Below are 288,358 nucleotides of genomic sequence, written 5' to 3'. Positions count from 1 at the left end.
CTCACTGGCAAACACACACAGTGTGTCTCACATTACCCCTTTCCATATCCTTATTTCACATTCCCCATCAAGAGAATAATTTCTTTTATTTTTCTTCTTCTTCTTTTTTTTTTTTTAATTCTAGCAAATTACTGCAAAAAGCAACAGACAACTCCAGAGGCTGAACACAGGCTCATGCATCATTTTCATATCTTTTTTTAATTAATTAATGTCTGCTCTGAATGAAAGAATTTATAACCACACTCAGGTTTCCCAAGAAATCATCCTAGCAGCATGTTTACTGAATCAGCAGGAAAAACGAATAAACAAAATGAAATCAGAAAAGAAAAGCAGTATCTAAATGAAAGCCAGAGGAGCTGAAAAGAACCATGAGATTATAATCTTAAATTAAAACCGCAGCGAGGGCAATATAAAAGATATTCTAATCACTACATCCAATTAAATGGAGTAAATCACTAAAGCATGTTAAGTGCCTTAACTATTATAATAATTAAGAATCAAACAGAAATCAAGCATCTCTGAAAGACTGATGATGCACATTAGTGCACGGGGAATGCTGGCTCCCATTTGAATGCAGAGGAAGAGCAGAAAACATTTCCTGGTGCCCAGGCCAGCCAGGGTGAGAGGGTGGGGGTCCAGGAGAGAAAGCAGATTGAACACTCTTCTACCTCTATGGAGGTAGAAAAAAAATAGATAGATAGATAGATAGATAGATAGATAGATAGATAGATAGATAGATAGATAGACAGATAGACAGACAGATAGACAGATGATAGATAGATCGATGATAGATAGATAGATAGATAGATAGATAGATAGATAGATAGATAGATAGACAGACAGATAGATAGATGTAGATAAAGGTAGATAAAACACTTTTCCACCTCCTCCCAGTGGGAGAAGGGGTGTCCCACAGTGTCCCTGAGGTGAACAGGTCCTGCACAGGAGCAGGGTCCAGCCCTCCTCCCTCAGGAGACAAGCCAACAGGAATCTGATGAGAACTCCCACAAAACCATTATTCTGAGGCTCCAGGCTCTGTAAGTTTTGGTGTCTCACTCCAAAGCATGAACCAGAAGCAGAGAATCTTGGTTTGGTTTGGGTTGGGAGGAACTTTAATGGCCACTGAGTCCAACCCCTGTGCCATGGGCAGGGAGCCAGGTCAGGTTGTGCTGCCCAACCTCATCTTCCACATTTCCAGGGATGGGACACCCACCACCATCCTGGGAAACTGTTCCTGTGCCTCACAACCCTCACTGTAAAACAATTCTTCATTAAACCCAGTTTAAATCTACCTTCTTTTAATTTAAAACCATTAACCTCGCCCTGTTGTCTCTGCTCCCCGTGGCTCAGGGATGGCACCACCAAACCCTTCCACAAAAGTGTGGATTATTTTCCAAATCCACCCAGCAGATCCTCAACCCAGGGATAAAATCCAGCAGAGGCAAGAACCTGAGGATCATGTACAGCTCCTCATTAAATTACAGACAGTGATGCTCCTATCTTAAATCCGTCTGAGGCCGTGCATGGGTGAGAGATATTTTAATTAGCAAAATTAGCAACCAAGAAGTACAATTTAGTCACAAGATTTATCTGCAAGTGGTAATTCCCCAACTTTTCTGCAGTAGCTGGGGCTAAGCCTATTGAATACAAAATGGAAACAGTGAACACACACAAACCTCATTGATGACTTCCCTACTTCCAGAGAGGTTTCATAATTTTTTTTTTCCAATTTGGATCATTCCTGCTTAAACAAGAGCCATTTTAACTAAATCACACACAGCTGGGATTTCCCAGCCTTCAGAAAGACATGCTTAATATTCCAGGATAGCTGAAATCAGGTGAACTCTAAAATTAGAGTCAAAAGTGAGCTGTCTAGACAAAATGTACCCATATTTGGGGAGAATAGCTAAAGAGAGAACCCAGGGAGGAAAACTGGTCCTGCTGGAGTTCTCTGCTGCACAAAGAGGCCCTGGAGGGCAGCAGGAGGTGTTCAGGAGATGCAGTGAGCACACCTAGGAGGGATCATTTGCACTGTGTTTTATCATCTTTTCCTAATAATGTGGAGAGTTAATTCAGCCCCTTTGCCCTGCACTTCAGGAAGGAGGAATAGTATTTGAATAGTATTTGAAGAATCAAGACATGCTGAATGTTATAAGTAGGTTTTTTAAACCCACAGTTCTCCCTCTACTTTCATTTTGCGCACTTGAAAGATGGTAGATGAAAAACTCACCGAGAAAATACAAAACTGAACAATTGAAACATTGATTTCTTTTTTTTCCCCCCATTCTTCTTCATATTTGTTTTCTTTGTAAGAAAAACACATTGAAGAGCTCAGTGTGGGATTTCATGTCTACCTCAGGGAAGCAATCCCTCCCACACCCTTTGTATGGGAGGGAAGGGAACCCAGCAGCAGCGAAAGGCTGCTCATTGCAGCAAGGAAATAACAACTGCACATTGAGCACAACAATCCATGCTAAAACTATACAATATCTGCAGTGTGTCTTGGTCTGTTTGAGAAAGAAAAGGGAAACCTGTTGGGGAGGGTTCCAGGCTGGTCTGACAGCAGGGAAGGGTTTGGACAGAAATATGAGCAACCTGCAGCCTGCAAGGACCGGGGCACCACTTAGCCAGGACCAAAAGTTTAATCAACAAGGACCAAAAGTTTAATCAACAAGGACCAAAATTTTGATCAACAAGGACCAAAAGTTTAATTAACAAGGACCAAAAGTTTAATCAACAAGGACCAAAATTTTGATCAAAAAGGACCAAAAGTTTAATTAGCAAGGACCAAAATTTTGATCAAAAAGGACCAAAAGTTTAATTAACAAGGACCAAAGGTTGAATCAACAAGGTGTGACACTCCCAACACTGCAATTCCATTTGCAATCTCACTTTCAAGAAGCTTGTTTTCCCCCAGTCCACTCATAATCACTTCTTGGTCTTCAACCACAGAACTATTAAAATTCCACAGCGTTGGACCAAATGCAGGGAATTTCATTGGCAAAACTGATCCTTGAATCCTTCCTGTGCTACACTCCCAAAGCATAACCTGCTCTAATCCTGGTGCTGAGGCATCCTGGCAGCCTTCATCTCTCCCAGAAACCAGAGGATTCCCCCCAGACTGTCCCTCACCATCCCCCAGAAGCCATTGATGCTGAGCCCTATCCCACCATCAGTTTCTGGGTCCCTGCACAAATTCCAGGTGGAAAATGCTGTCCAAGGGCACACCTTGCACTGAAGGCAGGAGAATCCAGCCCTGGGCTGCCCCTCAGGTGTGTGGTGGGAAGGGGTTTAAAACCAGGCAGCAGCAGGCTCCTTTCCAGGGCAGGTGGAACATTGACACCTTATCAAACGTGTGTTCTGAGCTGGAGCTTCCAGCCCAGCCTGGAGCCCCACTGAGAGGATTTACAGGATGATGCTGCATTAAAAAAAACTGCAAGTTAAAGACAAAAAGCAGCAACAAAAAAGTGCCAACATTAAGCCAAAGAGGCTTAGGAGAGGAATCCCTTCAAAACAGATGCCCACAATCCAATTCAGACTCTCTCAGTTCTAACACAAAAAAATTACAAACTACAATGGAGAAGAAAATCCCAGAGCCCTGGAGAGAGTCTTGGCCTCCGGTGCTTGTGCCACACCATGAGTGAGGCTTTTAGGGTTATTATTCTGTACTCCTTGGCTTTCAGGGTTATTGTTCTGTACCTGGGTGTTCTCCCCAGGTACCTGCTGGTCTCCCAGTTGGCCAGAGTGATGCTCCAGTCCCTGCTGTGCTTCCAGACCCCCTGACCACTGTGGCAGGTGAGTTCAGCCTCCCCTCCCAACCCTCCTCCTGCATTATCTGGATCAAGCCCTCAAATTCTCATCCCCAAGGATTTCTCCAGCCTCCCAGGCCTTTCAAACACTTCCTCTCTCAAGAGCCTCCACTTATCTGTGAGAATATTTTACCTTTCACCACATAAAGCTTAGATTTCTCTACGTTTGAACTTCAGTCTGCTTTATTTTATCTTTTAATATATCTCGGTGTCTTTTACAGTTCCTGGTTATATTATTATGCATTTGAGCAGGTCTCCCCTAAGGAATGACCTTATCTGTGGGTATTAAAGCCTGACAGCTTTCAGCTGTTCTTTTACTGCTGGATTTGTTCTTTGGGCTGGGGAAGGGCAGGTTCAGTGCAGAACCAGCAAATATCTGCTGAGATTTAACCCCTTGCACAGGCTCTGACTACAAAGCCTTGGAAAATTTCTCTGTCTTTTCTTTCCCTAAATTAGCCCAAGAAAGAAAAACCTGCATCTCCAGCAATATTTTGGAAGCCTGGAATTTCAGAAATGAGGGTTGCTTGCCCAAAAGCAGAGCAGGAGGATTTGGCCATGTGTGGTTACTGCCCCACGTCAGACACACCAACCAACATTTCAAATACAGATGCCAACAGCAATAAGGCAGTACCCAGTCCCTAAATATGCTTCCATTTAAATTACAAAATGTTATTTTACATTTAGTATTTCAACTCATCAAAAATATATCCCTATTAATGGGATTCTGGGCACCCTCATTGCATATTCTGCTTTTTAAGCCCTGTAAATTGTGATCCTGAATGCTGCCTGGTGGCAGGGAGTTCTTTAGGGTTCCTGTGTACAGCACTGCTCTTCCCATTAAATTTCCAATAAAGCATTTCCATTTTTATATCTGAAACCCCAGAAACAGCACTGGAGGAACCCAGCATTTAACTCTTAAATTTAATACAAACTATTTCGCTCGGCATGAAAGCTTTTTAAAATTACTCCAATGCAGATTGTGCTTCACTCTTGTACTTGGTGAGCTTAATATGTCCATGGCAACTGATGAATATTCCTGCTGCTCCTGCTATAAATAACAAACCTATTTGGCAAATCTGAGATGTAAATACTAAATCCAGCACAAAGGCAATTTTCTGTCCCTTTTTTTGCTCCCTTCTGAGTTAGGAGCAGGTAATTTCCAAGCAGATTACAATATTGCAGAAACCACCCACTTTGATTGACACTGCTTTCAACACCAATCAGACTTTTGGGGCTGGGGTGATGCTGTGTAGGGCCAGGCTTGGCTGCAGCAGCATTCCCTGAACATTTGGGATCAGGGTGATGTGTGTAGGGTCTGCAGCAGCATTCCCTGAACATTTGGGATCAGGGTGATGTGTGTAGGGTCTGCAGCAGCATTCCCTGAACATTTGGGATCAGGGTGATGTGTGTAGGGTCTGCAGCAGCATTCCCAGAACATTTGGGATCAGGGTGATGTGTGTAGGGTCTGCAGCAGCATTCCCTGAACATTTGGGATCAGGGTGATGTGTGTAGGGTCTGCAGCAGCATTCCCTGAACCAGGAGTGCCCCACAGTCCCAGCACCAAGGTGGCACAATCAGAGCACAGCTTCTGGAGAGCCACCAGAATTTGTGGCCTTGTTTTCAGAAGCTCCAAGGCAGAGTCTCACCTGCAGGAGCATATGGGCAGCTGGGTCACAATTTTTCATGTGCAAATTAGGCTTGAGGGCATGCAAAAGGAGCCAGTGCCCTTCCCAACAGATGGTGGCATGGAGTGAGTGAGAGCCTGTGTGGAGATGCAGCTTTGGGGCAGTGCCAGGGGCTGCACACACAGCCAGGAGAGCTGAGCTCAGCTCATCCTGTTCCATCTGCACACATTGCTGCTCCTGTTGGCCACAGTCCCACTGTGGTGAGGAGCCCTGCTGGCATGGAGCACTCAGGAGCAGGGCATGGTGGCAACGAGCCACAGCTCCTCCTGGCCAGCCTGGTGCCAGCCCCAGGGGCAGGGACAGCCAGCAGAGCTGTCACCTCCCCTGCCTGGCTGTGCCAAGGCTGGCTGGGTGCTAATTGTGATGCCTCAGGATTGCAGCTTTTCTACTTTCCATCTATTTGCAACCCTGCAGTTCTTCAGTGTGTAACTCCAAACTCCACACTCAGTGGGAGCTGCTGCTGCTTCCCCATCTGGGGCAGACACAACAATTCCTCTCCAGGCCTGGCAATCAAGGACACCTCACTGCCTCAGGGCCCAGAGATGGGAACAAAAGGGAGTTGGGGGAGCAAACTTGGGCTCAATGACTTCATTACCTGAAGCTGGAATTGGCAGATTCACCCCCAAAATGCAAATGGACCAAACTTATAAAAGTGTGCAAACCCTGACCCATCATCCATTTCTGGGTGCAGCCTCTGGGGGCTTTGTGGGCCCTAAATGTACCTGAAGGCCCTTCAATAAATAGAACAGTTTCAATAAATAGAGCAGCTTTTTATTCCCTTAATTCTGGCTGGCCTCTATTTTTAGGTAGACCCAAAAGCCATCACTGCTCTTGTCAGATATGCTAATTTGCAAAATCTATAAAAATTTTATACATGTTACCCAGCCTGTGCATCTTTGGCATTTTCCACCTGACCAATTGTGCACCTAAGGATCTTTAGATAAAGGTAACCCCTTTTTATCACCCTAATTCTGTCTGGTTTGTGATTCTAGGACCAGAGAAAAAGGCATCAGCCCCACCAATCCACTCTCCCCAGCCCTTGAAATGGGATCACTGTGTTGTGTGCCACCCAAATTTCACCTTCCTGCCACTCCACCAAGACACCAGCACTTCCCTGGCACCCTGCAGCCCCTCAGCTCTGCCCCAGAGTCCATGCCAAGACACCAGATACAGCTGGTGCTACAATGGGAAGGATCAAATTGCTTGAGAATTCTTCTTTAAAGCCATTTTGAAACATCCTTTGGCACAGCACCAGAAAAATCAGAATTGAACTTTCTTAGATTCTGGAGGAAACCAGCAGCACCAGCACAGCCCTCTCCTCCACCCAGGAATTTGGGTTTAGTCAGATTACCCAGATCAGGCTGAGGGGTGCAGCTGTGGGTGAACATGAGAGTGGGAGGAATAAATGGGGGTGTTGGAGAATTGCTGCTCAGAGCAGTGCTGACCCCCCCTGGCAGCCAGGGCTCCAATCCTTGGTCACAAACTCATCAATCCCAGCACTTCCAGCAAAGCCCTCCATAGACTGTGCCATCAATATCAGCCTGGCAGCTGGCAGCAGCTCCTGCAGCAGCGTCACCACTCCAGAGCCTGCCACAGAAACAGGGGCTGCATTCTGCAGCACTCAGCTCGGGGCTCAGGAAAAGCATTGATTCCAGCTGGGGAAACTCCTCAGGCACAGGAATAAAGGGCTCAGAACCAGTGCCAAAACCACGCTCGTAGCACAATTTAAGGACATCATTCTCAAGCAAGTGAACTAATTCTTAACATCATAATAACAAGTAATGAAACTGTAAAAAAAATTTTAAAAAAAATCAGCTGTGGATTTCTGGCTGTAGGTAAAGTAAGGTTTACAGCCAGAATTGCTGGGAACTTCACTGGACACATCCATAACCTGGATTCAGTGGATTAATAATAAAAAAAAGGTTATTTTTTACACAAAGTAATTAGATGGACAGGGAAAATACCAACTTCTCTTATCTCTTATAGCAATGCCCCAGTGGAAAGGATGGGATAGGTCAGGAATTCAGACTCTGTTCTGCCTGACTGAGGGCTGCAAGGTCTGGGATATGCTTGGCCCTGGGAAATCAAACCCTACTGCAGATATTGGGGTGGAGAAGAGGTGAAATGTTTCATCCTATAAAAGGGAGCAGCAGCTAAAGCCCATCAGGAGGAATACATGCACGAAAAACATGTGATTTGCACTGTTTGGTTGGTAGTCTCCTCCCTACACAGCCTAAACAAGGATAAAAAAAAATAATAATTCGTCCACATTTAACACCAACTTAATTTCTGACAGGATCTTTTACTAGAATAATTTATTTTCATTTAGGATCTGCATGTGGGAACCTTTTGACTACCAAAAGTTGAAAAAAGCTGTTCTTAGCTTCTTCTGCAAGGTAAATCCTTGCAGTAATGGAGCATTCTGAGAAAATAAAACTCTGGGCTGAAATTTCCCTCAGGAAAAGCTCCTGCAGGGAGTGTTGAAGGAGAGGTAACACTGAACAATAAATGGAATATTTCCATATTCCAGCCTCTCTGCCACTGAGAGTGGAAGACTGGAGGTGTTCTGCAGCACAGCCAAGGAGAACATGAGATCTGCTCATTCCTTTAATGACAATTACAGGTAATTAATCAAAGAGAACTCTTCCCCTGCACCCAGCAGGCTCAAGGTGAGGATGAGCTTCCTAAATTCTGCTGCACTCAACAAAGCTGCAACACTTAAATCCTCTCTGAATCTTGCCCTGGGCCGTCTGAAATGCACAAACAGATGCAGAATGAGCCTTTCCACTGTGGAAACACCTCTCAAGAGCATCCCCACCTTCCAAACAGCTCTGCATTTTGTTTACTGAGTTTTATTGTCCCTGCTTCCCAAGTGCCTGCTTTGGAAATCTCTGCTGCTTCCCCTGCTGTTGCTAATTTCACCTGTTTGGGCTATTTTAAGTTTCCTTCCGCCAGCAAGAGTCTTTGAGTTCTCTATTAGTGGTGAAATGTTCACATCATTACCCCACAGGCATTCCCAAATCAGGCATTTCCATTCTGCCACGTCCCCCCTTCCTCCTGGCCCTACCTGCACCCATTCCCCTCTGCTGGGGCTGAGGGTTCTGAATCTCTGCTGAGTTATTGCTCTGAGAATGTAACAAAAACCTTCCAGAGAAAAGGGATTTTACTGCAACAGTCACAAATTTATCTCTGTTCTTATCTACAGCCTTACCTGCAAGAAAATACCAGTCCAGTATTTCAGTATACTGCTGCCAGTTCTCATTGCCTGGATTGAACAGTCCCATTTCTCCCTAAATTGCCAGATTTCAAATATTTTATCATTCATGTTGTTTAAGAAAAGGTCATCCATACACTCCTAGGAGGAATCATTGCTTGATCAACTGAACCAAGACAAGACAGAGAAATTCCCACTGTCCAGAACACCTGCAGCAGAGACCTCATCCCCCAAAGGCCAAACTCAAATCATCTCCATCAGCTTATAATTGATTTTCTCCCCTAAATTACCAAGCCAGGAAAGCATCTGAAAAGGAAGAGCTGCTGCTGCCACCTCTGATTACTGCAGTTCTCTTTTGTTTACTGCTATTTCCATAGATGTGATTAAGCATTTGAACTCAATTTAAGGGCATCATCCACTGGAAAATTCACAGCCACTGACCAGGCTGCTCCACTTGGAGCACTGGGAAAGAGATTTAGATCAGATTTTAGGAAGGAATTCTTTACCATGAGGGAGCTGAGGCCCTGGCACAGGTGCCCAGAGCAGCTGTGGGTGCCCCTGGATCCCTGGCAGTGCCCAAGGCCAGGCTGGACACTGGGGCTGGAGCAGCCTGGGACAGTGGGAGGTGTCCCTGCCCATGGAAATGGGATGAACTTTAAGGTCCTTCCCAACCCAACCCGTTCTGTGATGATTTCATGACTGTCAGCCACTCTTAGCCACAACAATTCTGCTTTCAGCTGGGGAAGGGATTGACAGCACAACCCCTCTCCCAGCACAAAACTCTCCATTGCTTTGCGTTTCCAGATGCACAACAATGTTTTCTGCTCTCTGCACTGTCAGTTCTGAGACTGTTTTACACCCCATAAATTCCATGATGTGCCCAAGCAAAGATCGACAAACCCTCGTTATTTAGGACGATATACACTGAATTTCATGCACTTAAGCTGCTAGCACTTTTCACAGTGCTTTTCCTAGAAAACATCTCAGTGTCACTGGGGCAGCTCCTGCCTGCAGCTTGCCCCCAGCACGGGGCTGGAGCTGGGCTGGAAGCTGAGCACAGGAAAGCACAAACCCTGCCAAGGCAGCTGCTCACGCTGAGCAGGGCCAGCACAGGCAGGGCTGGATCCCTGCAGCCTGCCCTGGGGACTAAAGCAAAGTCAGCAAGGTCTGAAGCAAATGGCCAAGCCAGATTCTTTTTGGTGTGAGTGGATGGATGTGCTGACAGCCCGCGGTGCAGGCCGCGCTCCGGCCGCCGTGCCTGACACAGGTACAAAACTCAGCTACCAGAGGTGTTCACATCCTCACAACTGGGAGGTGCCCCCTCTCTCCATTTCCCTGGGTGCCTTGTGGTCATTTCTAGCTGCTGTCCTGACCATCAGTGGGCTCTGCAGGGGGAGCACAGCAGTTTCTCCTCCTCCACGACGCAGATGCTGCAAAGCCTGTGCCCTGTGCCAGGACATGGCAGATTGGGGCTGCAGGTAAGCCACGCACACTCCAGCCCTGTGCACTCAAAAAACCCTAAAAGCCTCCCACACCCAGCACTTACACAGGCAGCAGATCCTCTGTGTGGATGTGTTCCATGTCCCAGGCCTGCCCTACAAAGCAGAGCAGCCGAGAGGAAGAGCTCAGGATGTGCAAGCACAAGTCCAGCTCCTGGTCCAGGCAGGAGTGGCACAGAGCTGGGGATTGAGGCTGCCAGGCCAGGAGCAAACACTGCTATTCGTGTGAGACAGGGAAAAACAACGAGTCCAGACCCTGATGAATGAATGCACAACAAAACAAAGCCCCAAATCCATGTCCTCGTGCCCTGCTCTTCCTTCTCCTGCACAGCCATTTCATGCACTTCCCCTCTGACAAACCTCTCCTTCCAGCACACTTTTACACCTTCCAGGCCTGACTAGCAGTCAAATTTATTTCCATAAATCCACTGAAGTGCAGATTTCTGTGCAGTTAAACATTTCCTTTGCTAGCAGACATCTCCCATGTGTTTGAGCATTCAAAGCCACTTGCAGGCAGGCTTTGCTATCTCTCCTCAGCACGTGCAGCCAAATCCCAGCATGGGGGTTGTGGTGGGGAAGAGTCTAGCACAGAATGAGGCTGAACAGAGAAATACTGTCACCAAAGAGGGAGGAAGAAAAAAGGGAAGAAAGAAGAGAAAAGCTGACAAGAAGAAAAACTGGCACTGGAAAAATGCCAGCCCAGGACAGTCAGTCTTCAGGCTGGCAGCAGAAATGTCACTAAGGGCAAAAGGAAGAGGGTCTCTGATGACAGACGTGTGCACAGGTTTGCACAGGGTTGATGAAAAAATAAACAACAATAAAAAGGTCCCATTTCCCTCTACTTAGTGTTGGTAACAATTTATGGCAATTCACAGGCACAACTGTGCAGAAGTTTATAGCCTGCAGTCAGACAGAGCCCTTCACCTACCCACAGGTCAGAAAAGATGTAAAACTACCAGAAAAGATGTAAAACTACCCAAACACCTGGGTTTTTCCTACCTGAGCTTTTCCCCCTCTCAGGGGTGAATCCTTCTCCTGGCACCAAACTCAAACCTTGTCCAGGAGCAGGTCCCACCTTGGCAGGGTCAGGGCCCTGTGGGGCTCCTCCACCATGAACATCCCACAGCTGCATCCCCCTCTGCCCATGGCAGCCCTCCAGGGATGGATCCATTGGCACTGGAGAGTCCTAAGAGAATTCAAACGAATTTCATTCAAATAAATTCAAATTTAGGGTCTTTTCACAGTGATTAGAATCAGAGAATCACAGATTCACCAGGTTGGAAGGAACCTTCAAGATCATCGAGTCCAGCCCAGCCCCAACACCTCAACCAAACCCTGGCACCCAGTGCCACATCCAGGATTGTTAAACACACCCAGGGATGGGGACTCCACCACCTCCCCAGGCAGAACATTCCAGAACTTTTTCATAGATATTTCAATACTGACAGAAGCACCCAGAATTAAAATGCTACCAGGTGACTATCTGCATCTTTAAACCTTTAAATTCTTCTATAGAACTAGCATTTAAAGGTTTAATTTTCAAGTCCCGTTTGTTTGAAATTATTTAATGAGTCCACATTGCTTTCAACAAGTGAAGATCTTATTTCAGACAGGTATTTTTGCAAAAAGGTTAAGTAACCTTATCTACAGCTCCCTGAAATGTGCCTGTGCTCAGCTGGGGCTGGGCTCTGTCTGCAGCAGCACTGACACAACCAGAGCACACAGCCTCAAGGGAAATACAGGTTGGATGGCAGGAAAAAGTTTTTACAGAAAGGGTGATGAAGTTCTGGAATGTTCTGCCCAGGGAGGTGGTGGGGTCCCCATGCCTGGGTGTGTTTAACAAAGCCTGGATGTGGCACTGGGTGCCAGGGTTTGGTTGAGGGGCTGGGGCTGGGTTGGACTCCGTGATCTGGAAGGTCTCCCCCAAGCCAGTGATTCTGTGATTGTGTAATACCAGGCTCAGCAGAAGGCAGAGGGATGGGTGATGCTCCTTCCAGCCAGTCCAGCCTGCAGGGGGAGGAGGGGGTCGGTATCACACATTAAATAATCCAAGTAATAACAGGCTAAAAATAACTGAGTGAGCACATTGCCTATAGAACTCCAAAGTGCCTGCCAAGGCTCACAGGACACGCACTCCTCCCCCTTCCCAGGCATCAAATAGATACTGCAGAGGCTTGGAAAAACCCCAAATGAATAGGTGACACATAAATTTCCATGTAGGAGGAGAAAAAAAACAATATAAATCCCTTATAGATTTCCCTGGTCTTCTCAGAAGCCACTGCTGCTGTGAGGGAAGGGAGGCCTTACCTGGCATTGCAATGGGTTTGTTCCTTAAAATATGCCAATATTCTGCCTTTGGTTCATTTATTGCACCTGGTATAAAACCTAGCCCCTGACCTGGGCTGGGTGGCTGCTTTATTCTCACCCTGTTTTCTGCACAGACATTTATAAATGAGGGACAGAGGCTTTTCTTCAGACAATTCCTTCTCTTGCTTTGTTTTCCTCCTCATCTAAGATAAAAGATAAAGTGTATTTTTGCAGGTTTTGTCAACAGAGAGCCACAGTTAGAGCTGGCTGGGTGACAAAACCTGGCCTCTCCAAAACACACTCATGTTTTAATGACTGTGATTCTCCTCTGGGGAAGGACCTGGGGGTGCTGGTCAACAATCAGCTCACCAGACTTTCCTCTCACCCACAACCTTCATTAAAAAAATTTATTGTAATCCTTACAGTTTGAATCCTGACCTTCCTTTTATACTCCTCTTTTCCCTACAAGTGTTTCAGACCAGCTGGGGCTGCCATGGTGATCCCAAAACACAAAGAAATTGTCAACTCAATGAAGTGCTAGAAGAGCTGACAGCACATGTCCCAAGGGGGAAGAGTCTCATCCCAAGTTATCCAAGTGGTGCAGGGGCAAAGCCAAAGTTTTTATGTCAATTCTCAGCTTGGAAGTAACTCCAAGTACAATTCAGGCAACACAGAATTCCAGAGAAAACGTTACAAAAAAAAAAAAAAGAAAAAAAAAAAAAACAAACCAGAAGAAAGATTTGGTTTTGGGAAAGAGAAGGATCTTAAACCAAGAGACAGTTTGTTAGTTATGTCCATTCTGGGAACATCTCAAACCTGCCCAGAGGCAAAACAAACCAACCCAGTTCTTTGCTGGCATTTGGGACACTTAAATGCTACTTGCCCTGGGTACTTAAATTAATATAAAACAAATCACCCTGGAGCAACAAACAGAACATTTCCTAGTAAACAAGACAGCTCTAATTATTTAACAGTGGAACCCAGAATAATTAAGCCACGGTATTCAGAGCAGCTAAAAGCTAATTATATAATCAAGTACCCAAAATATTTCAGCTCTCTTTTTGAAAAACAGAAAAACCAGGTTGTTTCATTTCAAGACCAGAGAGCAGCCAGCATCTCCAAGGACAAGCCTTCTAGGTGATGCATCTTTGCCTTTCCCAGAGGCTGGCTGGGACTTGGGCTCCTTCCCTGGAGGCCCTGGCTGCCCACTGGAGCAGCTGCTCTCCCTCCAGGCACGTTGCTGGCAGCTGGGGGGGCTCTGCTCCCAATTCCCTGCCCTGACTTTTTCCCTGGGATGCTGCCAGCTCTGCCTCACCATGGAGCAATCATCCCCCTGCCCAAAGAGCTGCTCCTGTGGGGCCCAGGGGCAGACACAGAGGGAGCAGAGCTTTCCCTGCACGGGTTTTGGGAGTGGAGGGGTTGGGATGGAGGAATTGGCAGTGATGCCTTTTGGGGCTACATTAAAACAGAGGCCAGGCAGAATTAAGGCAATAAAAAGCTGTTCTGTTTATTGAAGGGTCTTCAGGTACATTTAGGGCAGATAGACCCCTCCAGGGGCTGCACCCAAAAATGGTGCCAGGGAAGTGCTGGTGTCTTGGTGGAGTGGCAGGAAGGTGAAATTTGGGTGGGACACAACACAGTGATCCCATTTCAAGGGCTGGGGAGAGTGGACTGGTGGGGCTGATGCCTTTTTCTCTGGTCCTAGAATCACAAGCCAGACAGAATAAGGCTGATAAAAAGGGGTTACCTTTATCTAAAGATCCTTAGGTGCACAATTGGTCAGGTGGAAAATGCCAAAGATGCACAGGCTGGGTAACATGTATAAAATTTTTATAGATTTTGCAAATTAGAATATCTGACAAGAGCAGTGATGGCTTTTGGGTCTACCTAAAAACAGAGGCCAGCCAGAATTAAGGGAATAAAAAGCTGCTCTATTTATTGAAACTGTTCTATTTATTGAAGGGCCTTCAGGTACATTTAGGGCCCACAAAGCCCCCAGGGGCTGCACCCAAAAATGGATGATGGGTCAGGGTTTGCACACTTTTATAAGTTTGGTCCATTTGCACTTTGGGGGTGAATCTGGCAATTCCAGCTTCAGGTAATGAAGTCATTGAGCCCAAGTTTGCTCCCCCAAGTCCCTTTTGTTCCCATCTCTGGGCCCTGAGGCAGTGAGGTGTCCTTGATTGCCAGGCCTGCAGAGGAATTGTTGTGTCTGCCCCAAATGGGGAAGCAGCAGCAGCTCCCACTGAGTGTGGAGTTTGGAGTTACACACTGAAGAACTGCAGGGTTGCAAATAGATGGAAAGTAGAAAGCTGAAATGCTGAGGCACAGCAGCACAGCCTGGAGGCACACACCTGGGAGCTGGCAAGCCCTCAGCATGGCACAGGGCCTGGAGCCAGCCTGGTGCCATCAGGCAGTTCTGGCAGCTCCAGGGGAAGAGCTGGACACTGCCAGGACACAGGAGATGCCAGGAAAGGTCGAGGCTGGCACCTGCAGCCTGGGGTAATGGAACCCTTTCTCCTGGGGCAGGGCCCTGGGGCAGCCAAAGGTGCCAGAAGCAAGGTCTGGATTTTGGGATTGAGCTGCCCCAGGGCCTCATTGCTCTGCCACCTGAGCAGTGCTGGGTGTCCTGTGCTCTTGAGCAAGGTGAAACACTCAGGAGCTGGGAGCTGCCTGTTCTGGAGTCCAAATCCCTGAGGATGTGGGACTCTGTTCCCTAACACAACACCCCCACCACCAACTTCAATTCCTGCAGCTCTGCCCAGCCAGTGACACTGGATTTGTGCTAATGTCACTCCTGGGACAGCCCAGAGCGCTGGGGCATGGCACAGCTCTGGGAAATGCAGGCCCTGGGGGAGAGCAGCTGCTAATGAGCACATCTGGATCTCCACCTCCTGCTGCTCATCAGCAGCACCACAGCAGCTCTGCAGATGTTTTTAGGTAGCTGGGCCTGGTGCCAAATCCACGTCCTGACCTTTGAAAACAGCTTTTTTTCCTGTGACTGTGCACAGAGCATCGGGCTCTGCTGAAACCATCCAGCTCAGAAGTGATCATTCAGTCCCTGTTTCCCTTCAGACTTCATCATTACAAGGTCATCAAGCACAGCGTGGTTTAAAACACACGTAAAACAGCCACCAGAGTTCTTAGGAACATCAAGCAGCTTCTCTGTCTTTCTGCAATGCTTCAATCTGGCTGCTGATTAACTCTCACTTTATATTTAAAATTCCACTTGCCATAAGAGTGTCTGAGGGGGTGTTTGAAAGCTGAATGACATGACTGTAATTATAGGCAAATGGATGCTGCATGGCTAAAACATGATGGCTGCAGGAAGACCAAAGGGTGAAATTAAATACTTGAGAGAAGAATTAAAAAAAAAAAAAAAAGTTAATGAAACCCCCAAATTATGAAGGATTTTAGCTAAAAGCTTTTCAATGTCTTTGCCTCCTGGCTTTAGACTGCCTCATTCAGGTTTTCACTTATTAGGAGACTTAGAAATGTGCTTAAAAATGACCCTGAGTTCCTCACCAGATCACAGGAGACAGAGAACACAGTGAGAATGTGCAAGGTCTCACATGGCTCAGATTTGCATTATGGGCATTGGCAGCACAACCCTATGGACATTTTGACAGGCTCCCTGCTCCAAAGAGGTGTCACCAAGGGTCATCCCCACCTCTCCTTGTTCACGTCCATTGCTATCTACACTTTGACCAAATCCACTGATTTTCTGCCAAAACCCCTCCTTTCTTTCCTCTCCTCTTTTTTAAGCGCTTGCTTTAAATCACTGCATCCTCTTTCTGCCAAACCTCGTGGCTTTTCATCTCCCCTTGCAGGAACCTGTGCCAACAAGAGTAGCCAAGGTACTTTTTGTTCTCTCCTCGGATTTGAGACCTTTTTGAGGTGGTTTTGAACTGTTTCCATGACACACAGCACGGAGCAGCCAGACGAAAGGGCAGACCCTACATGTCCAGTGCTTTTCCCTCACCAAACCCATCCTTGCCCTACATCCCAGTCCCATACAGGACTGGGACCACACCTGCACCATGGAACACCTGCAGGGACCTGGCTCTGCACCTCCTGCTTTGCTCAGGGCTCTCCAACCCTTTCCTTGGGCGTTTCTTTAGAGCTCACTCCATTTCCACAGCTTCAGAAACCACAAAATTCCCATCCCAGCACTGCAAGGCTCTGTGCAGACCATTCAAAGACCCCATTCCCAGCAGCTCAGGGCTGGATGTCACATTGTGCTGAGCTTCCTCCACCAGCCCTGCTCCTGCTCTGCCTCCCCCTCTGGAGCTGACGTGCTCATTATTTGAGCTGTTAATTTTATGGCTGCGTGAAGTGGTGCCAGCAGAGCACGTGGGGCTGTGGTTGATTGAATGATTGATTTTACACAGTTGTCTTCTCCCTGCACTGCTGAGGGTTTTTATTTGGGATTAACAAACCTCACTATTCCACTTCACAGCTCCTCAGCTCCTGTTCAACTTCTCTACCTTACGTGCACTTTATGGGGCAAGGATCCAGTTCAGTCATCTCCAAATAAACATTCTAAAGAAAAATAGCAAAAAACAGCAGCCTATAAGGGATCAGAGGCATACACACAATTTTAGGGCCTAACAAAAAAAGAGCCCATAAACCACACAAACCTTGAGGCGTGACACCCCAAATTCTTTGTCCCATTTTTAATAAGAAGGTAACATAGTTTGGTAAATATTACAAAGCTGTAATTGCAGACACAAAATACCAAGATATACTTATATAGATATAGATGATATATAGATAAGGATTAGATTTAGATAAAGATATATATAGATATAGATGATATAGATATGTATAGATATGTGTGTTTGTATATATATGATTCAAAGTATCTTGCTAAAACTAGAAGACAAGGTTCAAGAGCAACCAAAAAATGTCACAGGTTTTTGTTAACCTATTGCTGATATAAAAAAAAGATCGAGGAAAGTAAAACACACAACTAATTAGTAGTGTCGTTTTTCAGGAACAAAAACCTACAAACTGTCCTCATTCCATAAGAATTAGACATTTTGGATTCTTTCTACCTAAAATGAGACAAAAAAATTAAATATTTACATAACTGAGCTGCAACATTCCATTTAGATTATTGCTGGGATGATTATTTTTTCAACACTCTTAATAAAAATAAAATAATTCAATACCAATTGCATTTTCAAAGACAAAGCTGCTTTGATCCCAAAAAGTAATGACAGAAAGACAAGGTCTGCCATGTCCTGAACCTGCAGCAAACAAGATGTGAGATCTTGGCAAAATGAAAGTACAGCAGAGAAGCAGCACTTTAAAAATCCTTAAAATTGGAGAGGCACAAGATGATAACCCCATAAAGAAGTGAAAGATTGGAGGGCTGCACCATCACCTGCTTGGCGTGTGCAGAAAGCAATCCCAAGTTTTATAGACATTAGAGAACTTTGTACTGCTCACCCAAAAATAAAGCAGTGCTTGGAAAAATCTGCCCCCGAGTCCTCGAAGAATTTAAGGGCAGAACAAGCTGCTATCTTGAACAAAGATAAATAAGACACTTTATATTGCTTTTCAATTATTTTAGGCTGAGGATCACAATGTGGGAAAGAGAAATGTCAAGCAGAGATAAAAGCAGGGCAGACGTTGATAGAGGAATGTGGATTTCCCTCCCCAGGAGTTGCTGCCTTAACCCCAGCCCACTGCTGGGATCTGCCTCAGCAGATGTAAGGGAGGTGTAAAGGAGTCTCAGTTTGGTCCTGACAGGGAGAAGGGACAGTGGCAAAGAGCACAGAGCTGTCCCAAGGCTGAGGGGGACAGGGAGAGGCAGCACTGCCAGTCCTGAGCACTGATGGGGCTGGGATTGAAGGCAGGGAGGCCCTGATTGAAATCTGACTCTATTGATTCAGGTGGCTGAACAATTGCTTTATTAAAACTATATTATATTACATTATACTATACTAAATTACATACTAAAGAAAAACCTGTGACTGTGTGCTACAGCCAGGACACAGTGATTGGTTAATTAATTTAAACAATTATCACTAGAATTCAATTACCAAATCCCTTCAGGTAAGCAATCTTCCTAAGACCTTCTACATGTGTAAAAACAACATGTTTTTACATGGAGCAGACAAGGGATAAGAATTGTTTTCTCTTTTTCTCTCTGTGCTTCTCCAGGAAAAAAAACTTGGGAGAGAGAATTCTCTCTCTCTCTGTTCAGAGAATGTGAATGCCACAGGCTGGGAAGGGGACAAGCCTTGGGATGTCCAGCCCAGTGCTCCAGGAGCTGGGAGCCACCAGGAACATCCCTGCTGTGCCAGAAACATCCAAACCCAGACCCATGAGGTGCAGACAGCACTGAGCCTGCCCTCAAACCAACCCTGAGCTCAGCATCCTCTCCAGGCTGGACCTGCCCCAAAACCAACCCTGAGCTCAGCATCCTCCCCAGGCTGGATCCAGGATGGTCCTGCCCCAAAACCAACCCTGAGCTCAGCATCCTCTCCAGGTTGGACCTGCCCCAAAACCAACCCTGAGCTCAGCATCCTCCCCAGGCTGGATGCAGGATGGTCCTGCCCCCCTGATGGTCCCTGGGGACATCAGGGCTGGGTTTGGGCCAGCTGGGACCCAAAGTGTGACCTGAGGAGCTGCTGCTGGGCCAGCAGCCAGCCCAGAGCAGGGGAGGGGATGAAAGGGGGGATGCAGAGTGCAGAGCTCACTGCTCCCTTCAGGACACGCAGGACTGAGCCAGCTCCTCACAGCACAGAGCCAAGACCTTTTCTTGAGAGACAAAAGGAGGGAGGGAGATCAGTGGTGTGTTACAGCAGAGCTGCCTTCAGCTAATAGCTCAGCAATTTGGGTTCTGTTCTCTCTGCTGCTGGGCTCAAAATATCTCCTGTTTCCCAAAAGACAGCCCTGGCTGCCAGCCTGCAGGCTGTGCTGAAGCTGTTCCACTTTGGAGAGGACAGCTAAAGATTTGTTCTGCCACCTAGAGTGAATTTATTTTACTTTTTTTTTTAATCATCGTCATCTGGCCCCTCTTCAGAGCATTCATTCAGGAAAGGGGACACATGGAGTCCCAACCAGTGCTCCAGTGATTATTTAAGTACATCAAATGCTCATTAGGTAAGGTAAAATCAACAAATATTCACCAGGGCATGGGCTAGAGAGGAAGAAGGAAATCAAACTATTAATTCAAAGGGCAAGGGGAGCATTTCTGAGCAAGGTCTGAAGCTTCTGTGAGAGAGAAGCAGCAGCACTGATGGGGAGGAACAAAAAGGAAGCAGGAGATGTGAAAATTTCTGTGGCTAAAAGAGGAAAGAGAAGAATTTTGGACAGAAATAAAAGGGAGCATGAGGAATCTGAGTGTGATGGAGTGGAAAATGTGAGTAAGCAGAGTCAAGGTGGCAAAGTCAGGCAGAATCAGAAGCACCTTGGCAGCTGCAGTGAGTGGGACAGGGAGGTGACACCAGGAGTGCTCCTGAGAAAGGGCATTAACCCCAACACAGGGGAAGGGCAGGCTGCAGAGACATGGGCAGAAAGAGCAGGGCAGAATGCGGGTGAAACAGCAACACTTCCATGGACAAACAATGGAAATGGAAAGAGGCTGAGATACAAAGGGCAGTTAAAGGAGGGCAATATCCATGACACTGCTGGGATGGTGGGATGTATGGGATGTACGGGATGTATGGGATGTATGGGATGGTGGGGTGTATGGGATGTATGGGATGTATGGGATGGTGGGATTTTTGCGACGTATGGGATGTATAGGATGATGGGATGCTGGGATGTATGGGATGGTGGGATTTTGGGATATACAGGATGTTGGGATGGGGGGATTTTTGGGATATATAGGATGTTGGGATGGTGGGATTTTGGGATATACAGGATGTTGGGATGGGGGATTTTTGGGATATACGGGATGTTGGGATGGGGGGATGTATGAGATCTATGGGATGTATGGGATGTTGGGATGCTGCTGCCTCCTTCCTCCTCCAACATCCAAGCCCAGATGCACACTGTGCATCTTCTGACCCACAGAGAGAGCTCAGTGCTGCTCATTTTTGGCAGTGCTGAGACAGCAGGAGAGAGGTTATACACGAGCTTGGGCTGATCCAGTTCACCCAGGTTCTCACATCTGCTGGACTGATGGTTTGAAGGCAAGCTTGCTTTCCTGCAAACCTTTTAAACCTTTTTTTGTGTTCACACAGAATCCACTTTATCTTCTGATTATACTCCTTAGCCAATAAAGACTCTGCACAAGTACAGTCCTACTAGTAAGGCATAATATTAACAGCATGCACAACCTTGCCCAGTGCTGAACTGCTCCATCACAGTAATTACTGACACAAAAGTGCTTGATCTAGCTGAATAAAGTCCATGTACATTCACCAGGAACAGAAATCACAGCTGCTAAAAGTCAGATGCATAAAAGCAGCATTAGGGGAAAAAAATGCAGATTTGTGGAGAGGAAAAAAAAAAATCTATTGTTGCTGATTTACCCATGTACTAATCTATTTTTGCCTCTAAACTGAAAGAGGGTTTTGTTTGGTGACTGACACGTATTTGAGTCACATCAGAAGGGAGAGAATAATCCCCACCTGCTGTCATATTGTTCTCCAGCTGATTGTCCTCTTGATCTGTAGTGCTCATATCACAGCAGGGAGCGCATGGAAAAGGGGGTTGGACAGGCAGGAGAGATGTGCTGGAGAGAACAGTCAAAAATGCACAGAATGGCCTAATCAGCAAAGAGAAAATCAGGCTGTTGGCAGCAGGGGGGGAGAGAAAAACGAAGCAAAAAAACAAAAGAATAAAATTTTATTGGATGAGACACAATAACCAGAACCCTACACTCATGGACACTGATCCTGTGCCCCCCTGACAACCCACACATCTGATTTTCTGTGAGCAGAACCATTCTCCAACAAAGCCCATGACAGCTCATGGTATAAACAGCCCAAAAAATCCATTTGTGATAGATACAAAATGTATTTAAGGCAGATTTTATCGTGCTGCTTGGGAAGTCCTGCCCTGCTCCCAGTTCCCAGCACTGGGAGTTCAGAGCTGCCCCAGCACTCCGGGGTGGCAGATTTAAATGCCTTTGTCTCCAAAGCAAGAGCTGCCTTTGGGCCACGTTTTCACAGATTAGTTGTTTGCACGAGTGAATTGCTTTTTGAAATGCCCTGATGCCTCTGGGATCCCCTGACACGGAGTGTGAGCCCAGGCACTGCTGCAGCCCAGAGCCCCCAGCCCTGCTGCTGCCACACCCAGAGCATCAAAAACGCTGAGTTAAAAACCCAAAATATAAAATTTATGTTCTCCCTGCCCGATTTGAGCCGTTTTGACAGAAGTTCAGGCTCCACCACAACGTTTCATTCATCCTGAGGTCTTTAATGAGGAAGACTCATTAGCATGTAGTCAAACTCAGGTTTCCCCACCTCAGAGCACATCCCAACCTTTGCTGTTCTGTTACCTGTGCACAGCTTCTCATTAAATATGACACAGATTTGTTACCTTGCTGAGCTGTCTGTAAATTGAACTTGTCATAGTGAAGTGCATGTTTTCCAGTTCTTTATCTCTTTGCTTCCTGTTGCTATAGTGACCATCAGAAATCAGAGCCTAAAAGGCAAAGAGAGAGAAGATTTTTTCTCTGTTTAAATAGCACCTTCCATCTCCAACACCGGCAGGTTCTCTCATTTCAGCTTTGCTTGTTAAGATAACCACACAAAAGAGCTGAGCTCCTCCAGCTTTCAGGGTCTCAGCCAAATCTGCTGAAGCCGAAGGCAGCGTTTTCAATGGCTTCAAGGAGCTCTAGATCGTGCCTGTATTGCCTCAAAGACGAATTCAGTACAGATTTGCAGCATTTCGCAGCTCATTTTAGCTTAAACCCCTCAGCGCAGGAATATGCTGATGTCCTTCTACAGCAATGATGCCATGAGGAGAATGGGACATCCATCCATCCATCCATCCATCCATCCATCCATCCATCCATCCATCCATCCATCCATCCATCCCTCCCTCCCTCCCTCCCTCCCTCCCTCCCTCCATGTGGAAGAGGTTTTACAGCAACTTCTGTGAGCCAGAGAGAAGTTTGATAAGAGCTTCCATGTTTACCCCTGGAAGAATTTTCTACCAAGGTCATTGGCATAGAAACCAAGAAAGGAAGAAGGAGAAATAAGAGAAACCTGCAACTGCCTGTTCCAATGAGCACTTTGTTTGTTTCTTGTGACCAATGAGTAAACTTAAGAGTTTGGTAAGAATGTATAAAAAGCATGCAGGCTATAATAAAAACAGGTTTGAAGCCTTCTGAAAATGGAGTGTTGCTTTGTATTGTGACCATCTCAACTACAATACATCCATCCATCCATCCATCCATCCCATCCATCCATCCATCCATCCATCCATCCATCCATCCATCCATCCATCCATCCATCCATCCATCCCTCCCACCCCTCCATTCATCCATGATTCCATCCATGATTCCATCTATGATTCCATATATGATTCCTTCCATCCATCCATCCATCCATCCATCCATCCATCCATCCATCCATCCATCCATCCATCCATCCATCCATCCATCCATCCCATCCATCCATCCATCCATCCCATCCATCTCATGAACAAAGCCAACGCTGACTCTCCCTTGTTATTACAGACCCTTTTCATGTCCTGAATTTATGTCCCACTTTTTTGTTTAAAGGACAGAATAGGTGCTTTTAGGTAGTGGTTATTAATGCTGAGAGACAAAAGCCAAGGTAGAATCACTGGGATTGGGTTCTGAAAGTGGAACGTGAAGGGTAAATAACACCCTCTGTACTGGGTGCTCTCTGCAGCCATCCACACTGACTGGAGGCCTGAAATCAGAGGTATCCCACTTATTCCTGGGCTCAGATATCAACCCCAAGCTCCTGATAACATGCCATTATCCACCCCTTCCACAGCAGCAGCTCTTCCTTCTCCCCTTCCTTCTCTGCCAATGCTCCAGCCCAGAACACAAACAGCAGTCAGAAACATTCCTGAGTCATGTAGGAAATGCTCCATCCAAACCAACATCTGGCAGTCTTAAATGTTGTGTTTCAATGCTTTGGGATACAAAATCATAGACACAAATTCCCTTGCTGATGAGGCCTCCACTTCCCCACATCCCACCTGCAATAAATGCAAGCCATCAACATCACACCCTGCAATTTACCCACACTTGCAGTTTATGGAAATATTAAAAATGAAATGCCAAACAGATGTTCAACAGACCTGCTTTGATAAGAAAACAAATTAGAAGTTATGAAACTAATGTCTTCTTTAGGGAAGAAATGCAAAGAGCTTGAAATTCAATAAGTGAAAAATGTGGAAATTAAAAATTGTAGCTTTTAAAAAATTGGTCAGAATGACAGAATTCTGCAGGGAAACACTCAATTTCTTGTCTGACAGCAGGTGGCAGCAGGATTCCCACCACAAATTCCAGATTTGGAATGACATCCCCCAGTTCATATTTGAACACTCAGCTGTGCCTTAAGGTTGTTTGGTGAGTGAGCTGACAGAAATAAACCTGGGCTGAGCACATCTGCATTTCCACAGCTGCCAGTGGAAGTTCACAACGCAGGAGCTGAAAATATTTGGCATTTAACAATTATTAACAACATCACTTTTTGCCCATTAGAAGCCCAGGATTTTCATCAAACTTTCAAAAGTCTCTGCTGCTGTTACATCACAGCACTCAGTGTAGGTGGGACGGAGAAACCTGGGAATTTAGAGGTGAAATATTTCCATAAAACATCACAAAAACATTGGTAGGAATTCCGAGAAAATATAAGAAAACTGCATTCTGTAAACCTCAGCCCAAAACGACTTCAGGAGATGCTTTGGCAAAGGCATGCACAGAGAGCTGAGATGTCTCTGATAAAGCATCACGTGCTGGTCAGACTGGCTCCCACTAAAGCCTTATTGAATTTAGAGCTCCTGAGAAAAAGCAGGAGAAAATTATTATTGATGATACAAGGCTTTGAAACGCTTAAAGGAAACCTTACTCTTATTTATTCCACAGTGTTACTCATGGAGCAAGACAGACATAACTGAGGGAGCTGCTTAGTGATTTGTTAACCAAAATGTAATTAAAGAATAGACAAAAATGCTTTAAAATATTGTGAAGGTGGGTTTATTTGATTATTTTATTTTCGTTTTTGTACTTAGCTTGTTTCTTAGGCTTATCCTTCAAAGCTGCTTGAGGTAGGGAGGAATTGCAGCACTAATGGGAGCAAATGGGGCCAGCTGGATGGAGCAATGGGAATTAAAGGACAATAAAGACAGAAAAAGAGGGATGGCAGCCACAGCCAGGACAGCCAACTGTGGCACAAGTGACCAAAGGTTGCAAGAGACACCAAACAATGACCCAAAGCCCAGTGTGGCCAAAATAATCCCAAGGTTTGAATGAAACCCATGAAGAAAAGAAAGCCTGAGGAGCAGAAGGGCAGAGAGAACTGGCCCTCACCAGCTTTGACATAATATATTTGAAATTACTTAAACCTGTGAAGGATTTTATTTTTTTCTTAAATATTATTTGCAGGCTTAAATAAAAGAATTCTGCCAAGGTAAGAGGCAATTCCCCCCTCTGTCCCCCTGCTTTTAAAGGATGAGATCCAAGTCATGAATATTACAGTGACTTAGAGATTCATTTACACAGTTTTACTGCTTTGGACAAAACACAGCCACTTCCCAAGCCTGATGAAATATTGTTATCCTCATAATTCACTTTGTGCAGCTTCAGCAAGGCATTTGGATTTGTGGCTGCTCCCATTTGAGGGTGAAATTGAATTGGAAATTCACGTGTGAGCCATGGGCGTGAGGCAAGTCTGGGGATCAGGAAAGCATCAGATAAATTCCCCTCCCAGCCCAAAATCAAATCCCAGTGGGGAGGCCCTGGAGAGGATCCCCATTGCTGTGACAATTGAGGACAATGAAAGAGCTGAAGCCAGAGGTGAACACAAGCTCGTTTCAAGTGATGATAATGAAATTTAGATCTATTTTATTTATAGCGTGAGCACTGATTGCTGTGAGCAGTAATGGGAGGCAGCAGACCAATTTATGCTTTAGCCTTTGATAACATGGACTTATTAAGGACATTATTGATTAAAGAGAAATTAGCAACTGGCTGATTAACTCATCCCTCATCTTCCCATTCCTGCTGTAGCAAAGGCCATGGAAGCACTGTCAGATTGCTGGTTCTCACTTCTGACCCTGGCTTTCAATAAATTTCGATTTTTGGACATTTTCAGAAGCTCTGTTTGAGCAAGTGTCCAGGTGCACTCGTTTTTTCTGGAAAGTGCTATCCCACCTACTCCTTACACAAATACACACTGGAAACTTGCTGGGAATAATTAGAAAAACCCAAAAGAATCCCATTAACTGTTCTGAATAAAATTGTGAGTGAAACAGACACCAAGAGTGAAACAGGCACCCCAAATTCAAAGTTTCTCATCTATTCCACAGGAGTTATTTCACCCCCATTCCAGCACTACCTGTAGCAATGCTGATTAAGGAAGTACCTAAGGAAACAATTCAGAATATAACTAAGACACAAATCTGGAAAATATCAGATTAAATGAGGGGGATGATGATGTGAGGCTCAGGTTTCTAGAAGAGTTTCTACACACTGGCTGTGACAACAGCTTCATTTGATCTCAGGCTTCACCTTGCCATAAAGAAAATCCCACAGAGGGACAGGGCTGGTGATGGCCCTGGATCCCTGGCAGTGCCCAAGGCCAGGCTGGATGGGGCTTGGAGCAGCCTGGGACAGTGGGAGCTGTCCCTGCCATGGCAGGGGTGGCACTGGGTGGGCTTTAAGGTCTCTCCCAACCCAAACTGTCTGGGATTCTGTGAAATGACTGTGCCCATCCATCCCCTCCAAAATATTTAAAAAAAAAAGAGAGGAAGGATGAGGCATGATGAATATGGAATCACCATATTCAGGGTTATTCTAACTTTCACTCAGCAAAGTACTTCTGGAAGCCTAAAAATAGCTGAAAATCACATTCCCTCCCTCTGTGATCCCCAGGCAATTCTTCTGAGAGCCACACCTCTGGGTCAGGAATGGCATTTCTCACCAATTGACCCAGGAACTGCAGGGCAGCTGGGCTGAAAATAAAAATGCTTCAAATCAGTCACTCTTGTAGGAGATGCACAAATCCAAGGATAAGGCTAGCAGCAGCCAGATGGATGAAAAATTAGACTTTTAAAAAAAGCAGAACAGGACAACCAGAAACTCCCTGGCAGAATATTTTTGTTGTTGTTGTTGTTGGGTAATTCTGACTAATCAAAACAGAAGTACCAGAAATATGTCAGGATTCACATCTTGTTTAAAAACTGCAAAGAGCCATTTACGGGTGCTGGAACACAACATTTCAACACATCTGAAACAGAGTGCTGCAATTTTCCAATCTGAAAATATATTCTTGAGATTTTTACAACACTCTGGGATAATATCAGCTAAAAAGGCAACACTGGGAAAAACATTACAAGTTCATGCATCTTCAGTGGTCTGAAATGAAGGCAGAGCTTGAAGATAATTTGTTTTCCAGGGGGAAAATGGGGTTATTGTAGGGGAAAACCATGCAAAGTTATAGCTTTTCACATATTCTTGAATAGCCAATTTCCACCCAGCACTCCTCAGGTACAGGGAGGGATGCAAACATTCATAGAAAGGAGATGCCCTGAGCAAGAACAAAATACGTTGTTAAAATTCTTTTTTCTTATTTGCATTAATGCCTTGAGCGAACAAAGCATCCTTTCATAGAAATATGGAATTTTTGATGTTGGAATGGACTTTAAAGATCATCCAGTTCCAGCCCCCCATGCTGCCCAGACAGCCTGGCCTTGGGTGGAAGCAGCTCCCTCTTGTAGGTACACTCAGATTTTCTGGCATTTGGCTGCATGGCTGGAAAAGGACAAATATGCTGAAATTAAAGACTGGATCATAAAAGGGAACAGAGTCACAGAACAACCTAAACAGCACCAACCCAATATCAAAACTTGTTATAGGCATCAAGCTCCTCTGCCTGAAAAAGGGCTGAAATCCTTGCATTAAAGGAGCTTACATAATTTGGAGTTACATCCACAGCTCTACCTATTTTTATCTCAAAGGTGCAGGCTTGTTCACAGTGAGGAACTTTCTGCAAAATTCTCAATTTGCTGCTCTAACTTGACAACAATTCTGATTCCTCTCCCCCTCCCAGCACACACAGAGTTAGATAATGTCTGTCACATGCCCCGTTTCCAGCTTCTCTTCCTTTATTTTCTTTACAAGCACCATGAATTCCAAACACTGAAGTGTTTTCCCCTTCAGATTCACTCTGCGCCTGAGCCATGCCTGCTCAGTGGGAAAATCTCAGCTTTTCAGCCCCACAACCCTTGGCAATATAAGTCCTCCAAGATCATTTCGAGGTAAGTTAATTACAGACTTGAAATTTAAATGCCTGCTTCACGTTCTCCTCCTTTGAGTCAATAATTCCTGTGGCCTGCACATCATCCTGCCATGCAGCCAGGATGAAAAAACACCACACAGCCCCTGATTGCTGGGAACCTTTTGTCATTCCCTGGCAGTGGCTCCATACTTGAATATTCCTGTTAATTTGCACGTTCTGACCTGCAGCAATGGACATATTTGATCACTCCAGAGGCAGCTCTTGTGTAAAGAGCATTTTTTGCTCTGTTTTAACATATGCTAATAATGATATCTGTGCTGGTGCTTCCCCAAGAGTTTTTAAGAAAAAAAAAGTCAGGTTCATCATCAGTTTTTCCCCACCTGGGACATGCAGACATAGGCACAGGACATTTCCAACTGTATTTACACTCAAACCAAGCCTCTACTATCAGGGATGTGCTTTTTAATTTTAATTCCCTCCACAAATCACGCTGAATTTTGCAATAGGAGAAAAAAGATGCAAACACAGTGCATTACTCATATTTAAAGGACTTGGAAATTTAAATCTGTACTGTATTGTGAGGGAAAATCTTGCTGCTTTTCCCCATGATTGCTCCAATTACTACTTTCTATGTGAGAGCAAAAATATCTTTAAAATACTGCAAAAACTCTGCATAATATATCCAAAAGGAGTTGCAATTGAAATCAGTATTCACCACAAATTTTAAGATAAAAAAAACTATTCCCTCAAAGGATTTGAGTGTAAAAATTCCCAATTCCATGGCTGCATGTGTTGACTCCTTATTCTCAGGGTTCCTGCCCCTGCATGCAGTTGGTATTTATTTTGTGAAACAATATTCATGGAAAATAAGAAGTTCTTTCCTTTTTAAGCCTTCTATGCAGCACTTCCAGTTTCTCTCCAACCTTTAACACACTTGTGAATAACATATTTAGAAAAAAAAAAAAAAAAACCACAAAAAAAACAACAACTAATTTTTAGTGAGGGTGTACAGAAAGGAATTAAACAGGAATATTTCCTTTTTCTGTAATTCATGACATGGGCACTCAACCAAGTGATGGAGGAAAAGTTCAACAACTTTCCCAGAAAAACGTGGAGGTTGACATGGACTCAGTTACCATGGAAGGCAAAATAAGCAAAGTTTTTTGAAGGCTGCCAAGCAAATAGGTGGCAATTTACATATTAATTTACATATTCATTTACATATATCTTTTTTTTTTTTTTTAAAGACAACAAAGCCTAGGGAACGTGGGCAGAACTCCATGGATGATAACACATCAGAAACTAACAGAAGGAAGATAAAACACCTGGCCCAGTGCTAAGTTGTGTTTAAGGGCTTTTCTTCCTCCTGCCACAGTGTCACATTAGACATCTGAAAAGCCACATTTTGTCACCAAACTGCAGATTTCCCCAATGCTGCCACCTGTGAGTGTCTGTGCAGGTGTGCAGGGCCCAGGGAAATGGAGCTGAGCATTGTCCTCCCACTGAGAGCAGCCTCAAAGCCAGCAGGGTTCACAAGCAAACTCCTGCCCAATTTAACCCAGGAATTGTCCTTCAGGATCCTTTTCTTGCTGCCATCTCCCTCCAATCATTCACACCCTTGATCCATTCTCCAAGGTCCCTTCCAACCCTGTCCATTTCGATTTTTTTATACCAAAACAACATTTTCAATTTAAAACTTTAAATAACACCCCTGTATTCCATGCATGAAGCACTTTTCTTTCTCTCCAGCAGTTTACCTGCAGAGTTCCACAGAAATGTCTTTCCCAGTAAATAAACACAAGTTTGTCTCTGAAACCAACCTATACTTGTAGAGAAAAGATGAATTTTGGCACATTAACTGACGGGTGCAAAGTTTTTGTCACTAAAATGATTTGTTTTTATCCTGTTCCTCCATCCTAATTATCAACCGCCAAGGGACTGAGGGGAATTGCAGAGCTGTGATCAGCAGCATTGACCTTTTTGCCTTTTCACTACTTCTGTTAAGTCAGTTAACCCAGGCAGCAAAATTAGCACGGAGACTGACACTGGAGTAAACACCAGGAAAGCAGTGAAAATGGTGGGAAATTGCCCTTCTCCCTCCCTCCTTGCAGCATTAAGAGCAGAGCCTCAGCTGAAACCTTAGTCTGCTAAATTAGCCAGAGGTTTGGAAAAGAATGTTCTGATTGTTAATCATGAAATGTGCTGTAATCTTCTGTGAGGCAGCTCTAACCTCCTCAATCAGCTGCATTTTCTTACTTAATTACAAGATTTTAAGTACTTCTAAGGAGGGGCTGTCAGATTTATCCTGGAGTTCTCTTAGACATTCCCACTGTAGTCATGGTGATGATATATAGAAATGGACAAAATGCCAGAGACCAGGGAAAATGTCAGAGCTGCAGAACACCCACAACTTGCTCCTTGCCTAGAATTTACTTGCTATTTTTTGAGTTAGCTGCAAAGATTCTCTTACAGTGCATCAACATCCCAAAATAACAAGATTAATAGTAGATGGATAATCTTATTGTTAAACACACCCACTGGGGTAATTCCCACCTCACAAATGTTTGGGGAACTGCCTGAGTGTGGATCCCACTGGGATGTCATTCCCTCTGCTCTGCAGGAACAATCCCTTCCACGCTGGCTCTCCTGGCCTAGGAGCCAGCTCCCATTATTCTGAGTCCTGCAAGCTGCCTTCAGGCTGCTAATTACTCCCTCCTCAGATGCAGGAAATTTTTATTACCTGGATATTTATAACCAGCCGATGGAACATTAGTGGCAGTGGGGAAAAACAAATTATGAATATTTGTTAATTTAGCAGGCTCTCACCAAACCTTCATTTTCTCTAAATATTCTGCCTACCAGCATCTATATTACAAGACCTTTATTATTGGTGAGCAGTGCACTGTGCTGCCAATCACCCACTCCAGTTGCTAACAGAAGGCTGAAGTGCCATGGTCCATATTTGTTCTGTCAGGAGGTTGCTGAGCTCAGCTCCTTGTGGAACAGCCTGATTGCCATTTGGGCAAATTTCCTCCCAGAAAAGCCTCCTTAATTTAGACCAAATCAAACATGGTGTTTGGGTTTTTTTTTAGACGAGTCTACATAACAATCAAGCTCCTGATTTTCGGTTCCTAGCCCAGGTAAGAGTTAAATTCATTTGATAAGTCGACAAGACAAGAGGGTTCTCACTTCATGCCAGCTGTAGATCTTATCTTCTACTCTGGGAATTACCTGAGCTGAAGAAATGGGTGAATATCTCCCATCTTGGGTTTATTTGCCTTTTATTACTCCTTCCCACCAAGTTCGACTCCCATTTCTGCAGTTGACACCTGTAAAAGGGTGGCTGCTGCTGCGATAGCACCTGAGAGCTCCCAGCAGTGGGCTCAGTGTGAACTGTGTGCCCTCCATTACAGGGATTTGGTTATGAGCACATCATTCCTCAGCACCCTCGAATGCAGCAGAAATTCTTATCTTTACAGAGGAAGGAGGTCAGCATTTACTGCAGCATGCCAGGCAGCACTCAGTCCTACAGGCAGAGTTCACCTGCCCATGATTTTTATGCTCTGCAATCCATTTCAGATTGAAACATTGCCATCTTTACAGGGGTCATGCAGACAGTTTCTCTTTGGCTGTTCCAAATAGATTTTTGTTGTGTTTTCCTCCCTCATTTTGCAGCAAGCAAAGGTGCAGAACGCCTGGAAGAGCCGTGAAAGGGGAGGCAATCAGTTCTCACTTCCAAGGGCTAACAACTCTTTTCTGTCCTCAGAAAATAAATTAGAGGGTGTGAATCAAGAACAGAGCCAGGAATTAGAGGAGGCCACGTCAGCTGGGGAAAGAGACCCAGCAGCAGTCGGGGAGGTAAAGCAGTTGTAGGTAATGAGGTAATGACGTCCTGTCCATCCACAGTTTAATGTTTTGGAATATTGAATATTTGTTCTATTAAAACCATTTATATTATATTACATTATATTATATTAATTACATTATATTACATTATATTATATTATATTATATTATATTATATTATATTATATTAATTGTAAACCTAATATAATATAATAAAATTGAAAATTATTTAATTATTAAAGAACATTAAAGAAAACTTGTGACTGTCTGCTGACACTCAAGATACAGTTTTTGGTGATTGGTTAAGGAAACAAAATAATTTTTAGTAGAATTTAATTATTAAATTATTTTAGATGAATTAATTTTCTCACACATTCTACATGCTCACAAACACAGGAGTAGCAAATGAGATAAGAATTGTTTTGATTATTCTTTCTCTGCTTCTCTCACAGCTTTTCTATTTTTCAGATTCTGTTGCTTTAGTGTGCAGTTCTGAGCTTCATATCAGGGGATGGTGAGCTCTCTGCACAGAGCAGGGAGACAAAACAATCTGCCACAGTGGTCATAAATTATCTGTTATTCTATAAAATATCATTACATTAAAAAGCAAGACTAATAAACTGAATTCTTTAAAATTTCATTTCAAGGAAATTAAGTATGCAGTGGGTTTAGTGTATAAACAGTAACCCAGCACTCACAATACCACAGGAAAGATTCTTCTGGAGGAAAATGTTTGAAACTTCCTCAAATTTAAATATCAGAACTTCATAATAACAGAGAAAACTGCAACTGCTGCTGTAAAGTTTATATGTATTATATATATTTAATAGATTATAGTATAATATAAAAATATTGAAAGCTTTTTGTTTTATCATCTAGAAATCTAAAATAAAACCAGCACTGATAGCCTGTAAGACACCAGCCTGCACAGTCCAGGGTGGAAATATTTCTATTAAGCTCATCAGGAACAGAAAAGAAATTATAGTGGTTTTGGAGAATTCTCCAACTAAATTACAGCTTTGCAGGGCTCCCTACTCAATAGGGCACAATAAGTTAACAATGTGGGATCAATATTCTGTTCAGTTATCTCATTTAAGAGATTTTAATGTCAGACCCCCTCTAAGTGATCTGTTACCTTCTGGTGCCTCTGGAAAATAATCTCTACCAGAGAGGCACCAAAGCAACCTCAACCAGAGAGATTTTAATAACTAATACACAGGATTTGGGTAAAATAATCTGTACAATTACTCAGTGCCCATAAAGTTAACAGAAACCTCAGTTCCTGCAGCCACACTGATCTATATGGCAGCTCCAGGTTAAGGGTTTAGGATTTCTCCTGATTTCCCCTCTTGTTTCCCCATCAGAACCCTTCAGCTCTCAACACTTTTCAGTTCTGCTGAAGTTTTGTTCAGCAGGAATAGGAAAGGAGTTTTTGAATAAAGTGATGTGAGGTGATTGCTAAAACCAACACCCCTGAGTGGTGACATGGCCTGAGCAGGGGACACACACACAGATTTCCTCATTTTGGGTACATGCCTATTGTTTCCAAGGCTCTACATATGGCCAGGTTAATTCAGGAACTGGGAATGGGAAGCTCTCTGCTCACCCACAAAAAATGGGAGCAATTTTCCAGTACCATCATTCATTCCCATGAGGCTCCTTGGGAGCCCATGAAAATCCCACTAAAAACACAATCTCAGCAGCTTTGCTCCAAGACTGTCAATTTATGAGCAGGAAAGTGCCAGTCACACTTAAAGCAAGAGGTTTTAGGTCCACTCCCATTTGAATGCCAGATTTTGGGGGCAAGATGATCATTTTGGTGTCTTTACCTGTGTCAGCCTGGTGGTCAGCTCTGGCTGATCCCACAGAGGGAAAGCGCAGCCAAAACCTGCTGCCAAATGTTAAATCCCATTTCACAATCTGCTTCTTATCACAAAATACTTTCATTCACTTTTGAGGGTTCTTTTATCCATTTTAAGGATGCTTGTGTGAGCATGAACAGCTGTAGAGATGGAAACTCCAGGCCTGTCAAGTCTTTTCTCTAAAAGAAGAGGGTATTGCAGGGCAGGTTAATCAAGAGAATTTTCACAGAATCATGGAATGATTTGGAAAGAAACTTAAATCCCATCCAATGCCACCCCTGCCATGGCAGGGACACCTTCCACTGTCCCATTCTCCAAGCCCCAATGTCCAACCTGGCTTTGGACACTTCCAGAGATTCAGGCCCAGCCCAGCTTCTGGCTGGGCCTCCCCACCCTCACAGGGAAGAATTTTTTCCTAATATCCAAACTAAACCTGCCCTTTTTCAGTTTAAAGCCACAAATGAAACTTGCAAATGATATTATCTTCTGGATATATCAAGAACGTGTGCATACAGAAATGTCAATACATAAAGAGGAAAGAAACACAGAAATCTTCCCTCTTTGTGCATGAAGTTGAAATTACAGCCCATCAAGTCTAACTTCCCCTGGCTCCTGAGTTTCCTGCCTTGCTCACACAGAAGCTGTGCCATGAGACTTGTGATGTGTGAACGTGGCTTTACACAGTGCTCCAGATGGAAGGAAGAAACAAATCACTTTAGCATTTTTATATTTTTAAACCTCCTGCCTGCTGATGTTCCCTTCCCTCTCTGCTCGTTTTGTGTTAGAGCCTCACTGTTGTTCAGCTCCTGCTTTTATTTGCTAATATTACAGTAATCCCATTGCAAAGCAGGAGAAATCAGCATGCAGTTGGGGTGGCTAATCACAGCCTGAACAGCAGCTTGTAAACTGGAATACCTGGGAAAAGGCTCTTTGGGGCTGGTCTGGAGATGGCTGACGTCAATGGAAACAGCTCCAGTGTCAGGCAAGCCATGGAGAACAACCACAATCCTGGTGATTCGGTGCTTGTTATGGGAATGCACACATCAGACTTGCTGATGGGTGTTTTGGTCACTTGCCAGCACAAAGAGTTAATTTCTGCTGTAAAATGTTTGTTCTTCCCTTGTCTAAGCCAGCAGATCCCACTGTGCCTGGCTGAGGAGCCAGTTTTGGAACTGGTGTCCCCCTGCAATTCCCAATGCCCAGCTGGGTTTCCAGCAGCAGGGACGTGGGGATGGGCTCAGCTTCAGGGTCAGGATCAGAGCTGAGCACCTGCTGCACCTGCATGAGACAGAAAAGGCACCAACAGCACCGCAGAGACAGGGCCCAGCTGGAACTGGCTCAGCACAAAGCCAGGCTTTACCACACAAACCTCTGAGGAGGAGCAGCCTGGCTGGGAAAGCTCCAGGAGCTGAATTTACCTGCCCAGGTGTGCCCATGGAGCTGATGGGAGGCCCTAAAACAGGGCTCATTTTAGCACAGAGAAACTCTCATTTAGCACTGAGAAATTCTCATTTAGCACTGAGAAATTACCTGAGACACCCACACAGAGCCCCACTGAGGCTCAGCTCACCCTTCTCTCTATTCAGCCATCCCAGCCCTGGGACAGGGACAGTCACAGCCCAGCTTTCAGTCATTGCTCCTTTGAGCCATTTTTATGGCATTTTCCTTGGAACAGCACAACTTGAGCACCCAGGAGAGGTGTGAAAACACAAATATAACGTTGCAAAACAGAAAACAAAACGTAGCAGGAAGCCCCATGGGCTGCCCGTATCTTTTTCCTAAGCCTTTTCTTCTCCTGTGTGCTAAAAAATTAAGAGCCAGGGGATGTTTTTAAACTGCAGGCAGTACAAGCACAGGTGAAGAAAAATCCAAGAAATCCTAATTGCCCTGCAATTAGTTCTTCATAAATCGGTGCAGTGATCTCTCTCTCATCAGCTATTGATTGATAGCAGCCAAAGCAGAGGTGATTTGCTTTGTAAATACTTCAGAACTGACAGAGCTACAGAAAAAATGAGCATTGCAGTGAAGCAAAGCAGGTCACTCCTGCCTTTAAGAATGATCAGGAATTTTGAGCCATTTAAATGCTGTCACGAGAAGAGATGATGAACTGGAGACCTGCACAGAAGCCAAGTCCTTCAGGGATTTTCTGGAGAGTTTTTATCCTGCTGGAGCTCATGACCAAAGAACCAAAAGCACCGTGGAGGCCACTGGATTTAGAGACATCTCTGAGCAAAATTGCAGCTTCCAGGGGGATGCACTACAAGCTTTGAAGTGCTTCAGTCCATTTGGAATTTCATTACCAGGCACAGAAATAGTAAAGATATCATTCTGAAAGTGTTTCAAAACAAGATCTATACTTGCTGGATGCTCCCAAATGTTTCTATTCATAAAAGCTTCTGATATTTTGTGCTCAAGGAAACTAGAAAGGTCTTTCAGAACCTGTGCAGGGAAGTAGCACTGAAGCAAAAATTCTCTTTTTAGCCCAAAGACAACTTTCAGAAGAAAGTTCACAGTAAGCAAGAGTATAAAGAGGGACCTACATTTAAAGAATGATTATGCAGCTCCCCTCCTTCTTTAAAGGAAAGGAGTTAATCTCACTTTTTCCTCCCTCGGGACTTTTGAATTATTTTTAAAATTAACTACTTCCAGATCATTCTTCAGCCTCCTCTGAGTGAATGGTTACGTGATGAGGGTAACACCTAATTTTGTTATTTTGTTTGCCTCAGATTCATTTCATTTTGCATTTCTTACAGCCTCAGACACCTTTGGAAGACAGGGAGGAAGCTGCCTATGGGCAGGACAGGTTGGGGAGTGCCAGGGAAGAGGCAAACCCAACTCCAAGAACTGATCAAAGCTATTTGCTCAAACAGAAGCCTTCTCCTCATGTGCAAACACCTCCCAAAGGCAAAGTTCCCTGTCTGGTGGTACCCACACCAATCCAGGGGGCTGCACTGGGAATTCTCTAAGGAGTCAGTGGGGAGAGATAAGGAATTAATTTCCATTCCAAGCGTCAGTCACAGTCATATCTCAATCAACCCAGCAGCAGCATCCCCTAGCCAAGCTCAGGACCTGCACACACACATCAGGAATGTGTTTGGATGCTCCTGGAGCGTTCTGCAGTACTGGGCTGGATGATGGATGCCTGAATTTCACCCAGACTCCGCATTTACACGACCCCTGTGCAAAGTCAGCCCCTTCACTCACCCCACTGAGCACACAGAGCACTGCCATGGAGAGAGAGATCACCTCTCCCTGGCACAGATGCATCTCACAGGGAGAGGGATTTCTGCCAGCTCCGCCGACCAAAACAACATCAATAATTTCCTCTATCTGCTCCAGCCAACAGGGACCATTTCACACCAGCTCCAGCCACCCACGCAGCCACTTTACCACTTCCCCTCTCATTCATGCAAAAAGCAGCCCTTAACAGCCTTTCACTGCATCGGGGCTCGCTGCTCTTGGCTGGGTTATTTTCTTTGTGTTTCTAAGCAATTCCTTGTTGCCAATCAGTTTGTTTGTTCTGCGGCTCAACTCCACTTTCTCATGCCTGCTTCGGTCCCTGTTTGATCTCTCAGTGTGATTTTGGGCATCTCACTCCCATTTCTTGCCATCCATTTGCATTTTGGCTGCCTTCTCTGTCACCTTCCTGACACACTGAGCTCCTCTCCCTGCTTCTGTCTGTTGTACACAATTTCTACAAAGAGCAGAACAGAGGGCCAGTGTTTGTGTTCGCCTAAAAAAAGCAATTCCTTCTGCAGCCACAGCCTTCACATCCCGACAGCAAGTAATCTACAGCTTTCTAAAGCCCTGAGACAGATTGCAAAACCTTAGTTTAACAAAAAAAAATAACCCTTCCAGCAGGGATGAGGAGGGAAGAGCAGGAGGGATGCTTTAAAAATGCCCAAAATGCAGCAGTAATCTTAATGGTAGCACGGGGGATGATTTAACTCCAATTTTCTCACCCATGTCAGCGAATGTATTTTGAATACGGGACAGAGGCACAAAAGGCAGCTCTGCTGTGGACTTATTAATCTATTTTGTGAGGAAGAAGCATCTAGAAAATAGTGCTGGAGGAAGAGATTAGAGAGCAAATCCCGGGCTCCTTGGGGAAGCACTGCAGTGATCCATTGTCTGCTGCAGCTCTATCTGGAGAAGGATCTTGCCGAGAACGCTGGGCTCTGCATTGCTCACCTCTGCACATCCTGCTCATTTCAGGCACTTTTCCAAGCAGGGGCCATCACTATTGTCCCAGAGAACCATTTATAAATAAAGCTGGTGTTTGTCAAAGCCCCAGCTCCCCAGCTCCCATTTCTGGTTTGCTCCCATTGAACAACCCCAGACTTCCTGCTGGATAAAACTTCTCTGGCTGTTGGAAAGGCACTTCCATAAATGTCAGTGGAATGGGATGGGAGAGAAAATTCCATTCACTGGAAGATGCTCAGGTGGGTTTCTGGCTGTGCAATGGCCCTTCCCTCCTGCCAACCATGATTTCAGTGAATTTGCTCTCTCTGAGAAGTAGTCTATTTATACTGTTATTTATTATAAAATATTTTTGAACAGTGACTTTTTGAACAGTGTTTTTTTTTTCCCCAAAACATCCTACATTGTTTCCCATGACTTCATTTTCTTTTCTCCATTAAAATTTAATTTTATTATCAGAAAATTACTTTTTTCTCCCCCCTCTAATAACTCTTCTATGACAGACAGCCAATTTTACTGACATCAGATCCTTGCAGCATGTACTGGAGACCAAGAGGGAAAAAAAATGACTACAAGGCAAACCATACATTATGGAATCAATATGACATGCTGTACCCAACCATTTTTTTTTTTCTCCTGAAGACAAGAAAACCCTCCCATCAATTTTATCCTGCAAAAGAAGAAATCTGCCATGAGACTGACTGAATAATCACAACCATAATTACCCTGAGCAAACATAATGAGGGGGACTGTGATAAATTAAGGGAAATCCTCAAAATTCTAATGCATCTTTCAGCCCATTCAGAGTCCAAGCTGCTCTGTCACACCTGTACCCTGCCCTTCCTCCCCTCAGCTCCATGGGCTGAGATTTGAACATGTAAAATTGAGTAAAATAGGTGAGGGATGAGAATTGCTTTGAGTTTGGGGAAGAGGGACCCAAATGCTCCCCCAGCTTCTTTGGGATGATCACCACCAGCAGCCCCTGGGTCTGAGGGAAATGAGGTTCAGGCAGATGTTTCCCCTTTGGAAATGACAAATCACTGCCTTGGCTCCCTCTCTACTTCATGTGAGCAAGGACAAATAAATGATTGGCACCTGTCAGATAACGGCTGAGATGATTCATCCTGAACACAGCAGTCATTTTCCAATAATGAGAAATACCCAGCTCCATTTTGTGGGAAGTAAATCTTGTTAGAAGAAAAATGATCCCTTAAGAAGGAGCGCCATGGACCTCTGGCATTGCTGCAGCTCCCTGAGGGGCTGTTTCTGGGCCAGCAGGGCTGGCAGCCAGACCCAGGCTTGCTGGGACGTGCTGCCATCCTACAGAATCACACCAAATAAAGGATTTGAGCCTGCTTTGGGGCTGTGGCACAAAGCACAAACTCTTCTTTCTCGGTCAGAGGATCACAGAATGGTTTGGTTTGGAGGACACAGTCTCAAGCTACGTCGGGGAAGGTGTAGGTTGGATATCGGGAAGAAATTTTTCACAGAAAGAATAATAAAGCACTGGAATGCTCTTCCCAGGGAGGTGGTAGAATCACCATCTCTGGATGTGTTTGAAAAAAGACTGGCCATGGCACTGGGTGCTGTAGTTGAGGTGTTAGGGCACAGGTTGGACTCGATGATCTCAGAGGTCTCTTCCAACCTCATCATTCTGTGATCCTGTGGGTGAGTCCAGCATTAACCCAGCACTGCCAAGTTCACCACTAAACCAGGTCGAATTCATTCACACATCCCAAACTACTGTCCCCACTGCCCTGGGGACACCCACTGCTCTGTCACACCCCACAAAGAAAAGGGTTCTTGGCAGGGTCTCAGGGGCTGCATCCTCCTCATCCCCCCAGCTGCTGGGACAGAGCACCCAGGACCTGTTTCCAGTGCAGTCCCACAGCCCCAGAGCAATCCCAAAACCCCAGTGCAATCCCACAGCCCCAGAGCAACCCCACAGCCCTGTTCAGAGTTAAAATCCTTCTGGCTTTGTTTCAAGGATCCCAGAGCTTTTGCAAACAGCTGTGCACCATGAGCCAACCATGGCACGTGGGGACTGCCCAAGGATCTTCACAAGGGCTTTCCTGGTCCCTTTAGGACTAGGGCAAAACCTGAGCAGCCAAAAAGGAGCCCTCGGACCCTGCTTGGGTTGCAGGTGGTGGTTCCCAGTGCTGCTCCTCACCCACTGCAGAGTCTGAGTGAGGAGCTGCAGAATCCCATCCAGTAAATCAATAGGCAGCCACTGAGAGGGAGCAGAGTGCTAAATCACTGCCATGCTAATTTGGATCCAATTAGGAGTGTCAGGGAGCCAGCACTGGCCAGCTCAGCCCTGTCTAGGTGGGAGCACTTCCAACACATGCAGAGAAGCTGATGTTCAAGAAGAAAAGCAGGAGATTAAAGATCAAACCCAGGAAACCTGTGGAATTTGGCCGCTCCTGCACACCAAAGCTCCCCAGATAAATCCCAGTGCTGAGTCTGAGTTTGCTGAGACCTGCCCCTTCTGCTGTCCTTGGGGAAATGCTGAGTTCCAGCCCAGGCTGAGGATCCTGTTCACTTCTCAGCACAGCTAATTTGCTTTTTAATATAAGTTATCCTGCAGTAGCTCATGCCCAGGACTTCTCAAAGGTAAAAAACATCCCACAGCACCGTCCCTTCCTGCCTGGCTTTGCTGCTGTGAGTGCAGCTCAGTGCCTACCTAAGGACACATTGGGTCAGCCTTGAGGGGAGTCCCCTGAGGAGCAGGGAAAGGTAGGGATCAAATGAACACCTTCCCAGCTGCCTGGATAAAACAGGCTGGATAAAATGTTCTGCAGTCCAGTGCTGTCCCTCTGGGCCCAGGTTTCCATGGAGGATGGAGATGCACATCAGGGAACAGGGTGGGAGAACAGAAACATCATCCTCACCCCTGCTTTTCCCCATCTCTCAAGTTTCTGCTTTTTTTTTTTTGTTTTTTTTTTCTTTTTATTTTAAGCTAGAGCATCTATTTTATCCAGGAGAACTGGACAAACACTTAGAAACCAAATAAAATCCTGTTTGAAACAACCTCTGAGCTATCGGGTGTTAGTTCTTCCTAATCCAGAAGAAAATAATTGAATTCAAACAGATCTCTAAAGGCCTTTGGAGGCTTGGCTGACAAAAAGTGCTGCCACAACTTGCTTTAGGAGAAAGCCAGGTTTGTTAGTTTGGTGAACACCATTAAAATGAGCAGCAGTTCCTCTCTAATAGCTCCAAAGGGACTTCAATGGGATTGTTTAACTGTGAGCTCTGCATTTCCTTAAAATCCCCTCTCTATTCACATCGTGAAAGTGTTTTTAGAAACTCTGAATAAACAACACCAAGGGCTTTTTTTATGGCATGCAACTGGAATAGAGGAAATAAAAACAGCAAATATCTAAACTACAACAGGAAAGCATCTCCAGATTTCCATAACATATGATACAGATAATAGAGGTATTCATAAACCTTTTTTTTTTCATCTAAGGCTGAAGATCTGGTGGGAGCGCCTTGTTTATGGGGTTGATGAATCAGATGGAGCTCTTCCCTGCTTTTGTGTCTCTGCTAATTGCCTTTAATGCAAACCACTTACTTTATTGGTGCAAAGAACTGCCTTGAAGCTTGTTTTCTAGGCAAAAAGCCCAGTGTTTTAATTAATACCTTGAAATGATCACTGAATAGTGATACCAGTCCAGGGCTGTTGCACAAAGGTTTTTTGCTCAACTTTTCCCAAAAATCAGGAAGATTAATGATGTTATCATTGGCACAGAAAGCTCCACCCCTGGAAACCCCTTGGGATGGAGAACACACACAACATTTAAGAGCTGCAGTGGAGACTGTGCAGAGGGAGAGGGGGATAGCACCAGGGTGTCTCCAGGAAGAACAGCATCATTCGTGCTGTGAATCTTTCCCACAGACTTGAAGACCCTCACATTTATTTCCCCCATTTTCTACCAGCTCCACTTTGCAAGAAACTGCCTTTTATTCCTTTCCTGGAGAACAGGTATAATTTTAGGTCTCAAACTCCTGATTTATGGTAGTCAATACACTTGTTTCTTGAAGTGTGGAAGGAAGCTAATAAAACTAAAATCTACATTAAACACCAATTTGTTTCTATGGTTTAATGCTGTAGGAAATCACAAACTGCCAAACTCTTCAGGTGTATCAGAATCAGCTTTGTAGAGCTCAAATTATTATCTGATTACAAAATTTATGCAAAACCCAGGGCATAAGTGTTGTAAATAGGCTATGGGGAGCTCAGGTGATAATCACTTGTCCATGGAGCTGCTGCCATCACATTTATTATGTAATTCCTGTTCTGTTTGGCACAGATTGATAAAAAGCAGCCATAGAATCCCAGAAGGGTTTGTGTTGGAAAGGGCATTAAGGAGCTACAGCTCCCAGCCCTGCCATGGGCAGGGACACCTTCGCCTGTCCCAGGGTGCTCCAAGCCCTGTCCTGGGTAGGATCACTCTGGAAACCTCCAAAGGCAGCAGGAGGGGGTGCCCAGGCCAGGATCCCAGCAGGGAGGGCAGAGGGGCTGCCCTGGGCACAGCCCCCAGCTCTGACACAGCCTGAGCTGGCTCACAGCCACAGCCTGTCCTGAAAGGTGACTTCCCAAGGTTTCCACCAAGGATTCCATCCAACCTGCTTGGATTCTACCAGTGCCAAGTACAGCTCTGCCCTCCCCACGCCACCAGTTCCAGCCCCAGCTCGGGGAACTTGGGCATTTCACACGATGGAGAGACCTGAAGGGTTTGGAGCTACCACAAAACCTTGTTCAATCATTACCAAACTAAACTAAAACACTCAGGAGCAGCTGCTGAGTCCTTGGGTGCTGTGGCCAGAGGCAGCTGCAGCTTTTGCAGCCTCCCCTCGTGCCTGGGTGTCGCTCTAGGACACAAAAGAACACAGGCTCACACCGTTCTCAAGGTGAGAGAGAAAAAAAGGGGCAGTTTCTTTTCTGACTCCAACATTTATAGTTTTCCAAAAGTGACAGTGGATTGGAGGATGACAGTGGCACCTCTCCAGTGCCACTGGTTGAACTAACAGTCCATCAACTCTCTCCTCCTCCATAAAGGAATGCAAAACAATGGGTTAATTACAGAAAGTGTGTGAGAAAGTGCACTACAAGAATGTCAACATCAGAAGGCTTAGAAAATCTTAAAAACCCAGGGTGACACCTGGGTGCTGCCCTCCCTGTCCAGGCACAGCCCTGCTGGGCAAAACCCATCCTGCTTGGAGGGACAGCGAGCAGCACGGGTGCCTGTGCCAGGCAAACAGCTCCCTCCCTGTTTTCCATCCCCAGCATGATAACATGTGAGGCTTTGTTCAGCAGTTCCATGCCCAGCAGTGCTGTTTGCCATGCTGTTGTTCAGTCCTACACTTGGTTTTATTGTTGCACAAAAGTATTGTTCCTTTTCAACACAACGAGCACCAAGGAGAAGAGGAGATCCCTGGAACAGGCTGTTGTTAAGTTATAGGGAGCTGCAGGCTGGAGAGAACACCTACCTCACAATTTAATGAATATTCTGAAGATTTTCTTTGGGCCAGTGCCCCCTCTGAGGCCCTGCTGAATGCTGAAATGAGGATGAGGGTGTACAATAAAACAATAAACACAGAACCATCTCCCTTCACCTCTCGTTCCTGGCAGTGTTCTCTCCCTCAGAGCCACAACCACATGGTGCACAGGGAAGCATCTCTGCATTAAACCCCTGGATATCAGTCAAGAGTTGGATAAAAACATCCTCTGATAGCACCTGCAGTTCTCCTGATAGCTGGAGCAGCTTTGCCTGCCAAAAGCACACATGGAAGCTGCTCCACCAGAAGCAGAACAACATCAGATAAAGCACTTCCCTGATGCCATTTAGATTAACAAGTGCAAAGAATAAATGTAAAATACTGCCAGCCCCTGTTCTTTGTTTGCTTGGAAAATTCAGAAGGGCTGGGGTGAGCACAGCTGAAATCAAAGCAGCCCTGAAGGACTCCTCTGCAATTAGCAGCTCTGCCTGCGAACACAGGGCAGACACGGAGGATTTGTGCCACAGGGATTGTTTGCTGTGGTGCTCAGGACACTTCTCCAGGTGAGACAAGCAGCACCAAGTGCCTCCTGTGCCAGGACAAGCAGGAGCACTGCAGGGACCCTGAGGGGCCACTGTGCCAGAGGCAGCTGGACACAGAGCAGGTATGAGAGCATCAGCAATAAAACACAGGCTGAATTCTCCTGGATGCAAAATGCCTCGAGCTCCATGGCTCTCTCCACAACACATTATTGAGAAACTATCAAGAATTAGCAGTAGCTGAGAGTTCTTATCCAAATTTTCATCCAGTGCAAACCCCAGGAGTGGTTTCATCCTGCTCCTCAAGCAGGAGAGATCTGCCTGCTTTGTTTGCAGAGTGCTCTCACTCTGCAGCACACAGGTAGCATATCCAGACACCTGAATTATTCTCTTGGTAGTTGTAGTGCAGTCTTTATATGGAAAAATAACTGTGAATGCTTCCCTTTCATGCTGGAAAAAGACAGCAACAGATGGCAGTGCAAGGAGGGCAATCACAGATCAGTCCTTTGGCCTTCCTGCAGCTCCTCCCTCCTTGGGGACAATCTCACAAGAACACAGAATAAATGAATGAATGAATGAATGAATATCAGGGTGCTACCAGAACCCTCCTGTTCCCCTCTTTTCCCAGCCTCTTGTCAGACAGCAAAGAGCTCCTGCACCTGGAACCACAGACACCCCAGCATCTTTTCATCCCCAACAGACCTTGGAGCATTGATGCTGTCGTGTAACTTTTCAGAAATGCATTTCCCTCGCAGAGGAAGAGCTGCAAACCAAAATGCTGAGGTAAGGGCTTCATTAGCTCAAAATCTCCTCAGAACACAGAACCTTCCCCACCCCACTGAGACCAGAGAAGCTGCATTTGGGTCAGGCACCCTGGGTCGGGTGCTGTGACTGGCAGGTTCAATTACCCAGCACACAAGGCAGTGGCTTGCCTCCAGCTAGATCACAATACAGATCCTTGGAGCTATTTTCTATTCCCACTAAAGGCTAGCAACACATCTGTACTGTGGGGCTCAATTTCTAGTTATTCTTGAGGTTTTAAATCGCTCCTCATAAGAGTATTAGTTCCCCATTGGGATATCTCATCAAAAAACATGAATACTTGAAGACAAATGCTGTGAATAAACAACATCACCATTTTCTTAGGCATCAAAATGACCATAATAACATGGAAAGCTGTAAACAGCTACCAATTTTGTTCATTTCAGTCTTTTCTTTTTAGAAATAATCCCAAAAAAAGACACTTTGGACCCTCTCTGTTCAGCTTAACTCCAATAACAATGAAAATATGCAGAGCCCTTTTCTCCCACTGCCATTCCACACTCCAGCAAGCATAATAATACCAAAGGTGCTGCCTGAGAAATTGATGTCAACATTTTAGCCTTGCACTCTTAACTTATCTGATTTAAACTTTGAAAAACTTGGCTCAGATCCCAAGAATCTGCTGAGCCATTCCAAGTCACACAGAAAACAACACATGCAGGCTGGGTAGCACCTCGAGAGCAGATGCTCCCAGCAAAAGGAAATGTCACAATGTTGGCCGGTGTCCCCAAACAGTTGTGTCCTCCCAGTGATGTCCTGCCAAGAGGCACAGCATCCCCCAAGGCTCCTTTTGTCTCTGTGACACAGCAGCTGCACTCAGCAGGGTGGGTTTGGGGTTTGGGGTTCATTTTCCTGGTGGCTGATGAAGTTCCATCAGAGGGGGAAGCACTCCCAGCCCTTTCCCATCGGTTTCCTTGCAGCTTTACTGCTGACAAAACATTTGGACATTCAATTACTGCTGGTGTAGCAGGGAGAGTGTGATTCCAAGTGAAGGGAGTTTGCTCTGGGCAAGGTGGGGAATACCAATATTGGCACAAACCACTGCCTTGATGTGATTACAGCTGGGGCTGGCATCACTGGAGTCAAAGCTTTTGCTTTTTCATTTCTGCTATTGGTGCCTAAGTGGATTGATTATGTATGAGATAGCAGAGCATGGAGGAGTGTGCTAATGCTGCTGTTAAAGCACACTTTCATCTTGCAGCTTTAAGTGAATGGAGGCAAAAAGTGACAGAATTGGCTGCTGTGAGCCTAAAGATCTTTTTTTTTCCTTTTGGTCAGAGTCATGAGAGTTTGTAACTCACCACAAACATTCCCAACAGCCAAGCCAAACTCAGGGTCCAGGGCACAGCACCAGGAGCTCACAGAAGCTGCACCACAGACAGGCAAAGGCTCCCTCTCTGTCTCTGCTTTCTCTTCACAGATGGGACAGTATAAATAAGGCACAGTAAAACTGAAAGGCAAGTCCCATTGCTGAGACTACAAACACTCATAAACTCATTTGATTCCAGCTGAGACACCAATTCTCCATATGCTTTCCCACTTACCTCGCCAGAGCTAATAGGACTAATCCTAATACAGAAAGCCAAATAAACACAGGGGACATTAATGTGTTTTATGTGCATTAACCTTTCCACAAGACCTGGGCAATATATTCTCAATGAATCCTTGAACACTTTTGCAAATCATTATCCAATCCCTTCAATTAAAAGGAGGTCTTGGCTTCATGAAAAAAACCACTTCCCATATTCTGAAATAATAGCAGTGCTTCTACTCATAATTTTTAATTAGAAGGGGCACCTCCCACCCACAGCAAACAGCTCAGTACCACAGGAAAACAGAAGGGCAGTGGTTTGGACAAGGTCTGCTGGGAATCCTCCCACCACTTTGTTCTCCTCCAACAATTCACCCATCATAAAAGCAGGCACGGGGCCGTTCATCACCGGCATGGACTCGCTTCCATTTCTTTAAAGTTCAGAGCAGTGGGAACTAACAGAGAATGGAGAGTTTTTTTTTTTTCCAGGGAGGTGCTAGGAGTGCTCTGTGGGGTCTGGTAATTTATTTCTGATGGCAGGGGGAGGAGGGCTTCACCTGGAACAAGCAAACTCCTGGAGCTGCTCCCAGGGCTGTGGGAGCACAGAGCTGAGGCTGCTGCAGGGCTGAGCCTCCCCCAGCTCTGGGCTACACTCCAGCAGCAGCCTGGGGCTGTTCCCCAGGGTAAATACCACAGCCCTGGGTACCCCAGGGTAAATATCACAGCCCCGGGTACCCCAGGGTAAATACCACAGCCCTGGGTACCCCAGGGTAAATATCACAGCCCTGGGTACCCCCAGGGTAAATACCACAGCCCTGGGTACCCCCAGGGTAAATATCACAGCCCTGGGTACCCCAGGGTAAATATCACAGCCCTGGGGCTGTTCCCCAGGGTAAATATCACAGCCCTGGGTACCCCAGGGTAAATATCACAGCCCCGGGTACCCCAGGGTAAATATCACAGCCCTGGGTACCACCAGGGTAAATATCACAGCCCTGGGTACCCCCAGGGTAAATACCACAGCCCTGGGTACCCCCAGGGTAAATATCACAGCCCTGGGTACCCCCAGGGTAAATATCACAGCCCTGGGTACCCCAGGGTAAATATCACAGCCCCGGGTACCCCAGGGTAAATATCACAACAGTACTTTGCTGATATTCAGAACCAGGCACAGCATTTGTAATCACAAAAAAACAGAGATTTGATAAAGCATAATGCAATAGAAACGCTTTATTTCTTGACTAGAGAAATTTTAAGTGCAACCATGAGAAATGAGCTTTCCTTTCAAACTGATACCCCCAAAATTAATGATATTTTTTTTTTTAATCTCCCTCTTTTTCAAGGATAGAGTCTGGTTGAAGTTGTAAAGAAACAAAAGCCAGTCTCTAAGCACAACATATCTGTGTGCATTCAGAGCTTTCATTAAAATACTTCACAGCTGTGAATCTGCAGAGCTCATGCTGACTGAAATCACTTCATGGGGCCTCTTGTGCACTGTAATCTGTACACTCTCTTGTCTCCTGATAAAAAACTTGAAACTTTCTGAAGCAAGAAGGCCTTTTTTGGTGTCTCTTTGAAGTGCCTTAGAACACAAGGTCTGTGACTGGAACTCCAAACACCACAGTAAGATAAATAAAACCACAACTCTTAAAATGAAACCTCTTGTCTTCCAGCATCTCCCAGATGCTTTAAATGAGCTGAGTCAGCTGAATTTCAACGAGTTCAAGTTGTGCTGGGAGCGAGGTTTAACACAAAACCAGATATATCCACTCTGCTTATATCTCAGTACCACTTGCAGTGCTCAAGTCTTGGCTTCCTGAGAGCATCTTCCAACAAATGCAATGTGCACATGGAATCCCATCCTTGGATTCAACCCACAGAGAAGCACAGGAAATGCAAAACTCTCACCCTGATGGAAATGCAGGAATGATATCAGAGCCATCATAGTTATAAAGCTGTAAGAAACCTGCCCAAAGCCATTTGACAAAGCATATAAACTAAGCAAACAATAGGAATATGAAATAGGAATTAAATTTTAGGAAGCAATGCAATTTGTTTGGAGAAGCATTCTCCAGTGATGAGATGAATCACTGGAGAATATTTTACCCACAAATAAATAGAGAGGCGATAAATTTGCAAATTCTGGTCTCTGCAGACTTATCCCTGACAGTGGAGTTTTCAGCAGGGAATGTAATCAGCTGCTGTAAACAGAGATACTGGAACTCATCCATTGAAATTCGGGAAGCTACTATGTAGTCTCAGGTATGAGGAAAAAAAAAAATGAACCAAAAACGAAAAACCAAAAGCTTAGGGAATAATTTTATTGGCTTCATTTGGGTTTAGATTCATGAACATGCATATTCAACTTCAATAAGTACTTTGCATCCTGTTATTTGGGTTGTATCTCTTTCTAAGGCTTTTCCCAGCCATGACTAGAGGCTTTTTCCTTTGAGTGCAGAATAAATGAAGTGCAGAGTCTGAGAGCCAAGCAAGGCCTACAAGATGCTGAGGCAACCACAAGACCTGAAGGCTCTGTTGCTTCTCTCAGATTTTTTTCCTGTTAAATTTCTCTGCCTGGTTCCACTTCCCCAGCCCAGACACCATTAAAGACACAAGGTTTAAGTTTCAAATAACCAAGAAATTGTCCCCTCATGCTATTCCACGTTCCTGCAGGGATGCTGACACCAGTGCTGTGCCCAAGCCCAGCTCTCCAGGCTGAGCTCTTGCTCCTGGGGCCACCAAAGGACCATTTTAAACATGGACCACCATGCTCCTGTCACTCAGGAGCTGAACCTTTCAAATCAATCAATCAATCAATCAATCAATCAATCAATTAATATGTTAACTAATAAAACTGGCAGGGATTTGGCACTGTTGGCTTGCAGAGGGGCAGGGAAATCAGCATCAGCCCCTGGTGCAGCCCTCCAGCACACCACAGGCACAAACTGTGCTTAATTCCTGCTCCTTCAGAAGGTTTCAGCCTTCCAGGCACAAAAAGCTCAGAGAAAAACAACAAAACAACAAAAGAAATGTTATTAAATTTGTAGAAATGAATAAAATTAGATCATGAAAACATGGAGCAGTAATACTGCATGGAGATCAAGAAAATATACAGAATAAATGAAAAAATAATTCTCTTGTATCCAAACACTACTACAGCATCAAGGTTGTGTCTGTGGAGAATACAATCTAATTCACCTGCTTTCATTCTTGTGATCTTTCACATTTCAAAAGAAAACAACAGATGAAAAATTCAATACTGCATTTACTCCATAAAAGTGAAGAAAAGGTCATTTATTGGCCTTTTTCATTATTAATATCTGTCTAGGCTCCTTTTTTAAATACAAAGAATCTTTGTAACAGCCATTTATGTTCAAGGCCTCGAAGTTGTTTTACAAGTGGTCTCAAATACATCTGCTAAGTTGAAATAAATCTCATCCTTTCAAATTAATCATGCTTGTTTCAGCTTTTTGCAAGGAAAAAAATAAAAAGAGACAAAAGAACACTATCATAACACAAGGCTGCCTTTCCAGAACTCAAGTTGAACTGAGGCAAATGAGATGGCAAATCAATACTGAATCCAACAGAAAGAGAAATTCAGGCACTGAGCTCCTATCCTGGAGCTTTTGAAAAACTTTATTACCAAACATTTCAAGGTGTATTGATTGAATTAAGGCTTTTAACATGAATAAAATGTCACTGAATTTAACAGAAAGGGCCCTTGCTACCATGAAAGAGTTTGGATCAAATGGTGGGTTAGAATAAAAAAAAATTAAAAGTAAAAAAATAATTTAAAAAATTACCAAACCACAATGATTTTCAAGCCTAAAACTTTGCTCCCCCTTTTCCTCCATTCCCAGTCACCAAGTTTAAACCTTCACCCCACCTCTACAGCCCAGGGAGCACAATCCTGTGTTCATCCCTCAAGGTTTCCTTCCTGCTGGGAGGATTGAAGTCAACACCGGAGCTGAGGGAAAGCACTCACCACAGGGAGCTTCCTTCTGTGTCAGCACATCCTGCAGCCTCAGCAGTCAGAAAATCCCATGAAACTGCTCAGGAATCCCTGCCTGTGATGGGAAATCCCTCTGCCTCCAGGGGGGACGCCCAGGACCATAAAATGGTCACATAAATAATCCACTTAAAATAAAATGTGTCACACAGCTCGGCTGGTTGTGATGAACTCCCGTTACAGAGGGGATGACCTGGTGTGGGAAATGGGGAGGAAATCACCCTGCTCACAAACAGTCCTGCTATTTGGGTAAATTTAGGGGGAAAACCAGAGAAATTTAAGAAGGAGACAGAGAGAAACACACAAATTTCCCAGGCATCATCCTGGGAAGGGCTGTGAGAGGATCAGAGAAAAGAATGAGAAACAATTCTTACCTTGCTACCCCTGATACTGTGAACATGTGGAATATGTTATGGAGATTTGTTTACCAAAGGGTGGTTTTTAATTAACCAATGGTGATGGTGTTTTAATTAAAGGACCAGTCAAGTATAACTGTATCATAGCTGTCTATAAAGAACAATAAGTTTCTTAACAAGAAGATATTGATCAGCCTTCTGTGAATCACAGAGTCCATGCTAATTATTACCCAATAGGAGACCAAGATGGAGAGGTCAGCAGCAGTGGAAATAAAAGTCTCCTATCCCACATGAATAATTCAGGAGTAAGATTTCATTTCTAAACCCCCTATTTACATGGATGCATTGAAAGACAACCCCCAGGCTCAGATCTGGCTTTTGCTTAACAGAGACTGCCCAGAAGTTTTTAGGAATATGATTCATCACAACATCTCCACTGCTGAAATAATGCCTTGTGTAATTCTGCCAAGCCCAGCCATAAATCTACAAATCCCAGAGCTCGTGTATGCATATCTTCCAAAATAAAACAATGTGAAAAGAAACTGTGGGTTTCTAGGAGCTGGCTCCATGAAATACTCCTTATTTTTGGATCAGAGAGCAGCCATGCAGCAGCCAGATGAATATTTTTCATGTGGGGTTTTCAGCATGGGATTCACATTTATATCCAACTGAATTTTTTTCTTCAGGATTCCTGATGACAAAACCAAGGTCAGCCTTCCATTAACACCCATTAAAGAGTGGGATCTGAAGGATGTCCCATTTTGCTCTAATTTGAGCTGAATGAAAATTTGTGGGTGTTTTCTTTTACTAATCTCAAGTGCAGAGAGTAGTTGATTCTCACTCAGCTCTTTTTTACACTAATATTTTAGTATTGTTTTGGGTAACGGAGGGGCCAACATGAAAGGAAAAATTGATAAACTGTGTGTAAGTGAATTTAAAGGAAACAGTGCCTGTTTTTCTCTGGCTCTGGAACAAAAATTAAAAGAAAAAAAAAAAAAACAAACAACAAACAACCAAGGAAATTTTTGTTTAGTCTGTCATGGAGTTGAAGAAAGTAAAAGCTGATTAGTTACAACGCTGTGGCTCTCCTACACCAAAATAAATTTCTACATCCAGAATACCTGCATTATGATAACACTCAATTCATACCTTCATGGAAACCTTCCTGAGGCTGTAAGTGAAGGCCCACACCACTTCAATAAAAAATCACCACTTCATAAAGAACTACTTTCAGTGAAATTTTTGCCTTTGAGTTTCACAAGCACAAGATTACATTCTAAAAACCTCCAATAAAGCCTCTCCAAGACCATTTCCACACTTGTCCCAGTCTGTAAGAAATCCCTTTAGCTGGGCAGTCAGATACTTCTGTGGAAAGTACTGATATTATTTTCCTCTCAAAATAACTTATTCAAAGTAAGTGTACTGATCCACAATATAGAACACAGAGCATTTTGGATAAGGTGTCAAAATCTTGCCCTTTCAGGAATTAAATTCTGGTTTGGGTCTGCCTATCTTGTCAGGTAATTTGCTCAGCCAGATAAAATCTGCTGTAGATATGGGGTTTTTTTTTTTGCTCATTGCCTTTCTAGGAAATCAATCCTTGTAATAGTACATAAAACCTAATCATTACCCAGATGAGGCCCTACTTATCAGGTCATTTGATGACATGCTGCCTAAACGAATCTCATTTATAAAGTCTTGTCTGCTCCTCTCCAGGCCAACATTCACAACCAGCACTCCTCAGTGTACAGCATCCATAATTAGCACAACTCCCTGCACCAAAACAATTCCTGCACCAACTGAGCAGCAGGGAAATGCACCCTGTGCAATTGGAGCACGTCAAATTGGTGCTGTTTTGCTGCCATTATTGACTCCATGGCAATGAACTCAGGCATTTTTATGATACAAGGACATTAATGGCAAGAAGTCATCACCTTTCATCATCAGTGCTGCAGGGCAGGACCTTCTTCAAGGACAATAACATCAAATACCAATCAGGGAGGAGCTCACAGCCAGTGATTTCCCCTTTCACAAATTGCCCACGCTCAGGTTGCCACAGTCTCAGAGGGACTCATCATTCAAAATATTTCATTATTACAGCAACAGTGAGTTTTGATCCACTGATCGTTTTTAATTACAAATGCTTATAGTCAAGGTCTTATTTGTGTTTGTAAGAGCTCAATAAAGATAGCACACATGCAGATCTTTGAATAAAATGGGACAGAATCTTCCAACCTTCCTACAACCTGCATCAGGTGAGACCATAATTCCTTACACGCCCCCACTTACACAAACTCTATGTGCTCACAAATGCCTTTTTACCAAGGAAAAGGGACTCACAGAATTCTGTTCTGGTTTGTTTAGCAGATGGTGCCACTCCTTTCCTTGTCCAGTTGTGCAGAACTAATCTACAATGCATCCTCGTCTTTAACAAAACCAAGTTTTCTTTGTCCCAGGGACAAAAATCTCACTTTTAGAAAACCAAACCTGCTATTAACAAACTCTTCACATCAACAGATATTGCCATGCATGTCTTGTCTTAGATTTGTCATCGAGATGAAGCACCTCTGATAAATATTCCTGAGGGGACTCTTTCTACCCTTATTTTAATGCCTTTTTAGCATTGCCTTTAGAGATGCAGAGAAGATGATATTTACTCAGCCATTTCACCTTTCCCCTCCACTCTTGTGAGTGGCTCTGATAAATACTGGTAATTTCAAGATTTAATTTTGAGCCACTCCTTCCCTAACAAAAATGTTAATGTCATCATCTACCCCAGGGAGAACATTTTTGCAACAATATTATCTCTTTCTTTTCTGAGACAGAAAGGCTGCTCAGGCATTGATAGCAAATCCTGTTTGGTGTTTTATTATGTACAATGGAAAAATATTAAATAGATCAATAGGAAAATGAAGTTGTTGCAAGTTGATCTCCATGGAGTGAGGAAAAAATGCTGGGGAAAGAAGAATTATGAGGAAAAAAGAAAATTAAATTTACACATTGGAGATAATAAGGCATGTCGCTTACCCTCAGTGCTTCCTCTAATCTGGCTTTATTTAATTGCATTCTCTGTAAAGACATATTGTTTCATTTCTTCCCCCAATGGATCTTTTTTTGTTGGGGGTGGATATAGTGTAATTACTAGCTCCCAGCATTATCTCCACTTTTATTAAAAAATGTCATGATTCTGAAAAGGAAAATTTCATGCACTATATAATGTCAATCATCTGTCTTTATGAGATGGAACAGCTTCACTTTGTTCAGGATGGGCTTGGAGGGGGAAAACAGCCTTTCATGTGTGGTCATTTTTTAAGAGCTGTATTCCAATCTGCTTAGCAGAAGAGCACAGCCCCGGTGCTGATCACCCACTTGAAAGGAGATTTGTGTGTGTCAATAACAGCTTTTAAGTCTGGACATCCAGACAAAGTCCCGCTGGTGGAGAAACAGGAGAGCAAATTTTAACATTTCCCTGAAACTTCAAAGCTCTGTTTTCATCTCGGAATCTTTGTGATTCAAATCAAAGCCGCTGTAGCTGTGCTGCATCTGAATTTCACTTTTGAAAATGTGACACTTCCTTCCACCATCATTTCACTTGCCAAAGGAATTCCAAGCAGGAAGCCTGTTCACAGCTCTGCAACCTCTAAACCCCCAAAACTGCCAAGACTTCAAATTCTGGGGGCTGGGCTCTTCTCCAGTTAAAACCTGCCAGGATGAGAGACAGTGGCCCTAGGCTGTGCCAGGGAGGTTTAGGTTGGGGATTTGGGAAAATTCCCCCACTGAAAGAGTGGCCAAGCATTGGCACAGCTGCCCAGGGCAGCTGTGGAGTCACAATTCCTGGAAGTGACCAAAAATGTGAGGATGTGGCACTTGGGGACATGGCTCAGTGGTGAGCACTGCGGTCATGGTGGGACTCAACGTTGTCTTGGAGCTCTTTTCCAGCCTTAACTCTGGGGTTCTATAATTCTGTATTTGTAGGGCATTTTCCATGACATGACACTTCTATTTAGCAGTGCTGACACCCACACCCTGCACCCCTGGAGGCTCCATGATGCAGTAAATATTTCTGGGAATGTGTTTGGCTTTAGAAATCCTGATCCTGTGATTGATACTCAGCAAACTCCCACTGAAGCTGTGGCATTTTGGAACAAAAATGTGTCAATCACTGGGAATTCCACGTTTTTGATCAACTTAAAATGGGCCCTGAAATGTCACTGAAAAGACAAAAAATGCCCCAAGCCAAAAGAGGAAAGCAAAAAGATCACAGATCTTAACAACTGATATCACAGCAGAAATATTTTGGTCTCAACTCTCCTGCCCTTTAAACTGGATAAAATCACCACAGTGTAATGAAGGGAATGGAATAGCCAAAACTTCATTAGAATACCAGGGATTTTCTCAAATATTAAAAAACCAGAAGATAAATACCTATTCATATTGCTTTAATTATTTATCTCATAAATCTGTGTTTGCCACATACTTACAAATGCACATTTTACATAATTTATATTATTTCCTGTAAATTTATTATACTTTTAGAATTAATTTACCTGTACTATTTAAAGACATTTCTGAACGTATTTGCTGAGAACTGTGTGCAGAGCCCACAACACCCACTGCAAACTGAAGCCAACTGGTTTTGACTAAAATTCTGCTGCAGTTACATTGCTGTAACAAAACTTTCATAATTTTTTCTATATACAAGTTCTTCCAGGCCTGCACTATCATAGAACCAGTGAATTTCAATTTTTAACCATTTTCTTATCAACAAAGTTGTATAAAGGTTATTAAATTCTTCCTTATAAACACAGATTTTGCTTACCTAAATGTTTCTGCTGGTTTACAGCAATGTTCAAAGAGGTTTAGAATTATTATTGTCATTTCATTGATGGATGTGCAAATGGAAGGGACGGGGAGTCACTCAGCCCTGTAAGAGCATCTGTTTAAGTAAAAGAATTGGATTTTGTTTCAGTCAAGACAAGCATTGCCCTGCTGCCAGAGGTCAGGAGGAGGAAAAGGAGGAGGAGGAGAACCCAAGCTAACCATAGGATGAGAGCAGCATTTTGGGTTTTTTTTAAGAAAACTCTCACTGCAGACAGAAAACACAGACCATGCACCTCACCTCAGTAATAAACCAGCCCTAGATCAGCACTAAAGGATTCTCTGGCCTTGCAGTGGACTCTGGCACCTGCAGCCATCAAATATCAGTTTATTCCCCTGCAGCCATCAAATATCACTTTTTTCCCCCTCCCTCTGTCTGGGCAGGGACAGGGCATTTTGCTTGCCAGTGAGAATTAAACTGGTGCAGGGTTAATCTCCGTTATCAGAGCCTCCTTCCAGGGGAGGAGCTGAAAGGCCTGAATTCCCTGTGCAGGACAGGCCACAGCACACTGAGATTTCCCTGTGAGTGCTGCCCTTGTCAGCACAAGGTAACACAGCACCCACAGGTGTTTATGGCTGAAAAATCCTCTTTGGATTGGGCTCTTCAGCTACATCCCAGAAATCACAAACTGGTGTCTTCAAAAGCATCAGTGCCAAGGGAATTAATTTGGTTTTCCAAAAACATCTGAGGTACACAAGGTGTTAGCCTGATTACATCTTTTCCTTTTTGCTGTTTATGGGTATTGTCCACTGGACTTTTGACCTCTTAACTTCTGTGCAATGTCTGCAGCTCTGTAAACATCACTGTGCAACAGTTTATACAGTTCTGTCTCTGGTAAAATAACTTCAAACTAGGTTTTAATCACTTGTGGTTAGAACATGATTTTTTAACGAGATTTTTTTTTTTTTTATTACACAAAAAAGGAGTTCTGGTGCTTGAAGCACTCATTCTCTTGCAGATTTATGGCATATTTAATTAGTCATTTGGAGTGCAGATCACTGCATTCACTGAGGATCAATATATAGCAACTGACAGCAAGCTGGTAAGGAAATATGGTTGAGTTTATCAGGATAGACAGAGCTTAAATCAGAGCTGAGAGGGTGCAGATGGGAGACAGGGGAACATGATCTGCCCCCAGGCATCTGCTGCTGGCTCCAGGGGAGCTCCCAGCCCAGCCCAGCCAGGCAGGCACACGCGGTCCCAAGGGCAGTTTGGCTTTGCTGTCCCTCCCTGTCCCCCCAGAAATGGGAAGCAGCTCTTCCAAAATCCCACCTGAGCCAAGAGGGTCACAAGTCTGCATTTCCCTGCCCCTACAGCCACCTGCATGTTTGGATTTTGGGTGCTGCACTTCTGGCGACACCTGAGCTAAGACCACACAGAACTCACGGCCACCATCATAAAAACAAAGCAGCTACTCTATAAAATATCTCATATTTTTGAGTATTAGCCTGGATATCCAAATTTGGATTATCCAAATATAAAATATAACTAAAAAAAAAAACCACACTCAGCAGAAAATTCTCCTTCCAACTGCCTAGAACTCCTCATGCTGCACAAGAAACAAAAGCAAAGTTGAGCACCAAATAAACTTCTGTTTATTAATGCATCTGTGGGAAGGGTTTTATTAAGGGGCCAGAAGTTAAATTGCATTCTAATGGGTAATAATAAAGGCAATACACTGCAGTTTTAGGTAATACAGTCCTAGATTCAAACACATAGCTAAGGTAACCTTCCAATTCTCTTCTTTCATTTGAGAGGCTACTGAGAACACTAGAGAATAAAAGACACTGTTGTGAGTTGTCATACTGTGTCTATAATTACTTACTTTGTTCCTGAAGCCATCACCATGATAAATTTGCAGTTTTCCCCCATCTGCCAGGAGTAGTAATGTGCAATACATTTAACAACTGAATTTGCATATAGAAAGTATCATTGACCTTTGGATTTAAAAGGACAAAGATTTACAAGGACACCCTTTTGAAGCAAAGTGCTTAGTTTAGGAAAAATGAACCGGCGAGAGGAATAAAACGCCCGATCTGCTGCACGGGGGAGAGGCTGCAGGTTTTTACAAGGAGCACGTTTGAAATCCCTACGAAACAGCTCCCTCCTGAGCAGCCACACAATAAAGAAACAACTGTCAAGCAGAAGGAAAACCCTGGGGCAGGGCTGGGAGGGTTTCAGCATGGGGGAAATCGGTGCCTTTGCTGGGAGCCCCCCTCTGGAGCAGGGAAATGCAGGGTGACAGCCCCTGCTCTGCCTTCCAGGGCTCATTTGCTGGGCTGGCAGGAGCCTGGCTCTGCTCCCACCCGGGGAAACAGGGATTTCCAGCAGAGCTTCCCTCCCCTGGCACCTTGTCCTGCCCCTGCCTGTGCAGGGTTTGCAGCAGATGCAGCGCAGAGAGTGGGCAAAGCAAGCTCCTGCCAGCAGGCTCGCTGAAAGTTGGTGTTTATAGGGAAAAGAGAGAAAATAAACTCATTTTTTTCCCCAATCCTGAGTGGCACCAGTGCCTGGGAAAGCTCTTCCCCTACTCCAGCTATTGCTGGCTGGATGCACAGGGAGCTCTCCCAGCTCCAGGTCAGCCCAGGCACAGCCTGCACGTCCCATTCCAACACTTCCAGCGAGTTTTCAGAAGGATTTCAAGTGCCTGTTTTCCTTACTGTCAATAGCTCTTCCAAATAACCCATGTGAAGGAATTGCTACAGCTCAGTTTACCATATCATCAATGAATTATTCATAAATGCCACTTTGTGCCATAAAAATTTAAGGTATTAGTTCACAACATGATCGTAAATATGATTAACACAGACCACACATCCCTTGACTGCCACACTACAATATTTTCACAATAAACTGTGATGATCCAAGATAAAATGATGGTAGCAAGTTAAAAGTCTGAATTGAAGAACTGTTGAATTCTGAATTTCTTAGAGCATGTTATTTTGGTCATTCTTAAAAGAGTTTGCTCAGACTTGTTACTGCATCCCCTCTCCCTTCTCCCTGGAGCACTGTGTGACTTCAAAGTACCCAGATTTATTTGTTCACCCTGTTTACACCAGCAAAGGAAAGAATCAAAGCACTCTTTTCTGACAATATATTCCCCTGTGACTCAAACTGCATGTGTGGGGTTTAGCATGTACTTTAACAGTGAGTCAGCAGCCCGGGGAGAGGCATTAGCTGCATTCTAAATCAGGCAGGGATGGAAGATAACAAGAAAAGCAAGGAGTGACTCCCATCAACTCTGAAACAGTCTCTGTAACACTGCAGATAAAGGGTATTGCCATGGTTTCGTTTCCAGTTGTGACAAACTGGCCAAGAAAGAGCCTTTCCTTCTAAAGGGCAAAGAATTAGAAAGAAAAAGAAAAGCCGGGGGCGGGCGGAGGGAAGTTATTTTTTTAAAAAAGAAAAGGGAACCTGAGAAGAGCAGGGTGAGTAACAAGGACAACTTCCTGTCTTCTCTCCAGCAATAAATAAGATGCTGTGATAAAAAAAGGTTCCTGTAAAGAGAACATGCAGTTCAGAATGATCTGGATTGTGTTTGGGAAAACTCAATGTCACTGTATTACCTGGGATTATTTTAACCATTCCACTTGCAAGCATCCATAGGTATGGGAGAGGACATTTCTCCTGCTACTCATTTCCTATTACATTTTTCACTTTGTTTTCCCATTCTCTTCACAAACTGACCTCAAAAGGCACAAGAGTTTTTGCCAGTATCCCTCCTAAAGTCTCATGAATTGTTTCAGCAAAGATTTCTGAGTTTCTATATTCTTGATCCACTGGAGCACCTACATGTTTCCTCCATTGTCCATCAGGACATTCCTTGCATTTCCTCTGTTAGGTTTGTGGGCAGACTGTGTTGATTCCCTCATTTTCTTAGAGAAAATTCACAGTTAATTTTAAATAGACCTGAAGACTTTGCCAATTCTAGCAACTTCTTTGAATAACTGCACCTGCTGTACATAAATATATATAGATATAAAAAACTCTTGAAATCTACTTTTCACAAGCATTTCTCCAGCACTTCCTGCATTAGCCAACATCTGCTGTGAAGTGTTTTCTGGAAGGGATACAAGCTACAACAAGAAGCCACAGGAGTCTGTGACAAGACAAACAATCAGAGGCACTGGCTCAGCTCAGCACAGCCCAAGAGGATGGGGAGGCTGCAGGGCTGAGGAGCTGCAGCTCCATCCCTCTCCCCAGCAGGGCAGGGCCCTGCAGGACCTGCCTGGGGCTCCCACTGGACATATGCTGGGGTTGGACTGCAGGCAGCCACAGAGTCTCTGTCTCTCCACAGGAACTGGGGTCCATTTTCCCTGAATGTGCCTGCGAGTGGCTCGTTCACAAAAACAAAACCAAACACCTGTGCACTGGCTGTGGAGGGGCTCTGTGCCAGCAGGGATCCATCTGCAGAGCACATCGTTAGCCAGTCCTTTGCTCTGGTGAGACACCAGGCAGATCCATCAGAGCAAACCCACAGCACCACTAAAGGAACATTTGGTGGCCCAGCCTACTGCTCCCCACTTCTTTCTTTGCCTTTTCATGCTGCCATAATGGTGATGAATAGTGATGAAATATTCATTTCTCTCTTCATCAGGTAGTTCTCCAGGCCCTGGACCAGCACTCTGACCTCATCCCCTCTTCTTTATTGTCCCACCTGCCACTTTATTGGCAGATCCTTCCATCCCCTCATCTGACTTCTCCTCCTGCACTACAGAGCAGGGAGATTTTTCAGAACTATTTAAGTCTGGCTGGCTGGCAGGAGTGGCTTCTGTGAGGAGGTGCCAGAAGCATCCTCTCCTTCCATCCCTCCTCTGACTTCAGGAGCACAATGTCATCCAAGCCATCACATCTTACAGCTCATTGTGTGATCTCATTGGGCTGGCATTTGCTCAGGATTTTTGACTGAGACTGTTGGAAAGCTCTCAGACAGTGCAGGGGCACAGCCCAGCCTGGGCAAGGAGCAGCAGGAGTGAAGTGGCCCTGGGGGCTCCCTGGGGCCACCAGCTGCTCTCTGGAATGGCTGTCACTGGGCACCTTCCCTGCTCCAGAGCTACAGAGCTCCTCAATGGACAGCACCACATTTCACTGAGGGTTTGGTCAGACCCCTGAGGGTTTGCTCAGTCCCCAGACCCTGCCAAAAACAAACCCTTCCAAGCCAGGGGCACCCACACCTGATCCAAAGGCACCCTGAACCACCAGCAGGGACTGCACTGCCTGGAGCTGCTGCAGCAGCAGATTCTGGCACGAGGCAAAAGAGCTCCAGGTTATTGATCACTGCTCTGCAGGTGCCCAAACACCTCCTGGACACACCTTCCTTGCATCCCTCCACATGGCAAGGGCTCCCCATGCTATGGACAGTGAGTGTGCTGGGAGATGGGGGTGCTCAGGAACCAGAACCCACAGCACCCCAGAGCAGAGCCAGACATAATTTGGGTTTTACCTGCATTCATTCCCAGTGAACAGACCCAAATTCAGCTCTGCTTACTGCACATTTGTCTTTCCTTAAACCTGTTGTGATCTTGCTGGCCCTAGATTAGTGTGGGGTTCTATCACTGGTTTCAAATTTTTCTTGACTGTCTTTCATGTGGTGAAGGTCCTCTCACCATCCTCGTCAAGACAGAGTAAAAAATGAAGCCTGAGCAATTTCTCTTGGACTTTTCAAAATCTCAAATGCTTGTTCCATCTCTGAATTCTAAATCAAGCCAGGCAGCAGAGCTGAGTAAGTTTGCTGCATGCTGAAGCCTCTGGCAGGAACTCACTCCACCTCCCAAAGAGAGTTCAGGAGCATCCTCACACACCTCAATGTGTAATGCCTGCACCCCAAAAATACCACTCAAACTAAGGCAGACATATGGAGCTCATCCTGCACGTAGAAAAGAAAGACAAATATTAGTCCAGGTTTGCTAAAACCAAAATACAAGTAGAGATTCTCCTGGGGGTGTTGGGGTTTGGGTTTTTTTTTTTTGTTAAATTTGAAGATTACAGTTGAGTTTTTCCTCTGTCCCTCACTCCAAACCCTCCAACAGAAAGATCTGCAGTATCAGAGCTATCAGGATGGAATTACTTTTGCAATTATCCTGGGATAAAATGCAGTTCCTTTGACCAGTGTCTGAATAAATGGTTGGTAGCTTTCTTATCTGCTTCCTCCTGTTCACAATAATTCAGTTGTTACAGCAATTTGTAGTGTAAATATCAACAACTCCTGCGTGGGGAAGGATGCTGTTGTGGAGGTGGGACACTTTCATCTCTGTGAATAGTGATGGATCCTGAGGCTGAAGAAGGTCACAGTTAAATGTGAAAGGCAGAATTAAAGTCCCTACAGTCTTACATTTGCTCAATGCACCATGCAGTGGAATCAGCAGAACTCTTTTCCACTGAGGCAGGGACTGGGCCCAAGCCCTGCCCTGGTCACAGAGACCTGAAACATTTTCCAGCACAGAAGCACAAGGCAGGGCTTGCAGATGTGTCATGGAACAGAGCCACTGACAAAAATGCAAATTCATCATAGCAACTTTCTTGGGTCAAGCTAAACTAAGAGGAGGTCACTGCTGAAAAGGGCAGCCCTGGCACTCCCCACCCCAGTAATCCCCATCCCCTTTCCTTTGCCAGAGCACACCTACCACAGAACTCCCAATCACACATATAAAAACCCATTGTATTGGTGGTTGATTACTGTATTTAAAACATTTTCCCCTTTCTGAATGGGAACACAGAAAGTAAACACCGTTTTTTGTGCTGCCACCGTGGTGATGGCATCATGGGTCTGCTTCAGCTGACTATTACATTTCCCCCTTATTTTCAGAAATCTTTCACTGCAGCATTCCAGACATGGATTAGCTCCTTGGAAAAGAGGCAGGAAGGATAAAGGAATCTGCTGCCAGATCTATCCCTCCTCCCTGTGTCTCCCAAGCCCTGTGTGCAGTGAGCACCAGCTCCAGAGTAGCCATGAGGATTTCCTTCTGCACAACCTCCTTGGATGGTGCTCTGGAAAAGGCTCTCATTGACTCACTCAACTTAACTGGGAGCACAGCAAACAGAGCAGAGCCTGGGGTTTTGAGATAGCAAACCACATTTTGTTCAAAACTGGGATTACTCCACGATAAATCCATTTGCAAGCAGATAAATATCAGCAAAGAGACTAGAAATGGGAAGTGTCTGTAAAATAAAGCAGGTTACTGAGGGGGGAAAAATAGAGAAAGGGAGATTTGGGTTTATTTTGAACAAATAAGCCAGGGTTTAAAGGTTATTGCACTAAAGTAAAGGAAAAGACAAAGCAGACTGTAATCCAATTCAATGTAATAAGCAGTAAATTAAAGAGTTGGTATTCCTACAGCACATATTGATTATTGTATTCTTGTGTACCATGTTTGGTGCTGGCAAATCTATAAGCATCTTATTACTCTTCACAGGATGGAGAGCAGAGCACTCAGATTAATTTCAGGCCTCATATTTAAACTCTTCCAGCCTGAGAGCTCTGGGTCCAAAAGAGTAAAACTCCCACTAAGCTGATTTACTCAGAGCAGCAGAGAAACAACACAAATCTAAACCAAGAGCTTCAGCAGGGCTCTGCCAGGCCACCCAAAGCAAACTGCAGGGAGCTCGGGATGAAAGGCCCACGGGGCAACCCCAGCAGGCACAAAATGCAGGTGGTGTTTCTGTGTTAAGATTTGGGAAATCAATATAAACCACCAAGAACCATTGTCACTAAAAGAATCATGACTTTCCCCTGATGATCACATCTGTCAGATGTTCAGGGTTTACTCTGGAGGTGTTTTTCACTTCCACAGCCATTCTCTCCACTTCCCCACTTTTTCCCTGTGCCACAACTCATCCAGAGAAGCAATCCAACACCTCTTCTTAAAACAGAACACTGCTTTCCTGCAGACCTGACATTTATTACCTTCATTTTGCCCTGTAGAGGTGGGAAGAAATACATAATCAAATATGTATGTGCATTTCTGCTGGGTATTTGCAGGCAGCAGCCAACTCCTGCATTATCTTTCCCTTCAAAGGGATACCTATGATGCATGGCAAAGAAATAGCAGAGGAAGAGATGGATAGAGTCATTCAACTTCCATCCAAAACAAAATCAAGCAGGAAAAAGAAAGCTGTGCATGAACCAAGTTCTGCAAATGGTACAGAAAAAAAGCACCAATTTTTTTCCATTCTATTCCTAAAAGCTTTTCAACAATGAATATTAATTTCTTCTGAAACAGGGATGGGATAATTGCATGCAGTCTTTAATATTAATTGCCATGTAAACTGTTCTAAAAAGTTTTGTTATCTCCACTCCCACACAGGTAGGCCTAGTCACAGGCACCTTGGTGGCCAAGGGAACACTCCCCAGTAGGAATGCATGAAATCAGGGAAATGTGTGAGATCAGGGGGCTCTCCATTGAAAAAGCCTGGCTCATTGCATGGGGCCAGAGCACAATGAACTAACACTGCTACCTGCAATTGTGGGAGCTTTTAAAAACCCTGGGATAGCACTCGAGTCAATGCATCAGCCACTTGAGTTTCTTTAGCAACCCCATCTGGATAATTCTTTCTTAAAGTTTAGAAGACAGAAAATGTGCTAGAGAATAAAGAAAACCCAACCCATTTTCAAGTTCCATTTTATAACCAATAAGAACCCAGAAACACTTGTTCTGAAACAACAGATTAAGGCACATATATCAAAACATTACATTCCATAAGATATTTGGCCAGTCTCAAACATAAAGTAGTTCTTAGAATTTTACTTTAAAGGAATCAGGAAAGGAAACTGCATTTTAATAATACCTTGGTTAAAATTCTGAAACTGAACCACACAAAGGAGATCCACTGTGGTTGAAATCTTCATTAAATTGTCACGGGAAGATATGACTCATGAGGATATTGGGGAGAAAAGTAACATTTTACAGTCCCTCTCCAACCAATTTCACAATGGAACATTAACTGTGATAGGACAAGTATCTCTGTAATAATTGAATAAAACAGTCATTAAGAACCTAATTTCTTGTGTAGCCTGTAAGATTTTGAATTTTTAACTAAATGAGGAATCAATGTTGAGCTAAATTGTGAGAAAAATTATTTGATGTTGCTGCACTAAACTCATTAAAAGATAAACTCACAAATTAATTTCAGTTCTTATGCTAACAGGTTCAGAGATGCCTCCTCAACCACGAGGTAAGTAAAAATTTCAATTGAGCCAGTATTTGTGGAGTAAACCAGCTGTTCAACACACAAAATTTCTTCTTTTTTGGTGCATTCAAGGACCCTCTCCAGCCCAGTTGCTAAATCCAACAGAGCAGTAAATAGAATCCTAGAATCCCAGGGTGGCTTGGGTTGGAAGGGACCTTCAAGATCATCTCATTCCAACCCCCTGCCATGGGCAGGGACGTGGAATTGGGCAGAATTTGGGAGCCTGCAGCAAGGCGTGCTGTGTTTGGGGGAGCTGGAGAAGCTGCTGCAGCCCCTGGATATCACCCAGGGACTGATGATCAGCAGCAGCTTCTAATAACCAGGAAAGGCTCCATGACTGACAGGTTTTAGGTGGGAAAACACTCATATTCTAGGATTGCAAACTCGAGTCACTTATGAATAATTCAGAGACTCTTGCTGTGACAGACATTATGTGCAGTCACTGGCAGTGCCCTAGGAAAACCAGAAATTGTGGCACTGACAAGCTGAGCACAAGACCAGTCTCAAACATAAAGTAGTTCTTAGAATTTTACTTTAAAGGAATCGGGACATGTGTTTATATTTTGCCTTTTTTTTTTTAATTAATTCTCCCAAAACTCCTTTTGCTGAAGCCCCTGGGCTCCTCAGTGGCTGGTTTGTTGGAGTCACCAGCTCTCCCCCACCAGGACTGGATGTGGCTCTCTGATGTCCCCTTGGCCTGACTGACAATTTGGGGACCTCGTGGCCACACCCAGCCCTCTGCCCCTGTAGCCACAGGGGTGATCAGAGCAGCCAAACCCAATGCTGACACCTCATCCCCAGTGCCCAGCCGTGCTGTTAAAGGGATGCTGTCACTTCCAGCAGGGTTTCTGCTGCTCCTGCAGCCAAAAATGCTCAGGGCTGATTCTTTCACTGCACTGCTGCCCCAGCTATGGAACACAACATGATAAACTCCCCTTCAAGGATGTTTTTATCCATCTTTCGTAGCATGGTTTGGCCCTGAAACTCTCTGTGAGCCTCCTCTCCAGCTGAAAGCAGGGCAGGCTGGAAATGCACACACCCAGTGCCTTCACAAACCAGTTCATGCTCAGCCATGGAAAAATGAGGTGGGAATTGTGCTCCTGCTTCTACACCATCATTTAATTTCAGAACTGTGCTTCCAGGGCAGGGGCAACGAGGTTTGACACCTTCCCCCACCTCAGTCACATTCCAGAGTCAGGTACAGAAATCACCTCGATAACGAGTCACTTAAATATTTCTGATGTGTGCAGAGAGTTAATTGCATCTAAAGTGATTTTATCAGCAAGAGACTGCCCAAGATGCTGCAGGAAGCATCTGGTAGTGCAAGAAATACAGTTTGTGGTTTCCAAGGCCAGCAAGCAGCATTTCATTTGTGCTTCCCCCAGCAGCACGTGTGACTGTGGCCACTCACAGCTAGAAGATGATGCAGATTATTACCCAAGGAGTTCTGGGGTACAAATGAATAATGGAGCTATTCCAATCTAAAGTCCCAGATGGAGAATTGCTTACAAGCATCTGAGAGTATAAAAGTTTTACTCTCCCATCATAGTCCCCAAGGGAAGCCCCATAAATGTTTCTAACTGGAGGTTCTGCTACCAACAGCTCGTTTTCCCTCCTGCCTCCAGAAAGGCCATGAATCACAGAGCTTTTAACCAGCAGTTTATATCACATCCTCCTCTAATGCTTCTGGGGGAAAATACCAAATTGCAACAGCAAAACATCAACCACTGCCAGTGATTAGAGCTACAATTAATTTGCTGTATGGATAAAGAAATCCTCATTGGGCCATGAAGGGAGGGACTCCCAGGGGAGGGATGTGAAGAGCATCAGGGGCTTGGGAAGGTGCTGGAAAGATAAAAGAGAGAGCACAGAAGAGGAGAAATGCTCTTTTTCTGAGCTGCTTGTAACTTTAGTGCTGAACTGGGTAAAAATATCAACTTGCAGCCACAAACTCACAAAAGGCTCATCTCAGCAGAACTCAAAGCATTTCCCATGCATGGTCTGCACCAACAAGGAAAAAAGTGCTCGAGATTCTCCTCCCGCCTCTGCCATGCACCAGTGATTCCTGAAACAGCAGGCAAAGCAGATGTTGTGCTAACTTCCATGCAATGGCATGTGACAGCCACCTTGATTGTCCTTTTCCAGCCATTTAATTCAGTTACTGGGGGAAACAGTGACACTGACACATCTGCAAATGCCATGTGTTCCCATAAATCAAGTGTTGATATCTCTTTTTCTTTTTTTTTCTGGGAAAACCATAAACCCAATTTGGAAGATGCTTAATGGAACATCAGAGTACCAGAAGTACCAGCAGATGTGATGTGGCTCCAACACCTCCAGAGGAAAAAAATGCCCAAAACCACTGAGCATTGGAATATGACTGGATTTGCATCATTGTAGGGGAAGTGGGAAATTTATCCTATCCAGTTCTGACTTGGGAAAACTCATGAGGGTCACCCAAGAGGAAATTTGTCAGCTGCAATAAGCTGTCAGTGGATCTGTTCAGCTACAAATCTCCTCAGAGTATCTTCCCTTCCTAAAGCCCAAAATCTGATGCCACTAACAAAAAAAAATTAACTTGATTCAGCAATTGTTTTGTGTTGATACAGGATACCTGCAAGGCAAGAATTAATAGAACATGATTTACTTCCAATCAGAGAAAATCTGCATGAATCAGAAGGCTGTACCCATTCCAAGGACATGAAATAATCCAAGCCACACAAAGGCTTCAAGGTGTTACCTCCACAAAAAGGCAATCACAGACCAAAACAAAACATTGCTAAGAACAAAAGAAAGAAGTCAGCTTGACAGAGTCAATGGTCTTGCTTTCGAGGCCCCTGCAGAATGAGCAAAATTCTCATTCCAAGACACTCTGCTCTTCTCAAAAGCCCTTCAGGCTTCCCCTCTCTATAATTTCATCAGGGTGAAAGATGCATAAGGAAAAAAAAAAAAAAAACACCAGTGCTTTTAAGCAGCCAGAAATAAATGTATTGTGCAATATTGCTGCTGAAGTTCAAGAGTTAGGGAATCCACTTTGTCACAGTCACTTTCAATGAACACTCCATTTTATGATAAGTTCCATAAAAACTGCTTAATTCAACATTTATGAAAGTACTGAAGATAGATGAAAGGTGTAGAAATAGGAATCTTGCCAATCAATCATCCTGTTGAGAACGAGCAACCAAGTGATCAGAATGAAGATAGGCTTTTCATGTACATATGGTCTGTGAGATAGAATGATTGAATATTCTTGCATTTTTAATCAAAATGTTCCTGCCATTGTACTATCACACTCAAATTATTTTCTTCCCCCACTGAATGTTAGCACTCTCTTCCCCTTGGGATTGAGTTGCTTGCAATGTTCCCAAAGAGAAAAGGAAACATTCTGGGTGAAAAGGTGCTCAGTAAAAGATTGAGTGAGGAAAAACTTTAATTTTAACAGATTTTTTACCAAAAAAACCCTAATCAGAAGTGGACACAGAGGTACAGCTTTAAATGGTATTACAAAGAATAAAATGGTTTCATGCTAGATAAACAGAATTTGCATCTCAAACTACACATGCTAGAAATGACCACCTTTTAATAAGCAACTTGTATGGCTTTTTTTTCAAGGAGTCTTTGCTGAAAATAACACTCCTGGGCATAACCATGCTGCAAGGCCATCAGTGAAATCCTGAACATTTGGGTGAATCTGTGTGAAAATACCCAGCCAGGACAAACTGTGCCTGCTTCCCTCCAACTGTGAGGTTCTCCAGGGAATTACAGCCCAAGCTGGGATGGAGCTGGAAACTAAACTGAGCTGGCTCCAACTTACGAGCAATGGAGAGAAAAGCCTAATTTATTAGCTCCAAATAAAAATTAAAAAAAAATTAAAAATCACTTTTTCTGTCCTTTCTCTACAAAACTACCCATGTGAGATCAGCCCAGCTTGGTGCAAAAAGCAGCTAATAGGATTTCTCCTAATCCTTTTACGTTTTTGGAGACTCCCAGAAATAGGCTCAGAATTGTAAAAGAAAAGAAAGGAACCCCAAGCTCCTCTGATTTCCATATTCACCTAGTTCCCCTTCAATGGAATTGTAAAAGTTACAGTTCAAGTCTTAAGTGATAACATATGGTGCAATAAACACTATTATCAGCTTGATGAGTTATTGTAAGTAACCACCCAAATTACCAAAGTATTTCCTTGGGGTGGAACAAGCTGGAACTGAATACAGATTCCCTGTAATTTCACAAGTGGGAACATTTATCACAGAGAAGCTGTGAATTATTTTTGCCTGTTAATACCCTGTAAGTGCCAATGTTCTCTTTCAAGGCTTGTAATATCTGGTGCAAAGATAATGATTCCTGGAAAATGGATTGTTCCCCTTTGACTAATAAGAGAAGTTTGTAGTTTGTAAATAGTATGAGACAAAGGCACAGGCACAGTGCTGCCACTTAAATCATCTGCAGCAGGTTCTTAAATACTTCATCCCCCTCTGCTTCTTCCGTTCTGCAGAGCAGGACAATTAAAACAGTGATGCTGAAATAATCAACCCAAATTGTTACTGGGGATATCTAAAGTCTCTTATAAAGAACTCTACAGAAGGGCAGCTGCATCTGTTCAAACCAGCTCCCATTGCCTGTTTCCTCATTTGGTGCAACAGAGCAGAGCTACATCATTATTTCAAAATTTTCAAATCTCAAACTGGGCCCCTGCTCACAATAGAACACACTAAAAAATACCTGTAAAAATAACATATTTTCGTTTTCACCGACTCCAGCCTCGAGTTGCATTGCACAGAAGAAGGAGGAGTTGGAAAGGAAGATGCACTTTCATGGGAATAAAAGAAGAAAATATTCTTTTCACTTCTGGCACTTGAAGAACTTTCCAAACCAACAGAGAACAGGCTACCTGTTCATGAAATCTGCAGGAGTTGTTCTGGACTTCAGAAAGGGCTTGCCAAGACAGATGAGGCAATCCATCAGCTCAGAGGCAGTGGCTGCTCTCTGGAATTGATATCACAAGCAGGGACGTGAATGCCAGGAGCAGCAGAGGGTTTGGGACGTGGCCTTAGGTGCTCCTAACAAGTGCTGTGACCTGGGCTGTTGTTTCTTTTTGGGATTGCAGCTCCTGGGACATTTACAGCATCACCCCCAGCTGCAGGTTCTCTGTTGTTTAACAGGCTGAGTCTGGGTTCTGCCTGGTTGGGGTGGGGAAGAGCAGGGAAATCTTGAACATCAATAACTTAAAATCTTCCCAATTGTTGAAAAGCTGTAGGAACTTTTGCTGCCTGAAAGCTCCATGTCCTGCTCCTGCTGGGCAGAGCTGAGCCCTGGGCTCAGAGCAGAGCACCCCAACCCTCACAGACCCCCTGGCCAAACATTGTCCATGTCCTGAGGAAACAGAGCTGCACCCCAAAGAGCCAGCATGGGCTGCCTGCCCTGCCTGGATCCCTGGAAACAGGGACAGGGTCACCTCCAGCTCCTGAAAACAGGGACAGCACCGAGCTGGGACACAGGGACAGGGACAGGGTCACCTCCAGCTCCTGAAAACAGGGACAGCACCGAGCTGGGACACAGGGACACCTCCAGCTCCTGAAAACAGGGACAGCACAGAGCTGGGACACAGGGACAGGGTCACCTCCAGCTCCTGAAAACAGGGACAGCACAGAGCTGGGACACAGGGACAGGGTCACCTCCAGCTCCTGAAAACAGGGACAGCACAGAGCTGGGGCACAGGGACAGGGTCACCTCCAGCTCCTGAAAACAGGGACAGCACAGAGCTGGGACACAGGGACACCTCCAGCTCCTGAAAACAGGGACAGCACAGAGCTGGGACACAGGGACAGGGACAGGGTCACCTCCAGGTCCTGAAAACAGGGACAGCAGAGAGCTGGGACACAGGGACAGGGACAGGGTCACCTCCAGGTCCTGAAAACAGGGACAGCACCGAGCTGGGACACAGGGACAGGGTCACCCCCAGCTCCTGAAAACAGGGACAGCACAGAGCTGGGACACAGGGACACCTCCAGCTCCTGAAAACAGGGACAACACAGAGCTGGGACACAGGGACAGGGACAGGGTCACCCCCAGCTCTGCTGGGACACCTCACACCCAGGGTGTGGCACAGCACAGCTGAAGTCACAAAGCCAGCAGCACTTTTGGGTTCCTATTGCTTTAAGCAGAAGGCTGCCCCATCCTCCTCATCTCCAAAAATACCACAGAAAGACAGACTGCTCCTGCAGCTCGCCACATCTGAAAATCAGTTCTGTTTCATGGCAGGGGGAGAAAGAACCAATGAAATAAATCCAGTCTGATTATTTTGAAAAGGACAAAGACAACAGAGGTGACAGAGGTGTAATTGTTAGCCAACCTTACAGCACTTTCCAGTAGAGCTATTTAACATTTGATTCCACTGATAAGAAAAATAATAAACAAAGTTATTATGAAAGCTCTCTATCTGTCAGCCAAAAGTCCAGTGAATCATTTATGAATGTGTACCTAGAGCTTCTTTCCCTTCTATTCTCTTTTCCCATCACAACCTGAAGCTAGTTACTTTTTTTTAAAGTGTTGTTTTCATTTCTTAAATCAACCTGAAAGGAATAAAATATTGCAATGAGCAAAAAATACAAAATAAATGTTTGCAGTTCTGTAATTCCTCGAAATGTCAAATAAAAACATAAAAACGTATGCTCTGTAAGTTTGCAGCTGAACTTGGCATGACAGTCCATCTATTATTTAAAAGATGTTGAAGCTCAATTCATGAATTATTAAATTCTTGTTACATTTAGTTTTCAAGGGAAAAAATTATTTCATTCAATAAAGGAAATTCAATTCGCTCTATAATACTTTCTAAAAAACACAGAATTTAAAGTTACTCTGAAAAATGGAAGAAATAACTAGTCCAAGCTTTCTAACATTACTGCCTCATTAAAGGGATGTTCTGAATATTCCAAACCCATCAGCAACCCTTCAGCATCCCCACACCCACTGCACAAACATCCCTGTGTGCAACCACCTGCAATGCAGGAGAGGGGCTGGAGGGAGCTCCTGACTGACTGATCTGAGCTGGGATCCTCCAGGTGGTCCCTCTCCTTCCCACATTTCCCATCACCCTCCTCAAACCAGGCTCAGCAACCAAGGCTCTCTGCGAGATGCCCAAAATTTGGGTTACAAGTCACATCCAGGAGTCCTCAGAAGGTGTCTCCGAGGTGAAGAGCCACCAGCAGAGAGACCCTGGGCTGTTCACCTGATGAAAATGGAGTTTTTGGAGTTTAAAAGGGCATATCCCTGTTCTGAAGGGCAGCCCTGGTGATGATTACCTGGATAATTTCAGAAATCCTTTCCTGGTCCCAGTGCACGCAGCAGAGGACTGGTCACAGTGCCAGGAGTCAGAGCTGGAGCAGGAATTCCCTGCATCCCTGCAGGACAGCGAATCCCACCCAGAGGAACCTGACTGTCCCTTAGCTCAGCCAACAGACCTCTGCCTTGGGCCTCTGGAACTCCATTAGTACAGCCTTGCCAATCCAAGACTGGTCTGCTCTAGAATGGGACTCCATAGCTACAGGGATTCTAGAGAAACAGCTAACTGAGCTGATTTAATAAGAGACACAAAACAAACTCAATGGCACTGCTTAGACTGCCTAATAAAGTTGTTTCACTGTATTCTGGGGGCTGGCTATTCAATTGGCCTCTAAAAATCCATGCTGATATTCCTCAAAGGCTCTGAACAACAAACTGTCACAGGTGCAGTGGCTGCTCTGTGTGACAGGTATTTCAAAGACAGCTACTCAAGCATATAATCCCTCAGATAAAAAAAAGTAATAAAATGATATTATGATGAAACTGCCATAATCATCTACCAAATTCACAATGTCCTTACTGATTAGCTTATGCAGATAAATTTTTTAACACCCACTGGGGTATTTTTCCCTGTAAGAAGATGAACTCTCAGTTTGTTTGCCTCATTTTTCAAAGAAATGGTTTAAACCACCAACATTTCAGGAACAAGCCAGAAGAAACATTGCTATTCAACAACAACAAATCCTCCTCTAAAAAACAAAAGTGTTAAGTGCAAGCCTTGTAAAATATTCATTTGTTCAGCCATGAGTTAATAAATTTTCAAAGTAGATTTTGACACGATGTCATCATAAATGCAAACTAGCACTGAACTGCTGGAATTATTTTCTTAAAGTGTTTTATCTGTGTTGGCCTCCTGACATTTCTTCAGTGCTCGAGCCCTAAACACGACTCATTTCCACAGCCAGGCACGAGGATGTCAGGGAAACTCCCCTCTATGTCTGGATGCTCTGTCAGAACAGGTTCAGAGAGAAACTTCAAAGAGATTTCTCTGCATTATCCACCAATTTCAGCACCTCAAAAACACTAAACGAAAAAAGATTCCCTCAGTTCCAGTGCTGCATCCTGAGTGGAGCGGGGAAGTCACTCTGTTCAGAGTTAACTGCTGGGTGAAAGAACCTGGATCATTCCCGAGGAGCCAAGGATCCTTGAAATAGGAGCAGAACAGAGGAGAATTGGCTGATTGTCTTCTCATCCAGCACAAGAGCTTGTGACCTGTGCCTGGATGTCTTGTTAACATCACTCAGCTCAATAACAGCCCAGCTCCTGCAGGAAAAATCCAGCCTCTAGTGGGACCTGGGGATGAGCACGTCCACTTTCCCAGAACACACCATTAACTGTCTAGAAAGAGACTTCATGTTGGACTGTTATTCTGTTTATTATGATACATGATGCCACTCTCAAAGAACAGTGATTTGGCTTTCTTTGTAAATAGAGTTATTGATTGGAGCTCCTTTAACAGCACCTCTGCCACCCTTGCTGCTCTCAGGCTCCATAAAACAAGGAGCCATTCCTGCCTTTAGGTCTTCACCACAATTTTTGGTACAGCCCATCCTTCCAGCTCAGAAACAAGTTGAAAAAGAAATAAAACCACCTATTGAATACCAAGCAGAGTTTTTTTTTCTCTTTGGACATCTTGCATTCCAGCTCTGTGCCCATGACCAAGCACAGGCTGTGCCTGGAGCAGAGGGATGGGCTGTCCCTGTCCCAGGGTCAGGACAGAGCAGTGCCCAAGTGCCCCTGTGCCTATTGTCCCCTCTGCTGCCACCCCCAGAGCGGGCAAACCCCATTGTGGGGACAGTGCAGGCTCTGAATCAATATCACAACAATAATAATGGGCACAGTATCACCACTAAAATTGCTTGCAGAGCTTTCCAGGGTATCTTGGGATGTATTTCTGCCCTTTCACTGCAGCATTTTGTCAGTTCCTGATTGAGAGTTACATAAATCAAGGTTCACTGCATCTTCGCTCTTCTCTGACTCAAACTACACAGAAGTATTTTTGGGAGCTGTGAAGAACACTGAGACATGAAAATAACTTCCAGGGAAACAGGACTGGCACAAGGCAGGAAGTGTATTTTAAATAATTGAACCAAAGTAGCTGGTGCTGTTTGAAAGGCAAGATTTGTAAACCAACTGCATGTGTCCCACCCTGGGACCGTTCCAGCTGTCTGGAACTGAACTCCCAAAACAAACAGAAAAGGGTTATTTTTAACTAATACTACATTGCAAAGTTACCTCACAACTTCCCCACAAAACACTCCCACCTCAGAGTGCATTAAAGAAATCCAACTTTTCCTCTGCCTGAGGTGAGTGGAGGGAGCAGCAGCAATCACATTCTCTGCCACTGCTGGAGATGCAAAGTCAACCACTTCCAAGCTGGAAATGTCAGGCTTGAGACTGGCTCTGCAACCTCAATTTGCCCCCTCGTGCCTGTGCATAATGATGTGGGCTTTAATTACCTGGACAGCATCTCAGTTTGAAGATCCTGCCTCAGTCAGCACGGGGCTGCAGGAGTGGGGTCTGTGGGATTACATAGCAGGCAACATTAAAGCAGGAAAATGGATCATCTGCTTGTAGCAAAGACACTCCACAACCTGAGAAGGGAATTAAAGGGAGAATTCCAGCCTTTTTCACCTCCACAATCATGAGACTCACACACAGACATTTCTCTGGTACCCCTGACAAAAACCACACATCTGCATTTCCCAAACTCCCCACAGCCACGTTTAATGCCAAGGTCAAGCTCTAACAAAGCCCCAGGTCTGATGCTTATCCAGCTCCACCATTTGGAAATTATTGCAGTTTAATGTGGGTGATGTTCTGGCTGACACTGCTGAAGATTTTACTCTCAGTAAAATCAGGTTTCCTGAGACCAGGGGAATTTTTCCAATGATTCAAACTGTTTCCAAGAGTTTTACTCCTCACTGTACCTTGCACAACTGACTCCAAGGCAGGCCTAAAGAGCCCCAGTCAGGAGGTCTGATTGATCTGTAACCCATCCCAAAACTAACTGGCCTTTAATCCCAGCTCTAACCATCATCCACCTCTAGGAAAGGGAAAACATTTTTGCTTCAGATCTGAAATAAATTGGGAAATGATAAGTAAAATAGGCAATTTCATATAAGACATAATAGGCTGATTTTCCAATTAGGGTTGCAGTTTTTAAGGATCTCCATGGCCCTCTCATGTACCAGTTCTGGGCTCCTGCAAAGGAGGCTGTGCTCTGAAATCCACTAGAATTTAAAACCATTTCATGTTTAAACAACTGCTTTTCCCCCACCATTTATAAAACAAAAATAGGTGCTGCTGTTCAATTTTTAATTCAAACTCTAAAAGGAGCAGTGTGAGAAATGCTTTAAATTATCAAGCTTTCAGCACCAGTGCAGTATTTATGAATAATCAGAGAGAGTCCCTTAGCAGGGCACAGCTGGCACATGAACCCGAGCTGGAGAAACTTTCTGGAAATTCTTCTGATTAAGGGAGAATCAGCATTTCTCTACCTTCTCCTGGCCAGAGACCAAACCCTCCCGTGCTGCTGCTTTCATCCCAGGCTTTGGAAGGCAGGCAGCACTCAGCATCCATCCAGCAGGGAGTGAAATCCATCCCTGATGGAGCTGGGAGCTCTGCCCTCACCTTCCCTCAGCTCCAAAATGTGCTGCAGCTTCAGAGGCATTTTTTCCCCCCCTGTAGATCTTAGAAGAGCCACAAATCCCTGGTTACTTTTGATTTACAATAGAGGCAAGGTCATCCTTATAATGAAAAAAAACAAGGTCTATATTTTCAGACACCAAGATACAATTTATCATAGAGATCAATGACACTTTTATTCTCTATAGAGATGAAGTATCCATTTTGCAGTAAAATTATCAGAGGGGGTTTCTCCTTTTTCTCTCCTTTAAAAGCCTCTTGCAGGTGCTGCAGCAGTTGAAAACCAACTTGTAACAGAACATTTTAGCATTAGCATCCAGTTCTCCTGGCTGCCTTTCTAAAATAGATTTCACTTTTCTTATATTAGCAGCTGGAAGGAAAGGGAACGGTGCAATCTGTGAAACCAGACGTGTTTGGGTGGTGAAAGGTAATTCTAACGGCACCCCCTGAGTCAAGAGGGATTTCTAAGCCCTTTCAATTAAAATAATTGCCCCTTCCCAGCTCTCAATGTCCTCATGTCTGGGCAGTCACAGCAGCCCATGCCAGGCTGAAGCAGCCACAGTGGATGATCCATGCACTTACCCAGAATCACCTTTATTTTCCCTAACAGGACTTGGAGTTTTTGTTTTATCTGAAGTCCTATTTCTAACATATATTTTAGCTCATCTCCATCAGGCTTCTGAGCATCCAGACACCATTTCGAGCATTTTCACGTGCTAAGACTGGGTAATTGTCACCAGAGTTAGAGTTTATTTGGGAACTGAAGGAACAGAAACATTCTGTGGGTGGGGAATGGAGAACTGTCTGTCCCAGATGTGGTTTTTGCACTGACCTGTCACAGACAGATTTTATGAAAAATCCTTCTCTCCTGAGAAGCTGAGAGGCCTCAGAAATGAAATGTAAACATTGATTTTCTGCTGCTGTGGAATGCAACAGGTGCATCTGGGATTGGTCTCATGAGGTTGTTTTTAATTAATGGCCAATCACAGCCCAGCTGTCTCAGACTCTCTGGTCAGTCACAAGATTTTATCATCATTCCATTCCTTTCTATTCCTTTCAAGCCTTCTGATGAAATCCTCTCTTCTATTCTTTTAGTAGAGTTTTAATATATCATTTGCTTTTAATATAATCTATATCATAAAATACCAAATCAGCCTTCTGGAGCATGGAGTCCAGATTCTCATCTCTTCCCTTGCCCTGGGACCCCTGTGGACACCAGCACACTGACCCTCACAGGCATCACTGGACTGAGCCCTCCAGGCTGCTCCATCCTCTGCCCAGACACTGCAGTGCCACCCCCCTGGCACAGCCAGGCTGAAAACATCATTTCTTTCTGTCCTTGTCATCTCCTCCAGCAGCCTGGGCTCTGAAAGCTGTGACAAACAGCTGGCTGTGGTGGCACGGGTTGGACCTGCACCAGCAGCAACTGCCCAGCCCAAATCCTCTGCAAGGCAATAATGAGCATTCCCACCTGCCCGAGCTACACCTGTGTCTCCTCTGCCCACTGCACCCCATGGCAAGATAAGCTTGTTAATAGGATTTATTTTTTAAATTCACTCCCTTTAAAGCACATGAAATTCCTGATTTTATTGATGGCTGCCAAGGATTACAACTCCATTCAGATGAATTTCCCTTAAGCTCTATGCCTGTCCTAAGCTAATCACAATTTTCAGGAAGGGAAGGCATTTTAGAGATTTCCTGGTGTTCAGCTCCATTGGAAATTATTTGCCACAGGTGTTCAATATTCTCACCTTACCTGTAGTTCCCAAATTAACATTTTCTGTTTACTGATTTTAGAGCTGCTGGAGATAAAGGAATTTTCTGCACCCTGGGGTATCTAGTCCTGCACTGCTGCTGCATTCATCTCCAATCAAATAATTATGGACTGGAGATATTGACATAGGCAGGGCATCACTTGTTCATGGGAATTTCCTTAACTTGATGATTTCCAGTTAATAACAGTTGAAAGATTAAAGGGAACCTTTTTATTCTCTGCTTAGCCCTGTCAAGAAACCATAATTACTTCCAAAACAAAACCAAACAAAGACCACTGGAAGTTTTAGTAACTTTTAAGGCCTTGCCCAACCACATTTTTCCAGCCACCATCTCCAGGCAGCAGGAGAAGAGCCATGTGTTTGTGCTGATGAGCCACATTGATCCTCAAGGTCCTGTTCACCTCTTCCAAGCACACCAACTAAAATATTTGAGAGAAAAAAAAAATTTTCTCATGTTTTTTGTCACTATCATTACATGTCATTCATTTTTTGTCCTGACTTGTAGGTCAGTGCCAGCACAGACCCTCTGGTTGTATTTCTGTGGGGCATTTTGAGGAGAAAAGATGCCACAGGATAATAACAGGGATGCTTCAAACATCTTGAACCTTCCTGAATAAATCACTGAGCTGTTCCTTACTGGGATTTTCAATGATATGACAATACAAAAACATTGCTTTTCATCTGATGCACATTAAAAATAAACTCTTCTAATAAAACCTGTTTGGGGCCCTGATTCAGCCCTGCTTTGTGTTCATTTTGCTGCTGCAAGAAGAGAGCTCAAAATGAGCTCAGACCATCCAAACCACCTGCTTGTTCTATTTTGCAATCACTCCACAATCAGCCTACAAGGTATTCAACGACTGCAAAAGTGGATGCCAATGGAGAAGCAGGGCAACAGAGACACAGCAAAATCATCTCCTTGATCCAGCTGTGTCCTGAGCACCCTCATTTTCCATCCACCACCACTCGAGCAGGAATGAAAGGCTCAGCTTTCAGAGATGAAAAATGTCACTGGGGTTTTTTCTGGCCTCATAGATCATCAGAGACATTTTAGGAGAGTTGCTGCTCTTGGCTGAAGCATTGCCCAGATTGGAAGCACCAATCTCCCCAGAACACTCCAATCCCAGGGAGAGAAACACTGGAGCAGCTCCTCTGCCACCAGCAAAGTGCTTCAGATTTTTCATTTTGTGACTTCAGCCAAAGCAAAACCCAAAGCAGAAGCCACTTAATGACCCAAGGCCAGACTGAGACTGAGCTTGTACATACATCCTGTGGAATTATTCCAGATTCTGCAAGACAAAAATGGAGAAGGCAATGGGGCTTCTGGAGGTTGGGATTAGCTAAGGGAATCAAATCTAACCATTTTAAGGAAAAGAATGAGGAAAAACAGAACAAAAAAATCTTAAAGCTATATATTCAAAATAGCAACTGATTTTTTTTTTTTTGGGGGGGTGGGGAGGTGAATATAATTTTTTCCTGTACTGGGAGACACTGGGCTCACCCTCCACACCAGGGATTTGCATTTGCCAGTTCATCCTTCCCTCCTCTCAGCCCTGCACCAGACACCCAGAAAGCAGCAGAGAGCAGATTTTCCTCATCAGCTGGGTTCTGCACTCTGTAGGTGAAGGCTCTGCAGTGATTTAAAGGCAAATGGAAAAGCCAGGTCTTTTCACTCAGTATAAACTTTATCTTCTGCCTCTGAGGCTGCTAAAAAATTGCTTTAAAACAAATTCATACAGGGGAGCCATTATTACACAGACCAGCAGAAAAGGGTGGGGTTGTTTATATGGGCTTGATTTTTTTTAAACTCTAAATAAACCATGATTCTTTTTCTTGTTTAACTTCCCCAAACCTCTTATTGTTTATATATTTCATCAGGAGCCACCCACAAGAGGGGCAGCCTGTGAGATTCAAGATCTCCTTGCCCAGTACATGCCAGAACAAAGCATCCCTGTGTTTCAGTGTTCAAAGCAACACTAAATCTATCAGAGGTAGCAGCAGATGGGAGACCATCACAGAAGGAATACTTTTTAATTACCAAAACATATGTGCTGATGCAGTGCAGCACAGTTGTGGGGGTTTTGTGCCACTTAGAAGGAGTTTCTGTACAAAGGTGACAAATTTTTGATCACGCTTCACAGTAAAACCCTTGTTAGATTTTGTGTTTAAAGCTAATCTCAAACTGTGGACCCTGAAGAATTCTGGGTGAACAGAAGGCTGTGTCTTGTCCACAAACCTTCAGTGCTTGACTTTAGGTACAGCCAAGAGCAAAGCTGGGAAATGGGGGTAAAAAAACTTATTTGGAGGAAAAAAAGGAACCCAAACAAGGAAATAAACCTGAGGAAACCTGAGTTCTTTGCTGGTTCAGCATACTCAGCACAAGCAGGCAGACGGCATTTCACAACTCCTTTATCTCAGTGCCTACAGATAAGATATTCCTAAAACTCACAACAGCTCTAAGAAAGCTGATATTGCCATGGAGTTCTGGATACCAGCAGCAGCAGCGAGCAGCCCTTGTGGCTACCCTGTGAACCCCACAGGGAGGGAATCCCAGCTCTCTGAGGATCACACACAGCTCCCAAATGTCCCCCAGCCCAGAGCAGGCTGTGCCCATCCCTCCCTCCCCAGAGGCAGCAATGGGGGCAGAGTTACTCACACAGCCCTGCTGCTGCTCCTCTGCTCCAGGAGAGCTGGGGAACGGCCCAAAATCCACCTCAGGCTCCGCTCTGGGGCAGCCTGCACCCCAAATGGAGCTGCCAGCCCTGCCCTGCTCACATCTCAGGCAGCCAGAGAGGTCCTGGTGCCTCCTCCTGCCTGTGTTTTATGGACTCCTTAAAACCCTCAGCACAAGTTTGGGATTACACTCTGTTGATTCCACCAGTGATTCACAGTCTACAGATTAAAAAAGGCTTCTCCCATTTCCAGGCTCCAACAGGGACAGCAAAGCTCGACAGAGAAGAGATGAGAGGGGGCAATAAATAGGCAGCAAATGGATCAAATCTTGGCTTACAAAGTTGCCCCAGAGATGGGAAAATACCTGGAAATTAACTATATTTCTAAGGTAGCACATCATATATGGTAGAAGATCCCACTAGCACAGCTAAATAATCAGCAGGGCAAGGTAGAAACACCCAGGAGAGCTGAAACTGTGCTGGGAATATCCTGAATTAATAAAAGCAGGTGGCAGACCTCCTGTGTTTGATTTTTTTGTTGTTACTTTTGCCAGTCCTACAGGGAGCAGGGAAAGAAGGAGAGATAAGGCTGCCTAGAAACGCCCAGGCAGGGGATGCAGTGCCATGGGAACAGGGAAAGGCTGGCCTTGAGCAGGAGCAGGAGAGCCCAGGCTCTGGCAGCAGCCCCAGCCCAGCTCCAGCTCCACACGGTGGATTTTTCTAGAAAGCAGGAGCAGGAGCTCCCCCTCTCCACACTTTGCCAGCAATCCCTCCCCAGCACACAGACAGCCTGGTAAGAGCCCAGCCTGGGCTCCCCTGTGCCCTTGCCCTGGGAAATCTGCACCAGCCTGAGCTTCCCCTGCTCACCCAGCTGCAGCACAGCTCCCCTCAGAACATCTCATTTTAACATTTTAATTGGTTCTTGGCTCCTTTTCCTGTTGGAAATGGTTGCCACCATTTCCTCACGTTGTGATACACAGACAGGAGTTTCGTGCTTTTCTCATCTTTTATTTCTTTAAATCCTTGTGTTAAGCAAGTAGCTCAGTAAAAGAATCAAAGTTGTCATTCTCTGCAGTGAAATTTTTCATTTGTCTTTGTATTCCTCATCAGTCATTAATGATGCACAAATTCTTTTCCTTTCTTTATCCTTTGCCCCTCTCCATTCTTTATACTTGGTGCATGAAGTTTTGTGTTACAAGTTCTTCAAAGACATCATTACCCTTTGCATTGATATGCACTGAAATAATCTTTGTAATCTATGATCAAAGGCTTGCTCTATCTGGCTGCATTCATTTCCTTTCTTTCCCTTTCCTAGTCGGCCATTTTTATTTCTATTTAGCTTTGTAACCAAAAAAAGCCATCAAGTCAGAAAACCAAGGCCACATTGAGTCACACTGGTGATGTCTTTTATTTGGATTTCCTTCCCCACTGCCTTGAATGCCTGGGCAGAGCTTCCCACACACAACCCCTGAACTCAAATCCCTCCTCAAAACTCCTACCAGGGAGGGTGATGTTCAGATGCTGAAATTTCCTCAGCACACCCAGTTCTGCACTGGTATTTCTCCTCCAGATTTCTAACCAGGGGATTTTTTCCATGGGTATTTTCCTTTGGGTGGCAATCTGAGGAAAGGCAGGTCCTAAATTAACACCTGGATTAAAATGGGGATGATCATTATTCCAGAGCTGCACAAGGACTGTAGAAAATAATTCTCTGTTGGGTTTTTTAGCCAGTAAAATACTGAATTCTCTTTGCAGCACTTTAACCCATACACATTCTTGTCCAGTTTTTAATACTTATATTCCTCTCTCATCCAGTTCTGAGCTGTTTCCCTCTCTTCTTTATTTCCTGAGCCTTCTATTTCCCAACTCTGAGCCTCCCACTTCCCCCACGATTGCCTCAACGTTCATGAACCAACTCTGGATGCTGAACTTTGTCAAAGCTGCTTCCCAAACCCAGGTTCCCACTCAGGAATGTGCATCTGTGCTCAGAACCACTTTTCAGCTTTCCCAGGTTATATTGTCCAGCCGTTTGATTTCAGGGAGGAGGTTCCTGCAGTACTGAGATGCCTTATATATATATATCAATATATCTGGCTCAAACATGGGGTTTGGGGTCCTTTGGTTGGTTCTAGAAGCTTTTTCTTGGTTGGGTGTTTGAATTGGGAACTGAAGTACAAATCTACAGGTAAACAGCACCATAAGGAATGTACCAACCTAAATAATTTGTTCATAGGTAAAGTGAAAGTATTGAATAAACAGCATTAACTTGCATTTTACAACTATTTTTTGAGGTCCATACAAAGAGGGCACATATTTAATGAATGTCAGGATGCATTATTAAATATCTCAGGGACACCAGAAAAAATATGCCTGAAGAATGAACAGGAACATCAATGAAAACCTGTATCCACACCCTTTCAGCTCAAAACCACAAACCACAGAACGTGTCAGTCATGCTCACAACACAGGTCTTTTGAAGATTCTTCTATCAGTCACTGGCAGGTTGAACAGCTGTTAATTTCAGCAGCATTTATTCTACTTTGTTTACAGTTTTGTTGGGTTTAATGTGCTTTCACACCTTCAGCTACAGAGCAGCAGTGAACAGTAGCTAAACTAATATATCTATTTATCTATATACTCTCCCTATGATACTTACTCTGCTCTCAGGCACCTGAACCTGCCCTTGGATGCCAGTAAAATGCTATTTCATCCCCAAAACCAAGTGAAAAGCAGCCATAGCACTTATTTACACTTAAATGCAGCACTTATTTGCACATACATGGCATTATCTACACTTATATAGCACTTATATACACACTGACAGTGGAAGTCACTGAACAGAAAAAGAAGTAAAATGCTCTGATAAATTTAAACTCCTGCAGGTAGCAAGTGTGCAGATTGTATTGGTGCTCCCAGTTCTGCAGACACCTTGAAAATAGCAAGATTTTAACTCTGGCAAGATGACTTTGAAGTGCTGGCCCTGCTGCAGAGGGTCAGGAGCGTGTTGGAGACACCACAGAGATGCTGCACGCTGGACAGGAGGAACACTGATCAATTTTGGGTTGCTGCTGTGAGTCAGCACCTTCTGCCAAAATAAGTGCCAGGATCAATATCCCTGGGTATTACCCTTGTGCTCATTCAGCTCTTTAGAAACAAAAAGAATTACAAATACATGGGGCAGAATCTTCTCTGCCTGATACAATGCTGTGTATAATCACAATTTAATCCGCCTGGGGGAGGGAAAACATGAGCAGCCTCTAGAAAGTGTAATATAAGCTTTAAAACTCTAACATGAAGTAATTTTATATCCTCAAGTGCATTAAAAAAAAAAAGGTAAATAACTTGGAACCATATACTGTAGGATTAGAGCACCAAAAAGACTGATTATAAAGTGGACTAATTATAAAGGGGAGAACAACAATTTAAAATATCAGTCTTTGGAGTTAGCAGCCCAGCAGCCATATCATGCCCTTGGCCAAGCAAGTTAACTGCATGAGAGCACTCCACAGGCTTTTATGGCAGAATTAATTCCCAAAAAAAAAAGGAGAAACTCGAGCAGTTGTCACTGATGTTGAGCCAAAAAAGCTTTCTGGCTTTAGAGCTCCTCTCTGCAAGGTCAGAGGTGGCCACAGGACCTTTATTATTGCTCAGAGTTCATTTGACTTGAATCACCCATGAATGCAATCCACCAGGCTAATTAAAGACATAAAGCTTCTCTTGGATTGGATTAAGGGTTGTCATTTTTTTTTTCCTTTCCCGTAGGAGGATAATTTTTTACAGCCTGAAGTGAAGTTACATATTTCCACAAGACAATACAAAATGAAAAAGGGAAACAAAGAAATACATGCTTTACCAAAAGCCAATAAAAAGGAGACAGATTAGCTTTCAATCACGCTGAAACAGGTCAGGGAAGTAAATCTAAGTTTGCAGAGCTATAAAGAAAAGATCTGTCTTTGTCTCTGTGGTTTAAATAAAAGTTTGACAAGAAAGTTAATAATATGAAAGAGAAGGGAGGATTTATAAAAATCTCTTTTGCAGAGGTAAATAATTGAAACAAGGCACAGAGCTCAGAAATTATTGTAGCTCCATTTCAGCACAAAAAAAGCCCTTCTGAATTCAGCACAGTGTGCAGAATGGCAGGGGAAGCCAATGCTCCTCAAAGCCAGCTCACTTAAGGAAAAAGCAATTTTGGAAGTTTCACTGTTACAAAAATTAGCCAGAATGTTACCAAATGCAGCACCTTCTAAAAGAGGAATAAACACCAGGCTGAGGCCAAAGTCTCCCTACAAATTATCCTCTCCTTGCCTGCTCTGGAGCATCCAAACTGACCAACACTTTCATAATCCATTTAAACCCCACTCCCCCCCTCACAACAGCCCAGGACAGAAGGGCTCTGACAAGGAAAATCCAAGAAATGCTCAGAGCTCAAACCTCTCCTAAAAGCCCCTGGCACACATCCTGAAGAATGAATTTTCTAAGGAAATCGCCACAGCTTCAAAAATAAAGCTGTAACTCAGATGGTTCCTTTTCTCCTGCAATTGTGGACCAGAAAGGTTTCTCCCTGACTCTGTTACAGAAGCAATTTCCATAAAAACCTTTCAAAAGAGGTGTTCTCTCACCTTAAGCCCAAACTGCTCAACACTTCTTTGCAAGACGTGAAAAAAAGAAAAAAACCTCTATCAGGAGCTCACTTAGCTCACACACTCAGGAGTTAAATGAGCTGTTCATAGAAGGAATTATCCTCCCTGGACAGCCTGGTGGAGCCTTTGAAGTTGGGAAAGCAACTCATTTCTGAGCACCAGCTGGACTTTTTTTAGCCGGCAAATTTGCTGCTAATTCAGTAGTTCAAGGCACCAGTGAGAGTTTCCCATTTCTTGATTTCCCCTTGGCACATCACAACTTTTTCCACCTTCGTGCTGAGGGTCTGGAGTTCATTGCTGCACCCACACGGGGACGTGGAGAGGTTTCCTGGGGAGAGCCAGAGGTTCTCTGGAGACTCCCGGGCTGGTTTAAAGGATCAAATTGCCTCCTTTGATCCCAAATCTTTACCTGCATGTTATCCCTGCCATCTCTACCTCTGCACAGCCCTAACTTGCAGCAGGAGGGAGAATTGAGCCACCCCTCAGCTGGGAGGGTCTGTTAAATCTCTCCAGCTTCTGCTCTTCCAGCTTTATTCCCCCACCTTGATCAGCTGAATGTTATTTCCTCAAAGCTGCTTAGGGCAGTATCCAAGCCCCCAGAATGCTGAATTGTTGCTCAGAAATGAGTGCAGATTATTTGGTCTGTCTCCTGCCCAGCTTTGGAATGCTAACCAAAGATGTGAAGCACTTGTCGCCTTCATGTTGCCTCTTAGCCAAGATTGTAATTTCAAATATCTGATTATATTCCTCCCCTGATGAGTTCAAAGGAAACAAAAGGCAGCAGCTAAGATGCAGGATTTAATTGCAGGAGGAAAAAAGGCTCTGAAGAAGTTTCATGTGACAGAATCAGCAACAAGTGTCATCTGCTATTAAATAAGTTGTCACCTCATGGAATGTGTGCAAATGAGAAGGAGTAACTCCCACCACAAGAGAGAACTGGAACGTGATAGAAGGAATAGAAACACACACAAAAGTGAGGGAAACCCTGGGTGTTCAGAGCTGAGCAAACAGGTCAAGAAGACAGGGAAACATCAGATTGGAAAGGTCAAGACAAAAGCTGTGTGGATCCAAGTCACCAGGCAAAAATACTGAGTTTGCCATTGCTAAATCCTGCTTCAGAACTCAAATTTCATCTCAAAATGCACATTTCTTTTCAAACTAATTATTAATATTATGCTTAATTTCACCAGGGCTACTGTTACTAGGGAAGAATGCTCCAGCTAGAGGAAATAATATTTAAATAATAGCACTTGTTTACTTTAAAGTTGATAGCACACATGTTCAAAACACTGTTACTGAATCAAAAGTGGGTGATGGAGGCAGTTTTAGACACTTGAGAAAGTTATTCTAGATCAGGAGAGATACAGCCTGACTGCAGGGAGCACCAGGAGTGCAATGAGACTAATCAGAGATCTGCAAATGTGACATGATGGAAGATTAAAAACCTGATGGCCTGTTTGCCCTGAAGAACAGACAACTCATGGGGGAACCTCAAAGTCTTCACACACACAGAGCAGAATATCATCTTTTTCATACCTAGGACAGATAAGACAAGTCACTCAGTTTTTCTGACTAATTACAAGAAGAAAGATCCAGGGTAAATGTCAAGAAAACCTTTCTAACAGCAGGGATGAAGAGACAGAATAGATTAGCTGAGCATCTCTCTACCATTGGAGATCTTTCAGAACACATTGAATAAATATCTGTCAGGATTAATACACAGCTCATCCTGCCTTGGGGCTGATGGATGAGTTACATGACCTCTCCAACATCCTTCCAGGTTATTCCACTGAATTTCTCTTGTAACAGTTGCTCTCAAAATCAGGAGCTGGATTTGATAACTGAAAGTAATTTCCAGGATTCCTCAGGAGCACACGAGTGGTACAAGATAAATCTCATTTTCAGGGAGCACAGGGCTGTTTGTTTCCCTGCTGTTGCAATCACCATCTTTAAGCAGCTGGGAGCACACACAGAAGTTGGGGTAATCTCCATCATCCAGTTCAGAAGTCACTTCCAAAGGGTGGCAAATTAACTGCACTGCAATCATTTTAAGGAACATTTCAGCAAAGATACATCTGTTAAAAGCACCCTTGAAAGGCAGAGACCTTTAAATCTTTAAAGCTGTCCCTTTGAAAGACTTAATTTTTGCAGAAGTGATAAAGGTTTAACTAACATCGCTTGATATCCAGCCTGGGAGATATTGGGGAAACAAATAAAGAGTTTAAACACCATTTTTGAGAATTAAAATGCAAGATCTCCTCCAAGTCATTCACTGGCAAGGCTCCCAAATCATTCTTGCTTAATATAGAATATCTCAAGTTGGAAGGGACCCATTAGGATCAATTAACTTACTTGCTAAGTAAGTTAATTCTCACCTTTAATGCAGCCAGATGGTTCCCAGGAACCAGATGACTGAAAAATGGAATCTTTGGCCTTTCTGAGATCAATTGCAGAGCTATAAGACAAAATAAGACATCTTTTAAATAAAGATGATCTCCACTTGTAGAAGTCATTTGTCAAAGAAAAATATTTAACAAAATGCTGGTGATGACTTGAAAGGATCTATGCTCGAATGATCCTGGTACAGAACTGACCACCTGAGATGGTTTAAAGGCATCAAATTGACTCCTTTGATCCCAAATTTTTACCTGCATGTTATCCCTGCCATCCCAGGGACATCTCATGTTCAGGACAACATCTCCAGCCTGAACTCCCTCAGTAAATCTTTCGGACACTGGAAAGAAATGGGGTTTAAAGTTTCTTAAATCAATGGCCTCTGTGCCTGTTAGTACATTCCATTTTGTACCCCATAGAGATGATTGAGTTTGGGCTGTTGATTGGGGCTCAGATTGACTCCAGCCCTGTTAATGGTTAGTTTGGGTGGTTGACTGGGGCTCAGATTGACTCCAGCCCTGTAAATGGTGAGTTTGGGCTGTTGATTTGGGCTCAGATTGACTCCCAGCCCTGTAAATGGTGAGTTTGGGCTGTTGATTGGGGCTCAGATTGACTCCAGCCCTGTAAATGGTGAGTTTGGGTCATTGAATGGGGCTCAGATTGACTCCAGCCCTGTAAATGGTGAGTTTGGGCTGTTGATTTGGGCTCAGATTGACTCCCAGACCTGTAAGTTGTGAGTTTGGGCTGTTGATTGGGGCTCAGATTGACTCCAGCCCTGTAAATGGTGAGTTTGGGTCATTGAATGGGGCTCAGATTGACTCCAGCCCTGTAAATGGTGAGTTTGGGCTGTTGATTTAGGCTCAGATTGACTCCAGCCCTGTAAATGGTGAGTTTGGGTCATTGAATGGGGCTCAGATTGACTCCCAGCACTGTAAATGGTGAGTCTGGGTCATTGAATGGGGCTCAGATTGACTCCAGCCCTGTAAATGGTGAGTTTGGGCTGTTGACTGGGGCTCAGATTGACTCCAGCCCTGTAAATGGTGAGTTTGGGTCATTGAATGGGGCTCAGATTGACTCCCAGCACTGTAAATGGTGAGTCTGGGTCATTGAATGGGGCTCAGATTGACTCTCTGCCCTGTAAATGGTGAGTTTGGGCTGTTGATTTGGGCTCAGATTGACTCCAGCACTGTAAATGGTGAGTTTGGGCTGTTGATTGGGGCTCAGATTGACTCCCAGCCCTGTAAGTGGAAGCAGAGCTGGGGCTCCAGAGGCACACAGGGCACGGCAGGAGATTCTTGCATCCTGTAAGACATGAGGTTACCTCAGCACTGCCTCTGCCCTTGAGCTGAAATCCATCAGAGCTGAGCTGGCTGTCAGAGCTCCTGACTGCTGAGCAGGAGAGGAAAAGCTGCCAGCATCACTCCCTGCTCAGGCCAGGACAAGGTCCTGCCCTGGACCCACGGACAGAGCTCCCTTCTCTCAGCAGCTCTCTGCACCTATTTACAGCCCCATCCCTTTTCATCACTCAGGCCATTCATCTGCAGCCCATGCAAATTAAATTAGAGCCTCAGCTTGCATCAAAGCAATCCTGGTTTGTGCTGCAGGATGTGCAGTTTGATCCTGTGGCAGCTCCAGCCTTGAATCCCTGATGCCACTGGGCCATCAGTGGTACCTGGTGTGGCCCACCCTGTGCAGGCAGCTCCTGAAGCATCACAAAATTCAATTATTGCCCTTTTTTGGTCTTGGTTGCTACTCCTTGAATCATGTGAAAGATAGAGAGAGTGGGAGATCCCCTGTGCCCTGGGAATTTTGGAGTAAACCTCTGGAAAAGGAGGTTGGGGGATGCACACAGAGCAAGAAGTGCAGGAGGGCATAGCAGAGATGGAGAGCTTCTGCTTGTTTGCCCATCACCTCTGCCAAAGAATCTTCTAGAAACCAAGGAAATCTCTGAGCATGGAGACACATTTCCAGAGGGAAACAAACCTAGAGATTTTTACACAAGGAGACTTGGTCTGTTGGGGAAGTTCCCACTGGGACTCCACACCCTCCTCATTTCCTCTCCCCATGCCAACAGTCGGTGTTGGTGAGGAGTAACTGCCATTAAAGAATAAAAAATTAACTTGTATCTTCACAATTATTTGAAATCTTTGCAAAAACAACTTTTACTTCTCCTCCAGTAAAGTTATTACGAAACCCAGCGTCAGTGGCTGCTACAAGGATGAGCAGAAGTGACAGTGGCAAAAATTCAAGCAAAAAGCTCAACTCTTATATTGTTTATGAGAAAATTGTTTATGAGAAACTGCACAAAGAGAAGCATTGGTCAGCCTTGTACAATGACAGCAGTAGGTAAAAATCCTCTCCCAAATGCCAGCTTTACACCATATTTTACCCTGCATTCCTCACCAGAAGGGGATGATCCCTAAGCTGCTTTCCAGGGCAGCTTGTGGACTAACAGCTGGCTGGGAATAAGGTGATGCTCTAAAACTCCACCTTGGGCTGCAGATTTCATCTTAGCTACAAATCCCTCTTGGAAAAGTAACAATTGTACCTCCACTACTTCACTTAGCTCACTAAACTGTATTTTTCATCCTTTCTCTCTGAGAAGAAATAAAAAAAGTCCTGAAATTCAACACATTAAACCATCCAAGTACTTAAAAGCACAATGCAAACTCACACATCCCAAGTTTTGTTCTAGTCAGGGTTTTCAGTGTAGCACAGCACTGTTTTATGCAGCTCATGGCCCAAACCAGTGCTTTTGAAGTTACTCTAGCTTATCAGTTAAATATGCATTGATTTCTTTTATTATTTATTCTTTAAAAGGATGTATTATTAATTAGGCAACAGAACAGAGCAGCTTCCCTGGAATTATTCCAGTCTGTGACTGGAAAACATATGCAAGGTGCCATCCAGAATAAAAGCCCCCTGGTAGCTCAAGGGAGGATCTCACACAGCAAGCTCAACATCCAGCCTTTCAAAAATAATGGATTGGGGCACAACTTCTGCTCTTTCCAATTCATGGGAATGATTCTGGGCAGGGGACTCTCTACAAGTTAAAAGTAGCACAGGGACTGCTTGTGGGAGTGCCCAAACAAACTCAATCTCCATCTGCTCACGTCCAAAACTCAGATTTCCCTTGATGGGCTCATGGCCTGCAGTGGAGGTGCCAAGTCCCACCTGACATCAGCACACAGCAGGGGAATGATGCTGCTGGAAACACCAAGGCTGCGGTCCAAGCCCCTTCAAAGACCAAATGTGTTCACAAAGTCTCAGGATGAGACTGGTCAAATCATCCCTTAGGCTTCTCTTTAGAGAGCTGAGCTCTTAAAACCCATCTGTTGTTATTTCAAGGAATTAAGGATTTTTATCCCCCACATCAGAGTCCTGTGGTGCAGAGCAGGGAGTGCACAACCTCAGATTTGTGTTTCCAGCTGACTGACCCCCAGAACACCCAGATGTGTTCCACAGCCTCACCTGGATGTCACATCTCCCTGACAGGTGTTGGAAGTAATTCAGCAAAGTTGCATTAAGGCAACTTTAAAGCAAGAGGCCTCCAGGCTAAATAAAAAATAAAAAAGTCCATGGGGAATCCTAGAGAGGCTGACAGGGCTCTTCTGTTGGGCTGGTCACTTCACCTTGCTTCCCTTTTTCCCTTCCAGAGGGACTCAGGCATGAGGCTGAGTGTTGAACTGTCAGTTCAGATTTTCAGCCTTTGGAGATGAATTCCCCTCCTGGCTCGAGCCAGGAGCACTCAGCTCCTGCAATTGTGTGTGTGCAGCTCATCACAGGCAGCTACACTGAACCTGATTGTTAAAAAGCTGAGTAAATATAACTACACCCTCGTTATCTTGTTTAAAGGTAGGAAGATTAATTTGAATTCTAACTGGAAATACTGATTCAATGAATAAGCCTGAAATGTAGCAGTTTTCAATTACACTAAGAAATTGGTCTTTTGAATTTTCAAATTATGCAAGGCAAAGCAAGTTCACTTTCATCTATATGTGGGGATATATTTGCTGTCTTCGCAGTGCTGCATGTCAGTGGGTAAGAGCTAAAAGGGAGTGAAAAATCCTAACGTTGGCTGTTGGTGCCCTCCAGGGGTCTGGCTGGGTATAAATTTCAGCCAAAACATAATTTTTGAGCATTCCACACATATACTAAATATTGCATGCTATTACTCTGCTTTAAAAGGGGGTGAGGGCCGTTTTTCATGGTACACTCAGCAGACAGGTGCTCTCCACAGTCCCACAGACATTAAATAAACAGGAGCAAGAGAAGGATGCATTTATATTTGACTACTTCCAGCTTCCCTGCCTGGATTCCTAAGGAAAAAAAGGTTTATATCCAATAACAAACCTGTAGGACAAATAGAGGTGGGGAAAACTCAATCTTGTAACTTCAAGCCACGATGTGAGTTCTATTTAAGTGCATTTTTGTTGCAGGCTTGCTACAGCTTCACAAAGAGCTGACAGGCAGTGGTTTTACAGCCTCTGGAACAGGACAGAAAGCATTCCTCTGCCTCACAGACTGCAGGTGGGTTCTTACACTATTAATTCTCATTTTCCCTTGCCATGCCATAACAGCTGCCACAGCCAGACAACAGAGAGGCAAAGGAAAGCAAACTAACCAACAAAAATAAACTACCAGTGTCCAAAAGCAGTCACACAAACCCAGAAGATGATCTGTGTATAACACACCTCCAGCACAGAGCTGCCTGGTGCTGGTTTTACTGGAATGAATGGAGCTCTTCCTGCCAGTGCACAGGGCTCAACAGCTGCAGAGAGGTGGCTGAGAGGAGGTGTCCTTACCCAGGGCACAGCTGAGTTGGAATTTCTGCCCATAAACACCCCCACACCTTTGGAAAGCACCCTGGCAAAACAAGGCTGGTGTTATTGTCCAGCCTCACCTGCAAGAGCAGCTACAACTTTTTTACTTCTTCTGCCAAATTAAAACTCAAAGTTTTTGGCGAACTAGAAGTGCCCTCTAAATCCACATCTCCCTTCTTCACCTCACAGCATCAGTCATCAAGAAAAGTCACAGCTGTGGAAAGCTCCTCTCTCACTGAGGTAGGAGTGGCACTACTCTGTTTTAGGGGTTGAGTTTTCAGCACCTGCCCACAGTTTTCAGCCCACTGTGCATCAATACTGAAATTAATATTTAAATTTCCTGCCAGGCCTAAGTAGGCAGGGCTGCACTGGAGGTCCAGCAAAGCTCAGCTCTTGGCTTTGTCCTCCACAAAGGGGCAGCAAAGGGCTCCAGCAAAGTCCAGAGCAGGTGCTGCTGACCCAATGCACCCGTGGGGTATCTGGTGAGAATTCCCTCTGAATTCTGATGTGGGAATGCTGAAGCTGCTGAGGGATGTTCTACCAAGCACAAGGGGCACAAGTCTGGCTGAAAGAGTTACCACCTCCCTCTTCCTGGTCACATCAAGAAATGAGACTTTAAAGATGAGGAAAATCCAAAAGTACACAAGACTTTGACATAATTAATATCAGATAATTGTTCTGAGTATTCTTCCATCTGCCAGTTACAGGTAGAAATTGGGTCTGGGGAGCTACTGCAGATCATCTCTCTGCAATTACAATTTGTGATGAGCTACCCAGCTCCAGCAGCTCTGCCCAAGCTCCAGCACGATCCTAAATGGAAAACCAGGATCAGCAGTGACACAACATCAATCCCAGTGCTTCAGGTGCCCACAAACCAGAACAGCACTCCTGGCTTGCTGCTGGGTGTGACCACACAGCTCAAGGCTGAAAAATCGCTGAAAAATCAGAATGGCAGGCAATTAGCAACACATGCTGGCTCCCATCACTTGGTTTTGTTCTCCTTGAATCTCTCCCCAGCCGGGCTCTCTGTCACTGTTTGCAGGGGTTATCTGGGGACAGTTCAGACCCAAACAGGAGCTTGGCTGCCAGCAGTGCCACGGTGCAGCCTGGAGCTCCCACTGAGCCAGGTCCCAAAATCTGACACTGAAAAGCCAGAAAACTGAAGGAGGAGCCTAAAACCTGAAGAGCAGCCAGGAACCTGAGGAAGCAGCAGCTCATCCTCAGCAGGAGCACTGCTCCATCCTGGCAGCTCCCTGTCAGACACCAGGCTCTCATTAGAGAGGAGCACCCGTTAATAAAGCAGCAATTAACCAAAGCATTGGGGTTCTGGCCCATGGGGACCCTTGGGCTGCACAAACTTTTCCCTGAGAATGCAACAGAAAGGAAAACCAGCCCTGAGCAATCCTGCCTCATCCAAGCCCTTTTCACACATATTTAGTCAATGTAGGGGTTCTGGAACAAGAGTTTCTATCATATTTCAGGTTTTCTGAATGTGATAGAAATATTCTATTCTGGATATAATATTGCTATCATATTCATAAGACATAGACATAAAATTATTCTGAATAGACTATTTCTATCATATTCATAAGATATGAAATTATTCTGAATAGACTATTTCTATCATATTCATAAGATATGAAATTGTTCTGAATAGAATCATTCTATCGTATTCAGAAAACATGGAATATTATAGGAACTGTTGTTTCTATCTATTGAGAATAGAATATTTCTATCTATTCAGAAAACATGGAATATTATAGAAACTGTTGTTTCTATCTATTCTGAATAGAACATTTCTATCCTATTCAGAAAACATGGAATATGATAGAAACTGTTGCTTCTTTGCAGGAGTAGGAAGGAAAAGGGGGTGTGTTTATTTTGATCACCTGCAGAGCTGTGCAGGGGCAGCTTAGCCAGCCCTGGCCACTGCTGAGAATTGCAGCCTCTCCCCAGCACCTGCAGGTGGCATGGCCTTCCTGCACATCTCTAACCCATGCTCCATAATCACATTCCAGGAGGGAGAAAAAAGAAAAAATGAATCCAAAAAAACCCACACTTTCTAGATGAAGGGAGGTTTCAAAGATCATAGACTGATTTATGATTTATTTTGTTCAAAGCCATCAATTTAAACAATTGCTTTATTTTCCTGAGGCTGTGCTGGATTAGATTTAGAAAACATTGACAAGGAAAGATTAATGCTGGAGAACATAAAATGAGTTACAGGAGACTGACAATGAAATACACAACCAGCACTGTGCTCAGAACAGCAGAATATGAAGACTCATGAAAAGTACAACTCATATTGATCACAAAGGCAGCAAACATCTAAAAACAGCAAAGCAGGGCCCATCCTGGGAATTAAAGTCCAGCCAGCAATTTTAGCTTGATAGCCTTTCACTGGCAAGTTTTTGCAGTGAATAATCTTTTAACTCCTAACAGGGTATTTCACCCCCTCTGCCAGGCTGCCACAATATGCAGGTACAGTCACTTTTGTCACCCCTCCAGGTGGAACAAACTGAAAATTAGTATTTCAGGGGACTTAAAATGAGTTTGTTCAGCTTGAAACACCCTTTAAAATAATTGAAAAAAAAATCATAATTTCTATTATAGCCCTGTGCAGGCACCTGTCACTTGAAAAAGTCCAGCCCAGCATGCAGGGTCTGTTGTCCCATGCCCATGTGCTGGCATTACTGATTTTTCCACAGCTGCTTTTACCTTTTTACACACACACTCAGCTGACCCCCATTCTCTGCCTCTAGCCTGTGTGTACACACATAAAAACAGGACAAACAGCAAGGACAACTTTTCTCTAAGCCTTGAAAGGCTATAGCTCAGCCATGAAGGATTTCCTTCTCCAGCAGCTTTTTCAAGGCAACCCCTGGAGCATCCATGTCCAGTGGCAAAATCTTCTTGTCCAAATTTACCCAGGCTTGCTCAAAGGAATTAACAGAGAATCTGTTTTCTACTGCACTTCTGTGGAGGCAGAGATGCTCCATAAGTTTCCCCACAAATATTTCACACTCCACAGTGCTCACAGCAATCCCTTTCCCAGCCCTGCTGTCACTATCCAGCACAAGAATCTCACTGTCTTCACATTCAAGCTATCAGGACATTGATTCCAGTAGGAAAAAAATGCATCAATAATAGTTAGACTTGGTTCAGCTGCCAAACTGCCACGAAACGGGAAAGAAATTTTGGGGCCCAACCACTAAAATTGATGGTTTTGCAGCAAGCCTGCAGTACCTCAGCCAGAGAATCAAGTGATTCATGGCATGACAGCATTTCAGTAATCACAACTCTTTTGAAAATAAAACTCTAGTTAATCAGGGTGGTCTTGTTTCCCTTAAATACATTAAAAAGTCATTACCTCAAGTGCCATTACATCAATACAGCACTTTTTAAAGGGACAGCATCACACAAGGCTGAAGGCTTTTCAGATGCTGCTGTTCCAGCCTTCTGTCATCTCCACAATGGCCCAATTCTTTCAGTCAACAGCTAGAAACATTAAACTTCTATTTTCTCTGCTCAGAGCTCCTTGCTGCCCTTTACTGGCACAGCCTCTTGTTGAGCTTGGGAAGGAAATCAGACCTCTCATACATATCAGCACTTTTTCTCCCCTGGGTCTAAGTTTAAAGCAGACAATATGTTTCAGAAATATTAATTTACATGAGATATTTTAAGTGCAGCATAGGAGTTTTCCCAGAGTTTGCCTTCTCATGCTTCAAGCTTCATTAATCAACTCAGCCCTGCCAAAATACATTGTAGGAAGATGTCTGCAGCCTCTGGTCTGAGGCATAATCATAGCTCAGGGTGGAATAGTTACAAGCCAATGTCTCCACTTTAACCAGGACACAAGAACCCAAACCTCCTGGCAGCTGCACAGTGCTGCTGTTAACTCCTCCACACTGGCAGGATTCTCAGGCTCAAAAGGGAGCAAAGCAAGAGAAGAGCAGCACAGAAAGTGGGGAGAGTCAGAGTCAGCAGCTTGAAATGCAAGGAAAAAGGCAGACCTAGGGAAGAGTGGGAGAACTCTGGAACAAAAACCAAACCATTGCTTGCACAGGAGCTACCAGAGAGGCAGCCTGGCTCATGAAGGAAGGGGAAAGCTCCTCTCCACCTTTAAAAGCTTTCTCTAACTTCTTACCACGTTTCAGGTGCTGCTTTTGAGGGAGCTCAGCCAAAGAGCAAACTGTGCTGAGCACATCCCTCCCCCTGCCCTGGCAGGAAAGGGCTCCCACCCTGAGGAGCTGCATGACAAATATGCTGCCATGGGGAGGGAATAAAAGAATAACAACAACAAAACCCTGGAAAGCCCTGAAGATCAGCAATATTCCAGCCAGAATGAGAGCTGTCACTGCTCTGTTCTCACAGAGAGCTGGAAGCACCAGCCAGGAACCCTCTCCAAACCTCTCCCAGCTTCTCCAGAGCCCTGAGTCCCACAGTGTGTCCTGGGTTGACTTATGTTGCTTTTATCCCCAATCATCTTGTTCTGTTTATGCAGAATAATAAGTTTTGCACCTTTAAGACTGCAGAGAGTGAAGGGGGTAGGATGAAGTGTGCAGTTTGTTTTCAGACACTGCACTCGCTCCTCCACATTCCTGCTCCTGGACTGTGCTGTCTGCGGATGGACAGACAGTGGGACAGAGCTCTCCTTTGCTTTTAGTTAGTTTAGCTAGCTGAGGCAAAGTTCCCTGGACTGGATTTTGGGTTTTTTTTCCCTTTTCTTTGCCCTGTTTAAACCTGCTCTGGGCTGAATACCCAGGGGAGCACTGGCAGCTCCACCTGTGGCCCACCAGGCCGGGCCTGGCCTGTGACATTTCCAGCACCAAGAGACTGAGTGAGCTGAGCTGCAGCCCTGGGAGGGGCTTTCTCAGTTTGTCATCTCTTTTGGAGCAGCAAGAGGTTTTATTGATTAATATTGTTTCTGTTTTATTGTTTAATAAACAGGGGGTTTTTTCCACTTTTTTCGAAGGAGGTATTTTGCTCCCAGACCGGTTGCGGGGAGGAGCCGATTGAATCTGCTTTCCTAGAGGAGCCCTTTTGGGGCTTCTCTCCCAAATTTGCTCTGAACCAGGACAGAGTGACACTCACAAACCCACCTGCTCTCATGGGCATGCCACCCACACCAGACACTGCCCTTCCTGCAGCCCAGCTCCTCTTCTGCTGGCCTGGGAACACCTGGGCTCACATCACCTGGAAAGCTCAGTCCCAGGCTTAAAACAGACACAGCTGTCTCCTCCTGAGCTGGACACAGCTAACAAGAACAATTCTGGTGCTGTTCCATGTGGAAAATGTTCCTTCTCATTTGCCTTCTGTGCTCACATAGATGTTGTCTCCAGAAATGGCATCACAGGGTTTTGCTGTGTAGGACTCCCTTTGTTTCTGCTGCAGCAGCAGGATCCCAGCTCCACACTCAATTCTTAAGTAACAGAATAACTTATGTGGTCATGCAAAAGCACAGAAAAGTCTAAAAGTATCTGAAGTAAATCTACCCTTCTCCTGGACCAGCTCTTTCCACTTCCATTCCCATCCACCTGCATAAGATGAGGTACTGCTAGGAAGCTGACCAGCATATTTTTACAGAAATTAGATTTTAAAATGCTTTCTGATTTTATTTAGTGCTCAAATTCTCCAGTTCAGCTCAGCACAGAGAGGAAATTATTCCTGCTTTCCCCAGAGAAAAATGGTAGCTTATATTGCACAGAAAAGGTATTTCCCCCTCAAAAAATGCCTTGGCTTAAGACCAACAACAGCAGATCTCAGGCCTGTACCAATAAGAGATTCTCAGCACTAAACTCAGGAATTTCCCCCTTTAAAAACCTCTGAATAAGAAAGAGTTCCTATTAGTATTACTCCTAGAACTGAGAGACCTTCAGGTACCAAATCCTGGAATGATTCAGTCACTCTGTTCTGAAAGAGCAATTTCATACTTCTTGTGGCATTTTAACACTGATCACTAAGCTTCTCTCTCACTCCCAGATGCACAAAAATTTATTCTATGCAACCAGAATCAAAGCTGGGTTTCCAGAAGAAGAATTAGCACTTATAGCACTTTGAGGGCTTTTTTCTCTTAAAACAAAGACACAGCTGATGTCACACCACATCTTGTACTCACCCAGCCAGGAGGACAAGAACGACACCAGCATCCAGGGGAAAAGGAAGTTCTACAGAAATAAATATTAGACTTTCAGAGCACTCTCCAGCAGGACACAGAAACCTCTGAGCAGCTCAGCCCAGAGGAGCCCCAGGTCCTGCCCAGCCAGGTTTTCATGATTCCCTGCAGCTGTGGAGTTCCTCATCATCCCCCTGTGCCCACCTGGGCCCCATCTCACCCTGGCTTTTCTGGCTTTTTCAGGCTCCAGGGAGAGTCCTTTGTTCACAGCCATTGATCCCAGATGCCCCATTGTCACAATCCATCCTTACAAATGGGGTTCATGATGGTTCGTGGATTTCATCTCAGGGTGCAAAAAACCAACACGGCACAGGGGATTTGCAGTGATAATCAAAACAAATGCAGCTTTATTGAATGATCACAGCAAAATGCAATAGAGAGATTGTGGGAACCCAGAACATCCCTCTGGCTGTCCAGGATGGCCAGGACCCCTGCCAGGGGGCTCAGAAGCCCTGGCACAGAGTCCAAAACTCTGTGGTGGTGATTATGACCCGTGCAGCAAATTACCAACCTTATATGAAGATCAGCAAGCCACAACAGTTTAGGTAGAATAATAGTGGAGTTATCATGGGGTGGAAAAGTAGATTTTAGGGTTTCTGGAATGGGGGTTCAGGAGGCAAGATGGAGGGAACTGGGCATGTCCAGCCTTTCTCCTTCTTCTTGGCCTCCATCTTCTGCTGTGATGTTGGCACTTTTGGATTGGTTTAGAGTAGAAGCTCACTGTCTAACATAGGTGATAGGTATTGGAAAGTAATTGTAAATATTGTACATGTAGTTTTTAGTATAAAAAGATAACACTGCCCTGGGGGCAGGCAGAGTGCCTGGAACTGTCCTGTTGGATGGACCTCGGCAGGGTGGGAGAAATTTTTTTATAGATAAGATACAATAAACAACCTTGAGACTGACAAATGAAGAGCCCTGACTCCTTCTTCAAGCACTGGGCTGGAAAAAGAGACTTTCTAACTTTTCTCAGGGTCACTCTGACCAGCTAGAGACCCCAACAAGAGATCAAGGGAGAGAAAAATATAGAGAAAGAGAGAGAAAAGAGAGAGAGAGGGGGATATAGCTCCCAAACGAAGTCCTTTGGTCCAGTCCAGTCGAGGATCTGTCTGTTATGCTGGGGAGATCTCAGAGGCACAGTTCATCTGGACCACAATTATACTCTTTTTCAATGGGAGAAGGGGGAATGGATTTTCTTTGGGGAAAGAATGGTGTTTGGAAAGGGTACACACAGTCCATGTTCGGCAGTGAGGGTGAGCCATTGTTTTCGTGGTCCACTGCCTACACCTGCAACATCCAACTCACTTTGGTCAGCTTGCCTCCCCCACACACCTGCCCCGGGCTGGGGGTCTCAGTGCCAGTCCTTGGAAGGAGCAGAGGGGCCTTCTCACATAGGGGTTTCATGTCTCAATCTTTGATGGAGAGGCTTCCTACATCTCAGTCGGTCTGTCACAGTGGTTGCAAACGAGTGAGAGGGGTCTTCTGCAGGAGACCACCCAGAACTCAGGAGAAGTCCAGCCAGGCCAAGAGGTGGGACAGCTTCCAGGGCTGTTGTTGCAAAAAGGGCACAGTGCCCCCTTCTTCTTCATTGGGCTCAGTGTAGCATACAGCAAACACCTGTGAAAACAGCAGCTTAGCAATGCTCTCAGATCTCAAGGCCTTGTTGGCATGTGACTGTCTCCTTCGGAGCCAGAGATTCTAGACAGGAGGGTCTTCTCTTCAGTGGTCCCCAAATGACGATCATGAGGTGGATGAGGGATATTTCAGACAGACTCTCACGCCCGTGCTCTCAGCAGCAGCAGCAGGGATGCTCTCAGCAGCAAGAACGTGGCCCAAGGCACTGTGAACCATGAGAGCAGCAGGGATGTGGCCAAGGCAGAATGAACCCTGAGAGGAGCAGGGATGTGGCCAAGGCAGAATGAACCATGAGAGGAGCAGGGATGTGGCCAAGGCACTGTGAACCATGAGAGCAGCAGGGATGTGGGCCAAGGCAGAATGAACCATGAGAGGAGCAGGGATGTGGCCAAGGCAGAATGAACCATGAGAGGAGCAGGGATGTGGCCCAAGGCACTGTGAACCATGAGAGCAGCAGGGATGTGGCCCAAGGCACTGTGAACCATGAGAGCAGCAGGGATGTGGCCCAAGGCAGAATGAACCCTGAGAGGAGCAGGGATGTGGCCAAGGCAGAATGAACCATGAGAGGAGCAGGGATGTGGCCCAAGGCAGAATGAACCATGAGAGCAGCAGGGATGTGGCCCAAGGCACTGGGAACCATGAGAGGAGCAAGGATGTGGCCCAAGGCACTGTGAACCATGAGAGCAGCAGGGATGCAGCCCAAGGCACTGTGAACCATGAGAGCAGCAGGGATGCAGCCCAAGGCACTGTGAACCATGAGAGTAGCAGGGATGTGGCCCAAGGCACTGTGAACCATGAGAGCAGCAGGGATGTGGCCCAAGGCAGAATGAACCATGAGAGGAGCAAGGATGTGGCCCAAGGCAGAATGAACCATGAGAGCAGCAGGGATGTGGCCCAAGGCAGAATGAACCATGAGAGCAGCAGGGATGTGGCCCAAGGCAGAATGAACCATGAGAGGAGCAAGGACGTGGCCCAAGGCAGAATGAACCATGAGAGCAGCAGGGATGTGGCCCAAGGCACTGTGAACCATGAGAGCAGCAGGGATGTGGCCAAGGCACTGTGAACCATGAGAGCAGCAGGGATGTGGCCAAGGCACTGTGAACCCTGAGAGGAGCAGGGATGTGGCCAAGGCAGAATGAACCATGAGAGCAGCAGGGATGTGGCCCAAGGCAGAATGAACCATGAGAGCAGCAGGGATGTGGCCAAGGCACTGTGAACCATGAGAGCAGCAGGGATGTGGGCCAAGGCAGAATGAACCATGAGAGCAGCAGGGATGTGGCCCAAGGCACTGTGAACCATGAGAGCAGCAGGGATGTGGCCCAAGGCACTGTGAACCATGAGAGCAGCAGGGATGTGGCCAAGGCACTGTGAACCCTGAGAGGAGCAGGGATGTGGCTCAAGGCACTGTGAACCATGAGAGCAGCAGGGCACAGCCATGGCAGGCAGCAAGCTGGCTCCTGCAGCCAGCAGGGATCCAATCAAGGGACATTCCATGAAATTACAGGGCTTCTCTCCCCTCTCCACTCAGGCACAGAGGGTAACCAGCTTCCTGGGAAATCAGCAGGATGATATGGCTTGTAGTCCCCAGATTGCTGCAAATTTATCCGTGCCAACATCATCCTGAGAGCATCACAGGATGTGGCAGAAAATCATGGATGGATCAGGCTGGAAGTGTGAAAATGATGGATAATGAGGCAGGCTAAAGTTCCTGTCTTTCAAAGAGATTGAAAGCAGGCAAGGATGAGCTCTGTAACATAACCACCCAGCTGAAAATGAGGATGCAGATATGCCTATATACACAGACACTTTTTCACCAGTAAGATCTGCTGAGCTCTGCCTGAAGCCAAGAATTATCCTAAGGTGACTCCAACAGGATGTGTGGACAACATGCTGCAGCAGCACAACTCCTGAGGCCATGGCACAGACTGGAAAGTCCTCTAGAGAAATTTTCACCTGTGAAATGCAATTCCTGATGCCCTTTATGCTGGAGAAATCATGTTCTGCTGGCTCTGATCGGCTGGCAGGCAGGAGCTGAATTAAAAGAAAAAGAAGCAGGATAAATCCATGTTATCAAAAAAGCTCATTGCGCCCCAGTCCCAGGATTTTATTATTTATTTATTTATTTATTATTTATTATTTATTTATTTGGCTGCTCAAATATTCCGGAATCTCTTGGTATCACTGGCATAATTTTGTGTAGCTAATTAAAAAGCTTTAGGACAAGGTAAGAGCTGCCAGCAGTTGAGGGGCCAAGCTTTAAAGCATCAGTTTTAGGTGGAAGTGATACATGAATTACAAGCCACAAGGAAATCTTTTCATCATAATACTGACCAAGAGGCTCCCTTCGTGTATTTCATGCTGCTACACAGAGTCAGCTGTTTCATAGTTAAATATTTCCCATTATTTCATCAATCCCAGTTTTTATACTTTTACAATATGCTTTTAAAAAACTGAATTGCCCCCAAGCCAGCAGGATAAGAGAAATGTTCCTAAAATGTAAACTAAAAGGAGAAAATCCATTACTTGAAATCCCATTCCTTATTTAACTAAAATATTTTTAATTGATTCTCATACTTACCATGAAATTAGATGTCCTGCAATTTATACACAGCTTTAAATTAAAAAAAAAAACAAACAAGCATAGGCTGTATTTGTGCTACCAGACAATATTTGGTGCAAATAATTGAAAACTTGGCCACCTCTAAGACAATGAGAGATCTGGGCATAGCCTCACTGGTGTCCTCAGTAGATTTATTCCAGACTTTCAGGTGGACATGGCAGGAGGTTTCACAGATGCAGCTGGGAGTGTAGTGGCACTTTACTCCATGTCCTTGTAGATCAAGCACATAAATGCAGATTTAAAGAACTTATTCATAAAATATCAGAGGGGTTATCAAATTCAAATATTAATTTTTTTTTGGTTGACTTTGGAGGGAGTGGATATATGAGAGGAAGGCTGAACATTTCTGGCTTTTTTTTCTCTTTTCCTAAAGAGAAAAGAAAACTTTTTGTAAAAGATAAATAATCAGTTAAAGCTTTCTTTAATGGAAAAAAAAAAAAAACCAACCTTTTTCTTCCAAAGACATGCCAATAGAGAAATTTTGTTCAAGCTGTATTTTTGATTCCACTCCACAGCTTTGGGTTTTGCTGTATCCTGCCTGCCTCAGTTATTTGCTAATGTAAGCAGAGCAAATTATCTGCTATCATCGAGCTGCAGCTATTAGGCTGCAGTTAATAATTTACTGCTCAACTCGTCTCCGTTCTGAGCATGCAAATCATTAATTGATTACAGGTTTGCTGTAGTCATCTGAGCAAATGAGTGCTCCTGCCATTCACTGCTGCCTCCTTTCCCACCTGGGTGTCTGTCAGCCCTGCTGGGGGATGCCAAGCTCACATTTCAGTGTTGTGCTCTCTGGGGAGGGATGGAGCCCCAAGGGCAGCAGAGCAGCCCCACCAGGGCCCTGGGGCTGCCCAGGGGGGAGATGCTGATTTTTGGGATGTGTGATCGTCCCTGGGCTGGGCCACTTTGGGGAGATGCTGTGGAAAAGGTGCAGCACAGCCTGAAGCTGCTGTGCAGGACCAAGGGGACTGTCAGAAATGAGAATGAATCCCAGCCCAGGGAGGAGCTGGAGCTGCTCAGAGAGCCCAGAGGGGCTCCAGGATGATGCCAGGGATGGAGCAGCTCTGCTGGGAGGAAAGGCTGGCACAGCTGGGATTGTTCACCTGCACAGGAGAAGCTTTGGGCTGAGCTCAGGGTGGCCCTGCAGGGCCTGAAGGAGCCCAGGAAACCTGGAGAGAGACAATTGACAGGGGATGGAGTGATGGGATACAGGGAATGGCTCCAAACTGACACAAAGCAAGTTTAGAATAAATATTAGGAAGAAATTCCTCCCTGTGATGGTGCCCAGAGCAGCTATGAGTGCCCCTGGATCCCTGGAAATGTCCAAGGCCAGGTTGAACATTGGGGCTGGGAGCAGCCTGGGACAGTGGGAACTGTCCCTGCCATGACAGGGGGTTTGGAACTAGGTGATCTTTAAAAGGTCATATAAAATAAATCTGTTTGTATAAAAAACCAACCAAACAAAAAACCAAACCGAAACAAAAACTTTATTGCTGATGGAGGAAAAACCAGGAAAAAGAAAATATTGATAAAACACAGTGCCACCTTGAAGATTTGGAAGGAAATGGAGAAGCAGTAGATGCCTCCTCTGGCAAGGTCCAGATGAGGTTTTAAGAGTCAAATCTACAGCAGCTTCACCCTTATTTCCACCAGGCTCTGAGAATGTGTTCCTAATAATTTCCTGCTATCTGCTAAAATAACAGCTGCTTAGGTCATGGTAAAAAGCCAGATTATCTGCTGTGTTTATTCTGTAGAAGCTCTGGTTTTAATCTTGTTAGAAATCATGTGATGGTTTTACCTTTAGCTTTAAAAAGATCTGCTTCCAGGTACCTGCCTTGGAGTGAGTGTGCCAGAGGAGGTGAGGCAGGAAAAGCCTGGCTCATTTCAGAGCTGGGCTGGCAGGACAGCACCAACACATCCCAGCCAGCAGCATTTGCATTCTGTTCTCAAATCATAAATCAGCCACCTAAAAAGGATGACCAGAAATCAGAAAACTTTTTTATTTATTTGCTTGTTTGTTTTGAAATAATGAACTTGGTTATTTTTCTGTCTTGTTTTGTTTTTCTTTCAAGACATCTTCAATGTTTTCCCTTCCACTCTGAAGTTTACAAAAACAAATTTTTCCCTTACTGAGCCTCATGTAATATCTTCCTCTGAGAAACAGAGACTTTAGGAAAACTGTGGCAAGGCTCAGACATCCAAACGTTATTTGAATTATTAATTCCCCCTGGATTCAAAGTGTGTGAAGGCCTAAATATGTTTGAGAGCTGGGGGCCAAAGATGTGATTCACTAAAAACATGCACCCATTTTCAAAACTGTCTGTGAACTGCTCTTCTTCCCAGCTCTCCTAGGTAATTGCTGCAGCTCCCAAACCTCAATTTAAAGTAGTAATGTATCATCTTTTCTTTTTTCTTTTTTTTTTTTTTAGAATGCTCTTTACCTCTGCCAAGAAGAAAAGAGGTTGTTCTTTATGCTGGTTTTTATCCCACCTCCCTGATTTTAGGAAGGATAAGAGATGGGGAGAAAGAAAAGCTCACATCTGTGCAGAGGCACATCTGTAGCCAGCCCTCCTGTACTCAATGCTCTGATTTGGCGGTGGGGAAGAAGCAGGTCTTGATTGCACAGAGCTTTGAAGTTTGCTGGTGATTGGAACATGTGCTGAGAGTGCCACCACCACGTTTATATGGAAAGCTGATTATCTATTGAAGGGAAGTCTGTTTATATGTTTACTTCCACTTGTGTTAACACACAGGGAAAGGAGAGGGGAATTAGCATCTGAAAATGCCAGATGTGAGTAACAGCTCTCAAAGTGAGATAGGGCTGGGCTCAGATCAAAGGGCTCTGCTGATTTGGACTAAGTCTCACACTGTCTCCTCTGTCTAGGAGTTACTTTAGGCCCTGGTGGTTAAAAGATTTATTGGGAACCACAAAAGCACATCTGAGTTTCTCATTTTACAGACTTTACCTTCCTATTACACGCTTGCAGGATAGCACCAAAAGAACAACATCAATTCCCTCTGGTACCTTTCAGGCCATGTTCAAAGACGTGGAGCCTTTGGCAGAGAAGATTTATGCACCAAGGTGATACTCTAACAAATTATGTCCAGCCATCTGAAAGTCATCATTTCTGTGCACATGCTTGCATTTTAAAAGGAAATCTACAAGAGGATCAAAAACAAGATTAAACCACATCTGTTTGGGTTTAAACTACATTGTCTGCAGAGTTCAAAGTTGTTTCCTTTCGTCTAAAAAACTCACCCAGCTGTTTTTTATCTTAAATTCCTGCCACTATCAAAGTGTTTTCATTGGCCAACCGATGTTATTTCTAGAAGTTGAGCTAGTTAGGAATGGAGCTAAGTAAGAAAATATGCTTTATTCATCAAAGGTCTACCCTCTGTGACTCGGCTTGGCACACTGAGAAAATTAATAGAGAGGTTTCATCAGGTTCTAATGGGAACAGGGTATCTACTGTGTGTCATCATGCCATAAATTAGGTCCTCAATCTTTTCACTCAGAGTAATTGACTACAACTGACACTGATAAGGAAAACACGAGGCAGAACGAATGGGAAGAGGCACAAATCAAGCAATAAATAAATAAATAAATACAGCACAAATTCAATACATGGCCAAGAGGAATGTTTTGAAAACCCCCATCAATCAATGAACATCCTGCACAAAGGCAAGTGTTAAAAAAGCAGGGCTTGTTCAGCTACCCCTGACAAAGGTAACCCCCATGGGCACGTGTAGGTGTGAATATAAACACACACAGGACACCACACCACAAACTCCTGGTGCTCAGTGCTGAACAAAGAGAATAAAAAGTCTTACTCCAGCACAGTGGCATCGTTTTGTGTTAAAATATGAAAGGAACATGAGCTTAAACCAAAAGGGTGTGACAGGATGGCCTCATGCTGAGCAATGAATATTGCTGTTTTAGAAGCCCTCTGCCTCTTTGAGTCATCTCAAGTAGTGTGTGAAGGTCTCTTTCATACACCAGAGCCTGTTTCACCCTTGTGGGAACTGGCTGAAGCCTCTGATAAAATCACAGAATGGTTTGGCTAGGAAGGGACCTTAAAGACCATCCAGTTCCACATGGGGAGGGACAATGAACTCGTGAACTGGGCCTCATCCCAACTCCTGAAGGCAAAGTTCCCTGCATCCTAAGGCCAGTCTGGACTCACAAAACAACAGCAAAAGGCTTATCTTGGCCCAGCAGTTCTCAGAGCTGTTCTCTCACCCCTCCCCAGCACACCCAGAGTGGGGAGGGAGCTGGCATTGATCATCCTTGAGCCAGGAGCCCAGGGCAGGAGGAGCTCACAAAGCTGGGGCTGTTCAGGTGAGCAGAAGGGTCTGCCATGGGCACTTGTGGGTCCCCCTCTGGATTCTGGCCCCCAAATCCCAGAAGTTTTCCTTCCTTGGTCCATATTGCCCTGCTCTTTCAAGAATACAACTTCCTTTTGTGATGCAGCAAATGGGAAAGCTGAGCAGTTGGGCAGCCCACAGCTGGCCCAGTAATGTCACCATGTTTTCAATAAGTTCATTACCCATTAGTCCCAGATTGATATACCTGATATCTCTCGGGGTGCAGATCATTCCTGCCATGGCCCAGCAGCTGGCAGCTCATGCCACAACTCTGTGACTGTGTCCCTGTAATGTTTAGAAAGAACATGTGGGGCTGGCTTTGTCACCAACAGTGTGTACACACTGTGTGCTCCACAGTCAAATGTAATTTTACACATTTCCAATTTACATTTAACGTTGGGTGGGATAAACCAGGAAATCATTTGCCCTGGGAAGAAGAACAATACCAGCTAATTTATGCAGCTAATCAGAAGCACATTATTTTTGTTGTGTTTGTTTTCACTGGAGTCTTGAGCTTGAAAATGTTTTGGGTGGTCTTTGTTGTGAATTCGCTCCCCTTCTCTTTCCAAAATCTAGTGTTTCAGAGTAACCCCTATTTGTCTTATCTCTTCCACACACAAGGAAAAAGCCAGTGATTCAATCTCCTGACATATGTTTAGAGACTGCTCATAGAAGGCTGGCTCTGTGTACAGCTCAGGAGGAAAACCTATAACTGGATTCTCCAAAGGGGGAAAGTTCAAGAATGGAAATAAATCAAGATGAAGAGCAAAAAGAAAATACACTGTCAATTTATTCAAACACCTTCTGGCATACAGCAAGAAAAATAGCCCCAGTGCCCTCATCACAATTTAATGCAATTCTCTTTTTCCAGGTCAGGGTAATACATGCTCCAACCACCATCAGAAAATTAAATACAAAGCTGGCCAGAAACAGGATTCATACAGCTCCAAGGGAATGTCTTCAACAATTCCCAAGTGCCTTAGAAATTAAGTCAAATTTTCAAAGTCCCAAAGAAACATTTAGGCCCTATTTCAAGTGCTTAAGTCTCATGCCTTTAAATAACTATTTGCATTTGGCTTAGGCCAGCAAGTGCCTTGGGCTGTAGCTACACAAACATCTTAAATTTTTTATAAGAATATTGTGCCTCTCCACAGCAGCTCATCTGATGAGCAACAGGAACGAGGCCTAGGAAATGCAATGCAGCAAAATCCAATAATTTCAAAAATATGCTGCCTCTGTCCATGAGTGATGGTCCAGAGCCCTGGATGGGAGGTGAGCTGAGGAGCCAGCAAAATCCTGGCAGATTTTGAGCCAGCAAAATCCTGGCTCTGCCCACTACACGTGGCAGCTCCTTCAGTTCTAGTGCAGGGTGTTCTGTCCCCTTCCCACACCCAGAGCCCCTTCATCATTTCAGAGATGGGTGGGTGTGGGCTGGGGGGTTTGAGGCTTGGGGATGAATAACAGCAGTAAGGGCCTTCCAAGGGATTTGAATTTCAATTCCTGGAGGAGCTGGAGGGCAGCCCTTGGAGGGTGGTTGGGCAGAACTGTGCTCAAATATTGTGGTGTGTTCCCTGCTAACTGCACTTACTGGGAAGAGGAGGAGGCTTGCTCAGCAAAGCAGATTACAGCAGTCTGCACCTTCACTGAGCCCTTCAAAATTCCACCTGAAGAGAAACGTTTGGCTTAGAGGGGAAAATAAAAAAAAAAAAGTAAGTCTGGTGTAAATAGGGAATAATTATTCCTAAGGACTGTGTGCACCTGAGTCTCATAAACATCCCCAGACACCTGGAACTTCCTGGGAGCTTTTCAGAGCACTGAGGGCAGGAGAAAGAGATGCAGGCTCCAGCAGGGATGCTCTCCCAGTCACCAGTTCCCCTGTGACACAGCCAAACAGAACATCCAGATATTCAGAGTGAACAGACAGCCAGAATGAACAGACCCCTCCAGCTGCAGACAGACAGGATTTCTGAGGTCACTGCCCACTGGGGAGAGACCAGAGCACCCCCTGTGCTTGGGCAACTCATGGCAGAGAAACCATCAAAAAACCAGCTTAGAACAAACATTTCATCCTCTTGCTGCCACAGTCCTCCCAACACACCCACAGAGTCATTAAGTGCTATTTCTGAGCATCAGAACACCAGACAATATGAGAAATTCAGCCCTGACCAGATTACAGCCTTGGCATCACGCTGGTTTCACTAATATTGCCTCATGCAGTGCAAACTTTGCAGGCTGTATTTATGGGAAGGCACTGGAGCCAGGCTTTGCAGGGTGGGGAAATGGAGCTGAGCCCTTTTGGAACTACAAGGGTGAGCCATTGGTTGTTTTTTTAAAACTCAAAGGCAAGAGCATCTCTTCAGCTTCAGATTCACCTGCAGAGCAGCTCAGGGGGGAGGTGTGATATCTAAGGACCAGCTGGGCTTGGCACTGCCTTCCTCTGTGGCAAAGCCTGGCCTCGACAGCACAGACTTCAACAAAATCCTTTTCTCTTAATCACTCCCAAACACAGTAAATATTTCCAAAGGATTGAGTGATATAAAAGCAAACATGACAGACAAAGTCCTGCTGTTCTGAAGACAATTTTAGAGATGTTTTGTGTCCAAAGAGACCCTTTTGAATACTGTCAGACCTCCAGAATGTTCTCATTAATCCTGCTACTGCAGGACCTGTGAGCTCTGGTCAAGTGCTTTGATCTACTGTGCACAGACATGAAGACACAACCCAGCCTGAGGCAGGCTGCAATTAAACCAAGATGAGAGACAATTTAGGGACACAGGCAAGCCAGCAGGGCAGTCAAGGTAACTCTGATCATCCAGCCAAGCCGTGCCTCACTATAATCTTTGGATGTTAGACTCAACAACAGCAGTGGAAAAGACTGGACCAATTCCTTGTGCAATAAGAGCAGGTCTGGAGCTGACAGAGCAGGAAGGGAGGGGAGGAATCAAAGAGAGGACTCCATGGAAGAGGACTCTCCTCAGGAAGAAAGGAAGCATCATCCTTTGATTATAGCAAGGAGAAATCTGGAAAGATATCAACACAGAGATAACCACCCCCCTTCTCCCCTGTGCCACACACTGGTCTCATCTTGCTTGCAATCTTAAGGATTAATTAATGCTGCACTGGCTCTGCTCATCCCAGAAGCCTGGTGGCAACAGAAGGTATCAAACAAACTGCTGCTCTTCAAATGGAAAAGAAATATTTTAATGGCTTGAGTTTCCATTGTGTGAGCATGAAGTAAATATGCTTAATTTCTTTTGTATGTAGCAGGAAACATATGGAAGTGGAATTATATTTGTTCCAGCCTGCCAGTATTTGAAATTTACAGAACCCAAATCCTTTGAGGAATGTCATGAATTCACACACACTCTCAATGCTAAGCTTGCCCTGGGATCTTTAGGGCAGTGGATCCACGTGCAGAAGCACATTTGTGCAAGCAGCTCTGAGAAGCCAGTGCAGGTTAACCCTTCTGAGTCCAGTGTTGCCCAGGCCAGGCTCAGATCAGGAGGTCCCCACTCCACCCCATCAGGGTTCCCCATCTGAGGCCCTGTCAGCACTGGCTGCAAAATTCACTTTATCAGGGTGCATCACCTTGGATGCAACAAGAACACCTTGCAGGCTGCATTATCTATTAGGGCACAAATATTTCTCAGCTGGTGTTTTTATTCAATGCTAAAATTTCCCCCTAAGCAGTATCAGCCATTGCCCAGTCCCTCCTAGAACAACAGAGCAGTTTATCTCAGCAGTGCTTTAAGCTGATCAAAATTTCCCACTTCAAACTATTTTACATTTTCATCAGAGCTGTTTTACTTTATTCACTGACTTCCCCATGCAGTACAAACTATTTGTTTATCAGCAATATCTCCTGACACAACTCATCAGCAGCAACATTACAAGTTACACCCATTCCTATCACATTAGAGCTTAAATCTAATATTTTTCCTCCCGAGTTAACACCAAATGCCTGCACATACTGACATCCTACAGGACTTTGGAAGGGTGAGCTGGGGAGCTGCAGGAGGACTGAATTCTGCCCTAATGAGTGCAGAGTTGGAGAGTGAGCTTGCATGTCCCAGAGTGGGATGGATCTGCGGGGTCTGGCACTGCAGGAGGAGCTGGAGCCATCCTCACCTACTCCATCTCCCACTGCTTCAGCAGAAGGTGGCAGGAGGAGCTGGAGCCATCCTCACCTACTCCATCTCCCACTGCTTCAGCAGAAGGTGGCAGGAGGAGCTGGAGCCATCCTCACCTACTCCATCTCCCACTGCTTCAGCAGAAGGTGGCAGGAGGAGCTGGAGCCATCCTCACCTTCCCTATCTCCCACTGCTTCAGCAGAAGGTGGCAGGATGTTGCTGTTGAGATGGTTGTAACAAACAGAAGAGCATCTCCTATTTGAGAAGGCTTCTCACTGTTTATTTTAGCAGCAGGCTGTCTTTTGTTATACCTTCTCACAAAGTTTATACCTATTCATTGGCTACCATAGATCAACATAACGTCCATTGGTGCAGGGTGGTCTCCACCACTGTTTTTCACCAAGGAGGGGACTGCAGGCCCCCGTTTATCTTTTCTTCTCCTCCATTTCCTTACCAACAACCTTGACAGAACTCCTTTCAGGGGCAGAGGTGACTCTTATCAGCTTCTCTTCTTCAACTAACTCTGGCCAGCAGACCAGCTGTCAGCCCCTTCCACAGCAGGAGGACCTGGAGCATCCTCACCTTGCCCACCTTTCACTGCTACTGGCAGAAGGTGGCAGGAGGAGCTGGAGCCTTCCTCACCTTCCGCACCTTCCTCTGCTGGAGCAGAAGGTGGCAGTGTTGGATCCACCATCGCCTCCAGCCCCGGCCCAGCCTCCCCGAGCAGCAGCTGCCAGCACAAATGCAGCCTCAATAAAGACAAATTACACATCCGCCGCCCAATTAGTCATCATTCATGTCGGGAGCCGTCCCCCGTCAGGTGGCTGCAGCCAAAATCCTTCCCACAGAAATAGCTGCTTTGTTAGAAACACTTAAATCTGCTTTGTTAGAAACACCTAAATTTACTTTGTTAGAAACACCTAAATCTGCTTTGTTAGAAACACCTAAATTTACTTTGTTAGAAACACCTAAATCTGCTTTGTTAGAAACACCTAAATCTACTTTGTTAGAAACACCTAAATCTGCTTTGTTAGAAATACCTAAATCTACTTTGTTAGAAACACCCAAATGCAGGGCTGGGGTCACAGGCACACACGGGCTCGTGGTAAAGCACATGCCCTGGTTGGCATTGGGCTCTCTGCTGCTTTAGGTGGAGATTTTCCATCATAAATCTGATTAATTACAGGGCAAAAACCACAGCCCATGTCCAGTGGGACATTGTCAGCCCTTGGACACATCATGGGAAATGGGAGATGCTGTGTTGGACCCTGTGAGTGCTGAGCACCAGGAGGAGGATGAGGAGGAGGAGGAGGAGGGCTGATGTGTTCACAGTTATGGAGAATTTCAGTCACAACAAAAGTGCTGCAGCCTCTCAAGGGCTCAGATAAGTTTTGATTGCACTGCAGGGTGCAGACAGAGGGGTGTGTGTGCTCTGCCCGTGCACCAGCTCAAGCCTGGGAAGTTTGTGACCACACTGAAAAGGGCCTCACCTTGGGGAATTAGCCCAAATGCATTATTTTGGCCACAACCTAAAATCTACCCACCCCAGTCCCTTCAGATACCTTCACACGAGGTGGAGGGTGCAGCAGATTCAGGAACATCTTTAGAAAATGAGATACATGCTCCTGAGTGAATTAAGCCTTGTAACTGCAAATTGAGCAGGGTTTTGGTATTCCCAAAACCCCAAGCCCAGACTGACCTGGCACAATCAGTCCCCAAATCCACCCAGGATCCAGGGTTTGCACAGAACCCTGAGGATTTTCCCTTCCACCCCAGGACACCACGTCCAGGTGGGGAACTTGTGCCTCCCAGCACATCAGACAGAGCAAAGCTGGAAATCCTGCAGGAAATATCTGCTCCTGGGTGACAGGCAAACAATCTGCTTCAGAAAGGAAGCACAGAGCCAGCTGATTCAGGGCTTTTTAGCATATGAATGTGTAAATTTGCTGTGACAGGTGGGGCGTTTCAATGACTTTCAATGGAGAGCCAACTGCTCCTCGGTTATCATTAGAAATTTCTCACTGAAATGCCAATGACTGCTGCCCCATGCTGGGTAATGGGGCTCTGAATGAGTTCTTTAAAAGAGAGAGTGAGAGCAACTAAATGCACCATCCCTGCTGGGGGATTGCCTGATCTGAGCACAACTAGCAAAATATTTGTTCATGCAAATGTTTCCTGCCATGAGCAGCTCAACGATTTCATGCGGGAAAATAAACAACGAATAATGAAAAGCGCATGAGGCAAACAGAAATATTTGGAATCATCCTAATTACAGAAATCTTCCCTGAATGGAAAGAGCCAGAGAGTCCAGCAGCCCAGCAATGACCTCAGTCTGTACCAGAGCCAGGGCAGGAAGTCTTAGGAGGAGATTTCCAAAGCAGCTTAGCTCTTACACCTCTCTGCCAGAGATTTGGGGTGTTCACAACGAGCAGCTCTTTCAGCAGCAGCTGCTGGAGGCTGAGCCTCGGTAGCAGAGCTTGGGGAATCTTCCCATGCTCTCTGATCCGTGCTGCCTCCCCACTGGACAGCACCACAGCAGCTCCTGGTTGCCCCAGTGGGGACCAGGCGCCCGGCTCTGAGGGCAGGAGCAGCTCAGGATGCTCCAGAGGGACATTCCTGGCTTTAGGAAGCCCCCACAGCACTGCCCAGCTCCCAAAGCCCACGTGCAGAATGACTGCAGCATCATCACCCACTGCATGCTTTGATGGGAGGAGAGGAAGTGGTTGCACCAGGGGAGGTTAAGACTGGATATTAGGAACAAAAAAATCACAAAAAGGCTTGTAAAGGAATGGAACAGGCTGCCCAGAAAGTGGAGGAGTCACCATCTCTGGAAGTGTTTAAAAAACATGGGGATGTGGCACCTGGGGACATGGTTTAGCGGTGAACAGGGTGGTGGTGCTGGGTTATGGTTGGACTTGATGATCTTTGAGGTCTTTTCCAATTTTAAGTATTCTCTGCTTTGCAAGGTTGAGTGGCAAAGGTTGATTTCTCTAGCTGGGCATCCTGGGGAAATGGGGACACATTTGAAGGACTTTTTTGGTGGCCCCTGCCCAACAGCTAGCACACAGAGCCTGTATATTTTTATTTCCCTGGAATAATACAGAGAAAATTTCCCATCTGTCTCCTCCAGTTCTGTTCCCCTTCCAAGATGAGTAACAGCCCATCACCACCTGATTTTGCCCAGCCACAAGAGACAGACTGGTCCAGCAGCCTGAGCAGCAGCCCAGGCTGATTTCCATCCTCAGAGGGTCACACATCTCCTGCAACACCCCCCTCCACTGCCTGCTCCAATCAGTGCTCTCATTTGTTCTATTAAAATAAACACAGAGGTGCTCAGAAACTGCAATAAAAATGACTCAACTGCAGACACACATACTGATGTAGGAGACTTGCAGCACAAGCTGGAAGAAAAGGGGTTTTTTCCTTCCCCACCAGGCAGAAGCTGTACTCCACAGACAGATGGGAATGTCCTTAAAACTAGAAAAACACTGTTAGCTGTGACCCACCAGTCATGCTCACTGAACCACTGTCATGCTCTACATACACTAAGTGCTCCACCAAGGGAAACCAAACAAATGAATTCAGAAAGATTAACAACTCCAAAGCTAAAAAAGACATGCAGCCTTTCATGTTTTTTCTCTCCAGGATATGTGGGACATTTGTTGTGAACATGAGCACACTGCACATGATTACAATTTATTGAATTAAACCCAGAGTAGTTTCTGCTGTATAAAGTAGCACTTTCCTCCCTTATCTAATGCAGATGAAATTTGGAACTTCAATGCTAATCTGCAATGCTGTGTCCCCTTGCAAATATGTTGAGCAAATTAAACTGAGTTCATCTGGATATTTTTTGGAGTTTGGTTTTTGAGGTTATGAGCAGGGCTTCAGGCAGCTGCTGCAATCAGTCTGTGACTGAAATGTTGGTTTCATGGTGGCTGATGACCTAAGAGAAACAGCAAATGCTGAACATAGGGGAACAGAGAGGAATCCTGTTTAATCATCTTACATTTCCTCTCTCTTTGTTTGTTTATTTGCTCTGAAAAAGTTACTTTTCTAAGAAGGGATTAAAACCTGCAGCCATTTTGCTGCAAGAGCCTTTGGTTTCAAGTCACAGAAAAACAGAGTGGGGGGATTAATTCTGCTTACTGATCAGCTTGAAAAGTTTCCTTTAGACAAGACAGAGCACATTTAGCTTTGAAGTCAGATGTTTGCTCCAGCTGGACTCTAAAGAGAGTTTTGGGGAGCACATCCTCCCCTGAGCTTTGCCTGTGGATGGGGATTTACAGCAGGCACCCCTCAGCCACAAATCCCTGTGTGTACCCCAGCCCACAGGGAAAATCACAGTGAAGGAGCACAAGTTATTGGCACACTCCAAAGCTGCTCTGGGTGTTTGTAGATTCCCAGAGTGGCATTTGCATTAATGCTGTGGCATTAATTTGCACATTAATGTGGAGGGGAGAGCTCACTGGTGTGGGCTGGGGAGCACTCAGCACCCAGCACAGAGAATGCTGCTGGATATTAGGGAACAAAAAAAAATCACTAAAAGGCTTGTAAAAGAATGGAACAGGCTGCCCAGGGAAGTGGAGGAGTCTGCTGCCTGTCTGCCCCAGAGATGCTCACCCAAACCCATCACATCCCTCACTTTTATAAAAGAGAGTCTCCTGTATATCCAGAGGTTTACAGAGGCTTTACAAGCGCTGCTCTTCTTGCTTGGTCCCGCTCACCCAAAGACCCCCAAAATGTACCAGCTATCAAAACCACCACTTCAAAGCTGAAGAAAAAAGAGTAAGCAAACATCTAAAAGCCCAAATGGAGGCAGAAAACTTCCTCCAGTGCTGCAGGAAGTGTCACTTTACAATCCCAAAGTCTGTGGAGGTGATGACATTAACACTCACAGCGGAATTCCACTTCCAGCCCAGCTAAGGAGCAGCTGAGAAGCTCACAGCTCTGCTCTGAGGTGTCTCTTGAAGTCTCCTGCATTTCTTTGCACTTCCCTGACAACAGCTCCCTGTGCCTCTCTCACAACCCTGAGCATTGTGAAATCAGTTATTAGCTATGTTACCCAAGCCAGGCTGCAAAATTACCCCAAACCCTCTGTCTTAGATCTTGCAAAATGATTTGACTCAGATTTATTTCCTTAGCAAAAGCATTGGAAAAAAAAAAAGCCACTAAAAGAGTTTACAAACCCTTTTCATGTGGATAGAGAGGAGCTGAGTGCCTTTTAATCTCTCACGGCCTGTGTGTGTTAACAGCAAGCTTGCAGTGTGCCAGCTGATTTGGTTTTTGCAAGGGACTGGCAGGGAGCACCAAAGTCAAAGAAGACCCATCCTTGTGAGGAGAGAGTGCCACAGGAGCTGGGGCAGAGGGGACCAGGGGATGTAGATGGTCCTGACACCACCACAGGGCTGGGATGATCTCTTCTGCAGGCTGGGTTTGTCCTACAGCAGGGAGAGGCTTCACCTCAGCTCATTGCACAGCTCCAGATTGCCAGGAATGGGGAGAGAGGATTTGTGGGGGTCTGCCCTGCAGCGATGGGGATCAGCCTCACCTCTGCTGGTGAGGCTGGGAAGGCAGAAGGGGAATTGCTGTGTGTGACAAAGGGAAATGGGGGAAAAGCCCAGGTGAAGGGAAGCAGCACCAGCCTGCTGCTATTGCAGGGGGAGCAGATCCACATCACAGCCCCTGCCTCACCCCAGCCCTGGGCTGGAGCAGCCACATTAATGAAATGTTCTCTAAGTGCTTTCCAGAGTTTAGTGCCACTCTAAACGTCCTGTAAAAATCCTTGCACACACAAACTGGAAAGAGCTACTTGCCCAATGAGCATTGCCCCAAATAAACTGGGCACCAATGCTGTGCCAGGAACTCACACATCTACTTTGGTGGATGCAAAGAGCCCTCTGCCTTCAGTTCCCTCCAGTCTTTCAGCTGTGCCTTGCCACAGGCAAACTGACTGCAGTCAGGAGGGTTTTATTGATGTGAATTTCCTCACATATTAAGGTTCCCCACATTTGGGTAGAAAAATTGGCAATACTTCCAAGAAAAGTATTAAATAAGACTAAGGAAACAAGCAGTGCCTAATGTGAAATCTGCCAAGTAATATGAGATGGAGATGGTGAGAAGTTTTCCAGCAGGACATTCTTCCAGGAGGAAATTTGGTTTCCTTGAATCCAAAATGTTTGCAGAAATGTGTCAGCTTCAGTGACACCGTGTTTTGAAAAATGCTGGACTAGGGCTTAGGTCGAGATTGAACACTCAGACTTCCTTTGAGTGGAACTTTTCTGCTTTGAAATGCACTTTTTCAATCCTTTCAATCTCATGTTACACAATATAAAACAAAAAAAAATCCATTTCAGACCAAAATTATATTAAACTGAAAACTTGTTGCTGTATTAAAATAATACCTATCCCCAAAAATCTCATGCCACAAGAATCCAAAATGTGTTACACTCTCATTTTGGAACAGAAAGTGATCTGCAAGCACAGTGAACTCCTGTGAAAGGGAACCCTCTGTTCCAACACGGCTGTGTGGCTTTGCTTAAATTCACAACTGAAGCAAAATGTACAGTGGGGAAGAGTCCAGCTGGTCTGAAATCCTTATAAAAGTGTAGGTTTATGGCTATGATAACTGGATGGCAAACCTAGAGGGTTGATTGTGGGAAATATTCTGCTGCATTAAGATCCTGGAGGTCTGGAATGATCTTGAGACATTTCTACCCCATTTCTGCTCCTCGTGCTCTGGCCTGGGAGAGCTGGTGAGCACCAGCCATCCCAACAAACAAATGCCTTTGTCCTTGAAATTACCCAGATATCCCACAGGAACAAGAGGAACTGAGGGGAGTGCAGAAAGCAGAGAGAGCCCAGCTGATTTTAACAAGGAGCACTCAAACAGAGCAGCCTGGGATAAAGGTACCCACCTAAACAGACCAAATAATTTTTCTGGATAAATCTGAAAAGGAAAGGAACACAGGGAAGAAAACTTTTTAAAGTTATCCAGAAAACAAACCCTGAACTTTCCCTTTAAACTTGGACAATTAAAGGAGCAAAAGGGAAATGTAAAATCTCTCCTGTTTTCAAGCTGGCCAGGTTAAAACTGCCACCTGAATTTTCCCTTTAAACTTGGACAATTAAAGGAGCAAAAGGGAAATGTAAAATCTCTCCTGTTTTCAAGCTGGCCAAGTTAAAACTGCCACCAACCCCCCATCAAACCTGGTCAGCACAGGAGGAGCCAGAGGCAGCAGCATAGCTGGTTATCCACACAGTCCCTCTCCCTGGAATGAGATGGACACACAAGAGAAACACAGGAAACAACCCCCAGCTCTGCCTGAAAAGCTGAGCCTGAGCTGATCCTCCAGGCTGGGTCAGAATTGCTTTAATGAACCAGTTCCTAAGAGCCAGCAGTGAGATTTCCCTGGATCCAGCCTCAGCTCCCACACCTGACAAGAACCTGGGAGACTCCAGGTTAAACAACTGAACACAAGCTGAACACAAGCTGCAAGACCTTCCCAAGGTGTCTCAGGGCTGATGAAACTTTCTGCAGGAAAAGAACCACATGGTTTCCTAATGTGAGCTACCAGCAATAAAAGAGATGGATGAAAAATCACTGGGGCAAGCTGCAGAGCTGCCAGGCTGCCAAAGGGCTTTGGAGTTTGGAGGGTGAGCAAGACTTCCATGAAATAACAGCAGCAACTGGGCTGAACTGGCTATCAGAGCTAATCACATCTGTTCTTCTTCCCTAATAATTCACAGCTGAACAGAGGGCTCTGTGGAAGTATTGGATAAGGGAGCATTTCGTGCAGTGCCACTTTTAACAACTGCCTGGGAGTGATTATTTATGTGTGAGTGCCAAAGAATTTGACATGACAGATTAGAAAGTAAAAGCTCTGCTCTCAAGGAAATGGCCTGAAATGTGAAGGAATGTATTGGATTTCAGTGGAGCAACTGTGCACTGACATTATTGTTTCACAGGCACCAACCTTCCACATTTGTTTCTTTTGAAAGAGCTGAAGGTAAGAAAATGAGGTTGGGGAATCGACTGAAATCAAAAATGACCAACAAAGGAAGGAGCAGAAATGTCCATGTTCTGCTGCCCAAGCCCTTTTCTGTTTGTTGGAAGATTCTTCCCCCACCAAACCCAGGTTCTACTTATTTGGAGACCCTGATGCTCATCCAGGCTCAGTTTAGCTATCAAGACATGAGCTTCAAAGAAAATCAGCCCTTTTTAAGTGGTTTGGGGCTTTTTTCCTCCCAGCATCTTTTATGATATTTTCACTTCCTTCAGCTTTTCAGCTTTTGAATTTAAAGAAGCATGAAATCTTTGCTCTGTTGGAGCCAATGGCAACATTCCCACTTATTTGGATCATCCCATAATTTCATGCTATATATTTTGCTCAGGCTTTACTGCAATCAAAGCTTCTTTGTTGCTCCAGTTAGCAGTAGACTGTTTCCAGATTTTGGCACTCCTAAAATGACAATAAAGAGAAACAGAATTGGAGTAACCCTGGGAAGGAAGGTAATGCTTGAGGAGAGAGAGTCTCTCTGGAGGATTTGGAGAAGGAAAAGTGATATAAGTGTGAGAACACTGCGTGGAGTGAGCAGTGGAACTGAGTAGCAGAGGATGTGCAGGGATGTGAAGCAGCAGGTCTGGAGGGGAAATGTCCTGGTATTTAAGAAGCAAAAGGCACCAAGGGATAAGAGAGGGTTGTGCTACCCACTCCCAGAACTGCAAATGCACCCTTGAACAAGGGAAAAATGGACAAAACTTGATGGAGAGGCACAGCCCAGCCCAGGTTGTTGATGGGGAGGCAGAGTCCCTGAGCAATGAGCTCGTAGCAAAGCCCTGAGTGAGTGCTGTGGGAACATCCCACCACCTGCACCGTGTAGGCCACATCTACACACACCTGCTTGTGTTCCACATCATCAACTAATTGTTAAAATAAGGAGCTGTCTAAATAGCAGGCCCAGCTCTGGCACTTCAGGTGAAATAATCCTGAATCCTTCCATCCTACACATCCCATCGCCTGCACCAGTGTAGGTCACATCTACACACACCTGCTTGTGTCCACATCATCAACTAATTGTTCATAAGAAACTGTCTAAATAGCAGGCCCAGCTCTGGCACTTCAGGTGAAACAATCCTGAATCCTCCCAGCAGCCACCTCTTGGTTTCAGCTGGAATAAGTCACAGCCCAGCAGCACAAGCTGGCAGGGTTCAGTCTGAAATGGTTTCAATTGCACGTTTAAAGTCAAGCACATTCCCATGGCCAAAGTACATTTTAATAAATATATTCCCTTAAATGTCCAGTAAGGCTCATGTTAATCTACTTATGCATTATTTTCTGGAAGGTTTAAGATTTCTATAAGCTGAATTACATGTGGAAAGTTACATTAATGTGTCTTCACATAAACTCAAAGTTTATTGTTTTATTATTATAGAAAAACCATAAAAAGATTTGTCTGAAGCCATTGGCTGTTGTTCTACACATCTGGTGGAATGTTAGTTATTACAATAACTCCTTCAGCGCCCTCAAATGAAGCCCTGGGCTAAAATGAAAATAAGTAATATGATAATACTGTAAAAAGATGTTATGGAATCATAGAGAAACACGGAGCCAAATCCAGCTGTCAAGGGGGAAAAGAAATCCTGGCTGAGTTTTAAAAATAGCATTAAGTCAGGCAGGACAAAAGGTCAGAAGCCTCATGACCAAGGCACAGCCTCAGCCAAACGTGGGGTGATGCTGCAGCACCCTGGCAAGAGGAGCACGAGGATCCCTGGCTGCTCCAAGGCTGACAGCAGAGCTTCTGTTCCCAGAGCCAACTAAAGGCTGCCCAGAAGACACTGGCTGGGTTTAACTGGGTCCCAGATCAGGTGTGGGGACAGGGCAGAGGCAGCAGAGCCTGGAGGATGGGCAGGAGCAGCTGAGCACTGGGAAGAGCAGGAGGTGGGAGAGGAGCAGCGCTGGGGCTGCTCAGCATCACAGGCAGAACTCAGCCCAAATTCGGGGTGGGAGATGGGCAGAGAGTGTGGGTGCTGAAAGTCCAGTCAGAGAAAGAGTCAGGTAAAACTTCCCCAGGCCTTGCTCTGGGAAGTTTTGGGAAAGCTCAGAGAAAAAATGAAAACAATTCTTAATCTTTCCAGCTGGTGTTTTGAACGTGTTGTTTTCTTGTAAGATGTTTACAAGAAGGGTGCTGCTCCTAATTAACCAAGGGTGTAAATGGTGTTGATTAAGGAGCAGTCAGGTCCAGCTGTACCATAACTGTCTATAAAAGAATATGTGCTATCTAATAAACTTACATTTCCCTTCTGAGGAGCTAAGAGTTTGTGCTGCTTCATCCACCCATCCTTCACACAAGAGAGAGCTTGAGGGGCCAGTCTGGCACTGAGCTTTTCCTGGGGAAGGTGAGTGGGGCAGGAAAGGCTGGGAGAGGCCAGTGAGATGGGAATTAGGTGGGGGCACTGGGGATGAAATAAGGAATTGAGGAGGAAGGGCTGGGAAGAAGGCCAGGAGGGCACTGAGGTCAAGGTTGGGGGATGAGCACAGGGCAGTCCCTGTCCTGTTTGCTCTTCCTTTCCACGCTGCACTTCACTCCCACAGCATCCCTGGATAAGAACAGCCCTCCCAGTGCCCAGGAGCCCCCAGGGGAAAGGCTCTGCAGCAGGACAGCCTGAGCTCTGTAACAACTGATCCTCACCTCCTCAAGCAAAGGCAAGGCTGCAGCCTGTCACCCCTCCATCTGCTGCCTTAGTGCCTTGTGACCTCTGTCAGGGGCAAAATCCATTTTCTGGTGGAAAGGAATGTAGGCAGGGCTGCACCAGCTGCCTAAAATGTGGTGGCATAACTGGAAGCAGCCTCGAGTGCTTTTGCTTCTGCAAATGGGCCAGACTGGTTCCAGCAACCTTCTCTATATTTATATTTATTGCTGTCCTGATCCAGAGCAGATTTAGCACGGGAGCTAATGGAGCAATATTTCTTCTCTGATCAGCACAGGGTGCTGTGGATATCTGGGTGCTGCTGCTCAGCTTTCCTCACCTTCCTCTGAAGCAACTTCCAGCCCTGAGTTTGCCTCCTCTGAGAAACTAATCTGGGTACAATATATTTGAGGTTATGGCAGGGAATGAACTGAAAATAATTCACTGAGGCAACATTCTTCATATATATTAATCTTGTTGCTTTATCTAAATCTTAAAGCTCTTTTATACCATTCACCTACACATCCATCTTCTCCAGATGTTTGATTTTTCAAGCCAGTGGCACATTTCATCTGTCTCTAATAACACTGCTGAGACTTTTTTCCCCCCTGGATAAAGCTCAGTTATATTGTTGGCTTATTAAAATGTCACCCACTAATTAATAATGAAACTAATGAGGAAATAAAATTGATAGCCTTAATCTGAAAATCACTGGATAACCAACTAACCAGTTAAAAGTACACTTCAGAAATGTGCTTGGTTTAGTCTAGAACTTATCTCTCAAAAAAAAAAAAAAAATCAGGAGAAGTGGTTAGGGATAACTAAGCTAACCAGGAACATCTGCCTTTAATATTCCATTTTGACGTCAGTGAATCTTTATTGGCCTCTCAAAATAATCTAAACTTTTGTGAAACAAGCAGCAAACAAAACATACTGTTTTCCAACTTTTAATGATTTTTTTTTTCCACTGATGATAAAAGTAGAAATCCTCATGAATTCATTTTTTAAAATGTGTTCTTCATGGCAAAACTCAGGCCAGGGTTATCCTGGTTCACATAATCTGAATGCTGCTTGTAGCTGTCATTAAATCTACTCACAGCCTTGCAGGGTAAATAAAAACCAGGGTTTTTTTTTTGCTTTGGCTGTTTGGGTGCATCCAGTGGAGCATCAGCTCTCTCCCCACACCTACCAGCTCACCCACAAGCCAGAATCCTTGGAACTGGAGAAACAGTCTTGGGAGGTGTTTTGGGGGGAAACAAGCAGAAAGCAGCAGTGCTGCTGCTGTGGAGGGTGGGCAGAACAAGCAGCAGGCAGTTCCACTCCCCAGCCTGCCCAGGGCAGCCGGACCAGAGCCCTGGAGCGACCAGAGCTGATGAGAGGAGAGTCCCACATCCCACAGAGTGATGCCTTTGGGGGCTCCCTAAAAACAGAGGCCAGCCAGAATTAAGGGAATAAAAAGCTGTTCTATTTATTGAAGCTGTTCTATTTATTGAAACTTTTCTATTTATTGAAGGGCTTCAGGTACATTTTGGGCAGACAAAGACCCCCAGGGGCTACACCCAAAAATGGATGATGGGTCAGGGTTTGCACACTTTTATAAGTTTGGTCCATTTGTATATTGGGGGTGAATCTGGCAATTCCAGCTTCAGGTAATGAAGTCATTGAGCCCAAGTTTGCTCCCCCAAGTCCCTTTTGTTCCCATCTCTGGGCCCTGAGGCAGTGAGGTGTCCTTGATTGCCAGGCCTGCAGAGGAATTGTTGTGTCTGCCCCAAATGGGGAAGCAGCAGCAGCTCACACTGAGTGTGGAGTTTGGAGTTACACACTAAAGAACTGCAGGAGTACAAATATATGAAAATAGAAATCCTGAGGCATCAGCTGGGGTTCCAGGCTGGCACAAACTGAGAGAGAAAAGCCCCAGGCAGGCAGAGGCTGTGGCTGTGCAGCTCCAGCCCCTGGAAGCCCCTGGAGCTGCATTCCAGTGCTGCAGAGGGGCAGAGCAGCAGGAGGGACACTCCGGAACTCTCTTGGGGATTTTCCTGACACTCTGCAAGGAAAGCATTTCCACGTGGCTGAGGTGGGATGGAGCTCACACCTGGCTCAGGCTCCTGACACCTCAGGCACACTCAGCCTGGCTTCTCAGCCCTGTATAACCATTCCAGCTCAAAAACCTCCCCACATCACTTTGGGCACACTGTTAATGGGTTCAGGAAAATGCTCCCTCCCCACGGCGCTGAGCAGAAAGCAGAACCCATTTTTGCAAGCCACAACAGAAAGTTTAATGGCATTCCAAGGCTGATGCACTTCCAGGAGTGATGATGTGGCAACAGCAGCCCTGCAACAATTGGAAGTGATGGGAAGAAATGTGCCTGCTCTCTAAACAAAGCCCTTTTGATCCATTTCCCCTTGGACAGAAGCGTGATGTTGTTGTTCTCCTTGGGAATTACGAAATCACTTTCTAAAACTTCAGTTTTCTGCAAACACAGAGAGTGTATCTCCAGGCTAAGGAAAGCTCACTTGGAAATACTGGGATTTTCATAACTCTTTCCCTCTGCAAACACTAATAACTAATTATTAGTGTTTGCAGAGGGAAAGAGTTATGAAAGCACAAATAACTGTGGCAGGCCAATCAAGTCAGTTTTTTAAGGAGATTTTGACCACCTCAATCTTCTGTTATAAATATTTTGCATAAATCAATTCCATAAATGTAAATGATAAACAAACAGGCTAAGATCATGGAATTTGAAGGAATCCTTTCACATGGGTTGGTTACAGCAGACTTAGCTGTGGTTCACTCTGCTGGGACAAGGAGAACTCCACTGCTGGCAGTCCCCTGCACTGACCAGACCATCAGTCTTGAACTCACACACAGCACCAAACTTGGGCACTAATATCAAGATTTAATTTAATATCAATATTTAAATAGTCACTTCTACATCACCTCACCATTTCTCTCTTCCTTTACCCACACACTAACCCTTCTCTGGGAAATCTCTTTAAAGCACGCTTATTTTTGTGCTTCCTACCAACAGTGCTGCTGAGCATTCAGGGATCAGAGCTCTCTGCCTTGACCATGGGCTTCTAATTTGGCTGCTCAGCTTGAGAAACCACAGCCACTCACACCTGCCACAGCCTCAGCTCCGATGGGAAAAGGACTAAAACCCCCAACACCGATTTGTGAGGTTTCTGTCCAGCAGAGCTTGTGTGGGGATGCAGGGCACGCCTGTGCCAGCTCTGCCCATCCCCAGCACGCAGAGTGGGCACAAATGAACAATTGCTGGGGTACTTACAGCTCTTTATGTGTCCCACTGGTTATCCCACACTCCTGGAGCAGCCTGGAGCCTCCTGCAGCTCCCAGCCAGCCCAGTGAGCCCTGCCCCTCCACTCAGACAAAGTCCTTGGGCCACAGTACAGGAATGACCTTCCTTGCTGTGCAATCTAATTTCTGTGTTATTTACTGCACCTCATCCAGTGCCTTCTCCATGAGAGCCACACCATAAATCCAGCCAGAGCTGGCAGCCAGCTCCTGCTCTGTTAATAACCCATCAGTGCCCATTATATATGGCATAGCACATCATGAAACCCAGCAGCACATTAAAATTACTGCCAGCCATGTACACCCTCATCTTCCACCTCCCAACAGTGAAAACCTTTCCATTTCCCACATCCCACCCTCATCTTCCACCTCCCAGTAGTGAAAACCTTCCCATTTCACACAACCCACCCTAATCTTCCACCTCCCTAGTAGTGAAAACCTTCCCATTTCACACAACCCACCCTAATCTTCACCCCCTAATAGTGAAAACCTTCCCATTTCACACAACCCACCCTAATCTTCCACCCCCTAATAGTGAAAACCTCCATTTCACACACCTCACCCTAATCTTCCACCTCCCAACAGTGAAAACCTTCCCATTTCCCACATCCCACACTTCCAGGGCCCAGCATTTCCTCTCCCCTTACTGCAGTTTTATTGCTTTGTCCAGAAAGCAAAGAGCTATTCCTTTAACAAATCAGTTCTGTGTTTGTTTAAAGCCTACAGGGCCTGAGAATCTCCTTTATCTCCCTCAGTCTTTATCTCCCTCAGTCTTTCCTAATGAAAACCATAATGGTCACTGCCTCCCAGATGACCCAGCATGGAAAGTCTTGGAACACATCACTTATTTTGTGAACCTGAAGATTAAAGGGCCACTGTATCTTAGGTTACATTCTCCACTTGGGAGTGCATGCCCATCTCCAATTCATCAGGAGTTAATTCCATATTTCAACTCTTCCCATTGATGAAAAACATTTATAATAATTCCACACACAAACAGTGGAGTTAGACCACATAAATCCTCTGCTTTGGCGTTTCCCCTTTCCTGTGGAATACTCCAAATCTTTTCTGTCATCCTGGGCCTTCCTGATGGTTTGTTTTTTTTTTTTTTTAACTTCAATTCTTCCCAAGGAAATGCTGATCCTTTTGAAGTGACAGTCTGTTTAGGTTTTGGTAATTGCTGAGGATCCTGTGCAGGAGTTGCAACAGCTCAGTTCTCACCAAAGCCAAGAGGAGCCAGATTGCACCACAGAGAGCAGAATTTATTCCTCAAAACTCTGCAGATTTTTCAAGCAAGCAGAGGCTCTAAGACACTGAGAGGGGAGGATGAAAGAAAGTTTAAAATGTGTATGAAAAAGCCATAGAATAAGTGCCCAAAGATAATTCCTGAGAATTGTCTGTGACAATGCAAGGATCAAAGCACAGATGGCCAAAGCGGTGAGAAGTGAAATTTTGGTTACACCACACTCCTGTGCCTTTATTTCTGGGGAAAAAAGACCATTCAGCTATAACTATTCCTTATAACAAATTATTTTATGGACACTGGGTTTAATTAGTTGATTCTGTAATTGACACAAATTTCACCCATTCAGAGAAGCTTCTCCTATTTAAAAGAGTAAAGATACTGATCAGCTACTTTAATTATCAAATTGTCTTTAAATCATAAGTGTATATATATATATGTGTATATATATACATATATATGTGTATATGTGTATATATATATATATATATATATATATATATATATATGGCAGCATTTTGGCAGTCTGTAAACTCAGACCAGGAAATTTATCAATGAATTTCTTGATTTCTTGTTGTTCAAATGAAGCTCTTGGTGTTTTAACTTCTGGCTGAGCTCTGCCTCCTCCTCACCCTGTGAACCTGAGAGCAGCTCCTGGCATTTTCTGTTCTGGCACAGACAAACTTGATCTAGAAATCCCAATTATGGCCCCAATCTTCCTGGATTTCCTGCCTTTTAGCCCCAGTTGTGGAAGCGCTGTGATGGTGCCAGGACTCATCATTTTTAGGAAAGTCTATTCCTGTCCCTCCTGGTGTGGGAAAAAGTTTGAAAACATGAAAAATAAAAGGACTGAAAACAAGAAAGTGAAGAGGTGAAGTGCCCTTGCAAAAGGGCAAGAGGACAGAAAGAATTTCAGTCTAGGAAATAATTCAAATAAATCTTTCCTCTCTGCCTTTGTTGTTTTAATTTTTTTTTTTTTGAGATTTGGATTACATTTAGATTATGCACTGCTTGTCATATGTAAATGTAGGTACCTTTGGTCTCTTTGCACTCAGGGTGTCCAGAAGCTCCTCTAATAAAAATATTCAATAAATATTAATATTATTGGAGAAAACACTGAGGCAAATGTTTGTGCTTCACAAGCTCTGGAAATAAAAATATGCTGCTTCTGCATGAGTGGCCAAGCACATCATTCCAGTGCAATGCTGCTGAGAACTTGCAAAGTGGTGTGGATTTTGTGTTAGCAGTGAACTGTGGTTAAGTAAAGTTCATTTTTTACTATCATTTAGTCTCAAAAGAGTGAATAAATAGCAGTAAGGACTCCAAAGCACAAGATTTTAGGTTAGGCAGGACACTCGTGGTTAGAATTTTGATACGTGATATTCCAGAAATAAAAAAGCCATTTTTTGAGTGACGTTAAATCCTTAATTATAACATCTAGCAATTTTAAACCATGAAGCTTAAAAGCTGGGCTTTGAAAACTTGGAGAAACTGAATCTTCTAAAACACAGTCTGGCACCACAGGTAACCCTTTCATTCTTCCCTTTTCTTCTTTTTTTTTCTTTTTTTCTTTCCTTGAAGTAGGTGGTACCTTCCCTCATTGAACTAAAGAATTTCTCTCTGGAACATCTAAAGCATGACATTGATGAGACACAGTTAACCTGCACTCCTGTCTGCTGCAGAGCAGGGGAATAAAAGCTTTCTGGTATGTAAGTTCAAAGAAATGGACCTTTTACCAGGTTTGAACAGTTGTCTTGGGAATGCAGATTTATGAAAATTGATCCCCTGTCTTTGTCCACGGGAACAATGTGCCTTTCTTCCCCACGTTTGCCCCCTCAGAACTTCTTCAGAAAACTTTTTTTAATTAATAGAGGGTAGCCTTGCAGCCCCAAGGTTATAAGATGTCTCTGACAAACCTCTCTTTGGATACAGCCAAAGAGGGAGATATTTAGACTTCACATTCAATTTAAAGCAGGGGTCAGAGTTCAAAAGTGTAGTTTGCCCTTGTCATGTTCCATTTGGAATTCAAATAGTCAGAAAAACAAAAGGCAAAATGACACATTGCCATCACTGGGATTCTCCAGCCTGCTCCAAAACAGGCACCAGGGGGAAAGGAAGGACATTTCCAATGGTATTGATTGGGATTTATTCTATATAATCTCTGCACTTTAAAATACCCAAAACAATCGGACCAGAAAAGTAGGTGTACACTATGACTTCAAAACTACTTGCTCTGGGGATAAACTTAAACAAGTTTATTTCTATTCTTCCTTTAACAACCTTGATAAAAACAAATAGCTCCAAACCAGAATCCAGGGAAGACAGATTATTTTAGATGCCCTTACACTGACTGCTGCTGTGTATGAAATTTTCTTGCCATTGCCATTTGGTCTGATTGTTCTGTGGGAGGAAATAGTAACAACTTCCCTGATTTCTGCCACTGTCCTGAAATAAAACAATAAAAATGAGAAAAGAACAGAGTATACACATTACCAAAATATTAAATATTTTAGGATTTTTTTTTCCAAATATTTGATTGTACAATTTTTTCTCAAAATAATTGCATTCTTGGGAAGAACTCCCAAGAAACATTTTCCTCCTCATGATGCCCCAGTCATCTCTAAATCCAGTCAGAAAAGAAGACAAGCCACAGAATGCATTAGCAGCAGCTAGAGAAGCCAAGAAAGCAGCTGGGACAATAAAAAATAGACAAACCTCACTCCTTTTCAAGCATTCTTACCACGTGGAAGCTTCTATTTACACAAGTGCACAACTCCTTCAACCATAAATACTCATCTATAAAAATATAAGGACTGCACAGAGCCTGTAGGACTCATCATTTATTGTTCTTCACACAGTCCTGCACCTTCAGATCTATTTCTGATTACAGAATCTGAGTTCCTGAGTTATTTCTGATTACACTCCCTCCCTGAGCTCCTGCAGGTAACATTTATTTTTTCTCTAACCACGCCAACCCCTGCTAAGCATCCTCCTGAATTCCACATTTGTGGGCACAGAAGCTCCTTGTAAGCTCTCCTGTAGCCCAGTTTGAAGCCTAAACTCTGAATTATGTTGTGTTCTGAGAGTTTGCTCATTCCCACTCTGGCTGCCCCATCCTGTGTGTGCAGCTCTGTGTCTGTGCACAGAGCTCTGCTCCCAAATCCCTGCTCACTGCTGACTGATCAGGGGTTTTTGGGTAAATCCATGCAGCCCTGAGGGCACTCCTTGTTGAGAAGGATGGCATGGAGAGCACTTTTCACCCAGCTGGGATGTTTGGCACAGAACAAGGACACAAGGCCAGGTTACCCCTTTGGGTCCTTCTGAGCTGTGTGAGTGCTTGAGCCTGGAAAGGAGCTTGAAGAGCACATAGACCCAGCCTAGCTAATCCCACTCAATCAGCAACCTAAAGTGGCAAATATGCCCAAGTCCTGGGGCCAAGACTCATTTTTCTAGTCCTCACCCTCAGCAGAATATTTGCCTGGTCAGCACTCTCTGAATAGGAAAAATGCTTTTCACTGCAGGTTTCTGCACAACACATGGGCTGTGCATGGCCATGCACCAAGCACCCTACAGTTTAAATTTTCCCTCCATTTATCTTCATTAGATAATTAATAATAACTGATCTCTGGGGGAATCCCACCACAGGACGGCTCCACCCCAGCTGAAGCTTTGAGAGCAGGCAAATTCCTGTTGGTGCTGAGCCACAGCTGGGCCATGGGACAGGAATTCCTGAGTGGCCTTGGATGGATGGCAGAGCTCTGAGCCTGCCCACACACCCTCAGCACGTGTGCCCTGGGATTTTCTCCATCCTGCCAGCCCCAGAAGTGACATTGACTTCTACCTATGAAATCCTGTCTTTGGTGGCTGAAAGGCAGACCCCAGGGTATGAATTACATAGAAGACATGCTGGAAATCCTGCCAGATTATTGCACCTATTCCTTCACACCTAAGAACTTCTCTCTCTTTCTTAGGATCATTGAAAACAACTTTAAAATGCAAATATAAACAGCCTCTCTATTATTTCCAGGACTACTTCATGTTTCAGTGCTTAGAAAATGACAAAATGTAAAAGCTTTTGGCTCTACAAAAAGATGTAGAGCCTGATGTCTGCCTGATAATATATTCTAGTTCTTAAACTGCATTTAACTTCAGACTTGACTTGCCTCATCATCTTCACTGCCCAGTGTTGCATTATTGAGCATCTCCTCAAAAAAAAAAACCCAAAAATCGTGGTTTTTATAGTATGACATGCTGCTGACTTAAGCTAAAAAAGCTCAAAGACAAAAGCCCAGCCTCTCTCTAGGCCAGCCTGTGAGACAACTTATGATTTATTGGCCAAATACAAGGTTTTTAACATCAAGAAGCCTGAGAAGAGCTGTCTGTAGTAATGAGATTGCAGGCAGGGATCCTGCTCAGAGCTGTGTTGGACCCTTGGTGGCAGGAAGGCAGATGAAAACCTGAAGTTCCTCACAACAGTCAGACAGAACCAGGGGAAAATGTCACTTCCCCGACATCAAAGAGTCCATAAGCAGCACTTCCATTTTCAGTTCAGAGGGATCAAAGCAGACAGACAGCATTTTAATGTTTGTTTCCATTTTTAGAGCACATTTCTAATGCAGAGTTGTTGGGTTGGTGGGGTTTTTTTGGTGCCAGACAAAGTAAGTTGGAGATATTTTCTCACAGTACAAGTTAATGTTCTCAATCTGTTTTTCTTTTCTGGGGTCTGTGTAGACAAATTCCACAGCAACATCTGATGATAAGATCAGACAGTAGTAGCAGAGACATTTTTAAATCATATTTACAATACGTCCCCTCTGGGCCCACCAAAGAGCACTCTTTCTCAGAACAATATATATTGGCAATTTCTTTTTTGCTCCATTTAGAGATAATTTTAGCTCTTCAGTGTCATGCAAATGCACAGGGCTTTACTCTGATAAAACTGCTATCAAGGCATTGGGAGCTCTGCCAGGAAAAGAGCAAACAAGGCTCCTAAGAGGAATTCAGCTGGAGAAAGGCTTCAGGATTTGCTCTATTGGGCACAAACTGGTGCATTTTTAAATGCATATTTAAAAGACAATTAATAGATTAAAAAAAAAACCTCAAAAAAACAAAAGGCACCAAAATAATTTGTTTCTGAAGTCTAGATTTCCTTTAGACCTACCAAAATTTACATACATGCATTTACATGTAAAATGAGGCTTTATTCAGCTCCTCTGCCAGGCAGCCTGGCAGGGAGTGAAATCCTGTAAGGAGAGAAAGGGGAGGAAAAAGGGGAGGAAAAAGGGGAGGAAAAAGGGGAGGAAAAAGAAAATGGAGAGGAAAGGAAGAAAAGAATTTGTGAGCTGGGCTCAAACTACTTCAGACTGAAAATGCAGCAAACTTCTTAAACCTCCCCTGAGCATCCCTCTGAGCTGGGACAGCAGCCCAGCTCTGCCCAGGACCCACCAGACACCAAACCCCCCCACAAATCCCCAAACACGCCACAGCTTGTGGGGATCCTGTGGATGAAAGTGATGTAAATATGAGATTATTTTATCTGCTATTGTTATTGAAATTTTATGGCCCTGTCTGTATACAGTGACTTAAAACTTTGTAAGCTCTTTTATTGTTTGGCTTTCACTGCCTTTAAGCATCTTAGTAGATTAATAATCCCTTTTCTTTAGCTTCTTTTTCTATCTCTTTGCTTGACAACCTGGCATGCAATGAATCAAAAAAGGGATATTTATACCCATACTGTGAGAATGTTTACAATGTACAGAAAATTCTGTCTGTGGTTTGGTCTTTGTGTATTTTCAGAATAAATGACACTTTTCCAAACGTACTATATTACTGTTGAATCCACAGAGTCTGTATTTATGTAACTAAAATGCTTTTATTTAGACCTTTGCAACATGCCAAAATCAAAACTATTTTAATGAATGAATCAAAGTAGTGCAGCAAAGAAATCTGTAATGTATTACTGCTTCAAAATACAGATTTCTGTGAAAAGCCTCTCAGATACAAAGAATATGTTTGTTTTACGAAAAGCAATTTTGTTATTTTCATACCCATTGTTTTAATAACAGAACTTTGATCTTGAAAATATTTTTGCATGAAACATGAATATGGTAATAGCCAAAGTTTCCATTTAGCTGCTGCTTCATGTTCCAAGAATATTGGGTCCCATTACATGTAGTATTTAATAATTTACATATGGACTCCAGGCAACCTTCTTGACATAGACACTGTTTAAGTTTCCCAAATTTTTATTCAGGTATATGAATTCTCAAATTCAGGAATATCAACGGCATCACTAAGGGCCTGAGTTAGTTCTCCCCCTGCCAGGACCTGCTTTGAAGGACATCAAGGTTACAGGAGAATACTCCAGTGAGTCACAGAAATAGAAAACACTCCATGAGCTCCCCACACTTCATCTGCAGAGTTCCTTAGCAGAGGAACTCAATATCTTGTATCTTGTTCACTCCTCTACTAAGTTTTTGGAAACAAGGAAGCAGCTACTAATATCCCATTTCCTTAATTCCCTTCAAAGGAACTTCCAGAAATTACAGCTAAAATCTGTGTTATTTTCATGCATTTCCCTCCTTGGTCTTAGTCACAAGTGTAGGATCACAGCAATGAATGAATGAAATGAATGAATGAGGCAAATTCTTCCCACCCACAAACATTGCTGAGGAAAAAAAAAAAGGATTTTTGTAAGTTTGTCTGGCACTTCCAGATGTTGAGCAGCCCTGCCTGCCCACATATGGATCAACTCTGGCACACACCTGCAAGGAGAGCAGTGCCCTGGGACTGCCAGGCCCTGATGGATGAGTGGGTAAATGGATCCTGATGGATTCATGGAGCAGTGCAAATCATCTCAGCAGCACTCTGTATATCACAGCTCCTACAGAAGCATCGCTGCTGGGCTGTGCTCACTCCTGAACCAACCACAGGAGGCTCTGGGGTTCTGCATCCCCTCCCAGGGTGTGAATTAGTCAGGCCAGGGAGGGGGTGGATCAGGTTTTGAGATGAGATCCATCATGGAGGAGTTAAAGATGTGCCACAGGCAGCACTGGGGGTATTCTGAGCCTCCTGGAGGCAACCAAACTCGCTTTAAAATTTCTATAAGGACAACTGCACCAGGACCAGAGAGCATCTGCCCAGAGGGACACCGATGTTGGGCAGAATGGTGCCCTGGGCTGATATTTATTCCTCATTAAGGAACAATTCTGACAAGATGAAGCCTTCCCCTCATCCCATATCAAGTTATGTGTGTGTTCCTCGAGCTTGCACACCTTTCCAGCATCCTTGGGGTGAATAAATAAATCTTACTGATGGTTACGTGCCTCTAATGACACCTCTTGAAAGGAAGCTGAACATAATAAATTCTTGTTAATCTTGATGGATGGGGGGAAGGAAGGCAGGCAGGAGATAGGCAGGAAAAGCAGGAGCATTAGATATTCCCATTAACATGCCAGCCTGCCCTTGAAAGCTGATTAACACCAACTCCCCAGAAAAAAATTATGGAGAATCTCCAGCATCAGCATGACCTTGCAGCCCTGGCAAGTGCAGGAGGCAGAGAGTCCTCTGGGAGGGTTCTTTAATCTCCAGTTACAACGTGAACACTGCCAACATCTTAAAGAGATCCAAAATCAGGAGCCCACTCTCCCAGCCCCTGTCAGTGGAGACGGCCCACGCTGGGGTTTGAGATGTGTCTGAGAACGATATTTACTGCCCAAGTGCAGTCTGCCAGCAAGGATCAGAGATCCACACCCCAGGCAGGACCTGCCCCCATCCTTCCCCAGTTATCACAGGACATTTGGCACTCAGAGTGATGCTGGCTTAGGTGGCCCAGAGCAAACAAGGTGGTTATCATCCAGTTCCAGATCCTGGAGAAGCCTGAATCATCTCCTTTGGGCTGCTAATTCCACATAAGCTTCATCACACTGGCAAAACCTGGAAAACGTATGTTGCCTCTGAATAGAAACAGTCTTCTGCAGAACACAGGGCATTTTCATTCGGTAAATATCTGGAATATTTCAGCTCCTTTTACATTTAAACTACCCCAGTCTGGGGCACACACTGCATGGTGCTGGTCCCTGCCATATTCCTCCTCTTCCTCCTTGTCCAGAGAGCTGGGGCTCCTCTGCCTCTCCTCATGGAGAGGAGGAGAAAAACCCTCATGGGCTCCCCAAAGCCTGGAGCCAGCTGGGAGCAGGGATTTGGGGCAAAACCTCCCCAGAGCCTGCAGCCATCCCCAGGGATTTGGGGCAAAACCTCCCCAGAGCCTGCAGCCATCCCCAGGGATTTGGGGCAAAACCTCCCCAGAGCCTGAGCTATCCCCAGGGATTTGGGGCAAACCCTGGGAGCTCCCCACAGCCTGGAGCCACCTCCAGGGATTTGGGGCAAGCTCTCCCCACAGCCTGGACCAGGGATTTGGGACAAAACCTCCCCACAGCCTGGAGCCATCCCCAGGGATTTGGGGCACAGCCTGGAGCAGGGATTTGGGCACAGCCTGGAGCCATCCCCAGGGATTTGGGCACAGCCTGGAGCTGGGATTTGGGCACAGCCTGGAGCAGGATTTGGGGCACAGCCTGGAGCAGGATTTGGGCACAGCCTGGAGCAGGATTTGGGGCACAGCCTGGAGCAGGATTTGGGGCACAGCCTGGAGCAGGATTTGGGGCACAGCCTGGAGCAGGATTTGGGGCACAGCCTGGAGCAGGATTTGGGGCACAGCCTGGAGCAGGATTTGGGGCACAGCCTGGAGCAGGATTTGGGGCACAGCCTGGAGCAGGATTTGGGGCACAGCCTGGAGCAGGGATTTGGGCACAGCCTGGAGCAGGGATTTGGGCACAGCCTGGAGCAGGGATTTGGGCACAGCCTGGAGCAGGGATTTGGGCACACTCTCCCTGCCCAGGTAGGAGCAGCCCTGGAGCTGTGTCCTGGCTGTGCTGTGCTCCCTGTTCCAGGAGGAAAACCATCTGGATCCCACAGTTCACAACTGGGGCAGGCATTCCAGGGCAGCCAGGCTCCCACTGACTTTCACTTTGTTTTCTTTCAAACAGGCCCAGTTGCTGTCAGCTTCCCCACAACTCTCTCCTGCTGTAATTTACAGTCCCATGCAAACTGCACTAACATTTTCCACTGGAAGCAGCCAAGGGCTGGCTTTTTCCCCTGCAGCATTTGGGGAAAACTGATTCTGAAAACAGTCCTGCAAAGAGGTTTGGATGATTTCTGGTCTGACCATTTTATATTTTCTAATTTAAAGTAAAAACCACACTGCCTTCGGTTTTCAAGCTTTATTTGGGCTGAAACTATTGCTACCAAGCAACAAAGAAGGGTAAAATGGGAAGCTTTCAGAAATTACTTTTATATTGTTCAGATCTCAGTTAAACTTCTGGCATTAGACATGGCTCAAGAGGAAATCAGCAGAACACAAATAATGTAATATAGATAACATATATAACATATTTAATATACTGATGAGGACACAAACCATCCTGACTAAAGAGTTGAGCACACATCTGTGTCCACAAATATTTAATTTTCTGCTGTGAGGAAAGTGCACTCAGAATTTAGTAAGTTGCTTCTGCAGATCAATTCCATTCAGCATCTTACTATTTTTAAAAGTAATGTCCCTAAATGTCCCTGTAATTCCAGCTTTTCCCTAACATCATTGGCTTGGGAAATGCTGGCAGCTTTCTGTGACTGGAGTGGTCACAGCAGTATGGCAGATATTTGTCTCAGATTAAAAAAAGAAAACAAAACCACAAGAGCATTTTCATGGAGGTTTACATTAGGCTTTAACCATCAGAATGAACTTATGCTATGCCAGACACCTTCAGAGTAACTATGAGTCAAAAAAAGTTTCAAATTTCTGAAAAATGCTTGAAAGCATTAAAAAAAGGAGAGAGATTTTTAAGCATCAGAGAGGGAATTTTTAAAAAAAAATGACTGGAAAAAATCAAATTGATGTTTTATGCTGCCTCTAACCATCACTAAACACCAGCTCTGGAGCTCATCACCAGACTCAGCTGAGAGGCACCACATTTGAAAGATCAGGCTCATGTCCAAGCACAATTTTGTCTTTCTTTTAAGTAGATTAAGTAACCTGCATGATATTTTTAAGATAAATCCCTGGATCCTCCCTCCACCCAACTGAAAACTATTCTGATTAAGCTTTGGAGAATGACACAACAAATCAGATTTAAGTGTTATGAAAACGTGGCAAGTAGGACTCCTGGGGTTCCTTTAAAATTCCTCAATGAATAAGACAGGGAACGTGAGGTTTTGCAATTCCCAAGTGAAGGTTTATGAGTTCAAATTGCAATGTTTCCAAGAGGAGAGGGGAGGCAAGGCCTGCAAGATGGAATAATGTTTAGTAGATTGAATGATACAGTGAAAAAAAAAAACAACTCAGATTTGGAACAGATAATTCATTTTCATGTCACTGAAGAGCCCTAAAGAATCCCACAAGATCTTTTAAAAAATGGCCTGAGTGCCAGAAAACTTTGTGTTCTTTTTAACGAAATCAATTGATCTAATAATAGATGGAAAACTGCTCTGCCTTAAAAGATTTTCCACTCCAAACAAATGGCTTATTTGGACAATGATACAACATTCAGCCTGATTACAAGTAACTCCCCCACTGCAAAGAGCTCAGCAAGGAGCACGTGTGTATTTACACAAGTCCTACACCAGCACTGATAACCAGATACAACCACAGATAACCACAGCCCACGTGGTTTCTGCCTCCTGCTTTTCAGGAGGAGAAAATATCAACCAAAACACCCCAGCTAAGGGCAGCCCCCATCCAACTGCTGCTATTGTTCCCTGGCAACTGTGCTTTTTTCCATTAAAAAAAAAAATAAGACATAGGGGTTTTGTTGGGTTTTTTTTCCCCCCTTAGGGCAAGTCTAGCCAGTTAATTATTAAGTAACTAAATTGTTTAACTAGTTAGGGGAAGGCTGAGCCATCCCTAGTGAGCAGAGAGGAGATGCAGCCCCAGCTCCTCCCAGAAGGGATGGCACAGGAGGGGATGCCCAGCCCTGCTCCTGACTGGAGGGGACAGCAGGGTCTGAGGTGTATTCCAGCTGGATGATTTCTGGTCTTTTCATTTTTATATTTTAATTAATTTATATTTTAATTTATATTAAATTAAAAAATAATTAATTAAATTATAAATTAATTTATATTTATATTTATATTTTAATTAAATTTAAATAATTTAAATCATTAAAAATGATTTAAAGTAAAAACCACACTTCTTGTGTCTCGGGAGTTTGCAGTTTATTGCGGCCCCGGACACGTGAGCAGTCTCTGTTTCAGCCCGCACGCTCGAAGAATGAGTCGGAGTTCTTCAGTTTTTGGTCTCAGAGTTGTTTCTTGTATCTTATCTATAAAAGTTTTTCTCCTGTCCAGCTGAGGTCTGCTCAGCAGGACAGCCAGAGGCACTCTGCCTCCCCTGGGGCGGTGTTGTCTCTTTATACCACAAACTACATGTACAATATTTACAATTACTTTCCAACACCTATCACCTGTGTTAGACAGTGAGCTGCTACTCTAAACCAACCCAAAAGTGCCACCATCACAGCAGAAGGTGGGGATAGAGAAGAAGGAAGGCTGGACACACCCAGTTCCCTCTATCTTGTCCCCAAAACCCCTATTCTAAAAACCCCAAAATCTACTTTTTCACCCTGTGATAATTTTATTATTACACTGCTTAACCTTCTGCAGTGTTCAGGTCTTCACACAAAGCTGGTAACTTGCCCCATGGGTCATAATCAAACCCACAGGTGTTCTGGGCTGTGTGCCAGGGTCTCTGAGCCCCTGGCAGGGGTCCTGGCAACTCAGGACACCCAGAGGGATGCACTGAGTTCCGACACTTTTAGTTTTCAAGGTTTATTTGGGCTCTAACTATTGCTGCCAAGCAACAAAGAAGGGTAAAATGGGAAGCTTTTAGCAATTGCTTTTATATTTTTAAGATCTCAGTTAAGCTTCTGGTATTAGAATCCCAGGGATTCTGCCTGGGAGCTGCAGGGACCCCTGGAGGGTCCTGGCAGGGAAACCTTTCAGGTTTGTTGGTGCAGGCAAGGCCAGCAGAGCTGTCTGGGGCTGGAGGTGCTGCACACCCAGAGTTCTGCCCCATGGACTGTGCTGGGATTCCTGCTGAGGTCGGGATAGGAGCTATTCTGGGCAAGGAAGACCTGGCTGTTTACACAAGGATGCCAAACAGCTCCCTAAGGAAGGGCCTAAATGTAAACTGCTCTTTGTGAAATGTGAAAACTAACTGTGAACTCACACAGCTGCCACCTCCCCGGGCAGCCCAGAACGCTCTGTCTTCTTATTTAGGCATCCCAGTGTCATCTGCAGCCTGGATCTCTCTCTCAGCAAGGACTAAATCAAAAGTCAAACACGCAAACATCCAACTAAACGGGACTAAATCACCCTGGAGCAGAAATGCACAGACTGCTGCAGAAAGGATCCTGCTTCCTACAGCCCAGGGACATTCAGAGGCTCTCAGCAGCACAAAAGGTGCTTCTGGCCTTGGCTTGGGCTCAGCAGGACAAAGATGAGCTTTGATGGGTCCCTTCAGCTCAGCACAGAGCAAAGTGCTGCTCATGCAGAGCATGAGCCCAGACAGGACTGCTGGCCCTGAACCCCAGAGCTGGTTTATATAAACTCTGATGGTTCCTTCCCTCACTGCTGGTTCCACAGACTGGTTTATTCTCCCTAGGAGTAAGGAGATAGCAAAAAGAACAAGCTGCACTCTCTGCTGCCAGTCAATTAAAGTGGATAGTGGCCTGACCCATCATGGAGATTCTACAGAATATTATTCAGATTCCCAGACAATAAATCTTAGAAGTGATGCCTGGCATATTGTTCCAGTCCAATAGCATCTCTCAAACATTTATACAGTGGTGTGTTTATACAGCCAGTTTTATTTGGAGCAGTGGTCTCTCTAGATTGATTTAAGGGGCTCAGAAAGCCTTGGAGCATGTCTTGCTTTGGTTCCTCTCTAATTAATCAGTATTGAGAACAAATAAGCAAATCACCAGGAAAAATAAATTGCTAACAGTCATTTTTCAAGTCAACAGAAATTCTCCTTCATACAGATTTTGTAGGAGTCTGCAGACAGCACTTACAGCCAGGGATTGCACCCCAGCTCCCACTTGGTGTAAGCACTGAATTACAGCTAAAACAGGGGGAATTTTTCAGTCCCTACTCATCAACTGTTCTCCTTTCTTGTACTGTTTGCAAAGCTTTTTGGCTTCTGAGGAAAAACATTTTTATGCAGTATTGCATTACAAGCACATACTTCTTACAGTATGAACTTTTCTGGTAACATCTGCACAGATATTCTTACTAACACAGTTTTTAGTGAATATCTGGTTCTTGAAAGTGGCTGTTCCTGGGGGATGGCTGCAGACCATACACCCAGGAAAGTGCTGCCTTCACGACAATTTCTGCCTTTAACATCTTCTGGGTCAACATTTTCTCAAGGAAATCAGGAATAAATTGATAAATGACTGAAGTGAAAAACCAGACAAGCAATCAGGGGCTTCACCAATGTATTCCACTGAACAGCAAATTTGTTGCATTAAGGCCATATTGAGATCAAGCTGGAACATTTTCAAGACATCCATTAGCTCTGTAAAAATGGCACAAGCTGATTGATACCAATTATAATCATAGAGAAATGGATTTGAATACTTTGAAATATGCATAAAAATGCTTTTCCTCAAAAGACAAGAAGCTTTGCAAACTGGAACATGGGTTTCACCTGTCCTGCTGAAGTTTATGCATTACTGAGATTTTATCAGTCTAATTAGAGGCTTGATTCTGCATAATGATTATTGTGCTTCCCAAAGCCACATGTTTTACCTGAACAGGTTCAGAACTACAATTCAGGATTTGACCTGTAATGAACCAATTACCATTGAACAAACAACACAAAATTTGCGCTCCTTCGGTTTTTTCAGCCTTTCTTTGGGTCATGTTGGTTTAGACACAATTTGCAGGGAAGAAAAGAGAAAAGAGCTGTTGGTAAAATGAATGCAAAGTGTTTCATGAGGTGGATAGGACTTCTATGACTTCTATTTACAGCCATAAAACCTAAATTCCTCCTGCTGCAGACAGCTGGCATAGCCACCTCCTCTTTAGGTATATTGAAAAATACCTCAGGCACTCTGCTTAAATATTATAAAGACTATTAAGAGCCTGATCCAATGCCAGTAGGAAACCGAAGTGTCACATGCTATGTGTTTGGAGTAGTCTGAATTGTAACACTAAAATACCTTATTTCCTTTGGAGAAAGCCACAGACAACCCCAAAAGAGCAGAAGAAACCAAACCCTCAGGCAGCAATTTTTGGTGAGGAGGAACACTGAACATTTATTTTCATCTGAAAAATCAGATCAGTCACTTTATTCACACATGGAAACACAACCTCCCCACTATGTTTAATGTCACAAAAATGCTAACTGCTCACGGGGAAAATATCAGATCAATGCTCAAAAACAGCTGGGAAGGACCAGGGGAAACATTGCACAAGCTCTGCAAGCACTTTGTGGAATATTTAGTTGGCACTTTTCTGGAGCATTTGTGAGTATTTTCTGATATTTCTGAAGGCATGCTGGGAAAATGCTATGGGAAAATAGCAGTCAAGTAGGAGAGCCATATGAAAAAAATCAACAACAAACAATAATGAAAGAAGCTGATCTATCCCCCAGATAAATCAGTGCTAGGGCAGAAGTACACTGTGTGCAGCAGCATTTTTTGCTAGGGCAGCACCAGGCTAAGTTGTGTTGTTTCTATATTCAACTCTCTTCGTTGCTACTCCCACCAAGATGAGAGACACACCAATGTCTCCACACATTTCAAGAAATCTGACAGTCTCACACCTTCCTCCCTCTTGGCTTATCATTAATTGTACCCAGCTTTTGTGAATTTTCAAGAAGGCAGGCACTGTTTTAACAGAAACAGCCTGCTCTGGGTAGTGCAGAACTGAGTGTCACTTCAGCAATTTATATTCACACAAGCTGTAGTTGCTTCCTTAAATATATTTCTTCTTCACCATTACTTTAAGGATTACACCCCTGTCCCTTTGTCCTGCCCCCTGTGGAACACTTTCCAACCGAAGAGAAGCAGCTTTCCCAACTCAGCACCTGCCTCCACCTCTCTCTTCTGTTCCATTTCAAAGCTTTCTCTGTAGTTTCATGGCTTTGGAAGTTATGTACACCACACCTCAGCCTGTTCTGCTCTACTTTTTTTGTTTTCCAGGTCACTTTGCTGTGCAGAAACCTCAGTGCCTGGGAGCACGCAGAGCCCCTGCCCTTGTGACAGGCTCACCTCCCAAGGGCCAGAACAACTGCAAAATGCCACCAGCAGCGTGCAGACACAGATTGAGCATTAACATTCACCAGCCCAGGCCCCAGAAGGGTGGATATTCCAGGAAGGAGCCAACCCCTTGAGCAATAGAACAGGCCTGCCAAGGACAGCCAAGTAAAACCAGATGCGGTGGCTTGGAAAGGCACAGAGTGGGAGCTGCACTGGTTGGCAGCGTGGGATGAGCAGAAAGGGAGGAGACAGGGAAAGGAGAGCAGAAATGAAAGGAGGAACAAAAGAAGAGCAGCTGGGAGAGCTGAGATGGGCAGCGTGCTTGGCAAACCATGAAATTATGATCACAGTATTTTACTGTGTATAAAAACCACCTATGACCTTACATTACTAATTGCAGTTCCACCACTACCTGTTGCAGTTCCACCACTACCAGTTGCAGTTTTGCACTTGCTTTTGCCACTGCCCTCCTTTCTCAATCTCTTTGTCTTCAATAAACTCCTGGCACTTGCTGAGATGGGCAGCGTGTCTGGCAAAACATGAAATTACGATCACAGTATTTTACTGTGTATCCAAAAACACCTATGATCTTACCATTACCATTTGCAGTTCCACCGTTACCATTTGCAGTTCCACCACTACCATTTGCATTTTTATCACTTCTATTTGCAGTTTTGCCCTTGCTTCTGCCACTGCCCTCCCTTCTCAATCTCTTTGTCTTCAACAAACTCCTGGCACTTGCACGTGTGCAAACTTCACACAGCAGAGGTCAATGCAGTGCTTTTATAAAATAACTGAGGCTAATGCTAAGGGAATGGCAAATGTACAACAAAAACAAATCTCAGCAACTTGAAAGAGCTTTGCATGCCTCCTGCCATAATTCCCAACACCAGCTCAGTACACTAACCTTTGCCTTTAGAATAGCTGTAGTCAGATAAATCATTTAACTCTGCCATCAAGGTTGTTACCTTTGGCTTTTTCCATTACTTTCTATCTTGTTATTCAATGACTTAAATCACTCACTAGAGCCTACTTCATCAAGCTTCAATAATCTATAAAACAACTATTTTTGCCATGGTTTTTTGATGATTTTTCACCAGTCAGCCCAGTTTTCTTTACAAACATTATTGAATTTCTCTTTACATTAAGGGGGTAAAAAAGCCCACTATGGATTTAAAAAAAAAAAAAAAAAAGAGTTGGAAGGCATGAAGTCATTGCAGAATAAAAAAAATATATATTCATGTAATACCTGCCTTCAGAACTAAATAATTTAGTCTTCAGAGATGGGTTAAAGGGACAGGCTTTGGAGTTTGAGCCCCTGGGGGCTGCAGCAGGAGCCAGTACAGAGCACAGCAAGCCGGGCCTTGCACTGACACAGCTGGGGAGGCACAGGCAGCCCCCCCTCCCCTGAGGATGGGGCAGCAGACTGGGCAGGAAAGGCTCTTCCCAGCCCCAAAATGCAGCTGTTTAAATAGAAGATGTCAGCGAGGTCCCTGCAGCAGTTTGGGGTGTGCTGGAGGATGCTGGGGACAGCCTCAGCTGGCCCCCAGAGCTGCCCCTGCCTCCATGGCACAAAGTCCCTTTACAAGAGAAAAGAAGAAGAAAGGAGCTGGAAGCTGCCTAGATCAAGACATCTGAAACACACACACACACAAAAAAAGGGCTAAAAGTGAAATAGTTATGAGAGCTACATGAAATGTTTTTCATTAGAGGGAGAGAGGTCTGGAGAGGAATATTCAGGGATGTGCAGCAGTGCCCTGTGCAGTAGGGCTGCTCACAGCACAAACATGGATTGAAAAGCTCCTGCCCCTCCACATCATCACACAAACAATAAATAAATAAACCAGCCCTTGAGGGGAGGCCTTGGGGGGTCTCTGAACTCACTCAGCCACCACCCTAAAGAAATTTCATTTAACTGAAGGATGGAAAAATCTCACTGTAGCCTCTGTGAATGCTGGCTAATGGAAAATGAATGAGGAGTAGGTGTGGGAGCAATCTCCTCATTGTGCTAAAGCCATCCACAAACACCCAGCCCTGTTATCCTGCAAACAACCCCAAAAGAGCCCAAAGCAGCAGGAGCTGGGAAGGGATCTGCTCCCAGACATCAACAGCCTGCACTGGCCCCTGCTCTGATCTTCTCCTGGTGTTCAGCAGGGTTTCCTGCACTTGGGGAGGCAACCTCCATCCCAGTTTAATGGCCAAACTTTCATCCCCTTGTGAAAAACACAAGCTGCAGTGACAGAGAAGTCACACCCATGCAATTGCTGCTCAGGCCACTTTCAAGGTTTTATTCCCATTCCAATGAAAACTTTCACAGGGAGGCATAAAGCTAGAGCAGTTCTGATTCATTCTAGACCCAGCCACATCAACACAGTTTTTAGAAAAAAAAAATAATATTCCTCTCCCAACACTTTTCCACTTAAAATATAGCATTAACTGTATTATTATCATTACTTTGTTAATTTTCTGGATGATATTTTCCTCGCATTTTTATGTGGCATTCTGATTAACAAATTAATTTCTTCTTCAAAACTGCTTATTTAGTAAAAAAAAAAAAAACCTCAAGATCTATTTTAATAAAACTTTAAGGAAAAAAAAATGTACAGAAAATTTACATTTTTCACTTAGAAATTCTAAAAAGAACCCACGAAGAATATTTCCTCATAATGATCTGTTTCTAATTCGTTACAGTGACAATAAACTTGACATTTCAGGGAGTTCTCAGAAAATTCAGCTTTTATTTTTTTCAGTCAGATCTAGTATTTATATTAAAAACTGATTTGCCAGGAGTTTCGCATTCTGTCACTGACAAATGGAGCACAGCCTGCCAATATAGAAAGATTCAACTTTTCTTCCTTTTGGAACTTTTGTCAAAGTGCAGAAGAGATCTTAGAAACACCAAGCAGGCTTTTAAAGTAAATGTATAAAATGTTAATGAGATTTCAGGGCATACTTAATATTGCAAAACCACAAAGGGGGAAAATGAATAAGAAAATAAAAAAGAAGAAGAGAGGAGCTGGAAGCTGCCTAGATCAAGACATCTGAAACACACACACACACAAAAAAAAAAGGGCTAAAAAAGTGAAATAGTTATGAGAGCTACAGAAAATGTTTTTCATTAGAGGGAGAGAGGTCTGGAGATGGATTTAGGGATGTGCAGCAGTGCCCTGTGCAGTAGGAACGTCCTCAGTGCTGGGCTGTTGACAGCACAAACAGGGATTTATAAAAGCTCCTGACCCTCCACTTCATCACACAAATAATAAATAAATAAACCAATAAATAAATAAAGAAACCTTGAGGGGAGGCCTTGGGGGTTTCTGAAGCCACTCAGCCGCCATCCTAAAGAAATTCAGAGCTTCCTGAGCACTCTGCTCATGCAAAGAGGACCTTTAGGAATGGTCAGGGGTTTTATAAAGAGAAAAAAACCCAAAAAACATGCTGATGTTAAAAAATAAAAAAAAAAGTACCTTTTTTCTGTGAGCAGCCACGCTGAGGATGTTCAATAGCTGGGATGCCCCTTCTTTCCTGCTCTAAGCTGAGTGTCTGGGGCTCCAAACACACACAGCTCCCACCGGGCTGAAATCAGGGTAATTATTGCTGCATATTAATGAGGAGAACAATGGCCTGACCTGGTGTAACCTCACAGCTTCACAAAGCCCTGTTCCACCTCTCAACCCACGGCTCCAGTTTATCCCAGCCCCCTTAACTGCCAGAAATGAAGGAGCAGCTCTGAAATCAGTGCTCACCAAGTGCTGGAACTTCCTTTTGTCCAGACTTTTGTTTTAAAGCAATATAAACTGCACAGAAGGTCCAAGAACAGAAAGGCTGCCTTAAGCCACCACCATTTTCCAAAACAACTGGACTATCAGAAAAAGCAAAAAAAAAAAAAAAAATGCAGCCCAAAGCTCCATTAGGATCAAATTAGAGGTGCTTGAGCCCAGAATCCATCCTAAGAGCCATCAGCTGGGGATCCTCATCTTGCACAGGTAATGGCAGGGGATGTTTGCAGGGATTCTCTCCCAGCTCCTGGCAAGCAGTGATTTAGAAACCTCTGGAGACAGAGGTCAGCACCAAGAGCTGGATTTATTGGCCCAAAATGCTCCATGGCCTACCTGAACCCACAGGTAGCTCTGGGCTCTGCATCACCCTGCTGTAACACTCATCAGGAAAAAACAGCACCCCCCCAACCTTTTATTCTTCTCTATCTTTGGGCTCACCTGACCCAAAAATTCAGAATTTGTACTGAACAGCCCAGGCTTTCCATAAGGGTTCTGGTTTTGAAGTGACACGATTTAAAAAGGGATTTTTTCCTTCGTTTATACAAATGTAAACAGAGCTGTAAATACATAAGCAGGATGACTGCTCACCTAAGGAATGGTGGATGATCCCAAAAGCCTGCTTGTCAAATACACCTCGTGCAAGTATTAAGGGTTGTTTATTTTGGAAATGGAACAAAAGCATCCTGAGATAAAACAGTGTTGCTGATGTGGAAAAACCAGAACATTCCACATCATTCACAGCCATCCTGCCACTATGAAAAGTGAATCAGTTTCCACCCCCTGCTCTTGAAAACAGGAATATATTTATTTTATTTTTTTCATGTTTCAACAGAGGAAGGTTGGACTTAAAAAGACTTGAGGGAATGCTTATATGTGAGCAGACAGGGATAAATAGAGCTTCACCTCTTTTTTCATGGGGCCAGACTGTCAGTTAAGGGCAATCAGATTTGTCAGCTCAATGCAATCCCAAGCACACCTACTGGTGTGGAGCAAGGGCCAGCTCTGCAGCATCCACACTCTTGGAAAAGGGGAAAATGGGAGAGGATGCTCAGCAATTTGTGTTCACTCAGCACTCCCCACCATGGCTGAACTCATCCTCCAAACCCCTGCAGAATGTGCCTCTAAATTACAACTTGTGTTTTATGTCCCATCCATCAGCCACAGCCTGGATTTAAACATTATCATTACTTACAACGTGCAAGATGTGTTAAAGGGGAGGAGGCCTCTCTAAAATGATGTCAGTTCTCCTGCTCTAAATTGTTTAAATAAGGGAGGAGAAGACAAGAAATTATATAGTGCAAAATGTGGTGTCTACATCAGAATTTGATACCTACTGCATGGGTTTGTAGTGCTGGGGAAAGCCAAAGATGCAGCATTTGTGGCACCAAAGCCTTTCTGGGATGTGGGCTCCAGTGAAATTTGAAATTCCTGTGTAGTTTCCAGCAGTGGTCAGGTCTGAGCCTCAGTCTTGCTCTCAAATCCCAGACTTGCTCAGAGTCTGTTCACCAAAACTGGCCCCAGTATCCAGAGAAGAAGAGCTCAGGAAAAGCAGAATTCAATTTCTAGCACTTCAGATAAAGATTGCTGAATTACAACTAGCACTTCTATTACATTAAGCCCAGTCTTCAAACATGGCTAACTCTCCCATACCACAAAGTGGACTGTTGATAATAAAATGTACAATAAATAACTTTAAGGCTCAGATATTGTAGTGGTGAATAATGTAACTATTCAGGCAAAGAGCAGCAGAAGTCAGCATGGCTGGCTGATCAAATTTCCTAAAAAGCCCCAGAAAGAAGAGCATTATTTTATATTTTCTCTATCCATATTAATATAGGAATGTGTACTTAGAGCCAAAATTCTTGTGGCTCTTTCCTCTCAACTATTCCTAAATAAAATAGAAACCCTTCTATTTCATTAGCTGTGTGCAGAGAAGAGGAGAGGGAAGCCAGTTACGAAACAGGCTCAGACACTGCCAGTCCTTCAAGTTTGTCTGAAGACAGCAACATTTCTGAAGTGGCTCTTGAGCAGCTACACAAAAACACGTCTGGAATGTCAGGAAAGGATGCTCAAGCGCTGTCTTTCACTTCTTGCTTGGATGTTTTTTCTGAAACAGAGGGGATTGGTGAGGATTTTTCACGCAGCTTGGTCTGTTAAGATCCCATTTATCTCTAAGAACCCATTTTTATTTCATACCCACCTTCTACTTGCACATGTAAAACTCTGAAATGTCACTCAGCTGCCAAGCCAGAGCCTGACCTTTCACAAAATACTGCCTATAAATGTCATATAAACCATTATCATTATCAACCATCTCTGCTGGGCTTGATGGCTCCACCACCACACAATGACATTTTATCTGGCCCATGCTCCCCAGCTCTTCTGTGCACCTTCTATTAATGCAAACTTATATTTCTGCCAGCAGTAAAAATAAAGGATTGAGGCAACTTCACATGAAATTTAATGATAGGAGCTACACAGATAGATAAAGAAACCCATGTAAGACAAACATAGTACAAGAAAGGTCGTAAAATGTCAAAGATGACAGAATCTTTCAACTTTATAACTCTCTAGAGTGCTTGGCAATGAACAGAATGTTGAGAAGATCTTAGCATTTTAGGGACATTTTAAGGTACTGTACCTATTCTAGGTAGATTAAATATATTTGAAATATGCCCAGGACTACTGGGAGTGGTCCAGCTCATAAATTAAGTGCACAAGGAAACCACGTTACATTGGACGTGTTAACCACAGGGGATTTGTCAGAAGGACCCAGATGATTGACATGGAGAGGGACTCAACTCTTTCTCTGCATTACTTCATCATTTCCCCCTTTTTAAAGGCAAACTGATGCAAAAAATAATTTAAAAAATAATCAGGTTTCCCGCAACAACTTCATAATCCAGTGTAAAATGATGACAAACTTTATGGACAAAAGGCAGGTGAAGATGAATTGTATTTGATTTTCTGTAGGAATGGAAACTTCACAGCAAGAGGAAAAAAAAAATCCACAATCTGAGTGAAACCTGCAGCAAACCCCTCATTTCTGCAGCCCTTTGAGAGCTGGCATTTTTGCCTGTGCTACATCCCAAACTGAGATTTCCTCACCCTTCCTTTGACAGGGGAGCAAAGCTAAATGGGAGAGCCTTCATGGCTCAGCAGTGGTCCCACCCCAGCACCACCTCTGAGGGTGAGAGAATTTACTGGATAAAAACGACCTTCCTTAGCTGGGGCAGTGTAATTTCAGCCCTGCAACCCAAACCTCTCGTCAGTTACAAACCTCAGGCTTTGAAAAGAACATTAAAGGCTCATGTTGAGAGGCTGCTTTTCAGAATTTTCTTTCTTTTTTTCCAAAGCAGAACAGAAATGTGCCTCCAGTAGGGAAAGCTCCATTTGTGCCTTCTCCCATGGATACAGGCAGCAGGGAGAGGGGAACTTCAATTCCCTGTCAGGACTCCAAGCTGTAATCTCAGTGCAAGGCTGCAGTGGGCTTCAAAAGCTTTAATTTATAAATAAAGTATCTATTCCTACATAAATGTCATTAAAGTGTATCACAGAATTCAGCACAGCATCTGCCCAGCCATGGCTCCAAGTGACAATGTTATTCCAGTTCTTGCCCATATTTTCCATCCAAATATTTGTGTAGTTTCAAATAGCCCAAGGAACCTGGTCCTGACGTCACCCTGGTGGAAATCAATAAAACTCTGCCTCTGCCTTCAGGCAGTGCCCTCGAGCATCCTGGAGCAACAACTTTGAAATCCTAAACCCAAACCTCCACAGCAATCGTTGAAGGAATTAATTTCTTTCTATTTACAACCATCCTGAGCACATGGAGCAGTTTATAAACTGGGGCTTGTAAGGTGATGGTCGCTGATTTGGAGCAGCAATCCCAAACCAGCCTGCTCAGAACCTGCTGGGTTTCCCCATCAGAGGACACAGCACCTACAGCAATGAGCACTGAACCCCTTTAGCTGGACTGTGTGCATCCCCTGAGCAGGGAGAGTGAAGCTTTATTTCGTTTAAAAGCCCTTGGAAGGACCAGATGCTGTGATTGGTAACAGCAATGCCAGGGTTTGAGGCAAGCTGCAAAAGAAGAGAGTCCTGCCAGGGAAGTGTGAAATGCCACTGCAGCTGAAGTGTGGGGACTCAGCAGGGCAGGGCTGCGTCCCCAGGGGATGCAGGAGGAGAGGGGCACTGGAGGAAGGGCAATGGCAGGAGGGACATGTGAGCAGAGGTATCCTGAGGAGAAACAGATGGCAAAGAGAAGGAAGATGCAAAAGGCAGTGAAGCACAAGAACTATGAGAATCACTACTACAGTTTAATTAGAATAACCCAAAAGTCAGCAATATAAGTGTATTAATTAAATTTTATCACCCTGCAGTGCACACAACCTTCAGATGGAGTTAACAGAAACCTACATTACATGCACAGTTCTCTATTACATCATCTGCTTTTTTTTTTTTTTTTAAAGGAACAAATCTGTTAAAAATTCCTTAGTTAGGTATATCACCCTAAATACTGATGCATGCTCCCTTCAGCAGGGCAATGTATGCAGCCAAAAGCAACCTGAAGCTTTATGGAACATTAATAATTAGAATGAGCACTACAGATGGAATTCAGATTTGAAAAAGGAAAAACCTTAGCACTAAAAAATACTTGCCTGAGACTGAAATGGGAACACAGTTGTGTAACCACGAGTCTCATTACCTTCTAGAGGTCACCAACACACAAAAAATCATCCCAGGCATCCAGAAAGTCATTTTACTAGGACATCACAGACATACACTAAAGGTCACTTGAAGCTGAAGTTTCTTGCTGGCTTCTGCTTTGCCATAAAGCAGAACACATTAAAGGAACAATTGAGCTGCTCTGTGGCTCTGGTGCACGTGAGAATTCTGCATCACTATCCACAATGAACAAAGCTGCTGTCTTTTATTGGTTTTTTTTTTTTTTTTTCAGTACTTGAATATCTGCCTTGTAGTAGAAATTGCTTTTGCCTAATGCTGTGTCTGGTGCTTCAGGTGTGGTCTGGCTGGCTTTTTACAGCATATTCAGGAGTGCTTTTCAACCATCCCTGGGCAGAAATGGGTATCAAAAGCAGTGAGTTTTAATGAGCTACATCCAAGTGGCAGCAACGGGGCATTAGCAGCCTGTGCAAACACAGAACAATCTCATCCCTTTTCCATGAGGATGTGGACAGCACTGGGCTCTGTGAACTGAAGTTCTTGTTCACAGATGCCTTGGGGAGATTTGAATGAAATGACACTGAATGGAGTATTTTTGTTTATATAAAATGTATGGCAAGTTTATTTTGGAACAATTCCTATGCAAGGGAAAGGAGGTATATAGCTCTTCTGGGTATTATCTATAGTAACAGAGCAATATAAAAGTATAAAGAGATCCCTGAAGAAAATAATTAGGAAGAAAGAAAGGATAAGAGCAGACAGTGGAGAGGAAAGATATCACCACCCATGGATCCAGAAACAAGAATTGACTGCTGCAGTTTTGATGTTCACTTTTGATGGTCTCAGCCTTCATCCATCAGGGCTGGAGGGCATCCACGGTCGGATAACACATTCAGATCCAGGTGTTAGTGCCCAGGGACCTCCCCTGGAGGGGGAGTTTCCCACTCTCTGTCGCAGCACTGTGGATCATGAGTCTGGGGGCACTTTGGGAATCTTGGGTGGTTTATGGCCAGACAGGACTCGTAGCTGAGCCAGTTGTGCCTTCTCAGAAGGGATGAAAACGCCCAGGTCTGCGTGTGAATGTCCCAGTACGTCCCCCAGGAGGGTGCCTACACCTGAGCCAGGTGTGTAAGGGAGGACATGGGCACGAGAGAAAGCCACACCCCACCTCCACAGGGCCTGTTCCTGACCGCCCCAAAGCTCAGTTTATTGCTAAACAAAGGTTGATTTGTTGTGGCCATCCTCTGGTGGTGTGTGTCCATCCCCCCTGTATCTGGGCAGCTCAGAGGTTTTGCCACCACACATCCAAAACCTCTTCACCTCCCCTTCGGCTGCGGGGTGCAAACCCGGCCTCAGCCAAGCACCCTGGTGCTTTTGCAAATCATTAACCCTTAATGTTTCAGTCCCTCACACGCTGGCAGATTGTTCTGTTTGCACTTTTTCTCGTCGGTAATGAAAGAATTCCCACCTGAGGACTGAGCAGTCAGCGCAATTTCTAAGAAGCTCGTCCAGAACCTGATCCCGGAGGCAACTCCACGAGTGCCCTCTCCAAAAGTCATCGCAGGATTGACTCCAAAAGTCATCACATCATTGGATGGTTTGGGTTGGAAGGAACCTTAAAGACCACCTGGTTCAAACCTTTTGCCACCGTCAGGGACACCTCCACTACACCAAGTCCCTCCAGGCTGGCCTGGCTGCCCTGCCCTGTGTCGATGTGTCCCACACCGCTCCGAGCGACCACCCCGTCTGTCCCCGCTGCCGGCGGCCCAGGCCGGTCGGTCTCACCCTGTCACACCCCACCGCGACCTCCGTGCGCTCCCCTCCCCTCCATCCCCTCCATCCCTCCCTGTCCCCGTTCCGCTCCTCTCCCCGCGCTCCCCTCCCGTGTGCGGCGCTGCCCCGCTCTGCCCGCGGGCCCCGTTCCTGCCCCTCGGGGGAAGGGGCAGCACCGCGGGGCCCGGCCCCGCCGGTTCCGCAGACAAAGCCCCCTTGTCCGGCCGGGACCCCCGGGCAGGGGGCGGTGCCGGGGCGGTGCCGGGCGGTGCCGGGCGGTGCCGGGGGCGGGCGCTGCGCGCAGGCGGCGGCGCGGCCGCGGCTCCTCCCGGGCGCTCCGGGACCGCGGGGACGGGGCACGGCCGCGGGCCGGCCCGGGGGCTCAGCTGCCTCTGGGGCGGCGGCGGGAGCGGCTCCTTCTTATTTATTCCCGTTCTCCGCCTCTCCCCCCGGCCCGTCTGCGCACTCCGGGTACTTTTTCTGGGCTTTTTTGTTGTTGTTGTTGTTGTTTTTTTCTGTTCTTCGGTTGTTCGCGGCGGAGCGGAAGGAGGATGGGGTTCGAGCTGGATCGCTTCAGCGGGGAGGTGGATCCCGACTTCAAGTGCAACCTGTGCAACAAAGTGCTGGAGGACCCGCTGACCACCCCGTGCGGACACGTCTTCTGCGCGGGCTGCGTGCTGCCCTGGGTGGTGCAGCAGGGCAGCTGCCCCGTCAACTGCCAGCGCATCTCCACCAAGGAGCTCAACCACGTCCTGCCCCTCAAGAGCCTCATCCTCAAGCTGGACATCAAGTGCGACAACCACGCTCGGGGCTGCGAGGCCGTGGTGCCGCTGCAGCACCTGGGCGAGCACGCCGAGACCTGCGACTTCTCGCCGGCCAAGTGCCGCAACCGCGGCTGCCGCCAGGTGCTCAACCTGCGCGATGTGGAGGCGCACATGCGGGAGCGCTGCGAGGCGCGGCCCGCGGGGCTCTGCGAGCAGGGCTGCGGGCTGGTGCTGACCCACGGCGAGCGCCGCGCCGGCGGCCACGGCTGCCTGCGGGCCCTGCGCGCTCACGGCGCCGCGCTGCAGGCGCGGGCGGCCGCGCTGGAGAAGGCGCTGAAGAAGGAGGCGCTGCGCGCCGGCAAGCGGGAGCAGTCGCTGCTGTCGCGGCTGGCGGCGGCACAGCTGGAGCTGCAGGTGACGGCGCTGCGCTACCAGAAGCGCTTCACGCAGTACAGCGCCCGCCTGGACGCGCTGGCCCGCGCCCGCGCAGCTTCCCCCGGCAAGGTAAGGACGGGCCCCGCGCTGCCCGGGGTCCCTGGGGATGCACCTTGTCCCTCGGGATGTTCCTTATCCCTGGACGTGCTCCTTGCCCCTGGGAATGCGCCCTGTCCCCGGGGATGCGCCCTGTCCCGTGGGATGCACCCAGTACCTGAGGATGCGCCCTGTCCCGTGGGATGCACCTTGTCCCTCGGGATGCGCCTTGCCCCTCGGGATGCTCCTTATCCCCGGGATGCTCATTATCCCTCGGGATGCGCCTTGTCCCCGTGCGCGGTGCCCGGGGCGTTCCCTATGCAGGGTTTCTCCTAGAGAGCCCATCCGGCTGTAAATCCTTTCAAATAGCTGAGCTTTGGGGTTTAATAGTTGTAATAGGGCGCTTTCTATAGGTATATCTTTACGTGGGGCGTCTATAGGTGCATCTTTCTGTAGGGACGTTTTTAAGTGTGACTGTCGTTGCTGGCTGGACCCCATAAGGTAACTCGCACAGAAAAGTAACAAGGTCGCAGTGTTACTGCTTACTCTTGGTTATCTTCCCCGAAGAAAACTCCAAAAGTGGAATTTCGAGGGCTGGAAATGGTATTAAAGCAGCAGAAATTGACTCCCAGGAGTCCCACAAAGTGAAGCTGCTGTGACCCAATGCTTTCCAGAGCCTGAGCTCACCTGGCATCTCACAGTCAGGCTTCCTACAAAATGCAGCCTTTGGGATTTACTGTGATGTGACACGGACACCTCAGCAGCTATTTCAGGATCTGCAGCCATCATCTTTGTGACATCCAAATACAAGGCATCTGCTGTGTACTTGTGATTATTTTTTCTCAGTGTCACACAGGGTTCTTTAATTAGGAAGGGAAAAATTAACTTGATTTCAACCCCTCAAAATTAGACCATTTATAAAATGACCAGAATCAAAAGCCAGAGCTACAACAATCCCTAAGTTTTAATTGGAATGAGGCTCCCCAGCGAGGGAAGCCCTGGAAGCCAATTATCTTTTAAATGAAGACATTCAGAGTCCTCCCAGTGACCTGGAATGTGCTACCACAGACACAGCAGTATTAAACTGTTCAAAACTGTCAAACATCTGTATTCACACCTCTGGTAATGTTGAGGCTCTAAAAGCTGTGTAAAGGAAATAAAACTTCATGTCAGAGGATCTTTTTGTTTTAACCTTCTTAGGAATCCAGGACAGAACCCATCCTCTTTTCCTAACTCAAACCAGAAAATGTTTCAATACTAAATGAACTGTTCTAACTTCAGGCAGTACTGGGTGTGTGCTGGTCAAAATCCTAGTAATACCATGAAAAAAAATGGGGGGTTCACAGTCATATCAAGGTTGAGGACAGTTCTGTCTCCCCCTTTTCCTGCAGCACTTTGCCATGGCCTGCTGGAGGATCTCTGCTCCCACAGCCTGGCACACAGCTCCGTGTCCCCTGCTGATGACAGGAGAGCCCTGCACACTGTCCTGCTGTCAGAAACCATCTCACCCAATCCCTGCCTCCTCAGCCTTGATCTCCTTTATTCTCCCACCACCCTTTCTTTGTGGCTAGTGCTGATGATGTTGGGCTTGCATCTTTTAGCTCTGTACGGTGTCAGGAGCTGCTGCAATCCCGAGGGCTGCTCCTTCTCAGCTGCAAATGTTCATGGCACATATTTTCAGCTGTACTTCCTATCAGATTTATGGGTCCAGCTGGCCCAGGCCCCTGTGCTGGGTCCAGCCCGGTTACAAAGGGCTGTTGTGCAGTTCTCTGGAGCAGCCACCGGTCTGAGAAGGCTGGGAGGTGTCATGTCACCACAGCCCCGGGCCAGCGGTCAGTCAGCTCCGTGTCTTTCACAGCCTTTTGGGCAGCTGGCCAACACCAACAGCTCTCTGCTGCCCAGCTCCCAGGCAAGCACGAAGAGCAAACTTGCATCTTTGTGACACAGAGAGTTCAGTGAAAGACCTGTGGTGATCACCTCGTGCACGGGATGCTTTCCCTCTGTGCAGGCTTCCAAGTGTGGGGTTATTTTCTCAGAGGCAGTAGCACAGACTGGGCAAGAACACTCAGCAGGATGTGTAAATTTTCCTAAGGGTTATGTCCCTGAACACAGGGATTAGAGGAATGGTAGTGTGAAATAACCAATTTGCTGTCATTATTTAAATAATGACCATTATTCATATTTCATACATTCTCAGATGGAGTAGTTTGGTCTGTGCTAAGCATAAGTAGGCTGAGCACCAACAATCCATAGCTCACAAGCAGTGATTGCAGAACTTACTCTGGGGTGTTCTGGCTCCTCAGTAGATGGAGAAAAGGGGTGTTCTGGCTTTCCTGCCTGATGGCTGCTTGTTGCTGCAGGTGTAGAACCAATCCAGAATAAATCAGATCACACATCCTGTAGGCAAAACAGAAGAAATGCCCACATACAGTTGTGTTTAAATGCTTAGTCAAAGGGGAAATACCATATTGAGTGACGTTAGACCATTCTTTAAAGACCCAAATTCGTGATCTTTGGCAGCTTTGGAGGCCCAGGTGGGGATTCACCTTAGCATAGACCTTGTTTGTAATACTGGATGAATCACAGCTTTGCTGTGCTTTCATCAACCATTTCTGAGGTGAGTTCGATAACACCCCCATAACCATATTGAGAGAAGACATAAATAATTACATTTTAATATACTCACTCATCTGTAAGCATCTCACAATTTTATAAGCCCCTTAGGCAGGTAGATGTGCCTTAAGTGACCCCAGTTGTGTTACCCATGTGTGTTATCACTGAGGGAGCACTTCAGTTTTCCTGTGTACAGTTCCAAGGTTTATTCAGAGAATGACTGTTTGTTCCTTGCTGGAAAGAGGAGAGGCTTACTGAGGATGAGCTTGAGGAGGGAGTGGGAGGGAAGGTGGAGTGTCTCCGTCAAAATTAGTATTTCCTTCCATCACACATGTCCATCCTGAAATATCAAAGTCTAAACAATCAAGAAAAAGACTTGTTCAATTCAAACAAGGCTTAATCCTTGGTGAAACAGAGCCCTGTGCACACCTCTTGATAAGCTGATCTGGTCAATCCCTCATTTACACAGCCAGCAAAGTCCTTTGGGAAGGAGCAAGGGGAGAGGGAATCAGAAGCAGTTGAGAGCCCAGGGTAGAAGCCCTTCTGCTGTCCTGGCAACCAGAGACAGGAGCTGACTTTAAATGGATCAGCCAGGCAAGAACCGGTTACGAGCTGACATTCAGGACCTCTGTGGTGGTGGTGGCAAAGATTTGAATTCTGTAAGAGCCAGATGAAGTGCTCTAAAGCAAGATGATGTGTTTTCCTCAAGCAGGATGGGCCAGGCAGGTCCTGGCAGCCTTTTCACCAGTGAAGGAGGAGCTGAGGTGCCTCCTCGGGTGAGGACAGACCTTCCTAGCCACAGCACTACCAAAGAAATCAGTCCTTGCTATCTAAAGGGAAAGGCAGTCTATTAGCTGCACATTACTCAGCTAGGAAGTACAGTAATTTCAAGAATTATGTTTAAGAGTTCTGTTCAGCTGTGGGAATACAAGATGCCAGGAAGCATCAGGTCTGCTGCCGGAGCAGCTGCCGGGGCAGGGCTGGCCCCTGGCCACCACATTTCCACAGTTACCTCACTGTTGAATGACTGCTCTGCTTGGAGGGGGAGAGAAAGGCAGAGCCCTGGAAAACTCATTTGCATCGTGGCTTCCTTGTGAAGAGCAGGGGAAGGTTGTTGAAGGAGTCGTTGAGAGCTGAGATGTGGCTGTGCAGAAGGGACCCAGTGTCAGAGCAAGGTGCTGCTGCTGCCTCCCAGGGCCGGGCACTTCTGCACCCACAGCGGGGCTGCAACGTGACTGCTGCCATGGGGAGCATGGAGACACTGCACAAAGCCACCAGAAAAACCTGGAAATGTCTTTAAAACCCCTGTGGACAGAAGTACTTTTTCAGAAATACCTGCAGAAAGCTGCATTAGTTGTTTCTTTCCCCTCACAACCCGACTGGTTTGATCCCACCTGCTTTAATACTTGTTCAGCCAGGTGTAAAAGTGTCAAATCAAAGCCTCATAAGGAGGCTTTAATGAAAACAGGCAACTCTAATTACTGAAAGTGTCTTGAGAGCAATGTTGTAATTGTTTTTTGATTGTTGTAATTGATTTGCCTTCCTAAATAGGGATAATAGAAGGAAACAGTCATGCTAGCATGTGCTTGTCTTTCACATCCAGAACCATCAGTCCTTGAAAGTGGTCTCACAGGACTGGAAATTTGTTCCTTGAAATCCTGTCTGAGGTCTGGGTCTGTAGACTTGCAGGGAAATAGATTTTACTTCATTTTTCAGTTCTCTTCTGGGTACCTGGTTCTCACTGCTGCCAAGTGCAGGCAGATTGGAACGAAACCAGCCAGAGTTTGTTCACGTTCCTCTGTATCGGGTCCAAGTCTATTTATGAGTGGATCATTGGGGAGGATAATGCTCAGAAAGTGACGTGGAAGTTGTGAAGCACGTTTCAGGTGGGGCTGCTGGTGCAGCTCCCCAGCAGGAGCTGGGAGCGTGCGGTCAGTGGAGCTCTGCCAGCTCACCCTGCCAGGGAACTGGGCTCCCTTATCATCCCCACATCTCTGGGAGTAATTCAGTAATCCAGGATTACTCTGACATTTTTTATGACTTTAATAGACGTTAATATTTGATTGGCAACTTCAAATTGACATGTTAGAAGAAAAAGGCACAAACTAAAACCATCTGCCTTGAATTACAATGTAACTGTTGCAATTTTTGTCATTAATTGGTTATGAAAACCAGACTTTTAAGATAACTTCCTCAAACTTTTTTTTGTGTTCATAACTTTTTCACCCCCTGGATAAAACAAAGAAAATGGTTTTGGAGGTACAAAATTTCATCTGTATCTCTAGATGCACACACTGATCCTATTCTGATCTCTAAATGTTGTTACTCAGAGGGCTTTTGTTGTGCTCTGCTGTAAATAACACTAGATTGAGACTGAAAGGAGAACATTGTGAATATTTAGTTGTCTTTAACAGTTCATGCACTTAGTTTTGTCTTCATAAAAGTTAATAGGCCTAAGTAGCATCCCTGTGTCAGAGAGGACATTTTTAGGAGTTTGTAGTTAGGAACAACTGGGGTGAGAGACCAGGATAACAGAGCCTGTTCACACAGCCCCCCAAATATTACATGTCCTTCCATAATGTTGCATACTGTTTGTCCAGAAAACTATTCACTGCAGAATTTCATATTTTAGGGGATTAACATAATGATTTTCAGTGATGGGAGATTTCTGTTTTGCTGGTCTTAAAATGCCAGAGAAAAAAAACCATGCACAGCAGGTGCTGTGAATAGCAATTGCCATCTTGAGCCTTTGGCAATATTTGTCACAGTTCTGTTTAATGCTGTTTTCTAAAACTCTGCAGAGAATTTTGTGTTTGATACTGTTTAAAACAATGTCACTTAAAACAGTGTCACGGAGTCCGCAGGAGAGAGGGGCAATGCAAGGCTCCAGTCCTGAGGTTCAGTCACCCCCAAGCACTGGGAAATCAGAGAGTCTGACTACTGGAAACGTGGAGTATTTTACATAACACATCACATATGACTGGGTCAAGTAGTTGCAGGAACCAGCATTGCATATAAACCCCTTCTGTTGCTGTTAAGTGTCTCAGTGTAGATCTCAATAAAAAAGACACATAAATCTTGGGGGAGGTTCTGCTGCTGGAGCTCAGTGGGGTGGCTGGAGCAGCCACTGGGAGCTGCAAAGTTATGCCAAACATTTGTCTCTAAATTACAAAGGGATTTTAACAAAAATGAGAAACCAACCCAACAAAAAACCTGGGTAGAAGTGTTACCTGTGCTGTTTTATCCCCCAGACACGATCTTTTTGAATGTGTTTGTCTGTTCTTTGCAGGGTGAAGAAACTAAAGCACTGACTCTGGTCCTTCACCGGGACTCTGGATCTCTTGGATTTAATATTATTGGTGGCCGGCCGTGCGTGGTATGTTAATTGTTAAAATATGTCTGCCCTTTCCAGTTGGGAAAAGCATGTAGGTCAACACTTAGAGCAAAAATGTTGCTGACAAGCATTTGGTGCCCTTGGGATTCTTTCAGAGCAGTTCTTCCATTGAGGTTGTGTGGATGTCTATTGACCACGCCGCCTTTTCTCTCGCTGCCTGTTTGTTCTTGCATCTCATCACAGCCAGCACCACCAATCCCAGTGCAGTGCCACTCCCAACATGATAAAACCCACGGTGTCTCTTTCTCAGACCCTACTGCTGTGAAGTTCATGGGTTGAGAGCCACAACTTTAGCCCCTTTCATTAAAAAAAAACCAAATTATTTACTCTCCTTTCCAGCAGAGATCCAGCAGCACTGTGTGCAGGTGAAGGGATGGAATTTAAACAGCTTGGTTTTGAGTTCTGTGATTTCAGCAGATGTTTCCTGCACCACACACTCACTAATGTATTTTTTTGGGATGCTTCTTGGCCGGAGCTGCTGCATATGACTTTAATTACATCAAGGAGTGGATTATACCTTGTCCTAGTAATTTAGAAAGTATTCAGAACTACTTCTTGGCTGCTCAGAAATCTGACATTAATCACAATTTATTCCTAGTGAATTCACTTGAAAGTTATTCTTTCTTTAGACTCTTTCAAATTTCTGAGACATTGCTGTGTAGAAGCACAATACACAGAAATATGAAAATACCTCGTTAAGTGTAAGGTGTTTTCATGGGTTTATTTTCAAGTCTCCAGAGCAAAAGCTGTGCAACTAAAAATGAAAATTGCACTGTTGTCTTATGTTTGATGTGCAAGCAGGCTGTGTCTCACTGGATTTTGCTGTGAGAATAATTGTAATGACAGTTACTCCTGAGCTGGCCTAAGTCAGAGGAAAATGATTATCAAGCAACTAATTTACCTAATGGAAGCCCATCCCTGGTTGCTTAATCTTTCAAAATCAGAGTATCAGGTGTTCTCATTAGCACAAAGCAATTCCATATTAAGACATCACTAAGAATATTTCTCTCAAATTACTTGCCCTGCTGTGACATGGACAAGCTTCAGCTGAGGGCAGATGAGAGGGACAATAATGTGTTTTCCTTTTCATCTTTGAAGGACAATCAGGATGGCTCATCCAGCGAAGGAATTTTTGTTTCCAAAATAGTTGACACTGGGCCTGCTGCTAAGGAAGGAGGGCTGCAGATCCACGACAGGATTATTGAGGTAAGAGAATACACTGCCTTTTAATAGTGCAGGCTGCAGCTCAGGCCCTCACATTGCACATTTGCTGTGGCTTTGGGAGAGTGGACCGCGGTAAGCACTGTCTAGAACATCTGTCTGTGAAAATATGCTGGGCTTGATTCAGTGCTGACCTCCAGGGCTTTAGGTATAGTCCTTCCCTAAATATAGAAACCAGATTATGGATGGTATGTGCATGTCCTGACTTTCTGAGGCGCTCGCATCTCTCTGGTATGCCATAGATAGTTCTTTTTTAAGCTGTTGGAAACTTGGAAGTTATTTAGTTAAAACCATATGTGAAATATCTCTGGTGTAAAGCATGATGTTATTTTTCTTGGTATTTAAGTTTTGAGCAGTCAGGGAAAATTCCGCTCTGTGATTTCTCTATGGTTTATCATAAACCTAAGTAACTCCTTTAATGTTGTTTGTGAGTTCTTACATTACTCAGATTGCAGTCTGAATTTCTCCTCATTTTGCCAAAGTCTTGACCTCAATAAAAAGCTCTTCCTGTGAAGGAGATGGTTGCATGAAACTTTTCCCTAAATTTGCAGCGAGCAAATTTCTTTTTTTTTTTGGGGGTGGGGGGGGAGAGAGAGCAAGAAAAAGTTTCATTTTCATGAAGCCATGCAGCTGACGGTGAGTCAGTTCCCATTGTTTGGCATTTTGCAGTTAAAGAAAAAGTCTTCCTCACTGTCTTATTTTTGTAGGCTACAGAAACTTTGAGAGTCTATTGTTCAAAAAGATAAGTGTGGTGTTTGTTGCCAAGGATATCATGGAACAGCCAGTTTCTCTAAGTAATGGAATTCCATTGCTCTTATGTTTTGCAAATGAGCAATAAACAGCTGTTAAGGATTTTCTGTTGGCAGGGGACAAAGTGTATTTGCTTTTTCTGTACTGTTATGGCAAATTGTATTCACAATCTAGTAAGGGTATAAAATATTAATTAAGTTTCTTCATATGGGAAAGAATGGAGCCACAGTAGCAGACCTATAAAAAGATAAGAAGCTGAGCTGTGAAATGATCCAGAGTTGCTCAAACCCTGTGTGTGATGTAAGATAATTGCGAAAAGGTCTGGACAGTTTTGTGAGAACTCTGATTTTGTTTGAGCTGAAGGTTTCCCATAAGCCTGAATTTCCCCACAGCCTCCTTGGAAAGCTGACATCCGTTTCTGAAGTAGTGCACAGTCACATAAACCAAACAACTGTATGAAAACCAAAACTCTGGGAGATCAAATGCCCCTGGGTTGGGAAATGTCCTGGTGCTGGTTCAGGCTCTGTGAGTTGTGGAAGTGACCCTGGCTCACAGTGCAGGGACCAGGGCAGCCAGCCTCCATGGGCTCTGCACCATCTGCTGCCTTGCAAGGGACCTCCTTCCTTCTGACTTTAGTTTGTGCTCCTTCCTTACTGCTCCCCAAGCTTAGTGTTGGTGCAGGCTGAGGAATGAGTCCCAGTCAGTGTCCAGAGGAGCGGAGGGACACGAGGGGACAGGCTGGGTGAGCTTTCCTGCCCTGTCCCCTCCCTCAGCAGAGCCATGCCTGTGCCAGCACTGCTTGTGCAGAGCCTTGTGCACAGTTCAAGCTGCATTTTCAGGCAAGAGAAGAGCCCAGAACAAAGACATTAGAGGGATCTGTTGGATTAATAACACTCCAAGGGTAGCAGGAACCCATGTGTTGACATGGGGCTGGCATGTGTTGACAGCTCTTGTTGTGCTGACCACAAACTCATTGTCATGTTCACTCTTCTCACCTCTAAATATACACAAAATGCTGATGAAAATGGAGCACATTGTTTCCCAGGGGTTGGCTTTGGGTGCCTCCAGAGCAGCATCACTCTGGATCAGGGGTGTCCTGTTGAAGCAAGCCCTGAGTGGTGCCCAGCTAATGGGGTTTGATTCCCATGGTGGAGCAGTCTCCAGGAGTGCTAATGGAATGCTTTTCTAGATAAATTCATTTGTTTCATGCAGCCCAGCCACCACAGGCATCCAGTTCACAGCACTAGACTGGAGTGCTCTAAAAGTGAGCCCTTTAAAATACAGGAACTGTGGACACCAGCTCCTGAGAGCAGCTGTTTCCCTGCAGTTCCTTGCAGTTTATATTTAGCACATTTTATCTAACCTTGCTCTGGATAAGGAAAAAGGGGATCCCTCCTGCATCAAGGCATCTAAGTGACCTTTATCATCCTAACATCTAATTATCTTAGATAATTTAAATACCTGTAAACAATCTAGGTGAGAATTAGTAATGGCCATTGGTGCTGTCCTTCTAGAGGCAAGTTTTTTTTATAACCTTCACACTGTCAAAGTTTTGATTTGGGAGTTTGACTCAAAAATTATTTACAGATGTAGCTGTAACTGGGAGGACACAGCTGGAGAACTTGGCACAGAGCAGAGAGCATCCTAGCAGGTCACATTTGCTTTCAAAGGCATAAAAAATGGTGAGGAAAGATGGCAACTTACTTCCCTAGAGCTGAATTTAGCTATCTAGAGCTCCTTTAACTTGTCCATTCAATAATAAGGTTTTATGGATCATCAGCATGATTCTTCCACAAAGAATTCTTATTCCAGTATAAGATGCTGAGCATAACATCTCCCTAATTAATTCCAGCATCCATCACAGAGAATTTACAATGAAGTAAAACACAAATCATTTGATTTCCTTTTGGAAAAGGTTTCATTGCTGCAGATCTTCTGGTGGATGTGTTTTGGAGCACATATAAAATAAGAGCGTCACTTCTCATTTTCAGAACTGCCACAACATTTCTAATTACTGAGCAGGCTTTTAGGCAGAGTGAAATACAGACACATCAGGGAACTGTTCAGGGCTGATAGCAGAAGCATTTTTTTATTGTTGTTTGCTTGCAAATTCTATCCCCTGACAATTTGATCCAGAGATAACCTTGGAATTATGACAGAGATAAATTTTTAAACATATTTTCCTTGTGTAATTTGGATTTCCTGTTCTGCATTTTTCAGAAGGTTAAATGCAAAGTTAATCAGGTTTAACAATTGACTTGAATTTTCTTTAAAAGCAATTTTTTAGCCCTTTTCAGATCATTGAAATAAGTAATGGCACTGTGAGGTCTATTTTGCTACTACTAAATGATAAAAACCAAGATGAATGTTGCATGGTCTGTACTACTCAGTCATCAGAGCAGCATGCAGCAAATACAGAGAAATAGCTTTTTTCTTGTGTTTTCTTTTACAGAATCTGTTGAATAATGATATTTAGTGCTTACATATGACTATGAAGATCATGTTGTGGTTATTAACTGCTGAATATTTTCCCCTCACTGTTTAATAATACCCCTACTCTGTAAATGGGTGATCTGAGGCACAGAGGGAAAGAAGTTCTAGAAGTTCTTGCCAGATTAGGGTTACAGATTTGGATTTTGGTGGTTTTGTAACTTCTCTATGTAAACTAAAGCTTCTTCTTACCTGTATTTGTTCTCAGATTTTTCACAATGAGTTTAGGAGTGAGGAAGTCACAATTCTGGGAGATTTCCTCTGCCTTGACTACACAATTTTCATGCAGTTCTGTACTTGCACACTCAAAGCCAACAGCTGATTTCAACTGGTGATTTACTGAGGTATTGTTAAGATGTTCCATAGCAAATTGCCACGTTAAAAACATGCTGAAACTATTGATTTTTTCTGCAAAGGAATTACTGTTCTCATAGATTTCATTTTTGTCAGGGTAACAAAATGGTCCTAATTTCCTCTCTCAACAGAAGTTGGTTCAGGTCCCAGCCCTGAATGCCTCTATGCAGCTGCTTGGCATTTCTTAAGACAAAAATCAGATTTTCAGAGTTATTATTTTTAAGCACATCAGCCCTGAAAGAGTATAAATTAAATCTGGCATTCTCTTCTCACTAACTGGTAAACTTGTTTGTTTAGCCCTGGGACTGCTGGGGAAGAAGGAGGCTTTTGAAAAGGCTGACTGCTGGCCACCTCAAAAAGTTTGCAGCACAATTAGGGTACTGTTGAGGTAGTCTAAGCTGTCACAGCCTTGCTGAAACCTGGAGGATTTATTCCATCTGGGACTCGCCCGGTGTTTCATGCTGCTCACAGGAAGGATCATTAGTTTAGGAGTTGAGAACACGTCTTAGTTCATTTGATTGATTTTCCCCAAAGCACACTCATGTGCTACAAATTACAGGCTGCTTTTCCAGGACGTGCATTTCTTCACAGATTACACACGAGGACAATGAAACTTTTTAGCAAATCTCGTGGATGTACAAACAAAATTTGCCGTTTGCTGCCTGCTCGCCCCGTTGTAAGTGTGGTGTTTTGGCAGAGCCACTTTCTGCTCACGGGAGGGGGTTAGGTGGATTTCAGGGAGATTAATTTGGTAGCTCTGTTCACAGCACAGCCTCTGAAAAGTCACATCAGCACAGAGGAATCCATCAGCCACGGAGGAATGGCAGGAAAGGACACTCTGGCAGGAGCACGGTGAACCTTTCCCCGCCAATGACACAAAGTGAAGCGAGGATGGCTGTAAAACTGAGTGAATGAATAAAAGAAGAAGCATTCCTTGTGGTCTGGTGGTGCGTGATGGTCTCGTTTTTCCAGCAGACTGAGCCTGTGGCTGAAAGGGCTCAGTGTGCTGCTGGTCTGGCTGCACTGTCACTGCACGCTGGTGCTGCCTTGCTCACCTATCACCACTCACAGGCAGCTTCCACAAATAATCACTCAATAAAATTACTGTCTGAACACCACCCTCCATTCCTGATTTGCTGGTGAGCACTTTTGAAAACAATGCCAGCTTTAGCAGGATAATCCTAAGCCTGCAGCTCCTCGCGGGACGCTCGGTGCCAGCTGAACCCTGACAAGGATATGGATTAAACAGAATTGTCCTGAATGGAAAACTCAGCCCTGCCAACAAGATTTACTGTGCAGCTCCATACACTCAGGAATTAATTTTCTAGAAGAAAACATTTTCAGACAGTGACTTAAAATTGGCTGTTGCAGTTCCTGCCAGGACACGCAAGCACATGAGAGCATTTGTGGGGAGCGAGCGCGGCGGGGCAGCCACTGCAGCTCCAGCACAGTCAGCTCTTTTCAGCTCTTTTTGGAGTTTATGCTCCCAGAAAACTTTCCAAGGCCTTTGTCCATATCTGTTAATGGTGTCTCACAAAGCAGCATCGTGCCTGTGCTCAAACACAGATCCCACAGCTCGGGAGAAAGGGAGGAATAATAACAACCCGGAGAGGAAAGTGTAAATGAAAACAGGCGGCCTTGGTTATCGCTGCATTTTTTCCTCTCATAAATTTATTTCCCTGATTTCATACCAGCACTACAGGCTGAGCTGTGGCAGGGAGGTGGGGAAAGCAGGGGGATGAGCCAGAGAAGCAACCAAAGAGGTGCAGCAGGATTTCTACACTAAATACTGTAATATTGTTCTTCCCACAAACAAAACCATTAAAAAATTGGATGGAATGAAAATATAAGTGTTGCAAATTGAAAAAGCAATGTTGTTTCAAGTATTGTGGACCAACACTCTCTGACCTTCAGGCTGCAGAGCTCAGGTTGCAAGCACATTTCATGCTGCAACTTCTGAAAAGGTCCTCTGTGGGTTCCCCTCAAATTTCCACACCATCTCATTTCTTCTTCTTTTTAATACAAGTCCACATCATGCTGACCCTAAGTGTAATGTGGGCATTTTGAATCTGTGGAAGCTTAGAATGTTGGTCTCAAGGGCGTGTTGAATGAATAAGAGGTAATTAAGTTATCAAGAAAAAGCTCTCTTAAAGTCAGGAATAGATCCCTTACGCATAACACAAATTAATGGGATTATGGTTTGGAGTCCTTTCTCCCCTGCACTTTCCTCCACTTTTGCTTTCCTTGCTCACACAGTCTTGAAAACAATCATTTCAGTCTTTAGCCAGCATGAAATCTCTGCCATAAAACCATCAGTGCACTCAAGATGGGGACCATGACAACTGTGCACAAATCAGGAAAATAATTGCCACTGCTGGAATTGGGAGGAGTGCCAGATTTTTTCTGTGATGGAGCATCCACAGTCCTTGCAGAGAAGTTAAATAATGTTGCTCATGTTTGTGTTGGAATTGCAGTTAAACAGGAAATTGCTCTTGAGGAAAAGGAGAATCAATTATGAGGAATTTGCTTTCCAGGTTGGATCCTCTTGCCTCAAACTTTGCATTACTGTAAGGTTGGAAAAACTGGGAGAAAAGTCCTACTGATACAGTGCTTTAAAACACAGTGAAAGTCACGGATTATTTAGCAAATGTTGTTTCTCTTTGGTGTGGTTAACTTGTTTGGGACCACAAGGAGCAGGATTGGAGAGGAAATGCAAACTGCTTTGATGATTTCCAGTCAAATCTCACAAGAAGTCAGGGACTCACTTCACTAACTCCTGTGGTGGTGAATTCCCTCATCTGTCTCCCTCAGCTGTGTTTGCCATGTTCTGCTGAACCAATCCTTGCTGATTGCCTGGATAATCCAGCTCTTGGTGGGTTTATCCAGCCCTTGGGTGAGGCAGGGAGAGGTTGTGCCAAGCCTGGTGGGGCACCTGGAGGCTGCGGGTCAGCCCTGGCTTGGGACCTGGGACAGTTTGTGATGAATTCAAATTACAAACCACCTATCAATCTAGAATTTGGGAATTATTACTCTGTCAAAGAAGTGAAAAATAGCTGGTTCATCCTCTGTAGCTCATCAGTGAGAAACGTCTCAGACTTCAACAAATATTGGGGCATTTTAAAGGATGCTCATAGAGAATATAGCAATGGGACAATTTAATCTTTTCATTTGTGGTGCAACTCCTTGCATTTTAAATCCTCTCATCAGTTTTCCACATTTCAAGCCAAACCATTATGATTAACTGTTAGGTTTTATTTTTAGATTTCTGAATGGGCGAAGTCCTTTTAGAGAAAACACACAGAATGTCCTATCAACTATTTTCACACATTTGGTATCATAATTGGGCAATCAGGCACAATCACCCTTAATTTAGTACATATGTGGCACATTACCATGCCAATTGGGTTAAAGATATGCATGAAGTAAGTGCAAATTAACTGACAAAAGGAGCAAGCTCAGACCAGCTCTATCAAAAGGCACTTGAGTCCCATTTGCATAATTCTTCATTTGGAATTAAAAACGGAATTTGTTCAGCAAACGTGAAAAATGCCAAGTGTGGGAGAATGACCCCAAATCCTGATCCTGCATTTCAGCCCTGGTTGATTTGGGTGCAGGGAGTTTTCTTCAGAACAAGAGCCTGGTGCTGTTCTGGTGAGAAGTACAAAGTCTCTCCTTCCTAGTGGTCCTTGTAGTTTTATTAACAAATAAGGTGCTTAATAGTAAACAAAATCGATTCCAGTCCTGGCTGAGGGGGGGTTTTGTTTGTTTTATCAAAGTTGCCAAATATGGGGGTACGATAGGACAAGAAACACTGCAGACAGGAAACCTGGAAAAGGAGAGTCCTCAATAGAAGTTTATCAAATGTACTCTAGCAAACTGTACAGCAATTATGGCTTTAGATTCATGCTCTCCATCATACATGAGGCTTTTTCCTTTGCTTAATTAATTAATTCTTTACCCTATGAAAAATTATCCACAATTAACTGCAGTTCTGGGCTTGAAACACTGAGAAGTGACAACTTATCAACGTTGGGAATTAAGTTCCAATATTGCTGACTGCTGCTTTACTTTCTTCATGTTTTGATAAATTTCAAAACAATGTAACCTGACTACTTTATGTTCCACTACAAAGTGCAACTACAGGACTTGTAAAGTTTTTAGGCTCTCATAAATACAAATGGGACTGGGCTGACAATAATAACAGTTGAAAAATTTTGCTTCACCACTGAGGCTTTTAAATGAAAACGGTATTTTCCTTTTAAGACTTTTATTGTACATTTTTAGTATCCCAAGTAAATTTGTGTTGTGTTAGCTTTCATATAAAGGAGTGCCATCTTTCAAGAAGTTTCTATCTGTAAAGTCATAGATCTCTAAAGAGAATTTACCTCTGAAAGGGAAATTTGGGTTTTAAAGGCTGTGTGGGGGAATATTCCATCCAAAAAGGAAATTTGAGCCTTTGGGGTGAAGGAGGAGTGGTGCAGGAGGGTGATGTGGGCTGAGCAGTAAATGGTGGAGACACATCCCATCCCTGTGTACGTGACAAGGGACATCCCAAAGAGTGCAAACGGTACAAGTGTCTTATCTTCAGCTTAAATTATGCATTAAATGTGCTTCAGCTGTGTGAAACAGGTGGAAAAAAAGAGGCAGAGTGTGGAAAACAGTACATTTTGTTAGTGCAAGCCCCTTTTCCATGGTCTAACTAAGCCTGGTGATAAAATACTCTTAGAAAAACCACTAATTTCTAGATCCCTTATTAGGATCTGGACCCCGTGGATCTCAGGAAAGGCATTCCCTTTCCCACTGGCACAGTTATCATCCACAGCCCCAGAGAGCATCCACATTAATTATATGCTCCATTTAACAGCAGTACAAAATTAATCCTGTTTGGACAGAGATTAGATGCCATATGATGAGCTGTGTCTGCTCTCTCCAGTGTGGTGAATTTTATCTCATAGTGTTTGTATTTAATCTTTATTATTTTTTGCCATCATCCACATGACTTTGAAGGGCACAAAAGCTGCAGAGCTGAGAGCAAGGAGCAGGTTTGGGGATGGAGCCTGGCTCAGTTTAACTCCTGCACAGAATTTCCAAGACAGGAGCCACAGGTGCTCAGTCCTGGAAAATACCACAAGGCTGTTGGGAGGAATCCCATCTCCAGGGTTATCAAACAGAGTAAAATCCCTGGCTGTTTCCCAGGATCATGGCATGGCTGGGCTGGGCAAGGATCCTTGGAGAGCAGCTGGTCCAGCCCTTGCTCCAGCAGGGTCAGCCAGAGCCTGGACCCAGGGCCACGAGTCTGCCTGGGGTGGATGAAGGCTCCCACACATCCTGCACCTGAATAGTCCTTTGGGCTGAGCAGGAATGTGAGCTGAAAACTGGTAAATATTATACATCTGCTTGATGGATTGGATGAATGTGAGAAAGAAACCAGCAACAGGAAGGGAGAGTGAAAATGTTTCCTGAACCATTTGAAGGTGGGGGGAGAAAAAAAAAATACCAGAACTTTTTAGTGCTGTTTTTTTCCTTCTCTCAGTTCTGCAGGCCTCCCAGCTCAGGAAGATTTAGTTTACTTCTTAAAAGGTCTTGCTTATAAAGCAGACCTTTTTCTGGCTCTGGCCAGCTCTAATAAAAATTAGCAGTAACTTTAGCAGCTGCCACACCACATGACTGCTTGGAATTGCATAACTTCTTTTTCCTCCTAAAGAAACACACAAAGATCATCTGATCTCCACCCTTGCAGCCTTCTCCAAAGTGCTTTTCTTGAATTTGAGTCCCAAACAGAAATCTTTTTCTCCTTTCTTTTAACAAGCCTCTTTTCTCAAGCCCAAAATCTGACAGCAAATGGTGAGGGGCTCTGGGCAGAGCTTTCATCCATTAAGTGAATAAGGTGATTATTTGTATTTTTGCTACTTCAAGCTCTGTTACTGTTCATAAGTAAGAAGCCATGCCATGGACAATAAAAAATATTTATTTCTGGGGATTTAGGGCCTGTATTTCTGGGAGCATGGGTTTGGATGGAGGAGCATTGTGGTTTGCCAGGGTGATGGTGGGAAGGACAAGGCTTCCCTGGCCACTCTGGATGTAAACAGACTCTTGGCTCAGACCAGCTCCTGTTTGGAAATCCCCAAGTACCCAACCTGATCTGCTGACAGAGGGGATGGAAATTGGAAATTGAAAATTGTCAGCCTCTTCTAGATGTGTTACATGTGGAGATGAAATTGCTTTCTGCCTAATTGCGTTTCCCTTTAGCAAAAAAACCTCCCAAGTTGATCATCTCCATCAGAACCTAAGAACAAATAACCCCTTTTCTGTACAGCACTTTTTTTCCAAGCAACTTTTTTGCAAAGAAAAAAAAAAATTGTTTTGTCAGGATACTCCACTGAGTGCATATTTATTTATCTCTCCCTTGTAGCTCATTCAGAATTCATTCCTATTTTGTAAGTCTTAAAGAAATCTCCTGTCTATAGTTACAAGGAAGGCTTAAATGATTGAATGAAAAAAACCCCCATGTGTGCCAGACTCTTTAAAGCTTGCTTCATCCTAAATCCAAACAAACAAAGCCAGGTGATGATAATACCATGGGAAATGAGATGTTGCTGAAAAACCAAGCCTGCTGGCACCCAGGGGAGCTCTGGGAGCTGCACCTCTTGGAGCCTGTCACTGCCTTGCACCCAGCTATGTTCCCAGAACTGAGCTGAGCCAGTTCTCTTAGCCACAATAAAACAGGAAGAAAATGTGAATTTGTGTAGTTCTGGCTTTTGGATTTTCTCTGCTAGCTTGTCAAGAGCCCTGACTCTCATTTTGGAGTGCAGACCTGGCCCCTTGGGTGCTGGGGATGAGCAGAGGCACGGAGCTGTGCTCACAAGTGTCCTGCTAGCAGCTCTTGTTTTAATTTCAGTGTTCACACAGCCAGCCCTGTGATTCCTTCCCAGGTTTGAAGGAGCCAGTACATACTGAGCCACTTCTTTTTAATCCAACTTTTCATTGTTTTCCCTTCACTTTGGCCTCCTTCTTTCCCCTTAGAACCTTTGTAGGCGAAGTTTCCTCTGCAGCAGGGGAATCATTCACGTTTCTATTACAAACCTTTCTCTAGCAACAAGAACCTCCTCCTTCACTTTTAGCCAGTTTTATGTCCTGCTGCTAATTAAAATCCTCTCTTTCTCTGCTTCTAAGTTGATCCAAAAGCAAGGTTTTTGCCCCACTTTTTGGCATTAGCAGACTTGCTGAGCAGCTGATGTTAAAGTGAGTTACAAACCAAGGGGGGCAGAGAGAGCAGTATGGGATATTTCAGCTCTAGCCCATCTCCAGGCTTTGCAGCCCACTGAAAGCCACTTTCCCTGCTCTGGCACTGCAGTCCAGTTCCTTTTCCCAGCCTGCCCTCCCCAGACCCTGCTGTGGTTCTTTGTCAGCCACCCAAACTCACTGGATTCATGAGAAACACTTCAGTGACTTCAGTATCTCAGTGGCTTTTTTAGTGACTTCAGTATTTCAGAAATAGGAGCTGGGAGGCTGAGAAGATGCTGTGAAGTTTCTTTTGGGATGAAATGAATTCTGTGCATAATCTAAGGGAAAAGCCCTCCAGCCTGGAGTGACACTCAGTCATTTAAACTTTCTGCTTGCTTTGAATGCTGTGTTACAAGTTGAACAGATTCACTGAACAAAGGAACCAGAACTAAGATGATACACCTGTCACTGCCTCTGTCCCTTTTGTCCCAAATAACTAAAAATAACTTGCTTTCCATTTGTTTATCCCCTTGCCTGAGGTGCTCTTCAGTATGAACAAGATGCAGGGACTGGTGCTCAGCTCCTGTTTGTGTCTGATTGCAAGGAATGAATTCCCCTCCTTTAGAAAACCTTTGGAGAAAAGCTAAGCCCAAAAGCCTTTAACTGCTTAGGAAGTGTTTCAGGAAAAAATGCAATTATCATGGCTGCTTCAAGGGAGTTGTCACTGAAGCGATAAACCATGGTAGAATTTGCTTATCCTTGTAGGAAAATGCAAATTAAGGCTTTAAATGGAGGTCTTGGGAAAGGTCCTGACTGCTTTTTGCCACCAGGCTCATAATCAGCCCCAGTCATTCATGTTGTGAGGCAATCAGGTGATGTACATCATCTTCTGCATGGGCAAAAAGGATTGGGCAGTGTGCAAGTGCAACATGCTGGAAGAATAAATGCCTTTGTTTGTATCGATCCTCCACGTGTTAATCACTTGTTAACTGCAAACCACAACACTGCAAGCCAGGCAAGGCCTTTCTCCAAGGAAATTGGACTGGGTGGCCAGGGATAGCAGGATGGTATTTTAAATATGCTAAAAATTGAAAGGCAAATGCTGCCCTGCAGTAATGAGCACAATGTGTGATTAATTTGATAACTGCCTAGCTGAGGTCAGCAGTGAAGATTTCACTAAGGAAGTTTCTGGGAACTGATGGGCACATTCAAGAAGCCTGTTCTAAGCTAGGGATAAAAAGTAAATTGACAACTATTTATTGGAACTGTTACTGGAGGTTCTGTGCACGCCTGTGGGATCTGCAGGTGAGCAGACACCCCTGGGATAAAGCTGCCCCATAAATTCTCCATCACAGTGGAGAAACTGAAGCAGGTTTTATCTGTTCAGGTTAAGGGAGGGATTTGTTTTACTACAGCCAAAGTTGCTACTTATTTGCCTAAATTAAAGGATATGCATTAGATAAACAACAGCTGGGGTCTTAGGCAGTGCTCAGTGTCAGAGTCCAGAAACATGGGAAAATAATGTAGAAGTGACAAATTCCCTGATCTATAACAGGCACAAATGTATTTTCCATCTATTTTGAATACTTTAAACATTAACTCATCTTTGGAGAATCCAAATTGTGGTATTTGACACTTGAGAACAATTTTATGGAAAACAATGTCAGATTTTCAGCTCAGTCTCCCACTTTGTAACAGCACAGTTGTTGTAAACAGCTCCATTTCTGCTTCCTTCAGTTCCTAACATCCACATTTGCAACTGCTTTTATCCTCCCAATAAACCAGATTTTTGACAGGAGAAAGTGAACCACAATGTATTATGTTGCTGCCTAAGTATTACATATTTCCTTTTTAAGCAAATGAAATGCAACATTATCTTAATGTCTGAAAATGAAAAACATTGGGTTGTTGTTTTTTTTTTTCCTTTTTAGAATATCCCTGTTATTAAAATAACTGTTATTTTGTTACAGTGCAGTCATTTTCTAGTCCTGATTTTAAATTTTGATTTCTGTCATTAACTGCAGAGTAGATACAGGCTTGGAGCCTGGAGTAATGGCTTTGAAACACACTGATTTCTACCACTCTCTGTGATTTAGAGAGACATCAGACTTGTGTTATTGTCTGGCATCCAAGTTATTTAAAATTACTTTTCTCTGAATGTAAATTTTTTGTGCATGTCATGATCTAACTAGATTTATTCTATTCCAGTTTATAGTTCAGCTCCACAGTTAAAAGTTTTCTTTTGCTTGGATGTACAAATTCAACAAATTCTAGATCAAGGTCAGTTCTAAAGCTCCAGTTTATTTTGGTTGTTCTCTCCCAACCATTACTTTGTCCATCATTTAAATTGCCTTTGGATTAAAGTATTTTGTTATATCAAAACACGGGGCATTTTAGGCATTAAGAGCACTGAGCATATCTCTGAATCACAAATGGGCCTGATTTTTGTTTTTCTTTATCCTGCACTGTGTCAGACAGAGGATTTCCTACCGTTGTTTGGGGAAAGAAAGCTGGAGCTGGAAAGGAAAGCATAAAACTGATTGCCTGATGGTTTAGTGTTACAGACCACCTACCCTGAGAGGGGAGGCACTGAAATGCTGAAGGAGAAAAATGCCATAGCCCAGCAACAAACAAATAAGGGAAAGCTTAGTGGAAAATTAGTGGAACAATAAAATATGATTACATTTTGGTAACACTTTGGTACTTGGAATAGCTTTACATGGGAGAAAATGAAAAGCAAAAGGAGCCACTTAAGGGAAAGCCATTAGACAGACATTGAGAGACTTTCTAGACAGACCTAATATAATTTTATACACTTAACTTGTTATAAAATCTGTGTATGTTCAGATGCTCTTTTACATAATTCCTTGCCTTTACAGTTAAAAGAAGGGAAAATAAGTAAATAGATAAGGAAGGGAAAGAAAACAAAACATGCATCTCTCCAGAAGAGGCTTTTTTAGGGAAAAAAGCACAGGGCAAGATGTTTTAAATTCTTTTGGAACCTCAACTAGCAATTTATCTAAAAACTATTTATAAACTATCTTTATAAAGTCTCAGTTAGTGACAAATAGATGTATCTTAGCTTAAAATTCACTTCTGGATGAAATATTTACCTAAGTTTATTCACATTCACCCTTAAATAACCTGGTTTGCTTTGGGGCATTGTATACAGTGCATTCTACACACATCTGATTAAGGGGCAGCTCTGTCCCTTACAAATCATAGATCTGTTCTGTACAAATCACAGTTTGCTCTGCTCACCTACAAATCACAGATTTTCCCAAAATAGGAGAATCTGACTGCAAAACCACAGATTGGTGTGGAGCACTGAACTCAAGGCAGAGCATTACCACAATCAGTTCAGGGCATTCAGCTGAGTGCATGAAAAACTTTAAATAACAGAGAAATAAAAAAAGCTGTCAAGTGAAGTTGGAAGTTCACTGAGAATATTTTCCAGAGACACCAGCTACACCTCACTGCTGTTTGTCTGGCTGCTCAGCTTCCATGAGAGCACTGGGGAGGAATTTAGAGGGGAATAAAACCTTTTATTCCCAAACACATTTATCTCCATCCCAGTCACTGGGGAATCCAAGAGCACAAGTGCAGAGGCCAAGTGGACACATCCTGGCTGGTGGAACAGGCTGTGCTCCAGTGCTGCAGGCCAGCAAGAAGTGAGAGAGTTCTTGCCTTGGTAACCCTGAGGGGATGAAATCTGGGTTGTGATCTCTTCTTTTGGGGTGAGCCTGAATCCATCTATTGTTTCATGGGAGAACAGCTGCAGGGGACACCAGGGAAGGAAAAGCTGATTTTTCCTCAAGATGCAGCTGAAGGTTTTCTGGTTAAACAGATGTTCCTGCAGTGGCTGTTTTGTACTGATAGAATCAGTTATCAGCCTGTAAAAGCCAATAGGTTCAATGAAGCAAAATGATGTCCAATCCATTCTAAGAGGCAGCAGGGCAAATTTCTCACTTCACCCACTTAAACCAAGGTAAGATTTCAGTTATAAATCAAAATGGCCATTTCTGCCCTGTCAGTAGAGAAGGAATTCCCCAGGAGCAGCTGCCAGGCTGCTGTGAAGGCTCACACTCACTTTCCTTTCCAGGTGGGGACTGGGATTGTTTCAAAGACCCCTTTTAAGAGACCCCTCTCACTGAGCCCTGGGATGTGGAAAGACACTGGAAACTGCTTTGAATCCTTGCAGCAGGTGGTTAGAGTCAAGCTGCAGTACAGAAACGTTGTAGTCTTTCCAAGGTTTTCATTTTAGCCACATGAATTATTTCTCATTTTGTGAGACAGGAGTTTCAGCAAGTTGTGCACATAATTTCTATTTGCTTTTTCTAATAAGCAGCCAGGGCAAGGGTGATTTCTGTTCTTTCTGCCTCAGAATGTGTGTGAGCAAACAAACATCTCATCTCACATGCAACAGCAGCACAATGACCAGATGTCTTGTTTATGCTTTAAAATATTTTTGTTCCAGTCCATAGATGAAATTCTTTCCACTTTAAAAATATTCAACTTGAACTTGGGCAGTTAAAGGGTTCCTGATGACAGAGCTGGATGAGCCAGCAAGATACACACTCTTCTCAAGGGCTTTCTTACATGAACTTTTATACTTGCATTAAATTAATATCAATTCCTTTCATGGCCTGAGGTGAGACTGTAAAATTTTCTAAGGTTTCCTCTGTTGTTTTTGTTGTTCCTCTGGATGGGACCAGATTTGGGCCCCAAGACCCAGCAAGAGCAGAACTACTGCCTGAAAACTGAACTAATTGTCAGAAGTGACCCACAGAAACTCAATTTACCCAATTCCACAGGCTGGGACCCTCAGCCTTTAGTCCAGGGAGTGACTTAAGCACAAAGGCAGCAGCTTCCCTTGGAAGGAGACTAAATCCACCATTTTAATCCTCTCCAGGTTCAGTGCTGCTCCTGGGTGTAGATGGGAGCTCGTGGTAGTTTCACAGTGCCTTTGTCTAGACTAAGATTTAGAGAGATAATTCTAAAAATTCAATGTATGACACATGTGACATAAATCACTGTATGCTGAGCTAGACAGGGGAGGGATTAGGGAGGCATCACTTTCAGTGTGACCAGCTGAGCTTGCATTAAAGTATAGATCACACCTACACTGGGGTTTTGGGGTTTATTTTTTGGTTATGCTAGGCCAGACTAGCTAACAGTTCTAACAGAATTGGAATCAGAGGAATTAGGGCACAGCATAAAGTGACAGAAAATTGAACAGAGAGAAAATTAAGGAAAATATCCCTTCATTAATAACATGTTTTTTAGAATTTTACTCATCCTTAAAATACAAATCAGTTACCTTGAGACTAAGAGAGCAGTAAGAATTCTGAGACAAAACAGGGATCTTTTCAGAAAAGTCTTGAATACTTGGATTACTAAAATATTTCTTGAGCCACAGCTGAGCACCTGCAGTTCCATACTCTAAAAACAAGCTGTACCTGCACTTCCATCATGAATGGGAGGCACCCATGATCTGGATAACAGCTGCTTGAACTTGCAGCTGTATCAAAGTTTGGTTGATCCATGAATTATGCATTCAGTTACAGCTTGCTCGATTTGATTGTTTCTAACAACAATTAATACTACTCCTTTAAATAAAAAGCACAATGTGCATCAGTGTCAGATGGAGAAAACATTTATTCTGTGTGTACCTAAGAGTCCCACAGGGAGATTGGGGTGTCCAAGGAATGCAGGGTGGGGTGGGCTGTGGCTTCCCTTCAGCCCCAAATTGCTCTTTCTGCTGCCATTTTTAGTGATTTGGTATCAGCAGCTCCAGCCCCTGGGAAGATAAGAGGGGGCACACGAGCTCTGCAGGGCTGTGGGGCAGGACTATATCAGTCTGGCAGCTGTTCTGTGATGGGGAAGGTATGTGACAGCTCAGGGCAGGCTCCAACAAATGGCACCCCCTCCCAAAAATCAGGCTCAGCATGACCTGCCCCCCCAAAGGCTGGGTCAGGATCCATGCCTGACGTTTGTGCTGAAACCTGAGTTTTTACAGTAGGAAATAACATAACACGGAGGCGTTTTCAGGGAATATCTTGGGGGTCTGCTGAACACTGGCCCTTTACCCTGCAAGGACCTGCTGAGGTGCACAATCTGCAGCACATCACTGCTGGTTCCACCAAAGACAGCTCAGCCCCAGAGCTGCTGGTATTTATAGTGGGGAAGGGCAGTGATGGAATGCTGCCTAAAATGCACAGGGGGCTGAGACCTGCAGCTCACAACTGCCCCCCACATGCTGGCACTCTAATTCTGGGGAGCAGAAAAATTAAAATCCAGACCAGACACTGCCCACAAATCCAGGAGTCACTGAATCAAGGTAGAAACCTCAGACAATCTCAGGGGGATCGTCACACTCAGAAGAAATCACTATTTCAGATAAACTTTCCCATGGGTGGTTGTTTTATCTAATAGGAAAAAGGTGTGAAACACTGTTATTCTCAGTGGTGGTGTTTCACACTCACTGTAATTTTAAAGGACACAGAGTAGAAGGGAAGGAGACCCAGTGCAGGTGGAATTCTGTGCAGAAAAAGCTGCTCATGGATTTTCTGCTCACTCCATGTTCTTGCCTCCCCAGCAAACCCCCAGGGTTCCCATCCATGATGTGCTGCAACCTAGGAAGAGTTGATAAACAGAGTTTTGATTTGTGCCACTAGCTGGAAAAGGATGCACCTTTCCAATCCATCTCACCCAGAACTATTAGTTAGTCATTGAGTAGGCAGCTGAGGTACCAAATTCAGATTAAATCTTTGTTTCTACCTCCCCAGAGTGCTGAAACTCATCACTTCCAGGATGATCTTGGCTCAATACATTGGAGTAACACATTTCAGCTTAGTGACATGATTTATGCCAAATATACCTTTGTAGGCTAGGAGTTATTATTCATAATTCAGATCAGATATGTGGAAAAGAAGAACATTTGTGCTTTATTTTAGAAAGTGTTGATTTGTCTAGTCACAGATTTACTGTAAAACTGATGTGGCTGAGATGAGCTGTCAGTAATTAGGATTTTGAGTAGGGTAAGTATAGAACAACACAAAAACAGGATTTCATTAATTACAGAAAACTCCCAGAGCACAAACAGAACCTTCTATCCAGGGATCCCCCCTGGAATCCACAGAGCCTGCAGGGGACGCACAGAGACCCTCCTGGCTGCTCATCATGGCTCATTCCCTCCACACACACTGAATATTCACAGGAATACAAATGACAGTTCCAGAGGAAGAGGAGGAAGGAGCAGTTCTGCTGCCTGACCATGAGCTGCGTAGTCCATGTAAGAGTTTTCCCTCCTGTCCCCTGAGCTAAGCAATGTCAGGCAAATCCCCTTTTACCTGTGATACTTTCATGTCTTTGGGGATTATTTATGTACATCCCCATTTGCAGCTTTTACCCACAACATTTCCCATCATGTTGGGACATTTAAGCTCAGATGTTTTAATAAATATAATGATTTTTTTTTCATTAAACTGTTCCTGAGCCATCACTGCTTTGCTGCAGAGTGTCAGTATGAACTGCTAAACCTGAAATATTGTCCATAGAATATTCTCATGAAACTATCATTTGCAGAGATACATGGGATAAAAAGCAATATTGCTGCTTTTTCAACAAAAATACAATCAACTTTCAGTGCAAACATTCAAAGATGCAATGAAAAGCTGCTGTAACAGCAATTCTCCCTACATAGCTGCTGGTGGGTTTGAATATGCCATTTGTAAGGTTTAAATTGCTTTTGCAGTCAAGTGTTGTAATCCATTAGTGATAAGAAAAGGTATTTGTCTATCAGTTGTCGTTAACTGCATTCCTTGTATTAGAAACAGTTTAGTCTCTTACATGAGGCCAGTGCAGGAAATTGTTTGGAGAGTCTGGAAAGGGAGCAGTTGGTGTTCCCTTCCCCCCAGAAATGTGATGGATAACTGAGCTCTGACAGCCAGCAACTTAACCTTTAGCAGTGCTGCACAGAGCAGCACCACAGACTTTTGCTCAGAGGATTTCAGCTCCTTCTGAGCAAAGTTGTGCAGAAAAAACTGGGCAGCTCCTCCTGGGATTTTCCTCTTAAAGCAGCAATTTTCCCTCCTTTGGCTGTTCAACCCTGTTATTTCATTACTTTTTGTTAGATGATATCATCATTACTCTTCCAAAAAATAAATTCTAAACCTGTGGGTAAATAGATGAAGACTAAGATTTGGGGTTTGTAAATGGGAGTTGCAGTTTCTCTGGAAGAGCAAGTTCTCAGATCAGATTTGCTACCAGCTCCATTGGGGTTTTGGAGCAGCAATTGCTGAATTACCAGCTTTGCATGTTTGGCTAAACATCAGCAGTGCACCAGGACATTTCCTGGGGTTTCTTTTTGCTCTGTAAAGAAGCTGACAAATGCTGCACCAGATCTCCAAGATGTGATCTAACACAGCAAAGCATGTTGGATATTACATATCACAGACTCATGGAAATCAGATAGGAAACGTATCAGATGTGACATAAACCCCCCAGACTGGCACTGGACTGGCACACTGATCATCTTGGTCACTACCTAAATGCAGGATTATAAATTATTTTGGGATCCATATAAGCTGCACATGTACAAAGCAATATATTTCTAAATAGTTTAAAACAGTAATTCAAGTGCGCACCCTTTATGATTGCAATGCAGTCATCTCCTTATGTGGTTTTATTGCAAAAAGCTTAATTCTGTGAGGGGCTCACAGGGTCAGCAGCCTGTTAGAGGCTGGTCTCACCCTATCCTGAAACCCAAAGCAGCTTCCTGTGGGATTTAAGAGCTGCAGCTGTTCCAGTGCATTCAAGATGTGCCTTCCAAAGCTTCGCTCCTAAGGAAAACAGCAGCCATGGGGCTGGACAACCCCAGTGTTATACACAGGATCCCTCTCTTCTGCTGCTTAAAATAACCCCTGCTGAGGGGGGGTTTTCTAGGCTTCCAGGGGCTCACTCCCTGCTGGAGCTGGTCCTGTAAAACAGGAATTGGGAGAGGCACTGGAATAGGGACGTGGCAGAAGAGTCAGCTTTCCCAGCCAGTGTAAGCGGCAGGAGGAGCTCTGACCTGCAGGGAAGGTGAGCTGAACCCCTGGAGAAGGGTCACCCCTCCCAATCCTGGGAAAACAAACAGTGAAAAAGGAGACAAACATCGAGGGTTACTTGTTCATCAGAGGAGCTGCCCAGCTTCAGCTCCTGGTTTCTGAGGAGGAGAGCAGAGGCTGTGCCAGGCCCTGTCTCCATTACAAAGGCTGGGCACCAGGCCACGCAGTGATAGCGCGTCCTTCACAGCAAATAACACATCAATACCAGCTGCTTCTTGTGCAGAGTGCTTGGAGATCCTTCCTCATCCTCAACAGGAACATTTCCTGCTCTCCTGCTGCCAGGGTGCTCCCAGCAAAGCCGGGAGCAGGAGGGAGGCACTGAGGGCACAGCACCCCAGTGGGTCACTCCTCTGCTCTGGTTTTAATCTGGCTCCATCTGACAGCGATTCCAACTTGTTTTCATTGAGCAGAACCGTCTGTTTGGTTTTCAGCAGCACATGGAAAAGTCAGGGCACTGTTCACAAGCTGAAATGCCTCCACAGAGAGGGAATGGATGGGGCAGCATCTGCCCCACCACTCGTTACTGCTCTTCAAAGGCTGGGTTAGATTTACTGCAGCTGTCAATCAGCTCCAAGCACTTACTCCATTTTTTCATCCTCTTTGTAAATCACATCCATCAAATCTACTGCTGTCAAGTGGATAGTAAAAGGTACCTCTCCCCTAAAGGGCCTCTCCAGCTGAAAGCAAAACAAGCACCTGATAATCCACAGGAAACCCTGTGGGATATAAATATACCTGCAGTGCATCAGGCCAGAATAACCAGAGGGAATCTAAAGGCTGAACACCAGGTGCCCAGTCCAACCAAGTCCAATTCACAGGAGCATCCCTCTTGTTTTGCCTCAAATGGAACAGTTTGTCCAGACTCTTAAACCTAATTCCACAAATTCCACACAACCTCCCCTTGCCATTTATTTTGCCTCCTTGCTCCAGGTAATGCAGTAAAATACTGATCCAGCACCTGCTCTGTGTGCAGCTGAGATTTCTCTCTGGTTTCAAGCAGTCTCTGCCTCCCCAGCCATCAAACAACGCTGGGATAAACAAAGTTTTGTCCATGAATAGAAGGTCTAAACTCTGAGGGATAATCCTCACTGGATGCTGAGCTTTATGCAAGCTCACAGGTACTTGACAATTTACATTCTACTCTGGATTACAATTGTTCTCACATCCTATTTCCCTCAGAAAGGGGCACTGGAATTGGACACTTGGTGCTCACCTGACAGATAAATATCTTTGCTGTAAACTGGAAGCCTGTTCAGTTTTTTGCCATAAATAAAGTTGTATCCAGCAGTAGCTATAGGAGGGCAGACTTCAGGCTCCGTGTTGTAAACACTGTCAGATGCAAAAAATAGTTTCTGGATTTTATAGAAGGTATTAGACTATCAAGATGTGATTACAAGGCATACCTTTTTCTGGGAGCCTATTTATGTGCAGCTGAACACAGCTTTTGATTCATGGAGCTCCTTTTTTATATAAAATGCAGTTTGGCAAGTTTTAACACTTAGTTAACTAATTCCCACCAGAAATACTGAAAGCATGGTTTCCATTTATAGCAAAGGGGATTAGGCTGATTTAGAAACACAGTATGTTGACAGTACTATTTAAAAGCATATGGACAATTTGCTCCTTTCTTCTCCATGACAAAAATGAATGGTAACCATCAAATTCTGTGCATCAGAGCACTGGCCTCTCTGTTTTGTCAAGATCAGTGTAATCTTTTCCAGTTGTAAAATCAAATCCAAAGTAGCCTGATTTATTGTTCTTTGCTCTCCTCCAAAGGCACCGAGGCATCTCCTCAGCCCTTTCCAGGCAAACTCAGTGTAAATCACTGCATGAAGGCTTCCAGAACACAAGTTTGATTGGTGCAATAGTTCCTAACACTGGATGCTATTTAATTGCAAGAATTTGGTGACGATTTTCTATCAATTGCAAAAGTTTATGCTAGTACACTTCAAGAATCTATGACAATGTAATGCAAGTGGAGAAGAATTATGTCTTGTTTGTTATTCACATATGTCTTGTTGGAGCCTCTATAATTATTCTTCTTGGGCTTTATGCAAAGTAATGTCTGCAGTGGAACAGAAACAATCCCAGCACAAAAGATGCATGTACTTAAATGACAAAACCACAGAACAGGGCAGGATGGAAGGGACCTGCTCCAGCAGGAAATGTGTACAAACACAGTATGCCCTTACAGAATGAAATGAAAATATTCATAACATAGAAAATGCATCAATTGATACAGTCAGTGATCATTTGTTAAGGCTCCTAGGCAAAAGCCCAGCCTTTGAAAAATCCCAATTGCCCAGCAAGTATATAAAGGTTTCCTAGACAGAGGAATATATCTAACAGTGATGCAGGAACTCACAGGAAGAGCTGCCACTGTCACAGGGGACAGCAGGCTGTCACACTCATCCTTTGGCTGCCAGCCAGCAAGGGATGCAGGCTGCAAGGAAGCTCAGGATTTTCCTACAGGCACCAAAAATAAGGAATCAGAGCTAGAACTGGTGCTGTGAGTCTTGGCCTTGAGACATTTAGGTCTGACTCAAATATCTGTACAATTTCATGTTCACAGAGCTCAAGGAAAGTGTATACACAGAGGGAGCAGAGTCAAAGGAAGGATCCATGAGCAAATCCATGGAGAAAGCCCCACCCTCAAGTAGAAGGAAATATATATATACAGAAAAATACAGGAAAAAAAAATACAGAAAATGCACAGAAATGCAGCCCCCCAACAAGCAGGGAGTGAAATGATTCTCAGCTGAAGTCAGTGAGACCTTGTGTGCCAACCCAATCTGATATTCACAGTGGTCTGCAGTCACTCTCTTCATCCATTTGCTGACTGCAGTGCATTATAGTGAATGAATAACACCATATTTTCCTGAAGATATCTCAGACTAGTGCCACAAATACTTTTGTTAATGATCCAGAACATTCACAGCCTGATTTAATTATTTCATCTCCCTGGTACATCTCAATTATTAGAATGAGCAGAAGTTACCAGAAAGTGTTAGGAACAAAGTTGAAGCATGAGAACAGCTCTGTGCTCTCAGCAGCATGATCCAGAAAACATTTGGTTGCCAACAGTTCAGTGATTCATGAAAATCACACTTGCATCTGAAATCTGTGTTTGGCTGAGGCCCCAGGCAGGTGGTACCAACCAGTCAGGCTTAACACACAGAAGGATTTCAGAGCATTTCAGGACAGTGCTGTTTTAAATGAAACAGTCCAATGTGGGCTTTTTTGGATCCTCAGGTGCAGAGGATTTTAGAACTGCACTGACCAAAGAATCCATACCTTGCTATTCCTGCACCTCTCACAGGGAGATCTAACGAGTACTTTGGGGCAGGAGGAATTTAACACAACAAAACCTTCCCTTTTCCCCCTATTGTTACATGCTGAAAATAGGTAAACATGGTAATATATATGAGTATCAAAATAAAATATGGTGCCATATCATAAATATGGTAATATTTATGAGTATCAAAACCTGAAAATACTCAATGATTAAGCCAATATAGTGACTATGTCAGGGAACAAATTTAATCCAGACAGGTGCATGGCAAAATGACTCAAACCTCTGCTAACAAATGTCAAATGGAGATAATTTACATTCTCTTCAAGCAGAGCTATTTGATGCTTCACTCCTTAAAAGTAGCCAGTTGGAGAAATATCCCAAAGACAAAAATATTGTGCATCCAAAATGCTCCATGGAAGTGTGACCTGCACAGCAATAACCTTTCAAATGTTCACACTCCTGTCTCTCCTGGAAGCAACCTAAGGCAAGGTCTGCATTATCAAATACCAGTCTGGCTTCATCAAACTCCAGAGTCCCTCAAAACGCCTGAGCAATTGTCCCCAGATAAACCAGCTCTTGACCAGCAGATGTGCCACATTAACTCTTTAGTAACACCCACAAAAAATACACTTGTACACACATCTTGAACACAACTTTCAGGGCAATGTTTTTATGATTTAGTGCTTTCCCAAAATAGATGCATACATCTGCAGACTTGAAACATCTCACCCTTAGGAGCTTTAAAAAAATACATATAATCATGCCACATTTTTGAGAAAAACTCCTTCCTATTGTGGGATCTTACTGCACTCAGCTCTGTTATGGATACACGAGTGTCTCCAGGGCTAAGCATAGAGAAATAATTGTCATCCAATTGTGCTGAAATATTTAAGGGCATTTGTAGCTGTAAGAACATTCCTTTTGACTCAATCAAGACACACAGCCAGAATGTTTTCAGAAATAAAAGTTGTGGCTTTTGTCCAGCTCCTGAGGAAGGCAGTGGCCAGGCTGGGCTCGGGCTGGGCTCTGCCTGGCTCATGGAGCAATTGGTGGTGCTGTTAAACAAAAGGAGTTGCCAGCTCTAAGAGCTGTAGGCTTCCCCAAGTGTACAGCTGAATGTCCTAAAAGCTGGTTTACTCTGCAGGAGTATCCCAGAGCTGCAAGAAATGACATTTCAGCCTTGCCTGGCACTGACTGCCCATGGTACCGTGCTTTCATCCTGGCTCTGAGCACCCCTTCCACCCTCCTTGAACAAAGAATCAGATGTTATTGTTGCTGATTCTGAGGCATGCAAACACAATTTGCATCAGAAAAACCTTCAACTGTCATAAACCATATTTTGGTTGATGGTGACTAAAACATGTTTCTCATTGCTAAAAACACAAACCCAGATTTGGGGTTCTGGTGTCTCTTTCTGTGTTTGTACAAAAGCCGCCTCAGTCCCTGGTCCAGGAGAGTAGACCACACTCATATTGATACAACAGTGATATACAAGGGCATCTTTGCAGTTTTTAATTAGTGATTTCCTGATTTTTGGTTATTTCACTTTATGAAGGGGTTTTATGTGGTCTTTGTTTTGGTTTTAACTTAATGGCAATTTTGACTTGATTCATTACTTCATAGGATTCATTCCTATACATATAGGATTCATTCCTATAATAGGAATAAAGAGAGGAAGGGCACACTATTAGCAGAAGTTTGTAAAATTAAAAATGTAATAAGACAAGGAAAAAAATACAGCAAAATCACAAGTGAATAAATAAAGCTAATCCTTTCATCCTGTAACAATTAGGATGATTTGAACACTTCTACCATAGTTAGTATTTAAGAACTACACCCTAAAACTTTCCTGAAGTCCTGCTCTCAGCATTCACCTCTGCTGGTGGAAATCAAGGATAAATTGTGACCACATGGCCCATCCTGCTCCTGCAGCCAGGGTGAGGAAATCAGCTCAGAAAGAGCCAGGGCAATATTTCCAGATTTTCTAACACAAGGCCGAAGATCCAGTTCCAAGTAAAGATAATGCAAATTTTAGAAACACAAACCAGCTGCTTTCCTTAAACCAGCAGAATGTTTTCTTTCAGAAGAAAAAACTGAGCGTGCTGAAGGAGGAGTTTGCATTCTTAGTTTTGAACCATCATTTATCTCTAGGGAGCTCATGATTTAAAAATCAGCAGCTTAAAGCTTGGATAAAAACGCTCTGAATGACACCTCAGTGTGCTGAGTGACACTGTGCTGCCCTCAGTAGTGCATTTGTGGCTCTGACAAACCCCCTCACATTTCCTTGCCATGCCAGTTATTTCCCTTGCACTGTCTGAGCCACACAAGGCTGGCCTGGCCTGTTAGAAAATTTGTCTGTTTTTAGTAAGCTGAACATGATTTGTCAACTTCCTGGCCTCATTTCTGCTACTGACCAAAGTTGCTCAAAAGTAGTGTTTTAAAAACTGGAGAATTTGTTTCACCCCAATTTGTTCCACCATAGGATGATTGAAATGCAGCTCCCCTTCCACACCAGGGGAAGACCTTAACCCACCCTGTCTTTCCACCTTTTAAAGAAAATAGCTGAAAATTTGATAGATTTTTATAGCAAGAATAAAATGAAAAACAAGCAATGCTTAAATCCTTTATTACTGCATTGCTCCTCACCTCTAGGAGCTGATGTAATAAGTTATTTATAAGATGCTATTTTATGTTTCCTGACCTAAATGGCTGCATAATCTTAGTGTTACTACACTGTAATTTGGTCACAAACTATATTTTAGTGGTATGTGAAGTGCCATCTGAATGTAGTAAAGCACAGCTGGCATTGAATGCATGTAAGGAATTAAAGTAGAAGCAGAACTGATACTATTTTTTAAAAATAAATTAATTTTCAGGCAATCCATATGTGCATCAAGCCTTATTGTTCAAACACCTACCAGTGCTTAGTATTTCTTGGTTCAGTAATCAGGATTCTGAAAATACAGGTCATGTTTCCAATTGTATGTCATTCCAATTACCTTATTGAGCCATATTTAAGCTAAAACGTGCACAGTGATTCAGAGACAAACCCAGTGTAATGCAAAGTTTTACCCTGGAAAACAATCAAGACCTTGAATGTTGGCTAAGAAACAGGATGAATAACCCAATACACATGGGGACATCAGAATAAAATTAATAAAAGCACTGAGACTGACCAGCAAGTGATGTTCATACATGCAAAATATTTGCCATCGTAGCAGATTCAAGCAACCACAGAGTTTTCATTGGTGATAATTTTAAATTCTGGGAAGTGGATGTGCTACAACTGCACTCAGTGCCATAGAGCAGAAGAGATCCCTCAAGCATTGATGCCACCAGTAAATATGAGAAGCTGATTTGCACAAATCTCTGCCCTCACAGAGCAGCAAACAGCTCTGAACACACACACACACCTCGTTAACAAACCACAGTCTGTTCTAATTCAGGCCCATGCAAACAGCACTGGAGTTGTTCCAGATTTGTATCTGTAATTGATAGCAGAGTTTGGGTAGTGTATGTACACACACACACATATAGAACATAAGCTTTCCTCCCACTACTGTATACAAGGCTTTCAGAGTAAGAAAAGCTCCTTAAAAATACATATATTTTTAATTACAGAGGTTTTTTTTCAGAACAATCTTTCACTTAATCAATCCTGAAGTGCATTAACTTCTGTAATCCCAAATAATTGACTCTCCCTTGATAATTGGAGTTCAGATTTAGGTTTCTGGACTGCTTGCTTGCAATGTTTTGTACCTTATCTTGGAAAGTACTCAGTGAGAGGGCCAGCAGTGAGCAAGAACAGTTAATGTGTTCCTGGCTAGATATTGGCTGGTGCCTTTTACTCTCTCTGCAGTTTCATTAATGTCTTTCACATGTTAAGATCCCTTTTCATCAGAACAGCCCAGCCATGTAGAAAGGTGGCTGAGTGCTGCTGGCAGTGCTTTTACAGATGGAGATCTGTTGGTGGGGAGGGTGATGCAAGGGGCAGAATGCAATGCTAGAAACTAATTTATTGGATCTTACTTCTGTGCTCCAACCACTGGGTTCTCCTGTCTCCATACAGATTTAAAGGATTAAAGTTGGAAGCTGAGTCAGTTCTACAAAATACATCCAAGTTGCACGGGCTATTTTTGCTGTGTTCAGAAATCAGCAGCAACATCCAACAATTTCATGGCAGGGAAACCACAGTAAAGATCCCTGTGATTGTTCAGTGCTCTGGGGAGTATTTGGCAATGCTGTCAGTGGTTTTATCATCCACAAAGCTCTTCATCTATAAACCAGTGGCCAAGGCCACATCATGCTTCCCCTTGTTCAAGTGGAAGGGAGGAAGAGGATGGTTGGAGCAGCTTCAGAGGCTGAAACCTCATGGAAGTGCCTAAAGCAAATTATCACTCATTCTTCCCCAGCAGTCCCTGGCAGCTTGGGACTGTGGGCACAAATCAGAGCAAACCTGAACTACTCTAAGTTCTATCAAGAGCTCAAACAGTCCCCCCAACCAAAGGATGTGAAAGGAGAAATCCCCGTTTCTAAGAGATTGCAACATCTCCCAGAAAGGCTTGGACCAAGATTTAACTGTGTGCCTGGAACTGCACCTCAGCAATAAGCACTTCCACCCACCATGAAACACAACCTTTCCCAGATCATTTTTGGGCCCATTCTTAGTCTTCCTTAACAAAGGGGAATTAGGATTCAATTAGGAATAAGGTTTCATTAGGATACAACCAACATAACAAACCCCAGCAAGATTCGACCAGCAACAGACAGCAAATCTTGACCTGATACAATTGACATGCAGCTTTGATAGCAATGTAGAACAGCCCACATAAAGAAAGCCACAGCTGATGAAGCAGGGCAGCAATAACAAGATGTCCTACCCAGAGCTGGTGATCTCCAGGCAGGGCCAGGGCAGTGAGGCAGCACCATGTTCAAGCCAAGGAGCACAAAGAAGGACCGGCAGCAAGACAGCCCCAACATGGCTCAGGAAGGGAACAAAGCCCCACAGCTGAGCTTAAGTGGGTTCTGGGGCTGTGGGTGGGGTGGGCAGAGAGCCCAGGTGAAGCTGGTCAGGGTCATCAAGGCCTCCAGAGGCCCTCAGCCCTCCCTGTCCCGCCCAGGGCAGCACAAAGACCCTCTGTTCATTAGGCAGGGTGCCTTTGGGCCATATTGACCCAGTCTGAATCTGGAGGGAGTTTTTTATGCTTGCAAGACCCTTGAAGTGCCACATCTGTGCTTTATTTCCACGTTCTCCCTCTGTGTCACACTCCACGAGTGCCCTGTGCCATCGCTGGCACTCCCAGCCTGTGCAGTCCTTGTCACCAGCAGGGTGGCAGCTGCCCTTGGAGACACAGGGACAGGAATAGCAGGGTTGCTGCAGGTCACTGCCCCTTGTGAAAGTTCACACAGCACCTGCTCCAGCCCTGACCCCTCATAAAATAATGATCCTTCAAAAACACGTGGGGTTCTGGCCTGGCTCCTTGGGCTCACCAGCTCTGCCCCTCTCAGTGACAGCACAGGGCAATGGCCAGCCTGGTGTCACTGTTTATAACAGCATCACAAATTCGCTTTTTAATTTAACTCCTTGTATTTTATCATCCCTCTGAAAGACAGACTTCATCTGTAAGGGGGGGACAGTGTGGCATTGACCAGACTCCATCTTTAGGCTCATTGGAATGTGCTCTGCATTTTTCCCATTCCCTCTCTGCCTGCCTGGAAGGACTTGCAGCCCTGCTTTCTTTATAAAAGGGGATAAATAGGAGCTTTGTAGGCTTGTCCCAGCTCCCTTACAAATGTATAGGGTGAGTTGCTGTACAAATGTATAGGGTGAGTGAGTTGCTGACTTGTCCTGAGCAATTTTTTCACAATCTGTACCCTAACTAGACAAAAATACTCCTTTTCTCATATAAGACTAACAAATGTACCCAGAGAAAATACACATCTGTGCTGGGGAAAGGGAGTCTTTCTTTTCCTTCCCTTTTTGAGAGCTCACTGGTGAAGCTCTAAAGCCCAGAGCTGCCCACACTGGCTGTGTAGCAGTTTGCAATCCCATGTGTAAGTTCACTTACACTTTTCCTCCTTCAGCTTATTATTCTGATAATAATGAGCCCTCTCCTTTCCTCCATTTGAATACACGACTGGCTGCTTTGCAATGCCTCCCCACATGAGTTTTGATGGGTTTTCTGAATTGGGGTTTCTTACCAAATTCTGAAAAGCTCTGCTCCAGCCAGGGCCAGACTTTGCTTGTCTTGCCCCCATGAGCGACCTGCGGAGCTGCCGTGGTGTGAAGAATGGGGTCCCTGTCACCAGCCACCCCCCTAGAAAAGCAGCTGTTGGGGTGCAGAGGCAGCCAGGTCCCTGTTCCTCCCCTCCTTTCCTCCTCCTTGCCGGAGGCAGCCCCGTCTCCCGAGGTGCTGGGCTGCTGTAACAGGATCTCCCCGCTGCTCACTGCTCTGGACTCTGTTTTTCTTGGCACAGCGCTCCCCAAGACACTTGAAAACAGAAAAGCGACTCAAAGCTCTCTTGGCTTCCTTCCTCGCCTCTGCTCCCCCTTTCCTTTCTCGAAACAGTTTATGAATAAAATAGCAATATTCTCTCTTAGAAGCGTTGGGTTACAATGTTCAAATTTGGATTGCAAGGGCTCTATTCAGCGTTCAGAAGTGGCAGATGTTTGCAACAGGCACAGCGGGAAAAACCCATCCCAGATTCCTGCAGAGGGAAGTTAAGGTGCAGGCTCGATTTTGGGTAGAAATATGAATCCCCGTAGATCACTTGCTGCATATTTTAATGACATTTAAACATAACCAGACACAATTAATACTTGAGAAGCAGGGAGCTATTCTAAGCAGCAGGGGCTGAAAGTGCTGGGCTCCACTGAAGAGTTATTCACCATTCACAGAGGAACGGGCTGGAGAGAGCCTGCAGGAAATTAGCTAAAATAACATCTCACCCAAATGGAATATTTTAATTCATGCTAATACCAAACACTAAGAAAATACATGTATCTGTGAAGGATTCCTGTGAGCACCAAACAAACTCTGCTTCCCATGCTCCTTTCTCAGCGGGGCTGATAGTTCCAGAAAACACACAGGAATTTTAATCTCTTGTGACTGTAGCCCAGAGCTCGAGTCTATATGGGGGATGGAAAATTTACATGCACCTGGAAGCAGACATAAATCACAGTCCACAGCCTCCTCCGGCCATCCAGGCTCATTCCAGACATTTCCAAGGCTGGAATATTCGCTGGGTTTGGACTCTGTGCTCGTGGTTTTGCCCAGCTCACGCAGCTCCCGGGGAGTTCAGCTGTTCCTCTGGGCAGGGCCGTGGCTTGGCCCATCTTCCAGGGTTTTACCCTCGCTGGGGATCTGTCCTGTGAACGGGAAAGTGAGAGCAGCTGGGGCTCGGCAGGAAATCTGTCACATCCCCAGAGCCAGCAAGGAGCAGCGTGCGATCCAAATGTGCTCAAGTTTGCGATTCTTCGGCGCAGATCCGCTGACATCAAGGGCTGTGGGACTGACTCCAGCTGGGAATTCACCCCAGCCTTTCCCTGAGCTCACAGCAGCCCTGTGAGCACAGGAACCCATTTCTGCTCCTTTTCCCATTCCCTCTGTGGCAAAATCTGGTGCAGGAGGTCCTGCAGGTGCTGGGACATACCTGTGCAGCCATGGCAATGTCACATCCTTTGGGAGAATCAGGCCACTCTCACCACAGAACTCTAATTTCCAGTGGATAAAAATCCTGCACAAAGTATAAGAGTAGGTCTGCAAAAGTTTAGGGAGAAAATAAACCTGCATTTTCCAAGTTTTTCTAGCAGAATAATAAAGGGAAGAAAAATCCATATCTCTCTGTTGTTGCAATGCCAGAGGTTTGTTTGGCAAGATTTGCATTTAATCTTACCTACACTACTGCAGAAAATTAAAGACATCTGAGAAATCAGAGGAACTTCCAGATACACCCTATAAAATGCTGATACAGTACTGAGATTGTACAAATACCTACAGATAAATCTTGTGGTTTTATGACTTCAGTAAGGGCAGCTTGTTGGAGATAAGTAGCACGATAGTGATACTAGCCTGAGATCACGTTACCTGAAAGAAGCACACTGAACTATAGGAAAAGAAAATGCAGCAGGAGGTAGCAAAGTGTTTCATAGGTCTGTATCCCACACTCCCCAGAGCAGCAGCATCCACAGGGAGAGCAAGGGGTTCAGAGCCAAGTGCTGTTCTCAGCAGGAAGGTGTGGGGATGTGCCACGGAGAACTCAGGGTGGATTTTATAACACTCTCACTGAGGTGATACTGGAGCATGAAAATCGTTTTGTCATTGCTGCTGGGAGATCTGCTGCCTCCTGTGCTTACCTCCTTCTTGCCTGGTTGCTCAGAAATCTTACAAGGAGAAAAGGAGGAAAAAGGGAGGAATTAGGTATGGCTTTTGGTAGGATGATTGATCAGAGATAATTCCAAAATACTCATTTTTGCTGATATAAACTGTTCAAAAGTGCCCAGTTTGCAGGATTCAAGTAACCATGGTTTTACCAACCCCTACTCATAGTACTAAAATACACCAATTGGAAGATCAAATTTTTGTGAATGGTCTTTTTTTAACAAGAGCGGTTTCTAAATATTACAGGATGTATTTCACATAACATACTATTGTTGTTTAACATAATAAGTATTTAGGTAGAAAGAATATTTTCCTGTCTAGTTCTTTTGAAGAGCATCTTCTGCTGGAAAAATGTGCAGTAGCTCCTAACACTAATTTCCATGTAAAGCAGATTGAGTTTTTATTCCAGTGTTCAGTGAATAGTGAATAAAAATCCATTTCTTCCTTTCCTGTAAACTTCTCTCAAAGAACAGAAATAAAACCAAGTTGCATTATGCATTGTGAAGACAATAAGCTTTTCTCGCTGCACATGATGCCATGAAGAAAATTTAATGGCCAGGGGCCAAGATTAATCTTTCATCATCATTTAGATTCACTTTTAGGTCACCTTTACAGATTTACACAGCCCACACCTGAGGCAGCCATCAGTGGGGTTGTTTTAGCCTGGCACATTGAACTGCTCCAGTAAACCTCACCCAGTTAAATAGCAGTGAAACCCTGCTGTGAAAAACCAGTGAAACCCTTGGCTGATCTTGTAGAAGAGGAACAAAAAATTCTCCACAGAAACTTTGGGGATAAGTGATATTTGGGTATTTGTTGGTGGGTCAGAGAAACAGAGCAGAGAGGTTTGGGTCAGCCACAGGGGATAGCTCATGCTGGCTCCCTTCTGTTGTCTTAATTCCAGTCACTGAGGTGATAAATTGGATTCTCAGGAGAAGGAGTCAGGCATGGTGCAGGTGATGGAGCAGCTTGAGCACACAGCACTGCTGGGTTTGTACCAAGGTGAACCCAGCCCCTGGTGGGGACACAGAGGTGGCACCAGCACCTCGCCCCAGGGCAGGGCTGGGCTGGAGCCAAGGGTGTGAAACTGCAGCTGCATCTCCTTAGGACAGTGCCCTTAGGAACAGTCAGAACGTTGGGAAATACTGTGTTTGTAAGAAAACCCAATTCTGAAAACCCATCAAAACTCCTGTGGGGAGGCATTGCACAACAGCCAATCGTGTATTCATCTTGAACTCAGTAGAGTGTAAATAAATGCAAACATTTCCCTTTATTAGTAAGAAAATAATTGTGATTGTTTGTGCCTCCGCCTAATTTAATAAAACTGTTTTACATCCCTGGTATGTGTGCCTGTGGCTGGTACTTATTAGAGGAGGCAGTGTGTGCCAGGGGATGGTAATCATTAAAAACCAGAGCACACCAGAAGCTGTCAGCCCAGCTCACTGCTGAGGATCAGGTGCTGAAAACATTGGGTTTAGCAAACAGAAGAGAATGAGGGCAAAAGCAATAACATTAGACTAACATACAGTGTATGTTTTTTTTCTCTAAAATTGGTCCTCCAGAACACAATATTGATTGTTGTTCCTGCATGGGCTGGGAGCTGCACTCTGGTTGTAGCCCTGGAGCTCATCCTGAATGGGATGTGCCTGTGCAATCCCAAGGCAAGAAAAGCATTTTCAGTGCTCACAAGGAGCTGAGAGAACCTTCACTCAGGGAAAGCTGAGCCCTGGCTGCAAAATGCACAATAAAGAAACAGCTCAACGTGGATCCCTACCAAAAAGAAACATTTCCCTTGGTTTTCTCTGAAATCCTTGGCTGCATCTCTTGCCACTTGTGTGCGAGTGAGATGCACCATCCTCTGCACCTCAGAGAGTGAGCCCACTCAGTCCCAGAGGTGAACATACAGTACCTCTGGCTCAGAATATTCTGAAATACCACGAAGACAACTCATTTTATGGCTCCAGTTGCTGCAGGAAGGCACAGATGTGCAACAGGAATCTGACTGCTTTGGATAATCTTGGCTACTTAACAGAGATGTGGGAGAGCTCGTAGGAGAATGGGGCCCAGGAGGATACAACTGTGCACAAAAACTGGAGGAGGGTCACACCCTGCACTGTCCTTTTGCCAATTTAGAAGACAATTGCAGAGAAGAGGCTTTGCTCAAGCCACACACATTGAAAAAGAAAAAAGAGGAATTAGAGGGAAGTGATTAAGAGAAGGGTTAAGAGAGGGAAGATGTAAATCCAGCCTCCTGGGCTTTATTTAGAAATGTCTGGCAAGCAGGACTTCCATAACAAGTCAAAAGGCACATTTTCATTTTGAAGTCATGACAAAATACATGTTAAGCTCAGTAATGTTACACTTCAGCAGTTACAATTGGTTTTAATTATGTTTGTGCATGACATGTAGACACACAGATGCAGAAATGGATGAGTTAACTGTTGGTCTCCTGGTTTCCAGGAGGAACACAAAGAACTGACATTACCACTCTGGATATTTTACCACCACCTCTCAGCCTCTCCATTTTGTCTCAGGACAATCTTACACCATGTGCTAGGCTGTATAAGAGCCAAGCAAAACCACTTAAAAATGGAAATTATCCTTCATCTTACGCAGATCAAAGAGGCAGCCAAAATTGCAACTCCTACAGCATTTATCCAGACCACAGTATAGAATGAGATCAGTGAAAGTTAATGAAAGCTTTTGTACAGACAAAAGGAGAAACAGGATGGGGATGTAACAAGTACTTAACTTGCACTGAAGTGTTTGCCTTGGGAACCCAAAGGATGGCTCTTTTTTCAGGGACATGCAATGTAAAGCTGGAAGGACTAGAGGATAAATGAAATTATTAGAGGTGGTACTTTTATTTGTTCACTTCTCTTTCAGAGGTTTCTAAATCTGGCTTGTCTGTTTCTGTTCTCCGTGTAGGCTGAGTGCAGAGTGGTTGCCCTCCAACCTCCTCCTCCTCCTCACAATGTCTCTAGAACAAGGCAAAGTCCACAGGTGACCCATTCTCAGGGAGTATTTTCAGAATTAATTCCTCTGTGCAAAGCTCTGAGGTTTTACCAGCTCCAGTAGCCCAAATGTTTTCAGCTGGAGATAATTTGAGCAGCAGTTGAACTGTCAGAGCCCACCTGCCTCCAGGTGCCAGATGTTCTGAGTGGTGCCAGATGTTCAGAGTGGGCACAAGTTCCACTGAGAGCTGGACCAGCACAGGGCTCATTGTTGAGCAGTGGACAGTAAATGTGTATTGTTCTGCATGTCAGAATTTACTTGCCCATAACTACAAAGATCATTCATATTTAGGATTCATTTTCTCACCATTTTTGACACTGATAAAGCAGCTGCAAGAACAGAAATGTGGCAGTGGGACACAACGTCACAGAAATAGATATTCTTTTGAGGAGGAAGTTGCACCATGGTTTGGGCAGCACCTTTACCAGAGGGAAGTGTTCAGAAAGACCAGAATAGGTTAATGTCAAGCCCAGCAGTGTGGACTCAGTCATGTAAGAGGAAAATAGTTGTTACTTGAAGAGTTGCTGAGAAGAGCTTTACTTTCTCAAGTAGGAAATTAAGCTAAATACTTCAAAATGGAAAACTTGAACTACAGTCAGAGTAAGTGAAAAAATGTCCTCAGGTTAAAGTGAGCTACTTTGGCTTAGGTCTCTGAGTATTAATTCCTGCCAGTAATACTTAGAAAAAATATAAACTTAATTAGGACAGAAGGACTGGTGTGGGTATTGCCCTTATTTTTACAAATCCTTCAATGTTGCTTCATTTAACCCTGCCAATGAATCTTTTCCTTTGATCTTAAACTAACAGGATTAAAACCAACTTGTTAAAATTGAATCCTAAGGTCACAGTGAAGATTTGTTGAGGCAGAACTTTGTTAAAGCTGCTGTGTTTTCTTTGAGTTATTTATGGAGTTTTATTTCAGAGTTCCTTGAATATGCAAGTAGATAATAATTGTATTTTACAGTTATGTATGCTTTAGTTATGACAAAGAGCTATTTGTTACCATGATCCAAGGAGGCTGGAGCTGGAAAGGGTTATGTTCTGTGAGAGGGCTGTCCCAGCCTGTCACAGCATCTTGGTGTTCAGTGGGGCTCACTCTGGCATCTTTTTTGGAGCTCCTACACTGTCCTTAAAAGAAATAAGAGGAATTTTGAAAAAAACCCATCACAATTGTGACACTTCCTTGCATTTCATGCACATTCACGTGGTTGTGGCTGCCCCATGCCTGGAAGTGATCAAGGCCAGGTTGGATGCGGTGAACAGCAGCCCTGCCCAGGGCAGGTGGATTTGGGGTGAAAGGATCTTTAATGTCCCTTCCAACCCAAACTATTCCATCATTCCATGATTCTGCTCAAAAGGTGAACATGAATCACTGAACTGAGTCAATCCAGAACAACTGGCAATGTAACTGTGCTGAAATCCCATGGAAGAGGCACCTGAGGTGATTCAGCAGGTGGGCTCAACATCCTCTCCTTCTCTCCATTCCATAATGTTACTGGGACTCTCATTTAATCACTGGGAAGCTGCCCCTGGTTTTGGAATAAGGACTAAGTTGCAGAGCATTGTATCATTTGTTTTCAACATCTTTACAGAAATTTTATGTTTGAAGTGTTGGCAGCAATCTTGAGGTTACTCACATTAATAACAAACTCTATAACAGCATTTACTGCCACACAGAAATTAATAGGTAAATTAAACATAGTAGTGGTTTCATTATTTAGCAGTGGCCTTACATAACAATTTCATTTTTATTAGCAGGGGTGTTAGATTGTAAAGATTGGCTGCATTATGAACTACAAAAGTACACTATAAACCTTAGCAAAGGGGCCAGTCAAGCACGTGCTGCATTCCAGAGTCAACACTGACTGGGTCTCATGTCTAACATCATTTAGTGCAGAGCTAATGAGAGCAAGTCAGGAGGGACATAAAGAGTATGTATTTATGTAGAAAATGTGAACCTTATTCCTTTACAAGTAGTCATGGAATATATGTGCATGTAAGTAATGGTAAATGAGTATGGCTCAGCCGTAACATTAATTCACAGAGATTAATTCATGCAGATGAAATACTGGAGCAGCTCAGGCCTGTGTTAGTAAAATGCTGAGGAATGTCATTTATGGGAAAGCCTTGAGCAGCTGTCATCAGCTCATGAGTGTGCTGGAAAAAATATGGTCACTTAAAAAAATGATAGGTTGGGTTTTTAGCTAATATAAAGCACTGCTTTTTGTGCCTAGTGGAAAAAGAACACCAGGAGATGTGCCCTGCAATTTCATTTTCTGCTCATCTTTTTCTTTTTGTTATATCTAAAATTAGAGATATTTCTCATCTCTCACACGACTTGGTTGTTTGAAAGCTGCCTGACCATTGTTTGGGTTTTTGGGCAGGTTTTGGCAGTGAGGGCTCCAGGGTGGCTGCTGTGAGAAGCTTCCAGTGGCTCCCCCATGCCCAGTGGGGCCAGTGCCAGGCTCAGCCCATCAGCAGCAGTGCTGGCACCTCTGGGATAACAAATTTGAGAAGGGGAAAAGCTGCATCCCTTGGAAAGACCTGTGCTGGAGGAGGGGAAGGTGTCTTAAGGTGTAGTTTTGAATTCTCATTTTCCTTCTTCTCTGGTAATAAATGAAACCCATCTGCCCAGTGTGTTTTGCCTGTGAAAGTCACTGATGAGGGATCTCCCTGCCCTTACCCCTCCACCAGCCCTTCTTTGTCTTTCCTCTCTCCTGCCCAGCTGGGGATCAGAGATAATTCCAAAATACTGCAGGGCAGTGATGCAGCAGCTCTGGTGGCACCTGGCATCCATCCAGGATCAACCCACCACGGTGATTTATGTTCTTATTGCAATTAAAGATCTGTGGAGTTATGGATGATATTTATTCTCCCAGTCAATTGGCTGGATTTTTGATTGGCTTTATTATACACTAAATTCCTCTGAAGTCATATAATATTTACTTGTAGCCTTGCCTGGGTGCAAAAGAAAATATAAATTCACATTTTTGTCTTATTGAAGACTAATCATGTACCATAAACAGTTTTGGACAGGCAAGATGTGGATCAGATTGCCTTCCCATATGATTGTGTTAGATGAATTAATTAAGGATGTATGTATGAAAAGTAGCATTTGTCCTCTAATTGCATGAATCTGTTCTGCAGACCTATGAATTCCTCATTCCTAGTTATTTATACCATTAGTAAGTGTATTAGTGGAGTACAAAGTGGTAAAAGCAGTTGACTGGTAGTGAGAAAATTTCCTAGAACTAAAATAATGGGCTATTTGTAATCAGCTCAAGTTATAAATACTTCAAGTTGCCCTTTGAAGAAGAAAAAAGCTGCTAGTGTAGAAAATGAGGAGGGAGTTTCATCTGCAAATATTTACATTGAAAAAGGCATTTTCTATTAAGATGGAAAAAATGCTGTCATGTTTTCACACTTTCAGAAGAATGGCCAACGTGTTGGTAAGAAGTTGGCTGATTTTTCTGGACCATTTACAAATAAGGATGAAAAAGCAAGTTGTAAAATTTCCAAGCTCCCAGCAAAACAGCAGCAACAGTGTGGGATGGAGATTCCAAGGGCGTTCCCAGTGCCCCCTACAGTAGAAGAAACACTGTGTAAGGACTCAGAAACATCAGCTGGAAAGTATAGAGACCATTAGTTTGAATTTAAAGAGATTAGTCACATATCTTGATTTGTGCTGCACTTACTCTGTACCCTCTCCCACTGACTGAAGAGATAAGAAAGAAGAAGATTTCAAAGAATGAAAAGTACAACTTATTTTTCCTATGCTTACTTTTAACTTCAAGTTTAGAAGGAAAAAGGGTTTGGATAATCTACAGAATTGAAATATGAGAATTAGTTGTGTTGGTTCTTGGTCATCGTGAGAAATGGTGACACAAGGGAACATGCTTATCTGCACAGACAAAACCTTATCCAAAATGACATCTGTTTAAAGCAGAAACCCCCAGTTGATGTGGAATGCAGCCACAGAGGAGGAGACAGCACAGAAAACCTTGGGGTACTTTTGAAATGAGAAGGAATAATGTCAGAGCCACAGCCAAATCCCATTTCAGAGCCAAAAGTAAACGTGGAATGATGCAAATCTGAGCTCCATAGCCCCCAGTGAAGACCCCTGCTGCCTAATGAAACCCAGATCCCCATGTTAGGTACCCAACTACTTTTCAATCCAGTAAAAGGAGATAAGCACCTAAACTTTCAGAAGAGCCAAACCCAGCTTGACACTCTGCCTTCCAGCTCCTATGATTTCACCTTTTCACAGATGTCAGCAGGACTTTCACTGCTGAGGTGAGAATTATAAATGTCACAGTTAACACTCAGGTTTTTAAAGTTTGAAGGGCAAAGCGTTGTTTCATGTTGAATATTAGCTCCTTCCTGAAAAGGCAATAATAAAAGTGTCAGATATTCCCTATAATCTGTTTAGGCATGCCAGCTTTCTTTGGGGAACATAAAAGCTTGGCTGTGGAGGAGAAAAGCTCTGAGTATCAGACTTGCCTTTTCCCCCCAACTATAATAGAGATATAATCTATATTTTCATAATGCTTTGAATAATATGTGTTAAATAACCACTGGAAGCTGGTCTGAAAACCAGGACACTCATGATCCACATCCTTCACAGACCTGTTTCTCTTTCGAACGCGTTTTTGGGCGCTCTTGCAGGTTTTCAGCATTACACTGGCAGTTTCTCGTGAACTTCGAGGGGGGAAAAGAAAATCAGGCAGCTTTAATCTTGCCAGTGGAGTTCATGAAAGCAGCCAGTGGGCCGTTGTGGGGATTAACCAGCAGGAGCCTCAACCCACCCCCTCGTGCAAGCAAAATGTCCCAGGCAGCTTCCAGCGGAGCGTGAACGCTGCAGCCCTTAATGGAGCTGGCATTAAAGAGCAGCCCTGCATCACATGGGCTCCAGGGAAGGCCCTTGACATCAGAAAGAGCTGAACTCTGACCTTGGCCCTTGGCACCTTGATTAGCAACCAGAGCAATTTGTCGGGGTTATTGTGTGTGCAGGGCTGCGGCAGCTGGGCAGTTTGGAATTCCTAAAGCAAACAGCAAGAAGCTGCTCCGTGTGCTCCTTTACACGCCCAGAGTGCATTAAAGGATTGGTAAATTGTTAAATGGAAAGGCCCAACGGGCAGGGCAGCTCTGTGTTCTTTTCTTTTTCCCTGTGATCACACACTGTCCCCCCAAGCTCCCTGCAGGGCACACGAGGGCCAGCCCGGCTGGGACGAGCAGCTTTGCAGGACTTTTGTGTTCCCCAAATTGTTCAGTGGCTGTTTCACATGACTGACTCCCTGACACAGTGCTGCAAGGACAGAATTGCTAATTTTGCCACAGTTGTCCCCTTTTGTGGCGTTTTCCCAAACATTAACTAATCTCCCCAACTGCACAGCCAGACGAACCTGAAACACGGGAAAAAAGTAAATTCCGTGGTGGGGGACGGGAAATTTGGCATGTTGGGAGCCCTAGATGGGATTTCTTGGAGGATTTAGAGTTACATCATAACTGTGGATGTTTAGAGAAGGGACAGGAGTGTATTGTGAGGCTGTGGGGTGGCAGCACTCCAGATCAGCCAGTAAGGGGCCTCACGCTGGGCATTGACACAATGGGCAGTGTCCAGCTTGGGGCCACCTGCAAAAATCTCATTTTCAGTGATCAGCAGCAATACTTGAGTGTTTTAAAAAACAGGCCATACTTTCCCCAAAACTCTCCCATCATCTTCTCCAATTTTAATGATTCTCTGATTCTCCATTTCCCTCAGGTTCCTTTTCCCTGGCACAGCATCCCATAGTTTAAATCTCCTGCTCCATCCAGACCCTGCTTGTGCAGGCACAATTTGCCACTGATGTCCTCACACTCCCTGTGTGCAAACCAGCATATATTCCCCTATATTCATTCTCAGAAACAGATAAACATCTGAGCCTCTTTTTCTTCTTTTTTTTTTTTCTTTCTTGAAAATTTTTCCACAAAACTAAATGTGAAGCAGATATCCAGTGCGGATAATTTCAACCTCCTGGATAAAGCTGGTAAAGTGTGAGTAACTTAAAAAAAAATCTGAAAAGGTGCCTAGGATGACTAATTGCAGGTGTCTTTACCAGTCTCAAACATATAACAAATAGAAGGGTGCTGTGAAAAACTCTGGTTTTGGAAACTTCTGTAGTTATTTCGTATTTTGTGTGGAAAGGGTGGCAGTTCTATTGAGCAGTGTATGTTCTGCAGCCAGGCACCCACCAGAGGGTAGAGAAGTGGGTAAATATTCCAAAGGGCTGTATTTCAGTGATCCAGAAAGTGGTAGGGATGAAATAATGCAGATATCAAAGCCATTAATTACAGCAGTCAACTGAGGCTGGAAGGCAACCAGGAGGAAGGAGAAAGATAAATATCCAGGCAAAAATGGGAGCTGGGACATGGCACAGAGCAGGAAACCAACAGAGCGATGCTGGAGCCAAGTGAAAACACGGAGAAGGCAGCAGAGGATCAGAGCCCAGCACAGGGACACAGATTTAGGATGAAGTGTCAGCAGTGCCTGCTGAAGCTGAATTTGAAAACCTGCTCCCTGGTGCCTGCTTGGGTCTTGTACCTTCTGGGGCATCGATCTGATTCACCGAAAGTTAAGATTCCCCAATTTCAGTAGCTGATAAAAATACAAAGATCTGCAATTTTTTTGTTGTTGTTGACTATTCTGATTTATTTTTATTTGATACTGGCAATATTCATTTATGAACTGATGCACTGAGGGTTTTCATTTAAGAGGACAGGTTTCTTTAAATAATCCACTTACAAGAGAAATGCATACTTTGGCATGAAAAAATAGTTCTGTTCCCCAGCGTCTCTGGAACACCACAGACTTGAAAGCAAAAGTTTTTGTTGTGTAAGCAAAAAAAATGTGCATGTCAAAGCTGAATTTGCTTTATTGTTTTCCTTGAAAATATCAGCTAAACTTTCCAAGGGAATACATTTTAAAAGTCCACAGTGGTTGATTAGAAACAAATCAAACCAGATGCACGAACAGCCTTCACATGAAAATTCCCAAGCTAGACTAGATCATAGTTTGGAACTGAAACCCTGTAGCAGATTGAAACCTGGAGATTGAGAAAATATGTTCTGGACTCTGAATAAATATGCCCCTGAATAAAGTCAGATGCCCCTGAGCTGGCTGCCCATCACAGGGTGCATTCTGCAATGTGTGTCCTACAGAGATGAACTCTGGATGTGCTTTCAGCTTTACTCTGATGGCTCTGTCACATGTCACCCTCCCCTGGTAAAGATATTTACTGACACACCACTCTCTAATTCCTGGAGAAAGGCATTCTGCTTTTCCAGAGAGAGCTCTTTGTGCACTACATTTGTTTATAAAGTTACTCATGCAGAAGTACCTGCAAGGTCAGGACCTACATTTTCTCCCAGCAGCAATTATGAGCTGCATGTTAATGGTGAAACCACTCATGACTGAATGCTACAGCAAATGATGGTGTAGCTTCAGAGGAGGAATGCCATTCCCACAGGGAGCTGTAATCAATGATATAATTAATGAACAGACAATTTACACTGCTGTAAACTCAGTACACGCTGTCGTTTGCTGTACTGTCCTCGTCTCACTCTGTGCCAAAAATGAATTATTCACAAACAGAATTTTCCACAAATAGAATCATTGAGATGGTTTGTTAAATACTTCATTAATGCTGAACTGTGAGGAAATGCAGTGACCCAGCCTGTGAGATCCCTCCTAATTTGTACCTGTTTAAATGTGTGTAGGAGAACATTATCTTTGAGCAAGTAAATCCTCCAGACAGGTCCTCATCTACACTGAGTTACTCCAGCACAGAAATCATTTCTCTTCCTGACAAATAGCACTTCTGAAGACTGAGGAGAAGCTGAAGGATTTAGTATTTTAAAATTTGAGAAATGACAGAGATAAAAGCAAAAAACTTCATTATTCAGTGTGCCTCTGCCCAACTCAGCACCTGCTGGAGTCCAGGAAAATGCTCCTGTGAATGTCACTTTAGAATCATTCAGCACTTGGCAAAAACATTGCAAAGGGTCTCCCCCAATACAAAAAAATGAATTTTTCAGCATTCAACAACACCATATTTTTGATATGCTGACTCTTAAAATACTGTTTCCCTTTATATAAATTCTATTTCATTGCAAACTCTTTTTATTTTTTTTTAATTTCCTATTACAAATGCAACTAACACAGACTTTCTTCTTATAAATCTGAATTAATTAAATTGCAGTATGCCAGTGTAAGCAATCTCTTTTTAAATACAGACTCTTTGGTTCCTGAAAATCCCTCTTATTTGGAATAACTGCTGTTACTTCAAAGCATCCAGTGGAAACCGAGGGCTCTTTCATTTTTTAATAAAGAGATTTTCTGGTCCAAGGGGGCACACCTGATATGGTTTGCATCCAAAGCAAGTGGTCTGTAATAAGTGGCCCAATGAAAGTTTAAGCCTGCTTTCAAGGGTCATCAGCTTTTCTGACTGTTACTTGATCTGTTTAGAACTGGCTAATTTGTTAATCAGAGCAAAGGCTTACTGTGATCACCTCCTTAATGCTGTTTTCACACACTGATAATTAAAGCAAAAATCCTATATAAGATTGTCATATGCTTTTCTGAAAACACAAAGTGCAGCAGCACCTGGTGGAGTATTAAATCATGCTCCAGATGTCAGAAGTTTGTTCTGTTCATACAGGGATTTAAAACTCATTTTCTCCAGTATTTTGCATCAAGGGTTTTCCTTTTCCTCTGACATCCTACCTATCAGTTGGGTTGATTTTCATCTCTCACTGCTTTATGGCTGCATGTTCTAGAGGGATTAGTCCCTATTCAGATGGTGAATAATGCAAAACAGATTTACCATCCTCTCTGTATCCTAAAGCTGGGCAGTTTGGTTGCAGGAAGCCTTGGATCTCAAAAGGATACAGAGTTTAAGAGTTTCTCTGCATGGAAAAGTCTCCATGATGTAATCTGAATCTGTCTTTTGAAAAAAAGAAAACAAACAAAAACTAGAGTTAACAGTGCCAAACTCCAGTTTTCAAACTAAACTTTGGTTTAGTTGAATCCTTCCCTAACAGCTTCACATTAAATAAAAATACTCCAATCTCCAATGAAAAGAGCCCCACATAGTTTTTTACTCAAGATTTTCAAGGAGAATTTAAGCTCTGCCAGGCCAGTGTTCTCATATAAACTGTTTTCCCTATTACAATATGGACTGTGTGTGTAGGGAAAATAGAGTGAAAATGGGGGAATGCAAAATGCATGTCAGCTGGGAAATAAGTGATCTGCTTGGAAGAATATTTATGTGTTTTCTCCTGACTTGGCTTGAGGAAAAAAAAACAAAACATCAGCTGTGAGCAGGATATTTCTGCCACTGAAAATCCACATGGTCACACTTGAGAGGCTCCTGGAAAAATGAAATAGAATCTGGAGGGTTTCTTGGAAAGGCATTTATCCTAACATCCGTGTTTGCCCTGTTTGAACTGGTCACTCAGGAGTTACCATAATAATGCCTGCTTTTAGCTCTTTCGTTTGCTAGAGAAATGCACAATGAAATCTTTCATTAAAAATACCTATTTGCTGATTTTTTAGACCCAGCAGGCTGTTTTCTGTACCTGAAAAGGCAGATGTATTCACATGTGAGCTTGCTAAGGCACAAAGTCCTTCTCTTCCTTACTCTGTGTGTGTTTAAGTCATGGAGAAAAATCCGCAGCGAAATCCAAAATCATTGTTCTTTATAGTCCTTCCAGCCTGGCACTCAGGTCCATGACTGCAGGCCAGTCTGGTTGCATGAAATAAAATATTTCTGTGGAACACCAGAGTTAGTCTTTAACAGATTTACTGCAGTTAAACAGTAACAGTGAGAGTGTTCATAGTGCCGGGGCTGGTGGCAAAAGCTGCGGACAAACACGGCATTGATGGCAGCAGGAGAGGCCTGAGCTTCCCCTCGGCCTCAGAGCAGGGCCAGCAAGGAAATCCCAGCCCAGCTCTGCAGCCCAGCTGGAATACATTCTGAAATGAGAGGTCTCTAGGTACCAAGGAAGGCTGTGAATGTTTGGAAGGTTGCAAGGAAAAAGTTTGGCCTGCACGTGAGTGTCTGTGGTGAAGTCACCTCCGAGCCTGGCAGCAGATGGGGAGTGTGGGGACAGGCAGGGAATGGTGCCAGGCTGGTGTTGATGAGAGCTTCTCCTTCTTTGCCAATTGGAGTAGGGAGTTGTAAAAAATAAAAAATGAAAATTGAGGGATTATTAGATCTGTTCAAGGTGGATGAGCTAATCTTCTCCCGTTCCTCCTTTCCAGCACACTGGCCGTGATCAGCCAAAAAAACAAATCAAGCTACTGGATGATTTGCTTAGCTACCACTCAGCTGAAACAGTCTTCATGTCAGATGATCTATGATCTCTTTATTACATGAAAATTGCTTCTGTTTAGATGGCTTGGGGAAGACAGCTCAGCCACTGAGGAAGCTCTTCCACCTTTCTCTGTCCATCTTTAGCTGTGTCTGAGTTTGTTACTCATCCCTCCTGTTTTGTAGGCAATGCTGCTAACCAGAACTTTACAAACTTCTAGAGAATGCTTTGCATGGGCCTTTCCAAGCTCTTGAATCACTCAGTATCACAATTTATTTATTTATTTGAATGCTTTGGGTGTCTCATGCAGTTTTCTGTGTCCTCTAAATCCCAGACTGCCTGAATACTTATGGAAATACCAATATCTGTGGAACACAATGGCCTTCCAGAATGTCTGCATTTTTGCAAGCTTATTTGTGTCAACAGAAGACAGGAAATTGAGTGTGGCAATAGCTGGGAGGGTGTGGGGAGCAGCAGTGGTGAGGAGCAGCTCCATGGATTTCCTCAGGCAATCCATGGATGGATGGAGGGCAGGGGGGTTGGGGCTTTATTTACCCACAGCACTGTGAAGGTACAGTCAAAAAAAATCACTGCTGGGAGAAAAGAGGAGGGTTCAGAGGCAATTTGCAGAGCAGATGTGCTAACTATGATTCCACTTATCTCATTATTGGATATTGGGACTGCTGCAGGATCCAGGGAATGCTCCACAGGGTGGCTGGCCAGGGAGTAGGAGTGTGTGAGCAGTGCCTGTGGCACTCCAAAGGGCTGCAAATTCCAGGTGTCACCCACCCCCTCGAGGGGCAAAGCTGTGCTGGCTGCCTGGCCAGCCTGACACACCTGAGGTGGCTCCAGAAGAGCTGGAGCTCAGGGATGGGTGCTGCCCCTGGCTCAGCATCCTGTGCCCTCTCACCAGCACTCAGCCTGGCAGGTCCCTTCAGGAGCCACCAGGCCAGGGAGAGGTCTGGAGAAGGTCTGGAGAAGATCTGGAGAAGGTCTGGAAAAGATCTGGGGAAGGTCTGGAAAAGATCAGGAGAAGGTCAGGAGAAGATCAGAAGAAGGTCTAGGGAAGGTCGCAAGAAGGTCTGGAGAAGATCAGGAGTAGGTCTGGAGAAGGTCACAAGTAGATCAGGAGTAGGTCTGGAGAAGGTCACAAGTAGATCAAGAGAATGTCAGGAGAAGGTCAGGAGAAGGTCAGGAGAAGGTCTGAAGAAGGTGACAAGAAGATCAGGAGTAGGTCTGGAGAGGGTCCATCCTCCTCCTCCTCCTGTCCCAGCAGTAAGAACTGAGGCTGGAATCTCAGCTCTGCCTGCCTCCTGCATGTGCCTGTGCAGAAATCCTGCTCTTCCCAGCAGTGATGACTGCACAAATAAACAACCTCCCTGGGGCAGAGGGGTGAAAGCAACAGATATTTCATAAATAACACAAACTATAGAGAAATCTCAGCTAGAACCCACTTGCTTTTAGGGTCTCATAAATATTCCCCAGCACTTTCCCTTTGGAGAGGCATTTTCCACAGCTGAAGTCTGCTCAAAACAGGTGGCCAGGGTTGTTTTGCTGTTTGTTTGGGGGAGCTCTGCAGCAGAATTACAGCTGCCATGTTCTAGTTTTCAACACGTTCAGAAAATAGAAACAAGTAGTCTTCTTTGTGGAGCTACAGACAGAGAAAATAAGCCAAGTTTTAAGGCTGCTTCAGTGCTGGTGGAGTTCTCACCAAGGGAAATATTTTCTGTATGAGCAGTAGGATTTTTCTGATTGCTTTTTGTGCTTCACTCGCAGCTTTCAAAGCTGTTGACACACATGCACAACAGATTTCCCTTTTATTTTTTTTCTGCTCAATTGAAAGCAGCTTTTCTTTCCTTAGATTTATGATATCTTGTTTTCCTGAGTATTAAAATGCTTTGAGAAAAGACAGAAAAATACATTAATTTTCCACAGGCAATATATTTTAGTAGAAAATTGGTGAATGCTTATGTTAAATCTAAACAATGGAAGCTGTTAAGACATGGAAATACAGTATTAGCAAGCAAGCTCTAAAAAAAGATAGTGAGGCAAGAGAAACATTGAAACAGCCCTCAAACCTGTGCAAATTATAAAGAATCTGCCTTATTTATAAGGATATGGAAGGAAGATTTGTATATAATGATCTTTAACATATCTGTGTTATGATTTGGAATCTCCAACCTGGATCATCTGTTCTGCCTCTTTCAGCAGCAGAAAGTTCAGGGCTTCATTCATTCAGGGCTGGTTTGCAACAATTAAATGATTATTCCTAAAATTTGGGAAATCTCAGTTCGGGTATGATTCTGGAGCCCTTTACCTCCAACATAATGCAGCAAAACCAGAGGCAGAGATTTTGTGCAGCTTCTTGAGGAAAGGTCTGAGGATTTGTACACAATTTGCATTTTGCCCTTTGGCTCCCACATTAATTAGGGCCATCTCCAGATTTGTTTTTCAAATTGAGACCGTGAGGGGAGTGACAGTGAACTCCTGTGTGAACCCACAGGGCTCTCTCTGCCAAGGTGCAAGGCTTTTCCCAGGAAAGGAAACAAAGGCTTCATTTTAGGGAGCTCCATAATGAGCCTTTTAGAAAAGATGGAAGAATGTGTTAACAAAGAATAAATGTAACCAAAATGGAGATATTTAAATTGTATATCCCATAGAATTATCTTCAGGGGTTTAAAGGTTTTTAAACTTTGGATGTTCTTGGAGGGGAAGTCAAGCATTCTTTTTTTTTTATGGAGAAAAAAAGTCAAGATGACTAACCTTGCACATATTTAATTTAGCTCCAGCAATGTTTATAGCAGGGGACACACAGTGTTTTAGTGCAAGAAGATGAATATTTATTAACAATTCGAAATGATCTGTTCCAAAATGCACAGTGCACTCCCAGTGATGTTTGACCACAGAGGTCCAGGTGTTTCCTGTCTGAGTTTGGAAGGCTGCTGGTGGGTGATGGGATACTGAGCCATGCTTTTATAAGTTTAATGTGCAGCACAGCCACATTTTGCCCTGTCTCATCCCTCCAAACTCAAATGGTTAAAAATTTTTTAAATGCTGGTATTGCCTAATCTAATGTGGAGGATGGACTCAGGAAATCTATTTAATATGCACAAGCAGCTGCCACTGTTCTTTATTCCAGCTTCTCTGCTGGAGTTCTGTGAACTGTTTCACTAACAGGGAGTGGGGAAGTGAAGAACTCAATAGGAATTGATATTTTCTACACTGTGCCTCCACTGTGTGCTCATGGTAATTCCCCAATGTTTGCTGTTGATGGTCTGAGTTTGGGCTTTGTTCTTGCTGAACAGTCCATCTGGGCTCACTGCAGTGCCCAGTAGGTCCCAGCTCAGCAAAGGGCTTCAGGACTATTGAGGTGACCTTAATTAGACCCTTTTCACACATCCAGAAGGACTTTTAGTGCTGATTGTACCTGCAGGAGATTGCAGTGATACATTTCTCCTCACCCAGACAGCTGTGAAATTACAGAAGGCAATTCCTGAGAGCAGAGGTGAGCAGAGCAGCTCATGGCAGTGTCCTGCCCACCCCTGGGACCCCTCTGTCCACGCATGCACCTTCCCTTCCAGGAGAAGCAGGAGCAGAGTGGAGAATGGGAATTTGGGTAAGACCCATGATGTCCTGAAAAGCTCCCAAGGCCAGCCCTTGTCACTCAGCCACCATTAAATGGGGCAGAAACTTCAGTGTTCTCAGTGTTACAATATTCAGACAATTGTACTGACATCTAAAACCCATCATTGGGTTTGGACTGCCCAGCATTTTCACATTACCAGTGTCTGTGTCCAAGCCACTGAACACAAATCCAGTGACAGGCAAGCTGACCTCGTTTTCCATGACAGGCTCACCATGTGGAAAGCTTTACCTTGGGATCGTAAGTGCGTGCCGTGTTTAGAAAGTGTGCTCCTCTGTCTCTTTTCAGGGAGGAAATTAGGTTTCTGTTTATTTCTGTTTACTGGAGAAAGGCTGCTAAAGCTCTCAGTGTGCAGATTTTCTGTGGAACTCGGAGCTGTGCTGCTGGGAGCAGTTGTACTCCTGTGTGGTCAGCACATCACAACAGGGAGAGGATTTCAAGAGCATTCTGTTGTTTACAAAGCCCATTTCTTTTGAAAAGCTGATTTTGACAGTAGCTGTTTGCCTTGGGAAAGGGTGAGAGTGTTGTCACATTCTCAGAGGACCAGACAGGAAAAGTAACATGAAAGTCACTTCTGGAGAGACATGGCCAGCCAAGGGAGGCCAGTTGGTGCCAGTGGAGCTGGCTCCCAGCTGAGCTAACCCAGTTCTGCAGGACTCAGAGCCAGGAAATCCTTCCACAGCTGTGTGAGGGCAGCCCTGGCAGTCCCAGGCTGCCACAAACCCAGGGCAGCCCTGCTTTATCCCATCCACTTCAAGAAACAACAAACTCCACAGTGCCTGGGAGGGCAAAGATGAATTAAAAAAAAAAAAAATCTGTGAGAAGGGAATGGAGATTTTTGGATAAATTCCTAAGGCAGGAAGGGAAGGTATCATCAGAAAGTTGGATTTCTAAACAAACCAAGCCTGTCACTCGGGAGCCACCTAGTGCCTGCCTGGTCCCTGCAAGGGGACAGTGACCACGAACTGCCCAGCTGCATCCCAAACCAAACCAAGGCACGTGGAATGTGCCAAATCCAGGTCTGTGCCCCAGGTTTGTGTCCAGCCCTGAAGCCTATGTGCATAGAAAGATTTTGGTTCTCCTGATGATTTGCATTTCATGCTCACAGAATCTAACCTTTATTTTGAATAGTAATTGGCACACTGGCTACAGGTATTAGGCAAAGACAGGAGGAGGGTGAGGAAATGCTCCCTGCACTGGTTTGTGCAGTGTTTCTATGTGTGGGACCAGAGGTATGGGCAGGGCACAGCTAATCCCCTAAACTCCTTCCACACTTCCCAGTGACTGCTGCAAGGGCTGTTCACGTTACAGGATGTGCTCTGGGGATGGGAAGCAGCATGTCTGGTGTTTGAACATGCTGGGATTTTCCTAAGTTCCACCAGCCCTTGTTTTTCACTGCTTCTTTCTCAGCCTCACCTTTTAAGCTTTGCTTTGTTATTCTTAATCCACTTGGGAGTTGTGGATATTGGGAGCAGAATTATGTAAAGCAAACTTCTCCTTTTATCAAGAATTTTATATTCAGGTTTTGTTCTAAAGAAGTCTCGGGGGGGGGGGGGGTGTGACTTGTATTTATGTACTCTTACTGAAACAGGAAAAAGTCTTTCTTTTAGTTGGAAGTTTAGAAAAAAGGAACAGAGCTGACCCAGGCTATCTTCAGAGAGTCTTTTCAAAAAAATTTCATGCATTAAAAGGTGTTTGATCCAGCTGCCTATTTTCCCTCACAACACAACAATCTACCTTTGAATTCCAGACTCGAGGGTGATTATTGCCCTTTCTTTTCCAAAGTGACCATAAAACCCTGTTAAGCACCTCCTGGAGCTGTGCCTGGAGTCCAGTCCCTGCCTCTCCTGCTGCTGCTGCACCAATTCTCCTCTGAGCTGCCCCAGCCTCAGACCCAGCTTAGATCAGGCAGGGAAAAGCCTGTGTGTCACATAAATGCCACCAGAGATCAGCTGTGTGCCCACTGCAGTGCCCCCACAGCCCCAAACAAGGCTGGAGCTGCAGCACTCACTCTCCCTGCCTTAACCCCCTGTTGAACATGGCTCAGATTGAAATGAGGAGAAAATCTTTGTGAAAAAACTGCTGCTCTCAAGAAGTGGTCTCTGGTTAAGGAGTCAATATTGTCACTGTGATCACTCCAGGTGGAAGGAGGTGTGTTCTACCATCTAGCCTGGGCTGATCCCATGAAAGAAAACAAGTTGTTCTATGCCCAAAAATGCTAATCAAGACATTTCTCTATAAATTAAAGCCATTTTTCCTCAAGGATTTTCCTTTGTTTTGCTCTCCCACATGAGCCTCAGCCCCATATGTCTGTGACCCATCCACTGGGCACTAATTGGACATGCTGTGGATTTCCCAGAGCAAAATGTGCTCTGAGGAGTCCCCAGGAGCTCTCAGGAGAGCTGGGGCAGCTGCCAGAGCTTCCCAGCACGCCAAAAACCTCAGGAGTTTGAGAAGTTTTGAGAAGGAGATGAGAGCACATTTGTACAAGCTGCATTTCAGGCTGAAAGGGACCTGGAAACATTTGCTGGACACTGAGGAGGTTCCTTCTCCTTCTCCTTCTCCTTCTCCTTCTCCTTCTCCTTCTCCTTCTCCTTCTCCTTCTCCTTCTCCTTCTCCTTCTCCTTCTCCTTCTCCTTCTCCTTCTCCTTTTCTCCTTCTCCTTCTCCTTCTCCTTCTCCTTCTCCTTCTCCTTCTCCTTCTCCTTCTCCTTCTCCTTCTCCTTCTCCTTCTCCTTCTCCTTCTCCTCCCTGTGGGATGAGGAGTGTTCTGAGAAGGAGGATTTATAGAACAGCATTTCTGAGGCACAGAGTCACACCTAAAGCAAAGCTGGGCTCCAGCCTGTGGCCTGTCTCCTGCTTTTTGTTTCCCTGGCTGAGGTAAAATTCCATCAGATCTCAGAGCTGGAGCTCAGAGCCACTTGTGGGCAGCTCTGGTGGATGGAACCCCTCATTATTTGGGAGATTTACTCATGGCTTTCTTGATTCAGAGGGCTGGAGAGGAGAGCACCTCTTCTCCTCCTTGTGCTGACTGCAGCAGTTTTTGGTCAGGCACCCTGGGGAAGCAGTGATTCAGTCATGCAGCCACATAACAACGTGGGCCTTAATGAGTAACACATTTGTACTTTCCATTCTCCCTCTAAGAAAGGGCCTATAAATAAAGCATACTTGCCCTCAGATCAAGAAAACCTTTTTCTTAAATAATGTCATTAAATTTTAAATTAGATGGATAGGCAATTACTGGTGAAAATGTTAAATACTGGATAACCTATGAATATGACCTAATTTAATATAATTTTATAAATGCTTGAATTCAATTAAATAAATTTTTTTGTATAACATTTAAAATGTTTGCTTAGTTCTCCCCAGAGCTTACAGTAGGTTACTATAAGCCAAACAGCATTACAGCATTTGTTTAAAATGCCAGAAGGCTTAGGATAGATCCCATACACTTGGAGCTGAATCCCCAGTCACTGGACAGCCATTTCTGGGCAGAAGCTGCTGCATTAAATAATTCCTAGCTAATAAATATATTTTAGACACATTATAAACCTGGATGTTAAACCTTTTAGAGTAAATGAGATGTTTATTGCAGAAAAATATAGAATTTGCTGTTTTGACCTGGGTGCGTTGTCATGGAAACCCAAATCTTTCTTGAGCAATAAAAAATCTGCTTGTCATCTGATTTGAGCCGGTTATTTGCACAGGTGGTTTTCTTAGCAGACAAGTACTCAGTAAAAACAAATCCATTCTTTCTCAATAGTTCCATTATGTGTTTCCACAACAATGTGTTTCGTTTCACTAGCTTTGTAATTAATGATCCATTATCAACTAATTAAATCACATTTGGATTTGATATGAGTTCATCTCTTACACAACGCTTTCTCCCCGATCCTCCTTCCTGGGTGTGTTAAGCTTGGAAAAGTTTTAATTAATGGTGAGAATGAAGTATGGGAGGTTGCAGGTACTTCAGACAGACTAAAGTACTAACAAATGTGGACACATAAATATATCCAACAATTTAATACCAATTTCCTTCAATGAAGTAAAGCAGCAGTAGGAATAACTTAAATCAGATTTCCAATCTCTGCGTAAAACTGTTGTAAAATATTAACTTCATCTGTCTGCAGACAGTGGAAACTGAAATATCAACTACGGCAACATATCATCCAAATATCATCCAAAATATCCAAAATATAATCCAAAACAGAATTTAACTTAATAGACAACATCTTTGGCGTTAGGCCTGCTGCAGACCCCTGTGAGATGGGTGAGAAGATGTTCATTAGCAGATTTGGGATCAGATCTGTGATTTGCCATCTCTTGGGTGGAAGCTGTCTGCAGCTGTCCCAGCCGTCACACAGGAGAGCTGTTTTGTAGGTCTGGGCTGATTTTTACAGTTCCATAAAGAGCAGCAATAGCAGAGGTGAGATGGGAACACGTGAGACAAAAGAAAGCGCTTTTGATCGCGCGGTATTTTTTACGGGAGTTTTAAGGCAAAGATGACACAATGATGGAGCTTTGAACAATGCCTGTGTGGTTTTACTGACTCTCCTAAACTGTGTGAGCTGGAGGCTGATGGTATCCAGGATGGGCACATTTTTCTTTTTTTCATTTCTGTGCAGTGGAGAGAGGTCAGGCTGGCCAGGAGCTGGGCATGGAGCTGCCGGGCTGTGAGGGGTGCTCAGAGGCTGCAGGGGAACATTAAAAACTCTTTGGGGGTGTCTTGGCCCCAGATGTGGCTCAGAGTGAGCTCACCTGAAGGAGGTGAAGACCTAAAGAAGGAAATCCTGTGTCCCACACAGACGTACAGGAAGGGTTAAATGGAAAATTTCCAATTTGAAGCCTTTGGCTTCAAACCGAGCCACTTTTCTTGGTGGTTTTGAGGATCTGCTACAAAGAAGCTCTGCAGGACTTGAGATTTCAAGGAAATACTCAAGGCAGGTAACAGGCCCTTACACATCCCTTTGCCAGTGTGGCAAATGGTGTAAAGAGCTTTTTAAGACAGATTATACAAGTGATGTGTTTAGTCTACAAGCTGGGTACCACCAACTAAAGCACCTTTGTTTCTGCTTGGAATGACTTTATCAAAGATTCAAGTTTTGTACTTTCAGTGGAATGTTAAATCCTGTGCAGCCCCAGTGCCTTGGGAATGCAATGCTACAGGGCACTGTTTGGGTAAGAATTTGATTTGATTTGATTACTCTGTTGATGGAATTTTGCCAGAGGACAGCAATATATTTATTTAGTTTTATATTTAAAAATAAAGTTGGTTTTTGTGCAGAAATGGACGCACAGAGCATTTGAACTAACTCACTAGATGGCACCAGAGCCCCAGGCAATGTTGGATGGACGTGCTCCTGAGTTTATCTGGAATCCAGTTTGCTTTTATACCATAAAGGAGCTGTGGTGGTGATGGGAATTGCCACGGAGCAAGCAATGCTGGGATCTCAGCTCACACACACTGGTTTGCCCTGTCCCACACACTCACTGAGGAGCTCAGGACCTGGAACGGCACAAAGAGCTCAAGGGGATTCTAACTGGAGCAAACATTTCCATCCACAAAAATGGAAAAATTTCTCTGAAGAGTGGAAGGAGCAGGAAAAGAACAGGTTTTTAATTTGTTGAGAGGACTCAGGAAAAGAAAGAGCTGTGGCCAAAAATGGAGCGACAGCTTTAACACATTAAAAATGCCATAAACTTGGAAGGGCTGCACTTGTGGAACAGAAATTCTACAGAAAGCTTGGAAAAAAAGAAAGACTTTCCAGATTGAATTGGAGGGTAGATAAGAGGTATTCTAGGGATATTATATTTCCTTATCTTGGAGAAAGAAAGTATTCTGTCCATAATCTTACTATTTCCCTGAAGATTAGTGAATAGCAAACTAGGGCCAGCTCTTCATCTGCTGTTGACTTTCATGGCTCCTCTGACTTTAAGTGAAGTCACTCTGAGTTAAACCAGATGAAGATCAGATCTCTGTAAGTTTGAAGCATTTATCAAGAGAGCAGATAACATCTTTTTTCTTTTTCTTTATCCTGAAGAATATTAAATTACGTGCAAAGTTTAGGCATCCTGTATTTTCCCTAAATTGTGTTAGCAGTGTGCTTTCTATGGAAGCACTCAGCTGTTCTGGTTGTTACTTGGATTCTTCTTTAATCAGTCTCATCCAGGCTGGTGCTTTGTGTTTAAAGCAGCAATTTGGTGATCCTCAGGTAGGGCAGCTGAATGTGTGAGCTGTGTGCTCTGCCTGATGTGCTTTGGCAGGTTCAGCTGCTCTGGCCCAAGACAGGAGCACCTCCAGCTGTTCCTTAAAGCTTCTGTGCCTGCCAGCATCAGTGTCCTCTGGAGAGGGTGACAGAAAGGGATGTGTGGCAGCCCTGGGGTGGCCCAGTTCAGAGCCTGGTGTTTGAGCTGGCAGCACTGGTGAGGGGAGTGTGAAATGCAGGAGGGAGCCAGGCTGAGGGATGGACACACAGCCAGCAGCTGGGGTGGAACAACAGCCAAAGCTGAGGGTGACAGCGGGAGCCAAAGGTGTCACCAGACCTGCAGAGGGGGGTGTGTGTGTGTCTGTGTGTCTGTGTGTCTGTGTGTCAGTCCAGCCCTGCCAGCAAAACACTGAGCACCTTCTCAACCTCATCCACTTCACAGGTGTTAATGCCTCAACCAAAACCTACCAAAACTCACCAACTTTGAATCAGTTCTGAACAAGGAGTCAAAGGGAGCAGCTTCCACTTCATTATTTCAATTAAAATTACTTGCAGTTTTGTTTTCTGACATTATTGCAGTGTTTGATGTTCCTTTAGTGCTTTACATGAGCTAAGGCTCAAGACCTGTTTTAGGCAAGGGGTGTCCTTCAGAGACAGCAGCAAGTCCATGGGGTGGGAAGTGAGTGAGGTTGAAGCATAACCTTGTTACTTTTAGGGAAAAAAATATTCTTTCCCAGCATTTCCAAGCCTGGTAACCACTTTTTTTCCTGTTGATTCAGTGAAAAAGAGTATTTTCTTTCCCTGAGGTACAAGTTTTATTGTATGAAGATGCTCTTAGCATTGGAACTGGTGTCATCAACAGCTCAAAAGCCTCTGAGTAAAAGAAAAATCTTTATCAAAGCTGCAGCTGCTGAATACAGGGACTCAATTTATGTCACCTGGCTATCAGACAAATATTGGTTTTAGCTATGGAGGTTTTAGAAGCAAGTGAACTGAAATTTTCTCCAAATTTCACAAATCTGTGCCTGAAAATGTCCCTTTGTCTGTCTCCAGTCAGAACTCCCAGGAGTCTGTGATGCTTTGGAGCCATCAAACACCATAATCTCAGGAGAAACTGCAAGATGAATTCTGTGGTGTTCAAACCCTGCTTTTTCCTCTGGCCCTCCTCTGATTGCTGCTGGAGCTGCTGCCCAGCTGGCAGAGCAGGGGTGGCAGCAGTTCATCAGCTTGTGTCCAGCTCAGACTGCTGAGATGTGCATCCAGCCCTCCCCAGACAACTTGTCTTTCCACAAAAGCAAGCACTGACAAGAGGAGGAGGAGGAGGAGGGATTTAGCCATTTGGCCAGGATTTAAAGACTTTGTCCTGCAGCAGAGTGCCTGCCTTGCAGGAGGTGCCAGATAAATGGGTCCTGCTCCCACCCACACTGGGCTGGGCCCCTCCTTTGGGCAGAATTAGGGGTGGTGAAACGTTTCTGTTTGGTTTAGAGCTAAGCTGGGTGCTGACCCACTTTGGCCAGTGTAACTTTTGCTCAGGATAAGGTGGTGATCATGGCAAACCAAACCCAGTGGGGCTGGGTGGCCTTGGCAGCTGCTCTGGTGGTCAGAGAGGTGTCTCCATGGAATCCAGCTCATGGAATCTGAGACCCAGCAGAGCATCCCTGGTTGGTGCCATGGCTTATTCCAGGTGGGAGCTGCCTCAACCTGACTGTGTGGCCCTGGCAGTGCCAGGGAGCTCCATCACTGCTGTCACCGAGCAGCAGGGCTGGTTACACAGAAACCATCGGGTGCCAGGATCGCCCTCTGTGCTGAGGTGTGACATTTTCAATTGCTTCAAATTGGCAGGGAGCTCCTGTAATTGAAGTATTTGAATAATAAGGCGCATTTCCTAAGAAATGTTAACAGGGCTGCAACCTCGTGCAGTGTGGCACACACCTCATGGCCCCTGAGGCTCCAGTGCCTCTTTCCTCTTAATCCTGACACCTACAGTGTTTTTTAAAAAAAATAAATACGGAAATAGCAAAAATGGCTGTGGCAGTTGTATTTCTTTAAAAATACTGTAATGGAATTTGTTATTATAGGTCATTACTGTGCACCCATAAATATTTACATATCTTTATATTGTATTCACTGGCCGTGACAGATTGAAAGTAGCAACAGTTCTGTGGTTTCTGTGCTTTAATAACAGTGTGTTTCTTTCAATATTTTCCAGTAGTCAGCTGGGTATTTCTAAATGATCATTCTGGAGGTTGCCTCTCCAGACAGAGATATAAAAATATATTTAACCCACTTGTAATATATTGGATTTTTCTTTATAATCCCATTAAAAAGTGTGCAGTGAACACAAACCCATAATTTACCTGGTGTTGTAGTTTCATTAAACATCAAAAGGGTGCTTGATGGAGTAGAATAATCCTATTCTGCATCCTTCATTGAACATCTTTCAGAATAAGTTTATTCATTTAATTAGAAGGTTTCTCTGTGTGAAGATTGCACTGGTTTTACTGAATTTGCATTTGTTATCCAAAGCACCCTCTATTTAACTGCACTTAGGATAAGTGTGTTAGGACACGTGCTGCAAAATATCTCCACAAATTGGTACTTATTTTTAAAATTGTGTTAGTACTAATTCAAAAGTGAAGGAGCAGAGAAGCTCCATTACACTTTAAAGTGGAATTTTCCCTTCAAATCTGTGGATTAGTCATGGCAAACAATGAAATGTTTAACTCAACATTAAATGGGATTATTAAATATCTTTTGAAAGTGGAAAATCACATGCATTATTCTATCCCCAGTACAAAAGGACAGTGAATTAGTTTCTCTCTTCATTCAGTATAAAACAATGATAACACCATGGGCTCACTTCAGCCTCAGAGGACCCTGCTGAACCACATCTGCTGAAAACTGTCTGGATGGTTTTAACATGAAGGTGACATTCTTTGTGATTAAAACAGGGCTTTGCTGTAATCACAGCGAGCCTTGCAAAGGTTGGGATGTTGCAGACTGGCATGTGTAAACTGGGATATTGCAGTTCAGGCAAGCCTGAGCTCCCAGGCCTGGATGCAGACAGAGAGTTCTGGAGAGATGCTGAGCAGCTCACTTGGAAGAGTGAAGCTCTTCATCTTCATTTTTCTCTTTTATGTGTCTGGCTTTGGGGAGTGTGACCTTCCTGCCATGGGATCGATGTGTCTGTAGCCATTAATTGAGGCAAAGCAGGGCCTGTTTGTAGCACTGGAGATGAGGCTGTAACACATGGGCAGGTCTCTCCCTTCTCCAGAATGGATAGGTGGCTAACTAGGCACTTCTCCTCCTAATCAATGGCATTGGCTTCCCTGGGAAAGGGATGAGCTCTGGCTGTAGACATGCAGAGATGGATGGCTCTTCAGCATCCAAAACAGCAAGAAGGGAATGGAGCTGGAATACTTTAAAAACAATTTTTTTTTCCTTCTATAATATCTGAGTCCCTCTCATGCCTGTGTTGGGTTAGGTGCAGGCTGATTTCCTGCACGGTATGAAATATATTGCAGCTATTTTCTAGAATTAGATATCTTTTCTCATGTGAGAAATAATCAAAAGAAACATTACTAGAAGTAAAAACATTGCTGAGCCCCAAATTTATTGTATTTATGGTATTTCATGCTTATCTCAGATAAGCATGAAAAGCTTGCAGCCAACTGTGCACAGTTCTTTTTAAGAAAAAAAATATCAGATGGAAATTATGCCAGGCTAACAGGAATTGTCTTTCTGTGGGCATCTGGAAGGATGTTTGGAAGCAGGGTTGTTGGCTAATGAGATCATTTGAATACTCCTTGTGCATGGTTGACAATCCCCCTGGACAGAAGAGCTTCGCCCTCCTTCACCTCTTGGCCCGTCTCACATGGAGCCCTGACAAGGTTGCTGAGCTGGATTCCATGGGGACAGCTCTGGACAGAAGGGCACTCGCTAGAGTTTCATACTGCAGCTCCTTTGCAAAGGGATCCTATTCCCAGGAAAACCCTTCCTGTGCCCATGGCTCCTCACAGTCCATACAGGACAGTGCCCCTTTGGATTGCAGAAAATCTGTAACTGGCTGAGAATCGCTTCAAAGCTCTGAGCTTTTTGTACTCAGCTGTTCCTGAACAATGAATTTCTTGAACAAGTATGAGGAATTCTTCACTGTGGTGCACCAAGTCTGATGTTGAGGGTTAAAAGCTTTATTGTGAGCTGAACCAACAGTGCTCAGAACTAATCAGGGCCTTTGCTGTGGTTTATTTGGGCCATTGGGGTGACCAGTAAGAGATAACAGATTCCCAGTTGTGTTCAGGTGATTGCTTCTTTTGTTGCCGTAATTACTCCTTGGAGGCTGGTTAGTAGTTAAAATAATCTGACACTTTTTGTTAGACAAAACCATGTTAAACCAACATGACAGGTAATTTGAGGCATGAGTCAGAAATAGGACAGTGGCCACATCATGTTTTGAGGCTCCCTTAACAGTCAGTACAATAAAGTTTCTTTTAATCTCTGACCAGGTTTTCTGTCTACCAGAACATGCAGGGCAGTGGCAAAACTGCTTCCAGAGAAAGGAGCTAGATGAAGAAAAATGGTTGGTTTTGTATACAAAATGTTTTGAACACAGGAGATGCATTTCAAAAATTTTATCTTTGCATGGGATGAAATAAAGTTTAATAATTTTATTTTGTTCTGAATATTTCAGGGCAGGAAATGAATGTTTATTTCCTTTAGCATTTGTGTCTAGTCCTCTTGTCCTGCCACTGTTCAACATCCTGGCTGTTCTGTGATCCGGTGATCTCCATTTCATGTTTGTTAGTAGATTCTCTCCCTGAGCTTTGTGCCATCCCCACATATGTCGCAGATAACACAGGAGCAGGTACAAAGCCATGCCAAAACCTCAGTGACTGAGCTCAGAGCAGGGTTTGGACTGAGTCAGCATCTGTCCTGGTGCAGCAGGCTGCTGTTTTTCTGGGGTGGCTGCCACGGTGTGCTTCAGCAGCAAAGCATTCCCCTCAGACAGTGTGGGTGTGAACCCGTCTCCACTAAGCCAGTGGGAAAATTCCCATCAGCTTCAAGGAGAGGGTGCCTTTTCAATTCTCTGGGCTCAGTGTGACATTTCTTGTGTGTGACACACTGTGCTAATGCTCTGCTTTTCCCACGTTTCCTGTGGATTACTTGATATGACAACTATTGGTCTTTATTAAACCTTCTAACCTTCTTCTTTTCCTTTTCTTTTTTAATTTCACTTTCTTGTCACTCCCATATAGCCTTATAATGAAAAAATAAAAACATTTACCACGAAGACAAAGTAAATCTGCTGTCCCTTTGGGTTTGAAATAAATCTTCAACATCAGCTTGGAGGGCAGTATCTGCTTGAAGCTGTGTCTGGAGGATGCTGAGGTGAAATACACTTTGAGAAATGAGAAATGGCAGAATTCCTTGGCATGTTAATCCTGAAGTAGCTGTGTTGATCCTGTCCAAGAGCTGCCTACGTACAGCTACTGAGAGAAACAAATCTAAGTTTGTTTTAAATAGATTAGTCAAACTTCACTAAGTGCTTGTGTCGACATTCTCATTGGAAATTAAAGTGACTAATGCAGTTTCATTCACTTAGAAAATTGATTAGCTGTATGGACAGAGCATTGCAAGCAATAATATTCCCACGGCTTAATGAGTTCCCATTCATCAGCTGACTGTCAATAACTCCTTGTCTATAAGCTCCCATCCAGCCCAGTTTGCCTGTCCCTGAGAGGGGCTGCACTGCTCAGGGCCATGCCAGGCTGCAATCTTTGCATCTCCATCACCTCAAGATCACACCCATCCTTCAGAAATTTAGATTTTTGTGGAGTGATTGCTGTGGACTTTGTGCAAACAGATCTTCTCCACGTTCAGGCCCACCACAGGAGTGCACCCCTTGAACAATGCTAATTCAATGCAAGCAGCCAAGGTAGATGCAACCACAGTTTCAGTTTTTCCATCATTGTTTCCAGTAAGGGCTCCTACGGTTTTAAAACTCCACCAAGCTGACAATACAATGGAACAACTGTTGGTGAATTGCACGGTTTAAATTAATTATAAGCCCCAGTGAAGGAAGTAAGATGAACAAGTGAAAAGAGCTCTGCAGGGCTTTTCAAATTATTGTAAAGTTGGGAAAATTGGGCCCACTGTGTCTATTACCCACTTTATAACAGTTGTAACTCGATTGTTTTGTTTGTCACACTGCTGGATACTCTCATGGATCTTAAAGCCTTGCCAGTTGTTTTATTTATTGGTAATTTTGCTGGGTGCCACCATAAAGATGAAATAATTGGACTTTGTTTATGGTGCCAAAATAGGCTTTCCTGAATGACTGTTTTCAGCAGTCAGTGCAGTTAAATAAACCCATGGTCCAGGTACCACAGGGAGGTTTAAGGCAGAGATTGGTTATTTGCTTCCTGATTATCTTCAGATTTAAATCAAGTGAAGCACAACTGGGTTTAAATTTTGAAGCAGCTTTTCTCTACCTTCCACTGTACTTGTATTGAGACAGACTCAGTGAAGTTTTCTCCTGCTCATGGTCATCCAAACTCACTCAAATTCACTTCTGTTCTTGACAGGGGCTTTCCAAGAAAGGGGCATTTGACGGGTTTGGAAATAAATGCTTGAACTACACTAAAGAGGACAATTAAACAGTGCTCATTCAGTCTCTGTTCACTTCATTGGTAACACCCAGTTCCAGTCTGATTTTTGGAGATTACCAGTATCTCAGGTCCCTCTGAAGCCACTGAACCACAATGGTGTATTTGAGCACATCTCTGACTCCCATTGTCACTCTGTCCCAGCATCTTTAGAAACATCACAACTCAACCAACCCAGGAAAAGTGTATTCTGAAGAAAAAAGTGCATTCTTAAATCAGCAAGAAGCAGATGTACAGAGCCACAGGCAGGCCAAAGGCTCTCAGTACAGAGAAAGATGTGAAACCCAGGAATGATGTGGTGGTTTGGAGGAGCTGCTGTGGAGAGCCAGGACCGTGGGACACATGAGGAAAACAGGGGGATTATAAGCAGAGAACCAACATCCAAGATTGTGGAAGTATCAAGGACACTGGTGTTTCAGTTCGATAAAAACGACAGAAGTTTTTGATGCTTATGAAAGCCACCACAGGCTTGCCTTTTTTTTTTTTTTTTTTTTGTAATTCATTCAGCTCGCCTTTTATCGAGTAAAAAACTGTTTCTAGTTATGCTGTATGAAATTTATCATTTGAAATGAAAGCATTCCAGTAAATCACCTCTTTCCCCCCCTCTTCTCGCTTCCCCAGAACTCACAAAACATCAAAACACAACGAAAGGAGGAAAAATGAAGCTAAAAAACCAAAAATTTGCTAATCTGTTCATTTAAGTGTTGCCTTAATATAGCCAGTGAGGTCTTTGCCATTATCTGCAGCAGGCATATAATTGTGGAAAATTTTAAAGGCCCCATCTGGCTCCCCAGTACATTTATTCTAATTGTGAAAAAGCAGGGATATTCTTGCCTCTCATTAGGATAAGCTTGCTTGCCTTAGCTTCTTTCTCATAACAACATAGGTCAAAGAGGAGACACCTTAATGAGAATCTCGGTAACATAAACAGGAAATGTGCTTCATTTTCTTATCTTCATTTACAACTCAAAACTTCGTGCCCAAAATGAAAACTCCAATTTTCCTTAATTCATTATTTTGCTTTGTCTTTCTCATAGTTCTTTATCTATTAAGCAGGGCAATTATAGGATGTATTTTCATCATAAGTATTAATATTTCCATTTATGAATTAATTTACCAGCATAGGAGCAAGGAACTAAAGAACAATATAATTTTAATTCCTTGAGTTTATCTTTGGAAACAGTTGTCTTCACTTCTTCTTTGCAAATTAGATGGACAGGAAGAATTACACAGAGTTGAAGCTATTTAAAGTGGAGATGATCAAAAAGAAAAGAGCAGGGCACTTCAGCTTTCTGTCAACACGTATTTTATATGCATCACTTTCATACTGTCATACGGAGGCCAAAGATAACAATTCCCCATATTTTCCCTATGTTCTGGGCAACAAGAAAGGGGGAAACTCTTTCAAGCTTGTGATTTTATTTCTTACACACAGAAAAAGCCCAGGCTTGGAGGAGCTGCTCAGTGCCTGCACTGTGCAATTGCTGAGCTACGAATTCAGGAGAAATCGATGTCAAATTAAATGATCCCGGTTTTATTTTCCTTATGATGAAATTCAGTGTGCATTTCTGGGCTGGTGGGAGCTGGCACAGGGAACACTGTGAGCCATTGTGTCAGGCTGAAGTGGAAACCTTGGCCAGGGCTGGCTGGCGTGGGGAATTGCTCCAAAGCCCACACGGTGTGTCTGTCTTTGGAGCTCGGCTATCTCTGTGAAATGGGCTTTGGAGGAAGCGCTGCCCTGCTTGGAGTCCATCCATGCACCAATTCCCAGGCCAAGGGGAGCCCTGGCTTTAATTCCACGTTGTCACGAGCAGCAGCTTGAGCTGGTGAAGCTCACAAGCTGCTTGCACAATCCTTTCTGTCAGCTCAGGTGTTATTTCCCAGAGGAAGGCTGCTCTCCTTCAAACTAAGAGGACAAAAGAGGACTTCTTTAAGGAAAACTAACTTTCCTGTGAGCAGACACCAAAACATCTGTTGCAAACAAAAAATGCAACTATTTTCTTATGTTTCTTGTTGACCCTGAGATATAAAACAATTAAAATAATATATATCCAGTTGTTACGTATTTATTACTCAGTATAGAATATCTGGGGAGGTTTGGTTTGGGTTTTGTTTTTTGGGTTTTTTTTTTTTTGAAAAAAACTGCTGAAGATGAGAGAATTTAATGCAGGAGCACCTGGGGAAGCTGGAGTTACACAACCAGGATACACAATGTTCCTCCATTGTGTTGCATTTCATGGAGTTGTTTGAGAATCCTTCCAGCACAGCACGTTAGTTCCAGAAGGCTTCTCTGGGAACATCAGGTGTGCCACTGGAGCCAGTTTTAAATCAAGCACTCAAGTGAGAGGACAGCAAATGGTCAAAGCCAGGATGGCAGCTGGGAATGCTCCAGCTCCAAAATTCACATCTGGATCCAAAAGTTGCAGCAAAACCCGATCCCTCCACAAACAGACATATTTACAAATATATCTGTTTTAATTTTAGCCTACAGAGTGCCTGTGCAAAACTGCCTTTTCCTCATTACATACATTGGTTTGGGAATAACCACAAAACTGAGTAGGGGGGTGTGTGTTCCTGGCAGTTTGTCCACATCAAACCAAGTCATGTTTTTAAACATCTCTTTCCTGCATATCTCATACACATCCTGTGTGCTGTGACAAGTCCGACATGAACATGGTCTGTGGTTTGATACAGAATTTAAAATTTTGCACAAAAAGTATTCATTTTTCTTCCTTTCAGATGAAAATATTGTCATTGAATGCTTGCATTTGAATATTTAAAATTCGTGTCTCCCCAGTCAAATCGCAATTTAATGGAGTTGAAATTAAATGTTAGCTACAACAGGCACAGATTTTTGATATGGTCCTTCAAACCACTGCCCTTTAGCATAAAAGTAGGTTACTGTCACTTTGGGGAATGGGATCATCCCATGAAATCAAATGGCAAAACCATACCAAAGTCACTTTTTCTCTGGCATTTAATTGAAGAGCTCGGTACACAATCACTCTGTGCATTTCCATAAAGCTACTCCAGGGATGATATGTGAAAATAATTTATGTCTGCTTTATGCAAGGTTGTTAGCACTCACACAGAACACCAATAATGACAATAAACGATCTCATACACTTCCCAAGTTTGCATAATACAGTTCTGTGGGTGAAAAGAAAAAGATTTAATGGCAAAGACCATGTCTTTTGAAATTGGGTTTAAAGGTTGCTGATGTTTTGATGATTTTTTTTTTTCTAGGATATTTAGCTTGTATGTGAAATGCAGTAAAGTAGACTCATAAGTGAAATTTCTGTACAATTTTTAAGCAAATTTTAGCTTTAGAAGAAAACCCAGCTGTAATCATGAACTGAAACAGCTGCATACTGTAAGACGGAGTTTTGTTTGATGAGGAAGAAAACTTTGGTGTCTGTGCACGTGAGTTCTGCTGCATTCTTTGTGCATGAGAATGCAGCTGAAGCACTGACTTTTTCATACATACCTTTATCAACACAGACTTTGTCCAGAAAAGTTACAGTCTAGGTAGATAAATGGGATAAAATCTTAAAATAAAGGCAAAATAATCTCCTCCTAAAACGTGGTGAACAAGTAGAGCTGATACAGGACTTGGTGCAAAATTTGGTACAATAGAAATGGTTCATATTTTTAGTTCAATTTAAAAACACCCAGGAGCCCTAAATTCTCTTTTTTCACAAAGCCATCACCACTCCAACCATTTCAACACTTCCCTTCTACCTAAGCCAAGTTGCAAAATCAAAACACTCCTTGCTTGAGTCACCCAACCTGAGCTGGTCAGTCTGGTGGGGAGGCTCTGTCCATGCCTATCCCCATGATAGCAAAACAAGCAGTTGAATTGCTTTACTGTAAAAATAGTGCCTCAAATAACTTCCATAATAATCTCAGAGTCTTTAGGGTACGTAGTAAGAAACCTCTGTGCAGTGCTGTCCTCAAACCTGCACTGTCCACAGCCTTAAGGAACACCCTAACCTTTTGCACAGGAAAAGGACTGAAAATTCATTTTGTGTCTCTCCTGCTGAGCTTGTGACCCTCCCTGGCTTTGATTCACCCCAGTTTAGGTCCTCATGGCTGCACTCAGCATCACTTGTGTTTATTCTCCTAACAAGAAGGCATCACAGTGTGGCACTGAGACTTTTAGGGGAGCACGTGCTGCTTGTGCATAAAACATCTGCACTTAAATCCCTCTCAGACCTCTCTCCTCTCTGGGATCCCTGATCAGGGAACATCCTGCTCCCAGCCTGGCTTTGCACTCCAGAAATGCCAGAGTATTTGTGACAGGCCTTCACTGGGCCCATCTTGTACCAGCCATGAAAAGATGCAGTTCATTCACGAGTTAATCCTGTTCTCTGCAGGTGACATCCCACTGAGAATTCCCAAGGTTCTGTACCTCCATCATTATCCAGCTGGTGCCCTGTGCAGGCTGTCCTAGAGCAGAGGCTGGACAGAGTTCCAGAATAAAGCAGGGATTTATTCAAAGCATCTCCTCCATGGATCCACCTTGGGCAGCACCAGAGCCCAGCCAGGGCTGCACCCAAGATGAACCAAAATGGCCCCAAAATGCACGGCCGGGCACGGGCTCTGTCCCTGGGATCAGTTCTGCTCCATTTGCACCTTGCAGTTCATTGTCCCATCCCAGCTTTAGCCCCTGCAGTCCCACCCTGCTTGTTTTTCTCTCTCCAGCCCACGGGGTTTGTGCTCTGGGGCTGAGATTTGGATCATTTGTCCTTGGTGCCCAGCTGGAGCAGGAATTGTTTTGTGTCCCTGCTCTGTGCACAGAGCTCACCATGCCCTGATGTGAAGCTCAGAACTGCACACTAAAGCAGCACAGAACCTGAAAAATAGAAAAGCTCAAAGCTGAGGCATCAGAGCCTTGTCCTTACAAGCACACCCATCCCTCACTACCTGACAGCTGTATCCGCTCACCCGTTCCTCCTCAAGACTCTCCATATTCTCTGATTAAGATAAAATTTTGTGGACAAAAGAGGCAAAGCTGTGTCTCACATGCTGGTTATTGTTGAGGGGATATTTAATAGCTTTTAAATTCATTTAAGAAAATGGGAGTGGTGAGTCACATGTAATTATTCCCAGATAGATCATTAATTACTTGATAAAGTTTCTACATAATGCTGCCTTTTGCTTTTTTTTGCCATAATGATGGTTATTTGTCATTTATCTCAGTTTGCTTGTCAGTTGTTCCAGGTCCCTTTCATGCCCTGTGATATGTATGTAAATATTACAGATTGAGATTGATAAAGGTTTTATAACAAAGGCTGTTACTTTATTGGATTACAGGAGAGGTTATGAGAAACTCATTTGATTATTGTGTTGGAATGGTATCATTTGCACCAATACAAGTATGGCTGGTTTAGGTACCTCATCAGTAACTGCATTTTTCATAGGTTGTAATTCAGCTTTAGAAATTTGAGTTTGTTTGAGAATGTCAAAGATACCAACACAAAAATTACATTTGAGAACTGAAATTTCTCTTTAAAAATTTCACCTGGTTACACTGGGCTTTTCTTCATTTAGTTACAACTTTGGATGAAGTCCTCAGAATTTCAAGCATGAATTAAAGAGTGCATTTGAGCTATATGTTCTGTAAGAATCATCAGTAATAGGCTCTAGCAAACAAATGAAATGGACATCGAGATTGATGCCCTTTTCTCCATGGCTGCCCTGGAGAGCCAACCTTACACATTCAGAGGGAGAAGCAGGAGAGGATGAAATTCAAGGAAAAGCCATTAATTCTCCCCTGTTCTTATCAGTTTATTAATTTTCCTGCTGAACTGATTGGGGTATCCCATAGCAATGGGTCTCTTCATCTGCCACCTGCTGTATCCTCAAACACCGCCCTCAATCCAGAGAACCACAGCAGAACAGAGCAGGCTCAGCACAGAGGTGACACTTGATGACAACATAATCAGGATATCTGTGTCAGCCTCTCCCAGACACCAGGCTGACACCAGTGGGGGTGTGGCTTCTTCCCAAATAAAAGCAGTGCCAGGTGACACTCGGATGGTGTTTGCAGCCAGCACAACGTGTTACTCCCAGCACTGTGCCCGGGTGATTTAGGTGTCTGACAAGGCAGAGCTCCCCAGCAACACCTACAGAAAACCTCAAACACAGCGGTGATAATTTGCTCAGTAGCAGCTGGTGAACTCAGGGAATGGATTTATCCTCCTCCATAAACACTGGGACATTTATGAGTGAAGGCTGGATTCGTTCTCTGAGACAGCCAGTGCTGTTGTGAGATTATTGCAGTTATTATTGTGCTGCCAACTCAAACACACCCAGCTGAAATGTTTTCCATTAGCTTTACTGTTCCCCATTATACTCTTTATTTCTCTGTAAATAAACAAAAACAGAGGAACTACCAGGGGGAAGTGTAGAGAGCTGAACTCAAACATCTTCACTGTGTTTGAAAACAACTTCACTGTGTTTGAGTTCTGACTGCTCCCAGAATCCCCAAGACTGCTCTTCACAGTTGGTCCTTACAGCCAGACCACGAGGGACATGTGGCTGTTTTAGGAACCATTTCAAAGTGTCTTTCTTGCAAGGAGGCAGGAAGGAGCATGTCCTGTGAGCTGATAAGAGCCTGGCCATGCTTGGGGCAGGGTTTCCCCATCTGCTGCCCATTACCCCGCGGAGCTTGGCGGGATGTACGTCAGTAGCGGCTCTTAAAACTGTCTGCAAAAGCTAAACAAAGCTCAGCAAAGTCAAACATTTGAAAAGATGCCCAGTCATTGTCACCCCTAACCAAGCTCAGCTGTCTGTCCAAGCTTCAGACATCCTGGGACTGAAGGAAAAGTCCAAGGTGACACGACTCGGTGTTAGAGAACCTTCAGACACACATTATCACAGGCTTTGGGACTGGGCTCAGCTTTAATTCTTCAGTCCTGCCTGCAGCACCTTTGCAATCCTCATTTAAAAGGAGTTGTCTGCTCTTCACTGGCTGTTTTCAGTGCCTGAATTACTGATGCAATTATAGTCTCAGATTTATAACAGCTGCTGAATATTTTGGTCAAAATATCGATTCTGAACTTCAGATACAAGCCTCATGTATGAAGTTGGATGCGGGGCGCAGGTGTATGACCTAAACAGTTTATTTGTACATGGAATACAGGAGCAGTCTTGGCTAATTAACCTAGAAATACCTGTTTGCATCAACAGGATTCAAAACCTCTGGACTACAGACAGTGATGTGGGAATTAGTTCAGACCACCAACAGAATCCTAAATTTATATTCAAGCCTGGGGAGTTAATGCAAATACACCTCATTAGGCTATGGAAAGTTAAGGCATATTTTACATTTTCTGGTTAAGATCTTATTTTGAGAAATAATGAAAACAGACTCTGTCACACCAGGGTTTGAGATGGCAGCTCTGGGACGTGATCTGCCCTGGCTGGGGCACTGGTGACGTTAGCCCTGCCCTACACAAATTACATTTTTATCAGTCCCAGAGATAATATCTGATGCAGTGTGGTGTGGTCATAAAGCAAACTTAACTGGAAGCATCTGAATTTTGAGTCTCTTTGATACTTTCTCCAGGTTCCCGGGGGACACGTGTGCTCCCCAGAGCTTGATGTGAGGGCGTTTGAAGTCTGCGGAAATCCTTCTGTTGCCTTCAGACACTTTGGGACTTGGCTTTTAAAGCTGTGGGTGTAGAAATGTGCTTCATCCCTCTGGATCGGTGTCATCAGCTCTCCTTGCCTTTTAAGGGCAAGCTCTGTTTTTAGAGAAACACTGCGGGATATGAGAGCCAGAAGCAAAACAAACTTCCTCCCCCATTACTTCAATAGGACTTGTAAGCCTGTTGATTTAGAGCAATAGGCTAATACTTTGTTTTTTAGCGTCTTGGCTGTGTTTTAAGGATCCTGATCACTGCAGGATTTTAATGAGATTCCCCAGACCCTGATCCAGGCCCACCCAGCTCCTTCCCATGGGACAGTGACTCTCACTCAGCTCGAACAAATTTCAGCAGCCGCTGACCTGGGATAAATCGAACCAGTAGCCTTGAGATAAAACACCTTTCCAGTTCCCAGCCCACAATCAATCCATGGTTTAATATTGTTACAGTTAACATGTGTGACTTCACTGCTGATTATCACAACTGGCTGGTAAGAGGAGCAGGACTTCCCAAAATCAGATTTGTGGAAGTTTAATAACAGCCCTGTTGTTATTAAACATCCGTGGAGCACACGTTGATCTGCCTGGGAAAAGTGCTTTATGTATTTCACATTAATGATTGAGATGCATTTAGTGACAGTTCATACCAAACTTCACTTTAACTGTTCAAAACATGCTGTATTTTTACTCTTTGGAATTACTCTAAATCCATTCATTTTACTGGAATAATGTATCTGTCAGATTGTGGAAGGAGCTGGTCTAGGGCTAATTCAGTACACACAAAAGTTAATGTAAATACTGAATTTCAATGAGGCAAATATTTCACTTTGAGATCTGCTGTATTAGCATCCAAGTGTTAGGACATAAATATATTTTAGATTAGTGATCCACAGACCAAATATATCTGTGTAATAGCTAGCCTGGGTAACTTTTTTTAAATGCTGTGTTTTCTTTAGCAGTAAGTGAGGCTTCCAAAATGAATAGAATGGTTTGCCCAGTTTGGATGTTCATGGGAAGGTCAGGCTTTGACAAAGATGATAGGAAAATTCAGTAAAAGAATTCTAAAGGATGTTGGAAATTATTTTTAAAATTTAAAAGTTATATAAAACATTTATTAATTATATAAAATATTGAATGTCTTGATACTGAAAGAGGAAAAGAAGACCCTCTCCTGCATGTCTAAAGGAGCAGAATCTGGAACTAGAAACTGGAACTAGAAATTCCTGAACTTCAGGGAAAGAATGAGAATGTGGAGCCCATGAGAGAGCCTGGGATTTGGGCTGGCTGTGAAGAAGTGTTTCTCCTGTTTGAGGAGGATGGAGGGGTGACCTGTTGTTCAGCTCTAGCCCTCAGGCTGCTGGCTCTGCCACTAAATTAGACCTTTTAAAATAAATGAGTTCAGTGTTAGATACCAGCTGGGGGATTCTCACTGGGCTTTTTAAATTTTTCACTCTTAAAGCACCTCCAAAGTTCAGAATTTACAACCTATTAATAATGCCACAATATATGTATTTTTATGAGACTTCCTATTGAATGCTAGTCTAATACCTTTGCTGTCTTTATTTATGAGGAGATTGTTTCCAGCTACTGTTAATGTATTTTACACAGCCCATGATGTAATTGTTAAGCAGTTGTAATGAAGATGGAAGGTTTAATAATGCCAAGTGTTACAAATTTCTATTTAATCATTCCTAAATCGATTAGTTACTTTCACCCAAATGCTGGGCCATCGAAACAGAGAGGGCTAAAGATCTGAACTGCTGTGGCCAGGCTTTGATAAATGGTATTTTGGTGCAGTGGTAATTGGGTTATTGAATTTGCTCATCTTCCAAATGATGTTTGCATTGTCTCAGCATACGTGTTTAGGGCCAGGGGAAGGTCATTAGGCGCTTCAGACCGGGGGCATGTTTGGGTTAAAGTGATTTTGAACAGCCAGAGTTGAGGTTAGTCAATTAAAGGAAATAGCACAGAGAAATGCTACAGGAGGCCATGGTAGAGGCTGGTCACTAGGGAGGTCCCACAGGCCTGGTTAAAGTCGTCTAAAGATTCTTTAAGTAAATGTCTACCCCTGCCCCAGGCTCTTTAGACACAGACAAATTGCTGTGAGAAATGCCCTTCACTTCAAACACGTTTCACCTGATAGCAAATGTCACACTTGGAGAGGCCAAGCCTACAAAGGCCAAGGGAAAACATGGAATGAGAACAGCTTTTGTGTCTATAAAGACAGCCCTCAGTGAGCTTCCAGAAGGGCTGGGAGCAGGGAATGTGCCCAGGCTGCCCCTCTGGGGTGGTGTTTGGGGCAGGGACACCCTGGGCTGGTGGGGCTCATCCTCAGCACCTGGGATGTCCTCACTGGGGATCAGCTCCACCTTCAGGGCATGGCTACTTTGATGGGATTGAGCTGCTTCAGAGGCATAGTTCAGCAGGTAATTTATTTAAATCTCCATCCTGGACAGAGCTAGCCAGTGCTGTGTCCTGCCCAGGGGTTCAGCATTTCTGTGTGGGATGATGGGCTCTCTCTGCCCTGGGTGGGAGCATCTCCCTCATCATTTGCCAGCAGCCCCTCTGAGTGACCAGCCACCAGCTCCAGCAGAGCCCAGACACCCAGCCCACGGCTGCTGTCTGCACTTCAAATGAAACCAAAAGAGTTTTGTCATTTTTCAAGTGTTTCTGGCTAATTAGACTGTTAGAACAAGAGAAGAGGAAGAAGCAGGAGAAGAAGACTTTCATGTTTCTGTGTTCTCACATTAATTCCAGAGATTTTCAGAGTACCTGATATTCTCTAATACTCTGAACAGAGTCACAGGGAAGAGCACCCTTGACATGAAAAATGAGCCCACTCTGTTTTTAATACTTGGCTAACTGTGTATGGAGACCATTCTTTAGTTTCAAAGCACTGGATGGAGGCTCCCATTCTACAATACTTCTGTTGTGCAATTTTATAAAAGCCTGTCATTTTATAAACACACTGGTTTTTATTTGATTTCTGTCCTCTAAACACTATTTAAATCACAAGTAATAATTTCTAATCTTGTAAAATGCCCAAAGCTTAAATCAATAACCATTTGATGAATACATAACCTGAGGACATTCTGTTTGGCTGATAAATGATAATTGTGGGAGTGCCTGGCAGCTTTTGTGGTTAAACCCTTGCTTTCATACAATTAAATGGGCGATTCCTTCGAACACTTGACACAGTCTTAGTGATAATTGCACAAGGAGCTTACTGGGGACAAGTGAGACAAAGACCTTGCTGGTGTCTCTAAAGGATCAGTTGGCAAGCCAGGGTGGTCTGGCTCTTCTGGATGAATTTTGGGTCACTGCCCATGCTGTCTGAAGTGTCCCCTCTGCTGCTCTGCCAAGGGTCCTGTCCCTCAGCCACCCTCACCCACAAGTTCTGCCCCAAGGCCAGGCCAGTGTTCCCTGGCAGAGCTCAGCCGTCAAACAGGTCAGGACACTTCTGTGCCAGTGGTTCAGTGATGACACTGGAATCTCTGCAGTCCTTCATGGTCAGTTTGTATCATTTTATATCAGTTTGATATCAGTTTATCCCATCTGAGCCCAGCCAAGGGACTGTAAGAATATGCAATAATATGCAAACCATAGCATTGCCTCCAGGAGGCACAATGTCTTACCTGGGAATGTATCTCAGTTGTGTGTTAGTACAAAAAAAGAGCATTCCCATCCCTCCCTGTGATGTTCCTCATCTCCAGCAAATTCCCTTTGGAGCAGAGGCAGTTCCTTCCTCCCCAGCTCTAAAACTGCACCTCCAATAAGCCCAGCCTGGTGTGCAGGGTGCCCAGGTGCAGAAGGAGCTTCATTATGTTCAGAATTATGTTCTTCCCTGTAGTTTGTAGCTGCTGAGCCACTTCCAGCCTCTGCAGTTGCTCTGCCATATGCCAAATTTGTAAAATCTTGTTCACATTTCTTTCCCTGCCTTCAGCAGAGAGCAGCCCTTCAGGGGAGGGATGTGGAGCAGACAATTACAGCACTCCCTGCTGTGAAGGACCTGGAGGACACCCCTGGCCATCAGGCTTTACAGGGACACTTCAGAAATATCTTTAGCCCCTCTTCCCTGTGCTGATGAAGTTACAGAGTGAGGCAGGAGCAGTTTGACTGTAGGATTAGGGATCAGCCAGGAAAATGATTCCATGCACTGCCATTCCTTTATGTTGACTCCTGCATGGCTCAGAAGTGTGTGTGTGTGGGGGGGGAAAATAGTGGGAGAAAATGCAGCACTAATTATTTTTTCTTTAATGATCAATGGCAAAACAAGCAGAGCATTTAGAGATTCTGGCATGGATGAGATAGCGAGCGTTTATTTTCTGTATTATTCTAGCCACAGTGTCACCCAGGACCACATCTCACATGACAAGGAGCAATTAAAGGAAAATGTGTCCAGGCTATGCCCCTGCCAAACTGAATCATGACCCTTCTTTTGGAAGCCTCATGCACGAATCCCTCCCCTTGGGGAGCACCAGGCAGGAGCTGATTTGCCAACTGCCATGAGCCATACATTTTTTTGTGCATGGATGTCATGTTAGTGGCATTACACCGTGGCTGAAAACAGAGTTTACACATCAGCATGAAGGGCTTTTTTTAATGGTGCTCAGATACTCAGAGATGAACAGCAGCATCCAAGGAGGGAGGCAGTGTTCCTTCACAGGGTGTTTGCTTTGTTCCAAGTCAAAATTCACAGCCATTTGATTTTAAAAGACACTGTTCAATATATACAGATAAAAGTGTATTAAATTACCTAGTTTGAATATAAGCAGCTGTGGATATGGTAGCCGAGAGCACCTGGGGAGTTGTATACCACAGACACAGGATTTTCTGTACAATTTATTCAATTAAAGTGTGAAAAGTGTCTAAAAGAGTTATTTGAAGGGCTTTTGTTCTCCTGCACAATCTCTGCCTCCCACTCCTTTCTTTTGTACCAGTCCCAGAACACAGCTCAGGAAGGAAATAATGAAGGGAGAAGTATCTGGGAAGGACACACAGCTCCACAGCAGAGCTGGCTTAGCACATCACTCCCAGAGTGTCTGGTCCACAGAGGAGATTTGAATTACTGTCCTGTATATTTAACATAAACCTACTCATTAGAATTCAACATGCTTATATTGCCTCCATAGCAAACATTGTTTTTATTTCAAACAAAGACATCTCACCAGCTAAAGGAACAGTGCAATGACTTACAGACCAAAGCACAATAAACAGAAAAGAGAAACCTTATACAGAATAACATCTAATCTGTGTAAATGTGTGTTTAATTCATCTTCATGTAGCTACAACCCAGCTCGTTCCCCCAGCCTGATCAGCTTGGCAGGAGCATCCATACCATGCCAGAGCTGGGATTTTGCTGCCTCAACATCCAACTCCAGTGGCATTTGAGGCACTGTGGAAAGTCAGGACTGGCCTGCAGGTGCTGCAGGTGCTCCTGAGCCCTGCATCCCACCTGCCAGTGCATGGATGTCTGAAGGAATCTTGGGTGACTCTGGAGGTCTGTATCTACATTTCCATTTTAATACTAGGCTAAGAGACATGTAGTATTTCCTGGCAACAAAAAGCAACTTTGTTAATCCAGGTTTGCCAACAGAAATCACCCAGACTGACATTCATATCAGGTCTGCTGAAAAAGGAAAAGATCAAAACCTCTGGCAGACCTGGAGGTGCTGCTCCAGAAAGGCCTGGTGATTTCTCTTAGTGATCTTGGGAGATAAATGAGATTTTAGGGCTCCCATCCTCGGTCCTTAATTTCTTCTACAACTGTTACATCACTGAGGTTCAGGTTGTGAACCTCTTCCTTATTTAAAGCCCATGTCAGATCCCTGTCCTGTGCTGCCTTCAGAGAGCAGCACCTTCTGAACAGCCCTGCTGTAGTGTCCTTGGAGGTGTCCTCTTCTGTCCTTGCTCAAGACCAATTTTGGCACAGAATTACACAAGGACTGCCAATAAACACCTCTTCAGGTTATGAAAAAATGCTATTGTAAAGTGTTTCACACAAGACAGGAATCTTAATATACCCTTAAATTTATAATTGGTCATTACAGTCATTAAAGCCTGATAAAATTCTCTTAACCTAATCCATCCATTTTTAAATGAAATGTAGTTGGTATTAATCAGTAAGAAAGATTAATTAATTAGCTGGGATCATCCTGTGAAGATGAAAACTCCTACTGGTGATTAAAGTTTACTGTAAAAAATCCCAAGCACTTCTATAATCAGAAACTTCATTAGTACTTGGAAAAATTAGCAATTTTTCCAGAGTAACCTTAATACAGTGACTGAGACTGTGTCTGTGTGTGGTGACAGTGTGACATGAATTTTACCAGAATCCTAATATCCAAAGTGAAAGTACAGAGCAGACACAACTGATAAATACCAGAAGGTAAAACATGAACCAGGTCCTATAGTCACGAAATTCAGCCTCCTTATAATTACCAGAAAACAGAAAAAATGGGAAAAAAAAAATCCATACTTTGGGAGATGAGTGCTTTTCCAGGATTGTACTTTTCATTTCCAGCAGTGCTTGGTGCTATCATCACACAGCTGGAGAGAGAAAGGATTGGTTTGCACTCCCTGCAGGCTCCCAGGGGGCAGGAATTCCTACACCGAGTGTCCATTCCTCCAGGAAAGGTTTCCCCTGCTCCCTCTTTTGCTTTGGTGATGTGTGTTTCCTACATCTCAGCACATTTTCAGGCACTGCTCACTGCCTGATCCCTCCAGCAGCACTGGAAGTGCTCAGATCCTCAGCAGACCTGGGAAGGGCAGGGGGATGTTTCAGACACCTGACAGAAGGGTGGAAATGTTTCTTCCTGTCAGCAGAAGTTCATCACTGCAGATCAGGGCTTTTCAGGATAAACTCACTCAAAGTTGAACAGCTTTTCAGAGCCAACACGTAATTCAAAAGACATTTAGTACAAGCACTTGTCCAATTTATCATATCTTGGAGTGCCAACATTTTTAACAAAATTAACAAACAGGCACCTCATGGCAAGCAGGGTGAAATTACTCTCTTTTTTTTTGTAATTAGACTTCAAACAATATTATATTGTGTAGTGAAGGGAAAAGAACTTTGCCTCAAATTTCAAAGTGGTGAATCCCTGTTTAATTCTGCTAATGGCACTTAACACAGATGGCTAAAAAGAGTAATTATCTTCTTTATCTTTCTGCCACCTGCCACAAATGAACTGTTTTCTTTAATTGCTCAGAATTACTCTTAATCACACATAACAGTGACTTAAACCCTAGTCACATATTGCAACTCAGGAGCAAGACTTTAACCCCAAAGAGCAACTTAAGAAATCACCCCCCTGACCAAGAGCACGATGCCAGGCTGTGCTGTGACACTTGGAAAGATTAAAAAGATTAATCTTTTCTCTTCCAGGTCAGAGCAAAGTTTGCAGGCTAATCACACGAGTCCTGTGGTCTGATCCAAGTAATTACCAGAGGAGCCAAAAAGCTATATCCACAGCAGCAGGAAAAATTCACACCATTTCTTCCTGTTGATTCACTTTCTGCAGCAAATGGTCAGTTGTAAAAGCCACACAGTCAGACTAATCTGAAAAATGATTTACTGAAAAACTGAAAGGTGTAACATTAACTATTCCTGACTGATGAGTCAAAGCTCTTCAGATTCCTGGAGATAAGTTAACAGATAAAACAATCCCATTTCCACTGGGGCATCATTTTGAATTAAATTGATGTTAGGCATTTAAAAATCCCAACATGACACCTTTTGGAAACTTCTGCCTGCATTATATGTTATAACAGCAATTCTTGCCTCCCACCACTCAGAAGCCATGTGTTTGTTGGAAGAACAGTAATTCTTCACTTCTTTACTACTGTTCTTGATGTCTGAACCACACATTCAGATTTCCTGCAATTATTCAGGAGCCATCCCATTAGTTCTGCCTCCTGATCACCACACTGAACTGAAAGAGCACTAATGCAAATCCTGAGTTTTAGGTAGATCTCTGTGCTTAAGACAAATGAAAAAGCACCAGCCTTAGAGTTCCATGAGTTATGAAGTCTGTAACTGCCCATCAGCATTTTCCCAAGTTTGTTAGAGAAAGTTCCCAATGGAATTCATACACAAGGGGCTATGAGGAAATTAGGGTGGGCACTCCTAAGAACACTTCAAGTGAAAACAAACACCAAGCAGTTTCCCTTCTCAATATAAAATAGCCTACAGTAGAATATATCTGTATTACACCTTTTCAAGAGCACACACTGGTTTTGAAAAATTACTCCATTCTTTTGAAATTCGATGAACTTTTGAATACTGCAGTTTACATTTTTTTAAATGTGCAAGTGGCAGAGAGAAAGGAAATCACAGACCTGGAAAACAGCTTTAAGAAGCTTGTATGTGTTCACCAATCTCAGTATAAACAGAGCCCTAAACCATGAAATGAGCAATGACTCAGAAACTCCACAGAAAAAGATTCCTGAACTTGATCTTTAAGGAAATTAATTATCTACGACTCTAATATTGCACACCAGTGCTTTGCACAGTGCTCCAACTCGGGGAGAGTTTCTATTTCATAAATTCCTTGAACCAGCCTGATTAACACTTCTGAGAGAGTCTCAGCTGTACAAGAAGTCCCTGAGTAGGTGTGAGAAAGAAAAGGGCTGACGGCACCAGTGCCCCTGTGTATTTCGAATACAGCAGGGAAGGCTGCTCTGCTGATAGTATTTACCTTTGTTTCTTGGTAAATAGCAAACTATTATTGGACAGGTAGAGTAAAGGTCACAATCCACTTCTTTTTTTCCCTTTAAGAAACATGTTTACTCTGTGTTTAGCTTCAGCTAAAGAGTGCTTTTCCTACAGTAATACAGTGCAGCATGATTTGAATGCATCGGCCACCCTTCTGACACTGACTTAATTTAATGGTAGAAGATAAGAATTTTCAGTGGTGCCTGCTCAGGTGTCCTTATTGCCATCCCGCTCCAGCTTCCACCTGGCTTTGTGACAATAATAACAATAATAACAATAATAATAATAATGACTCATAAAATGTAGCTGTTTTCATTCAAACATTGTCCAAGTGACAATAGATGTTTCTAATCAGCTCTGCTGGCGGCCAGTGAATGCTCTGCTGCTGTGTTGGTGCTGGGAGGGCAGGGGGCTGCAGGAAATGAAAACAACTTCAGAAGGAGGAGAGATTAAACACAATCAATCCATCACAGCACGAGGAGTAACGGGCTCGCAGAGTTTTAATGGACTAAAGAGTGTAATGTGTTTGCTTTGGGAACCGCAGAGTTTAATCAAGTATTTCTACATTTTTAAACAGGAAATGGCCTTTTCTGCAAAGGATATACACATTTGCAGTGCATAAATCAGTTCCTGAGTCCCAGGATTCTGATCTCATGGTCTTTACCATGCAATTAACTTTAACTCTTTCTCTGAGGGAAGGTCTGCTCATTCTGGCAGTGTAATGTGATGTGATGAGTTGTTGCTGTTGGTTTTCCATGTATCCCAGCCTGGCTGCTGGGAATGGGAGGCTCATAGAGAGGGCTGAGCCTCTCCCCATCACTGTGGGGTTTCTTTAGCACTGTACAAATGTCAGGTTTATTTAACACTGCCCAGGTTTCAGGCTGGACAGCAGGTAGCTGTGACAGCTGCCTTTTAAATTATGCAGAAAAACAAGCTGAGGACAAATATAAGTGAGCAGTGGCTTGTTAAAGGGATCTCCAGGATACAGCCATAGTTATTCCTTCAGAGAACCCCAGGCATCACTTTGCAATAAAATCAGGTAAAATTGAGGGTGCATGTGCTGCCTGACATGCTTGCTAGGTACCATGGTAAAAGGAGCTATTGCCAGCATAAAATATGCACGGCCACTCACACACAGCTATCTCTTGTCTGCAATTACTGATAACTTATCTGCACCCAAATGAGATGGAAAAGTGACAAAACGTGTATAGTTAATATACCCCCTCACAGGCTACTTTTGAGAAACCTACTTCATGCATTTCACATTAATTTAGCCAACTGCACATGCATGGACAGGATATTAGGATGATGAAGGTGGCCACCTTGTCAAAATGTAGGGGATGCATTAAAGCAGCCCTGAGTGACAGCAGGGCCGGGAGCCCTGCAGCAGAGCTCAACCACAGACTCTTCTGGAAGATAAAAAGGGTGCTGGGAATCCCATTCTTGCCAGAAAATCAGGTGGCCCTGAATGTAATCTGTGTACAGATCCCCCAGTTTACAAGCAGGGGATCCTCACAGGCTTTGTTACCTCCTGAACAAGAAATATTTTCAGTGTTAAAGCTTGAATTTGGGAAAGTCTCATTTTCCTAAGTTGTTTCCTTCTCCATTTCTAATTAAAAACTAAATGCTACAGTGAGGAAGAAGATATGAATGCAGAGAAAGCAAATGTTTGAAACACTTTCAAACAAACACTGAAACTGAACGGAAAATGTTTGAAATAAGTGTTCCTTTGTAAGTTATGGGAAAGGTTTTCTGAAACATTCTTTAGGGAAGACATACCAGATATAGGGATGTGATACCAAATGGAAAAATACTTTAAAATACTAAAAAGGAAGAAGTCTTCCTCTGCTTTCAAGTAGATTTTACAAAGAGTGTGTTCTACTTTAGGACCTCATTTGAAGGATTGAAGTAAAACTACACATGAACAAGACACTGCTCTGCTGAACTGCTTGGCAGAAATGCAAAATAAAGTGACAAACTGCTGGAGAAAAACAGCCCAGCTCAGAATGCATTGCTGTGATTCCAGATTCCTGCTCCCTCATGATGTACCAATGTAAATAGACAGCCTCAGGTAGATAAATTTCACTAGAGAAATTATGCTTGAATTAATATAAAATTGTATTAATAAAATGATAGCAGGGAAATAGATAGAAATTCACATCCTCCCAAAATCCTGAGAACTTTATTTTTTTTAAATAGGAAATGCATTAAGAAACTGCATCTCTAGGTGAGAGCATTTGACCCAATAAAAGTGTGATTTTATATTTTAACATCCTTTTCTCTCTTTTCATTCTCTCACTGGCATTTGCTCTCTCTTCATGTGCTTCCTCAGTGCTGTCTTCTGTGGTATCATGGCACCATGACCAAAGTGACAGACTTTTGTCTCTGCTGGATTAATCAGTGTGTTCTTTGATCCATAACATATGCTCCTCGTAGACATTTAGCATCAACATATTCAAGATTTGTGGTCTGGCAGTTCAGTGCCTGATGTAACCTGGCTGGTAGACACTTTGGAGTATTTAATTTTTTTTTTTCCTTAAATGGAGCCTTCCTTTCATCCATTATAGAGCTTAAACAACTGAGTTAAATAGATGATGAATATTTGGGTTGATAGCTTTGCTTGAAGATAATTTTTTTTGGGGGGGGTGGGGAAAAAGCCCTGAGTGTGTCCCAGAGAAATTCCAGCTCCCTGTGGTCACAGTGTGGATGTTTTGATGCAGGACTTGCCCCAGGGTCTGTGTGTCCATGGGCAGGGAAAAAGACAAGAACTCCAGAGCAGCAGTGCTGGTGCCATCCCAGGATACCCTGACACTGCTCCAGGGGCAGAGGGAAAACCAGGGCAAGTTCCTTCAGCCCCCACAACCTGGGCTGCTGACCCAGGGCTGGGAGGTGAGAGCCCAGATTCCACCTGCTGGGATGGTCCTGGTGGGATGCAGGAGGTGCTGGAGCAGCCCCCAGCAGCAGAGGAAAATCCCAGGGAATTGGGAATTTGGGAGTCCCTGGGGCAGCCCCCAGCAGCAGAGGAAAATCCCAGGGAATTGGGAATTTGGGAATCCCTGGGGCAGCCCCAGCAGCAGAGGAAAATCCCAGGGAATTGGGAATTTGGGGATCCCTGGGGCAGCCCCCAGCAGCAGGAGGGCAATCCCAGGGAATTGGGAATTTGGGAGTCCCTGGGGCAGCCCCAGCAGCAGGAGGAAAATCCCAGGGAATTGGGAATTTGGGAGTCCCTGGGGCAGCCCCAGCAGCAGGAGAAAATCCCAGGGAATTGGGAATTTGGGAGTCCCTGGGGCAGCCCCCAGCAGCAGGAGAAAATCCCAGGGAATTGGGAATTTGGGAATCCCTGGGGCAGCCCCCAGCAGCAGGAGGGCAATCCCAGGGAATTGGGAATTTGGGAGTCCCTGGGGCAGCCCCAGCAGCAGAGGAAAATCCCAGGGAATTGGGAATTTGGGAATCCCTGGGGCAGCCCCCAGCAGCAGAGGAAAATCCCAGGGAATTGGGAATTTGGGAGTCCCTGGGGCAGCCCCCAGCAGCAGGAGGGCAATCCCAGGGAATTGGGAATTTGGGGATCCCTGGGGCAGCCCCAGAAGCAGGAGGAAAATCCCAGGGAATTGGGAATTTGGGAGTCCCTGGGGCAGCCCACAGCAGCAGAGGAAAATCCCAGGGAATCCAATCCTCACCAGCTCATTCCCAGGAACAGGCACCCACACAGTGGGGGCTGAGATGGGAAATGTGGCCTTTATTTCCTCCGAGTGCTGTGTCAGACTGCAAAAAGTTATATCAGAGGAAACTGGCAAGGGCAGGGAATGAACAGAAGAAATAGGGGGCAAACCAAGATATTTTTCCTTTAGTGTATCAATTAAATAAAGGATATCAATTAATGAGATTCCAACAATTTAATTAATTTTCATTGAGAGGTACAGCATGTGATTTACAGCTCAGCTACTCCTTTACTGATCATGCTGCTATAAAGGGCTACATAATATATTGCTTTCCACTATGCCATGCACAGCTAGAAATGGCAAGAATAAAACAGGATTAACTGCCCTCAAAATAGTCTGGGCTTGAAATTAATTGTAAAAGGCTGATGTCAAAACTCCTTTTTGACTTCAGAAGGCGCTGAATTACCTCCTCATCCCCATCTCCTGCTGCACACAGGCACATCCCTGTCTATGGCAGAGTGGGCCCCAAAATAGTCCATGTAATTCAGAGCAGAGAGGATTTTTATTATTTATTTTAAAGCATTGTCCTGCCATGAAGAATTAAACAGAAAATGAATGGAGAAACCAAATGTCAGCTGCTCCCTTAGACTTCAAGGTTCAGGAAACTGCTTAGTGGGAGTAGGAAGAGACTGGCAGGCTGAAATGTAAGAGAATAATTGCATTATAAGAAGATTATGGAAGATTATTTTTCTTGTGGGCCCCAGATTTCTGCAAAAACAATCCTGAATTGCATCCTACATGGCAAAATGAATTCCCCCATTCCTCCAAACAATCAGGCTTTATTAACTGCATATTCCTTTGGTGTGGGCAAAATTAAAAATGGGCTCATGTTGCAAAACATTCCATGCATCCTTCTTTCCTTTGACAACGTGGAGCTTAATGTGATTAACAACATGGCAGCTCGTAGCAAGAGGAAAAATAATTGGGTTTTTTTCCAATATAGGAGCCTCCTGATAATCCAGAAATCAGCCTGGGAGGGTTCCCCAGCAGAGCTGGGGAGCAGGGTGCACTGCCTGCATCTCCCCATCCATGGGGTGCTCCTGCAGCCCTGGGTAGCCAGGCTTTTTTATTATTATTATTATTATTATTTTAATGTTTAACTATAACCACTGGGACTGGAATCAGAGCTTCTCATGGCCCAGTATGAATATTAATAAGACACTGGGCCATGGATTTCCTGGCTGATTTTGACAGTTTAAAGGATCAGTTAGTTAATTAGAAGATGACATGGCACATCGCATCCCTTGGCTCCGTCCTGCCTTCTGTCTCCTCTTTTCATTTTCTTTTTTGACATGTTAGATTACATCATTACTTGTAGTTTCACTTGTTAGCCACACCATGAAATGAGACTATTTTAAGCTGTAATTATTGTGATTTCTCTCCTCTGCTAAGAACATGAAACTCAAAGAAAGCACAGAGCAACTTGAATTTCAAAGTCTTAGGAATAGATGCCTGCCAGTTTATAACCTTCTAACTACAGCCAAGAAATAGAAAAAAAAAATTAAATAGCACAGAAAATTGTGTTGATCATCATCCTGGCAACCAATGTAGTGTTTTAAGCAGGCAGCCCCATCATCTGGGCTTCATCTGTGATTTAATTAATGTTTTCATAGGTGTATTTCTCAGAAACTCAGTCTCTTCCCCCCAGCCATGAGATTGTGCCTCTAGAGATGTATGTGCAGACACATTTGTGTCCTAGACAGAGTCTGAGTTTTCTGTCATCGTGGTCAGAACAGACACAAATAATTTGAAAAGAAAGTGCAGCTCTCTGCAGAACCCTTTTGTTTGGGGAAGCAACAGAGGAGAGCAAGCATAGGCAGGGGATAAGGAATATCATTGAAATCTTATTTCCCATCTACACCTAACACCCCAAAACAGTCAAACTGCAACTCAAACCATAAAAATATTTAAAATAAATACAGTCACACCATAAATCACACAAACTTTCGAGTTCTGCATCCCATGTTCATTGCTGCAGCCACCAGGATGAAAATTCTGCACACATTAAACAACTTTCAAAGAAACACAACCACTTATTTTGTCTGTTACTAGATAATCTCATTAATTAATATTTGTAGTCTAACTTCCATTCTGTCTGTAAAATTCCTATCAAGGACGTTGGTTTACTTCTGCAGAGAAATGCAGAGAAACATCAGTCTGTAGGAAAACTGGAATGCAGTTTCTGGATTAGGGAAAACCAGCAGCTCTGAGGCTTCACTGGAAATGACAAGATTAGTGATTGTCTTCTGATGGGAATGATCATTTCTGGGTTATGATTCCCTGTGGACTTTGCCTTTTCTTTTATCAAATATTTATATCTGTGTATTCATTTCAATGCTGCCTGATCAATGCTGCTGATCAGAATGTGTATTTTAAAGGAAGAAATGTCAGAGTAGGTACAGCTGTGGGATAACTCCATGCAGTTGGCCAATACAAGAGCCAATGTGGGTAATTTATGTCTTTCATTAAGGTAAACATTGATTCACAGGGCTTCCCAGAAACACACTGGTAATAACAGGTGGAAATCACTTCCATTGCCACTGAAGATAAAGCCAGGTGATGTGACCTGGAGAAGGAACAAAACTGGGAATTATGTGCCTTCCAACAGGGATGAATGCTCAGACTTGATGGCCACAAAGGTCTTTTCCAGCCTAAATCCTTCTCTGACTTTCCTCATTGAACCAGAATTCCTTGTTCAAGACGAGCCAAGCATAAAAAGTGTCCTTCTTGTGTCAGAGAAGGCATTAATACTTAGAGTGTCTTTTATCCAACCAATGTTCTTGCAATAGGATTGATTTTATAATGAAATGAGACATGAACCAGCATCGCTGCAATTCCACGGGCTGGTGAGATTACATTGCAAAGAGGATAAATGGGAAGCAAATATTGTTGTGTATTGTTGGTGTGCTTCATGAGCTAAACAATGGAAATGTGCACTGGGCAGGACCTGAGCCACCTGCTGTATCCTGCCAGAGTTTCAAGATTGGTGAGAGCACAGGTGAGCTCCCAGCACAGCCACAGCCTGGCTCTGGACTGCAGCCAGCCCAGAGTCCCTGTTTCCCTCTGTTCCTCTGCTCCCACCCCGCACACCTGCTCGGCTTTTGCTGTGCTTGTTCTGCAGCACAGACTCTGCTGCTGCTGCCTCACGTCCCCAGCAGAGTCCCTGCTGTCCCCTCTGAGAGCCCACAGAGGAATCCATCACACACACCAGCTCTGGAGCTGATGCCAGTCTCCTTCAGTGAGAGCACATCTCTCCCAACTTCAAAGGCAGAAATGAGCACTTACATTTCCTTTGTTCCTAAAAGACTCAAATCCTGTCTCATTGAAGGTCTGCTCCTCTCCTGGGCCTTCCCTGCGCAGGAGCTCTAGCTGAGAATTAGCAATCAAACCCCTCATTGTCCACCTGAACCTAGAAATGAAAACAAAGGCAAACAGATAAGCAAGTCCTGCCATTTACCATTAATACTTAATATTCCCACATATTCTTTTCATCGGGTGGTTAATATAAAACCTAATGAACCATAGATGGCATTCCTGTTTTGCTCTGTTTCATACTAAGTGTGGAGCAGTAAAAACTGAAAGATAATATCTCTTCAAATAGAAATGGCTTAAAATTCTTAATATGAATACAGTAGCTAAAAGACAAAAGTGAAGACTGTGATCCTTAGCAGGTCTTGGCAGTTTCTGGCCATAGGTTATTAAGCATTATTCAGCTGACCCTAAGGGGAGTTCATCTGGAGACATTAAGGTCAGAGAGCAGAAGCACTTGGACACAGTCAAATGGATTTTACACCTTTGTATCTCTCTGACATTACTGTTTTGCTTCAGCAAGCTGCCTAATATCAGATATATCCTACTGGGTACCTTTCTAAATCACTTCAATTTTCTTTGTCCCTGGGCTACAGTTATATGATCAGGAGCCAAAGCCATCACAGGCTATGATATACTATTTTACTTCCTCGTTTGTATTAGAATGAACTTTATTAGCTTTTGGGGCACGTGTCTATCAGTTTTAAAGATGAAGTACTGTGTCAATAGTTTTTATGCAGCGTTCAAGTCCACCGAATCACTTGGCGTGCTCTGAGATTATTAAAAGGGGATTATCACTTCTACAGAAAACGTTCTTATTTTGAAATAACCATCACTCAGAGCAGTCTGTGCTTACCAATACTGTCTCTCTAAAGTGATATTTCGCAGCAAAATCAAAATGGGGGTTGATGCTCTGTAAGTAATTTCAGATTTGCGAGCATGTCAACCTTATAAACACAAGTGTAGAACTAACATTTGACTCCACACTCCTGTACTTTCATTGCCCACTTTCTTCCTTTAAATCTACCTAATTTGCTATTGCATATTCTTGTAACTGCTAACAATAACCACAGCACTTTTCACCATGTAAAAAGTGACAATTTGTGCAAGCTTAAATTTGTCATTCTTAAATAGAAGCTGTCCAGTTAAATAACCCATAAAAAATTACAGAGATTAGTTTGGCTGTTGCAGCATCAAAACCAGGAAATCAAAGATGCTTTGTTGTGAGGAAGCTGAGGTTTCAGCTATCAGGGAAGAAGCTTTTAGAACACAAATCCAGCCTATAATCAGATTTTCTCATTTCCTCGCCAGCCTTCCGTACTTTTGGCTCTGTGGTTCACAGTGGCTGCCTCCATTGTGCCATGAATGGAAAAGGGATGGGGGATTTGAGCTGAGGGATGAGGAGTGTGATCTGCCTCCAGGTCCTTCCCTCAGCTGGGCTTTGCTGGGCTGGCAGCTGCTGGTTTTGGAGCTGGAGCTGCTCAGGTGAAAGAGCAGTCCCTTTTTGATGAGTTCATCCTCCGGCCTCGGCACCCAAACCCCGTTTCACCCCCTTCCCTCCCAGCGTCACCGCTGTAAATCCAGCTTGAACATCCCCAGGTTCAGGGATCACCTTTTGTCTTCAGCTTTGGCCAAGACCTCTTGGCATGGCTGTGATCAACACCCAGAGGGGCAGCCCAGGGGAGGAGGAGGAGTTCCCTGGTCCATAGGTCAGCTCTCCTGCTTCTCCCCACCACAAGGTCTCAGTGGCATATTAAACAGTTATTTACCCTATTCTGACCTCATCGTTCTGCTTCATGGGAGACTGAATTAACACAATAGTGTTGGATCTGCTGGCCCTGCAGAGCTTACAGGGATGGTGCAGGGATGCTCCTGAGGCACCACGGCCTTCCTCAAGTGGCATAAATTACAGAGATATTGGACTTTTAAAGAGCTTCAAGGGCAGAGCAGTTTCCTTCAGCAGTTTAACAATAAGTATCATTTCATTTAAGTTACTTCTGAGGATTGGAACTCTTTCAGAGATGCTAAGTGGAGCAAATAAGGATCTCAAGACTTCAGCATTAACTGATGGGAATAAAGCCAAAGTTTTACATTTGCTTTCACATCCTCTCTTGTGGTATGTTTTAGTTTAAATATTTTGGCTCTGTCTTGAAGCTTCCAATGCATAGGCAGATTGCTATGCCCACATGCAAAAAAACCCCACCAGAATTGAGATCTTTATGCTGTTATATTTAGAGTGTGTATTTCATTATTGTGCCTGCACGATGCCATAGAAAACCCTGGTTTGCTTTCACATATTCAACAAAGAACTTTTCAGAAGGGTATTTTTAAATTAGATCCACACTAATTACATGTATTATTAAGAACCCAACGCTTCACAGCTATCAGTGGGTTGTATTATTGAACATTTTCAAATAAACACAGGGAAACAGAACTCAGTCTGAACACATTCCCAGCAGAGGCACTCGAGCTTTAATAAAGGTAACCCAATGGTTATAATTAAAAAACACCTCTCACACTTTGAAAAATCCCAGATACTTAACTTTGAAGTACGGTTGTGTAACACAGTTCTCTTTCACACCGCTCTGGGTAACCATAATCTGTACAGTTCCATGACTTCTGTTTATTTAACACACCAAAGCAAGAATTATTTATAAAGTCACAGCTGTTCTTTTTCCTAGCTTTTGTTTCTCACAAGTCTTAAATATTTGTAAAAACAAGAAAAGTAATTAAAGTATTGATACATTAAGCAAACGCTTCCCTAATCACGCTGCTTAAATAGGAATCACTTGTTTAAACAGAACTTGCTAAGTATATGTACAGAAATACAGTGTTAAATAGTTACTGCAGAGCAGGAAAGCCAACTTGCATTTAAAGAAACAAAATAAACAATGCCAAGCCATCAGTGCTATCGCAGGCAGCCACTCCAGCATTAGGAGCTGGGTTTGGTGTGTGGCCAGCTCCGAGCAGGAGCTGTGTGCCATCTGCTCCTCGCACAAAGGACACGAGTTTATTCTCGCTGGTGGGAACTGCTGTCCGAGAGCCAACCCTTGGCAGAGCCAGTCCCTACCCTTGAAAAGCTGGCAGAGAGTGCTTTTTAGCCTTTGAGTTCCCTAATAATGATCCCCTCCAGGGTGCAGGTCCCTCATGAGTGCTTCATTTCCCCCTTTATTCTGATTCAGCATCCCGTGCAGACAGGCAGGACACCTGAAGTGCATCAGCCTCCTGTGGATTGCCCTTACCTGCCAGCACCTGGCAGCCTTAATCAGGGAATAAATCAAACATTGAAACTGCAGATTTGTTGTATATATATGTGTATATATATATTAGGTTTGTAGTTGCAAGGCGAGAGGCTGCAAATTGAAGCTGAGACACGTCCAAAAAGCAAACCCAGCCCGGGGTGTGCGGCATCGTTCTCTCCTTGTCTGTCCAGGACCTGGGGACAAGAGCAGCACCCTCCCCTTTGTGGTGGCAGTCTGGCTGCTTCCCACCTTCTCCTGTTCCCTGGGAATTAGCTCCCGGACACAAAAGCAAATGTGTCTGATAGTCGGAGCCAGGTATTGTGGCGAGGGGGATTTTGCCGGCGCGGTCACACGCAGGCGGGCAGGCAGTGAGTAATCTAGATAAATGCTAATGAAAGCTCTCGCTGGCACCTTGTGTATTCAAAGGCTATTTCCTATTGTTCCCAGTCAGCTGGCTCGCTGACTTCCCATTCAGCCCGGATTGCTCACATTCAGCTGGGACCACTCTAACATTCCCATTACACGTGATGTAAACCCTGCGCTGCCCGTCCATTTGCTTAAGCTCATTATCTGTGGCCCTGGCGAGACCACACATGGCACATCGTTAGCGCTGGTGACAGATCCCAGGACGAGCCGCCTGCTCAGGGAAGCCTGGGCTTACCTGCCCCAGGTACAGCAGGTGCTGATGAGGGCTCCTGTAAGGCTTCCTTGGTCAATATGTTATTTAAGAAGTCACAAAATTAACATCCAGCCCATCCCAGCAGCTCGTGTGGCTCTCCCTGCCTGGGTGAGGAGCACAGAGAGCATCCCTTTGTTCCTGGAATCCATCCTCCCACCTCACAAAGAGCCACCAGGAAACCGAGCTGGCCTCCTCAGGCCTGGCACCACTCACTGCACTCCTTTAAAGTCTCTCAGGAATTAAACTGGAAGCCTGCACCGACTTTGTGCTGAGAACACACAAAGTGCAACAGCCCGGGAGGAGCTGACCAAATTTAGCAGATTTCACAGGGACAGCGCAAACCATCCCGGTGCCAAACTTCAGATTCTTGTTTCAAATTGTGTTGATACTGAAACCCCTCTCAAAGAAAGCATCCAGAATTGCAGAACACAGGCAAACTGTTTTTTCACCCTGTAATCTTACTCTTGGAAATGACTGAAACTTCAGCTCGAGTGTAGCATTAAAGGCAGAAATCAGCACTGGACAAAGCCCAGAACACAAGTTTGCAGCCCAAATGTTTAAAGTTTGGCAAAGTGCTGTAAAAACCAGTCTATATTGACCCGAGGCAGTGCTACTATTTTTGCCTATGAGATGAACAGTGGAGATGCAAGTTATATTTGAACAATGGAAATATCTCCAGTGAGATGGGCACTGGCCTGGCTCCAGGGCAGCTCATTTACCAGGGGCCATGGCAGCTGGAGAATCCCAAACATCACATTTATGGGACCCTCCACTCACACATCAAAACAAGTCTTCTGCTGGGCTTATTCTCCTGGCTTGATTTAGGGATTATCTTTCTGAATCAGATGAAACATTATCTCCTGCAGTCTATCACATTGCTATAGGGAAATAACAAATAGGTGTGTTTCCGTTGAAACTGGAAATTAAATATCCCACATGTTTCTGGTTTATTTCTAAGCAGATCCAGCTGCTTGCTAGTCCTAAAAAACAAAAAAATCCTGACTGACCTCAGCCACCTGAACAGAACACTAACATTTATTTAAATGGCATCTAGTATTTGAGAAGAAACTTAATTGCATTTAAGAAGAAAACCAAAATCACAGACAACATTTTTGGAAGCTCTACTTCAAGTTGCTTAATCAAATTACCTAACCAAAAAATTATCTAACCAAAGCCATAAACTTTTTTACAATTTCCATAGAGTCTGAGGTTTTCTTATTTAATTCCCTTATCGTCATCATCTTTTTCTGCTCTTAGGGAACACTAATCCCCTCATGCAAGAATTTTCCAGTTGTTCAAGATCCACAGTCACTGGCTGTCAACCAGCTTTGGAAAAGCTGCAGTATTTGAGTGGCATATCTGACCAGGGATAGCCTGGATCATGCTTGGAGGGCAGCAGTAACATCCAGGCTTCCTCTGCCTTGCAACCTCTGCCACCATGGCAGCAGTTCTCTCAACAGGGAAACAGCTCAGGGATAAAGTTCCTACTTCTTTTGGGTGTTGGGCAGGGGTTTCACTCACAGGTGGGATTGGCAGGGACCACTGGAGATCATCCAGTCCAACCCCCCTGCCACAGCAGGCTCGTCCAGACCAGGTTGCACAGGATGATGTCCAGGTGGGTTTTGAATAACCCCAGAGAAGGAGACTCCACAGCATCTCTGGACAGCTATTCCAGGGCTCTGCCACCCTCACAATTAAGAAATTTTTTCTCATATTCAGATAGAACTTCCTGTGTTTCAATTTGTGCCCATTGTCCCTTGTCCTGTTGCTGGACACCACTGAAACGAGGTCTCCTTTCTTTCTGTTCTTTGTTTCTTTCTGTAGGCAGGCAAATTTTCTTGTCAGTCTCTGTTTACTAAAGTTGTGCTAAAGCATGAACTGCATTGCAGTAGTGAACATTTTAATGCAAGCTGTGAGTCAGTGCCATTGTAGCAAGAGCTGAGTGTTCTACAGGATCCCTACAGCAAGCACCTGTGTGCAGAGTTTGGCCAGGAAAGATGGTCCTTGCACAACACTTCCCTTGTGATCCACAGAAACTCACTCAGCAAATAGTCAAAACCAGTCAGATAAGCATGGCCAGGATGCATCCAGGCTGTCCCTGCAGTTCCTGAGGGAATGGCACCCTTGCTCCCACTCCTGGCTGCTCTGTCACCCTCTTCATGGCAGAGTGAGTTGCAGTGAGGTTATAAAAATGCAGCCCCTTCTGAATGCTTAAACAACTGGGAAAATTATGTTCAATCCACACTCCCAAGGCAAGGTAGTGCTTCTCACAGAGTGGAAAATATCCATAAAGCCTGTGAGTTACGAGTACTTTTCTAGCTCATTGGGCAGTTCACTGCTGTCTTATCCTTTACATCTGTGGTGCAGGTTTAATGCAGATCTACACTCTCAAATGCTGAGTACTCATAAATGCCATGCTGATTTTATTGTACATATTTTTATAATCTCATAAAGTTTATATTTTTAATATCACACATAATATGTGAAGCTGTCATTTACACCACTCAAATACACAATGGGAGTCAGTAGCATAAATGGCCATTTTTCACTTGAAGTACATATTAATCTAAAGTTAATTTATATTAATACAAGACACTTTTTTGTTGGTTTTTTTTTTTCCCCTAAATCCACATACATTCACATATATCTTTGCTCTGCAGCCAGGCTGTGGAGGCTTTCAGGGACAGAGATGCCTTTCTCTGTTGTGCTTGTTAAACGCTCAGTTCAGTCAGCTGCTGCTGTAAAACTGAGGCTCTCAAATAGCACCACAGTCCGGGAGGGACATAAATGCTGCTGAGCATATTCAACTTCACCCTGGCTGAGTTCTGCACCACGACATTCATTTCACTGTGCCTTACGTTTAAACCCTGCTCCCAGCCTGCTGAAATGTGGGAAGAATTATCCTGAGGGACCGTAGTAAAACGCAGTCGTGTTTATTTGTAATTGCTACAAAATGCTTTACAAAATTGTTAGTGTCCTTTATTATGCCTGCTACTGAAGCACTTGCCTGTTAATTAGAGAAATTTCAGCTGTCATAGCTGGCAATTATAGCTTGTGTATCACTGTCTGTTATGAATAGTCAATGAGAGCTGATTAATATGCATGAGTGGCGGTATATAGCCGTGCCTGGGAGCCGGGAGAGGCAGAGGGAGGGAGCTGCGAGCCGGGGACGGGCAGAGCTCCGCGGTGCTGCCACTGCCAGTGCCGGCAGCAGCCGCCTCAGCATCACCTGCGGGGCCAGCATCACCTGGCAGCATCACCTCCGGCCTCACCTGGATGCCACAGGCACTGCTCTGGCTGCTCGGGGGAATAAGGAGGATCCTTTCTGCCGCTCGAATTTAAACATGGGATGCAGTTTGTGCACTCTGCAGAAGCCACAAGAGCAGTACAAGTTGCTGTATGAAGTTTGTCAGGTAAAGAATTAGATTTCTTTTCTGGAAGGAAATGGTCTCTTTTAGGTTTGTGGCCACTGTTAATGGCAGGGAAGTTAGAATGTCAGGAACTGGAAATGAAAGTGAGTTTGCCTTGTTTGAAATCTGTGTGATAGTGATTATGTTTTTAGCCTGTGTGTTCCCATTCACGTGTGCAGAACATCAGGTGTTTAAATGCAGCTCTTATACATTAAACTTTTCACAAAACTTTCATCACTAAATAAGACTGTGTTCATTTCTCCAGTGTAGATTAGGTTAAATTCCTTGTCAAGGATCATGGCTTGGTCACACACTCCTTGCACAAGTGGAAAAGATGCATAAGGAAGGTTTTGTACCTGTTTACAAGTACCTGGAGCCACTTGTTTGTGTGCAGTGTGTGCCCTGGTGCTCAGTCTGGTCTGAGTGCCTGTCACTGAGAGTTTATAGCTAGTTGTTGTTGCTGTTGCACCTTGCTCTGTAAAAACACCAGCTAACAGATTTGACAACAGATTAAAACCACTGCCCTACAAATCTTTGTGTACCAAATTACTCATATGAACCTTCTGAGAAGTTTTCTGTGAGTGTGTGAACACATCAACCTCTATTGCAAAGATTTTATTTCCTGATTCTGCCTTTTCTTCTGTGCGCCTCTGAAATTCCTTACTCTGTCACTGAGTTTGGACTGGGGTAGGGTGATGGAGCCCTGCAAAGTGATGGCCAGGTTTCAGGATGTGTTCCTTCAGATCTCCCTGGGAATAGTCATAGATATATACACTCACAGTCAGTGCAGAGAAGGTGGATTGGGCTGTCTGTACCAAGACCGGATGGACAGACACTACCCAGATCCTCCGAGCTGTACTTTTCCCCCGTTGCCATTCCTGAGGTGGTTTAGGAGCAGTGACAAGCGCTGGGTGCCATTCCCAGCGCTGCTCCGTGCTGCCGGCAGAGGGAATTGCTCAGCAGTCCCGTGTCCTGCTGCCTCCCCACCTGCAGCTGATCCCCGATCCTGATGGCACTGACAACAAAGTGAATAAAAGATGTGGCCTGTGTGTTATGCTAGTGGGGAAGTGATTAAATTTTAACCACGTAGTTGTGATCTAATTCTCGCTCGCTCGCCCAAAGGACGCTGACGCTTTGAGGAATAAAAAAAAACCTGTGGGAGCAAATAGAAAGACATGTTGACTGTCATTTCTATTTATACCAGCACACTTCCACTTGCTAAGCTGCTGTGCATGTGATGGGGGCAGGAATTTTACAGGGAGGTAGTCAGATTCTTCGGCCAGTGTTCTGAACTGAGAAGCTGGTGCTGCCTGCAGCAGCACACCTGGGGCCAGGCATGGTCTGTGTGAATGCTCTGCTCACACGCAGCAGTGGCTGTGGGAAAAATTCCTTGTCCTGACAAGTTTTGTGCAGTCTGGGTTTGGGGACTGGCAGTGAGTCACGTTCAGGAGTGCAGCAACCAGGACAGACAGACAGCAGCCGATCAGAACGCTGTGACTGCTCAGGGGCTTGCTCAATTTTTGTTGCGAAGGGAAAGTGGCAGAGAACCTTTGCAACTTACTGACATCTCCCAACAGATGCAGGACAGCATTCTTTAAATACACGTCCTGAAATCAGTCCCAGGAACAGTTCCTGCTGATATCTGAGATGACTGAACTATCCAGGGCTGGCTGCAGGTGCAGATCCCTGGCAGGAGTTTGGCTTTAGGATTCTGTCAATATGCAAAGTGCTGCAGCCTGTGTGAGTGCCCAGGGCTCCTCATGAAGTACGGAATTCTTTTGGGAAACACTGTTGGAATACCCTCAATTTCCACAGAAGTGAAAGGTGCATGTAATCCTGTAAAACTGGGATTTCTAACATAGCAAAACCTGAATTATTTAAGACTATAATCCCTGATTATTCTAGAATATAAATAACTGCAAAATTATTTTAACAGGGGTCTACTTTGATTTCTCTCTTTCGCAAGACAGGAGGAGGGAATTCTATAGCTTATGGAGCACATCCAGATAATTATATGTCACTACAACTATAAAAATACGTCCTCATGTAACCTACACACAAGAGCAATCACTTAAAATTTAATGGTGAGGGAGATGAAGGATCACTGCCATTTAAAATTACAGAATATAGAAGATAAAAGTTTCAAAATCTGCCAACAGTAGAAAATGTCTCTTAGAGTGGTTTTTTGTGTCATCCATGTAACCCTAATATCATGTGATAAGAAGGCATTGCTATTTTAAGAAATCTGAGTTAGACAAAATTTACATAACTTGATTTTAAGGAATATTGAGCATCCTTACAAATAAATCTCCTTAGCCTTATTATTTGAAGGTTCATGATTCCTAGATGTAGGAATTCAGGAGACACTTGAAAGAATTAATAATAGCACATAACTGCACTTTCTCTATTAGGCCAAGAGCTTTAGTGTGGCTGGGAAATTAATGCTTCCATAAATTACAATTCCAGAAGGTCCAGCACGGCTGGCTCTGTAAGTCCTCTAACAGTGAGCACAAAGAGGATCAAATATACCAGGGCTCAGGCTTTATCCCTTCCTCATCCATAGATAATTCAAAGAGATCCTCTTCATTAAGGGCTTTGGCACATTGCCTACAATTTCTTTTTTGGGCCGCTGTGAGCTTAATGATGCAGAACAATGGTCTTCCCTCTTGTTGAGCACTTACCTTATTGTACCTTTAATCACATCATAAAAACCAAATTAAGACACCTCGTCATTAGAGACTGTTGTAGCTGTGCATATCAATGCTTTGTGCTCCAAATACAAAGGGGGCTGTGGCAGCTTGGTGGGAGCGGTGTCACCACTGATGAGTGTGGCAGCAGTGGGGCTGCCTATCCCATCTTAGATGTGTCCCAAGGTTTACTTCCCAGCTGAATGCAGCATATTAAATGAAGTAATGTACGCTATTAGGTTTTGGGGTGTCTGGTTAAATTGGAAATCTTCTTCAGAAGTTACTAAAAGTTGTGAAAATGGGAAGGAGAAGGGGGAAGAAAGAAAAGCAGAAAATTGGGAGGGTGTTTAACACCAGGTTTCTGATGTGCTTTTTTCAGTGCCATCAGCTCCTACATAAACAATAACAGAAATCAGGGCTTTTCCCTTTGTGTGAAAATTCCTGAGGGACCAAAAAGTAAACTCCATTGGAGGAAACTTACAGAAGAATGAATCATCTGAGATAGAGCTTTTGAGAGTGCAAAATAGAGTAAAAAGAGTTAAAGCCTGCAATTTAAAGAACTTTCTTGGTATCTTTTTCACACTAAGCACACATTGCCCACAATATGGGAGGTAAAAACACAGTGAAATCATTTCCTAGATGGACACAGTGTTTTCCAGAATCCTCACAGCATCACAGAATGGTTTGGATTGGAAGGGACCTTAAAGATCCTGTAATTCCAACCCCACTGCCATGGGCAGGGACACCTCCACTGGAACAATTCCCAAGGATGTCAACATAGAATTTTAAATCACAGATGAGTCTAAACTCGCATGGGCAGTGCTCAGAGCTGTTCCCTGGGATTTAGGATGATGGAGTTCACCCAGTGGGAAGACACCATAAGCGCAGCCCATCCAAAGTGGCACTTGCAGCTGAGGAGCCCTGAGATAGGCGAGCAGAGAGCCCAGCCCCTTCCTGCAGGCTGTCCCTCCAGGCTGGGGACAGGCTGGCAGGAAACGAGCTCATGTTGCCACTGCCCTTGGCTCAGCTGAGCTGAGGTCAGAAGATTCTGCTCTGTGGTTGTTGAGCTGGCTCCCCTCACAAATACTAAAGTTCATATATAAATAAACAGTTGTTGCCATGATCCTGCAGCGTGTCGGGAACTTGAAAGCCTCACTCACATGCTCCCAGCCTGGCACGTCCCTGAGACACGGAAAAATGACAGTGCTGGTAAAAAGCAATAGTGGGCCAAGCTGGATTTGTGCTTCAAAGCAGACTGAGATGCGCTGTGGCCAAGGTTATATAAGCACCAAGGTCAGGCAGAAATTGTGTGCTAATGAGAGGTCAGCAGTGATGGGGAACAAGCCAACACTGTTTTCCACTGGCAGCTTCCAGTGGCATCGCTTGCAGGGCACTGTTCTCCAGCAGAACTCCCACACAAACCTGCTGCACTGAGCTAATCCCCAGTGCAGGCCCCCTTGCCATCAGAGTTCTATTTGCACCTTCGGACTTGAGAAAGGAGACCAAAGTAATCAATCGGTAAGAAAGCCTAATTCAAGGAAACAGTCTAACTAGACTTAAACCTACTGAGCAATGATGTTATCCTAAAGCAGGGCCAAAGTGAAGCTTGCCAAAATAAACATTCAGCTCAAAAAAAAACCCACCTAATCAAAACTGTAAGATTTGGAAAACAGAAATAATTGCCTCTGTACATATGCTTTTCACACCCTCAAATTTAATTGGGCAGCCAGAGAATTAGTTGCTCTACATTTCAGTAGTTTTCCATGTTAAGACCAAAGTGGTGGTGCCAATTATAGGGAGCTGCTCTACTTGAAATACAGTGTATGGCTTCAAGTGCTCTGTATGTGCAGCCTGTGCTGCAGCTGAAATTAAAACTAGCACTGAAGTTCGATTCTGTCACTTCACTGCCATTAAACTCGACCTCAATAACAGTTGTGAACCTATCACACTTACTTCAAAGTAGTCATGTGTTTGCTTAAACAAGATGTTAATTCCAAGGGCTTTGTTCTAGACGGGGTTTTCTGCTGCAGAATTAGTTCAGCTGTAGAAAAACTCTGCTTGACAGACTGGAGACTCATAATCTTCAGAAAACTGCCCTTTAATGATCGTGGCGCCTGTCTGTGGCTCACAAGTCCCCTTTCCTAATTAGACATTTACCAGAAACTGGCAATTGAAATTTTCCTCTTCACTTGATGATGAATAATGCAGTGCCTCTGTTAGGATTTCTCTGGAAGATATTCTTTATTGTGAAGTTAGAGGGATATTTTGGCCATTAAAGGAACATAAACAAGATCTGATATGAAATAACAATTCCTAATGGTCACCTGTGATATAAATGCCTAATTTGACCTACTTTGCACATTAAATGCCTCAGTGTTGCATAATCTTCATAAAACTGTAGTGCCTTTCATCTTTACAGTGGGCAGATAAAATGCTCAGCCATAGCATGGATTTATTAGGATTTTGTTTAAATGATGAATGATTGAAGGGATGAGTTTTGTGATGCTTTACACTTAAACATCTGTTTAATGCTACAAAGCAGGTGGCAGAAGTCACAAGGGAGAAGGCACCAGGGACAATCACTCTGTGCTCTACTGTCACCTGTCAGACACGGGCTGGGAAAAAAGGAAACATATGGAGTAATGAAAAAGTGCAGATTCAATAAATGTGTTTTGTTGTGTTCATTAATAATGGAAGAAAAAGCTTAGGCTTCATTTTCACTGAGACAGGGCAGCTCTGCAGTCACATGAACACTGGATTTGTCCTTGCAGAGACTTGGTGGGTAAAGGGAAACAGATCCAACTGGAACTTGGGCACAAGTCAGGGATTTGACAGGAGAGGGGCAGAATAAATAATGTCAAATATGCATAAACATTAAATATTACAATATTCACTAATTCAAGCAGTGACAATTGAAGAAAAACCTCCTATTAATATGGAATATCTTCAGGCAAAAAGCCAGATGCCACCATCCAAAACACAAATGGTCAGAATCAGGGCACTGTTTTCTTTCTTGTGTCCATCCAGGGATAATCCTGGGTAGGGACACAGAGGTGATTGGATATATCAGTGCCCAGTGCCCCACTGATATATTAAAATCACAGAGGTGATTTTGATATATCAGTGCCCAGTTCCTATGCCAGGGATGTCCACTGGCGTAGGAACTGGGCACTGATATATCAAAATTATCCCAAATAATAACAAAAACTACACACAGAAGTGCAGCAAGAGGGTTTTTTGCAACTTCAAACCAATATTCTGTACATTCCTGCAAAGTGAAATCTGAACATCATTTTAGAGAAAGCAATCATTCATATGTTGGAAGATCACAGCTGATAAGAACTTTTAAATTTGGCCGAGATGCTTCAGAGCTCAGCAGAAGCTCTTGTGTCTGACCCAATAAATCTGTGTAACTGCCATCAGTTTTAGGCAGAAGCAAAGGAAAATGAAGGTGTTTTTGTCAATGTCTCATTAAGAACTCATGGCTCAGAGGGAGGAGGTGATGGGACTCCCCTCTGAGGTTTGTGTTCTTCAGCTCTGCCTGTGGAAGGCCCAAGGTGACCAAGCTCCTGAAGCAGCAGGGCTGAGAAACTCTCAGGGATCTGTCACTGGGTTCTCACAGAGCAGCACCAGGTGTTCTTTCCATCTTTTCTTGGAAGCAGCTTCAATAACCCTCTTCAACACAGGTGATCTTCAGAGCTCTCCAGAATTGCTCTTCCCCTGTCCTGCATCACATTTGTGGAAGAGGGGAGGGAGTGGGAAGATGGACTTAAAAGCTCCTAACAATGAAAACGGGGTGCTGGGAATCAGAATTATCTGAAACACAGTGCCTGGGTGGCGGGATGGGAGGTCTGAGTTGTGCTGTGCCCTCCTGTGACCTCAGGCAGATCACTCACTTGTTCTGTGTTTCATCTTCTGTAGAGATCCCTGTGTCTGTTTGCCCTGAGCAGGTCTCCAGAGGCAGCCCTGCCTTTTGCTGTGTGCTTGCACGGTCTGATATGCTGCTAAAATGATGTCAGTATTGTTTGAAGTGCTGGTCTGTACACCAGAAAGTTGTACTACTCTGATTTTAGTTGAGGTGTGGTGTTAAATACTGCCTTACAAAGCTCTGAGTGCTGGAAGGCCATAGCAGGGGAAAGCTCCCTCCAACTCTTTGTCTTTGACCATTCCCTTTTTCTAGGAGAAGAAGGTGCTGCTCTACAGGGGCTTTTGGTCTGATTCAGGACAAGAATTGTTCCTTATGCTGCTCAAATTCAGCTCGAATCCATATAGCATTGCAACCTCAACTAAAAGGGTTTTAACTTTTTCGTGCTCTTCACTCTCATCGTGTGTTATTTTAAACATAAATATAGAATACACAACTTTTTGAAAGCCATCATTGATATAAAAAATCTGTATTTTGTTGTGCTGGATGAACACACAGACATGGGGTTTGCCCCTTGGGAAAAGCACATGTGGGAAGGGCAAGAGCATTTCCCAAGGAGCCACACTGGAGGTGCAGTGCTAGAGGTGGACAAAGCAGAGGATGTGAGAAAACGGGTAATTACACTTGCTGAATCCAGTCATTAGTAATTCATGGTTATTTATGGCTCATTTGTAGCTCACTCAGAGATGCCATTGATTGGCCCCCTCTGGGCTGCAGAAATGGCAGAGAGAGGCATTGAAAGGGGAAGCCTGTAAACTTCTGGCTGTGTTCTAGGTGGACTTGGGTTATTAAGCCATGAAAAGACACACAAAAGATCCCTTGAGAAAATAAGGAAAAGCATTTCTGCCCTGATATAAAGTCATTTAACACGATTAATGCATATTTAAGAGAAAAAGGGCTCCGAGGAAACTTTGCTTCTAGTGAAAGTCCAAAAGTCTCAGAAGCCCCAGCACTGCTCAGTGTTTTCACTGATTGTTTTCATAATAAAATTCCCTGTGGTTTTATTTGGAGTAGTGATCCACAGGAGCAGAGCCTGAGAACCCAACCAAGAGCATCTTAGTATGCTCCAGACACTCCTGGCACTGCCTTGGTAATACCTAAATGTGCTAATTACCAACAAAATTTAAATTCCTTTATTTCCAGGCTCTTTTTCCCAAGATTTTCCATTTGCAAGTTAACGGTTTGGAGGACAAATGAATTCTGTGCTCTCAAGGAAAAGAATCTTTCCTTGGTCTGAACTGTTTTGTCATGGATGGCTCACAAGGCAGAAGGGAAATGCACACACATGGAAACAGTCTATTACCAAACAATATAATTCTGGGGTTTTCAAAAGGAGGGAGACTGTACATATGAGGGAAATAAAAGAGGGATTAGATGGATCTGCAAGGAGAATTAACCTGTATTTTGAACCTTTTTTCTCCAATTCCTGAGGAGAAGGGGGGGTTATAAAATAGGCTTTTTGCTGCTCTTGCTTCTATAAAAATCTTTAAAGTTGTGCTGCTTTTTCATAGTATGCAGACTCCTTAAGAACTTGCTAAAGGAGTGAATCAGACCATAAAGAGCATTTTAAATGGAACACAGGCATCTGTAGTCTAACAGAACTAGCATTTTTATAGTGCACTTCCCAAGGATTTGCATGAATTTCTACAAAGAAAAGCTGCTTACTCATTCTTAGGCAAAAAAGTTTTTTTCCCTGTGACATTTGTGAGGCACAGAAGAGCCAACAAGCTGTACAATGCATACAAATGTTTATCATGCATGGCATTAAACCCACAGAAATCAGCCTAAATTAATGGGAAAAAATAATTTCCTGAAACCCCTCTGGCTTCTGCTGTGTGCTCCCAACATCCAGAAAACAATGTCACACGCTATTGCTGCAAAAATAAAACAGAGAATAAAATAATATAATAGTTCATTATAACTAAACTGCTCTGCACGGGGATTTAGTGGCTTTCTCAACCTTTCAGTGACTTCTCCCACCAGTGCCTGAAGTCACTTCATCTGTCCTGTTGTCAATGATGTTTGCCCATGCCTGAGTGCTGAGCATCCTCCCCACCTTCTCTCCTGGAGCCCTTTCCTGTCCCAGCCCTGTCCCAGTGTCCCCTCCCAGGGCTCCTGCCTGTGCCCCTGTGGGAAACTGGGAATGAGCTCCAGGAGCCTCCTCGTGCAGAGATGTGTTAATGCTGTGTGTTAATTCTGCTCTCACAGGAAAACAAAAACCACCCCTGCTGGGCTTTCCATAAGCTCTGTGTCAGAAGGAAGAGAAAATCAGAATTGGCGGCAGCCAGGAGGAAGTTTTGTCCACTTGTAAACAAGTGACATATTTTGATATACCTGAAGGCCTCTAATTTATGTCTCTTTCAAAGTGGCAATTAATTAGCCTTCTCTTCCCACCCAGAGAAACAAAGCATGTAAATCACTTACCTTGCTCAATAATTAAACAGCAGCTATTGATAAAATGACATTTATGTAATAGCACAGCCGTGTCCTATCCTGCCTCATACCTCAAGCAAAAATAAGGATGTGTTTTCTAGTAACAGAGAACAATTCTGTGACCCCAGCCTTGGCTGCAGATTCCCTTTGCCTTGCACAGGAGGTGCAGCCTTGTCCTCACAGTGGGAAGGCTGCAAGGCTCCAGCCTCTGCTCCCTGTGCCAATTCTGACCTCAGGAAATTAGCATCTAAACAGTGGCACTTGGCTCAGGAACCTCTCAGCAGAACAATTGTTAAACTAAAAGCGCATCTATAAGTGTAAAAACGTGAGAAAATCTGTCCTTGTAAAAGGTATTTCCCTGTGGCATATCTGGAATGAGTAGAAGGAGGAGATTTCAACAGGAGGGATGCCAAATGCCTTGCACAGCTCCAGCAGAGAGAAGCCAATGTAGATCCAGTGCCTTACACACTCACAGCACTGGAAAATTATATGGGAAGCCATCTCCTAGAGAGGTAGAGCAAATTCTTCACAAGCCTAAAAAGATATGAGGGGTTTTCCTGTTTATTTGGTTTTTTTTTTCTTTTCTCCTAGTTGAGAACATCACTGCTCACAAATCATCACTGATTTATTTGGTTTTTTTCCTACTTAATATGTAGCTACCAACAGAGAGAGATGTGGGTCTTACCAACCCTACACCCCCAAGATCCTACTGCCTGATTTTACCCTTTTATCTCCAAGGCAGCACTCCAGCATTTCCAGCCTTTCTCATGGCTCTGAGGAGGCTGTTCTCAGTCTCTACCCACATATTTGCTGTATTCACACCTCCTAAGCTGACATGGGGTGTTCCTCAGCAATTCCACCTGATGTTTAGGTTCCTCAGTGGAGTTCTGCTGCTTCCATTTGGGGCCAGATACAGCATGTTCGATTTTTTTCATTCCTCTTTTCATTAATTCCTGGGGTTTTTTTCTGATCATTTACTTCTTGGGTATTGGAATTAATGAGAGCTCCATGATCAAAATGAGAGTTGAAGGTATTGTTTCCTTCTGTTTGTTTGCTGGGGTCACTGTTTTGGATTTGTGCCATGGCTTCCCCTTTGGGCATCATCTCTCTTTTTCTCAATTACAAATATACATCACTTCCACCTTCACTGACCATGGCAGCATTTTCCCTTCCATTATCTCAGTTTGGCCATGCAATGCTGATGGCACTCTCAGCTTCATAACTTCTTGATTTGCTGTTAAAGTCCTCTCTCAGTCAGAGCCTGAGCTGGGGCACTGCAAAAGCAAAACGCCCCTTGACTCCAGTGAGCACCAAATCAAGATCTATTTTATTTTCATTCCAAGTATTAAAACTTCCAGGAGACACAGACCTCCCAGACAGGATTATGCAATCTTTATCCGTAGATTCCTTGGTCCTCTCTCCAGCCTAGTTCAGTGCAGAAGAACATACACTACATACTACAAAGTAAAATACTGTAAGTGCTATTTTATTTTATAATCATTGCATAACTTCTATTAAAAAAAAAAAAAATCAGTTCAAGCATGCCTTCCTTATTCACTGTCTGGTGTTAATACAGAGTATTTGTGTCCCTGCCTCATGCAGTGGCTAAATCCACTCTGGCTGCACCACAAATTTCACCCAAGTCCATTCAGCTCTGTTTAACTCCAGTCACTGCATTTTTATCTACAGCTTTCTCCATATTCAGTATATTTCCAATGCTAAGAAGGTCCAAAAGCTAAGCATTTCACCCTTCCAGACAAGTTAATTTATCCATCCTTTGTGCCATGAAAGATCCCATTGTCTCTGTCACATGGCATGTTCCTCAGAAATTATGCATATTTGTCGTTTTTGGCAGTCTTCTGAAGCATTCATGTGCATGGATTTATTATTTTTTTTTCTGTGTTATTTCAGATGTAACTGTTTGTAAGGAAAAAAAAATTGCTGAGCACAATTCAGCAGCATTAGGAATAAAGTATAGGAGTATAAAACACTTCTTTTTAAACAAAGCAAATCTGTACAGATTTATTCATTTATTTATTTTATTATGTATTTATTGGCTTTTAAGCACTGGGAATAATTATTTGTCAATTGTAACAAATTTTCCAGATAGAAACTAAGCATATTAGTATCACCTATTTGCTAGACTCAGGATTAGCCACAAGTACTGACTCAACACAGACACCAGAAATGAGGCCATCGAGATCATCCCAGTATATTTCTCTTCTGCATCTTTTTTGTGCTGCTAAAAATAAAATACCAATACCTGCTCCTTTTTCTAGACTAAAAAGCAATTTATCTCTGTTATGCATAAGCAGACTGGGGAATTACTGCTTTTTATTATCCAAATATTTAGCACTGCCATCCTTATTTCCCTGTAATGGAAAATGATATTGGTGTGCTGAGATGGGAAATGCTTAAAAAAAAGTAATTACAAACTATTCACTGCTCAGTATTTACCACATATTATGGCACTTGCTGCAGGTTTTTTAGGAACCAGATTCAGAAGTGTAATTCCCTGCTGTAAAGCACTTTTAAGTGTATTATTGTGTCACTGTGTGTTCTTCCATCATTTGTTAGGGCAGTTCTGACCACATCTCATAGATCAGCATCACCACAGTGGCCAAGGCTGCTGCTCAGAGCAGGAACCTGCAGAGCTGAAAGGATTCCACTCAGCTGGGGTTTAGGAATCACCTCCTGTAAGGGATCCACAGACTGACCCCAAAACCATTCATCATGTGGACAGCTACTGTCCAGAAGGTTGTTTGCCTAACAAATGTGGGTGCTGCCACAGCTCACAGAAATATCAACTTCTAAAGACAAAATCCCCAACCATATCTTTGGAGTGGGTTAAGAAGCCCATAATAACAGCACTACAGTGACTTATGCTTCCATTTCACTGCAATCAGTGCCATCCTATCAAAACCATCCTTTAAAATTGTACACACATCAAATACAGTTCTGCTTGTAGAGTTATCAATCTACCCATTGGAGGCTGAATGCCAGAAAGTCTGAAACCTTTCCTACATAAGGTCTCTCTGCAGCAGGGGAGGGTTTAGATTAGAATTTAGCTGCCTCATCACCCCAGTTCTAAAATCTGGTCCCATGTCCTTCTTCCTGGCTGTGCAGCACCTTTTCTTTTTCGTGGCATTATCAGCTTGCAGACAACATAGTCAGGAAACTACTTGGACATAATTCCTGTAGTAACAATTTATGGCACAGTGCAGCTACTACTGCCTGTTCCCTGCATGACATCAAGCTGTCCTTGAAGTTATGATTATTTATGTAACAATTGCATAGGAGAGCACAAAGAGGATGCCAGTCCGTGGATTTGCAGAAATAAAAGTGTCCTAAGGAGCCTAAATTAAAATGCAGGCCTGTACTAAACTGTCTGTAATGCAGGTTCATGACAGCATTTGGGAATGAACTGGAAATCTGTCCTGTGCAGGATTTTACCAGGCTTTACTCTGAAGATGGAGAAAGGATCTTCATAAATAGTTTCCTGCTCAAGAGTTATTCTGAGCACATTTCTGAAAAACATTATACACTGCAATTTAGATTCTTTTGTTTTGATTGCTTGTTGGGTTTTGTTGTACAAAAAATTAAAAAAAAAAATTAGGATGCACACAGTAAAATGTGCAACATTTAATTTGCAGCAAATAATAAAACTCAAACCATAATCAGCATTTCCTTTTTCCAGAGAAAACATTAGGCTGAACCTAATTTTACAGCTGTACAAACTGTTTTAAAGTAATCTGCTCAATTGGGCGAGTTAATGATATTTAATTTGACCAGGCCAAACTTTGCACGCTGTGCATTTCTGGGAGCAATGGTGTGCAGTGTGAGTGTTTGTGTGATGTAAATGTCGTGCTAACACCTTCCCCTCTCAGCTGGCTTCACAAAAATCCCGGTGTCATCACCTCCCCAAGGCAAACCCAAGATGACAGCAGGGAAAAGTGTTAGTTGCACAAGGTAATTCAGCAGGAATTTAGCCTTTTCAATCTATCCTGCACTCAAGTTAACCCTCTTTATATCAGCCAGCTTTTTGCCCTGGGCAATATGTTAAGTGTGGGCTAAATTCAGTTATTGTGCTGAGTAATGTTCTCTGTTCAGGGGCCCCACTTTAATGTGACTAAATGTGGATTATAGTGTGTATTTAGTGCAGTGTGTGAATTCTCTGCTCAGCCCCCAATTCCATGGCCTGGCATGTCTCCTGCTATTTCTATCCACTACTCTAAAATTGAAGTTTTTATTGCAGTGACTGACTACTACCATCATGTTTCATCTAAAAAATTGTTTATCAGACACAAACACATAGTTTTGTAGTTTTGGTTTTGTTCAGCAAAAAGGCGAAGAGTCTAAAAAGCAAACCAAAACTAGAAAAACTCCAGGAGAATCAATAACTTTTTGTGTTTGAACAAGGGCTGAGGGATTTCTAATCTGCAAGAAACAAATGGGGTGGTGGTTTGTACTTCACCTCAAAGAGCAAACCCAGTAAAATCTATCAAAATAAAAGCAGAGCAGAGGATTTTTAAAATTACTGTAGTGAAAAGGGAAAATGAGAAATGCCCAAGATTGTGGGGATGGGCACTGGCAGCTCACACCTTGGTGGTGCTGAAGAGGCTGACCTAGAACAGAGGGCAGAGTTAAAAGAATAAAGGAGGGATTTATTAAAAGACCTTCAAGGATTCAGCTTGGGCAGTAAAAGAGCCTGGCCATGGTCCTGCCCAAGATGGACAATGTGTCATGAGTTTTTATACTTTTATGAGTTTTGGTCCATTTCCATGTTGGGGTTCAGTGTCCAGTTCCAGCTCCAGGTGATGCAGTCCCACCCTCCCAGTTTGCTCCCCTCCATTCCCTGTTGTTGGCACTTTTTGGGCTGAAGCTGCAGGGGTGTCCTTGGTTCTGGGGCTGGGAAAGGATTGTTCTGTGTGCCTGAGCTGTGAGAGAGCTGCTGACACTGTGTGTGGAGTTTGGAGTTATGTACCAATGCAGTACAGAATCTGGAAAACATGAAATCTGAACCTTGAGGCATCCCTGGCAGGTCTGGGAGCTGAGCCTGGGTCCCTGACAGCTTTGCTGTTTCTCCCCACAGGTCAATGGGAAGGATTTATCCAAAGCCACCCACGAGCAGGCGGTGGAGGCGTTCAAGACAGCCAAGGAGCCCATCGTGGTGCAGGTGCTGAGGAGGGCCCCACGTGCCAAGGCCCACGAGCCCCAGCTGGTGGATGTGGGCACCCAGACCGACATCACCTTCGAGCACATCATGGCCCTCAGCAAGATGGGCTCGCCCAGCCCGCCCGTCCCCGCGCTGGACCCCTACCTGCTGCCCGAAGAGTAAGTGATGCTTGCTGAGCCTCAGAAATCTTTGTGGAGCAATAATCCATATTGTTCCTTTATTATTAAACTGGGGTACCAGCTGTGGGTTTCTCTGGGTCTGCATTGAAGGCACTTGGGGCAGTAGTTCATGTGTGACTCAAGTGTTTATTATTTCTTATCAGTAAAACAGTCTCACTGCTGTGAGTTGGGCAGCTTTTCATTAGAAGGCACAAAATGGCCAACAATCTCTTGTTACAAGGTCTTTTGAGACTAAATTATCCAGTTAAGAGCTGACACCTGGATTATTTTCCCTTTTGACCCAATAACTGATCCCACAGAGCTGCAATGGGGACTTTTCTGCCCAATTACAAAATGCCACCCAAACCCATGGAGAAGGAGGAAGAAGCAGCATGAAGAAGAAACCCAGGATGACGCCCTGTGCCCTCCATCTTGCTGCCATCCACAACACACTAAAAACCCCAAAACCTCAATTTCTCAAGTGATACACCTACACTACTCTCTATAATCTATTTCACACTTTTGTGGGTTCTAGTTTATCTTGAAACTTTCTCCATGAATGAGGGTCAAAGTCAGTGTTTCCCTGGGGATCAGGGCATCCCAGAGCAGACAGAGAAATATTCCCAGTGCCCTGGGTTTCCACACTTGTGTTCCATAGTGGTGTGTTTTGAGTTCACAACCTCACCTCCCTCTCTGGTAAGCATGTCCTCCCAGAAGTAGCCAGGATTCATCCACCACTGAGCCATAACTCACAGCATTTTCATTTTTCCTCCACATTAGCGGGACATTACTCACATGAGTAATGCCACTGAGTCACAACATGGCCTCATAAAGCTCACTTTTTTTTTGCTGGCATTTGATGGATAAAGTTATTGCATTTTGTAATTCCTCTCACTGCCTCTTTGGGTTGCTTATGTTTTAACTTTATTTTTTATGGCTGCCATAAATTGTGTAATGCTAAGAGCTGCTGCATTCTGTTCCAGTGTATTAATTACTTTATTATAACCCTGCAGCGCTGTTACTCGAATAAGTTATTTTCTGGGACTAAAATTACTTACCAGTGTTGTCATGGATGTTTTAGAATCAAATTTTAATTATTGTTAATGGTAATTTGATGCTTTTGTACTTACAAATACAAATGACAATTATCTCCTGGCGCACACACCCCCCGCCCTCACATGCTGTTGGAGAGGAAAACAGCTCCCCAAGGAGCCCCTGCAGATTGCCTGTCATCCTGCCATGCATCTCCACAGGGAGCAGGGAATGGAAAGGATTCTGACCCTCTCAGTTGCTGTGTGTGAGAGGCTGATCTGGTCCAGCCACAGCAATTCCTGTTTTTTGAGGTTTTGGGGTGATCCTGCATGCGGTGAGACCAGGGCTGGTGTGCAGCCACCATCCTAGGGCACCTCTCCAGGCATCCCTGCCTGCCCTCCTGGGAAATGGAGTCTGGCTGCAGACAGGCACTGATCCTGCACTGCCCCTGAGTGACTTTCAGAGCACAGAAACCTTCACACATGAGCCAGGACCTTTCCATGGCAGTGCCTGTTCCTCTCACGCCTCTCTCTGCTGGTACTCAAAGGAGATATTCCAGCACGGCCGCCTCTTCCCAGCCCACTCAAAATTCAAGCACAGCAGCACGGTTTAGTGGAAATACCTGACAAAAGGCTGGAGCTTTGAGCTTGCAGTGAGCAAACAGCAGGGCTTGGAGCCTGTGGAGAGGACATGATTGTTCCTAGGGCCTCGACTCTGCACCTCCCAGCCTCATCTGCAGGAGGGGCTTTTAGTACCTCTGACTTGCCAGCTGCACTTGGAAAATGGCAAGGATTCATTCTGATGAATCATTTAGGAAAATACTATTCCCTTTGAGGGTGTTGAGGTTCTGGCACAGAGAAGCTGTAGCTGCCCCATCCCTGGAAGTGTCCCTGGAAGTGCTCCCCTTGGAGCAACCTGGTCTAGTGGAAGGTGTCCCTGCCCATGGCAGGGGTGGAATGAGATTTTCCTCAAGAAAAGATTTGCCTTCCACCCCATACTGTCCCATGATTTTATCATTCTATGATTTAGGTTCCAATGTGCCTGCATTATTCCACCTTAGCCCTGTGAACTCCATGTTGTTCCTTAATTATTAATCCCAGCTGCTGGGTCAGCAGTGCCCTTCCCATGCCAGGGCCACACTCAGCTCTCTGGCTGTGCTGTCACCCAGCACATGAAAGCAAAGCCATTTTTTCCTGGTGTTTCTTCTCACTTCTCCCAATTCCATTCAGATTAATCTCGCCTGCCTCTAACAACTTGACTATCCTGGCCAATTAGCAGATGCTGTTACATAAATAGCCTCAGACGTGTATCTAGTTAATGGAGAATTACAGGGAGTTTACTTTCACTGCAGATAAAACAATCCAGCACAGAAGACAGTGATCACAAGAGCATTACACTGCTTACAACTTCCAAAGTAAAGGCAGTGGAAGTGTGGGAGAGCTCAAGCAGTAAAAGCAGCAGGCTCTCCTCCTACAATACATGGAATTTTCATTTAAAACACTTACTGGGGTAAGTGGTGTAGCTTACAGAATTAACCACATGCAGCTCCTCGGTGTGGGGGTCACTCCATCATCTCCCCTACAAGCTTGGAATGCATTAACAAGTTCCACTAAAGTCCTGAGTGCTGTCCTAAAAAATACCTTTTTTTTCCAGCCATCCATCCGTGCATGAATACTACGACCCCAATGACTACATGGGAGGAATTCATCAAGAAATGGACCGGGATGAGTTGGAATTAGAGGTACTTAATCTGAGTAACTCTTTCATTTCCATATGCACCTCAAGGTCTTTGAATTGCATAAAGTGGAAAGACTTCCAAAGCAGAGATTTGTGATAGCATTGTTCACTAGTTGCTGATACCTTTATCACCCCATTGAAATGTGAGCCAGGCACTGATGATCTTCAGCTAACATAAATAATGAAGTCATTGATTCCTTTAATTAAATTCTGTTTAAGTGTGCTGATTTAGGCTTTCTGAAAATCCGAAAGGCTCTGCTGGATGGCAGGACCTGTTCCACATAACCACAGTAAAAATGTGTGAGTTTCCCTTAAATATTTCCTGGCTGAGAAACAGATGTTCTTGATCATATAATTTTGAAGTATGTTAAGTTTACAAGACAAGGCCAGGAGATTTGCCACTATATTAAGCTGTTCCTCCCTTTTTCATTACTTAAGTGACATATGTATACATATGAAATTACAGATAATAAAAGTTGAACCAGTCATGAAGGTATGCAAGCCCTTTTCCCTGCCAAATCTTTAAAAACCACTTTTGGTTTTAGTGCTTGTTAATCCCATCAGAAGTTCATCTTCAGTTTTCTCATTCCTAATTTTAATAACCTGCTCCCAATCATTCAAGGTACAGCACAGAAATTGTGGGGTTCTGCAAGATACTTGAGCAGTACTGACCCAGTGAAGTGGTTTTAATTATTTGTAAGAAATAGCAGCAAAGTGTCCCAATAGTTCTAAATACAGCCAGCAATGTCTGACCCAGCTGATCCATCCAAGACTATCAGTGAGAGAATATTTTATACCCTTAGCTGGCTTGCACTTCTGATTTCTTAGATCCTAGTCCTGCAAACACCTGTTGGTCACAGCAAGCAGTGCTGAGCTGCCTGAAGCTCTGCTGAAACCAGTGCAGATTTATCAAGAGCTTCAGTGGGAGCAGAGTTCAGCCCTTCCATGAGCACCAGGTTGTTTCCTTCTATAAAAGTGTTTGCAGGATCAAGGACTAAAACCCCATAAAAAGTTTGCAAGCTGTTCTCAAATTCTACGGATCTGGTAGCAATTCGTCTCTGTATACAGACGTAAATCAAAGGCAGGATAAAATCAAAGTGCCAGTAAAACAAATGGGACTTAGCAGACTTCAAGGCCTTCCTTTTCAAACAAGGGCCTTTTTTTTTTCTCTCTCAAATAAAAACAAATACAATATAGATTTCAGTCTCAGAGGAAAATGTAGAACAAATCCGTGTTTTCTACCAGTATCTTTCCAAAATCTACTTTTTAGGAAATCTAATATAGTGGATAAATTCTAGTGCTTCCATTAGAAGGTCAACCAGTTGAGCTGAAAACAGTTTAAACACACGCACTCCAGTAGCCAAACCTTAATATGCCTTAAACCACAACATTAATAATTGTGACATTGATATAGTACTTGATGGCAAAAGGTGATCAGCTCAGTAACACAGGCAGATGAACATTAGGAAAGTCTCTGTAGCCTAATAGTATTTCTTAAAAACCACTAAAGATTCCTGTTCAAATTGTAAAGACTGTGATCAATGGTAAGGTCAAAGTGCTAACAGGGACTCAACTGGCTGGTTGCTTTTTTGTTTGCCTTTTGATAGATATGTTTTAAAAGACCACAAAGGCACTGTTTCATTGACTGCAGCAGGAATGTCGAAAGTAAGAAAGCCATCAAGTCAGCCTTCTGGGTTTCTATGTCTATAAAATGTGCTTTGAATTTAAATCAGAAGCTCCTCATCTAAACTTTTATGGTCTATAACTGACTGGTTAGTGATTTGTAACAAGCAAACAAGACAAAAAAGGTGAAATAGCCAAGTTCGCAACGAACCTCCAATGTAAATATCCATAGGAAGGAATTTATGCTGGCAGTATTGCTGAGGTGCCAAAATTGTATTCTCGGTTTTATCTCAACATTTGTCTTAAAATTGATGACTCAGAGGTAACTGCCATATATTCCCTGCTACAAAAATAAATAAATACCATTTCTTTTCTTTTGAAGTTTCCATGCCACAAGTAAAGAGGAACTAAATCGTGAACTCCTATTTTATTATAAATTAAAAGTGCATTCATTCTTCATGGAGGCCCAGCTAGAAGTCATTTCAGGCTCATAAAGGAAGAATAATGTCACTCCAGGATTCCCCAGCAGTGTTATGCATTAATATGTTTATTCAAACAAGTCTGTCCAGCTGTCAGACACAGCCCAAGCCAGGGCTCTCTCAGTGGAACTTTCTCACATTACAAAGGAGAACATTCTACATCAAAAAGGGGCCTGTTCCCTCCCATTTCACTTTCTGTCTTCACCCTCCCCAATATGCAACTTGTGTGTAGGTCTTTCTTTCCAAGAAAAGAGCTGAACTCAACTGAATGGTTAGCTGAAAGTCAGTGAAGCTTGCAGATGAAAATGACATGAAATGTTTGCTACTGCTGAGAAATTTCCTTCTGATACTCTCACTCAGTCTTGGACAGAAATGAAGCATTCTTGTCAAAAGACTGAAGGAGGACACCAAAATCGTTCAAAGAGCTTTTGGCCCACCCAGTGCACAGCTCCCAGTGTTCCCAGCATGAAACCACAACAGCTGATCAGCAAAAGATGGACACACTGGGCACAAAAAAAGTGCTTCACGATCTGAAATTAATACTCCGCTGCTTTTAGGAAACCATGAGTAAAAGCTGAGTACCAGGGTTTCAAGCTTTCCCCTTTGCTGCACTTTGCTACTTTGGTTGAAACTTTTCTTTCACTTCTCCAATAATCTGTTTGCAAGGGGGGTGAGAGGCGACTCTGAACATGAGAATTGAAAGGCTCCATCACAGGCACTCTGCAATTTTTATTCCATCCTGGTTTACAAAGCATTTCAAAGCATCTTTTATGTGAATATATTTCTTCTCTATGAAAACTCCTGCTCTGCAGGGAGCTGCACAGATCAGGAGCTTCTCAAGGCATTGCTGTGTCTGGGAATACAAAGAGCTGCAGCCTGAGCAGGCCTGCTTCAGGCAGTGATTGAATATGGAAAGGTTTAAAAAGCTTCACAGCTGTACTTTCTAACACAAATATTTGTGTGTTCTCTGTTTGGAACAAATGCAAAAGTGGTAAAACATTTCATCTGGCTCACAAGCCAGCACTGAAAAGTTGTCCTGCCTCAGCTCTCTGGAGGTTTTCAGCCTGGCCCCAGCACCTCGTGCTGTGTGAGAAAGGTCTGAGTTATGGAGCTCTGCCCATCTGCTTGGCAGAGAGCCTGGCATCCTCCAAGTTATCTCACTGAGCCATCCCAAACCTCCTTTCATCGGGTGAGAAACACTTCCCTTCAGCCTTCCCCAGCAGCACTGGTGATTAAAGCTGCTCCAGCCCCTGTGGTCTGACAGAGAATCCCATCCCAGAGCTGGGCTGCCACAGAAAGCCCCTGGTAGAATTCTGCTTCTCTAGAGCAGAGAAGTTTGGAAAGGAAATCTGGCTTATAGGCTTTTCTCCCTTGAAAAGGGAAGGGGTGGGATACTTTCCATTCACCTGTGTTGAAAACCACTTTGATATGAAAACACAAACATACAGATTACTTTCTTAGGTTCAAGAAAGCATGAAGAAGATTTTCCCTCCTGCTCTGGCAGGGTCAGTTGCCAAAAAGTAGCGAGAGAGCCTTATGCAGCATAAAAGGAAATAGTTATTTATATTTATTTATTTCCCTGACTTTGTTTTCTTTGTGAAACCTAGCAAAAGGAAGCACAAAAAAGGGGATCCTGCTGGTGAGGTATGGCAGAGGTCAGCACAGAAAAAAAAAAAAAATCCACCACATTTTACAAGGGAGAGGGAGAAGGACAGAGCACTTATCATGCAAGCTGTGGTGAGGCTTTCTGAGTGACTGAACTGTTCTTACCCACTGCTGTCATTTCACATCTCTACTGCTCATTTCTGTCTTGTTAGAGAAAGGACTCTGATTTTTATAAATCTGCAGGCAGGCCATAATTTTAAATCAGCAGTACAATAATTCAATAATCCTCTGCAAATGAAGGATCTTCTGAGCTTATAGAGGTTAATTTACTATTATCACTTGCTCCTAATTCATTATGATGAGTGGTTGCAGGTATAATGTCACAGGGCATGTTCATTTCTTCTTGTCTTGCTGTAAATGCCAGATGGATTTCAGCAACCAGCTCTGTGAGCCCTCCTTGGCTCTGCATTTGATGAGGAGCCAATAATCTTTCACACACTTCTCTTGCACAGACTGTTTTGAAAGAGCATCCAAATCCTCCTTTGAACATCTCTCAAAATGTCACTTTTACCTGATCTGAAGAAGCAGATTTGAATTATCTGCGAGTGTAGAAATTGTCATGGATGGAATTTCCACATTTATCACATTAACCCAGCCCAGCATTCCCCCTCTCTGTGGGCAGCACCCCTGCCTGCCAGCTGCTTTCTGTGCCTGCAGAGCAGCTGGGGGACAGCCCCAGCGTGCCCCTTCCAGGGCCCAGGAGTGCAGCCCCTGAGACAAACCTGTAAGAAATGGCAACTCCTGTGGCATTGCAAACACAGGAACTTGCACTTTTAAACTCCTCCAGGCCCATAGTAATTTTCCCTCTGTTTAATTAATTCCTGGTACAATCACTCAAGCTGCCATAGTACCTGTGCTTGCAGGTGCCAGTTTTCTGTTTTCCCCTTTCATGTATCTCTGCATTACACAGACTTGCCTCTGAATATGGAAAATAACCTTTGCTTTGAAGACTCCGGTGTTGATTCTTCAACTCCAACTGGAATTGCACACTTTTATCTCTCAATATTTCAAACCTTTATGATTATATTAAAACTTCACTGACGCAAAGACCCACGGAAAGCAGCTGTTCCTATGTTTAAGTTCATAAAATTATCATATTTGGGTAGCATCAAATCCACTTTCTCTCTTCCTACCAAGGACTAGAGGGATTGTACTCAAGAGTAGGTCTGTCAACTAATTGCTCATAAAAATTCAGGTTCTAAATACCTCTTCTATAATTTTTTCCTGCTCTAGCTTTTCTTGCTGCTTTATTTCTGTGTGTTTTTAAACAACAGATAGCTTGTTTCCTTTCAAAATATATACTCAAAATATGTAAATTTATTTATACATTTATATAGAAATACTTATATCTTTCTTTATATTTATGTATATATGTAAAATATATATTTCAAAATATATATTTAATATATTATTAATTAATATATATTATTAATCAGATTATGTATTACCTTCCAGTATATCACAGGTGACATCTCAGATGGTACAATTTAAATATTAGCCTGTGCTTTATTTTTAATTGTTATAGCCTTTAAAGTTGTACAGTGTTGGAAAAACACCCATTGTTAGTAAAAACATGTGGCAAATAAGAATGAAAATAGCAGCTTGCTCCCTCTTTTCCTTCCACTCCCAAGTGTTTGTAGTTACTCAGGATCTATTTAAGCAATGGCCAAAGTCACCATATAGTTCTGTTTGGTTTTGTGGGGATTTTTAGCATTATATATTTGTTTATATTTATCAATATTTGTATAATATAGTACATATTATATAAATATAATATATATATAATATTAATTTTTATATTTATAAATATTATATGTTTTTATTAACATGTATATTTTTCCAATGCCAGTATGGCAAGCAGTAGAATGAGCCCCACTGGAAATTTCTTTCCACGTTTTCAAATCAATATAAAAGCATTCCTAAAGATGAAGGGAATATGGGAATCATTCTAGGCCTGAATTAGGCTCAATCCACAAATTCCCACCTCACTCCAGTTCACTCCAAGGGTAAATGCAGGATAAACCCATTGACTGCAGAGACTTTCTGGAGGATCAGCTGAGATCAGAACAGAATCCACTTTGTCTCATCTTTCTTCTGAAGAATCTCCATCTCCTCTCTAGAAAGCTCCAAAGCTTTAGAAATGTGAAGAAAACCCCACTATTAAAGCATTGTGTTCAAACCTTTAAGTAACAAAAGAGGGGGGGAAAAAAGCACAGCAGTTCACCATGGATACTATTGATTGAAACCACTTAAATACCAGCTGAAATGTCACTGACATTTACAGCTACGCTTCTTTAGGGGGAAAAAAAAAAGAAATTACACATGTTGACAAGTAAATAACACGAGATTGCTGATCTTGGCAGCTGTCAGCCAGACACACCAATAAATTATTCATATCAGCTTGTTTTATTGTCTTGCCCCTTCCAAATGGCACAGCAGCAGAGATGCCAGAAAAAAGGAGCTGTGTTGTCAGGACTTTTCCTCTGGAATGGCAGGTCCAGCACAAACAGAGGGTGCAGGGAGTGCCCTGGGGCTGGGACAGCTCTGGGGTCACTCTGTGTCCCTTTGGCTGCTCCCACTTTTCCCTTTCAGCACAGCCCAGACCTGCCTGGCCTGAGGATGAGCAGGACCTTGCCCAACCTCACTCACTCCCCTCACCTGAGGAGGTAAAAACCCAACTCCAGGTGTTTTCCCACGTCTGTCTGTGCAGCAAAACCCTCCCTGCCCAGGCAGCATCGTCAGGACCAGCCCAGCAGCCACGATCAGTTGGTTAAACACCTTAAACCCCCCCGGGATATCCCTCAGAGGCAAAAGGGCAGGACTGAAAGATGCCACAGGGATGGTCACCAGCCAGGAACATCCTCCAGCCTGGGGCTATCTCCATGGATTTTACAGCCCTTCCTACCAACCAGTGTCAAACACAGAAGGAAAAAAAAATAATAACCCTCAGGAATTCCTCCTGGAAATAAAAAGCATTGAGGAAGAACATACATTTTTAAGATGGGTTAAATGTCTCTGAGATAAACAAGACCACCATGACCTGCTGCAGGCAAACACTTGCAAGATACTGAAATGCTTATTATGTTTCTATTACCAATACCAAATGCTTTGCATTTGAAGATCAATATATTGATCTTCAGTCACACTTTTGAGAAATTTATTAGATGACTTCGTGAAAATTATACAATTTAAAGTAAGAGAGTATTATGGTTTTTTTTGAAAAGCCAGAGAATTACCCTGCTTATGAGGAAATATGTATCAGCTGTGACAAATATTGAAATCATACTTTATAAGTATTTTAGCCTTTGAAGTCTTAGCACTACATGAAATATAGGTAATTTTTCTTCCTTAAGATCAATAAAAGGTCTATTTTCAAAATGACTTCCTATTGATTGAAGGGTCAAAAATGTCCCAGGTATTGATTGTCTGCATATAATCACGTTTTGCTCAGTAACTTAACCTCGTCTACAAGTGAAATCAAAAGACATCCACTATATCACTTAAGCAAAATATTTTCATTGCATTTGAAAAATTGCTTCCATCAGTCACCAGTATCTCACTGACAATATATTTTCCTTTTTTTTTTTTTTTTTTTTTTTTTTACCTCAGGAAGTGGATTTACACAGAGTGAACAGCCAGGACAAGCTTGGCCTTACTGTCTGTTACAGAACAGATGATGAAGATGACATGGGTATTTATGTGAGTGAGGTAAGATTGAGCTGCCTTCCATAAGATACCATTTGTCTTTCCAGCTGCATTGTTGGGCAGTTAAGACATTTATCCTCTGTTTGTACCATGTTGGATAAACAGCCAAAATGCAGTAATTGGAAGAAATCTAATTATTTTCCTTTTCTCCAAACTGAGTGCAGTCCTGCTCCCACTGAAGTCAAATTTCATTATATTAACAATGTTCTATTTCAGATGATGCCTTCAGAGTATTTTCATGTATTCCCCCTTTAATTTTTATCCTTGATTATTCCTGAAACAATATAAATTGTATAAAACCCCACACACTTTTATTTGCAAACATCTGGGGCCCATTTCTCTCTCCTTGTCCCTTTCCATGAAAAAGTAGCATTTTATACAGCAACGTTTTTTCACCGTGCAGAACCATTTCAAATGAATTGCACCAATTTGGGGAAAGAAACTCATAATTAAATCTAAACCCTTCCATTGAAATGCACCACCCAGGAAAGAAGGGGAAGTGCACAGTGAGCTCCCAAACCTGCAGAGCACCGAGAATTCTCTTATTTTGCAGATTGATCCCAACAGCATCGCAGCGAAGGACGGGCGGCTGCGGGAAGGGGATCGCATCATCCAGGTACCTGTGGGAAGTGCTCCAGGTGTCCTAAACCCCAGAACTCCAGTGTCCTAAACCCCAGAACTCCAGTGTCCTAAACCCCAGAACTCCACTTCCTGCCTTCCTCCTTGGAAAGTGCTCCAGGTGTCCTAAACCCCAGAACTCCAGTGTCCCAAACCCCAGAATTCCACTTCTTGCCTTCCTCCTTGGGAAGTGCTCCAGGTGTCCTAAACCCCAGAACTCCAGTGTCCTAAACCCCAGAACTCCAGTGTCCTAAACCCCAGAACTCCAGTGTCCTAAACCCCAGAACTCCACTTCCTGCCCTCCTAACAAGGCTCTGCATGCAGGGGGGTGAAATGCATCGCATGTCCAAGCCACCACACTGCCCAGCACTTCTCTGCACAAGGCTGGGGATGTGTGTGTGAATCCATCCAGCCAAGCATTCCATGGAGCTGGGCACAGCAGCAGCCAGGGGTCCCTATGAAAACCCTTCGTGGTGGTGTTTTTTCTTTAAAGATCAATGGCATCGAGGTGCAGAACCGAGAGGAAGCTGTGGCACTTCTCTCCAGTGAGGAGAGCAAGAATATCTCCTTACTTGTGGCAAGACCAGAAATTCAGGTATGGTAGCAACAAAAAACCCTCACCTGAGTCTTAATTAAAACAGTTGCTGTTTTGTAGAAAGCAATTCTTTCAAATTGTTTAACCTGTTTAAATCTACCAGATCTACCTAAAACCATAGTCTACACTTTGACTGCACATATATATATATAGCCTAAAATAATGGAATTCAGCAGTCATGGTACTTACATATATATTTTATATTAAAATTCAATTTCTAAGACATTTGGTGATTTATTTGTGCTGCAATGCCATTACAAACATCAGTGCAAGGTATTATGAATGGTTTTGAGCCACAGTTTTGAAGAACGTGCTGAACTCTAATTCCTATAGCTATTGATTATTCATTCATTAAAACACCTATTATTTAGCCCTTCATACACGGTCTCTTAAAGTACTTGAATACTCTCAAGAAGCCTCCTGAGCTGCAATAAAAGGTTGAAGCAGCTCCCTTTGTAGAGCAGGGATTAGCACAACAAAGGTGTAGAACAAACAGCCGGGAGCAGCATTGTTTGATCTGTCTCTGCTCCTGGTGCTGGGAGAGCAGCCCTTGCCAGTGCACCTGGAGACACAGGGCAGGGATCATCACTGTCCTCTTAGCCTGGATATTTCTGATCTTTCACGTGGGGATACTTGGGAATGGGAGTAAAAATGTCCTACAGACCCCAGCCAGATTTTCCTTCTGGAGTTTGATGCTGCCTCACAAGAAGCGTGTTTGAGCTTTGGGCTCTGGAGTGTTTTTATACAACTTAATCAAGTTGTGCACAAACCAAAACTACCCCAACTCTTGCAAGTATTTCCATGGATCAAAAGACTGAGTTTTTTCATATGTAGAGGGCTGTTGAAGATAAGGTCCTGCTCTTGGAGATGGAGGACCTGTGGGAGGAGATAGCACAGTCAATACCCACACTTAGCACAAGGACAGGCTCCTTCCCAAGACACAGCAGCACTGTCACAGGAAGGAATCTCCTGAGATTTCCCAACCACTGTCCACGAAGAAAAGCAGTAATTTATGTCAGTCTTCATTCTTTTGACAATGATTGGTTTGTTTTTTCCCTCCCTTTTCACACAGCTGGATGAAGGATGGATGGATGATGACAGAAACGATTTTCTGGATGACTTGCACATGGACATGTTAGAGGAACAGCACCACCAGGCAATGCAATTTACTGCCAGCATGCTTCAGCAGGTACTGCCCTTCTGGTGTGCAGGGCTGTCAAACTTCCCACTGCACTCAATATTCAATATTGAGCTTGGCTGAATACACTTGGTGTCTCAAGTGACACTGAGATCAAGGCAAAAGGACTTTCTGTAAAATCAAGATATTACACAGCGAGATGTTTTAAAATAGTACCTTTTGTGCTTTGGCCCTTACAACAACAGGACCACAATTCATGGAAATCCCTTAACACTGTGGTCACTGAGAGCAATACTGGGTGTGTGGTAGGTAGAGCAGGCAGAGAACTGATTTACAGACTCTCCTATTTGGTGTGCATGCAGAGACTGGAAACAGTCTCCCAAAACCTGGAAACCCAAATGGACAACTCAGGCAAATGACTGAAGTAAGATCTATACAAGGGGAAAAAGGCAAAGAAAAAGTTTTTACATTACAAATTTTATACAGGGCCACAGATACAGGGCTTATATTCTCCATCATTCTGCTATGATTAAAGCAGTTTCTCAATTTTTACCTAGACTTTTTTCCTAAAGTTTCCTAGAACTCTGCATCCTCTGTGCCATCCCCATGCTGTGAGGAGTCATGTTCTCACTTAGGCACTGCAGGAGAACTGGATATCATTGTGCACCCAAATGGGAGCAGAAACATTTTGAAAATGTAACTTCTACCACTGCATAGGTGAAACTCAGACCTCAGGTTCTTCTGAAAAGAACATCCACAGCAGGCTGAGGGCTTGCTCACCTTTTCTCTGAGCCCTTAATAATACTCTTTCCATATAGGACACACAAAGTGTAAAAAGTGATGGATTAGGAGAACTATTTAAAAATAAACACCTTGAAATGTTTCACGTGCTTGCAATAATTTTTCTTTGTGTCCTGCTGTTTCTGTTGTTAGAAGAAGCACGAGGAGGATGGAGGCACCACAGACACAGCCACGATTTTGTCCAACCAGCACGAGAAGGACAGCGGCGTGGGGCGCACGGACGACAGCACTCGCAACGACGAGAGCTCCGAGCAGGAGAACAACGGGGACGATCACACCACCTCCTCCAACACCTTGGGGAGCCAGAAGAAGCTGACCTACAGCCACGACACCCTGGGGAGCGGGGACATGCAGTTCAGCAACGAGTCGTTCATCTCAGCTGACTGCACCGACGTCGACTTCCTCGGCATCCCCGTGGACGAGTGTGAGCGGTTCCGGGAGCTGCTGGAGCTGAAGTGCCAGGTGAAGTCTGCCAACCCCTACAGCCTGTACTACCATAACAGCACCCTGGAGATGAGCAAAAGCGACCAAGAGAGCGTGGACAGAGAGCTGGAGATGCTCAACGAGGAGCTGCGCAACATCGAGCTGGAGTGCCTGAACATCGTGCGGGCCCACAAGATGCAGCAGCTGAAGGAGCAGTACCGGGAGCCCTGGATGCTGCACAACAGCGGCTTCCGAAACTACAACACCAGCATTGACGTGCGCAGGCACGAGCTCTCAGACATCACCGAGCTGCCTGAGAAGTCTGACAAGGACAGCTCCAGTGCCTACAACACGGGCGAGAGCTGCCGGAGCACGCCGCTGACGCTGGAGATCTCCCCCGACAATTCCCTGCGCAGAACCACCGAAGGCGTCGGCTGCCAAGGCAGCGAGGGGGCAGTGGCCTATAATGTCTCCCAAAAGAATTTGTTTGCTGGCTCAGAGAGCCATGAATCCAGCGCTGGTAAGTGCCACGCCTCTGCTAAAGATCCTGACCCTGGCAAGCAGCTGGAGAGCAAGGAGAGGAAAGGCAACGACGGCAGCAAAAGCCCCACTCACGGCCAGAAGCCCTACGTGTCCCCCTACCACCACTCTCCCTACAAACACGCTCACATCCCTGCCCACGCCCAGCACTACCAGAGCTACATGCAGCTGATCCAGCAGAAATCCGCCGTGGAGTACGCCCAGAGCCAGATGAGCCTGGTGAGCATGTGCAAGGACTTGGCCTCGGGGCAGAGCGAGCCCAGGATGGAGTGGAAGGTCAAGGTGAGGAGCGACGGGACGCGCTACATCACCAAGAGGCCGGTGAGGGACAGGCTGCTGAGAGAACGGGCCATAAAGATCAAGGAGGAGCGCAGTGGGATGACCACGGATGATGATGCCATCAGTGAGATGAAGATGGGCCGGTACTGGAGCAAGGAGGAGAGGAAGCAGCACTTGGTGAAAGCCAAGGAGCAGAGGAGGCGGCGGGAGTTCATGATGCAGAGCAGGTTAGAGTGCTTGAAGGAGCAGCAAGGTGCAGAGGAGAAGAAGGAGATGAACATCATTGAACTGAGCCACAAAAAAATGATGAAGAAGAGAAATAAAAAAATATTTGACAATTGGATGACGATCCAAGAACTGCTAACCCACGGAACAAAGTCACCGGACGGCACGCGGGTGTACAATTCCTTCCTGTCAGTGACTACTGTATAATCCATCCCCAGGGCTAAATTATGTACATAAAACACTACCAATGGGGTAGGAATCCATGCCTCGTTCAATGTGGCAAGATTTTTGTATATAAGATACAGTCACCGAGTTTATAGTTCAAATACTGAACTCTACAGCCGTGGGTGCCAGGATCCCCATTCTGCAGTGGGGAGGAAGCTTGCCCATCTCCTTCAAAGGCAATATTAGCAGTGCTTTTTGGAATACTGATTGTACTTTTTTACTTGTTACCTTTTACATGAAGTGTTTAAATATCAGAAATGTATTAACCATACTTACACAGGTAATTTGCTTAAACTATATTCATATTAAAAGGTACCCATGCTTTTCTTTACCTAAAAAAAAAAAATGCAAGAAACCCACAAGAGCAACTGCACATATGTATTTTTGTTTGTGAAACCATATTTTGTGATATTATTTTGCTGTTGTTCACTTCTACACAGAGTGCTGTTTATCAATACTTAGCTCAAGGTTTAAACTCAGAATTAGAATCATTCTCTTGTAATATTTAACATTTATCAAACAGCAGTTTTTAGAGTTATGCTCAACATTTAAACATTTTTCTCTTTAAGGTTTCTGAAAGAAGTATAGAGGTTTCATCTGAAAAGCCTGAGGCAAAGTACACTATTATGCAGCTTTAAAGGATTTTAAAGCATGTTTGCAAATGTTGCAACCTATTGAAGAAACGTGCATGTACAGCTAATTTGTTTATATAAGACAGTTTGTGGAATTTGAAAAGCCCATGGTAGTAACTGTTTGCTTTATAGATTTGAATGTATTGAATTATAAAAAGCAGTTTCATGAAATCATCATTAGCTACAAACGTTAACAAGTAAAATGAAGTAAAATAAATTATTGTTTTATATTTCAAACTACTTTAAATTCTTTTTATTCCCTTCTGGTTTCACCACCTAGAATATAATTTTATGGATTGTAGCTCCTGTGCTGCAGAAATGCCTGGACAGCCACTGGAGCCAAACCTGAGGGAAAAATTGGCATCCTGACTTTGGGGGGAATTTGGATTGGGGTTTTCTTGAGGGAAGGGACAAGGGAGAAGCACAAGGAATACCAAGAGTAAAATCAAGTAATGCTTACCTTCAGCTCACAAGCTATTTAAGGTGACTTTAAGAAAGAAAAAGAACTTCTGCTCTCCTGCTTTGCTTTGGTTTGTGGTTTCTTTGTGGTGTATAAACCCCACCTACAGCCTTCAGTGGGGGTTTGCATTAAAACCAGACAATATATAAATTAAAGCATATAAAAACTAAAGCAAATAAATATACAAATTAAAGGAGATGGTGAAAAAATAACAGAGGTGTCAACGAGGTATGACATTCCTTTCTGTGTTTTCTATTTTTGATTAAGAATTCAGATATAAATTGGAATATTCTGCCGGATTAGGTGATGTAGACTCATTATGAATAGTTCCCAGATTCTCCATACCCTCTCCCTTTTTCCTTGAAAACTTGCCCCCAAACCTTCTGAGCTTTTGTTCTGGACTTTTCTGTCATAACTCAAATGAACAAAAATTGCAGCCTTGGTGATAGAAGTGCAAAGCTGGAAGGGGAGAGATTAGCAGCTTCTTGTGCCTATTTTGTCTGTCATTGAGAAGCAAACAGCAGATTTGCCCAGGTTTTTTTTCTGCTCCCTCTGTGGACTAGCACTGAATTCCATGAAATGTGTGTGCCACACTCCACAGTGAACTTCTGTATCCCTGGAAATGCCCCTCCAGCCTGTGTAATCTGGCACTCTTGTCAATAAGCCTCTGCAAATTTACCTTCAAGCTGTATTTTCCTTGGGGATAAAGAGCCAGTCCTACTGTAGTCTGTGGAAGGTTTCTCTTTAGACTTTGCTGGAGCTGGGGCTCCACCTGACATGCACCAGCTGTTACCATCACCAGTGGCACAGTGGGAAAAACACCAGATTTTCACACCCTGCTGTCAGGGTAAGACATTTGCCATCTCTGTCTCAAATCTCACCCTGAATTTATCTCCTGCTCATCTCAGCTGCAGGTGTGAGAGCCACAGCAAAAATCCTGCCCTCCTCAAGGCCTCACACTCAGGTGTACAGAGCTGTGATTAGTGGAATAACAATCCTTAAACCAGGTGTGGAAATACAGCTAAGCCACCTTTAGTCTGCCTGGAAATATTAGAGTAAGCTTTGAAATGTTCTAATGAGGAATAATTATTATCAAGCTGCTCCTCATAAAAACAGACTCCTTTGGAATAACCTCACATGGCAGTGGTTCCTTTGGGCACCAGGGACATCAATGCTGAGCATTTTGTGCATTGGGTAGCAGCAGGAATATGTTTGGGAATTCAGTGTGAGATGCAGGAATTACAACAAAGCATCCACAGTATAAAATTTACATTCGTTAAGATGTTGAAATAAAATTATTATCACTCCTTTGAGTTTTTTCCCTGCTAAACACTTGTTATTTTGGACAGTTAAAAATCACCTCTCTCCTTTGGCACTAGGATTTATTAATTAGCATCAGTTCACAGAATCCGTCCGTTATCCTGGAAATCTGAGCAAAAGCTTTGCAAACTGCAGATTTTCCTTTTCCTTTTGCAGTTGTCATCCCACTTCTCATTGCCCTATCAAAGTACCTAATGAGGTGTTGAAAAGGGAGATTTGGGCTCTTTTTATCGCTTGCAAGGAAACATTGGAAATTACCATAACGTTAATCCAAACCTGGCATTACAGAGCAATGAATCCAACTAAAAGCAGCCTTGGATACCTAAGAGGAAATATTTCACCCCACAGTTTTTCTAAAAATGGCATTGTAGTGCATAAAAGTGCTTAAAAGATAACGCTGGAAATTGTGCTGTTATCTAAAGGCCCTCTCATACAAGGAATCTGCAGGCAGCAGCAGAGGTTTTGTCCCTGGGTTACCACAGGTTGTACCCAAAACCCAACACCCTCCACCACAACGTGGTGGGTTGGTCCTGCCTGGGCACAACTCCAGCTCCAGAGTCCTGCAGGGATCAGCACTGGGAGATGTGCTCCTTCCACTGGGCATGCTCATTCCAAGTGGTTTTTGAAGTTCATTTAAACCTGGAAGTATAAAACTTCATACCCAGCTTCCTCCTCAGCCACTTCACTGAGCATCACCTCAAGCTTGAGTGCAAAATTATCCCAGAATAATAAGCGTGCAGGGAGAGATCCTAAATACACCAGGAGGGAGCAGGGAATGGCCAAGCTGAGAGGTTTAACCAGAATGTGTGTGTGTGCAGCTCCTGGAGATTCTCCCACAGCCCTTGCACGTTGCTGCTGCTGCAGGAATGACATTGTCACTCATTGTCCCTGCTCCTGCCACGGCAACACCTCAGCCCCATCCCCTGACAGCCCCATCCCACCCGAGGTGACAAGCTGGGTACAGGTTGGTGCAGAATTTGGCTGGTTCTCTGCACTGCAAACAGGCTCTGTGTCAAACTGGGGTCAGCTTCCCCCAGCTGCACAGCGTCTCCCAGATGTAAAAATCTATAAAAATGTAAAATACTTATTTGCAAATCGGGTTGAAAGCGGCATGGAACCGCCAGGTTTAGATGTGCACTGAGATGGGAAAGCCCTGAACCAAACCTAACAGCATTTTTTTGTAAATTAAGAGAATTTGCCATCCCTTGCACAGTAGGGATGGCAAATAAAATGAGGTAAGACTACATATTGCCTAGGGACTACTGGTTGGAGAACTAATTAGGATTATAAACTGAAAGTATGTAAATTAACCAAATATAATTATCTGCTAGTGGCCTTTGGAAATAGGTTACCGGATACTTGTTAGCAAAATTGCTCAAATGCCTGGAAGCCATACAAAGCAAGCCATAAGCAATTTAAATTCCTCTCTTTGTTTTATTTTCAACTGTTTTAAAGCAGTTTTTGTATTAAGGATTTATTGGAACATAAACTCATTAGAAAACTCAAAAACCAGAAGTGAGACAGAGACTGACGCAGCAGATGCTGCACCTCCATCCCAAGGTTTTATTGGACGTAAATTGTTGGATGTGACAAAATAGCAGATTCTGCTTGGGGTTTTATCAGAGCAGCTCTGTGGGCTCCCAGCCAGAGCTGAGCTGGCAGAGGGGGTGGTTTCTGCCCGAGTGCAGCACCTCAGCCACGCAGGGTTTGTGTGGAGACGTGTGAATTCTGTCTGAATGCAAACGTGCAGAACGAACCTCCCTTTCCTCCAGGGGTCTGCAGTGGCACAAAGCAGCGCCAGACCCAGGGGTTTCTGTGGGGGGATCTCAGCACCAGAGCATCTCTGCAGAACCACAGGATTGGCCACTGGAGGAGCTGAGGGTGGTGGGGACAGTGGCATGCATTTAACATCATCAAACAGAAGGGGTCACAAAGAAAGGGGAGCTGGGCCGATTTCATGCTGAAGCATGAGGGCTTTAATGCACAGGCCTGCCACAAAGCCCACTCATGTGAGCTGAAGCACTCCAAGCAGTCCCAGAGGGTTTGAAACACTCTATTAACTCACACAGTTAATTACCCTGCACTGTACCTCTGAAGGATCTGAAGGGACAGGCCATCACAGCACAACTGCATTTCCTGCTGCTCTCCACACCTCCCACAGACCTTCTAATGGTCACTGCTTGAGGAAAACCCCTCCTGCAGCCCTGCTAAAACACTGCCACCCCAACCTGTGCCCTCCTCCAGGGGATCTGTGCCCGAGCTCAGGCTGCAAAATGAATGGTGCAGCTGCTGCAGGACTCACCATGAAGTGGGTTCACACTCAGCAAGCACTGCTCAGTGTTCTTGGGTCTAAAGCTTCTTGCTGGAATCCTAAAATGCCCAAAAACACTACAAACATCCTCATTCCTACAGCATACTCTGAGCACTAGGTAGAGAACAAATCCCAAAATTAGTTTAAAAGCCATATGTCTGTTCTACTGGAGTCAATCTGCCAGTTTTGAATGCTGGGAATTAAAAGTTTACCTGTTTTTTTACCTAAATTTGTACCTCAGCATTGTGGATCTAAGTGCAAAACTGCAATGCTTTTTACTGATCAAAATGAGAACAATGTTCTACCAGTTTCCTATGAACAACTGTCATCTTCTGACACAGAATCTTTCTTACAGGAGATTTAATCAAATCAATTAATAATGACTTGGCAACAATGCTCCAATTAGGGTTTTAATTTACAAAAGTGTAATGCAAATAGCATTAAAAAATCAATGGAGCCAAATCAGTGGAGCCAGTGCCCAAACAAACATCTGGGCTGATATCATTTCTCCCTTCTATGCAAAATCAAAGTAATTTTAAAAAGATAGATACATTTTTTTTCCAGAATCTTCTTCAGTCACCTCTAAGAACCATCAAGTTAAAGCAAGCCCCAACAGCCCATTCCTTTCTCCCAGCAGATGATGTTGGCTTTAGGTCACACTTCTTGCACCCTTCTTGCATCTCTCTCCCCCTTCTGGGAAAACTGAGCCAGCTAAGCCAGAACAGGATCAGAGAGAATAATCCCCACAGTCTCCCAGAGTTGGGTGTGGGCCCAGCTATGACTGGGGATCAATTACATGTGCAGGAAATTACAGATGTAACACACAGAACAAGAGCCAAGTCTGGCTCTGCTTATGTGTTTTGATTTTATGTTTAGCTCTTCAGGACCAAAAAAGGACTTGGTCCATCTCACTCACAATATGAGAAGCACATAATATCCCCAAAGGACTGAGAATGTCTTCATTTCCACAGCATGAAAAGATTAAATGGCTTGCTCTGGAAGCCAGGCAGGAGATTCTGTTCTAAAGCAAAGCCCAGGGAATGGCACTTGCCCAGCAGCAAGGGCTGGGCTCAAACTGCTGACAAATCCCAAAGTGCACAAGTGCAAAGAGGCACCACAGCTTGTGTGGCTGCCCAGGGACTGCTCCTCTGGCCAGGACACAACACTTGGGCTGTCCTTTCAAATCAGTTTGCCAGGGAGGAGCTTTAAAGGTAATTTCTTTGACAATCCATCCTTTTTATGTGAAGCAACTGCAGGACCATGCTACAGGGAGCCCCATTAGCTGAGAATAAGAACTTCTCTGTAAAAGTGAACTTCTGGTGACCTTCCCTCAAAGAAAATACTTTATCATATTGGAGCGGGGGCCTCCCAGGTGTCGTGGAGAGGCTCCATTGTCCTGATTAGGAGAGCTGGCTTTGATTTTCCATAATCCATCCTCAGGCTTAGCTGGCCTTTGTTAGCTCTGAATGCCATAAACAAAGGCTCCCCAAAAGGCAAATCCAGCTATAATTGTTTAATAAAAGTAAACCAAAAAACTGCAAATTGAAGGCACCCAAGGTTTATGAAATTGCTGCTTTGCTCTGGTTCAGTGAAAGCACCCAAAATTTATATTCCTTTGGGCTTGAGGGATCAGCCCAAATAAAAGCAGTATTTGGGCATCCAAGTAATTTCCTCAAGAAACATGTCTTGTTTACACCATAAAATCCAGCAAGCACAGATGCAGAATGTAACAAAACACAAAAGCAAGCTTACAAAGCTATTCCAAAAACACCTGTCTGCTCTGCTGTGTTTGAACTCACAAACGGAGCTCAGGCACTGCATGATTACAGTT

At 44.0% G+C, this 288,358-nt stretch overlaps 2 protein-coding genes across 8 annotated transcripts; one reads left to right on the top strand and one right to left on the bottom strand.

Annotated features, from left to right (window-relative positions):
• Positions 1–98,442: 98,442 nt before the first annotated feature.
• On the bottom strand, positions 98,443–144,953 carry LOC118691502 (uncharacterized). Of its 6 annotated transcripts, XM_054516106.1 has the most exons (5): positions 108,327–108,392; positions 106,944–107,023; positions 105,399–105,532; positions 104,172–104,339; positions 98,443–101,784 (listed from the first exon to the last, which is right to left on the bottom strand). In XM_054516106.1, exon 5 carries the CDS (start codon positions 100,934–100,936, stop codon positions 99,932–99,934), a length of 1,005 nt encoding a protein of 334 aa, XP_054372081.1. In that variant the 5' UTR covers positions 100,937–101,784; positions 104,172–104,339; positions 105,399–105,532; positions 106,944–107,023; positions 108,327–108,392; the 3' UTR covers positions 98,443–99,931. The 6 variants fall into 6 exon arrangements, with proteins under 6 accessions (XP_054372081.1, XP_054372076.1, XP_054372078.1 ...); XM_054516101.1 differs by lacking the exon at positions 108,327–108,392 and having other exon boundaries at positions 106,944–107,076; XM_054516103.1 differs by lacking the exons at positions 106,944–107,023; positions 108,327–108,392 and having other exon boundaries at positions 105,399–105,653.
• Positions 144,954–152,051: 7,098 nt separating this feature from the next.
• PDZRN3 (PDZ domain containing ring finger 3) lies at positions 152,052–282,676 on the top strand. Of its 2 annotated transcripts, XM_036391138.1 has the most exons (10): positions 152,052–152,937; positions 158,807–158,893; positions 160,010–160,117; positions 266,478–266,719; positions 269,405–269,492; positions 276,865–276,963; positions 277,514–277,576; positions 278,072–278,173; positions 279,246–279,362; positions 280,245–282,676. In XM_036391138.1, the coding sequence occupies exons 1-10, from the start codon at positions 152,221–152,223 to the stop codon at positions 281,784–281,786; spliced, it is 3,165 nt and encodes a 1,054-aa protein (XP_036247031.1). In that variant the 5' UTR covers positions 152,052–152,220; the 3' UTR covers positions 281,787–282,676. The 2 variants fall into 2 exon arrangements, with proteins under 2 accessions (XP_036247031.1, XP_036247033.1); XM_036391140.1 differs by lacking the exons at positions 152,052–152,937; positions 158,807–158,893; positions 160,010–160,117 and adding an exon at positions 252,116–252,343.
• The last annotated feature ends 5,682 nt before the right edge of the window (positions 282,677–288,358 follow it).

This window comes from Molothrus ater, chromosome 11 (assembly GCF_012460135.2).
Source record: "Molothrus ater isolate BHLD 08-10-18 breed brown headed cowbird chromosome 11, BPBGC_Mater_1.1, whole genome shotgun sequence".
Taxonomy (NCBI): Eukaryota; Metazoa; Chordata; class Aves; order Passeriformes; family Icteridae; genus Molothrus; species Molothrus ater.
Note: the sequence above shows the minus strand (reverse complement) of the source record. Positions and strands in the feature narration are given on the sequence as shown.

Bases quoted from the DNA above. Each gene is read 5' to 3' on its own strand.
- LOC118691502 (XM_054516102.1), bottom strand. From the start codon at position 101,247: ATGGAATGTCCCTTGATTGGATCCCTGCTGGCTGCAGGAGCCAGCTTG.
- PDZRN3 (XM_036391138.1), top strand. From the start codon at position 152,221: ATGGGGTTCGAGCTGGATCGCTTCAGCGGGGAGGTGGATCCCGACTTC. The intron at 160,118-266,477 runs GTAAGAGAATAC...TTCTCCCCACAG, and splicing joins TCCACGACAGGATTATTGAG to GTCAATGGGAAGGATTTATC. The intron at 277,577-278,071 runs GTACCTGTGGGA...TTTTCTTTAAAG, and splicing joins AAGGGGATCGCATCATCCAG to ATCAATGGCATCGAGGTGCA.